This window comes from Ylistrum balloti, unplaced genomic scaffold, assembly GCF_031769215.1.
Source record: "Ylistrum balloti isolate Yb309-2 unplaced genomic scaffold, AGI_CSIRO_Ybal_v1 Utg371316, whole genome shotgun sequence".
Classification (NCBI taxonomy): Eukaryota; Metazoa; Mollusca; class Bivalvia; order Pectinida; family Pectinidae; genus Ylistrum; species Ylistrum balloti.
The window spans coordinates 22592-310949 of NW_026782702.1; the positions used below are offsets into that span (position 1 = coordinate 22592).

General features: G+C 38.7%; 7 protein-coding genes and 1 non-coding gene across 9 annotated transcripts; 3 read left to right on the forward strand and 5 right to left on the reverse strand.

The window, feature by feature from the left end:
• Positions 1 to 2320: 2320 nt before the first annotated feature.
• LOC132561972 (uncharacterized) lies at positions 2321 to 43717 on the reverse strand. 2 transcript variants are annotated; one of them, XM_060226691.1, is made up of 12 exons: positions 43577 to 43717; positions 36487 to 36553; positions 17722 to 17807; positions 16386 to 16476; positions 14282 to 14430; positions 13676 to 13772; positions 10897 to 10962; positions 7455 to 7540; positions 6939 to 7113; positions 6192 to 6467; positions 4626 to 4772; positions 2321 to 3602 (listed from the first exon to the last, which is right to left on the reverse strand). In XM_060226691.1, exons 2-12 carry the CDS (start codon positions 36548 to 36550, stop codon positions 3460 to 3462), a joined length of 1380 nt encoding a protein of 459 aa, XP_060082674.1. In that variant the 5' UTR covers positions 36551 to 36553; positions 43577 to 43717; the 3' UTR covers positions 2321 to 3459. The 2 variants fall into 2 exon arrangements, with proteins under 2 accessions (XP_060082674.1, XP_060082675.1); XM_060226692.1 differs by lacking the exon at positions 10897 to 10962.
• A 53296-nt stretch (positions 43718 to 97013) lies between these two features.
• Positions 97014 to 97097, reverse strand: Trnal-cag (transfer RNA leucine (anticodon CAG)). Its single transcript has one exon. It is a non-coding gene; the product is annotated as a tRNA-Leu (tRNA).
• Positions 97098 to 97400: 303 nt separating this feature from the next.
• On the forward strand, positions 97401 to 101060 carry LOC132561967 (interleukin-1 receptor-associated kinase 4-like). Its single transcript, XM_060226687.1, has 2 exons — positions 97401 to 97705; positions 99608 to 101060. Exons 1-2 carry the CDS (start codon positions 97415 to 97417, stop codon positions 100952 to 100954), a joined length of 1638 nt encoding a protein of 545 aa, XP_060082670.1. The 5' UTR covers positions 97401 to 97414; the 3' UTR covers positions 100955 to 101060.
• A 7293-nt stretch (positions 101061 to 108353) lies between these two features.
• On the reverse strand, positions 108354 to 134923 carry LOC132561961 (alpha-1,2-mannosyltransferase ALG9-like). The gene is made up of 16 exons (XM_060226680.1): positions 134856 to 134923; positions 131164 to 131326; positions 130562 to 130696; positions 130072 to 130142; positions 128969 to 129131; positions 128292 to 128353; positions 124793 to 124880; positions 122321 to 122426; positions 121817 to 121905; positions 121448 to 121480; positions 114786 to 114857; positions 113611 to 113740; positions 112437 to 112587; positions 110858 to 110987; positions 110493 to 110581; positions 108354 to 108610 (listed from the first exon to the last, which is right to left on the reverse strand). Exons 1-16 carry the CDS (start codon positions 134921 to 134923, stop codon positions 108481 to 108483), a joined length of 1680 nt encoding a protein of 559 aa, XP_060082663.1. The 3' UTR covers positions 108354 to 108480.
• Positions 134924 to 135114: 191 nt separating this feature from the next.
• On the forward strand, positions 135115 to 202387 carry LOC132561960 (propionyl-CoA carboxylase beta chain, mitochondrial-like). The gene is made up of 17 exons (XM_060226679.1): positions 135115 to 135321; positions 136902 to 137015; positions 137578 to 137646; positions 138025 to 138081; positions 140147 to 140260; positions 140612 to 140672; positions 141374 to 141423; positions 145957 to 145998; positions 188191 to 188257; positions 191122 to 191242; positions 191915 to 191996; positions 192270 to 192393; positions 194208 to 194315; positions 196662 to 196762; positions 197017 to 197115; positions 197791 to 197887; positions 201439 to 202387. Exons 1-17 carry the CDS (start codon positions 135115 to 135117, stop codon positions 201558 to 201560), a joined length of 1635 nt encoding a protein of 544 aa, XP_060082662.1. The 3' UTR covers positions 201561 to 202387.
• On the reverse strand, positions 149202 to 165680 carry LOC132561969 (beta-1,4-galactosyltransferase galt-1-like). Its single transcript, XM_060226689.1, has 2 exons — positions 165543 to 165680; positions 149202 to 151663 (listed from the first exon to the last, which is right to left on the reverse strand). The coding sequence occupies exon 2, from the start codon at positions 150857 to 150859 to the stop codon at positions 149327 to 149329; it is 1533 nt and encodes a 510-aa protein (XP_060082672.1). The 5' UTR covers positions 150860 to 151663; positions 165543 to 165680; the 3' UTR covers positions 149202 to 149326.
• A 15117-nt stretch (positions 202388 to 217504) lies between the features above and the next one.
• LOC132561962 (monocarboxylate transporter 5-like) lies at positions 217505 to 225515 on the reverse strand. The gene is made up of 5 exons (XM_060226681.1): positions 225455 to 225515; positions 224255 to 224398; positions 223652 to 223795; positions 222381 to 223412; positions 217505 to 217716 (listed from the first exon to the last, which is right to left on the reverse strand). The coding sequence occupies exons 1-5, from the start codon at positions 225513 to 225515 to the stop codon at positions 217505 to 217507; spliced, it is 1593 nt and encodes a 530-aa protein (XP_060082664.1).
• An 11670-nt stretch (positions 225516 to 237185) lies between these two features.
• Positions 237186 to 247904, forward strand: LOC132561971 (nucleoside diphosphate kinase 7-like). The gene is made up of 9 exons (XM_060226690.1): positions 237186 to 237267; positions 238922 to 239035; positions 239420 to 239586; positions 240979 to 241140; positions 243006 to 243160; positions 243652 to 243810; positions 244630 to 244865; positions 245556 to 245663; positions 247546 to 247904. The coding sequence occupies exons 1-9, from the start codon at positions 237265 to 237267 to the stop codon at positions 247576 to 247578; spliced, it is 1137 nt and encodes a 378-aa protein (XP_060082673.1). The 5' UTR covers positions 237186 to 237264; the 3' UTR covers positions 247579 to 247904.
• The last annotated feature ends 40454 nt before the right edge of the window (positions 247905 to 288358 follow it).

Here is a 288358-nt window from a genome sequence, read left to right on the forward strand (position 1 = left end):
TTCTTTATGCAGGTACAGTAAAACTGTTCCGTTAACTAAAATTGTGTTTGCCTGCAATATATCTAACGTCGCTAACAGCGTCCACAGTTCGTGCATCAAACTTCGCTGTGCAGATAAACTCCGATAGCCGAAGAAGCTGTTTCGACCGGAAAACGTAAAAGCGGAAAGGTTTATATTCCAGTAGAAAATCAGTCTGTTTAACCATTCAGTAACAAATAGTCAAAATACTTTCCCGTCAAAACACATCATACACTTTTTCTACTTTCATTTTGTTCCATGTTAGTGTAATATGCTTAAAGCTTATCGATGTTGTCCGAGGTCCACATATTATTTACTTTTTTATATTTATATATAAAATGTTTTTTATGACAAAATCATTTTTTCCAAAATAATATTTTAGAGTGTAAATGTATTTATTTATTTATTTATTTTTACACTTGTCCCTTCACCTGTAATTATCACTTGATATTCTCTACTGAGACCACTGTAGTTTGATGATGTTTAACAGTTTCTCGTATATTTTGTGACTTGAAACTGTAAAATCAACCGAAGACCTGATGTTTTTGTTATAAACGTGGTAACAGAGAGAATCAAAATAACCTCTCATCTCTTTCCATTTCTTTACCAGTGCATGATATCAGTGGTAATTTTCTTTATTTCGTTTGCTGGCAATACTGAATTCCTGTGTTCTGGAATTTCCCTTTTGGCTATTAAAACTAAAATTATTACGACTTAGCCGAAAAAAAGAACTTGGCAGATTAGTGGTTGGGTAGACTAACATTGTGAAAACAACGGTTTTACTTATTTCAAACTGAACATGATCATACTCTAGTTTTAACACTGTTTGTGTAAAATTTGTAAATCAACACCAGCGCCGAGTTAAAAGGAGTAACTTTACTATAAAGCCAGCATTCATCCTTATTTTGAATATTACTGTGAGGTTTGGCAATGATGCCCTCTTAATAATGCAAACAAAACACAAATCATTACTGGATTTTATAGCAGTAGAGATCCGTTATATTTCTGAAAGCCGTAGTAGATTCGATATTCAGGAGCCAGTTCCTGTCAACACTGAAAAACTCGTAACGTAGGGTTTGAAAAGATGTAGGTTGATGAAAATTATGTGAACGTTTTATGGCCGCCAAAGTGAGACATTGGGAAATATTTTATTTTTTGTGCGAAAGGAATTGTTATATACCTTCTTGTCCATTGAGAACGTGACATTACTTATTTGGAATGACCAGGGTTTGCATAGGGTTGTCGTCGATGAAGCAGAAGACGTTTAATTTTCCGGAACTCCTGGTTTTATTATCCTTGTACTTTTTCCGGTTTGTAAGTCTTTCTTCTGTTCATATTTTGCCGTTGAGTTTGGATTATAATTATATTGACATGTTGGTATTTTCTTAGAACCTAGAATAAAATAACTGTTCTATAAAATACGTAATCAATTCAAACCAAATCACCTGTCTTCTTTGTCACCTATTATGGTTTCAGAAAACACACAATATAACCTTCGTAATGTATATGATTACTCCCTATCAACCTGTTGTCTACAACTAACTTATTCATCCTATTTCCTTCCAAAATCCGACTCTGGAACCACCAAGACCTTGATATCAGTCAAAGCATTTCTTTCATAGTCTTCAAAATTCACTTCTAAATCATATAAGAGTTCATAATTAGTTAAGTCATTAGAAATAACGATGTGTATGTGTACTTCAAACAATGATCCATTCTGCTGTAACTTAATTAATCACCGTCATTGTTGATGTGGACAACCTGTTGAAGATTTGCGGGGTAATTCTGCTGCTCCTGACAAGTCGACCAGATTGTAAATATATATTGCAGACGTTGATCTGTACATATCATGTTGCTCGGGCCCTCAGTTAGCCAGGTGTTCATTTCAGTCAATGCATCAGTGAACGTGTTCATTTCAATCAGTCACAGCTAGCTTCCGTCGTTTTCTCAATTCAAACAAGGTATTTAATAGGAATTTTTAACCAATGTTTTCTCATTTTCACCTTGTGTATACCCCGTAACCAGGTGATCTGCCCTCTGTAATCCGTATGATTATTTTGTTGCCTAAATGACCCAGTTTGCTTCATCCCACCTCTCATCAGAGCCTTACATCCAATTATTCTTAACTGTTTTTGCAATAAGATAAAACAGACATGTAGCTGATTGTTTTCGTGTAAAACAGATAACTGGTTTGATTTTTTTTTTTAATTTCTCAAACAGCAAAGTCTTCTTAAGTGTATGGGGTCATTTTCGAAAACAATATGAAAAAACCTAGCTGTATGCAACAAAAAACAAACGACAATTATTAATTTTTACTTCATTTTATAATTTTAACAAAATCGATCTGAAAGCTTTTAACAACACGGAAAGTCACAAAGGCAGGTGTCTCCCAGTAGGAGTTATCGTTCTTGGTGTCAGTTCGTCAGCCTACTGCTGATTACTAACTTAGAAGTAGGTTAAAACCGACATATAGGAAGCGAACACATTTATATACACGTAACAAATATACTTCGTAGTTCCATGGGTTAATATACATTATATATTTTTATCTTAAGAAGACAAACAAAACGTCACACACACAAATCTACGCCCACCATTCAGTCTGTCTTTAAGAAAATGAAAGCGCTTTGCATTGACACGTCAAACCGACCACTTGCCGCAGCAATCCATACCTACTGATATGCATCCTCTTCTGAATTCTTCGTTTTTTTCCTTTAGTTCAAAACTCTTACTTTCTCGCATTCAACGCCGTCTTCCACTTCTCAATAAACTAAATCTTAATCCTCAGGCTAGGTCACGTGATATAAATACATATATATTAGATTTATATATACCATGTTGGTTTATGCTTGTTTTGATCAATATTTGATCCTATATACAAATGAAGCCTAAGCCACGCCCTTTTAACCTCTCTAAGAACTAAAGCGTGTCTAAGCGCTTGAACGCTTTGTATCCTTCTCATAGACTCATGAATGTTCTGCTATAAACTATGTATATATACTGTGTAACTAATAAAAATACACCAGTGTTACTTGTTCATATATCCGGCATAGTGATCAATTCAGAACTTTCACATGTGCAAAGTGAAATCGAACTCCTCTCCTGAATGATGGTAACAGTGAGTCATTGCTATTTCTATAGTCGTCCTAACATTATATCACAGCTGTGAACGTCACTATCCGCCTACCAATCACAGCTGTGGGTGTCTCTTACTGCCCGCCAATCACAGCTGTGGGTGTCTCTTACTGCCTACCAATCACAGCTGTGGGTGTCATTAACCGCCTACCAATCACAGCTGTGAGTTTTACTAACTTCCCGCTAATCACAGCTCTGTGTTTCAGTAACTTTCAGCCAATCACAGTTCCGAAGGTCAATAACTATCCGCCAGTTAGCGAACATGTGTCGCTAACGATGCATGGTGCTTGTCAACACGACGACCAATCAGCAGCCACAATTATAGCTGACGTGTTTCAGATCGATGTTCTTATAGATAGCCCGGGTCACCATTTTCACACGACATTTATTTTTCTTGGAACACTTTGCCATTGACCTTATCAGCTTTTTCTTAAAGTTCCTGACTTGTTCTGAAATTTGAGATAATTAATTTTAAACATAGTAAAATGTAAACAATACATTAACCGGACACAGTCTGATAAATCATACCTCACGTCTTATTCTTTTGAAAACTTGTGTCCAGTTCTTTTGCATATAAATAAACACATTAATACCCGCTATTTGTCGAACTGATCGCTTGGTTCCGACCGCGTCCTTATAAATTTTTTGTCATCTAACCTCGGATTTCTCGAGCCGTTACTTCGCATACCTCGAACTAACTTATATTCCTGTCGCTTCATGTTCATAGTATTTTTTTACCCTCTATTCGTCAAACAAGTGCCGAACTTAACCTGGCAGGACAGCAGAAAATACCTGGTTTACCGTGGTATGATTAACATCCTTTATTGCCATTTAATGTGTAATTTAATTGTTTCACTGAGAAATTTCATCTCTTTAAAATTGAATAACTCAACGTTAAAAAATCAACCGTTGTTCGAAAGAAAATATTCACATGGAGACTCATGAAATAGTACAGAGAGAATAAGACCAGGTGTTCCGGAAGAGTAAGCGACTTCTGCTTCATTGACAATTCCGGCCTTGTAATTCTTGGCCAATCCGAGTAAGTAATGTCACGTTCTCAAACGAGAACAAAGTATACAACAACGGAACCAACAAGCAAATGATGTCATAAATCAATACAAACTAATATCATAGATTAGACTGGTCGCAGCATTAGATACGTCATTGAAGGGCACGGTTGGTCGGTACCTGGCGATCTACGACAAACCTGATAACTCCTAATAACCCGTAATCCTCGAATAACTGACATGGTCAACTTTGACTTAGCGGGATTTTAGTGTATGTTTAAATCAAAATTTCTCTAAAATATTCGAAGAAAACAAAATGACATTCTTCACTTAAAGAGGGTTCGAGGTTTGTTAACAAATTTCATAAGGACTCATTTAATTTTCTGGTCGATTTTATTTTGTGTTATCAAGCTTCAAAATCTAAGTCATTATGTTTTTCTTATTTACTTAATACATTCGACTTACTTTTTGGTGTAGAACCAAAAATCATTTCCTGTGTGACTTGTTTCCGGAAGTGATCCGATGGAAACGTAAACTTTTCCAGGCCTGACAGACGGATGTTTGCGGACATGGCCTTACACTTCTTCTGTGCTGGTAGATTGACATCACAAACTGTTGGGGAAAATCAGAAACGTTATAAATGGAAGAAAAAAGTTCAGAGTGAGAAAGGCTCGAATGAGGGACGTCCCAATGAGAAAGGTCCGAATGAGAGACGAGTGACGTCCCAATGAGAAAGGTCCGAACGAGGAGGGTCAAAATGAGAGAGGCCCGAATGGGGACATCCCAATGAGAAAGGCCCGAATGGGGGACGTCCCAATGAGAAAGGCCCCAATGAGAGACAAGTGACGTCCCAATGAGAAAGGCCCGAATGAGGGACGCCCCAATGAGAAAGGCCCGAATGAGAGACGAGGGACGTCCCAATGAGAAAAGTCCCGATGAGAGACATCCAAATGAGAAAGGCCCGAATGAGGGACGTCCCAATGAGATAGGTCCCGATGAGAGACGTCCCAATGAGAAAGGCCCGAATGAAAGACATCCCAATGAGAAAGGTCCCGATGAGAGACGTCCCAATGAGATAGGTCCCGATGAGAGGCCTCCCATTGAGAAAGATCAGAATGAGAGCCGTTCCAATGAGAAAGGCCCGAAGAAGAGGCGTCCCAATGAGAAAGGCCCCAAGGAGAGACGTCCCAATGAGAAAGGTTCGAATGAGGGACCTCCAAATGAGAAAGGTCCGGATGAGGGATGTCCCAATGAAAAAGGTCCGAATGAGGGAGGTCCAAATGAGAAAGGTCCGAATGAGGGAGGTCCAAATGAAAAGGCCCGCATGAGGGACGTCCCAATGAGAAAAGGTCCGAATGAGGGACGTCCCAATGAGAAAGGTCCGAATGAGGGAGGTCCAAATGAGAAAGGTCCGAATGAGGGAGGTCCAAATGAGAAAGGCCCGAATGAGGGACGTCCCAATGAGAAAGGCCCGAATGAGGGACCTCCCAATGAGAAAGGTCCGAATGAGGGAGGTCCAAATGAGAAAGGTCCGAATGAGGGGGTCCAAATGAGAAAGGTCCGAATGAGGGAGTTCCCAATGAGAAAGGCCCGAATGAGGGAGGTCCCAATGAGAAAGGTCCGAATGAGGGAGGTCCGAATGAGGGACGCCCAGTGAGATAAGTTCTTTTGTTCGTTAAAGATTTGAGTGAGAAACTTAAAATAACACACCTTGAAATGTCCTGATGATTAAGATATATATGAGTTTACACCTTTCTAAGTATTCTCGACTAGCCGCCATAATTCACAGGTCTTTGAGCAATAGAACTTATTACAGTAAAACTATGTGGTTCGTTCCATGCCCCAAGTATTTGACAGATCTGAATGTCACTGTTTAAAGGTTCTGGGGGAACATGATTCGCTTTATATTTATTCATCAATATTCATTTTTAACTTGTCATGGTGATAACCATTCCTACTTGAACGAAGCAGCAGAGTATGTTTTCACTTTTGGAGAATATGTACAAAGCATGGAAGACAAATTTACAGTACCTCTCTGCTTCAGTCTCCAGCGCCACACCTCCACCTGGTGTGATTTAGCGTCGTCAAATGCCACAAAAAGAAACCTGCCTCCCACATAACGATACACTATGTGGTCTCGCTTCTTAGACATACACATTTGCCCATAAAAATCCGGAATTGTCAGATTATTTGTATCAATATTGTCTCTTAATGAAGGAAGTGACGTCACATCAACAACTGGCGCGGTCCCCGACTGACTATCTTGATTTCGATTTTTCCGATCTTTCTTTCTATTTTGCCTCTTCCCTGTAAAAACAAAAGCATTCTGCACTAGATACCGACGGGGTCATACGTATGAGCTATCCGTTCATGAATGTATGAATGTGTGGGTATTACGTCACTCATTCCCTGTATGAATGTGTGGGTATTACGTCACTCATTCCCTGTATGAATGTGTGGGTATTACGTCACTCATTCCCTGTATGAATGTGTGGGTATTACGTCACTCATTCCCTGTATGAATGTGTGGGTATTACGTCACTCATTCCCTGTATGAATGTTTGGGTATTACGTCACTCATTCCCTGTATGAATGTGTTGGTATTAGAATAGTAGTGACGGATATTCCTTCCCTCTACTAAATGATCGGGAATAAATCCCTCTTTATTCTATAGAGTACTATGCCTTTCTATCTCCCAATACACTATGGCTCTCTGACGCCTGTATTTATATAGGAGCGATAAGATAATACATTTTGATGTATACTCATTAAACTCACCATTTTTCTTTTTATTTCTTTTATTCTTCCTGCGCATGCTCGTCAAGCAGACCTTTCTGGGCTTCTTCTTCCGGCGACAGGTCTTACAGCAGGAGTTTCCTCGCCGTCTGGGGTTCTTGCAGGGGAGAAGATCGTCAGGTGGACACGTGAGTTTATGACAGTCTATTTCTCCGTTCTACAAATGTAAAGATCAGACACGTGCGTGGTAAAATCTGGGGAAAAGGTTCATTTTCCACAGGAACCATCTGAACATTTCACAATCAAATGACCATGACTCTTTTCATCTGACCACGATCTTGTCATCGGACCATGATCCTTTAATCATACCACGTTCTTGTCATCTGACCACGATCCTTTAAACATACCACGATCTTTTCATCTGACCATGATTTTGTCATCTGACCACGATCTTGTCAACTGACCACGATCCTTTGATCCCTACAGAAAATGTAGTATGTAGAGAAAATATGAAGACCGAGACTGGATTTTGGAGATATGGAGCGTATCAGTACTTACCAGACAAGAACACGTGACACAGTTGGATACTTGTGGTCGCCATTCCGACCCGTTCTCGTGGATCGTTCCTTCCGAGTCCAGACAATCTGTAACAGAAAGTGTGAATCCAGTCTCACATACAACACATAACACATCATACGTAACCATAGCAATACACGATGTCCTCACGCAAACACCTCACCACGGCATCCAAAAATTTAGTGATAGTTTCGTAAAATATCTGACATGATCGGCGACCAATTAAGTAATGAAACCATGGTTACATGTTAAGTATCGTCCTTCAGTCTGGACAAAGGTACACGTGACTAATTTTTAGACTTGTTCAAAAAACATACAACTGAATTCAATGAAGTACTGATAAATGCACAGTTTATGACGAACAATAAAGACGGGTATTTACCACATGTGACAGCGTTTAGTATAAAGGTTGGGTATTGATCACACGTGACAACGTATAGTATACAGTTTGGGTATTTATCACACGTGACAACGTTTAGTATAAATGTCGGGTATATATCACACGTGAGAACGTTTAGTATTAAGGTCGGGTATGTATCGCACGTGACAACGTTTATTTTAAAATTCGGGTATTTATCACACGGGAAAACGTGTAGTATAAAGAACGGGTATTTACCACACGTGACAACATTTAGTATAAAGGTTGTATTTACCACCCGTGACAACATTTAGTATAAAGGACGGGTATTTACCACACGTGACAACATTTAGTATAAAGGTGGGGTATTTATGACACGTGACAACGTTTAGTATAAAGAACGGGTATTTATCACACGTGACAACATTTAGTATAAAGGTGGGGTATTTATCACACGTGACAACGTTTAGTATAAAGGTTGGGTATTTACCACACGTGAGAACGTTTAGTATAAAGGACGGGTATTTATGACACGTGACAACGTTTAGTATAAAGGTGGGGTATTTATGACACGTGACAACGTTTAGTATAAAGGACGGGTATTTACTACACGTGACAACGTTTAGTATAAAGGACGGGTATTTACTACACGTGACAACATTTAGTATAAAGGACGGGTATTTACTACACGTGACAACGTTTAGTATAAAGGACGGGTATTTACTACACGTGACAACATTTAGTATAAAGGACGGGTATTTATGACACGTGACAACGTTTAGTATAAAGGACGGGTATTTATGACACGTGACAACGTTTAGTATAAAGGACGGGTATTTATCTCACATGACAACGTTTAGTATAAAGGTTGGGTATTTATTACACGTGACAACGTTTAGTATAAAGGACGGGTATTTACTACACGTGACAACGTTTAGTATAAAGGTGGGGTATTTATCACACGTCACGTTTAGTATAAAGGTTGGGTATTTACCACACGTGACAACGTTTAGTATAAAGAACGGGTATTTACTACACGTGACACCGTTTAGTATAAAGGACGGGTATTTACTACACGTGACAACGTTTAGTATAAAGGTGGAGTATTTATCACACGTCACAACGTTTAGTATAAAGGTTGGGTATTTACCACACGTGACGACGTTTAGTATAAAGGACGGGTATTTACCACAAGGAATAACGTTTGTTATAGGGTCGGGTATTTACCACAAGGAATAATGTTTGGTATAAAGGACGGGTATTTACCACAAGGAATAATGTTTGTTATAAAGGCCGGGTATTTACCACAAGGAATAACGTTTGTTATAGGGTCGGGTATTTACCACAAGGAATAATGTTTGGTATAAAGGTCGGGTATTTACCACAAGGAATAATGTTTGTTATAAAGGCCGGGTATTTACCACAAGGAATAACGTTTGTTATAAAGGCCGGGTATTTACCACAAGGAATAACGTTTGTTATAAAGGCCGGGTATTTACCACAAGGAATACCGTTTGTTATAAAGGCCGGGTATTTACCACAAGGAATAACGTTTGTTATAAAGGCCGGGTATTTACCACAAGGAATAATGTTTGTTATAGGGTCGGGTATTTACCACAAGGAATAATGTTTGTTATAAAGGCCGGGTATTTACCACAAGGAATAACGTTTGTTATAAAGGCCGGGTATTTACCACAAGGAATAATGTTTATTATAAAGGACGGGTATTCACCACAAGGAATAATGTTTGTTATAAAGGCCGGGTATTTACCACAAGAAATAATGTTTGTTATAAAGGCCGGGTATTTACCACAAGGAATAACGTTTGTTATAAAGGTCGGGTATTTACCACAAGAAATAACGTTTGTTATAGGGTTGGGTATTTACCACAAGGAATAATGTTTGTTATAAAGGCCGGGTATTTACCACAAGGAATAATGTTTGTTATAAAGGCCAGGTATTTACCACGAGGAATAACGTTTGTTATAGAGTCGGGTATTTACCACAAGGAATAACGTTTGTTATAAAGGTCGGGTATTTACCACAAGGAATAACGTTTGTTATAGGGTTGGGTATTTACCACAAGGAATAATGTTTGTTATAAAGGCCGGGCATTTACCACAAGGAATAACGTTTGTTATAAATGCCGGGTATTTACCACAAGGAATAATGTTTGTTATAGGGTTGGGTATTTACCACAAGGAATAACGTTTGTTATAAAGGACGGGTATTTACCACAAGGAATAACGTTTGTTATAGAGTCGGGTATTTACCACAAGGAATAACGTTTGTTATAAAGGTCGGGTATTTACCACAAGGAATAACGTTTGTTATAAAGGTCGGGTATTTACCACAAGGAATAACGTTTGTTATAAAGGTCGAGTATTTACCACAAGGAATAACGTTTGTTATAAAGGTCGGGTATTTACCACAAGGAATAACGTTTGTTATAAAGGCCGGGTATTTACCACAAGGAATAACGTTTGTTATAAAGGCCGGGTATTTACCACAAGGAATAACGTTTGTTATAAAGGCCGGGTATTTACCACAAGGAATAACGTTTGTTATAAAGGCCGGGTATTTACCACAAGGAATAATGTTTGTTATAAAGGCCGGGTATTTACCACAAGGAATAATGTTTGGTATAAAGGCCGGGTATTTACCACAAGGAATAATGTTTGTTATAAAGGCCGGGTATTTACCACAAGGAATAATGTTTGTTATAAAGGCCGGGTATTTACCACAAGGAATAACGTTTGTTATAGGGTCGGGTATTTACCACAAGGAATAATGTTTGTTATAAAGGCCGGATATTTAACACACGGGATAATATTTGGTATAAAGGCCGGGTATTTACCACAAGGATTAACGTTTGTTATAAAGGCCGGATATTTAACACACGGGATAATATTTGGTATAAAGGCCGGGTATTTACCACAAGGAATAACGTTTGTTATAAAGGACGGGTATTTACCACAAGGAATAACGTTTGTTATAAAGGACGGGTATTTACCACACGGGAAAAAGCAAAGGTATTTCGAGATAGTCACGAACGTGTCGCCTTACCGTGCTCAGCTTTATGTTCGATGTCTACTGAAGAACTGTTCTCATCAAGCGAGGCGTTAACGTCGTCTGCAAGTGTAAAGTGTACGTAAGGATAGGGACAAACTTTTACAACCTTTCGTGTTCCACGCGAACCAATGAAAATTCATTTGAATACGTACCGTTCAATCAGTTATGGTTGCTGAACACAGACCGAAGGTCGGGATCATCAAGGAAATCAAATGTTTGGCAGGATTTTGAATTATTACTTTAATCAAAGTTAAACAATTTTATGAAGAAGCCTCGCTTGATAAGACATGTTAGGGTGGTGTTTATATGTTGACAAGATCTTGTATACAAATAAAAAAAAAACTGCAGATTCATTTATCTTATCAACAAAGCTGAAACTGATCGACCGGGAACATAAAGATGATTGTAGCAAAAATGAAAAAAAAAATAAATAAAATTTCTATGAATAATGATGCATGCACGTGGTAGAAACAGAATGAGAAATAGAACCCGGACAAACAAAAATCTCAGCATATTTTGATAATCTTTGTTATGTGAAATATCACGTCCTATTTATAGATATGATAATTTAAGGACAGTTCTGTAGAAATAGTGCGTCCTATTAACATATATGATCATTCAAGGACAGTTCTGTAGGAATAGTGCGTCCTATTAATAGATATGATCATATAAGGACAGTTCTGTAGGAATAGTGCGTCCTATTAATAGATATGATCATATAAGGACAGTTCTGTAGGAATAGTGCGTCCTATTAACATATATGATCATTTAAGGACAGTTCTGTAGGAATAGTGCGTCCTATTAACATATATGATCATTAAAGGACAGTTCTGTAGGAATAGTGCGTCCTATTAATAGATATGATCATATAAGGACAGTTCTGTAGGAATAGTGCGTCCTATTAATAGATATGATCATATAAGGACAGTTCTGTAGGAATAGTGCGTCCTATTAATAGATATGATCATTTAAGACAGTTCTGTAGGAATAGTGCGTCCTATTAATAGATATGATCATTTAAGACAGTTCTGTAGGAATAGTGCGTCCTATTAACTTATATGATCATTTAAGGACAATTCTGTAGGAATATTGCGTCCTATTAACATATATGATCTTTAAAGGACGGTTTTGTATCTACATTGTCCTATTAACAGATAAGATCGATGACTGGTAATGTCTACAAGAGTCTACGTTTGGTTCTGTAGCTAGAATCCTTGTGATCGTATTCAAATGTATTACTTTCAGATTTCAAATAGGCTAACAACCTGCACATTGGGGACATCACTCTTTAACAACACTTCAATAAGGAACTTTCCTACATATAACAAAGTAAACTAAGCAAGAAGACTTAACTGTACATTGTGGACACCGACTAAAGCTTGGGGCCACACATCAGTGAACGTTAAACAAAGAGGCCTACCTGTACATTGTGGACACCGACTGAAGCTTGGGGCCACACATTAGTAAACGTTAAACTAAGAGGCCTACCTGTACATTGTGGACACCGACTGAAGCTTGGGGCCACACATCAGTAAACGTTAAACTAAGAGGCCTACCTGTACATTGTGGACACCGACTGAAGCTTGGGACCACACATCAGTGAACGTTAAACAAAGATACCTACCTGTACATTGTGGATACCGATTGAAGCTTGGGCCACACATCAGTAAACGTTAAACTAAGAGGCCTACCTGTACATTGTGGACACCGACTGAAGCTTGGGGCCACACATCAGTAAACGTTAAACTAAGAGGCCTACCTGTACATTGTGGACACCGATTACAGCTTGTGACCACACATCAGTGAACGTTAAACTAAGAGGCCTACCTGTACAATGTGGACACCGATTGAAGCTTGGGCCACACATCAGTGAACGTTAAACTTAGAGGCCTACCTGTACATTGTGGACACCGATTGAAGCTTGGGCCACACATCAGTGAACGTTAAACTTAGAGGCCTACCTGCACATTGTGGACACCGATTACAGCTTGGGGCCACACATCAGTGAACGTTAAACTAAGAGGCCTACCTGTACATTGTGGACACCGACTGAAGCTTGGGGCCACACATTAGTAAACGTTAAACTAAGAGGCCTACCTGTACATTGTGGACACCGACTAAAGCTTGTCACCACACATCAGTGAACGTTAAACTAAGAAGCCTACCTGTACATTGTGGACACCGATTACATCTTGGGGCCACACATCAGTGAACGTTAAACTTAGAGGCCTACCTGTACAATGTGGACATCGACTAAAGCTTGTGACCACACATCAGTGAACGTTAAACTTAGAGGCCTACCTGTACAATGTGGACACCGATTGAAGCTTGGGCCACACATCAGTGAACGTTAAACTTAGAGGCCTACCTGCACATTGTGGACACCGATTACAGCTTGGGCCACACATCAGTGAACGTTAAACTTAGAGGCCTACCTGCACATTGTGGACACCGATTACAGCTTGGGCCACACATCAGTGAACGTTAAACTTAGAGGCCTACCTGCACATTGTGGACACCGATTACAGCTTGGGGCCACACATCAGTGAACGTTAAACTAAGAGGCCTACCTGTACATTGTGGACATCGACTAAAGCTTGTCACCACACATCAGTGAACGTTAAACTAAGAAGCTTACCTGTACATTGTGGACACCGATTACATCTTGGGGCCACACATCAGTGAACGTTAAACTTAGAGGCCTACCTGTACAATGTGGACACCGATTGAAGCTTGGGCCACACATCAGTGGACGTTAAACTTAGAGGCCTACCTGCACATTGTCGACAACAATTGTCACTATGGTTCAGCCATTTCTTACACTTCTTTGGAATGTTGCAAGTTTTCAAGTAGCAGAGTACATCCCCTTTCTGTAATATCAACAAGAAAACAAAGCATTAATATCTTCCGTTTTAAACAAAGCTACTTACATCTCGCTGTAAGTCATCGGGTTACATGGTTTCCAGTTGCACAGCAGTATTTGGACATGTACAAGTGTTAGACTCCCAGCGGCAGAAGAAGCCAAATCAGTGTTAATATAACTGGATTGGTAAAGATGTTGTAGGTTTTGGTGCCAGAACAAACCTGAGTTTGTCCTAAATATAACTAGTCCCGTTTAAACCCATATAACTAGCGATGTAGACGAGGTACCGCCAGGTCTAGATCATCACATCCTCTATAGCTAATTGAAGAAGTTTTAAGATTTGTAAATTTAGAAGTTCGCAAGCAAATCATATATAGTAATGTCGATAAGACTTAGCGGAACAGAACTGTACTGGTCACAAGAGACCAGGTACCTGTTAGGCAAGCATATCTGTGGATCCTTGGTTCGAATCCTGAGTATCCCTATTGTGAGTACATGTTTGGAGTACATACTCACCGTACATATACAGTTGATACACTGGTTATCGGCGTTGAGTATGATGCCGGTTGAATTGGAGGTGAATACTTCGCCGTCCGAGTACTCGTCCCCGTCGTACTGACATCCCTTTCCACCGTTGTCTGCCTCCCCATTGTCGCCTGGCACGACTGTAGGAGGAAGGTTGGCAAAATCTACATGAAAATAGTGGCCCACTCTTACCCATTCGTCTAACAAGCAAATTATAAAACATGCAAACCAAACAAAAGGTACGAGGTCCTTAAAAGGTCATCACACAGGGACAGAGCGATGCTACAATATGTTATTGTGTGACATGCAGTTCAATATATAGATATATCTGATATATATCTTGGTGAATTGTGAAATTCAAATTGTCTTGCCGACAAAGTTTAAAGGTAAGTAATATTGAAAGTATACAAATCACAGACCGAATGTTACGAACTCAAAACGAGTCTATTCTCGTTGCCTTAACTTTCCGGGGAAAAAAACAACAAAACAAAAAACCAAACAAAAAAAACTTTAAAGTTATCTCTTTTGTTGTCCATGATAGTAACTTTTCCTTTCTGTTCATTTTCAGTTACAAAATAATTGGATAAAAATGAGCTTCACATTGAAGGAGTAAGGGAGGTAACTCGTGCGATCATGACCGCTTTGCGGGCAAGCATCGGTCCAGTCCCTGTTTAAACAGAGTGGTGGCTGTCCATGCAATATTTAAAGGTTTTTACTTGAGATAAAGCACAGAAAATTTTTAGATGTGTCTTTTAAATGCATAGTTGTCTTTTTTCTGAATTTCCAAGCCTTGTATCATCTAGATGTCCAAACTGTTATTATTAGAGCATGCCCCCATATGTTATTGTATCGTGCAGTAACCATGCATTATATACATATATCATACATAATTTTCTAATGCATGATATGACGACATCAAACACCTATATCCCAAATGTATAGACTTCCGTTTAACTGAGGGGACGAAATAAGCACGAAATAATTTCACGGTGTGTAATTCATCATATATTGGCCGACTCTCATTTCTCAATGATACATTTTAGAATGAAAAGTGAAAGTTCGTCTTCAAAACAAGTCTGGATACATTTTAGAATGGAAAACGACAGTTCGTTTTCAAAACAAGTCTGGATACATTTTAGAAATGAAAGCGACAGTTCGTTTTCAAAACAAGCCTGGATACCTTTAAGAATGAAAAGCGACAGTTCGTCTTCAGACCATACAAAACGAGTCTGGATACATTTTAGAAATGAAAGCGACAGTTCGTTTTCAAAACAAGCCTGGATACCTTTAAGAATGAAAAGCGACAGTTCGTCTTCAGACCATACAAAACGAGTCTGGATACATTTTAGAATGGAAAGCGACAGTTCGTTTTCAAAACAAGTCTGGATACATTTTAGAATGGAAAGCGACAGTTCGTTTTCAAAACAAGCCTGGATACCTTTAAGAATGAAAAGCGACAGTTCGTCTTCAGACCATACAAAACGAGTCTGGATACATTTTAGAATAAAAAGCGACAGTTCGTCTTCAGACAATACAAAATGAGGCTGGATATATTTTAGAATGAAATGCGAAAGTTCATTTTCAAAACGAGTCTGGGTACTGTAATAAAGTCAGCCACGTTATTCCAAATTGTTTTTGCGAACTTTTATGTTTTTTGTTCTGATTTTCAGTCGATACACTGAGGACTGAATTCGTGAAAAAAATAAAGTGGACCCTGTCGTTACCGACACATGGCGTAAGAACACGTTAAAATACTTCAGGAAGATCGGTTTCTGTATACTGGGCGGTGTCGATATGGACAGGTTTCACTTTACTGTCAGCTGGTGAACAACAAATACATTTCAAACCAATGTCATTCAAGGTGAGTGATGACGTCATAAGAAACCAAACGTTCAAATGGTCACCACTTTTAAAAGTTTATTTCTTGCCATCCGATGTTGACAATGGTTTAAACAAGCTTTGTGTATAAGGAGAAACAAAGGTGGATCAGCAGTGTGAATATCTGCTACTATATTCTTCGAAGACTAAGGTGAGCAGCTGAACATTGATTCACGATAATTTCAAATAAGAGAATTGTGGTTCCGAAACAGCTTACCTTCACAGAAAGGGCAACACACACCGGGCACAATCTTAGGCTCTGTACACGAGGGTGTTGGGCAGTGCTCCTTCACGCAATCCACCCGCGTCTGAAAGCAGGTTTAAAGTTTACCGACGGGCGTCACAAAGTGGAATTATATATAATGGTCCCAGTCTCACGAATCCTTGTAAGCTTCGGAATTTTCCTTAACTTTAAATTCCAAGTTGGAAACCATACTTTAAGGAAATTTCCTGAAATTTAAGTTTTCCCTTCACTTACGTAAAGGTTTTTCTATGGTAGTTAGAATTTCATAAGGTAAGGAAGATTCCTGAAACTAGTCACTGGTTACGGAGGTGACTAATTAACATCAGATGTTTGTCACGTCAGTGGAAAAGTCAAAATTATACAGTGAAAAATCACAGGGACTGGACACATCTACCGTCAAACTCGCGTTCTACATACAGTGAAAATCACAGGGACTGGACACATATACCGTCAAACTCGCGTTCTACATACAGTGAAAATCACAGGGACTGGACACATACACCGTCAAACTCGCGTTCTACATACAGTGAAAATCACAGGGACTGGACACATACACCGTCAAACTCGCGTTCTACATACAGTGAAAATCACAGGGACTGGACACATCCACCATCAAACTCGCGTTCTACATACAGTAAAAATCACAGGGACTGGACATATACACCGTGAAAGTCACTTTCTACAAACATTGAAAATCACAGGGACTGGACACATACACCGTCAAACTCGCGTTCTACATACAGTGAAAATCACAGGGACTGAACACATACACGGTCAAACTCGCGTTCTACATACAGTGAAAATCACAGGGACTGGACACATCCACCGTCAAACTCGCGTTCTGCATACAGTGAAAATCACAGGGACTGGACACATATACCGTCAAACTCGCGTTCTACAGTGAAAATCACAGGGACTGGAAACATCTACCGTCAAACTCGCGTTCTACATACAGTGAAAATCACAGGGACTGGACACATATACCGTCAAACTCGCGTTCTACATACAGTGAAAATCACTGGGACTGGACACATACACCGTTAAACTTGCTTTCTACACACATTGAAAATTTCAGGGACTGGACACATCCACCGTCAAACTCGCTTTCTACACACATTGAAAATCACAGGGAATGGACACATACACCGTCAAACTCGCGTTTGACTGACAGTGCAAAAATTATAGAAGTTGAACACTTATTCCGAAAAACACGCCTTCGACGGAAAATTACAATTGACTTCATCAAGATCTCGGAAGGGCGACAGTGAGAATTCGCAGGGCTAGACACTTTTATCGGCGAATTACTTACTCCGTTACAGGTACAGTTCACGCATTCGTTGAACCTCCAAACATCTCCGTCCGCATAGTTTGTCTTTCCGAGTACACAAGTCGATTCTGTAATGAAAATATACATACAACACATGCATTGCTCCCTAAAATGGGTGTGTGATTATGAGGCAGGAGTTTGGAGAGGATTTTTTTCTGATTATAGATCCGGGTCGGCGAAGGAGGGTGTGATCAAATGATTTAGTGAGTGGGTGAAAAACGACATACTGTATTTTTGTAGTCTGTGTGATATTGGTTAAAAACATGTCCTTATTCACCTAGACTGTACAAAATTCTCAGTCGGCGAGGCCCCTGTAACAAAGTTCCATGTCCCTGTGCGGGACCCAGTTGGTGAGGCCCCTGTAACAAAGTTCCAAGTCCCTGTGCGGGACCCAGTTGGTGAGGCCCCTGTAACAAAGTTCCAGGTCCCTGTGCGGGACCCAGTTGGTGAGGCTCCTGTAATAACGTTCCAGGTTCCTGTACGGGACCCAGTTGGTGAGGGCCCTGAAACAAAGTTCCAGGTCCCTGTGCGGGACCCAGTTAGTGAGGCCCCTGTAACAAAGTTCCAGGTCCCTGTGCGGGACCCAGTTGGTGAGGGCCCTGTCCTGTACGGGACCCAGTTGGTGAGGCCCCTGTAACAAAGTTCCTGGTCCCTGTGCGGGACCCAGTTGGTGAGGCCCCTGTAACAAAGTTCCAGGTCCCTGTGCGGGACCCAGTTGGTGAGGGCCCATTTCCTGTACGGGACCCAGTTGGTGAGGCCCCTGTAACAAAGTTCCAGGTCCCTGTGCGGGACCCAGTTGGTGAGGGCCCTGTAACAAAGTTCCAGGTCCCTGTGCGGGACCCAGTCGGTGGGATGAACACCGTCTCAGCTCTAAATTTGTAAATGGTCTGTTTATTTGCGTTTTGAATTGGCATGACAGATTTAAATAAGCTAACAAAGTGTTTGTGTGTCTGGAAGAAAGTGGAGAAAATCGCGCTCAGCAACCTTGTAGCATGTTCGTGATCACACAGAATGTGTTACATTCACGTCATACCAGCTACTTACTAGATAGAAGGATGGACGAGTTCACTTTGAAATGGTGCTGCTAAATACCGCTTCCACACAATCTTTCACACATTAGGAACAATGATGAATTACCTATATATCTATATATTTACTTTACTAGAGAAGTGGGCGCGGTCATGGCTTAAGAGGTTACGTTCCTCAATAACATTTTACCTCATTGTCGATCCGGAACTCTCGCATTATCTCGATTCTTTATTGGACTCCGATCTTAATTTCAACTCGAGAGATAAACAAATTCTTTGTTGTGACTAATACGTTGTTTTTTTTAAATATTGAAAACAAGTGTGTGTATGAATAAGCACATAGGTGCAGCCGTGATACATTATCGAAATCCTTAAATTTCCTATTGATGTATGTAAGTCTAAATGGTTTCTTTCTCATTCAATTTCGCCCTTTGTTGTAAACATTCTTTTTTTAGAAGTGTAGTCAAAGGTTTGTTTTGAATACCCCTAAAATTAGACGGAAATATATCTGATCGCACATATAGGTCACCGAGTTCATTTGATTTGAAATCGAACCGTGTCACTTTAAAGTAAACTGCCGATGAGTGAAATGGTATTAATAGTTATCATGTTGATCAAGAGTTTCTGTGACGGTGAGTATCATCTGATACACCTACATTTTACGTCATCATCTTGACATGGGGTCATGACCCCTGCGTTCTACGCCCCGTTGAATACGGCGGAAGTGCATATCAGATGGTCCCATTTTATATCAAATGTGGGTGAATGATTGGTAATACTGGGGAGGTAAACACGTAATTATATGTGTACAGTATTTAACATCAGTCCCAGGTTGTCTGACGGCACGCGCCATACTTTGTAAATACATATCCTGTTCGAAGACGTCACAAATACCTATCAAGTTTCGCGTATAATTGTACATAAACAATGATAAGATCGTGTCAGCTTGTGTCACAAATAAAACATCAAGATCTGCACTAAAATGAAATTATATTTAAAGGTAAAAAGTCCTTTCTGAACTTTCTAAAGATGAAACAAATAAAAATACACAATATAAGACAGATAATGATTCAGTAGGATTGTATGACGTCATAGATCCATTGCCGTGAGGGTCTATATGATGTCATAGAGGTTGTGATCCATTAAACTGCCGTGGTGGTCTGTTTGGCGACATGGAGGTTGTGATCCATTAAAACTGCCGAGAGGGTCTGTATGATGTCATGGAGGTTGTGATCCATTAAAACTGCCGAGAAGGTCTGTATGATGTCATGGAGGTTGTGATCCATTAAAACTGCCGAGAGGGTCTGTATGATGGCATGTGGTTTGTGATTCATTAAAACTGCCGAGAGGGTCTGTATGCTGTCATGGAGTTTGTGGTTCATTAAAGCTGCCGAGAGGGTCTGTATGCTGTCATGGAGTTTGTGATTCATTAAAGCTACCTTCTAAACCTGCATGGCGTCATGAATTTTCTAATAACCCAAAACTACCTTTAAAGTCTCTTCTCACTATCCATCTTAATTAGACAGTGGAGGGGGCCCGTCTCTTCTCACTATCCATCTTAATTAGACAGTGTAGGGGGCCCGTCTCTTCTCACTGTCCATCTTAATTAGACAGTGTAGGAACCCCGTCTCTTCTCACTATCCATCTTAATTAGACAGTGTAGGGGCCTATCTCTTCTCACAATCCATCTTAATTAGACAGTGTAGGAACCCCGTCTCTTCTCACTATCCATCTTAATTAGACAGTGTAGGGGCCCGTCTCTTCTCACTATCCATCTTAATTAGACAGTGTAGGGAGCCCGTCTCTTCTCACTGTCCATCTTAATTAGACAGTGTAGGGGCCCGTCTCTTCTCACTATCCATCTTAATTAGACAGTGGAGGGGCCTGTCTCTTCTCACTGTCCATCTTAATTAGACAGTGTAGGGAGCCCGTCTCTTCTCACTGTCCATCTTAATTAGACAGTGTAGGGGCCCGTCTCTTCTCACTATCCATCTTAATCAGACAGTGTAGGGACCCGTCTCTTCTCTCTATCCATCTTAATTAGACAGTGGAGGGGGCCCGTCTCTTCTCACTATCCATCTTAATTAGACAGTGGAGGGGGCCCGTCTCTTCTCACTATCCATCTTAATTAGACAGTGTAGGGAGCCCGTCTCTTCTCACTGTCCATCTTAATTAGACAGTGGAGGGGGCCCGTCTCTTCTCACTATCCATCTTAATTAGACAGTGTAGGGACCCGTCTCTTCTCTCTATCCATCTTAATTAGACAGTGTAGGGAGCCCGTCTCTTCTCTCTGTCCATCTTAATTAGACAGTGGAGGGGGCCCGTCTCTTCTCACTGTCCATCTTAATCAGATAGGCTAAGGAGATCACATCCTCTAAGTCAGTAAAAGTAAAAAAGAAAACACGTTTTAAAAGCGCCACTTCAAAGCTTTGTTCAAAATTTCCTGTGCTTGAGTGCAAAAACGTCCCACAAACTGATTTTACAGACATCATATATATGTGGCCATTTGAACAAAGTTTTTTCCAGTAAGTCTTAGGGTTATAAGGATATTTTCCCGATTTTATCGACCGATAAGGATTCTGTCAGGATTAAACTATAAGAGGGCACATAGATATAGGGACACACCTTCAACGAGACAGTGTAAACAGTAAATCATACCGTTTGTATCGTTAACACAGAGTGTCTCCCACCCGGCTAGAATTTACATGGAGACAGTAATATATATATACTCCAGTGTACATATAAGGTATGGCAGCTTTAATATTTAATGGCGAGATAGGCTTTGTGTCAAACTTCATTCACAGACGTTATAAACACGTAATGGCTTAACATCGCCGAAAATAACAGCAGACGACAAGCGCACGTGACTCCAAGGAAATGCCAACAGGTGTGAAAGGCCCGCCGCCTGGCGGCCTGTTCGGCGCGCCCCCGTCGGCAAATCGCGATAGGATCGCCGGGAGTCCCAAATCTGTATAAACGCATGGGGACAGTAACACATTTTCTCTCGTGACGTAGACAGGTGGGATAGGGGGCGGTCTTACTTCCTATTTACCTGATTGTCAATATGTAGATAAAAGAAGCGATTACGAGTTTTTACATACTCTAGTATGTATTAACATACCGGTGCCTACCTGTAATGAATTAGTGACCGCCGATCTCGTGTAATTATCTCTCCCGTATGTAGAATACGGAGTCTATTTGCTGTGTCTCCACTTGTTTATAATCTTAGGGAGAAATTTGAAAACGTCATGGTGAAACTTCAAAACTTAAACTACCCATGTCATAACCAGCGAAAGGTTTTAGTTTATTAAATGTCAAAATAAAGTTAAACAGAACAAAAACTCAAAGAAATCAGTTAAGCAAAACAAAACAAGAAAAAAACCAATATGCACTGAAAAAAAACCAACAATAGAGAGATATCCTAACAACGATACACAGATATCCTAACAACAATACACAGATATCCTAACAACAATACACAGATGTCCTCACAACAATACACAGATATCCTAACAATACACAGATATCCTCACAACAATACACAGATATCCTAACAATACACAGATATCCTAACAACAATACACAGATATCCTAACAACAATACACAGATATCCTCATAACAATACACAGATATCCTAACAACAATACACAGATATCCTAACAACAATACACAGATATCCTCATAACAATACACAGATATCCTAACAACAATACACAGATATCCTAACAACAATACACAGATATCCTCACAACAATACACAGATATCCTAACAATACACAGATATCCTAACAACAATACACATATCCTAACAACGATACACAGATATCCTCACAACAATACACAGATATCCTCACAACAATACACAGATATCCTAACAATACACAGATATTCTCACAACAATACACAGATATCCTAACAATACACAGATATCCTAACAACAATACACAAATATCCTAACAACAATACACAGATATCCTCACAACAATACACAGATATCCTAACAATACACAGATATCCTAACAACAATACACAGATATCCTAACAACGATACACAGATATCCTAACAACAATACACAGATATCCTAACAATACACAGATATCCTAACAACAATACACAGATATCCTAACAACGATACACAGATATCCTAACAACAATACACAGATATCCTAACAATACACAGATATCCTCACAACAATACACAGATATCCTCACAACAATACACAGATATCCTAACAATACACAGATATCCTAACAATACACAGATATCCTCACAACAATACACAGATATCCTAACAATACACAGATATCCTAACAACAATACACAGATATCCTAACAACAATTCACAGATATCAATCAAAATTTCTTTAATCAGAAAACAGATTGTAAAAAAGTGAAATCCCTTTCTTAACACTAGCCACGCAATTCATTTATCCCATCTTAACGAATTAAAACCAAAAATAATACTTTTTTATATCCACTCAAGACCCATTATTAAACAATACTTGTCTGAAGCTACGTCATTCATTTTGATTCTTCTTCCGTTTCGCATAACTTAAGATTTTCGCGAGAATCAAACATTCAGGTGATATTAGACTGCATTTAAAATAAAGGTTAGTTTTGCAATGGCCACGCGAGGGGGGGGGGTAATGTGTCTTAAACATTACTACTGTAAGAAAACGATATTAAGTATATGTATACATGTGCAATATTTATCAGTACAGTAATTCTCTAGTAACAAAGCTCAAAATATCAAACTTTCAGCAAGTGAATTATATCAGCGCATGCGCTGTCGCTGAAGTCAGTCCTGGCGCCATATTAACGGATCTGGTCTGTTTTGTCTCTCGCTAAATGAGTTATGATTGAATATTGATCTGTTAACAAGTCATGAAGGCTTTGTTACGTTCACATTAATTTTAATGATTTATTAAATAATCTTTTATGGTTAAGACGATATGAAATAACGGTAATTTTGCTGAAACGTTTTAAACTGTCCCAAGGCGTAGATCCTTCTACATCTCAACACTTTTTTTACGTCTGTGTTTTTCCGGAATATGTTAAGCGAACCTCGTATTGTTCGAAAGATACGAGGTAGAAAGTGACTCGGATCGAGGATATTAAACGACTTCTTTATTAGTTCTCTAGTGTTACATTTGCTAAATTGCTATCATCTAAAACAACTATACCAAACAATGACGAACCCGTGTAATATAAGAGATAAGACATGTTACATCTATCAAGTATAAACTGCGGGCTTATCATCTGAAAACTAGGCCAATAAATACTGAAGTTATCTTAATTAGAGACGACCAGAGGCTAGTTTTAGAGGTAAATGGACGTTATGATCATCCGTGACCGCAGCGTCAACACAATGATAAAGGGAGATCACTCATCCATGACAGTTTTGGGGTCAAAAATTGTACGTATGATTGTAAATATAATTAAACTTTGCAGTGTTGAAATGTCCTGTAAAATGACACTGTAATTTTTCTACATGATCAGTGTATTTAACCACCCAAGATATCAGAGACATACCGAGACGTGGTGATGAGAGACAGGAAAGGTCACACAAATAGACAGGTAAATCGTGTGGGAAGTGAACAATTGCTTTGATGTCACAAGTTGCCTTTCCCATCTTCAAATTATTTTATCTAATAATAAGTAAAGACATCCAAAACATAGGATTGTTTTTTCCGCAAAAAATTAGCTTAACCGCTGAGTGTGTTTATCTCGCGTAACAGCTATTGTTCTAGAATATATTTCCAATATCCGGTACACCTCGCTATTAAACTAATTGTTTCGGTACATTATATATGAAAAATTCATAGCCACAAAAATTTAGCAGATATTAAAAATGAAATATTATCGATCCCATCTTAAAATTGGACAGAGCTATTGTGGTTGTGTTGGTGAGTAGCGGGGTAGAGCGTGGTGACAGCGGATACCCCCTTGTTGGGACATGTATGGGAGACGAAAGTCTTCTGTTGACAGGTGCCCCTGATTTACACCGTGTTAACACAGACAGATAACCCAAGTCGCCATCATAAACAATTAACAACACCTAACACAAACGGTCGTGGTATTTTATGATAGTGTAATAGTTTATTATGATGTGTTTAAATGTGAGATGGCAGACGATAGGGGTCCGACCGGGTGGGACAAAGGTTCCGCTAGTACGGGTACCTGGCCATTAGTGTTCCGATATTAATCTATCTCATACTGTTAATAACAGGAAAACGTCTGTGGTGTTCTCTCCAATAGCAAAGCGATTTCATGTTTTACCGTCGAATAGATAAAACGGAAAATCATTGCTTCTAATATCAGAGTTAACATGTGACACTTAGTGTGGATTTTTAAGGAAGTTCTGCTGTTTTTCTCGTTATATTTTACTCAATAACATTTATATAACAAGAAAGCTAACACGACAGGATAGACTCCGGTCTGTGTCTGATTCCAATCAAGAAAATTTCCTGTATCTGAACCGACAGCAGAGTTATCCCCCGTATTGACTAAGAGCACAACAGGGTTATCCCGAGTTAATTACTAATCACAGCAGGGTTATCCCGAGTTAATTACTAATCACAGCAGGGTTATCCCGAATTAGTGACTGAACACAGCAGGGTTATACCGAATTAATGACTAAACACAGTAGGGTTATCCCGAATTAATGACTAAACACAGCAGGGTTATCCCGAATTAGTGACTAAACACAGTAGGGTTAATCCCCTTGAAACTAGAGACTTACTTTCCGTCCCCTCAAGTGACGTAACACGAAAAGATTATCACACAGCCTTAGCAGGGCCCAACTCTATCCCCAACCACACCACTTCGTGACTGAAAATAGCAGGGTCCCCTTTTGCAACTAAACACAATAGGATTAACTCCCGCGCAAAGTGACTAAATCAACAAGGCCTTAGTGATAAAGCACACACCACAGCGCGCGCGCACACACACACACACAAACACACACACACACACACACACACCACAACACACACACACACACCATCCATCCTATGTGATCCGCTTCCGCTTTGACGGAATGTACCTTCAATGCACACCTGCAAATTTAACATGCACGATTTAACGGTGTCATGGATAGAGAACATTACAGGTTGTTTCCATAGTATTGAGGGAGGACGAACGGATACGCAATTGATAATCCGAAATTCAAGGATCCAGATCTCTAACGGTTTTTTGTGTGCTCAGGCTGCGCAAGGGAAATATTTTGCGTCTGTGAGGCCCTGGATCGGATCGGGTCTACAGTCAGGAAAATAGGAACGACAAACCGGGATCTAGTTAGCTCTCCCGCAAAGCTGACGACACCAGTCGGGCGCCGAGGCTCTTTTTCTTGTTTAGTGAACAATGGACACTGATTGAGTACTTAAAAAGTGCTTGCCCGATTCCGGTTGTAAATTAACCCTAACAGGTCGTCCGTCAATACAAACGGGCAAACCTATCTCTCTTACAACCTTCATGTTTCCTCAACCAATTTACAGCAGATAAATTAATCCGTGAGAATCCACTCTGTATAGCTTCAACAAAATTCTAATCCTATTTGTGGTTCCTTATTGTCTTAAGTCTCTGTCACCGTTTATTGTGATAGGTGTAATAGTTATATCTTTATCGTCGATCTCCATCTTGTCTTTACAAATATTAATCTTCTTCAAAACATGACACAGCAATTTTTAAAATTTAAATCCAGATCGACAATACAAATATAGCATCGTATGTTCATTACACGGCCTAAAAATAGGTGTCTTACATTCATTACACGGCTTGGTGATAGGTGTCTTACATTCATTACTGGGTCTGAAGATACGTGTCTAACATTCATTACACGGCCTGATGATATGTGTCTTACATTCATTACACGGCCTGATGATATGTGTCTTACATTCATTACTGGGTCTGAAGATACGTGTCTTACAATCATTATTGGTTGTGATGATAGGTGTCTTACATTCATTACTGGGTTTGATGATATGTGTCTTACATTCATTACACGGCCTGATGATATGTGTCTTACAATCATTATTGGTTGTGATGATAGGTGTCTTACATTCATTACTGGGTTTGATGATAGGTGTCTTACATTCATTACTGGGTCTGATGATAGGTGTCTTACATTCAGTACTGGGTCTGATGATATGCGTCTTACATTCATTACTGGGTTTGATGATAGGTGTCTTACATTCATTACTGGGTCTGATGATAGGTGTCTTACATTCATTACTGGGTCTGATGATATGCGTCTTACATTCATTACTGGGTCTGATGATGGGTGTCTTACATTCATTACTGGGTCTGATGATAGGTGTCTTACATTCATTACTGGGTCTGATGATATGTGTCTTACATTCATTACTGGGTTTGATGATAGGAGTCTTACATTCATTACTGGGCTTGGTGATAGGTGTCTTACATTCATTACCGGGTCTGATGATAAGTGTTTTACATTCATTTCTGGGTCTGATGATAGGTGTCTTACATTCAGTACTGGGTCTGATGATGGGTGTCTTACATTCATTACTGGGTCTGATGATAGGTGTCTTACATTCATTACTGGGTCTGATGATGGGTGTCTTACATTCATTACTGGGTTTGATGATAGGTGTCTTACATTCATTACTGGGTCTGAAGATACGTGTCTTACAATCATTATTGGTTGTGATGATAGGTGTCTTACATTCATTACTGGGTCTGATGATATGTGTCTTACATTCAGTACTGGGTTTGATGATATGCGTCTTACATTCAGTACTGGGTTTGATGATAGGTGTCTTACATTCATTACTGGGTCTGATGATAGGTGTCTTACATTCATTACTGGGTCTGATGATGGGTGTCTTACATTCATTACTGGGTCTGATGATAGGTGTCTTACATTCAGTACTGGGTCTGATGATAAGTGTATTACATTTATTTCTGGGTCTGATGATAGGTGTCTTACATTCAGTACTGGGTCTGATGATGGGTGTCTTACATTCATTACTGGGTCTGATGATGGGTGTCTTACATTCAGTACTGGGTCTGATGATGGGTGTCTTACATTCATTACTGGGTCTGATGATGGGTGTCTTATATTCATCACTGGGTCTGATGATGAGTGTCTTACATTCATTACTGGGTCTGATGATATGTGTCTTACATTCATTACTGGGTCTGATGATATGTGTCTTACATTCATTACTGGGTCTGATGATATGCGTCTTACATTCATTACTGGGTTTGATGATAGGTGTCTAATATTCTGTGTAATCAAATAATTAAGAATGATAATTTCGTTTTCTGAATGAACCAGTCGTTCTAATGAGAATCACCTGTCCTATCGTGAGGTCGTCTATCTGTTGATTTCTGTCGTTACAAAATGTTCAGATATTTACAGTTGATCGATACACTATAGATTATACTGAAATATAGTTTGACTAATTCGTTATTGCATGAAATCAATTTAGTTGTTGTTTTAAAATCACACTATGCCGAACAGCAATGTTTTACTCGTGTTTACACGTGCATGCTTAACATTCCTTGATATGATCGGACAAATTTACGGCGTCTAAATGGCGCCTGTATATTTACTCCTTTAATGATAATAGTGGCTGTTTGTAAGACATTTTAAAGGTAATTTTGACTTACAGGAGTTTTTCGTTGAAAATGTTAAAAAACATCAAATAAACATCATCGTCCTAACGAAAAAGGTGTTATGATAATAATGATAATAATGAAATAGATTAAAAAGTCGTCATTAGGAGAAATGACGCGGTAATACGAAAGCCGTTATAACGAGAAGTGACGCTAAAACAGGAAAGTCGTCATAACGAGAAGTTACTCTAAAACAAGAAAGTCGTTATAACGAAAAGTGACGCTAAAACAGGAAAGTCGTTATAACGAGAAGTTACTCTAAAACGAGAAAGTCGTTATAACGAAGAGTGACGCTAAAACAGGAAAGTCGTTATAACGAGAAGCGAAGCTAAAACAGGAAAGTTGTTATAACGAGAAGTGACGCTAAAACAGGAAAGTCGTTATAACGAGAAGTTACTCTAAAACAAGAAAGTCGTTATAACGAGAAGTGACGCTAAAACAGGAAAGTCGTTATAACGAGAAGTGACTCTAAAACAGGAAAGTCGTCATAGCGAGATGCGACGCTTTAAGAAAGTCATTATAACGAGAAGCGACGCTGTTTCGAGAAAGTCATTATAACGAGAAGTGACGCTATATACAAAGAGTCTCTATAACGAGAAGGACGCTGTTTCGAGAAAGTCGTTATAATGAAAAATGACGATATGAGAAAGTTGTTAGAACGAGAAATAACACTCTAATAAGGAAGTCGTTTTACGTTATTATTAAAGTAGCTACATCTATAAGAACGTTTAAAGGAACATATTTAGATGTCATTAGCTTAAATACATGTATCATGTAATGATTTGTTATGTTGATTGTTGTATTGATGTGGAGTTAAAAACTTTACAACCTTTAGAATAAATACATATTTTTCCATTAATCTGATTTCCTTCTATAAACTAACATGATTTCAACGAAGGAATGTCCCTCAAATCGTAACTATTTATGCCATGTTAAAGAATGACCATAGTATAATATACAGTATGACCTCACGGTAACCAGTCCAATTTAGTATAATATCCAATATAGTTTAATATACAGTATGACCTCACGGTAACCAGTCCATTATAGTATAATATACAGTATGACCTCACGGTAACCAGTCCATTATAGTATGATATACAGTATGACCTAATGGTAACCAGTCCATTATAGCATAATTACATACAATACGACCTCTTGGTAACCAGTCCATTATAATATAATAACATACAGTAGAACCTCAAGGTTACCAGTCCATTATAGTGCAATAACATACAGTAGAACATCATGGTAACCAGTCCATTATAATATAATAACATACAGTAGAACCTCAAGGTTACCAGTCCATTAAGTATAATAACATACAGTAGAACCTCACGGTAACCAGTCCATTATAGTGTAATAACATACAGTAGAACCTCACGGTAACCAGTCCATTATAGTATAATAACATACAGTAGAACCTCAAGGTTACCAGTCCATTAAGTATAATAACATACAGTAGAACCTCAAGGTTACCAGTCCATTATAATATAATAACATACAGTAGAATAAGTGTAATAACATAGAACCTCACGGTAACCAGTCCATTATAGTATAATAACATACAGTAGAACCTCACGGTTACCAGTCCATTATAGTATAATAACATACAGTAGAACCTCACGGTTACCAGTCCATTAAGTATAATAACATACAGTAGAACCTCACGGTAACCAGTCCATTATAGTGTAATAACATACAGTAGAACCTCACGGTAACCAGTCCATTATAGTATAATAACATACAGTAGAACCTCACGGTAACCAGTCCATTATAGTATAATAACATACAGTAGAACCTCACGGTTACCAGTCCATTATAGTATAATAACATACAGTAGAACCTCACGGTAACCAGTCCATTATAGTATAATAACATACAGTAGAACCAGGTTACCAGTCCATTATAATATAATAACATACAGTAGAACCTCAAGGTCACGGTAACCAGTCCATTATAGTATAATAACATACAGTAGAAGTCCATTAAGTATAATCACAGTTACCAGTCCATTAAGTATAATAACATACAGTAGAACCTCACGGTAACCAGTCCATTATAGTATAATAACATACAGTAGAACCTCGCGGTAACCAGTCCATTATGGTGTAATAACATACAGTACAACCTCACGATAACCAGTCCATTATAGTATAAGATACGATAGAACCTCACGGTAACCAGTCCATTATAATATAATAACATACAGTAGAACCTCACGGTAACCAGTCCATTAAGTATAAGATACGGTAGAACCTCACGGTAACCAGTCCATTATAATATAATAACATACAGTAGAACCTCACGGTAACCAGTCCATTAAGTATAAGATACGGTAGAACCTCACGGTAACCAGTCCATTATAATATAATAACATACAGTAGAACTTCAAGGTAACCAGTCCATTAAGTATAATAATATACAGTAGAACCTCACGGTAACCAGTCCATTATAGTATAATAACATACAATAGAACCTCAAGGTTACCAGTCCATTAAGTATAATAACATACAGTAGAACCTCACGGTAACCAGTCCATTAAGTATAATAATATACAGTAGAACCTCACGGTAACCAGTCCATTAAGTATAATAATATACAGTATGACCTCACGGTAACCAGTCCATTATAGTGTAATAACATATAGTAGAACCTCAAGGTTACCAGTCCATTAAGTATAATAACATACAATAGAACCTCACGGTAACCAGTCCATTAAGTATAATAATATACAGTAGAACCTCACGGTAACCAGTCCATTAAGTATAATCATATACAGTATGACCTCACGGTAACCAGTCCATTATAGTGTAATAACATACAGTAGAACCTCACGGTAACCAGTCCATTATAGCATAATTACATACAATACGACCTCACGGTAACCAGTCCATTATAGTATAAGATACGGTAGAACCTCACGGTAACCAGTCCATTATAGTATAAGATACGGTAGAACCTCACGGTAACCAGTCCATTATGGTGTAATAATAAAGTTCAACCACGAGAAATCCTGTGTGTTTCCTGATTCAGACAAACCGGCATGCTTTAAAGATTTTTTAATTGTTATCTATTAAAGTAAGCTGTAATAGTGCCATTATCCTCAAGTGTTAGTGTTAACGCCACAAGCATGGCGTCTCCCGCGTTACAGATCTGACAGTGATGGCGAGCGGTTCTTAACAGATAGTTATACAGCTCACTAGAGAAATGATATCAAATGGAATTAGGCTCAGATGAAGTTCAAAAATATAATCAGATTGAAGAAATGGATCTATATCCCTAGTGATAAGTTTACGCAATATGTAATAATTCTCGGCATCCAGGATTTGTGTGAGGTCGGAATTTTAGAAGACAGGAATATTACAGCAACAATCAGTGAAAAAAAAAAATAAAGTTAACATTACAGTGATATATCTTGTTAACGTTACCGTGATATTTCTAGTTAACGTAACAGTAATATTTCTAGTTAACGTAACAGTGATATATCTAGTTAACGTAACAGTGATATTTCTAGTTAACGTAACAGTGATATTTCTAGTTAACGTAACAGTGATATTTCTAGTTAACGTAACAGTGATATATCTAGTTAACGTAACAGTGATATTTCTAGTTAACGTAACAGTGATATTTCAGTGATATTTCTAGTTAACGTAACAGTGATATTTCTAGTTAACGTAACAGTGATATTTCTAGTTAACGTAACAGTAATATTTCTAGTTAACGTAACAATGATATTTCTAGTTAACGTAACAGTGATATTTCTAGTTAACGTTACAGTAATATTTCTAGTTAACGTAACAGTGATATTTCTAGTTAACGTAACAGTGATATTTCTAGTTAACGTTACAGTAATATTTCTAGTTAACGTAACAGTGATATATCTAGTTAACGTAACAGTGATATTTCTAGTTAACGTAACAGTGATATTTCTAGTTAACGTAACAGTGATATTTCTAGTTAACGTAACAGTGATATTTCTAGTTAACGTAACAGTGATATTTCTAGTTAACGTAACAAGTGATATTTCTAGTAACGTAACAGTGATATTTCTAGTTAACGTACAGTGATATTTCTAGTTAACGTAACAGTGATATTTCTAGTTAACGTAACAGTGATATTTCTAGTTAACGTAACGTGATAGACTTACTGTGACTTCTTTACCAACGGTAGACTTACCCTGACTTCTGTACCAACGGTAGATACCCTGACTTCTGTACCAACGGTCTAGTTAACGTAACAGTGATATTTCTACTTTACCAACGGTAACAGTGATACTTAGTTGACTTCTGTACCAACGGTAGACTTACTCTGACTTCTGTACCAACGGTAGACTTACCCTGACTTCTGTACCAACGGTAGACTTACCCTGACTTCTGTACCAACGGTAGACTTACCCTGACTTCTGTACCAACGGTAGACTTACCCTGACTTCTGTACCAACGGTAGACTTACCCTGACTTCTGTACCAACGGTAGACCAACGGTAGACCCTGACTTCTGTACCAACGGTAGACTTACTCTGACTTCTGTACCAACGGTAGACTTACCCTGACTTCTGTACCAACGGTAGACTTACCCTGACTTCTGTACCAACGGTAGACGTACCCTGACTTCTGTACCTACGGTAGGCCTATTCTGACTTCTGTACCAACGGTAGCTCTACTCTGACTTCTGTACCAACGGTAGACTTACTCTGACTTCTGTACCAACGGTAGACTTACCCTGACTTCTGTACCAACGGTAGACTTACACTGACTTCTGTACCAACGGTAGACTTACCCTGACTTCTGTACCAACGGTAGACTTACTCTGACTTCTGTACCAACGGTAGACTTACCCTGACTTCTGTACCAACGGTAGACTTACTCTGACTGACTTCTGTACCAACGGTAGACTTACCCTGACTTCTGTACCAACGGTAGACTTACCCTGACTTCTGTACCAACGGTAGACTTACACTGACTTCTGTACCAACGGTAGACTTACCCTGACTTCTGTACCAACGGTAGACTTACCCTGACTTCTGTACCAACGGTAGACTTACCCTGACTTCTGTACCAACGGTAGACTTACCCTGACTTCTGTACCAACGGTAGACTTACCCTGACTTCTGTACCAACGGTAGACTTACCCTGACTTCTGTACCAACGGTAGACTTACCCTGACTTCTGTACCAACGGTAGACTTACCCTGACTTCTGTACCAACGGTAGACTTACCCTGACTTCTGTACCAACGGTAGACTTACCCTGACTTCTGTACCAACGGTGAACTTACCCTGACTTCTGTACCAACGGTAGACTTACTCTGACTTCTGTACCAGACTTACTCTGACTTCTGTACCAACGGTAGACTTACCCTGACTTCTGTACCAACGGTAGACTTACCCTGACTTCTGTACCAACGGTAGACTTACCCTGACTTCTGTACCAACGGTAGACTTACCCTGACTTCTGTACCAACGGTAGACTTACCCTGACTTCTGTACCAACGGTAGACTTACCCTGACTTCCTGACTTCTGTACCAACGGTAGACTTACCCTGACTTCTGTACCAACGGTAGACTTACCCTGACTTCTGTACCAACGGTAGACTTACCCTGACTTCTGTACCAACGGTAGACTTACCCTGACTTCTGTACCAACGGTAGACTTACCCTGACTTCTGTACCAACGGTAGACTTACCCTGACTTCTGTACCAACGGTAGACTTACTACCAACGGTGACTTCTGTACCAACGGTAGACTTACCCTGACTTCTGTACCAACGGTAGACGTACCCTGACTTCTGTACCAACGGTAGACTTACTCTGACTTCTGTACAAACGGTAGACTTATTCTGACATCTGTACCAACGGTAGACTTACCCTGACTTAGTACCAACGGTAGACTTACTCTGACTTCTGTACCAACGGTAGACTTACCCTGACTTCTGTACCAACGGTAGACTTACTGTGACTTCTGTACCAACGGTAGACTTACCCTGACTTCTGTACCAACGGTAGACTTACCCTGACTTCTGTACCAACGGTGAACTTACCCTGACTTCTGTACCAACGGTAGACTTACCCTGACTTCTGTACCAACGGTAGACTTACCCTGACTTCTGTACCAACGGTAGACTTACCGTGACTTCTGTACCAACGGTAGACTAACTGTGACTTCTGCACCAATGGTAGACTTACCCTGACTTCTGTACCAACGGTAGACTTACCCTGACTTCTGTACCAACGGTAGACTTACCCTGACTTCTGTACCAACGGTAGACTTACCCTGACTTCTGTACCAACGGTAGACTTACCCTGACTTCTGTACCAACGGTAGACTTACTGTGACTTCTGTACCAATGGTAGACTTACCCTGACTTCTGTACCAACGGTAGACTTACTCTGACTTCTGTACCAACGGTAGACTTACCCTGACTTCTGTACCAACGGTAGACTTACCCTGACTTCTGTACCAACGGTAGACTTACTGTGACTTCTGTACCAACGGTAGACTTTACCCTGACTTCTGTACCAACGGTAGACTTACCCTGACTTCTGTACCAACGGTAGACTTACCCTGACTTCTGTACCAACGGTAGACTTACTGTGACTTCTGTACCGTTAGTGATTAGTTAAGTTGTTCAGTTTGATAAAACTACGTCGCTAATTAAATCGTTTGAGTGTTTGTCTGACGTTTGTGATATCTGTTCGTTAAAAAGAGAGTCTTGAATCAAATCAATGTTATTAAAGTGCTTTTCTACACATTCCTGTTATCTGCTGGGTAAAACGTCGCATTTCTAATACCAATTTTATGCGCCAAATCGTTTTACTTTGAAATGAACTCCTTTCTTTGATATATGATTTAATTTACATTTAATGTCGAGACTGCCAGTCTGATCGATGTTTGTCTATCGTTCAATTAGCTGTCTATCAAGCAGTTACAATGATTATAATTTCAGACACGCGCGCGCGAGCATACGTTTGTTCCAGACGGTGATGTTTGCGTTTGTATGTAGTCTCGCACCAAATCTAGGCAGCATGATATTTATCATACTTGTAAAGTTTGGAGTCATTAAAATTAGAAAAAAAAGGTGTCCGAATGATAGGTTAATACCCCGTCTGTTTTCATTTGTTTTTACACATCTATCGTTGTATATGTAGGTTTTAGAGCAAAATCGGATGAAATGGAAGACTTCAGCAATATATGCTTCCGTCCGTCAGGGTCTGCATTACAGAGAAATACAGGCACTTTTGATTAAGAACGGTTTACATTGTTTCAATCTGGTGAAAATTTTACTTTATTTTAAAATCCTTTCATTTGAAAATTCACTGCATAAATAACACAATCTTCTATCAATTTTATTGTTTTAACACATTTTTACTTGAAGCAGAACCTGATTAGATTTCTTCAGTGAATGATGGTATAACATAGAGGGCATTACCCTGCAATGTAGTTAATAGATTTAAACATGAGGTTCAAAGCTTAATTTTACCTGTCGGTATGATAAGTATTATATCGCCGAAAAACACGCAATGTCAGGGTACATGTTCTAGCATTGTGTTTAAACCACGAGCTCCACGAAAGAAAAGATGGATAAGAGGTTCGAACGTTGATGAAATAACGTTAATACGAAAGTAGAAAATCGAGCGCTTTGTTGTTTCAATTTCGGTTCGATTGTCCGTTACGTTTCTTCTCGATTTCCGGTAACACTGTTTCATTTTATTTACAGGTATTTAACGATTAAAATCGTTAAAGATAAAGTAATTTAATTATAAGTTTACACACCTACTTACTAGCACGTGCTAGCTGTATTTAATTAGGCGTAGCAAGTTACCGCACCAGCTACACAGACAACACAAAATGCTTTGTACACAAACTTAAAATTAAATTTCAGTCCACGATATATCATATGAGGGTCAAACATGATTTGCTTAGTCATTTAAATTATAAATTCTATAAAAGTATATATGTTTCGTTTAAAGTATAAGTCAAATAATAAAAAAACAATAAATGACCAAGTGTTTGGTTTGACGGGTATGTGTATTAGTGTTATGTGTGTAGGGTATGCGCACATGTTGCTACTTACCTACAAACAGACAGAGGTCCTTTCCGAGTATAACCGCCGTTAACATCATGAGACTTTTCCACATGGTCTTGAAAAGAAACAGGAAAAATCACAGTAAATTCCCAACCTTATATTTATATTAAGTTCACATTTCAATTCGTGTAGTGTTGACAGTGATCCCAGGTAAACCACTAGTCAGATAGGGGCGGGTGAGCCACGATGTCAACAACACTGAACTGGCGTCTCCCCCAATCGTCCGTTCAAAATTGTGGAGCCTTCGGTCTTTCTGGAGCTCCACTGGTAATTGAAAAAAAGTATTCGGTTCTCAAATGGCCAATCACGCGGTATCACGTGATTGGGATCACACGAATATGTCTTGTTTGGTTTGGTTGCCTTTTGTAAAACGGCGTATTTCAGTAAATTATTTCATAAATGCATATCTTTGTACTTTAACGATTCGGTGTTGAGCTGCCGACTTCTAGCCCAGCTTTAGAAATGCTGGCGTGAATTTTGGAATGTCTTGTACGTCCCCACAAAACTTACGGCATGGTAGAGCATTTAGTTAAGATTATACGGAAATCACAGAAAAATTGAAAAAAAAATAACAACAGAAAAGAGGCAATAAAGATAGGACGGGCCTGTGTTTAGCGGGTATTGATCGTTCTAGGTAGCCGTCGCTGTGTATGTCAAGGAACACGAACAATAAACAATTATAATTACATACCCACATCATACCCTCATACTTCAACCATAATAAGATAAAAACAATGAAACTTCTACATAGTTACGTTTAAAACAAGTAGTGATACAGTACCAGTGAAACTTTATTTACGACAAAGTGTTGGTCAGCATATTCTACAGTTTAGCTGGTAAACATCGTTTCGCTCTTTTATATATTTACTTGCAAAGAACATATATGCCATTGCATAAAGTCACGTTACTTTCAATCCTAATTCAGATTATAACTGGCTTCAATTAAATTTTCATTATCAATTATGTAATCCGTCAGATGGAACAACCATTTTCATAGTGTAATACGTCAAGTGGAACAGTCGTCAATATTGACAGTGTAATACGTCAAGTGGAACAGTCGTCAATATTGACAGTTTAATCCATCAAGTGGAACAGTCGTCATTATTGACAGTTTAATCCGTCAAGTGGAACAGACGTCATTATTGACAGTGTAATCCGTCAAGTAGAACAGACGTCATTATTGACAGTTTAATCCGTCAAGTAGAACAGACGTCATTATTGACAGTGTAATCCGTCAAGTGGAACAGTCGTCATTATTGACAGTTTAATCCGTCAAGTGGACCAGTCGTCATTATTGACAGTTTAATCCGTCAAGTAGAACAGACGTCATTATTGACAGTGTAATCCGTCAAGTGGACCAGTCGTCATTATTGACAGTTTAATCCGTCAAGTGGACCAGTCGTCATTATTGACAGTTTAATCCGTCAAGTAGAACAGTCGTCATTATTGACAGTGTAATCCGTCAAGTGGAACAGACGTGATTATTGACAGTGTAATCCGTCAAGTGGAACAGTCGTCATTATTGACAGTTTAATCCGTCAAGAAGAACAGTCGTCATTATTGACAGTGTAATCCGTCAAGTGGAACAGTCGTCATTATAGACAGTGTAATCCGTCAAGTGGAACAGACGTCAATATTGACAGTTTAATCCGTTAAGTGGAACAGTCATTAGTATTGACAGTGTAATCCGCCAAGTGGAACAGACGTCAATATTGACAGTTTAATCCGTCAAGTAGAACAGTCGTCATTATTGACAAGGTCAAGGTGAACAGCCTTTATGCCAGTGTAATCCGTCAAGTGGAACAGCCTTTTTGACAGTGTAATCCGTCAAGTGGAACAGCCTTTTTGACAGTGTAATCCGTCAAGTGGAACAGTCTTATTGGGCAGATTACGTGTCTGTTTCTAAGTATAGTACAACAATTTTATTGTAATATTTACGTGCAAGTGGTAATTTTTTTTTTCAAAAATGGTACTTTACTAAGTGGCATTGTCGTGTAAAAAGTATATATATAGCACCGCACTGAAAAAAAAACAAAATGGAGTATAACCTAGTCAGAGATTTCAATTTATAGCGTGCTAATAATCACTTATCTGGACGCCACAGCTGATGTATAGCGTAACAATGCGTTGAATAATCGACTCTCATAGCTTAGGCAGGTATCCCACTTTAAAATCATATAGCAGTGACTTAAATACATCAGTCTCCTACCCATCGATACCGCACATGCCTCCTATCTTTTGTAAATACTTCTACCACGTTTCATTCATTTATTTATTTTAATGTCAGTTTGACCACTACAAGATCTCTGGTACAACAGTGCCCTATATATAACAGGAGTCCCTCGGACTCTCCGTTTTACTTTGTTTGCCCTGAACAAGAGGTATACTGGGCCTGCATCGCACACCAGGACTGGTCTGGTCACAACTGCATGGTCCACACAGAAGAAGATGGATTTTACATATCTCCTATTTTCCTATTTTATCCCATTCTTTTTCCGCGGGCGACTTATACAAAGTGACTCCAACCCATGATGGTCCAGAGTAAATCCAATTAATGTGCCTGCATCCCTACAGAAGAGGGGTATAAATGTGTACCATTATCTTGCCATTGGCACCCCTGCTTCCAGAAGGGTCAGACCTTCTGTTTATCCTTCCCTTACAGATTGGCCTAATGCTTAAAATACCATTAGCACAAAAGAAGAAGGTCTGTCCAGCTTTTCCTCTTCTTCATCTACTTGACCGCGACCGCATAACCTCCAGGGGTGTGACCTACTCTTTATAAAGGATTCTTCAGTTCAGAAGAAGTTTAGACGAGACTTTGTTATATATCTCCTTTTTGGGCCACCGCTCAGGCCCGCTCACAGCCATACCTCTAGATATAGTACTTTACAGGCCCTAGCCTCACAGCCACACCTCTAGATACAGTAGTTATACAGGGCCTAGCCTCACGGCCATACCTCTAGATACAGTACTTATACAGGGCCTAGCCTCACGGCCATACCTCTAAAAAGTACTTATACAGGCCCGCTCACAGTCATACCTCTAGATACAGTACTTATACAGGCCCTAGCCTCACGGCCATACCTCTAAAAAGTACTTATACAGGCCCGCTCACAGCCATACCTCTAGATATAGTACTTATACAGGCCCTAGCCTCACAGCCATACCTCTAGATACAGTACTTATACAGGCCCTAGCCTCACAGCCATACCTCTAGATACAGTACTTATACAGGCCCTAGCCTTACAGCCATACCTCTAGATATAGTACTTATACAGACCCTAGCCACACAGCCATACCTCTAGATACAGTACTTATGCAGACCCTAGCCACACAGCCATACCTCTAGATACAGTACTTATACAGGCCCTTGTCTCAAGACACGGTACTTATACAGACCCTAGCCACACAGCCATACCTTTAGATACTGTACTTATACAGGCCCTAGCCTCACAGCCATACCTCTAGATACAGTACGTATACAGGCCCTAGCCACACAGCCATACCTCTAGATACAGTACGTATACAGGCCCTAGCCTCACAGCCATACCTCTAGATACAGTACTTATACATGCCCTTGTCTCTAGATACAGTACTTATAGAGGCCCTAGTTTCACGGCCATACCTCTAGATACAGTACTTATACAGGGCCTAGCCTCACGGCCATACCTCTAGATACAGTACTTATACATGCCCTAGCCTCACAGCCATACCTCTAGATACAGTACTTATATAGTCCCTAGACCCACAGCAATACCTCTAGACGCAGTACTTATACAGGCCATAGTCTCACAGTCATACCTCTAGATACAGTCCTTATACAGGCCCTAGCCTCACAGCCATACCTCTAGATACAATGCTTATACAGGCCATAGTCTCACAGCCATTCCTCTAGATACAGTCCTTATGCATGCCCTTGTCTCAAGATACGGTACTTATACAGGTCCTTGTCTCACAGCCATACCTCTAGATACGGTACCTATACAGGTCCTAGTCTCACAGCCATAACTCTAGATACGGTACTTATATAGTCCCTAGCCACACATCCATACCTCTAGATACAGTACTTATACAGACCCTAGTCTCACAGCCATACCTCTAGATACAGTACTTATACAGGCCCTAGTCTCACAGCCATTCCTCTAGATACAGTCCTTATGCATGCCCTTGTCTCAAGATACTGTACTTTTACAGGTCCTTGTCTCACAGCCATACCTCTAGATAAAGTACCTATACAGGTCCTAGTCTCACAGCCATAACTCTAGATACAGTACTTATACAGACCCTAGTCTCATAGCCATAACTCTAGATACAGTACTTATACAGGCCCTAGCCTCACGGCCATACCTCTAGATACAGTACTTATACAGGCCCTAGTCTCACAGCCATACCTTTAGATACAGTACTGATACAGGCCCTAGCCTCACAGCCATACCTCTAGATACACTACTTATACAGACCCTAGCCACACAGCCATACCTCTAGATACTGCACTTATACAGACCCTAGTCTCATAGCCATACCTCTAGATACACTACTTATACATGCCCTTGTCTCTAGATACAGTACTTATACTGGCCCTAGTTTCACGGCCATACCCCTAGATACAGTACTTATACAGGGCCTAGCCTCACGGCCATACCTCTAGATACGGTACTTATATATGCCCTAGCCACACAGCCATACCTCAAGATACAGTACTTATATAGTCCCTAGACCCACAGCAATACCTCTAGACGCAGTACTTATACAGGCCATAGTCTCATAGCCATAACTCTAGATACAGTACTTATACAGGCCCTAGTCTCACAGCCATTCCTCTAGATACAGTCCTTATGCATGCCCTTGTCTCAAGATACGGTACTTTTACAGGTCCTTGTCTCACAGCCATACCTCTAGATACGGTACCTATACAGGTCCTAGTCTCACAGCCATAACTCTCGATACCGTACTTATACAGGCCCTAGCTTCACAGCATTTTATTTCTATTTGCAACAGGATGAAAATTGTAATGACTTTTCGGTATTAGTAATTTTCTAAATTTATCGTTTTGGCGTTGAAGGAATTCGCCAAATGAACATTATTTTTACTGTGGTAAGAACTGTAGTAAGTTGCACTGTCAGATGTATATCGATGAAGAGAGTTATTTCTTGAAATTATTTACTACAGACAAAATTGTAAAAACACACATCGTCGAAAATTGATATATTGTCGAATCTTCAGCATTATCGAAGTAAAGGTTCTATTAGGCCTATATGAAACCAGGAGCTCTTCCAATCAAACCTGATAGAGACGATCGGTATGTATGGGATTTCTCCAAGTCAAGCCTTATTGAAGTTTGTTTCTTCCTCAAACCACTGTGCGTTGGATGTGTATATGTCTCCAAATCAAATATTAGACGAGCTAGGGATTTTGTGTCATCAAATGTTTTTAGAATCTAGGACTTCCATTAACGAATTTTTACTCAAACCAACCGCTATCGAAGTTTTGTAATTTTCGTAATCTTGGAAATTCTTAAAATGAATATAACAGTATCAATTAAAGATAGGTTTACCTGGAATATAGTTTCGAGATATGATATATTTATTTCAATTTCAATTTTAATTCCCAATTCTACAGACCCAGAGGTCCACTTACAGAATGGATAACAAATATAAAAAACAAATAAATATCACAGTCACTTGAAACATACAACTATGATAGGTTTACCTGTAAGATAGTTTCGAAGTATGATAGGTTTACCTGTAAGATAGTTTCGAAGTATGATAGGTTTACCTGTAAGATAGTTTCGAAGTATGATAGGTTTACCTGTAAGATAGTTTCGACTTATGATAGGTTTACCTGTAAGATAGTTTCGACTTATGATAGGTTTACCTGTAAGATAGTTTCGAAGTATGATAGGTTTACCTGTAAGATAGTTTCGAGTTGTGATAGGTTTACCTGTAAGATAGTTTCGAAGTATGATAGGTTTACCTGTAAGATAGTTTCGAGTTGTGATAGGTTTACCTGTAAGATAGTTTCGAAGTATGATAGGTTTACCTGTAAGATAGTTTCGAAGTATGATAGGTTTACCTGTAAGATAGTTTCGAAGTATGATAGGTTTACCTGTAAGATAGTTTCGAAGTATGATAGGTTTACCTGTAAGATAGTTTCGAAGTATGATAGGTTTACCTGTAAGATAGTTTCGAGTTAAGATAGGTTTACCTGTAAGATAGCTTCGAAGTATGATAGGTTTACCTGTAAGATAGTTTCGAAGTATGATAGGTTTACCTGTAAGATAGTTTCGAGTTATTATAGGTTTACCTGTAAGATAGTTTCTAAGTATGATAGGTTTACCTGTAAGATAGTTTCTAAGTATGATAGGTTTACCTGTAAGATAGTTTCGAAGTATGATAGGTTTACCTGTAAGATAGTTTCTAAGTATGATAGGTTTACCTGTAAGATAGTTTCGAGATAAGATAGGTTTACCTGTAAGATAGTTTCGAAGTATGATAGGTTTACCTGTAAGATAGTTTCGAGTTGTGATAGGTTTACCTGTAAGATAGTTTCGAAGTATGATAGGTTTACCTGTAAGATAGTTTCGAAGTATGATAGGTTTACCTGTAAGATAGTTTCGAGTTGTGATAGGTTTACCTGTAAGATAGTTTCGAGTTGTGATAGGTTTACCTGTAAGATAGTTTCGAAGTATGATAGGTTTACCTATAAGAAATCAAATAAATATACAGTTTACCTGTAAGATAGTTACAAGTATGATAGGTTTACCTGTAAGATAGTTTCGAAGTATGATAGGTTTACCTGTAAGATAGTTTCGAGTTGTGATAGGTTTACCTGTAAGATAGTTTCGAAGTATGATAGGTTTACCTTTACGATAGGATCGCTAGTTAAAATTGTTAATTTTCTAAGATGGCTTGCTCTGTTTCTGATACAATGCACATCTGATAAATTCACACATTTAAAGAGTATGACCTGTACACTATTTAAATGTACATATATATGTATGCAGATTTTGAACTGTAAAGAGTGTTCTGAAGATATGTAAAACAGCACACAGAAGGTCTTAAGCATTAAAAGTACTTACCGTTCATCACAGAACGTGAATTTGGATAAATTGATGTTAACTACTTTCTTCCGATGGTCTCAACAAATCAGACAATTTCACCATATTTAAACGAGTACCACTTTAAGGAGTACCACAGACGAAATATCCACACAGCTGTCTCCACGAATTAGTTATAATCCTATCAAGTCCGGCGCGGCGTTTTACAGCAAAATCAAACTTTCTCCAAACAGAACAGTGTATGTTTATATACACACGTGCATATTTTCTAGATAAGAAATGTTTCATTCAGAGAAATAAGACCAGTAACACGAGCTAGAAGATGGGCGCATTTGGTTGGCAGTACTTGCAGTCTACTCTCACCGGCGCTGTCTATCGGATTGGAGACAGACGAATTTGATTGGTGTGTTTTGACCGCGGGAAACAGTCACGCTTTACTGCTCCTCCTGTGTTTCCGAGGAAGACTTCCCAATTACTCTCGTTTAGAGGTACGTGTGACTGCGGAAAGTGATACCATTGTATGAAATAGACGTATTTCTAGCCGTGGTTTATAATCACGGCTACTACTGACATACATACTGTGTACACATTGTACATAGGTCCTTAAGTAAGAAAAACACAACTTTACTTCCTGGAAATATCAGTTTTGTTTGCTTTGTGTGTTTCTTATCATTGCTTTGTTTTTTTGTTTTTTTTAATTTTCACGTCAAATAATCAAATTCTGAATATCAATGTTCGCGTGAATTATAAGACTTTCATTAAAACGTATAGGCAACAAACACCCGCAACAATGTATTGCTAAAGCATTTTTTAAATATTTTGATGATTTTTAAATAAAATAGAAATACAAGGTATACTTCAAAGTCTGTTGATATCTTAAACATTATTAAAAAGTGTAACAGAATCATTCTCCCAGAGAGATCGTCTTGTGTAACAAGTCAACATTGACTAAACAGTAATAAAAAGAAATATTTCTCTAATTGTTCAAATTCTGTCAGTTTAAGCATTTAAAATGTGCTCCGTAACCTTTAAATATCTAATCCGGTTCGCTGTTTTTTCACTTTGAAATTAAAAAGGCATATCAAGTTTGACACGGCTGATAACATAATGATAGACGTAACAAATTGACTGCAGTCAATGTAGATTAAACGGAGAACTAGTGACTTTTATCTGACAATGGAACGATGTCCGGTTTATGTTAAAGTATAGATTTATTTTTGTTTGAAATGTTTGGAGTGTTTCTAATGAATTTAAAAGTCGCCGAAAGGACATATTTTAATATTTCATCTGTTAGAAAATCTAACTGTCGGCGTTGAAATTTATATGAGTGATATTAACTTGGGAACATGGCGAGAACAGAGTGGCTATAAAAGTTAGATACATCTCTGATAATGTCTTATTACGCAACGCGGCTAGCGAGATACATGTTAACATTCACGGAAATTTATGCAAAACGGAATATTTTGAGAATGTATGTGGCGCCATTTTAGTTATTAACTGTATCCCTCCGCGCCGTGCAGTGTTATCCGGTTTTCAGAATGTCGGTTCAGAAATTGTTGACAACGATGATGAAAAGGACTTTCGTTCTTTCCTAAGTGCCGGAATTGATGAAAAAAATGCGGTGTAATAAACTATCATTGTACATCTCCCTCACGCGCATCAAATGACACACAAGAGGCGCGTTCGATAGCCGGCTGGCGACGAAAGTTTTGTGATAACGCCCTTTGTGTCTTGTATAGACCCCTGGGGCCAGTCTCTGCCTTGTGTGTAGACCCCCTTCTCCAGAAGTTTGCACCCATCTCGTTCATAGACTCCCTTTAGCCCTTCTCGTGGTGATCACTTGACTCAGTCATATCATAGTGTATACAGCTATATCGCCGTCCCGACGCGTTAGGTATGGATATTCGTGAATCCAATGTTTAATTTCAATGGTTTCATTAGATCAACTGTAAATAAGATTTTAAATTTGTCCTGAAATGAGAACTACTGACTCGCTCCTGCTACATCTGGTTAAGTTAGGACAAGTCGATTCTAATCTCCGCTTATCGGTGTTGGTGCGACTGGGGGCCGCCAGGTGGCGTCAATGGGCACAAAAGGGGTACGAAAACAAAGCACCTCTCTTCAAACAGTAGCAGATTAAATATTTATCAGAAGTGTGTTAAAGAAGAATTATCGCTGTCATCAGCCACAATTACAGTAAAACACTTATTGTGGAGACAAAACATCTCTAAACGAACGAGAAAAACCGATGATGTTTGCTAATCTGATATGGCTGTACATCACACTGCGATAAGGAGGGGCAAGGAGAAAGGGTGATGGGAATGACCAAGAATAGAAAACAGGGGCAGCAGAAATCTAAAGGGACCATGCGGAATAATGGAAAGATCACTTCTATATCGTCCTACAGTGGAGAGTGTTATCACACTTCTATATCGTCCTACATTGGGGAGTGTTATAACACCTCTATATCGTCCTACATTGGGGAGTGTTATCACACTTATATATCGTCCTACATTGGGGAGTGTTATCACACTTCTATATCGTCCTACAGTGGGGAGTGTTATCACACTTCTATATCGTCCTACAGTGGGGAGTGTTATCACACTTCTATATCGTCCTACAGTGGGGAGTGTTATCACACTTCTATATCGTCCTACAGTGGGGAGTGTTATCACACTTCTATATCGTCCTACAGTGGGGAGTGTTATCACACTTCTATATCGTCCTACAGTGGGGAGTGTTATCACACTTCTATATCGTCCTACAGTGGGGAGTGTTATCACACTTCTATATCGTCCTACAGTGGGGAGTGTTATCACACTTCTATATCGTCCTACAGTGGGGAGTGTTATCACGACCTACAGTGGGGAGTGTTATCACACTTCTATATCGTCCTACAGTGGGGAGTGTTATCACACTTCTATATCGTCCTACAGTGGGGAGTGTTATCACACTTCTATATCGTCCTACAGTGGGGAGTGTTATCACACTTCTATATCGTCCTACAGTGGGGAGTGTTATCACACTTCTATATCGTCCTACAGTGGGGAGTGTTATCACACTTCTATATCGTCCTACAGTGGGGAGTGTTATCACACTTCTATATCGTCCTACAGTGGGGAGTGTTATCACACTTCTATATCGTCCTACAGTGGGGAGTGTTATCACACTTCTATACAGTGGGGAGTGTTATCACACTTCTATATCGTCCTACAGTGGGGAGTGTTATCACACTTCTATATCGTCCTACAGTGGGGAGTGTTATCACACTTCTATATCGTCCTACAGTGGGGAGTGTTATCACACATCTATATCGTCCTACAGTGGGGAGTGTTATCACACTTCTATATCGTCCTACAGTGGGGAGTGTTATCACACTTCTATATCGTCCTACAGTGGGGAGTGTTATCACACTTCTATATCGTCCTACAGTGGGGAGTGTTATCACACTTCTATATCGTCCTACAGTGGGGAGTGTTATCACACTTCTATATCGTCCTACAGTGGGGAGTGTTATCACACTTCTATATCGTCCTACAGTGGGGAGTGTTATCACACTTCTATATCGTCCTACAGTGGGGAGTGTTATCACACTTCTATATCGTCCTACAGTGGGGAGTGTTATCACATTTCTATATCGTCCTACAGTGGGGAATGTTATCCCACTTCTATATCGTCCAACAGTAGAGAGTATTGTCACACTTCTATAACGTCCTACAGTGAGGAGTGTTATCACTCTTCTATATCGTCCTACATGGGGAGTGTTATCACACTTCTATATCGTCCTACAGTGGGGAGTGTTATCACACTTCTATATCGTCCTACAGTGGGGAGTGTTATCACACTTCTATATCGTCCTACAGTGGGGAGTGTTATCACACTTCTATATCGTCCTACAGTGGGGAGTGTTATCACACTTCTATATCGTCCTACAGTGGGGAGTGTTATCACACTTCTATATCGTCCTACAGTGGGGAGTGTTATCACACTTCTATATCGTCCTACAGTGGAGAGTGTTATCACACTTCTATATCGTCCTACAGTGGGGAGTGTTATCACACTTCTATATCGTCCCACAGTGGGGAGTGTTATCACACTTCTATATCGTCCTACAGTGGAGAGTGTTATCACACTTCTATATCGTCCTACAGTGGGGAGTGTTATCACACTTCTATATCGTCCTACAGTGGGGAGTGTTATCACACTTCTATATCGTCCTACAGTGGGGAGTGTTATCACACTTCTATATCGTCCTACAGTGGGGAGTGTTATCACACTTCTATATCGTCCTACAGTGGGGAGTGTTATCACACTTCTATATCGTCCTACAGTGGGGAGTGTTATCACACTTCTATATCGTCCTACAGTGGGGAGTGTTATCACACTTCTATATCGTCCTACAGTGGGGAGTGTTACCACACTTCTACATTATCCTACAGTGGGGAGTGTTATCACACTTCTATGTCGTCCTACAGTGGGGAGTGTTATCACACTTCTATATCGTCCTACAGTGGGGAGTGTTATCACACTTCTATATCGTCCTACAGTGGGGAGTGTTATCACACTTCTATATCGTCCTACAGTGGGGAGTGTTATCACACTTCTATATCGTCCTACAGTGGGGAGTGTTATCACACTTCTATATCGTCCTACAGCGGGGAGTGTTATCACACGTCTATATCGTCCTACAGTGGGGAGTGTTATCACACTTCTATATCGTCCTACAGTGGGGAGTGTTATCACACTTCTATATCGTCCTACAGTGGGGAGTGTTATCACACTTCTATATCGTCCTACAGTGGGGAGTGTTATCACACTTCTATATCGTCCTACAGTGGGGAGTGTTATCACACTTCTATATCGTCCTACAGTGGGGAGTGTTATCACACTTCTATATCGTCCTACAGAAGGGAGTGTTATCACACTTCTATATCGTCCTACAGTAGGGAGTGTTATCACACTTCTATATCGTCCTACAGTGGGGAGTGTTATCACACTTCTATATCGTCCTACAGTGGGGAGTGTTATCACACTTCTATATCGTCCTACAGTGGGGAGTGTTATCACACTTCTATATCGTCCTACAGTGGGGAGTGTTATCACACTTCTATATCGTCCTACAGTGGGGAGTGTTATCACACTTCTATATCGTCCTACAGTGGGGAGTGTTATCACACTTCTATATCGTCCTACAGTGGGGAGTGTTATCACACTTCTATATCGTCCTACAGTGGGGATGTTATCACACTTCTATATCGTCCTACAGTGGGGAGTGTTATCACACTTCTATATCGTCCTACAGTGGGGAGTGTTATCACACTTCTATATCGTCCTAGAGTGGGGAGTGTTATCACACTTCTATATCGTCCTACAGTGGGGAGTGTTATCACACTTCTATATCGTCCTACAGTGGAGAGTGTTATCACACTTCTATATCGTCCTACAGTGGAGAGTGTTATCACACTTCTATATCGTCCTACAGTGGGGAGTGTTATAACACCTCTATATCGTCCTACATTGGGGAGTGTTATCACACTTCTATATCGTCCTGTACATTTACACAACATAAAATTTGTTTGTTTGATTTATTTTCTAGACGCTCCATTTTTTTTTTTTTTTATTTTTCTGTAGGAAAGATTTGGTTTTTTTTAAAACATAAGACACTGAAAATATTTTTAACACAGAGCAGTTTTCACTGGCTCTTTTTAAGTCCCCGTTTGAGGAGGTCGTGAATTGGACACCCAGGTGAACAATTACGGACAATATCTACAATTATTTAGCGCCCCAATTTCTCTGAAGGTTTCCTTTTCCTTAATTTACTCAGTGGAATCTCATAATTACATAGAATACGAAATAGAATTTTGTAATTAATTTCTTTAAGGTGATTTATTAATTAATTAAGCAACTGGAGGAAGTGCGGAAATATAATTATTCAAATTATTTCACACTGTTTAAATAGTGAATACTCACCACACATTGGATCCAATTGAAAACGAACTTTTAACTGCATATAAACCATTCAGTGAGGGTTTAAAACATACAGAGATCAATTCTTTTTGTGAAGAGTCACATGTAACATTTAACCTCTGACCTGTCTACTCACTTGATACAACAGAAAAAAATCACTGACATTAGCCTCTGATCCTTGACTTTTGACTTCTATCGTGACCTTTTACATTTCAAGTTTGAGAAACGACAGTATTACTTGAGATCTCAGACAATGGCGACCAACATAAAGTTATGACCGATTTGCTTTATAGCCTATTGTTTTTCAACAAATGACACTATATTTTGGTGTGTCTCTTTTATGACAGAATTTATATGGAAATTAATTATAGAACCCGGACGCACTGAAAAGGTCCTTGGTAACTATACTAGGGAAGTCGCCGAGATTCTGCCCAGTAACGACAATGTATAAACAAACGGGCGCGCACGAAGGTCCGATCAGACAACCAGTACTCCCAGCTTTAGTAATCGAAAGTGCATTTTCATATAATCTGTTAGTGTCCGTTCTTTTCCGCGACTTGTTTTAAAATATTTCAGGAAATATCAGGGCACACAAATGTGTGAATAATTAAGATCCAGAAAAACTCACGAAAGAAAAACAAACTAACAAAAGAAAAAATAAACCCGGTATTCTTTTATTTTAAGGAATCGTATTCATTTACGAAAAGGGGAAGACTTCTCTTGTGGTATCTAACGATATCAGTCGATAGTCCTGAAACGGTTTAATTGTTTTTATTCGCCTGTGCATAGATTTAGAGTTAAAAGAGGATCAAAGATACTTTTTTGATGAATTTCAGTAATTTTATTATATTTTATACGATGAAACATTGTGAAGACTAACGCTCTTGTGATAAATACGGACTCAGTGAGGAGTTTGTGAGGACTAACGCTCCTGTGATAATTACGGACTCAGTGAGGAGTTTGTGACGACTAACGCTCTTGTGATAATTACGGACTCACTGAGGAGTTTGTGAGGACTAACGCTCTTGTGATAATTACGGACTTAGTGAGGGGTTTGTGACGACTAACGCTCCTGTGATAATTACGGACTCAGTGAGGAGTTTGTGACGACTAACGCTCTTGTGATAACGTGACGACTAACGCTCCTGTGATAATTACGGACTTAGTGAGGAGTTTGTGAGGACTAACGCTCCTGTGATAATTACGGACTTAGTGAGGAGTTTGTGAGGACTAACGCTCCTGTGATAATTTAGTGAGGGGTTTGTGACGACTAACGCTCTTGTGATAACGTGACGACTAACGCTCCTGTGATAATTACGGACTTAGTGAGGAGTTTGTGAGGACTAACGCTCCTGTGATAATTACGGACTTAGTGAGGAGTTTGTGAGGACTAACGCTCCTGTGATAATTACGGACTTAGTGAGGGGTTTGTGACGACTAACGCTCCTGTGATAATTACGGACTTAGTGAGGGGTTTGTGACGACTAACGCTCTTGTGATAACGTGACGACTAACGCTCCTGTGATAATTACGGACTTAGTGAGGAGTTTGTGAGGACTAACGCTCCTGTGATAATTACGGACTTAGTGAGGGGTTTGTGACGACTAACGCTCTTGTGATAACGTGACGACTAACGCTCCTGTGATAATTACGGACTCACTGAGGAGTTTGTGAGGACTATCGCTCTTGTGATAATTACGGACTTAGTGAGGAGTTTGTGACGACTAACGCTCCTGTGATAATTACGGACTTAGTGAGGAGTTTGTGACGACTAACGCTCCTGTGATAATTACGGACTTAGTGAGGGGTTTGTGACGACTAACGCTCCTGTGATAATTACGGACTTAGTGAGGGGTTTGTGACGACTAACGCTCTTGTGATAACGTGACGACTAACGCTCCTGTGATAAATACGGACTCAGTGAGGGGTTTGTGAGGACTAACGCTCTTGTGATAATTACGGACTTAGTGAGGGGTTTGTGACGACTAACGCTCTTGTGATAATTACGGACTTAGTGAGGGGTTTGTGACGACTAACGCTCTTGTGATAATTACGGTTTTAGTAAGGAGTTTGTGAGGACTAACGCTCCTGTGATAATTACGGACTTAGTGAGGGGTTTGTGACGACTAACGCTCTTGTGATAATTACGGACTCACTGAGGAGTTTGTGAGGACTAACGCTCTTGTGATAATTACGGACTTAGTGAGGGGTTTGTGACGACTAACGCTCCTGTGATAATTACGGACTTAGTGAGGGGTTTGTGACGACTAACGCTCTTGTGATAACGTGACGACTAACGCTCCTGTGATAATTACGGACTTAGTGAGGAGTTTGTGAGGAACGCTCTTGTGATAATTACGGACTTAGTAACGCTCCTGTGATAATTACGGACGACTAACGCTCCTGTGATAATTACGGACTTAGTGAGACTAACGCTCTTGTGATAACGTGACGACTAACGCTCCTGTGATAATTACGGACTTAGTGAGGAGTTTGTGAGGACTAACGCTCCTGTGATAATTACGGACTTAGTGAGGGGTTTGTGACGACTAACGCTCCTGTGATAATTACGGACTCAGTGAGGAGTTTGTGACGACTAACGCTCCTGTGATAATTACGGACTAGTGAGGGGTGAGGGGTTTGTGACGACTAACGCTCCTGTGATAATTACGGACTTAGTGAGGGGTTTGTGACGACTAACGCTCTTGTGATAACGTGACGACTAACGCTCCTGTGATAAATACGGACTCAGTGAGGGGTTTGTGAGGACTAACGCTCTTGTGATAATTACGGACTTAGTGAGGGGTTTGTGACGACTAACGCTCTTGTGATAATTACGGACTTAGTGAGGGGTTTGTGACGACTAACGCTCTTGTGATAATTACGGTTTTAGTTAGGAGTTTGTGAGGACTAACGCTCCTGTGATAATTACGGACTTAGTGAGGGGTTTGTGACGACTAACGCTCTTGTGATAACGTGACGACTAACGCTCCTGTGATAATTACGGACTTAGTGAGGAGTTTGTGAGGACTAACGCTCCTGTGATAATTACGGACTTAGTGAGGAGTTTGTGAGGACTAACGCTCCTGTGATAATTACGGACTTAGTGAGGGGTTTGTGACGACTAACGCTCTTGTGATAACGTGACGACTAACGCTCCTGTGATAATTACGGACTTAGTGAGGAGTTTGTGAGGACTAACGCTCCTGTGATAATTACGGACTTAGTGAGGGGTTTGTGACGACTAACGCTCTTGTGATAACGTGACGACTAACGCTCCTGTGATAATTACGGACTTAGTGAGGAGTTTGTGAGGACTAACGCTCTTGTGATAATTACGGACGGACTAACGCTCCTGTGATAATTACGGACTTAGTGAGGGGTTTGTGACGACTAACGCTCTTGTGATAAACGTGACGACTAACGCTCCTGTGATAATTACGGACTTAGTGAGGAGTTTGTGAGGACTAACGCTCCTGTGATAATTACGGACTTAGTGAGGGGTTTGTGACGACTAACGCTCTTGTGATAACGTGACGACTAACGCTCCTGTGATAATTACGGACTCACTGAGGAGTTTGTGAGGACTATCGCTCTTGTGATAATTACGGACTTAGTGAGGAGTTTGTGACGACTAACGCTCCTGTGATAATTACGGACTTAGTGAGGAGTTTGTGACGACTAACGCTCCTGTGATAATTACGGACTTAGTGAGGGGTTTGTGACGACTAACGCTCCTGTGATAATTACGGACTTAGTGAGGGGTTTGTGACGACTAACGCTCTTGTGATAACGTGACGACTAACGCTCCTGTGATAAATACGGACTCAGTGAGGGGTTTGTGAGGACTAACGCTCTTGTGATAATTACGGACTTAGTGAGGGGTTTGTGACGACTAACGCTCTTGTGATAATTACGGACTTAGTGAGGGGTTTGTGACGACTAACGCTCTTGTGATAATTACGGTTTTAGTAAGGAGTTTGTGAGGACTAACGCTCCTGTGATAATTACGGACTTAGTGAGGGGTTTGTGACGACTAACGCTCCTGTGATAATTACGGACTTAGTGAGGAGTTTGTGAGGACTAACGCTCTTGTGATAACGTGACGACTAACGCTCCTGTGATAATTACGGACTTAGTGAGGGGTTTGTGAGGACTAACGCTCTTGTGATAATTACGGACTTAGTGAGGAGTTTGTGAGGACTAACGCTCTTGTGATAATTACGGACTTAGTGAGGGGTTTGTGACGACTAACGCTCTTGTGATAACGTGACGACTAACGCTCTTGTGATAATTACGGACTCACTAAGGACTTTGTGACGACTAACGCTCTTGTAATAATTACGGACTCACTAAGGAATTTGTGACGACTAACGACAAACTCCTTCACTAAGTCAGCGGTAACCGGGTGACAAACTCCTTCACCAAGTCAGCGGTAACCGGGTGACAAACTCCCTAGCCATGTCCCCTACCCTTCTCCTTCCAAACAGACAGACACAGATACAGATACAACACACCTACCCACTTTATTGGAAATTATTCATGGTCAATAGCGGACACATACGACCACAGTATGATGGTCATTTGGTCGTGGAAGACAGCAATGACAAGTTTGATTTCTGTCGCTACGTTTTTAGGGTTTTCCGATTGGCACCTTTACCCTGAACTTCATCAATAGTTCTCATTTGACTTCTCTGTACAGGCACAGCTACAAGCAAATATCGAATAGGTGGAAGTAGTCATTAGCCAATATTTAAAGACCATTGACGTCAATCAGATGTGACGTCACAGTACAAGACGTCCTCGACTCTTGACACCTACCACAGGATCTTGAAGAGATCATAAATGTAGAAGTGCTTTAATTTTTGAAGTAACCAATCACGGATTACGTCATTAAAAGTGACGTCATAAATGATTGATTTAAGTGTGACGTCATGACCCACAAAGGGTTGACCGGTCAAAATCTGGCATGAAATATGACGTTATTATCAACGGAGAGGTCTGTGCCCATTCAACAGCAAACACCATCTGCGGTCTTTTTTTAGTAAGATGTGCTTTGTACATGTTTCGTTATGACATTGGTCAGTCATACAATATCAGTAAAACAATGTGGAATACGATTACATCCCGCTAATGACGACGAATGACGTTTGATGACCGCTATATTGAGCTGCGGTCAGCAGTGATCTTTTATAATTACTTGAAAAATCATTGAAAGGAAATGAGGTTATACATGTTCTCTAACCTGAGATAGACACGCTTTTAATCGTTATTCATATCGTTTTTTCCTCGTTAAAACTATTCCGTACATATCCTATCGCCTTCGATTCTGTCCTCGTATTTGTGAGGGACATGGTTGTCCCGACTGTACACGATACTTAACGTTACCGGGGCGCCCTGCCAAAGCGCGAGACGTGAAGGGGAGACAAGTCGAGGCCGGAGCACACCTTAAACGAGACAGCGACACGGCCCACCTGTGGGTCCAGGTGTATTGTGTATAGAGACTACCTGGACAGGTAAGTTTAGTGTACTTAATTGCAGCCAACCCTTTAAATGAAGCCCAGACATATGGCTAGAAATTCTGTCTATATACAAGTACGCCGTAAAGCCCAGCCGTCTTCTCACTTATTCGATAATATCGTTTGCTAACGGATCATTTCATATTGCTGATTTTTTTTATCTTGTTTGTAATTACTGTACACAAGTCGATATATACACACATATATATACACTGACATTTATAGTATATATCCAATAGAAATAGACTTGCTCAAGTCCGTCCATTTAACATATTATAATTATACTAATTCCAATGCCGATAACAAAATGAATTTATAAAAAAAACTGATTTAATGACGGGAAGGTCAGAAGAGGAGTAAACTGCCGTGATTATCTGTTTGAGCATTTCAAAGTCGCACGTAAACACATATTAGATACAATTAAAGTAACGCAATCAACGTATGATTGAAGATTTCAGTAGCCACTTAATATTTCAGATGTTAGTACACCACAATACGTATGATTAGAATAAAAAATACTAATATCTAAGATTTTTAATCGAGGTGTGAGCGTATTTTAAATACTGAAACTTTTATTTCCTTTTCACCATATTGGCGTCGATCGGACTGTTCCCCGTTGTATACAGATCTAAGAGACCGTGTATTGTATAGCTGGAGTGCACACGTCTCAGTACACAGAGTCATTCATCAAATATGAATTTTAATCAACGCGCCAGTCGACACCATATGGTATGAAATCATAATGACGATTCGTGCGTGTACATCCGACACCCGGTATGACGCCCCTGGGGGTCGGGTTTCCTATACGTGTAGGTAGTGTTTACGCCTCAGTTCTGGTATTGTGTATAACGCTCCCCGGGGGCCGGGTTTCCTTTCCGTGTGGGTAGTATTTACGCCTCAGTTCTAGTACTATGTATAACGCTTCCCGGGGGCCGGGTTTCCTTTCCGTGTAGGTAGTATTTGCGCCTCAGTTCTGGTATTGTATTTAACGCTCCCCGGGGGTCGGGTTTCCTTTCCGTGTAGGTAGTATTTACGCCTCAGTCCTAGAATTGTGTATAACGCTCCCCGGGGGCCGGGTTTCCTTTCCGTGTAGGTAGTATTTACGCCTCAGTTCTAGTACTATGTACAACGCTTCCCGGGGGGCCGAGTTTCCTTTCCGTGTAGGTAGTATTTACGCCTCAGTTCTGGTATTGTGTATAACGCACCCCGGGGGCCGGGTTTCCTTTCCGTGTAGGTAGTATTTACGCCTCAGTTCTATTATTGTGTATAACGCTCCCGGGGGTCGGGTTTCCTTTCTGTGTAAGTTGTATTTACGCCTCAGTTCCAGTATTGTGTATAACGCTCCCCGGGGGCCGGGTTTCATTTTCGTGTATGTAGTATTTACGCCACAGTTCCAGTATAGTGTATAACGCTCCCGGGGGTCGGATTTCCTTTCTGTGTAGGCAGTTCTAGTATTATATAGAATAATCGTCCCTCCTACACTACAGTCTTATAAGTGGATGCTGTTGGAAACTATTTTGTATCAATTCCACAATCATCGATACGACACCTATCTCGTTAAAAGATTTCTCGACCACGGGACAAAACGATGCATGGGGAAGTTTTATATCACGGGTACTTAAAGTGTGTATGTATTATAAACAGGGGTTGTGAGATTCAGAAAGCATGCAACTCTAAAACTCAGGTACTTAACACTGCAGGTGACGATAAACAACCGTTATTGAAAAAGTCATAAAACATAATTGAATATAAACTCTGCTCAGTGTGATTGATTCGGGCTGGAATGAAAGTAGTTACAAGCGTGACTATTACACTAATACAAACGAAAACTATGACTATAGGGATAACGGAAACTATTCCGAGAATCTCGACACAGACTCTGGTAGATGGAGAGAGTATCCCGAGACTCTCGACAATGACTCCAGTAGTTGGAGAGAATACAGTTATTAGATTAAGTTATGGACTATTGTAACACAATCTGCTATATACTTGTAATGTCAGCTATAAACCTAACTCTACTTACCTGGAATATTAGAGGATTCGGAACGTCAGCAACATCTATCGGTAACTTAATCCGATCCGGCGAGTTCCGCAAAGACATCCTAGTATTTACAGAGACTAACATCGCCATTCACAATTTAGAACTATTCGAAAATTTACACAAAGACTACTTCTGCGTACCAGAATGTACCGAAATTAACAATGAAAAGTGTGAACATATTAGACAAAACGTGACAATGTTAATTAACAAATCTCTATATCACTCCGTGTCCACTCTTTGGGTAAGTGATAGAATCGTAACCATACAACTGGACACTGGTCAGTCTAGGGTTATAACAATAATAGGCGTGTATCTCCCAAGTAACAATAACATTGATGAGTACACAGTTCTTACACAACAAATAAGAGATTTGTGTGAATACCATTGTCTCACGGGAAATGTGATCATTGCTGGAGATTTTAATGCCAAATTAGGTCCACTTCCGGGAAATGCAACGGCGCGTATAAAATCTCTCTCTCTTCGACACTTGATGTGTGATCTTGAACTGACAGCAGCTAACACTAAACCTGTATGTAAAGGGTATCGGTACACATTTGTTCCCAGTAAATCCATGTTGGACTACATACTCGTAGATAATTCTTTAAACGATTGTATATCCACGTGTTCTATTATCACAAATTCGGAAGTGGACTTAGCTTCGGATCACCTTCCGGTTTTGTGTGAGATCAAAGTTCCAGTAAATCATGTCTACTCAACTCAAGATTATACTAATCTAGCCAGTGACTGTCGGGCTTGGCATAAAGCTTCAGTTGAAGACTTAATTAATTATCAACTAGACCTCAACGAAAGACTGAGAGTGTTAGATAATTTCCCACTATCCTCGCAGTACCAGGTCGACGCGTTTACGGAAATATTAACATTATCTATGATACTTGCAGCCAACAAAAATATCCCAGCTGTCAACAGAAATCCGTTACTTAAACCGTACTGGACCAGTGAAGTTAAAATGGCACATAAAAAGGCCTTACAGAAACGGAAGGAATGGATAAAATATGGTCGACCGCGGGGATTCGAATACTCATCGTATTCTCAGTATAAAAAGGCAAAGCAAAACTTCAGATCAATTCATCAAAAAGCATATAATAATTATATACAGAAATGTATACTAGAGATCGAAGAGGCAGCAGAGTGCGACTTAAGACTTTTCTGGAAAATTATTAGAAATCGGAAATGCCCAAAAACTGCACAAAGTAAAGAAATATCGTATAACGGGAAAACGTATGGAACTCCAAAGGATATATGTGAAGCCTTTGCATGCTACTTTGAAGGCATTTACAACGGAGTACGTATGGAAGCGGAAACGGAAGTACCAAAGCGACATTGGGTAAAATCAGAAAATCTTGAAGTACTCAATGCGAATTATACCTTCACAGAAGTAGAAAACGCGATTAGAGACACGAAACTGAGAAAAGCTCCGGGTCCAGATAATATCTGTTATGAGCACTTCCGGTATGGTGGGCGGAACTTGATACTTTGTATATTAAAACTATTCAATTCAGTTCACAATTTAGGATTTATACCAAAATCCTGGAAACACGGAATCATTATTCCACTGTATAAAAATAACCACAAGACACGGTCTAATCCCGATAATTACCGGCCGATCTCTCTACTTCCGGTACTGTATAAATTGATGGAGAAGGTTGTTAGTAATCGGATACAGCAGTGGCTCCCATGTACAAGCATCCGGCTAAATAGACAACAGCAAAAACGACTTGGATGTGAAACTGTGTCTTTCAACATAAGAGAATGTGTTTATTGGAATATTGAAAATAAAAGTAAAATTTATGCAGCCTTCCTGGATACCCAGTAGGCATTCGATACAGTCTGGCACGCTGGGCTGATGAGAAAAATATATGAATTTGGTATTAGAGGGAATATACTGACCTTTTTTGTCAATGCGTACAATAATATATCAAGCGCTATAATGACCCACGGGACTAGATCAAGGACGCTACCTGTTCGTTCTGGTATTAGGCAAGGTGGGATCGCTTCCACGTTTTTATATCTCATATACATAAATGATTTGTTGAATGATTTGGAAAACTCTAATGAGGGAGCAAAGATTATGGACATAAAATGTGGAAACCCCGCGCTTGCAGATGACTTAGTTCTGCTTACCATTTCTCCGTCGTCCCTTCAAAATATGCTGGACATCTGTACCGGATATGCAAAGACCATGCACTTCCGGTACAATACAGAAAAGAGTACAATACTTGTATTTGGGAAAAGACGAAACGAAAACGTTAAAGCAACATGGACACTTATGGACAAGAGTTTGAAAACGTCAAAATCTTGTAAGCATGTTGGTATGATCTTATCAGAAGATTTGAAGTGTTCCGGAGCAATGCAGAACGCATGCATAAAGGGAAGAAATTCATTCAATCTGATCACCAAATTTGGATCGGATTGCAAAAGGACGAATCCATTAATAACTGTAAATTTGTACAAAAAGGTGGTTCTTCCAAGCGTATTGTACGGATCGGAGTTTTGGTGTAACCCGAACAAAAAGGACATACAGCAAATCCGGGTATTTCAACATCAGATAGCTAAGAGAACACAGTGTCTTCCAAAACATACCCGATCAGACATAGCAGAGTCCTTGTTAGGTCTCATAAGGATAGAAACTGCAATAGAACGGCGGAAACTGAATTTTCTGTGTTCTCTCATCAACTTACCATCATATACGCTAACTAAAGACATTTTAGTTCGTAGACTGTATCAGTATCGCGATAACAATGGGGAAAGACAGATGGGATTTATTCCGGACGTTAACAAACTCTTACTGAAATATAAATTGAACAGTAATTTAGATATCTATTTGGACACTGTTAAATTTCCGTCTAAAACAAGCTGGAAACAGAGCGTTAAAAATGTGACGTTGTATTTAGAAAACGAACTACTGGCAGACCGTATGCAGAAAGACAATGATTTCCTACGTTTCAAGGAAGTACATGGAAATTATGAACCATGGATAATGTGGACATTTCCGGTTAAATCTCAACGTGATAGTTCCGTGGTACGATATTCAAACAAAATCTTGGCGACTATTCCAAACTGGATAGAAGGTCGATGTCAACTATGTGGATCTTCATACATTGACATCATACTACATATTGTGACGACTTGTGACGTCACACAATTTCTAAGAATTGAGTATATGATATCGATCATAGAAAGATGTGGCAACGAGTTTTGATTATCTAAATAATTTACCACATGAAGAATTCTTAAGGCATCTTTTAGGTAAAGATTCCAAAGCTTTCAAACATTTAATAGACACAAGAACATTTTATCTGGAAAGCACAAAATATATAGCAAATGCCGCCACACTTTACTTTGACAAAACCAGAAATAATCTTATGGCCATCGCATAGAATTGTGTACATTAGATAATTGTGTGTTACATTTAAAAACAAAAGGACTGTTGATATTATCAGCTTTATTGTAACATGCATTATAACAACGGACAATTAGATATATAACTTTGTATAATATTGTATCTCTTATTAAGAGGAATAAAAGATTTGATTGATTGATTGATTGATTGATTGATTGCTTGATGTCTCAAAGGGCACCACGTCAATCTCATTGAAGATTACGGCGTTAAAATGGTCTCTGCGGACCAAGGGAGTTTAGTAAGAAGTACAAACCGTCACACACCTGTCCTAGTTGACTAGATATTACGGCTCTGGGCAGGAATGTATCTGTAACTATTTTCAGTATGTAATTATTGTGTATTGGTAAGTATCTGTTGCCTTTAATAATTTCTCCGATTGTGTGCCTTGAAACATAATAAATAAGTTGTCAATGTAGAAACCATTACAAAAATTGGATTTTAAAAAATTAGCACTTAGAAAAGGGACATTTGTAGAGTTGATGAAAATGCTGACATTCATTTAGTTTAGTAAGTGTATATATCGGCTTTTATGCAAAATTTGCGGTATTTTGGGAACACAGTTTCAGTTATCACAATCATTTTAAGTCTTTATTTATATTTACATTATAACTCCCTAGGATGGTATCACTGCTTGGGTCGTGAACTGTGATAACTCTATTGTTAGCGAATCGCACTTTGCAATACATAGGGATCGAACCTGTATTTTATTCCATTCTCGAGGTCGTTTGCGTTTCGGCCCCATCCCGAGACGATTTGTGTTTCGGTCCCTTCCCGGAACGACGTGTGTTTTGATACCTTCAAAGGTCGATTTGTGTTTCGATAACTTCCCGGGACGGTGTGTGTTTCGATAACTTCCCGGGACAGTGTGTGTTTCGATAACTTCCCGGGACAGTGTGTGTTTCCATAACTTCCCGGGACAGTGTGTGTTTCGATAACTTCCCGGGACGGCGTGTGTTTCGATAACTTCCCGGGACGGTGTGTGTTTTGATAACTTCCCGGGACAGCGTGTGTTTTGATACCTTCACGGGACGGCGTGTGTTTTGATACCTTCACGGGACGGTGTGTTTTTCGATCCCTTTCCCGAAATAATGTGTGTTTCGATCATTTCCCTGTGTGGATTTTGGTTAGGTTCTCTCGTAAGGCGATTTCTCGCTCCACCTCTTCCCGGAGCTCTTGGTAACTCTGTCCTTTCGTAGGGCGGGTTTTGGTTCGAATCTAATTAGGACTATTTGTCATTCGATCCTTTCCGGGAGCGGTTTGTACTTCGAGCCCTACCCGGGGCTGACCTATGCGTTTCGAAATGATGGAAACATTTAGTATGTTCAAGTTGTCTCATCTTATCCATCAGTACACGTACACTTCAGTTTCTAAACACGCTGAAACTTGATCCAAGAGGGGAGTCACTTGTGCAGAAAACAGTTTTAATTTACCATATGACAGCTTTAAACATAATTTTGTTTTCTTTATGAAGATATTTTTAAGTCAGGTTTAAAACTTGAGCAATTGACGACTAAAAGAGTCTATGTACGCCGTACGATTTACACAGCCTCTAAAAAGTGTTTTAAAATGATTGCATCCTTGGAAATCGTTCTACATCTAATGATTTTGAAGCAGCATTACAGGCACTCCCTGCACTGTTTTGAGCGATATCCAAAAGAGCTCCCAGGTACTGCGGTCGTTGCCTGTGGGCGACGCTTCCAGCGATCAGATCAGTAAACCTTTTACTCTGACTGAAAGGCAAGCCAAACTTTATTGGAGCAATTGTCTTACATTACGATTTTATATCATTTATACATTTAATAACCAATTAACCGTAAAGTTCTAGACGCATTTCCATCTTTAATGGTTTTCAAACAAACCTCCCACAGAGTTCCGGTCCGCCTCCCAACTCACTGTTAGTATCTGCACACAACATCCGGCCCGCCCCGGTACCGCGCGAGCACCGATCCTATCCTGCCTTCTAATCACCCTCCAACACATATAAACGGGCGTTAACGTATAGAACTATTAAACTAGAAATTAACAACTAGTTCAAGATTTCCTGAGACGCTGCTTTTCTTAAAGACCGTAACCTGAAGATATCCCAAAACTGATACAATATGATGTGTTTTGTAACAACATCTGTAAACCCATTAGTTAAAACCGATAACAAAATTGTCTGTCCCGTGTCTATAACATGATGTAGACCACATTCCTATGAATAACGGTGTCTGTCACGTGTCTATGATATATGACGTAGCCTCGTTCCTATGAATAACGATGTTTGTCACGTGTCTGTGATAAATGACGTAACCTCGTTCCTATAAATAACGCTGTCTGTCACGTGTCTATGATATATGACGTAGCCTCGTTCCTATAAATAACGATGTTTGTCACGTGTCTATGATATATGACGTAGCCTCGTTCCTATGAATAACGATGTCTGTCTCGTGTCTATGATATATGACATAGCCACGTTCCCATAAATAACGATGTTTGTCACGTGTCTATGATATATGACGTAGCCTCGTTCCTATAAATAACGATGTTTGTCACGTGTCTATGATATATGACGTGGCCTCGTACCTATAAATAACGGTGTCTGTCCCGTGTCTATGATATATGACGTAGCCTCGTTCCTATGAATAACAATGTCTGTCACGTGTCTATGATATATGACGTAGCCTCGTTCCTATAGATGACGATGTTTGTCACGTGTCTATGATATATGACGTAGTAGCAATATTCCAATCACTGATAAGAATTTACATTAGTTCTCTGACTAATAAAGTTTATGTTAGCATTGTTTATGGTATCGAGTACCCTCTGTGTGGATTAATAAATGGTGGTGAAACCAAAAGACAGTTAAGACAACGTATGAATGGTCATCGTTCAGCAGTGATCTGCGTAGAGAATAAATGTTTGTATCAACTTTTCAACATTCCGGATCATTCTATACTGTCGCTGATTGTCCGTATTTTGGGAAAAAAAATGACCACCGTACAAATGACCCCACACTAAGCACACCTTTCCGTAGAAAACTTGAGGAATACTTTATTTGACTCCATGGCACTGCTCCGCCATATGGCTGCAATGACCACGTGGACTCTGTAGGAAATTTCTCCAGTCCTGGATGATGTAACAATAACGTGGCTTTATTCACGACTGAGACTAGACGTAATCGCCGTCACGGACATTATCATACATCTAGCGGATATACGGCCACGTTTGAAAATCTGATGGATACTAGATGTCTCACTGATACTGATGGATACCAGGTGTCTCACTGATACTGATGGACACTAGGTGTCCCACTAATACTGATGGACACTAGGTGTCCAACTGATACTGATAGATACTAGGTGTGCCACTGATACTGATGGACACTAGGTGTCCCACTGATACTGATGGATACTAGATGTCTCACTGATACTGATGGATACTAGGTGTCCCACTGATACTGATGGACACTAGGTGTCCAACTGATACTGATGGATACTAGGTGTCTCACTTATACTGATGGACACTAGATGTCCAACTGATACTGATGGACACTAGGTGTCCCACTGATACTGATGGACACTAGGTGTCCCACTGATACTGATGGACACTAGGTGTCCCACTGATACTGATGGATACTAGGTGTCCCACTGATACTGATGGATACTAGGTGTCTCACTGATACTGATGGATACTAGGTGTCCACTGATACTGATGGATACTAGGTGTCCCACTGATGCTGATGGATACTAGGTGTCCCACTGATGCTGATGGATACTAGGTGTCCCACTGATACTGATGGATACTAGATGTCTCACTGATACTGATGGATACTAGGTGTCCCACTGATACTGATGGACACTAGGTGTCCAACTGATACTGATGGATACTAGGTGTCCCACTGATACTGATGGATACTAGGTGTCTCACTGATACTGATGGACACTAGGTGCCCCACTGATACTAATGGATACTAGGTGTCTCACTGATACTGATGGACACTAGGTGTCCCACTGATAATGATGGATACTAGATGTCCACTGATACTGATGGATACTAGGTGTCCCACTGATACTGATGGATACTAGATGTCTCACTGATACTGATGGATACTAGATGTCTCACTGATACTGATGGATACTAGGTGTCTCACTGATACTGATGGATACTAAATGTCCACTGATACTGATGGATACCAGGTGTCTCACTGATACTGATGGATACCACGTGTCTCACTGATACTGATGGATACTAGGTGTCTCACTGATACTGATGGATACTAGGTGTCTCACTGATACTGATGGATACTAGATGTCCCACTGATACTGATGGATACTAGATGTCCCACTGATACTGATGGATACTAAGTGTCCCACTGATACTGATGGATACTAAATGTCCACTGATACTGATGGATACTAGGTGTCCCACTGATACTGATGGACACTAGGTGTCTCACTGATACTGATGGATACTAGATGTCTCACTGATACTGATGGATACTAGATGTCTCACTGATACTGATGGATACTAGATGTCCACTGATACTGATGGATTCTAGATGTCCACTGATACTGATGGATACTAGGTGTCCCACTTATACTGATGGATACTAGATGTCTCACTGATACTGATGGACACTAGGTGTCTCACTGATACTGATGGATACTAGGTGTCCCACTTATACTGATGGATACTAGATGTCCACTGATACTGATGGATACTAGGTGTCTCACTGATACTGATGGATACTAGGTGTCCCACTGATGCTGATGGATACTAGGTGTCCCACTGATGCTGATGGATACTAGGTGTCCCACTGATACTGATGGATACTAGGTGTCCCACTGATACTGATGGATACTAGATGTCCCACTGATACTGATGGATATTAGATGTCCCACTGATACTGATGGATACTAGGTGTCCCACTGATACTGATGGATACTAGATGTCTCACTGATACTGATGGATACTAGATGTCTCACTGATACTGATGGATACTAGATGTCCACTGATACTGATGGATTCTAGATGTCCACTGATACTGATGGATACTAGGTGTCCCACTTATACTGATGGATACTAGATGTCCACTGATACTGATGGATACTAGGTGTCTCACTGATACTGATGGATACTAGGTGTCTCACTGATACTGATGGATACTAGGTGTCTCACTGATACTGATGGATACTAGGTGTCCCACTTATACTGATGGATACTAGATGTCCACTGATACTGATGGATACTAGGTGTCTCACTGATACTGATGGATACTAGATGTCCCGCTGATACTGATGGACACTAGGTGTCCCAGTGATACTGATGGACACTAGGTGTCCCACTTATACTGATGGATACCAGGTGTCCTAATGATACTGATGGACACTAGGTGTCCCACTGATACTGATGGACACTGGGTGTCTCACTGGATATTAGATGTTCCAAATACGTTATATTCGCTTCCTTCCTCTGTGCTACGAAAACTTCAAGTAAATTAAGCAAATACTACTTCTGCTGACATATGGATACTAACTTGGAGACTTTATAAATCATTGATGATGCGGCACAAATCAGTCTCTTTAAAGCTGTCCGTGCAGATGGCCGCGATCCTCCAACGACTCGCTGATTTATGAATGTTGACTTTGTAAATAACGGAGTTGATACTATAAACATCAATTATATTTTACACCAGAAGTCTGTTCATGGCAACATTCCATAATGTTAACTACGGGAGAGTCCTAAATATCGTGAAACCTCGTCCGCTAATTGGAATGTGAATATTTATGGATTTTAAGCTAGAAAATGGACACAACAAGAACATGCTGCGTGGGATTCACATTCTGATTGGGTTAAGCCATTCGGTTCATCATCCGTAAAATAATTTCCAGTTTGAAATTGAAAAAGAAATCAAAACACAGGTCAGCTTTCCTCGATCCTGATATGAAATCCACGATTCAATGTTAACATGACATGTATGTTATTGTGTCTATAGATATGGCGTGCAATACCTTGATCCTTGTCTGCAAACAATATTACATTTCCTGTTCACAAAAAGAACTGGGCTTGCTTGATAACGAAGGAAACCCCACCTACACATTATGCAATCTTTCAAAATACGAAATACTAGCTAATCATGCTTAGGTATTGCAATCATTTAGATTGCTAATTAATGATAAGGATAAGGACCTCCTCCGTTTATACTGGATTTAGAAACTTCACAAAAAAAGCATTTTATAGCTGGCTTGTCCAACTGTTCAACCAAGTCTTTGTTTTAAATACTAGCCACCATTATAAGCACTATCAAATCTGCGTTACAGCATTATTGTGATACTGTTTACTGAACAAGTGGATTTTGGATAACACCAAAGAGCTTTCGACCAATCTTCAACACCTCTTCTAAACACGTCTTCTAGAAGAATATTTAATTTTTCCATAATATACACCACCAAACCCAATTATAAACAGAAGGAATGTCTTTACTCTCTTGCTATGAGATCTTTCTTCTCAAAGAGAGATGAACGGCGGTAGTAATATGTGGTTGTGAACTATACTGAAGCGTATGTTGTAAAATTGACATCCAAATTTAAAAAAAAAAAAAAGGGAAAAAAAGTATAAACGGAGGACGAAATTATTAAAAAGGATTGAGTTTTTTGTTGATGACATCTTCAAGTTTGGTTGTAAGAACAGTCTATTGGCATACCTATGGGAACCAACTGCGCCTCTCTGTTGGCTAACTTGTTTTTGTTTTCATCATACAAGGCTGAATTTATTAAAGAGCTTATCAAAACAAGTCACAAAGACCTTGAAAGGTCTTTAAATTTCACCTTCAGATATATTGATGACGTCGTGTCTTAAAATAACAAGAAATTTATTGTTTACGTCAATCATATATCTACCAGAACTGGAAATCAAAGATACGACAGGCTCTTCTACATCAGCTGCTTATCTCGATCTTTTCCTACAACGAAACCAATACAGACAGTTTTCCACCAAGTTGTATGATAAACGTGATGATTTCAATTTCTCTTTCGTGAATTTTCATTTTCTGGATAGCAATATTCCTGCATCTCCAACCTATGGTATTTACGTCACAGTTGATTCGATGTTCAACGGTCTGTTCCCGTTATCACGAATTCCATGCGAAAGTCGTCAACTGACTGACAAACTCGTAACACAGGGGTTCAGAAGATGCAGGTTGATGAAAATTATGGGAAATTTTTATGGTCGCCATGGTGAACTCATTTGTTCGTGCGACATGAAGCTGGACGTATTTAATTCGAGTGTCCTGGTGTTGTGGTGGCACTCCTGGTGTGACTGTGGCAGTCCTTTTGTTGTTGCGGCGGTTCTGGTGTTGGTTCGGCGGTTCCGTGTGTTTTATTTTTCGGCAGTCCTGATGTTGTTGCGGCAGTCCGTGTGTGGTTTCCGTTGTCCTATTATTGGTTCGACGGTTCCGTGTGTTTTTTTTTCGGCAGTCCTGATGTTGTTGCGGCAGTCCTTGTGTGGTTTCCGTTGTCCTATTGTTGGTTCGGCGGTTCCGTGTGTTTTTTTTCGGCAGTCCTGATGTTGTTGCGGCAATCCTTTTGTGGTTTCCGCTGCCCTGGTGTTGTTGCGGCAGTCCTTGTGTGGTTTCCGTTGTCCTATTGTTGGTTCGGCGGTTCCGTGCGTTTTTTTTTTCGGCAGTCCTGATATTGTTGCGGCAATCCTTTTGTGGTTTCCGCTGCCCTGGTGTTGTTGCGGCAGTCCTTGTGTGGTTTCCGCTGCCCTGGTGTTGTTGCGGCAGTCCTTGTGTGGTTTCCGCTGTCCGATTGTTGGTTTGGCGGTCCGTGTGTTTTTTCGGCAGTCTTTGTGTGATGTTTGCTGTCCTGGTGTTGTTGCGGCAGCACTAGTGTGGTTTCCGTTGTCCGATTGTTGGTTTGGCGGTCCGTGTGGTTTTTTTTTCGGCAGTCCTGATATTGTTGCGGCAATCCTTTTGTGGTTTCCGCTGCCCTGGTGTTGTTGCGGCAGTCCTTGTGTGGTTTCCGCTGCCCTGGTGTTGTTGCGGCAGTCCTTGTGTGGTTTCCGCTGTCCGATTGTTGGTTTGGCGGTCCGTGTGTTTTTTCGGCAGTCTTTGTGTGATGTTTGCTGTCCTGGTGTTGTTGCGGCAGCACTAGTGTGGTTTCCGTTGTCCGATTGTTGGTTTGGCGGTCCGTGTGTTTTTTCGGCAGTCCTTGTGTGGTGTCCGCTGTCCTGGTGTTGGTTTGGCGTCCGTGTGTTTTTTCGACAGTCCTTGTGTGGTGTCCGCTGTCCTGGTGTTGGTTTGGCGGTCCGTGTGCTTTTTCAGCAGTCCTTGTGTGGTGTCCGCTCTCCTGGTGTTGGTTTGGCGTTCTGTGTGCTTTTTCAGCAGTCCTTGTGTGGTGTCCGCTCTCCTGGTGTTGGTTGGCGGTCCGTGTGTTTTTTCGGCAGTCCTTTTGTGATGTTTGCTGTCCTGGTGTTGGTTGGCGGTCCTCGTGTTTTGCGGCAGTCCTTGTGTGATGTTTGCTGCCTGGTGTTGTTGCGGCAGTCCTTGTGTGATGTTTGCTGCCTGGTGTTGTTGCGGCAGTTCTTGTGTGATGTTTGCTGCCTGGTGTTGTTGCGGCAGTCCTAGTGTGGTTTCCGCTCTCCTGGTGTTGGTTTGGCGTTCCGTGTGTTTTTTCGGCAGTCCTTGTGTGGTGTCCGCTGTCCTGGTGTTGGTTGGCGGTCCGTGTGTTTTTTCGGCAGTCCTGGAGTTGTTGTGGTGGTCCTGGTGTGTGGTCATATTTTCAAGTATTTAGGGTAACACTTTGTGATATGTATACTGTAACATTTGGCCATGTTGATAAGACAGACCTAGGTATCTACAAAACTCCAAGATATACCGTATTGTCGTCTCTATATTTAGATTTATACCCATCTCTTCCTGCCTATTTATTCCTATTTCATTAAACGAGACAGGTTATCGCTGCCTGATCTGATGGTGTGAAAACATGCATACAAGCAATAATTTGATAACGAAGGGGTTTATCGAGTTTCTCACATGCTACTTATACGCTTGACTGCGCACGCGGTGACCTTAACCGCGAAGTGACGGCCCGATTTAAACGTTGCTATTAACAGACGTAAACGTTTCAACTCAGGGCGATAATTAATGGAATCGAGACGGTGTTTTACCGTTAATATATTCTATAAGTCGACCCTTAACTTACAGGTACACCTGCAATGGCGGACATAACCAGCCAGGGAGAGGTCAGCACGCGCGCAGTTAAACACGTATGTTTACATTTGTAACTTAATTGTAAAAATCGGTTCAGTTAGAGATAACATAACGTTTCCTATTTAAAAAACATTAAAGATCGCAGAGAAAAGGATTGGATCGGAGTGGGTAGTAGACAGACACATCATGAATGTCTCCGCAGTAATTGGAGGAAATAAATTGTAAGTTGGGCGGTCAGTCTACTCTCTCTATCTACAGGCCATTCTAGATCTGGTTCCTATGGCAACTTTCACGTCGTATATGGCGTCATCAACATATCACTTAACTACTGACTTATCAAACTCTGACAGTGACGTCACCAGTTTTATGATATCAGTAATAAGCCTTTGATATGTTTTAATCTGGAAACGTATAATGCTTATGTTAGAAAAATAGTTTATAGGTTGAAGATTTTAAAATTGAATGTGTTTTTTGTAGATATCAAAATATTGCTTAAATGTCCAAAATAGCTTGAGATACGGGTATTTCAAAACCAGATACCACACACGTGTAACATTAACATCTCTATAACACGTTTATCCCCTATCTAAAATATATCTAGGTAGACAAAACGTTCACATCACTGATTTAACATGATGTCAATCACGTCATGTGATCTGGTGTATTGACATAGATATCAATGAAGGAGGACCGCAGATATAAAACGTTTTGGCTGATGTACGATTTTGCAAATGCCTTCCTTCCTTTCAGCTAATTATCACAGTTCTACCCTCCTAGTAAACTCCACTTATTCAAATAAGTTTTTTCTCATGAGGTTACACACGTGTTTATGACACGCCCAAAAGTAACGGATACATGACCTTTATAATATGACATTTTACCAAACCAGCCTATAGCGGTAAACTTCAAAGAAACCGAAGGTCTGCTGTTTAAACTGTGACTAAATGTCAATGTAGCGTTAAAACTCGGAGGCTCCAGTCAGCCCCGGGGATCTGTACAAATCTTATAGCTAAGTTTACATATACTGTGGTCCTTTAATTGAAAATCGCTAACGGCTAACATGTCTCTGACATGAGAAGGTACAACGTTATAGACAGACATTAATTTTTATTAATAACTTTTTCTACAAACAATGTCACCTTTCCGAAAGTTTTAATATCTTCTGTCTATATATAATCTTCAGAATACCTTGAAATATTTTACGGAATACTTTGATATATTTTACCGAATGTTATTAATATATCCAATTATTTTACCAAATGTTATTAATATATCCAATTATTTTACCAAATTTTATTAACATATCCAATTATTTTACCAAATGTTATTAATATATCCAATTATTTTACCAAATGAAGTATATATATGAATATAAACTTTATATATTTTACAATTGCGAAACAAGTTATTTCAACGTATACTTATCACTTTTGTTTTACTCTTGAATACCCGGGGAAACCCACATTGCCGGGCAGGTGACCTTTTCATAACCGTTCCGGGAATCGAACCCCGGACGACTAGGTGAAAGGCGAATCCGCCATCACTACGACGCCCGACCACCCGAATATTATGATATATTTACCGAATGTTATGTTTATTCTACCGAATGATATGACTTATTCTCCATTTTCTTTTCATGAACATTTCCACTTTCATCCTAACGCGGTCAAGTGTTGTTTATTGTCAATACATCTTGGTCAAGTGTTGTTTACTGTCAATACATCATGGTCAGGTGTTGGTTACTGTCAATACATCATGGTCAAGTGTTGTTTACTGTCAATACATCATGGTCAAGTGTTGGTTACTGTCAATACATCATGGTCAAGTGTTGTTTACTGTCAATACATCATGGTCAGGTGTTAGTTACTGTCAATACATCATAGTCAAGTGTTGTTTACTGTCAGTACATCGTGGTCAAGTGTTGTTTATGGTCAATACATCATTGTCAAGTGTTGGTTACTTTCAATACATTATTGTCAAGTGTTGGTTACTGTCAATACATCATGGTCAAGTGTTGGTTACTGTCAATACATCATAGTCAAGTGTTGTTTACTGTCAATACATCATGGTCAAGTGTTGGTTACTATCAATACATCATAGTCAAGTGTTGGTTACTGTCAATACATCATGGTCAAGTGTTGTTTATGGTCAATACATCATTGTCAAGTGTTGTTTACTGTCAATACATCATTGTCAAGTGTTGTTTACTGTCAATACATCATGGTCAAGTGTTGGTTACTATCAATACATCATTGTCAATGTTGGTTACTGTCAATGCATCATGGTCAAGTGTTGTTTATTGTCAATACATCAAGGTCAAGTGTTGTTTACTGTCTATACATCATGGTCAAGTGTTGTTTACTATTAATACATCAAGGTCAAGTGTTGTTTACTGTCTATACATCATGGTCAAGTGTTGTTTACTATTAATACATCAAGGTCAAGTGTTGTTTACTGTCTATACATCATGGTCAAGTGTTGTTTACTATTAATACATCAAGGTCAAGTGTTGTTTACTGTCTATACATCATGGTCAAGTGTTGGTTACTGTCAATGCATGAAGGTCAAGTGTTGTTTATTGTCAATACATCATGGTCAAGTGTTGGTTACTGTCAATGCGTCAAGGTGAAGTGTTGTTTATTGTCAATATATCAAGGTCAAGTGTTGGTTACTGTGAATACATCATAGTCAAGTGTTGTTTACTGTGAATACATCATGGTCCAGTGTTGGTTACTGTGAATACATCATAGTCAAGTGTTGTTTACTGTGAATACATCATGGTCAAGTGTTGGTTACTGTGAATACATCATGGTCAAGTGTTGTTTACTGTCAATAAATCATGGTCAAGTGTTGTTTACTGTCAATACATCATGGTCAAATGTTGTTTATGGTCAATACATCATGGTCAAGTGTTGTTTACTGTGAATACATCATGGTCAAGTGTTGTTTACTGTGAATACATCATGGTCAAGTGTTGTTTACTGTCAATACATCATGGTCAAGTGTTGTTTACTGTGAATACATCATGGTCAAGTGTTGTTTACTGTGAATACATCATGGTCAAGTGTTGTTTACTGTGAATACATCATGGTCAAGTGTTGGTTACTGTGAATACATCATGGTCAAGTGTTGGTTACTGTGAATACATCATGGTCAAGTGTTGGTTACTGTGAATACATCATGGTCAAGTGTTGTTTACTGTGAATACATCATGGTCAAGTGTTGTTTACTGTGAATACATCATGGTCAAGTGTTGTTTACTGTGAATACATCAAGGTTTCTTATTGATCACGGTCATTTGGTGATGGTGAAGTATGTTGTTTTACTCTGTAACACTATTAGAAACACTTCTCAGTAGTTTTTCTGAATCTCCTATCGTGTTGTAATGAAAATCCCACCGTTCTCTCATTCAAAAGGGAAAAAATGATGCAGGCATTATTAGCCAAACAAAACGACGCCCGAACGATCTTGTTCTTGTAAGAAAACCGACCACTTTTAAGTAATGATCGGAGCCTCCTCAATTTGTATGAAAATACAGTAAATGAAATGATTAAGTGTACCTATTTAAACGAGTGCCTTAGCTCTTGAGTATTAGTGTGCGGAGACAGTGTGATACGACTGTACCCTCTTGTTCGGAATTTATTCCAATTATATACTTTGGAATAAAGATACATTAGTAATTTTGATGTCGCTGTAAAGAAGCGGAGCCTCGTTTCCGTATTAAATATCTTTGACAGCCATCGCAACTGAAATGAACATCACGGTGAAATGTACATCAAGTGCGTTTCGATACGAAGGCTGCAGAAGACACCATTATACATAATATCTAGTAATTTTTATCTTCGTCTTTGGAAATATTGCTTTTGAACATAAGCTGAACTGAGAATGCAACTTAAAAGTATTATGAAAGACCTCATTGAACTTTTAAACGAGACTTATCCAATATGAAAATAAAAACAAATAACTTTTTCATGTCGTTAATGATTGGATTTGTCACGTGTGCTGGAAAGATCTTATGACGATATGCAGCTGTGATATTGTCGAGCCATTTCTCTGTCTTACAAAACATTTCTCATTAAAATTCCTTAAAATGTCAATTAGAATTTATTTGAGTTGAACAAAACAAACATTTGGTTACGTAATTCAGCCAAAATGCGTTGTTTGTGAGTATTATACTGAACATACACGTATATAATTTCCGTTTTTTACGGTTAAACTGATCCACGTGCTTCTTTCATTATCGCACTATATCATACCAAAACATGTGGTCAAAAACTTGTCATTGCTTTGAGTGTCAAAGGTTAAAGGTTATTTAATACCAAACGAAACAAGTTACCTCAATATGCAAAAATGAAATATATGACAGCCGAGAGAAACTTTTAAAGAACACGTTATATTTCAATAGTGTTACGGCATTCATTGCCATTATGAATGCAATATGTGTGACAGATTAAATACAAGCGTGTTCTTTTCTCAAACTAAGTAACTTAAGTCAACATGGCGTCAAAATGACGTCATGTTGTTGTCTTGAGGTGTGGACACGTGAAGTGTTCACACAGTGTTTAGAACCCCAAGGCTATATAAATGATATAGCAGTTCCCAGGTGTGAATGATACTGATAACTAAATGAATTCTGAACTGTACAATGGATCAGACTATTGGAAAGTTTCATTAACTCGGTGGCAAAACGTTATGTAACGTAATTTGCCGTAAATCATCGCCGTGTCTGCTCCCTGTGCCTATTTTCTTCACGTCACATACTCATTGATTTAGAACTTATGAATTTATGAACTTTCATCCTCCTTCAGCTCGTCACACACGCGTGTCATCTTATGTCGTAAAATCTGTCAACAACCGTACGTCTGCACGAGACCTACTGTCGGCCGATCCATATGACACGCCGCCTAGCGGATTCTCTTGTCGACAAGGTTTAACAGTTATCGCTATAGCGCCTTTGTGGCAGCACAGCTGGCTGAGGAGTTAGAGATAAACAGTATTGTCAACACTTGAAGTGAGTATGTTTTGTCTAACTGGGCTTACGGTATAATCAGGATCGGGTTTTGGTCTCTCTCCACGTGCACGGATCCTGTAAGGTGGTCCGGATCTCTAGTGGTAAAAAGTATGTAAATAACCTATGTAAGTGTGTTACGGCAGACATGGATGTGATATATAATATGGTTTATAGAATGGATTTAAGATGATCTCTATTCTACACTTAGACGGATACATGTACTTGAAATAGTGAAAAAAGATAACTTGATTGCTACTGGAGCGTTTGACGACAGTTAAGAAACAAACAGACATTCAGTTGCAATTATACAAACGGTCCTTTGTCAGGTGTCGAAACATGTACCAACAGCCAAAAGTTACCAGGCTCAGCTTTCCAAATATGATTTTTCTTTTCGTGATTTAAATCGTGTTTAGGAACTCATAATGCGTACATATTTCAATAATAATCAAAATGTCACATTGTCAACTAGGACATCCTTCGTCTATGATTATTAAATTTTTTAAAAAGTTTTATTTTGCATTCATTATCATAACGAATGGGTTTTTGCACCAAGAAATTTTGCACGTTTCTGAAATTTAATAACGTTTTGAAGCTTGTTTTTCTTTCATTTGAACCGTTAAATATTCTGTTTTCATTTCAGAAGCGAGAAAATATTACTATGAACTGTAACTGCCCTTGTACGTTTAGACAACGGCCGCTACAGAGAGGACACTTACTTCAGAAGTAAAAGTACACTACGGCCGCTACAGACGACACTTACTACAGAAGTAAGAGTAGACTACGGCCGCTACAGAGGACACTTACTTCAGAAGTAAGAGTAGACTACGGCCGCTACAGAGAACACTTACTTCAGAAGTAAGAGTAGACTACGGCCGCTACAGAGGACACTTACTTCAGAAGTAAGAGTAGACTACGGCCACTACAGACGACACTTACTTCAGAAGTAAGAGTAGACTACGGCCGCTACAGAGGACACTTACTACAAAAGTAAGAGTAGACTACGGCCACTACAGAGGACGTTTACTACAGCAGTAAGAGTAGACTACGGCAGAAGTAAGAGTAGACTACGGCCGCTACAGAGGACACTTACTACAGAAGTAAGAGTAGACTACGGCCGCTACAGAGGACACTTACTTCAGAAGTATGAGTAGACTACGGCCGCTACAGAGGACACTTACTATAGAAGTATGAGTAGACTACGGCCGCTACAGAGGACACTTGCTTCAAAAGTAAGAGTAGACTACGGCCACTACAGAGGACACTTACTTCAGAAGTAAGAGTAGACTACGGCCGCTACAGACGACACTTACTTCAGAAGTAAGAGTAGACTACGGCCGCTACAGAGGACACTTACTTCAGAAGTAAGAGTAGACTACGGCCGCTACAGAGGACACTTACTACAGAAGTAAGAGTAGACTACGGCCGCTACAGAGAACACTTACTTCAGAAGTAAGAGTAGACTACGGCCGCTACAGAGGACACTTACTTCAGCAGTATGAGCAGACTACGGCCGCTACAGAGGACACTTACTTCAGCAGTATGAGTAGACTACGGCCGCTACAAAGGACACTTACTTCAGAAGTAAGAGTAGACTACGGCCACTACGGAGGACACTAACTTTAGCAGTAAGAGTAGACTACCGCCGCTACAGAGGACACTTACTACAGAAGTACAGAGACACTTACTTCAGAAGTAAGAGTAGACTACTGCCGCTACAGAGGACGGTTACTTCAGAAGTAAGAGTAGACTACGGCCACTACAGAGGACACTTACTTCAGAAGTAAGAGTAGACTACGGCCGCTACAGAGGACACTTACTTCAGCAGTAAGAGTAGACTACGGCCGCTACAGAGGACACTTACTTCAGCAGTAAGAGTAGACTACGGCCGCTACAGAGGACACTTACTTCAGCAGTAAGAGTAGACTACGGCCGCTACAGAGGACACTTACTTCAGAAGTAAGAGTAGACTACGGCCGCTACAGAGGACACTTACTTCAGCAGTAAGAGTAGACTACGGCCGCTACAGGGGACGGTTACTTCAGAAGTAAGAGTAGACTACGGCCGCTACAGAGGACACTTACTTCAGAAGTAAGAGTACACTACGGCCGCTACAGAGGACACTTACTTCAGAAGTAAGAGTAGACTACGGCCACTACAGAGGACACTTACTTCAGAAGTAAGAGTAGACTACGGCCGCTACAGGGGACGGTTACTACAGAAGTAAGAGTAGACTACGGCCGCTACAGAGGACACTTACTTCAGAAGTAAGAGTAGACTACGGCCGCTACAGAGGACACTTACTTCAGAAGTAAGAGTAGACTACGGCCGCTACAGAGGACACTTACTTCAGAAGTAAGAGTAGACTACGGCCGCTACAGAGACACTTACTTCACTTCAGCTACAGAGTAAGAGTAGACTACGGCCGCTACAGAGGACACTTACTTCAGCAGTAAGAGTAGACTACGGCCGCTACAGAGGACACTTACTTCAGCAGTAAGAGTAGACTACGGCCGCTACAGACGACACTTACTTCAGCAGTAAGAGTAGACTACGGCCGCTACAGAAGTAAGAGTAGACTACGGCCGCTACAGAGGACACTTACTTCAGCAGTAAGAGTAGACTACGGCCGCTACAGAGGACACTTACTTCAGCAGTAAGAGTAGACTACGGCCGCTACAGAGGACACTTACTTCAGAAGTAAGAGTAGACTACGGCCGCTAGAGAGGACACTTACTTCAGAAGTAAGAGTAGACTACGGCCGCTACAGAGGACACTTACTTCAGAAGTAAGAGTAGACTACGGCCGCTACAGAGGACACTTACTTCAGAAGTAAGAGTAGACTACGGCCGCTACAGGGGACACTTACTTCAGAAGTAAGAGTAGACTACGGCCGCTACAGGGGACACTTACTTCAGAAGTAAGAGTAGACTACGGCCGCTACAGGGGACACTTACTTCAGCAGTAAGAGTAGACTACGGCCGCTACAGGGGACACTTACTTCAGCAGTAAGAGTAGACTACGGCCGCTACAGGGGACGGTTACTTCAGAAGTAAGAGAAGACTACGGCCGCTACAGGGGACGGTTACTTCAGAAGTAAGAGTAGACTACGGCCGCTACAGGGGACACTTACTTCAGAAGTAAGAGTAGACTACGGCCGCTACAGAGGACACTTACTTCAGAAGTAAGAGTAGACTACGGCCGCTACAGAGGACACTTACTTCAGAAGTAAGAGTAGACTACGGCCGCTACAGAGGACACTTACTTCAGAAGTAAGAGTAGACTACGGCCGCTACAGAGGACGGTTACTTCAGAAGTAAGAGTAGACTACGGCCGCTACAGAGGACACTTACTTCAGAAGTAAGAGTAGACTACGGCCGCTACAGAGGACACTTACTTCAGAAGTAAGAGTAGACTACGGCCGCTACAGAGGACACTTACTTCAGAAGTAAGAGTAGACTACGGCCGCTACAGGGGACGGTTACTTCAGCAGTAAGAGTAGACTACGGCCGCTACAGGGGACGGTTACTTCAGAAGTAAGAGAAGACTACGGCCGCTACAGGGGACGGTTACTTCAGAAGTAAGAGTAGACTACGGCCGCTACAGGGGACGGTTACTTCAGCAGTAAGAGTAGACTACGGCCGCTACAGAGGACACTTACTTCAGAAGTAAGAGTAGACTACGGCCGCTACAGGGGACGGTTACTTCAGAAGTAAGAGTAGACTACGGCCGCTACAGGGGACGGTTACTTCAGAAGTAAGAGAAGACTACGGCCGCTACAGGGGACGGTTACTTCAGAAGTAAGAGTAGACTACGGCCGCTACAGAGGACACTTACTTCAGAAGTAAGAGTAGACTACGGCCGCTACAGAGGACACTTACTTCAGCAGTAAGAGTAGACTACGGCCTCTACAGAGGACACTTACTTCAGAAGTAAGAGTAGACTACGGCCGCTACAGAGGACACTTACTTCAGCAGTAAGAGTAGACTACGGCCGCTACAGAGGACACTTACTTCAGCAGTTAGAGTAGACTACGGCCTCTACAGACGACACTTACTTCAGAAGTAAGAGTAGACTACGGCCACTACAGAGGACACTTACTTCAGAAGTAAGAGTAGACTACGGCCGCTACAGGGGACGGTTACTACAGAAGTAAGAGTAGACTACGGCCACTACAGAGGATACTTACTTCAGAAGTAAGAGTAGACTGCGGCCGCTACAGAGGACACTTACTTCAGCAGTAAGAGTAGACTACGGCCGCTACAGAGGACACTTACTTCAGAAGTAAGAGTAGACTACGGCCGCTACAGACGACACTTACTTCAGCAGTAAGAGTAGACTACGGCCACTACAGAGGACACTAACTTCAGAAGTAAGAGTAGATCACGGCCGCTACAGAGGACACTTACTTCAGCAGTGAGAGTAGACTACGGCCGCTACAGAGGACACTTACTTCAGAAGTAAGAGTAGACTACGGCCGCTACAGACGACACTTACTTCAGCAGTAAGAGTAGACTACGGCCGCTACAGACGACACTTACTTCAGCAGTAAGAGTAGACTACGGCCGCTACAGAGGACACTTACTTCAGCAGTAAGAGTAGACTACGGCCGCTACAGAGGACACTTACTTCAGAAGTAAGAGTAGACTACGGCCGCTACAGAGGACACTTACTACAGAAGTAAGAGTAGATTACGGCCGCTACAGAGGACACTTACTTCAGCAGTGAGAGTAGACTACGGCCGCTAGAGAGGACACTTACTTCAGAAGTAAGAGTAGACTACGGCCGCTACAGAGGACACTTACTTCAGCAGTGAGAGTAGAATATGGCCGCTACAGAGGAGCTTATTTCAAGAGTAAGAGTAGGTAACCGTAACACTGTATACCTGGTCTAACCTGAAAAAACTGTAGACCTGGTCTAACCTGAAACACTGTAGACCTGGTGTGACTGGTAATACTGTAGACCTGGTCTGACCTGTAACACTGTAGACCTGGTCTGACCTGTAGACCTGGTGTGACCTGTAGACCTGGTATGACCGATAACACTGTAGACCTGGTGTGACTGGTAACACTGTAGACCTGGTCTAACCTGTAACACTGTAGACCTGGTGTGACAGGTAACACTGTAGACCTGGTGTGACAGGTAACACTGTAGACCTGGTCTAACCTGTAACACTGTAGACCTGGTGTTACAGGTAACACTGTAGACCTGGTCTGACCTGTAACACTGTAGACCTGGTGTGACAGGTAACACTGTAGACCTGGTGTGACCTGTAACACTGTAGACCTGGTGTGACAGGTAACACTGTAGACCTGGTCTAACCTGTAACACTGTAGACCTGGTGTGACAGGTAACGCTGTAGACCTGGTCTAACCTGAAACACGGTAGACCTGGCGTGACCGGTAAAACGGTAGACCTGGTGTGACCTGTAACACTGTAGACCTGGTCTGACCGGTAACACTGCAGACCTGGTCTAACCTGTAACACTGTAGACCTGATGTGACAGGTAACACTGTAGACCTGGTCTGACCGGTAACACTGTAGACCTGGTGTGACAGGTAACACTGTAGTCCTGGTCTAACCGGTAACACTGTAGACCTGGTGTGACAGGTAACACTGTAGACCTGGTGTGACAGGTAACACTGTAGACCTGGTCTGACCGGTAACACTGTAGACCTTGTGTGACAGGTAACACTGTAGACCTGGTCTAACCTGAAACACTGTAGACCTGGTGTGACTGGTAACACTGTAGACCTGGTCTAACCTGAAACACTGTAGACCTGGTGTGACTGGTAACACTGTAGACCTGGTCTAACCTGAAACACTGTAGACCTGGTGTGACAGGTAACACTGTAGACCTGGTGTGACTGGTAACACTGTATACCTGGTGTGAGCTGTAACACTGTAGACCTGTTATGACCAGAAACACTGAAGACCTGGTCTGACCGGTAAGTCTGTAGCCTGGTCTGACCGGTAACACTGTAGATCAGGTATGACTGGTAACAATGCTGACCTGGTGTGACCGTTAACACTGTAGACCTGGTCTGACCTGTAGACCTGGTATGACCGATAACACGGTAGACCTGGTGTGACCTGTAGACCTGGTATGACCTGTAGACCTGGTGTGACAGGTAACAGTGTAGACCTGGTCTGACCTGTAACACTGTAGACCTGGTCTGACCTGTGGACCTGGTCTGACCTGTAGACCTGGTGTGACCTGTAGACCTGGTATGACCTGTAGACCTGGTGTGACCGGTAACACTGTAGACCTGGTGTGACTGGTAACACTGTAAACCTGGTCTGACCTGTAGATCTGGTATGACCTGTAGACCTGGTATGACAGATAACACGGTAGACCTGGTGTGACCTGTAGACCTGGTATGACCTGTAGACCTGGTGTGACAGGTAACACTGTAGACCTGGTCTGACCAGAAATACTGTAGACCTGGCGAGACCGGTAACACTGTAGACCTGGTCTGACCTGTAACACTGTAGACCTGGTCTGACCGGTAACACTGTAGACCTGGTGTGACAGGTAACACTGTAGACCTGGTCTAACCTGAAACACTGTAGACCTGGTGTGACAGGTAGCACTGTAGACCTTGTCTAACCTGAAACACTGTAGACCTGGTCTGTCTGGTAACACTGTAGACCTGTTCTGACCTGTAGACCTGGTATGACCTGTAGACCTGGTATGACCGATAACACTGTAGACCTGGTGTGACCGGTAACACTGTAGACCTGGTCTAACCTGTAACACTGAAGACCTGGTGTGACTGGTAACACTGTAGACCTGGTCTGACCAGAAATACTGTAGACCTGGTCTGACCGGTAACACTGTAGACCTGGTGTGAGCTGTAACACTGTAGACCTGGTATGACCGGTAAAAATGTAGACCTGGTGTGACCGGTAACACTGTAGACCTGGTCTGACCTGTAACACTGTAGACCTGGTGTGACCGGTAACACTGTAGACATGATGAGTCCAGTAACTTTTTTATGCAATATAGACATGTTTAAAGTGACAAGTCTTGTAAGCGTTATATTTCCAGCGAAAGAAAATCTAAATGATGTTGATTACCTTCTTCGCTAGTTTTGATTAGATAAATCTCTTTGTTATGGTAGGTGTATTATCATGTAGCCTACAAAATCTTTTTGAAATTAAAGTGTGTGTGGTTTATATTTTCTTCAAAACATTTACAAGTTCATTCAATTTATCATTATATATTGAAAATGTCTCGGCAGTGAAATTAAGCTGCCTAACTTGGTTCGTGGTACTGCTATTAAACGGAGTCTCGGGCCTAGGCGTGATCTTTGGCGGCTCGTTGGTAACCGTGACGTAATTGCGACTGAAAATGACTTTGCTCAAACGAGCATTGATAGAATAGCTGACGAGACTACTGATCGCTATGATACTTCTGTACGGCAGACACTTGTTAATTTTAAAGACGCTATAGAGATTCCTCCCAGTCGTTCAAACGAAATACGCCTTGCTTTTTAATAATTGTAACATAAGTAATTAAAATTTTATTGGCAAACGTTGTCTACACTTTATACTTGTAGAACTCTTTTGATGTCGGAGGATTGTTTACTCACCCACGAGATTTCGGGGTTTTGCCGCCAGATAGCGCGCGGAGCAGGAGACGAAACGTCCAGCATATATTGATATAAAGCTCTGACAAATACACAGATCTTTTCCTTTCTCCGCCATCTACGGGGGTCGAATAGCATACCTAATGGAGAGAAAGGACCGGAAACTTTAGTTACCAGTGGTTACAGGGCTAACACAAAAGTTATGGACAATCATAACATACATTGACTCCAGTGTAAGAGAAGAGGGGCCTTATATGGATGTTTAAGTTTCTATTAAATGAATGTTACAACTCGTTCAAAATTCATTTCAGCATAGAATTTTGTGAAAATAGCATTTTATTTTACTGAAACAAAACGCTAAAATCGACCTTATTCTTATTCAGTTGGTTCTCTTGTGACATAAAAAAGTGCATATGACGTCATGACGCTATGATGTCACTGTTAAAACATCTATGGGAACATTGTTCAGGAAACGTTATAGATTTTCGTTCTTTTACTGCGTTAGATTTATCCTCCTCCTGCTCTACTTTTTTCCTTTTCATTTTTAGCGTGTTTTGTTCGTCGCCGTGCACGTAACTTTCGCGTAAACTCTCTACATGTTAGCTGAAACTTGTCTGAATTGAACCTGAGATACTTCCGATCAAGTCGGGAGTGGTGTGGGGGGTGGGTCACTGAGCACAGGAACGCATTTTCAAAAGTTATTCATAGGTTCCATCTGTGAGATTGAGCTCAAAGTTTTATTAAATTTTTTACATGGTTTATGAAATTGTACCTGAGCTAGGTATGTAAGTACATGCAGATTTACACCTTCAGAACAGACATGCCCGACTTGTCAGTAATTCAATATGTTACGAATTTGCATTGGTTGAATGGATGAAATAACTCATTGATATGAAAGAGAGAAAAAATATTTATCGGTATTTATCTGAAGTATATTATATACGATTAAAACAAACAACTCTTTATCGAAAATTTCTCCCTACAGAATTGTGTTCTTGTGACATAAAACATGCATCAATGTAAATACCAATTTGACCAGGACATGGTAATGCCTGTCTTGTGTTGTCCGTGTGGATTCTATATCAACGAAGCATTGCATTCTATATAGATTAAAAAAACAGTGTTTCATTCGTCCGGATTAATTGATCGAGTTCTGACTAATGTAAGTGTACGGTGTTTCATTTGTCCGGATTGATTGATCGAGTATGACTAATGTAAGTGTACGGTGTTTCATTTGTCCGGATTGGTTGATCGAATATGACTCATGTATGTGTACGGTGTTTCATTTGTCCGGATTGATTGATCGAGTCTGACTAATGTAAGTGTACGGTGTTTCATTTGTCCGGATTGATTGATCGAGTATGACTAATGTATGTGTACGGTGTTTCATTTGTCCGGATTGATTGATCGAGTAAGACTAATGTATGTGTATGGTGTTTTATTTGTCCGGATTGATTGATCGAGTCTGACTAATGTAAGTGTACGGTTTTTCATTTGTCCGGATTGATTGATCGAGTATGACTAATGTATGTGTACGGTGTTTCATTTGTCCGGATTGATTGATCGAGTAAGACTAATGTATGTGTACGGTGTTTCATTTGTCCGGATTGATTGATCGAGTATCACTAATGTAAGTGTATGGTGTTTTATTTGTCCGGATTAATTGATCGAGTCTGACTAATGTATGTGTACGGTGTTTCATTCGTCCGGATTGATTGATCGAGTATGACTAATGTAAGTGTACGGTGTTTCATTTGTCCGGATTAATTGATCGAGTATGACTAATGTATGTGTACGGTGTTTCATTTGTCCGGATTGATTGGTCGAGTCTGACTAATGTAAGTGTACAGTGTTTCATTTGTCCGGATTGACTGATCGAGTTCTGACTAATGTAACTGTACGGTGTTTCATTTGTCCGGATTAATTGATCGAGTCTGACTAATGTAACTGTACGGTGTTTCGTTTGTCTGTAATGACTGATCCAGTCTGACTAATGTAACTGTACGGTGTTTCATTTGTCCGGATTGGTTGATCGAGTCTGACTAATGTAAGTGTACGGTGTTTCATTTGTCCGGATTGGTTGATCGAGTCTGACTAATGTAAGTGTACGGTGTTTCGTTTGTCTGTAATGACTGATCCAGTCTGACTAATGTAACTGTACGGTGTTTCATTTGTCCGGATTGGTTGATCGAGTCTGACTAATGCAACTGTACGGTGTTTCGTTTGTCTGTAATGACTGATCCAGTCTGACTAATGTAACTGTATGTTTCGTTTGTCTGTAATGACTGATCGAGTCTGACTAATGTAACTGTACGGTGTTTCATTTGTCCGGATTGATTGATCGAGTCTGACTAATGTATGTGTACGGTGTTTCATTTGTCCGGATTGATTGATCGAGTCTGACTAATGTAACTGTACGGTGTTTCGTTTGTCTGTAATGACTGATCTAATAATAAGGTTCCCTTTTCATTCATTTTATATTTCATTTTAAAAAACTTTCCTATTATGATGAGGCTCCTAAGAAGAAGTTTCAAATCAGGATTTCTGGCACGACATTCCGTTGTGGATTCTTGTAGATCAAATTAATAAGATTTATAAATATTTATTTTTATATCCAACATTTATTTATTGAATGTGTTTTTTTCTGTTATAAGCTGTTTACTATAAAAACTTAATTTGATACTGAAATATCGTTCTTTCGTTTTTACACATAGCATACCAGGTACAACGGCTATTTTCCTCAGAAACCAAGACGGGTTATTCCCCTTTCTATCGCTATTGCTCTTTTTCTGTCATAAACGAGATATCCTTGTAACCCCCAGGAGTCGTACAAACTAAGTCGCCCTACCCCCGGGCTTGCAACCGGTCATATATAGGAGAACTGAGATGTAAGCTGCTCTCCAACAATGTAATCCCTTTCATACTTACAGTCCCCCGTATCCCGCGAACTTTCCTTCATACCCGTGTACCGACTATCCTTCTAATTCAAACTCCTTTTTTCTTATTGTTGAATAAGATCACTTAAAGAAATATAAACACTGCGATGGTGTGATTAGAATTTTTTATTCACAAAGGTATTTTATTGCGTACACCCGTCATATCTGTTGTTCAAATATTCATGGAAACCAGAGAAAGAGGTAATTATTGAAAATTTACAACCAGAAGGTGACATGGTTATAACTAATTACCATACACTCCTAGGTATCGTGCCTCCTATCAGTGAAGAGTTCTACTCTCGCCCCGATGCAGATCAGATCCCTCACTCCCTTAAATCAAAAGCTCGATTTTGTGGGTGATGTATGTGAGAAGTGGTCCTACCGCGAATTACACCATAAATACAACCATGGGTTCAAATGTTGCAGGCCGATCAGATGACGGAAAGTTTGACTGTGAACCCTCTATTATCATCTCTCGCTTTTTGTCGGAGACAATTTCTGATTTCGGTCAACGATACTATTATGTTCCTCGCCTCCAGTTTAATTTATGTCTCAACAATATTTATTTCATTGTAATTAAACAGAGAACTTGATGACGATAAACCCCCACATGACTGTCTTCTATGTTGTGTGTGAGGCATTTTTTAAAAGTTGTAAACTATTCGCGACTTTGACAAAAAAAAAAAAAAAAAAATCCGTGCGTTCTAATTCTTAGACAAAGCAGAATCCACATCCCTTGCCAGACTTATCGTCATTGTCTCGGTGAATTTTACTTTATCTTAACTAAACATACATCAGTCTTGTTTTTGTGTGAGGTATTGATACATTTTTGTTACGATACTTTGTGTCGCCACGAACATGAAACAGCCACCTCCTCGGCCATGAGGACGACACCTTGGCCTGGCCGTATGAGGAGAACGCCGCCAATGCCCCTAGTACTATTGATACGAGGGGTGTACACCACAACATTTTAAACACCTATTATTGTGTCAAATACTCCCCACCATAAACAACAAGACTCCCTCCTTGACAAATTTCTCATGATTCAGAAAAAACGGCAGACAAGGATTGCTTTGTTGCTTAGTTCAACAATGAATATGAAGCTGATCTCCTTAAGGGGGTTTGTTCCCGGAAATACATGTACGTCAAAACTATGGGAGCTCTTCACCAAACGATTCCATTTACTAGTTTTCGACGTGCAAAATTTGTACTGTGTATTTGTATCCATTATTACAATGCCTTCCGGCGAACAGAATAGGTATAACACTACATGTAATAAAGTCAACCCTAAATTAAATAGTCTTATTCTTAAAACTGACTCTTCCGCTTTAATATTACTGGAAATCCGTAGCGCTCTTTACACATAGAATTGTTTCAACTTGACCATCCGATCAGCGTTATGACATCATTCTAACAATCCACCAATCAGATTATCGAATCGAGTTGGATTAAAGTATCGTTTCAAATCCAAGAAATTTTCTTGTTTTATTAAAATTTGTTTTCTTTTGTCTCTTCACAATAAAGCTCGATACTGTCTATAAATTTAAAACTAACTTCAAAACTGCAATTTTTATGAAATGGATAAAGAAATAGGATAAATAAATAGATAGAATAAATAAATAAGTAGAATAAATAGATAGTGATGTCATTGGTGGTACTAATATGTAAAATAGTTTATCAAACTTGGTTCCACTTGTATTCTATACTCGTGAAACAAAAGAATACACCTGTTGAAATCGATAAAGTAATGACAAAATTAAACAAATAAGGTAAACAACTGTATCAGAAAAAACCAACCAGGAGACTTACTGTCTTAAGAGGAAAGATGACCTTTAATGCAGGTTTGTCATGTTATCTGACCAGGTGTCATCCTGTACTGTCCTCGTTCGATTTTCTAGATTTGATCTTTCCAGACCGTGTGCCTTTAAATTATAATGGAGCGAGTTCCGTGGATAATTGGCGGTAGAGTCATATCCCCATGTCCACTGGTAAAGCAATTATACCTACATGTAGGTGCCTGCGATCTACATATTAAGTTACAATGAAAAATATGAAGTCATTTTGGCGGAGTGTGCAGGACAAAAATGGCGACTGAGACTCTCGCAACCCGGACGCATTCGTCTGCAAGTAACTGATAGGAGCCCGCGGGATGTTTTAGAAACTGTAATTGCAGTTTTGTTTTTCATGTGCTGTCCTAAAATGATTTAAAGCGATTTCTCAACTACACAAAATAATGGTAGTCGATGTACAGGCAGAAAAAATACGGAGAGGAGGAGGCAGGAGGGGACAAGACAAAGGTGGGAAACAATTCTGGATGAACGTACTGCTGATTAAGTTAAACTGTAAAAGGGACCAACAAATACTGAGAGAGCGAAAAATCGAAACAAACGGAAAGAGAGAAAGGGGTATAGAACACTATGTTAGAGCTGGGAGTAGGAAATGGACAGAAGGGGACGGAGTATAGAACACAATGTTAGAGCTGGGAGTAGGAGATGGACAGAAGGGGACGGAGTATGGAACACTATGTTAGAGCTGGGAGTAGGAGATGGACAGAAGGGGATGGAGTATGGAACACAATGTTAGAGCTGGGAGTAAGAGATGGACAGAAGGAGACGGAGTAGAGAACACAATGTTAGAGCTGGGAGTAAGAGATGGACAGAAGGGGACGGAGTATGGAACACAATGTTAGAGCTGGGAGTAGGAGGTGGACAGAAGGGGATGGAGTATGGAACACAATGTTAGAGCTGGAAGTAGGAGATGGACAGAAGGGGACGGAATAGAGAACACTATGTTAGAGCTGGGAGTAGGAGATGGACAGAAGGGGACGGAGTATGGAACACAATGTTAGAGCTGGGAGTAGGAGGTGGACAGAAGGGGATGGAGTATGGAACACAATGTTAGAGCTGGAAGTAGGAGATGGACAGAAGGGAACGGAATAGAGAACACTATGTTAGAGCTGGGAGTAAGAGATGGACAGAAGGGGATGGAGTATAGAACACTATGTTAGAGCTGGGAGTAGAAGATGGACAGAAGGGGACGGAGTATAGAACACTATGTTAGAGCTGGGAGTAGGAGATGGACAGAAGGGGACGGAGTATGGAACACAATGTTAGAGCTGGGAGTAGGAGATGGACAGGAGGGGACGGAGTATGGAACACTATGTTTAAGCTGGGAGTAGGAGATGGACAGAAGGGGATGGAGTATAGAACACAATGTTAGAGCTGGGAGTAGGAGATGGACAGAAGGGGACGGAGTAGAGAACACTATGTTAGAGCTGGGAGTAAGAGATGGACAGAAGGGGATGGAGTATAGAACACTATGTTAGAGCTGGGAGTAGGAGATGGACAGAAGGGGATGGAGTATGGAACACAATGTTAGAGCTGGGAGTAGGAGGTGGACAGAAGGGGATGGAGTATAGAACACTATGTTAGAGCTGGGAGTAGGAGATGGACAGAAGGGGACGGAGTATAGAACACAATGTTAGAGCTGGGAGTAGGAGATGGACAGAAGGGGATGGAGTATGGAACACAATATTAGAGCTGGGAGTAGAAGATGGACAGAAAGGGATGGAGTATGGAACACAATATTAGAGCTGGGAGTAGAAGATGGACAGAAGGGGACGGAGTATGGAACACAATGTTAGAGCTGGGAGTAGGAGGTGGACAGAAGGGGATGGAGTATAGAACACTATGTTAGAGCTGGGAGTAGGAGATGGACAGAAGGGGATGGAGTATAGAACACTATGTTAGAGCTGGGAGTAGGAGATGGACAGAAGGGGACGGAGTATAGAACACAATGTTAGAGCTGGGAGTAGGAGATGGACAGAAGGGGATGGAGTATGGAACACAATGTTAGAGCTGGGAGTAGGAGATGGACATAAGAGGACGGAGTATAGAACACTATGTTAGAGCTGGAAGTAGGAGATGGACAGAAGGGGACGGAGTATAGAACACTATGTTAGAGCTGGGAGTAGGAGATGGACAGAAGGGGATGGAGTATGGAACACAATATTAGAGCTGGGAGTAGGAGATGGACAGAAGGGGATGGAGTATGGAACACAATGTTAGAGCTGGGAGTAAGAGATGGACAGAAGGGGAGGGAGTATGGAACACAATGTTAGAGCTGGGAGTAGGAGATGGACAGAAGGGGATGGAGTATGGAACACAATGTTAGAGCTGGGAGTAGGAGATGGACAGTGAAGGGACGGGCAATGAAACACAATGTTGGAGTTAGGAGTGAGAGACGGACGGAGAAAGGAGACGGAGTATCGAACACAGTGTTGGGAATAAGAGATGGACAGAAGGGGACAGAGTATGGAACCCTATGTTGAACATAGGAAATGATGGAGAACGAAAATCTTGAGAGACGATTGAGTATATAAGTAATTTAATATTACACTTCATATATACATCAATATAATACACCTGGTGGTACATGAGTAGCAGTGTATTTTAGCTGATAGTAGTCTATGAGAAATAGTATACTTCATCTGATAGTGGCACATCAGTATACTACACCTGATAGTGGTACATCAGTATACTACACTTGATAGTGGTACATAAGTATACTACACCTGATAGTGGTACATCAGTATACTAAACCTGATAGTGGTACATCAGTATACTACACCTGATAGTGGTACATCAATATACTACACCTGATAGTGGTACATCAGTATACTACACTTGAAAGTGGTACATCAGTATAATACACCTGATAGTGGTACATCAGTGTACTGCACCTGATAGTGGTACATCAGTATACTACACCTGATAGTGGTACATCAGTATAATAAACCTGATAGTGGTACATCAGTATACTACACCTGATAGTGGTACATCAGTATACTAAACCTGATAGTGGTACATCAGTATACTACACCTGATAGTAGTACATGAGTTGTACTACACATGATAGTGGTATATCAGTATACTACACCTGATAGTGATACATCATTATACTACACCTGATAGTGGTACATTAGTTGTACTACACCTGATAGTGGTATATCAGATTACTTCACCTGGCAGTGTTACATGATAGTGGTACATCATTATACTACACCTGATAGTGGTACATCAATATACTACATCTGATAGTGGTACATCATTATACTACACCTGATAGTGGTACATCAATATACTACATCTGATAGTGGTGCATCAGTATAATACACCTGATAGTGGTACATCAGTATACTACATCTGATAGTGGTACATCAGTATACTAAATCTGATAGAGGTACATCAGTATACTACACCTGATAGTGGTACATCAGTGTCCTACACCTGATAGTGGTACATCAGTATACTACACCTGATAGCGGTACATCATTATACTACACCTGATAGCGGTACATCAGTATACTACACCTGATAGCGGTACATCAGTGTACTACACCTGAAAGCGGTACATCAATATACTACACCTGATAGTGGTACATCAGTATACTACACCTGATAGTGGTACATCAGTATACTACACCTGATAGTGGTACATCAGTATAATACACCTGATAGTGGTACATCAGTGTACTACACCTGATAGTGATACATCAGTACACTACACCTGATAGTGGTATATCAGTGTACTACATCTGATAGTGGTACATCAGTATACTAAACCTGATAGTGGTACATCAGGATACTACGCCTGATAGCAGTACATCAGTTAACTGCACCTGGTAGTGGTACATCAGTATACTACACCTGATAGTGTTACATCAATGTATTACACCTGGTAGTGGTACATCAGTATACTAAACCTGATAGTAATATATCAGTATACTACACCTGATAGTGATACATCAGTATATTACACTTGATTGTGGTACATAAGTATACTACACATGATAGTGGTACATCAGTATACTACACCTGATAGTGATACATCAGTGTAATACATCTGATAGTAGTACATCAGTTTACTGCACCAGGTAGTGGTACATCAGTATACTACACCTGATAAAGGTACATCAGTATAATACACCTGATAGTGGTACATCAGTTTACTACACCTAATAGTGGTACATCAGTGTACTACACCTGATAGTGGTTCATCAGTATACTACACCTGATAGTGGTACATCAGTGTACTACACCTAATAGTGGTACATCAGTATACTACACCTGATAGTGGTACATCAGTATACTACATCTGATAGTGGTACATCAATATACTACACCTGATAGTGGTACATCAGGATACTACACCTGATAGTGGTAGATCAGTGTCCTACACCTGATAGTGGTACATCAGTGTACTACACCTGATGTACTACACCTGATAGTGTTCCATCAGTATACTACACCTGATAGTGGTACATCAGTGTAATACACCTGGTAGTGGTAAATCAGTATACTACCCCTGATAGTGGTATATCAGTATACTACACGTGATAGTGGTACATCAGTATACTACACCTGATAGTGGAACAAGAGTTGTACTACATATGATAGCGGTACATCAGTGTACTACACCTGATAGCGGTACATCAATATACTACACCTGATAGTGGTACATCAGTATACTACACCTGATAGTGGTATATCAGTATACTACACCTGATAGTGGTACATGATAGTGGTACATCAGTATACTACACATGATAGTAGTACATCAGTTTACTGGACCTGGTAGTGGTACATCAGTATACTACACCTGATAGTGATACATCATTATACTACACCTGATAATGTTACATAAGTATACTACACCTGATAGTGGTACATGAGTTGTACTACACATGATAGTGGTATATCAGTATACTACACCTGATAGTGATACATCATTATACTACACCTGATAGTGGTACATTAGTTGTACTACACCTGATAGTGGTACATCAGTGTCCTACACCTGATAGTGGTACATCAGTGTATTACACCTGATAGCGGTACATCAGTATACTACACCTGATAGAGGTACCTCAGTATACTAAACCTGATAGTGGTACATCAGGATACTACACCTGATAGTGGTACATCAGTATACTAAACCTGATAGTGGTATATCAGTATACTACACCTGATAGTGGTACATCAGTATACTACACCTGATAGTGGTACATCAGTATACTACACCTGATAGTGGTACATCAGTATACTAAACCTGATAGTGGTACATCAGTATACTACACCTGATAGTGGTACATCAGTATACTAAACCTGATAGTGGTATATCAGTATACTAAACCTGATAGTGGTAGATCAGTATAGTACACCTGATAGTGCTACATGATAGTGGTACATCAGTATATTACACCTGATATTGGTACATCAGTGTAATATATCTGATAGTAGTACATCAGTTTACTGCACCAGGTAGTGGTACATCAGTATACTACACATGATAGTGGTACAAGAGTATACTACACCTGATAGTGGTACATCAGTATACTACACCTGATAGTGGTATTTCAGTGTCCTACACCTGATAGTGGTATTTCAGTGTCCTACACCTGATAGTGGTACATCAGTGTACTACACCTGATAGTGGTACAAGAGTATACTACACCTGATAGTGGTACATCAGTATACTACACCTGATAGTGGTACATCAGTGTACTACACCTGATAGCGGTACATCAGTATACTACACCTGATAGCGGTACATCAGTATACTACACCTGATAATGTTACATCAGTATACTACACCTGATAGTGGTACATGAGTTGTACTACACATGATAGTGGTATATCAGTATACTACACCTGATAGTGATACATCATTATACTACACCTGATAGTGGTATTTCAGTGTCCTACACCTGATAGTGGTATTTCAGTGTCCTACACCTGATAGTGGTACATCAGTGTACTACACCTGATAGTGGTATATCAGTATACTACACCTAATAGTGGTATATCAGTGTACTACATCTGATAGTGGTACATCAGTATACTACACCTGATAGTGGTACATCAGTATACTACACCTGATAGTGGTACATCAGTATACTACACCTGATAGTGGTGCATCAGTGTCCTACACCTGATAGTGGTACATCAGTGTACTACACCTGATAGCGGTACATCAGTATACTACACCTGATAGAGGTACCTCAGTATACTAAACCTGATAGTGGTACATCAGGATACTACACCTGATAGTGGTACATCAGTATACTACACCTGATAGTGGTACATCAGTATACTAAACCTGATAGTGGTATATCAGTATACTACACCTGATAGTGCTACATGATAGTGGTACATCAGTATATTACACCTGATAGTGGTACATCAGTATATTACACCTGATTGTGGTACATAAGTATACTACACATGATAGTGGTACATCAGTATACTACACCTGATAGTGGTACATCAGTGTAATACATCTGATAGTAGTACATCAGTTTACTGCACCAGGTAGTGGTACATCAGTATACTACACCTGATAGAGGTACATCAGTATAATACACCTGATAGTGGTAGATCAGTGTACTACACCTGGTAATGGTACATCAGTATACTACACCTGATAGTGGTACATCAGTATACTACACCTAATAGTGGTACATCAGTGTACTACACCTGATAGTGGTTCATCAGTATACTACACCTGATAGTGGTACACCAGTATACTACATCTGATAGTGGTACATCAGTATACTACACCTGATAGTGGTACATCAGGATACTACACCTGATAGTGGTACATCAGTATACTACACCTGATAGTGGTACATCAGTATACTACACCTGATTGTGGTACATCAGTGTACTACACCTGATAGTGGTACATCAGTATACTACAACTGATACTGGTACATCAGTATATCACACCTGATAGTGGTACATCAGTATATCACACCTGATAGTGGTACATCAGTAATTGAATTACGTCACTAACTAGCTGTCGGTAAATACATATATATCTCTTATCCATGTACATCACCAACTTGATCTTATGTAATATATGATTGTTTGTGTTTCGGTTTTTGGGATCAAAAACACATGATGATATGTGAGTGAATTTTCCGAGGTGAAGTTGATGTGCCCTTGACGTTTTCACAATGTCTCCTGAAGTTTGATGTCATGATTAACCATGTGACGTCATATTTAAAAAAAATCTTACAGTAGTCAACTCGCACGACAAACAAATTTCGGATATTACAGTAACGGTAATATGTACTATTGTATTGCTGTTTTGTAAATATCTCTCACTCACCTGGGACTTAGGGTTGTCACCAGCAGTCCTTTGATTACGTCTTAGAGAAAACTGCTGCTGATACCGTCCTGATTAATGTAATGACAAATAGCGGACATAATGATTTAGCCAGGGGAGCAATAATTGATATATTATTTTAACTGGGTAGAACACACTCTTGGCTGACGTTCCCTGTCGGTATGTGCGAATTTCCGACACGAGACGGGGCGATCATTGCTGCCATTATGCCAGAGACATGGGTTTCTGTGGGGAACGCGATGTAATTATCATTCAGTATCGCCATGGCGTCTCCGCGGATTGAGAAGCGGAGTGACTTTGGAGCCGAGTAGATCGCAGTTTTGTTGATAGCTACCTTATCCTCCAACCTGCCTTCGTACCCATTGACACCTACTTTTGTAGACATATCTGTTGGTGAAACAAACACAACTTCATCCGTTATATCAACATATTACCGGGAAAAAAACCGACACATTCTTTATCCGCGCACATTGACGTGCTGAGCCGACATGGATCTATTTTTCCAACATAAAACAGGACGAGTTAACAACAAAAACACTGAAATGGTTAATGTATTTACTTAGTTTTGCATTAGAGAAATTAATCATAGACGCTGAAAAAAAAAGTCTGGACCCCCAGCACTGAGGCAGTGTATACGAAACTAAAGGGTGTGTGTCTGGAGACGGGAGGCAATGACGGGACGTCGCGACTAGGTGTTTCGTGTGCCAGAACATGGATTCTCCATCATATTCAATTTAAAAGTACTGAGAGCTCGAATTTCCTCTTTGTCTCGGATTGTGTGGTCTAACATCAATTAGAAATAAATAAAATCAATTAGAAGACGTAAGAATCAAACACGGATCCATATAATGTAAGACACAGACGTATAGGGAGGATATTCACGGAGAACGGGGATGGGGGGCTCAGGGAGTGGAAATACGGAATGGAGAGCGGTAGTTGTGTCGAAGTGAGGAGAGCTTAGAGAGGAGAAGGGTCGAGTTGAGATAGGGAAGGTTCAGGGAGAGCGGTGGTTGTGTCGAAGTGAGGAGAGCTTAGAGAGGGGAAGGGTCGAGTTGAGATAGGGAAGGTTCAGGGAGAGTGGTAGTTGTGTCGAAGTGAGGAGAGCTTAGAGAGGAGAAGGGTCGAGTGGAGATAGGGAAGGTTCAGGGAGAGTGGTAGTTGTGTCGAAGTGAGGAGAGCTTAGAGAGGGGAAGGGTCGAGTTGAGATAGGGAAGGTTCAGGGAGAGCGGTATTTGTGTCGAAGTGAGGAGAGCTTAAAAAGGGGAAGGGTCGAGTTGAGATAGGGAAGGTTCAGGGAGAGCGGTGGTTGTGTCGAAGTGAGGAGAGCTTAGAGAGGGGAAGGGTCGAGTTGAGATAGGGAAGGTTCAGGGAGAGCGGTGGTTGTGTCGAAGTGAGGAGAGCTTAGAGAGGGGAAGGGTCGAGTTGAGATAGGGAATGTTCAGGGAGAGCGGTGGTTGTGTCGAAGTGAGGAGAGCTTAGAGAGGGGAAGGGTCGAGTTGAGATAGGGAAGGTTCAGGGAGAGCGGTGGTTGTGTCGAAGTGAGGAGAGCTTAGAGAGGGGAAGGGTCGAGTTGAGATAGGGAAGGTTCAGGGAGAGCGGTGGTTGTGTCAAAGTGAGGAGAGCTTAGAGAGGAGAAGGGTCGAGTTGAGATAGGGAAGGTTCAGGGAGAGCGGTGGTTGTGTCAAAGTGAGGAGAGCTTAGAGAGGAGAATGGTCGAGTTGAGATAGGGAAGGTTCAGGGAGAGCGGTGGTTGTGTCGAAGTGAGGAGAGCTTAGAGAGGGAAGGATGGAGTGGAGATAGGGAAAGTTTGGGGAGAGCGGTGGTTGTGTCGAAGTGAGGAGAGCTTAGAGATGGGAAGGGTCGAGTTGAGATAGGGAAGGTTCGGGGAAGGGGGGAGGGGGGGGGAGGGGGGAGGGGGTGAGTGTGTGTGTGTGTTTATGTGTTTGTTTGTGTGTGTGTTCAATACTGGCTTGAGAAACACGCCAAAAATATTATCTGAAGTAAAACCTTTCAATCAAAAAGCTTCTTTAAATGTCACCCACTGCTGGTGGCATCATTGATGTACAATACATACTCATAGTTCACTTACCATTTTACTTTCTTTGTAACATTACAGCTAGTGACTCTTTTTGAAACAATATTTAAAGACGAACGTCAATTTCCGTCAATGACGCGAAACTGTTTATCCTTTACACCCCGCAGCTACATCCAAACGACCGTTATTTATTATTTTTATCAAAAGTATTTTCACAAGAATTTGATGTATCCCGACAGCAATGCATTTTCAGTACATCCGACGCCAGAATGGTGGGCAGGCAGCACGAGAATGCACGTTCTTGGCAAAGTTAGCGTCGAAAACAACACAATCGACACGAAATGGCGTCTTCATTCGTCGGGAATGAGAGGCAGACGGATCTAATCTAAAATAGGACCTTAACCATAGAGATATTGTCTTAAAAGATTATTTATTTAAAAATAAAAAATTTTCTTACTTTTTTGTAACGCACATCTCCATAATCAATTTCATTGATTAAATTTATAAAGTTAATCGATTTATTTTAGGAGTTTAAGGAAGTAAAAAATAAGAAGTGTCAGAAGTGGGATTCGAACCCACGCCTGGAGAACCAGACTGCGACCTGAACGCAGCGCCTTAGACCGCTCGGCCATCCTGACAGATACACAATGGCCAACAACGTTGAAATTTATTTCCTATATTTCATTCACAAGTAAGTGTTTGGTGAATTTAGCATTTCAACAGTTAACCAACAGAGCACTGACAATTTTGACCGGCATGAGTTAACTTATGCACGAAACAAAACAGCCCCCTAGGCAAACGAAATCAAAATTGCAACCCATAAAGACTACTACCTTGCTCTAAATATAGATACTATGTGATTGGCCCAGTGAAGCGATGTCGTAAAAAGGGGAATCCCCCACTTCCCGTTGTGATCACTCATTTCGAAGTTCAACAAATATACATATCTACATCAATGGCTGGGAAGAAGAAACTAAGCCAGGAGTCCTATATACGGTCTCTTCCGTATTCTGCTCTACGCTACATGGCCATGCAACTTGATATAGATAGCAGATGGAAAATTTTGGCCACTTTTATCCCAAAACGATTGTCCAACAGACTATCTAGTGGCGAGTTTCAAGAGAGATATTCCACACTGCAGATAGACATGTTCGAAGTAAGAGGGAGACAACCAGGTGCAAGTCCTACACTTCTCATTCTCAACGATTGGGCCACTCAGAACGCGCAACTAAAACACTTACTCGAGGTAAATGCTCAGAGCTGGAGTATCTTTGAATGGTGTGGGTGGGTTATATTGGTATGTTAAAGTTCTATAACCAGGTTGGTCACACAACTGCATATAGGTATTAGTAATAGCTCTATGTTTTCATTTAATCAATTAGTAATTCAAATACAGGGTCGATTTGAGGCAGAGACACATAAAAATCGTTCAAATGATTAATAGCATGTTTGTCATATATCACCTATCCACATAACCATAGGTGTGTTCATCCTACATTCGTCCTACATGTGTAACCTGTTTACACTGGCGTGTTTGTCCTACATGTGTAACCTGTGAAACCTGTTCACACTGCCGTGTTTTACCAACATGTGTTACCTGTTCACACTGGCGTGTTTGTCCTACATGTGTAACCTGTTCACACTGGTGTGTTTGTCCTACATGTGTAACCTGTTTACACTCACGTGTTTGTCCTACATGTGTAACCTGTTCACACTCTTGTTATGTCCCTCTGAAGATCTTGTGTAACCAGTTTACACTTGCGTGTTTGTCCTACATGTGTAACCTGTTCACACTGGTGTGTTTGACCTACATGTGTAACCTGTTCACACTGGCGTGTTTGTCCTACATGTGTAACCAGTTTACACTTGCGTGTTTGTCCTACATGTGTAACCTCTACAGATCTTGTGAGATATGTTCCTCTACAGATCTTGTGAGATATGTCCCTCTGAAGATCTTGTGAGATATGTCCCTCTGAAGATCTTGTGAGATATGTCCCTGTACAGATCTTGTGAGATATGTCCCTCTGAAGATCTTGTGAGATATGTCCCTGTACAGATCTTGTGAGATATGTCCCTCTGAAGATCTTGTGAGATATGTCCCTCTGAAGATCTTGTGAGATATGTCCCTCTGAAAATCTTGTGAGATATGTCCCTCTGAAGATCTTGTGAGATATGTCCATGTGAAGGTCTTATGAGATATGTCCCTCTACGGATCTTGCTAGATATATCCCTTTGAAGATCTTGTGAGATATGTCCCTATACAGATCTTGTGAGATATGTCCCTCTAAAGATCTTGTGAGATATATCCCTCTGAAGATCTTGTGAGATATGTCCCTCTGAAGATCTTGTGAGATATGTCCCTCTACAGATCTTGTTAGATGTGTCCCTCTAAAGCTTATGAAAAGTCCCCTTTGATCAGCAGCCATTATCAAAGTGTGTTTGAGACTTTGGTTGTCACAAAAATGAATCCTAGTAACTTTTTAGTGATGTACTGATTGTTGAGTTTTGTCGCATTCTTACATACATCATCTGTTGTAATGAAAAGGTATGAAAATTCTTTGGCTTTCCAATATTTTGGCATCATGTTATCTGTGGGTGTAGAGCTGATATATAAACAATTATAGCAACAATCTGTATTTGATGTGATTTGACATTCTAAATTTTCCTGGTGCATACAGTATGTGTTTTGTAAAAAATATAAAAGATAAAGAGTACATATCGTATTACACAATTTTGAAAATCAAGTTTGAAATAAAAAGGATGAACTGTTATTGAGAAGAAATGTCTGTCTACCCTTTGGGTAGAAATATCTTGAAGTCAGGGTGATCCTTCAGGGGAAGGATGACCAGAACTTAAAAACATTCAATACATGAACTGGAAGTGATATTTTGGGATTATGTCATTGATGTCATTTTGGTGACATGCTGGAGACAGTCGGGATCATCAATATTTGTTATTGCGCTTCATATCTGAAAGGTGAATTTACCAGTCATATTATTTGTATTCACAAATTAAATGCTAATGGGGGAAAAGAGGCAGAAAAACAATTAACACTTAAGAATAGGACAAAAATATCTTGTGACAGATTGTGTTATTCTCTGATGGTGCAGAAAAGTTGTATCTAATTATGACCAAATTACTGTTGTAGGTATTTGAGAAAGCCAAACTCACGGCAGTTGCTGATTACTTACTGGATCAAATGGATCAGACAAAACCAGCAAAGGTGACAGATATGTCTAACAGAAACAACACAGATGCTACGCTATCCTCTCTCTCTGCAAACATGTCTGGGATGGAGATCATCAAAAACAACAATGATGATCCCAAAAATGGTTTGTACAAAGAAAAACATATTTCTGATGACTTCATGTCTAACAGTACTGACCAGTTGTCCAGTAGTGGTTCAGAGAGAGAGACATCTTACGAGTTTACAAGCAAGCCTTCTGTTGACCTAGAAGCTGGTAATTACATCTGTAATAATGCCGTCTCTCTCAAAGATAACAAACATGTTTGTGTGCCTGTATGTCGATCCCCATCTCTGAAAAGCACAAAGGATATTCCCAAGCCCTGTTTCTGTACTTCCTCACGAGAAATGAGTTACGCCATGCTCCAAAACTTTACCAAGAACTTTGCAGAGTTAGATGTGGCAAAAGGAGGTAAAATGATTGGTTGCGGTGGATTTGGAGTCGTTTTTATCGCTGAATCACCTCATGGCTGCAAAGCTGCCGTAAAACAGCTGCGTCATCCTGGCGATCCGTTGATGGAAAAACAGTTTCAAACAGAACTGGAAAAGTTGTCTAAATTCCGCCATGAAAATATTGTGTCTTTGCTTGGTTATTCTATTGATGGTTCTAAGAAGTGCTTGGTTTATGATTACATGCCGAACGGGTCTCTTGAGGAACGGCTTTGTTGCTTCAGGAATACAGAACCATTGCCATGGAAACGAAGACTTGAAATTGTCCTTGGAACTGCTTGTGGAGTTGCCTTTTTGAACAGCAATGGTGAAGTGCATCGTGACATTAAGAGTGCGAACGTGCTACTGGATGAAAATTATGTTCCTAAAGTTGGAGACTTTGCAACAGTTAGGACTGGACCGTCAGGAAGTAGCACAACAGCTGTTGAGACAATGCAGGTGATCGGTACCTCCGCCTACATGGCACCTGAGGCCATTAGATTTGATGTGTCTGCCAAGCTGGACTCTTTTGCGTTTGGTGTGGTTTTGTTGGAGGTTTTGACTGGCCTAGCACCCAATGACCCGCGACGAGAGGAAGCTGATCTTTGGAGTTATGTGCAGGAGTCATGTGATGATAACTGCGACATAAAAGACCTACTGGACCAATCAGCAGGGGATTGGAATGAGGACATCGCCATTGCTCTATTTATCATTGCCCAAAAATGTCTCCATGACAAAAAGAAAAAACGAGCTTTAGTGGGAGACATTCTCCCTGATTTGCAGCAGTTTGTTCAGAAATGTTGTCATGATACCTTTGTGTAGGATGAGTTCCTACCTCAAAAAGGAACCAATTGTTTAAAAGGAACAGACCAAATAGTAAAAAATTTGTTCTTTTTCTTGTGATTTGCAAATTGTTTTTAATGAAATTGATGAGGCCTATGTTGACTTGACAAGGCTGGAGAGTCTTGACCAGAAACCTTGTCTTGGTTTGAGAGACTTGACCTGACTAGATAGTCTTGACATGCATGGAGAGTCTTGACCTGGCTGGAGACTCTTGACCAGACTAGAGAGTCTTGACCAGACTGGAGAGTCTTGACCTGGCAGAAGAATCTTTACCTGGCTGGAGAATCTTGACCTGGCTGGAGAGTCTTGATCTGGCTGGAGAGATTTGATATGGCTGGAGAGTCTTAACCTGACTGGTGAGTCTTGACCTGTCTGGAGAGTCTTGACCTGACTGGTGAGTCTTGACCTGACTGGTGAGTCTTGACCTGTCTGGAGAGTCTTGACCTGACTGGAGAGTCTTGACCTAGCTGGAGAGTCTTGACCTTACTGAGAGTCTTGACCTGGCTTGACAGACTTGACCAGACTGGACAGTCTTGACCTGACTAGAGAGTCTTGACCTGACTGGAGAGTCTTGACCTGACTGGAAAGTCTTGACCTTGCTGGTCATTGACCTGGCTAGAGAGTCTTGATCTGGCTGAAGAGTCTTGACATGGCCGAAGATTCTTGACCAGACTGGAGACTCTTGACCTGGCTCGAGAGTCTTGATCTGGCTGGAGAGATTTGACATGGCTGGAGAGTCTTGTCCTGGCTGGAGAGTCCTGACCTGGCTGGAGAATCTTGACCAGCCTAGGGAATCTTGACCTGACTGAAGAGTCTTGACCTGGCTGGGGAGACTTGACTTGGCTGGAGAGTCTTGACCTGACTGGAAAGTCTTGACATGCATGGAGAGTCTTGACCTGGCTGGAGACTCTTGACCAGAGTGGAGAGTCTTAACCTGGCTGGAGAGTCTTGACCTGGCTGGAGAATCTTGACCTGGCTGGAGAGTCTTGATCTGGCTGGAGAGATTTGACATGGCTGGAGAGTCTTAACCTGACTGGTGAGTCTTGACCTGTCTGGAGAGTCTTGACCTGGCTGGACAGACTTGACCAGATTGGACAGTCTTGACCAGACTGGAGAGTCTTGACCTGGCAGAAGAATCTTGACCTGGCTGGAGAGTCTTGACCTGACTGGAGAGTCTTGACCTGGCTGGACAGACTTGACCAGACTGGAGAGTCTTGACCTGAATGGAGAGTCTTGACCTGACTGGAGAGTCTTAACCTGACTGGAAAGTCTTGACCTTGCTGGTCATTGACCTGGCTGGAGAGTCTTGATCTGGCTGAAGAGTCTTGACATGGCCGAAGATTCTTGACCAGACTGGAGACTCTTGACCTGGCTCGTGAGTCTTGATCTGGCTGGAGAGATTTGACATGGCTGGAGAGTCTTGTCCTGGCTGGAGAGTCTTGACCAGCCTAGGGAGTCTTGACCAGCCCAGGAAGTCTTGACCTGGCTGAGGAGACTTGACTTGGCTGGAGAGTCTTGACCTGACTGGAAAGTCTTGACCTTGCTGGTCATTGACCTGGCTGGAGAGTCTTGATCTGGCTAGAGAGTCTTGACATGGCCGAAGATTCTGGACCAGACTGGAGACTCTTGACCTGGCTCGAGAGTCATGATCTGGCTGGAGAGTCTTGACCAGGCCGGAGAGACTTAAGTGTTGGAACTTTATTGTCATAGGGATGGTGTTAGATGTAGGAACTTGAGTGTTATAGGGATGGTGTTGGATGTAGAAAATTTAGTGTTATAGGGATGGTGTTGGATGTAGAAACTTTAGTGTCATAGGGATGGTGTTGAGTGTCGGAACTTGAGTGTCATAGGGATGGTGTTGGATGTAGGAACTTGAGTGTCATAGGGATGGTGAGTGTAATAGGGATGGTGTTAAGTTAAGGAACTTGAGTGTCATAGGGATGGTGTTGGATAGGAACTTGAGTGTCATAGGGATGGTGTTAAGTTAAGGAACTTGAGTGTTATAGGGATGGTGTTAAGTTAAGGAACTTGAGTGTCATAGGGATGGTGTTGGATAGGAACTTGAGTGTCATAGGGATGGTGTTAAGTTAAGGAACTTGAGTGTTATAGGGATGGTGTTAAGTTAAGGAACTTGAGTGTCATAGGGATGGTGTTGGATGTAGGAACTTTAGTGTTATAGGGATGGTGTTGGATGTAGGAACTTTGATCTTGACTTGAGTAATGGCGAGTGTTTATGTCACAAATAAATCTTTCACTAATGGCATTAAACTGGTTGATATCTTCTTATGTAAATACCTTGCTTAAACATTATAAGATGTATCACATTGATTCAAGTTTATATAAAAATTATACTGATATTCTATATATTGCGTTTAGTTTGATTTAGTATCACTTTGTCTTAAAGTCAAAATAAGTATGAGGTCCTATTGGTGAAATTATCACCATGTCCTAGAAGTGAAATAATCACCATGTCCTAGAGGTGAAATAATCACCATGTCCTAGAGGTGAAATAATCACCATGTCCTTAAGGTGAAATTATCACCATGTCCTAGAGGTGAAGTAATCACCATGTCCTAGAGGTGAAATAATCACCATGTCCTAGAGGTGAATAATCACCATGTCCTAGAGGTGAAGTAATCACCATGTCCTTAAGGTGAAATAATCACCATGTCTTTAAGGTGAAATAATTACCATGTCCTAGAGGTGAAATTATCACCGTGTCCTAGAAGTGAAATAATTACCATGTCCTAGAGGTGAAATAATTACCATGTCCTAGAGGTTAAATTATCACCATGTCCTAGAGGTGAAATAATCACCATGTCCTAGAGGTGAAATAATCACCATGTCCTAGAGGTGAAATAATCACCATGTCCTAGAGGTGAAATAATCACCATGTCCTAGAGGTGAAATAATCACCATGTCCTTAAGGTGAAATTATCACCATGTCCTAGAGGTGAAACAATTACCATGTCCTTAAGGTGAAATAATCACCATGTCATAGACATGTCTTAGAGGTGAAATAATCACCATGTCCTAGAGGTGAAATAATCACCATGTCCTAGACATGTCCTAGAGGTGAAATAATCACCATGTCCTAGAGGTGAAATAATCACCATGTCCTAGAGGTGAAATAATTACCATGTCCTAGAGGTGAAATTATTACCATGTCCTAGAGGTGAATAATTTCCATGTCCTAGAGGTGAAATTATCACCATGTCCTTAAGGTGAAATAATTACCATGTCCTAGAGGTGAAATAATCACCATGTCCTAGAGGTGAAATAATCACCATGTCCTAGAGGTGAAATTATCACCATGTCCTAGAGGTGAAATAATCACCATGTCCTTAAGGTGAAATAATCACCATGTCCTTAAGGTGAAATAATCACCATGTCCTAGAGGTGAAATAATCACCATGTCCTAGAGGTGAAATAATCACCATGTCCTTAAGGTGAAATAATCACCATGTCCTTAAGGTGAAATAATTACCATGTCCTAGAGGTGAAATAATCACCATGTCCTAGAGGTGAAATAATCACCATGTCCTAGAGGTGAAATTATCACCATGTCCTAGACATGTCCTATTGGTGAAATTATCACCATGTCCTAGAGGTGAAATAATCACCATGTCCTAGAGGTGAAATAATTACCATGTCCTAGAGGTGAAATAATCACCATGTCCTAGAGGTGAAATAATCACCATGTCCTAGAGGTGAAATAATCACCATGTCCTAAAGGTGAAATAATCACCATGTCCTAGAGGTGAAATAATCACCATGTCCTAAAGGTGAAATAATCACCATGTCCTAAAGGTGAAATAATCACCATGTCCTAGAGGTGAAATAATTACCATGTCCTAGAGGTGAAATAATCACCATGTCCTAGAGGTGAAATAATCACCATGTCCTAGAGGTGAAATTATCACCATGTCCTAGAGGTGAAATAATCACCATGTCCTAGAGGTGAAATTATCACCATGTCCTAGAGGTGAAATTATCACCATGTCCTAGAGGTGAAATAATCACCATGTCCTAGAGGTGAAATTATCACCATGTCCTAGAGGTGAAATAATCACCATGTCCTAGAGGTGAAATAATCACCATGTCCTAGAGGTGAAATTATCACCATGTCCTAGAGGTGAAATTATCACCATGTCCTAGAGGTAAAATTATCACCATGTCCTAGAGGTGAAATTATCACCATGTCCTAGAGGTGAAATTATCACCATGTCCTAGAGGTGAAATTATCACCATGTCCTAGAGGTGAAATTATCACCATGTCCTAGAGGTGAAATTATCACCATGTCCTAGAGGTGAAATAATCACCATGTCCTTAAGGTGAAATTATCACCATGTCCTAGAGGTGAAATTATCACCATATCTTATTAGTGAAATTATAATCTCCATCGTATCATTTTGAGATTTTGTGCACTGGAAGTGAGAAGGTCTTAGAAATATGAGACAATTTGGATGCTGCCCCTCAGGACCCTCCGAGGCTCCAGGGATCAGAATTTTATCATGATACTGTCAGTTTTTTTTCCCCCAATTGTAAACTGTAAATGTTTGTTTTAGGAACTGATTAAAACAAAATATATGACAAGGGACCATCTTCAATTTCTCTTGGTCCTTAGATTTAGTTCTATATATAGGCTGCTGTTGTTTATTGGTGTTACTGTATGATAACTTACAACATGGACAACAAACAAGGGCACAGATCCTACTTATCAATACTTAGCACATATGTGATTAGGGGAAAAAGAAAACACCAAGAAATGTATGTTAAAACTGTCCCCAATTTTATTTCAACAACAAAAACAACATAAATGATGCTTGATACATTTACAGTATGACTTAACATCATTCACACAGTAGACAGAACACGGCTACATTTTTACAATTAAGTAGAAAGACTACAAACCTTCACCTCACTTAAAACACTTTCACACATTTATCTAGATAAAATGATTTCTAGAGTTCGGATTTTTTATTTTTTGAGTGAAACCCTTCAAATATCCTAAGAGATTTGACCTCTGTGACCTTGAGTCAATACCTGTATATCATATCTTGTTAAGCTGATAGCTCCATAATGGAGACAAATAGCCTGACTAAACAGTAATTACCAAGTCTTTTAAAAGTTCTATTCAAAATCAACCTTGAATACAGGAGACTTACTTTGGCCAATTTTCAGCACTTAAGCAAGCTATTTGCCACAACAGTGACACTGCTAGATTGTCACACATTAGTCTCCTTGTTTGGCAAAAAATAGACACATGTACATGAAGTTTCCTCTAAATTATCAAAGACTGAAAATTCATAAAATTGATTGAGGAATAATGATCTCCTCTTCTATATGTTAATCTTTAGTCTCGTGACCCCAGGGTCTCACATTTCCCCCGGGGGAGGGGGTAAAGTTTACCTCAGTTTATTTAGGGGAATTACATTTTTGAACATTATCTGTTTATGTTCTATTGGAAATAGTTCAAACCTTTTTGGAATTATCAGTTTAAATTGACAGTTTAATGAGATACACAGTGACCTTGACTGACCTCTAGGGGTTAATGGGCGGGGCCAAAAATGTGTCAAACTGATTGGAATTAAAAAGATGTTCTACTGTTCCCAGATGGCAGATTTTATATAGGAAAATTCAAATCTTGTGTGTAATTTCTTTTCATTTAAACTTGGTTAGAAGCATTATGTATACAATATAGTTAAAGTTATCTTATTAAATTTTTAGTTTGAGAAACACAAACACTCCTCAGTTTCTGGTTTGAGAGACACAAACACTTGTCAGTTTCTGGTTTGAGAAACACAAACACTCCTCAGTTTCTGGTTTGAGAAACACAAACACTCGTCAGTTTCTGGTTTGAGAGACACAAACACTCGTCAGTTTCTGGTTTGAGAGACACAAACACTCGTCAGTTTCTGGTTTGAGAGACACAAACACTCGTCAGTTTCTGGTTTGAGAGACACAAACACTCGTCAGTTTCTGGTTTGAGAAACACAAATACTCTTCTGTCTCTAGTCTGAGTAACAATCACACTCACATTTAGCTGAAGGACAGTTATGTTACCAGAATAAACTTTCTATAAATCTGGGAACATTTTTTTCTTCTCTCTCTACATAGTGTGTATGTATAGTTAAAGGGAGATAACTGCTATAATAAGCAATTATGTACAATAAAGAATGAGAATGCTCGATGATACCTGGGTACAAAGTAACACTGTCTGAGAGGTGGATACAGCACAAAAACGTTAAATATTTGAAATAACTTTTTCTTGCAGCCCAAAAACATGGTGGACTGCTATTGGTCTTTGGTTAATGCAAGTCACACATGGAAAGAAATTGATCTATATAACCTACATCATCTTTCATCATGATTTAGAGAACTTGTCAAAATGGAAACGATTTAGTAAAATAAATCTGGACAATTTTCAAAATTGTTTATCTGCTATTCGAACATATCAACAAACTAGTGCACTCACAACAAGTGTAGTAACTGGGAAACCAGAATTTCCTGTGTACTAAAAAAATGGCTGCATAAACACATGAATACCCTTCCATACATACATTATATATCTAAGCATCAATGATTAATAGAATAGTAACCATGACCTTGACCTTGGAACCCTGAAACAAGAACTTATCTGAGGTATTGCCATCTGACCTTGACATAAACATGAATGAAATCTCAACCCCCCTCTAAAATAGTGTGAATATGATTAACCCATATTTGGAAATATACTCATTTTCTCTAAGGATCAAGTGTGACCTTGACCTTGATATCTTAGCTGGTGTAGAGCTTGATGTTTTGATATAGTGGAGCAAATAGGAATTAAATGTGTTGAGAAGTGGTGAGATATCTTACCTACCAACATAACTTTGCATCTACAGATGGTAATAGGTAGTGATTACTGTATGCTCCTCCCACCTTCCCTCCCCCCCATCCCTCACACCATCCCTCACACATCCCCCACTCACTCCTCAGCACCCCCACTCCTCCCATCTTCCCTCCCCCATCCCTCACACCTCCCCCCATCCCTCCCTCACACCTCCCCCCCAACTCCTCACACCTCCCCCACCCATCCCTCACACCTCCCCCACCCCTCACACCTTCCCCCTCACACCTCCCCCACCCATCCCTCACACCTCCCCCCACTCACTCCTCAGCCCCCCCCCCACCTTCCCTCCCCCCATCCCTCACACCTCCCCCCACTCACTCCTCTGCCCCCCACTCCTCCCACCTTCCCCCTATCCCTCATTCCTACCCCTCACATCTCCCTCCCCTCTCCTCTAGGACATTGATAAGCAAACCATAATTCACTCAATGCTCATTTACAAATCTAAGGATTAACAAGGTCAACATGAAAATAGAGAAATTTGATGATCTATGTATTATATTTGGATACTGAAGACATGGAATTTGAAGTCCTGATTCTCAACATGGTATGTATATAGTACAGCATTTACCCTTCAAACACACACAAAATTAATATAGACTGCGAGGAACATCAGGAAACGTCAATCTTCTGTCGGGAACCTCGTCTTGTTCGTGTGGTTTTTAAAATATTGTAGTTGGCATATGTACAGTATTTACTAGAGATGAAAGGGATGTAGAAAGCGCGAAAAAAACGATGTGATCTGAAACAGATAATATTGATTAAATCAAATATAATAAACCTATTTTACTTATAAAGGAAAACAAACGGAGCTGAAATTTCAGAAATTTGATACAATAATAGATATCAACAAACGTAAACATAATAATGATAAGATATATTAAAATTTATGTAAAATTTGAACTTTGACTTCGAGCATACATCAATTAATTAACTTCAAATAATGAATCTGAAAACAACACAGTAAATCAAACAAATTGGAAATATTTGTGTTTCAATAAATCATTTTCAATTTCAATTTGATTTTCATCACGTGTTGTGATTTTGTATTGAATTCTACTGAAAATGTAAAACAACCCTGAAAATATCACATAACTTATCATATCACAAACCTGTCCATATAATTTAAACCTGGCCTCCATCAGGCTCTGAGGACCACAACAGATACTACATACTTAATGAAATGTCCACCAATACTGTATCATAACCCTGTAGAAATGCCCATCAATGCTGTATGATAACCCTGTAGAAATACCCATCAATGCTGTATCATAACCCTGTAGAAATACCCATCAATGCTGCATGATAACCCTGTAGAAATACCCATCCATACTGTATGATAACCCTGTAGAAATACCCATCATAACCATGTAGAAATATCCATCCATACCGTATGATAACCCTGTAGAAATACCCATCAATGCTGTATCATAACCATGTAGAAATACCCATCCATACTGTATGATAACCCTGTAGAAAACCCATCAATACTGTATGATAACCCTGTAGAAATGCCCATCAATGCTGTATGATAACCCTGTAGAAATGCCCATCAATGCTGTATGATAACCCTGTAGACATACCCATCCATACTGTATGATAACCCTGTAGAAATGCCCATCAATGCTGTATGATAACCCTATAGAAATGCCCATCAATGCTGTATGATAACCCTGTAGAAATACCCATCAATGCTGTATGATAACCCTGTAGAAATACCCATCAATGATGTATGATAACCCTGTAGAATACCCATCATCCTGTAGAAATGATAACCCTGTAGAAATGCCCATCAATGCTGTATGATAGCCCTTTAGAAATACCCATCAATGCTATATCATAACCCTGTAGAAATATCCATCAATGCTGTATGATAACCCTGTAGAAAACCCATCAATACTGTATGATAACCCTGTAGAAATGCCCATCAATGCTGTATGATAACCCTGTAGAAATGCCCATCAATGCTGTATGATAACCCTGTAGACATACCCATCCATACTGTATGATAACCCTGTAGAAATGCCCATCAATGCTGTATGATAACCCTGTAGAAATGCCCATCAATGCTGTATGATAACCCTGTAGAAATACCCATCAATGCTGTATGATAACCCTGTAGAAATACCCATCAATGATGTATGATAACCCTGTAGAAATACCCATCATCCTGTAGAAATGCCCATCAATGCTGTATGATAACCCTGTAGAAATGCCCATCAATGCTGTATGATAGCCCTTTAGAAATACCCATCAATGCTATATCATAACCCTGTAGAAATATCCATCAATGCTGTATGATAACCCTGTAGAAATGCCCATCAATGCTGTATCATAACCCTGTAGAAATGCCCATCAATGCTGTATGATAACCCTGTAGAAATACCCATCAATGCTGTATGATAACCCTGTAGAAATACCCATCCATACTGTATGATAACCCTGTAGAAATACCCATCCATACTGTATGATAACCCTGTAGAAATGCCCATCAATGCTGTATGATAACCCTGTAGAAATGCCCATCAATGCTGTATGATAACCCTGTAGAAATACCCATCAATGCTGTATGATAACCCTGTAGAAATACCCATCAATGCTGTATGATAACCCTGTAGAAATACCCATCATCCTGTAGAAATGCCCTGTAGAAATGCCCATCAATGCTGTATGATAACCCTGTAGAAATGCCCATCAATGCTGTATGATAACCCTGTAGAAATACCCATCAATGCTGTATGATAACCCTATAGAAATGCCCATCAATGCTGTATGATAACCCTGTAGAAATGCCCATCAATGCTGTATGATAACCCTGTAGAAATACCCATCAATGCTATATCATAACCCTGTAGAAATATCCATCAATGCTGTATGATAACCCTGTAGAAATACCCATCATCCTGTATAAATGCCCTGTTATAAACCCACCTCTCTGCACTGACACATAGTGTCTACATTCCTATGATGGATGGTCTCTTTTACTCACATATCTGGATTTCTCTTCTTTATTCATGTCATTCATATGACTAGGGATGACACTGGTAGCATCAGAACCGGACTGGAAAGGCTGGGGCAATTGACCTTTAAAATCAGACTCTACAAACTTCAGACTCCAGCTGTAAATAGAGGCAGAGAGATACAACCTAGAAATTGCTGGCTTACAATTCAACAGGCTTTTCAACCATACACAACATCTTACTTACAGCTCAATCATTTCCATAAACATGATAGCTTAACTTTCTAGCAAGTTATATACAATATATGTAGACTCTAGACTGTTCAACTTCAGATTATCTATTTGTGTTACTCCGAAAAAAACCTTTCTAAAAGATGTACTTGACAAAATTGTCTCACTACTAGCAATAATAATTAAACCCAATATGCTATGGTCAAACATTATCATCCTGTGCCTCTTTGACATTGAAAAGAAGCCATTTAAAGATTTTAACAAAATTGACCCCTCTAACCTTGTAAGCGGGTCAAGATAATTCATATTATCAATGAAAGCTAACGACTGGAACATCTTACATGTGAAATATCAAGGCTCTAGATCTTATGGAACTTAAGAAGAAGTTTTCAGTTTGTAACCCAAAACAGCAATATCAATTGATCACTGTATGTCACTTACAAAATCTGATCACCTTGTACCTCATGGTTATAGATAAAATACTTTTGAAGAATTTGACATATGTGAACCCTGTGACCTTGACCTTGGGTAAATATCATTTATATTATCAAACTTGATACCCAATGCCAAGAGTTTCATAAATATGAAATATCAAGGCTTTAGACCTAGTGGAGCTTCAGTAGAAGGTTTTCAAAATTGGTTTCCCAAACTAGCAATTTTGAACTTTGACCCTATCGAGAACCAGAATTTCAATTTTCAGATGGGGTATTATTAATACATTCAATATCAATTGATTATACAGTATGCTACTGATGAATGTCATCATCGTGTGCCTCTGGGTCGTTGTGAAAATACTATTGAAAGATTCTGATTTAACTGAATCCTGTAATTATAAGAAACAAGACAATAAAAAAAGTCTTTAAACCAGATGGTGAAAATCCCAAGTAAGAAGAGGCTGCTAGGCAAGTGATACCACTCCGTAACCACACAAACTTACTTTTCTCAAGGAAGGAAGAAGCTGCTAGGAAAGTGATACCACTCCGTAACCACACAAACTTACTTTTCTCCAGGAAGGAAGAAGCTGCTAGGCAAGTGATACCACTCCGTAACCACACAAACTTACTTTTCTCCAGGAAGGAAGAAGCTGCTAGGCAAGTGATACCACTCCGTAACCACACAAACTTACTTTTCTCAAGGAAGGAAGAAGCTGCTAGGCAAGTGATACCACTCCGTAACCACACAAATTTACTTTTCTCCAGGAAGGAAGAAGCTGCTAGGCAAGTGATACCACTCCGTAACCACACAAACTTACTTTTCTCAAGGAAGGAAGAAGCTGCTAGGCAAGTGATACCACTCCGTAACCACACAAACTTACTTTTCTCCAGGAAGGAAGAAGCTGCTAGGCAAGTGATACCACTCCGTAACCACACAAACTTACTTTTCTCCAGGAAGGAAGAAGCTGCTTGGAAAGCGATACCACTCCTTGCCCACACAAATATTGACAGATTTATCGGTAGATAAGGTGTGGATCTTAGGATCACCAGCGATCTTGTTAAGTCCAACATACAGGTCCAGTGGGGCATGGTAACCTACAAAGTCGAAATCAGACAAAACATCAATCAATATCTAAATTAGGGACTAACAGGAACTCACACACAAAGTTTCAGATATATCCTTCTACCAGTTCTCAAGCAATTAGTAGAAACAGACAAAACAACAAACTGTCAATCACACACAAAGTTTCAGATATATCCTTCTACCAGTTCTCAAGAGTTAGGACCAACAAACTGTCAATCTTGTCTATCTCACAAGGAGGTAAACTGTCAATCTTGTCTGTCTCACAAGGAGGTAAACTGTCAATCTTGTCTATCTCACAAGGAGGTAAACTGTCAATCTTGTCTGTCTCACAAGGAGGTAAACTGTCAATCTTGTCTATCTCACAAGGAGGTAAACTGTCAATCTTGTCTGTCTCACAAGGAGGTAAACTGTCAATCTTGTCTATCTCACAAGGAGGTAAACTGTCAATCTTGTCTGTCTCACAAGGAGGTAAACTGTCAATCTTGTCTGTCTCACAAGGAGGTAAACTGTCAATCTTGTCTATCTCACAAGGAGGTAAACTGTCAATCTTGTCTGTCTCACAAGGAGGAAAACTGTCAATCTTGTCTGTCTCACAAGGAGGAAAACTGTCAATCTTGTCTGTCTCACAAGGAGAAAGGTGATCTGAAAAGCACACCATCTGATGATAAGAAAAGCAGAAGAGCAGATGAACTTTTGTCTTCCAGTCCTTCTGAGCAGTCTTGAATAACTGATTACATTGCATTTAAATTCTATAAGAGATCATATAATACTGACTCAGGTAATGTACACCAAGAGTTTTTATGCAAACAGTACATCAAAATATCTCAAAATTTTTATTCATAATTTTCACTTATGTATGAATTCACACAAATGAAACATCAGTGTGTGTTTAGGTCTAGAGACTTTCAGAAGCAGGACCATTTAGTCAGAAGCTTGTCCCTGTATCAGAACTTTCTCTATTCGTAAACAACTACATGTCTGTGGTTTGTGTAACACACCGTGGATTGAAGTGACTGTATTGTGGGTCTACCTACCTTGGTAAATAGCTAATATCCTCGATAGGGACACAAGAGAGAAGGTGATAGCTGTCACCTGAGATATCCAGTTAGTATGTTCTGTGTAATGTCTAGAGGACTGGCTTGTAAATAAGTAACACCAAAGTTTCTGTAACAAAAAAACTTGAGAATTTTAAACTTTTAGAAAAGGTTCTGATAACAAACAAGAGGCCAAAGGGGCCCGCATCACTCAACTGGCTAAATGAACTATTTAGATATTTACTACAGAATTTCAAATATGACAATTTCTGATATACATTCCCTATTGGGTCCCATCCTTGTGGTCAAACAGAGGTCATAAAAAATGCTTCAGACAATAATGGACACTATACTTGTATGGAAAAAGGACTTTCAGACTTAAATTTTTCCAATTGGGCCCATCCCTCTCGCCCTAGGGGACTAGGATGTACTGTTTCTATAGAACTTAGTCTCCTTCACAAAAGAATGCTTTAGACCAAATCTGACCAATATCCATTTCTTCTCATAGGAGGGGTAAGGTTTTAAAAGCACGTGGAAAATTTCCCCTTTTGGGCCCTGCCCCTAAGGCCCCTGGGAACTGAGAACCAATCATGACACAAACTTTGTTCCTCTTCACTCAAGGATATTTCTGACCATTTGGGCAATATCTAACCATTCCTAATGGAGAAGCAGGATTTTAAGGAACTAACTCTAATTCCTCAATTGGGCCTCATTCCACTCCTCCCATCCCACTGTTCATACACAACTGATTCCCTTTCACCCAAGAATACTTCAAAGTAAGTTTTGGAAAATATCCTTTTTTTCCTACTGGAGGAGTAAGATTTTCAAGAATTTGGTCTTTTTCCCCTATTGGACCCCGTCCCTCTGGCCTCAGGGGGCTATGACCCATTGTTTATACAAATTGATTTCCCTTCACCCAACAATGCTTCAGACTAAATTTGGGCAAAATCCAACCATTCCTACAGGAGGAGTAGGATTTTCAGTCAAGCATAATAAAAATATTAAAACATCACTTTTAATTCATTATTGTATATTGTTGTCAGTTTTCACTGTGTAAAGGGTAGTATACGTAATTCTAATAAATATGTGTGTTTAACGTGAACAAAGGGTGTTACAGAGGCTAATACAGATACATGATTCTGCTGAGCATGTTTACTGTAAAATTGTTATATCACCTGTATGTAGTCGATGCTTAGAGATCCACACAGAATAAAGAAAGGGTAGATTGGAAACAGAAATCGCTCCTCCTGAAAAAAGGAAAAAATAGATATATATAAAAAATTGACACATAGGATAAGATATAATAGTTCATAGTTCTTCCTGTAGTTCTGATAAAGATAATCATTAATTTGACTTTAACTTTGATCTAGAAACGCAGACTTATTGTATGACACACCTACATCTTTAACTGATTGTATGACACAGCCTACATCTTTAACTGATTGTATGTCAAAGCCTACATCTTTAACTGATTGTATGTCACAGTCTACATCTTTAACTGATTGTATGACACAGCCTACATCTTTAACTGATTGTATGACACAGCCTACATCTTTAACTGATTGTATGACACAGCCTACATCTTTAACTGATTGTATGACACAGCCTACATCTTTAACTGTCACAGCCTACATCTTTAACTGATTGTATGACACAGTCTACATCTTTAACTGATTGTATGTCACAGCCTACATCTTTAACTGATTGTATGACACAGCCTACATCTTTAACTGATTGTATGTCACAGTCTACATCTTTAACTGATTGTATGTCACAGCCTACATCTTTAACTGATTGTATGTCACAGCCTACATCTTTAACTGATTGTATGTCACAGCCTACATCTTTAACTGATTGTATGTCACAGCCTACATCTTTAACTGATTGTATGTCACAGCCTACATCTTTAACTGATTGTATGTCACAGCCTACATCTTTAACTGATTGTATGTCACAGCCTACATCTTTAACTGACACACACTGCCTACATCTTTAACTGATGTGTATGTATGCCTACATCTTTAACTGATTGTATGACACAGCCTACATCTTTAACTGATTGTATGTCACAGCCTACATCTTTAACTGAGTGTATGTCACAGCCTACATCTTTAACTGAGTGTATGTCACAGCCTACATCTTTAACTGATTGTATGTCACAGCCTACATCTTTAACTGAGTGTATGTCACAGCCTACATCTTTAACTGATTGTATGTCACAGCCTACATCTTTAACTGATTGTATGTCACAGCCTACATCTTTAACTGATTGTATGTCACAGCCTACATCTTTAACTGTCACAACCTACATCTTTAACTGATTGTATGTCACAGCCTACATCTTTAACTGATTGTCACAGTCTACATCTTTAACTGATTGTATGTCACAGCCTACATCTTTAACTGTCACAACCTACATCTTTAACTGATTGTATGTCACACCTACATCTTTAACTGATTGTATGTCACAGCCTACATCTTTAACTGATTGTATGTCACAGCCTACATCTTTAACTGATTTTATGTCACAGCTTACATCTTTAACTGATTGTATGTCACAGCCTACATCTTTAACTGATTGTATGTCACAGCCTACATCTTTAACTGATTGTATGTCACAGCCTACATCTTTAACTGATTGTATGTCACAGCCTACATCTTTAACTGATTGTATGACACAGTCTACATCTTTAACTGATTGTATGTCACAGCCTACATCTTTAACTGATTGTATGACACACCTACATCTTTAACTGATTGTATGTCACACCTACATCTTTAACTGATTGTATGTCACAGCCTACATCTTTAACTGATTGTATGTCACACCTACATCTTTAACTGATTGTATGTCACAGCCTACATCTTTAACTGATTGTATGACACAGCCTACATCTTTAACTGATTGTATGTCACAGCCTACATCTTTAACTGTCACAGCCTACATCTTTAACTGATTGTATGTCACAGTCTACATCTTTAACTGATTGTATGTCACAGCCTACATCTTTAACTGATTGTATGTCACAGCCTACATCTTTAACTGATTGTATGTCACAGCCTACATCTTTAACTGATTGTATGACACAGCCTACATCTTTAACTGATTGTATGACACAGCCTACATCTTTAACTGATTGTATGACACAGCCTACATCTTTAACTGATTGTATGTCACAGCCTACATCTTTAACTGATTGTATGTCACAGCCTACATCTTTAACTGAGTGTATGTCACACCTACATCTTTAACTGATTGTATGTCACAACCTACATCTTTAACTGATTGTATGACACAGCCTACATCTTTAACTGATTGTATGTCACAGCCTACATCTTTAACTGATTGTATGACACAGCCTACATCTTTAACTGATTGTATGTCACAGCCTACATCTTTAACTGATTGTATGTCACAGCCTACATCTTTAACTGATTGTATGTCACAGCCTACATCTTTAACTGATTGTATGACACAGCTTACACCTTTAACTGATTGTATGTCAAAGCCTACATCTTTAACTGATTGTATGACACAGCTTACACCTTTAACTGATTGTATGTCACAGCCTACATCTTTAACTGATTGTATGTCACACCTACATCTTTAACTGATTGTATGTCACAGCCTACATCTTTAACTGATTGTATGTCACAGCCTACATCTTTAACTGATTGTATGACACAGCCTACATCTTTAACTGATTGTATGTCACAGCCTACATACATCATTAAATGATTGAATGACACAACCTACATCTTTAACTGATTGTATATCTTTAACTGATTGTATGTCACACCTACATCTTTAACTGATTGTATGTCACAGCTTACATCTTTAACTGAGTGTATGTCACAGCCTACATCTTTAACTGATTGTATGACACAGCCTACATCTTTAACTGATTGTATGTCACAGCCTACATCTTTAACTGATTGTATGTCAAAGCCTACATCTTTAACTGTCACAGCCTACATCTTTAACTGATTGTATGTCACAGCCTACATCTTTAACTGATTGTATGACACAGCCTACATCTTTAACTGATTGTATGACACAGCCTACATCTTTAACTGATTGTATGTCACAGCCTACATCTTTAACTGATTGTATGTCACAGCCTACATCTTTAACTGATTGTATGTCACAGCCTACATCTTTAACTGATTGTATGTCACTGATTGTATGTCACAGCCTACATCTTTAACTGATTGTATGACACAGCCTACATCTTTAACTGATTGTATGTCACAGCCTACATCTTTAACTGATTGTATGTCACAGTCTACATCTTTAACTGATTGTATGTCACATCCTACATCTTTAACTGATTGTATGTCACAGCCTACATCTTTAACTGATTGTATGTCACAGCCTACATCTTTAACTGATTGTATGTCACAACCTACATCTTTAACTGATTGTATGACACAGCCTACATCTTTAACTGTCACAGCCTACATCTTTAACTGATTGTATGACACAGCCTACATCTTTAACTGATTGTATGTCACAGCCTACATCTTTAACTGATTGTATGACACAGCCTACATCTTTAACTGATTGTATGTCACAACCTACATCTTTAACTGATTGTATGACACAGCCTACATCTTTAACTGATTGTATGACACAGCCTACATCTTTAACTGATTGTATGACACAGCCTACATCTTTAACTGATTGTATGACACAGCCTACATCTTTAACTGATTGTATGACACAGCCTACATCTTTAACTGATTGTATGTCACAGCCTACATCTTTAACTGATTGTATGTCACAGCCTACATCTTTAACTGAATTGTATGACATGCAGCCTACATTATTTTTCATCACATATTAACAGGAATACCTTGTGAACAGAAGTAAAACTGACATCACATGTTAACAGGAATGTCTGAAACAGAGGTAAAACTGACATCACATGTTAACAGGAATGTCTCAAACAGAGGTAAAACTGACATCACATGTTAACAGGAATGTCTGAAACAGAGGTAAAACTGACATCACATGTTAACAGGAATGTCTGAAACAGAGGTAAAACTGACATCACATGTTAACAGGAATGTCTGTAAAACTGACATCACATGTTAACAGGAATGTCTGAAACAGAGGTAAAACTGACATCACATGTTAACAGGAATGTCTGAAACAGAGGTAAAACTGACATCACATGTTAACAGGAATGTCTGAAACAGAGGTAAAACTGACATCACATGTTAACAGGAATGTCTGAAACAGAGGTAAAACTGACATCACATGTTAACAGGAATGTCTGAAACAGAGTTAAAACTGACATCACATGTTAACAGGAATGTCTGAAACAGAGGTAAAACTGACATCACATGTTAACAGGAATGTCTGAAACAGAGGTAAAACTGACATCACATGTTAACAGGAATGTCTGAAACAGAGGTAAAACTGACATCACATGTTAACAGGAATGTCTGTAAAACTGACATCACATGTTAACAGGAATGTCTGAAACAGAGGTAAAACTGACATCACATGTTAACAGGAATGTCTGTAAAACTGACATCACATGAAACAGAGGTAAAACTGACATCACATGTTAACAGGAATGTCTGAAACAGAGGTAAAACTGACATCACATGTTAACAGGAATGTCTGAAACAGAGGTAAAACTGACATCACATGTTAACAGGAATGTCTGAAACAGAGGTAAAACTGACATCACATGTTAACAGGAATGTCTGACACAGAGGTAAAACTGACATCACATGTTAACAGGAATGTCTGAAACAGAGGTAAAACTGACATCACATGTTAACAGGAATGTCTGAAACAGAGGTAAAACTGACATCACATGTTAACAGGAATGTCTGAAACAGAGGTAAAACTGACATCACATGTTAACAGGAATGTCTCAAACAGAGGTAAAACTGACATCACATGTTAACAGGAATGTCTCAAACAGAGGTAAAACTGACATCACATGTTAACAGGAATGTCTGACATCACATGTTAACAGAGGTAAAACTGACATCACATGTTAACAGGAATGTCTGAAACAGAGGTAAAACTGACATCACATGTTAACAGGAATGTCTGAAACAGAGGTAAAACTGACATCACATGTTAACAGGAATGTCTGCAACAGAGGTAAAACTGACATCACATGTTAACAGGAATGTCTGAAACAGAGGTAAAACTGACATCACATGTTAACAGGAATGTCTGAAACAGAGGTAAAACTGACATCACATGTTAACAGGAATGTCTGAAACAGAGGTAAAACTGACATCACATGTTAACAGGAATGTCTGAAACAGAGGTAAAACTGACATCACATGTTAACAGGAATGTCTGAAACAGAGGTAAAACTGACATCACATGTTAACAGGAATGTCTGAAACAGAGGTAAAACTGACATCACATGTTAACAGGAATGTCTGAAACAGAGGTAAAACTGACATCACATGTTAACAGGAATGTCTGAAACAGAGGTAAAACTGACATCACATGTTAACAGGAATGTCTGAAACACATGTTAACAGGAAATGAATAAATGCACAAGAGTATCAGTAAAACTGATATGAACTCTCATTTTACTGGACACAAAATTTTAACAAAGAACAAATTAGCAATTATATGCATCAACAATTTGTGGAGAGTATAACTACACAAAATTTGTGTAAAACCTTCCAACTTAATGGGTTCACACCTATCACAAGTCTTGGATAAGGGAAACGACATTTCCTAAGAGGGTCACACTAACCAGATATCTTGGATGAGGAACAGGATACTTCCTTATAAACAAGATACTTTGCTATATCACCCAAAGAATTACCATATCCCTCACTGTCAGGTAGACATGGTATAGGACACATAATTAACTAGAATTCTTGAAATATGAGGCCCAGGGGCCTAAACGGTCACCCAAGTGAACTCACAACCTTAAGCAATTGGAATGAATGTGTGAAGAGAAGAGAAAATGAGAAATGTTACTCGTACAGGGACAGAAATTTTACTTTCAGACCCTTCTATCCATGAAGAGTACTTGAATCTATAGTATCTGGGTATTGAGAAGAGTTTTGAAATTTCAGCAAATCTGATCCTTTTTGGCCACACCAATCAGCCCCTAAGGGTCGGCAAGTGAAAAGCACCTTAAGACCCTTTCATCGATGAAGAATAATTTATTTTACCATATTTGGGTATTGGGAATAAGACATTGGAAATTTTACTCGATATAACTGTTTATGGCCTTGCCCATCAGCTTCTAGGAGTCAGTCAGGGTCAATATATGTATGACATAGAACTGTCATACTATTCTTACAATTCTTACCAAGTTTGATCTTTTACCAATAGAAATATACAAATATGCTAAAAAATGTCATTTTCCGATAAAACTTTAGTAAATCTTACCCCCTCTCCTTTGGGAAATGTGAGACCCTCAGGTCATGAAATTTACAAGTTTGGTAAAGCATCTTAAGACCCTTATAACTATGAAGAGTATTTGATTCTACAAATTTGGGTGGTGAGAAGAAGAATTTTGAAAATTTTAATCAACCTTTTTTAGCCCTGCCCCTCAAGCCCCTGGGGATGGGACCATATAGTTCACAATTTGGTTACCTTTGGCCACGGAAAGTTTCGGCCAAGTTTCATTGAAATCAGTTCTGGGGTTTTCCAGAAGTCAAAAACGTAAAAAGTTTACAGATGCACAACGTACTGGACAACAACCCCTGGATGCCAGTCGATGCCAGACAAAATGGTATCACAACTGTTCAACATTCAGCCTCAGGTGACATAAACATTTGTTCATCACTCTATGATATCTTGAATTAATTTTTCAATCTTATATAACTTACCTGTATTCTTTAATTTCAGTACACTTTTTACTAATGCCTGAAAATGAATATAAAATACAATTTTTAGTTATTTTTTCTCTCTATAACTTTCATAAAATATTACTTTTACACAGTTCAATATTTCAATATATGATAAAAAGTCCATAAATCAGACACTGGTATTTAATGTTCCCGTCAAAACAACCAACCTCCGAATACTGATTTCTAAAATATATAAATTTACCATTTCATTTTCAATGCATTGTGTCATAATTTCAAACTAACAGTTGTATCAGATTATGGAGAGAGTTTTTGTCTGTTTAAATTTTATCAGGCCAGTGACCGATGTTATATAGTACAGTTTCACTGAGATACGAATGCTGAAAATACTTACTGTTATTGGTAGACATGATAATGCCAACACAAACACAATGTTAAAATTGAGGAATCCATTCAGTAAGTAGTATGAAAATGGTTCTACTCCTGAAAAATAGTAATTCAAAATATTTTTATTCAAATTCACAAAAAAAGTATATTATAGAGACCAGTGGGGTATATACATGTATGTAGGTACTACAAAATGAACTTTTCACCCTTTGTGATTGGTTGGAACGTTGTCAAATGATTTCCAAAAGAAGCAACACCATGCAAAATTAAATGCTAGAAAAGTTTCTTGGCTGTCTTTTGAAATGAAAAAGATAGGTTTCAACAAGACTAATGCTGCAAGAATTTCTAAACTGCATTAACATCACAGTATAAAACAAGAAATGGGTGGGCTTATTACCAGAAATTGCCTGATAAATATTGATAATTTCCAATTTTCTCCAAGAAATGATGCTGAACGAAATACACCGTTATTCATCACCGTCGAGGTAAAGAAAAGCTAGTACTGACTCACCATACAGGTCTGGTCCGTGACTGGTAAACACATTATACATCACAATATTCAGTGGTGCTATCACTAACTTCTGGTAATACTCGTAGTCAATCTTCATCATTGGTAGCTGTTAAAAAAAAATCAAACATTTTCTTACTTAAACAATTAAGAGAGCTGCTAGGCTGAACAATATTCCCTAGTCCCAAGAATTATTCAGCATTCATTGCATTGAAAAAAAATGCAAAGATGGAAATGGTAATCAAAAGTCAAAATGTCAAGATGGAAAACAGTGTCTTTCATAAAGCAAGTTTTAAAGGATTGGTTGAAAAAAAAAAGGAAAAACAAGATAACAAAAGCCGTAAAGAACAAAATGCCACTATAACTTTAGAATTGAAACACTGTTATGAGATTACAATCTCATGCAGTCGTTTTTAAGTCTACCAAGTTTCAAAAATATTGAGGGAGGACAGATCTTGACATGATAAAAATCTTGAAAAAAAATAATTCAAAGGGCATTAACTCTTCTTAAAAATGTAAAATCCTAATATCATTCAGGAAAACATAATTTCATGCAAATCCTGCTATTTTTCAGAGAAACTGTTGAAACTGTTGTTCAGAAAACACAACTTCATGTCACTGTGATTAAGTCTACTAAGTTTGGTATAAAATGAAAATTGTGGGAAGATAACGCCAGACAAAAAAGTTTAAAATGGACTAACAGAGAACGCTATAACAGAACACCAAAAGTTTTAATTAAGCTTGTGACTTTCAATCTGTACTTTGATCACAGTCAATTTTACCATACTTCAAAAATACCTTGTCACACAAGGTTCCACAATTAAACCCTTTACACCTTTCCACACAGGAACAGTGATGAGTACAAACCATTATGTTGATTTCATCAGATGCAAAATTTAGTATTTAATTTGGTATCTAAACAGGTGTATCTGATTAATGTCATGTTAACATTTATCCAGTGAAGAGCAGGAACTAGAATAATATGATGTTATTGAATAGGAACAGCTCCCCAGCTACTGTTACTTGGACTTGGACTTAGTCAGGCAATCTTATAGTTAAACAAGGGCTGTCAGAGACAAGTTATGCTCTCAGAATGGGACAAATTAAAGTATGAAAAAAAAAGTATAAAGAGAGTTATGACCATAGTAAACTATACATCGGTACAGACCCATAGTAAACTGTACAGACCCATAGTAAACTATACATCTGTACAGACCCATAGTAAACTATACATCAGTACAGACCCATAGTAAACTATACATCTGTACAGACCCATAGTAAACTATACATCTGTACAGACCCATAGTAAACTATACATCAGTACAGACCCATAGTAAACTATACATCAGTACAGACCCATAGTAAACTATACATCAGTACAGACCCATAGTAAACTATACATCTGTACAGACCCATAGTAAACTATACATCAGTACAGACCCATAGTAAACTATACATCAGTACAGACCCATAGTAAACTATATATCTGTACAGACCCATAGTAAACTGTACAGACCCATAGTAAACTATACATCAGTACAGACCCATAGTAAACTATACATCAGTACAGACCCATAGTAATTATACATCAGTACAGACCAATAGTAAACTATACATCAGTACGGACCCATAGTAAACTATACATCTGTACAGACCCATAGTAAACTATACATCTTTACAGACCCATAGTAAACTATACATCTGTACAGACCCATAGTAAACTATACATCAGTACAGACCCATAGTAAAATGTACAGACCCATAGTAAACTATACATCAGTACAGACCCATAGTAAACTATACATTTGTACAGACCCATAGTAAACTATACATACGTACAGACCCATAGTAAACTATACATCAGTACAGACCCATAGTAAAATATACATCAGTACAGACCCATAGTAAACTATACAATTGTACAGACCCATAGTAAACTATACATACGTACAGACCCATAGTAAACTATACATCAGTACAGACCCATAGTAAACTATACATCAGTACAGACCCATAGTAAACTATACATCTGTACAGACCCATAGTAAACTATACATCTGTACAGACCCATAGTAAACTATACATCAGTACAGACCCATAGTAAACTATACATCAGTACAGACCCATAGTAAACTATACATCAGTACAGACCCATAGTAAACTGTACAGACCCATAGTAAACTATACATCAGTACAGACCCATAGTAAACTATACATCGGTACAGACCCATAGTAAACTATACATCAGTACAGACCCATAGTAAACTGTACAGACCCATAGTAAACTATACATCAGTACAGACCCATAGTAAACTATACATCAGTACAGACCCATAGTAAACTATACGTAAGTACAGACCCAAAGTAAACTATACATAAGTACAGACCCAGACCCATAGTAAACTATACATAAGTACAGACAGACAATGTTCTACAGAAAACTTGACATTTGTCAGGATGAAGTTGTGTACTTACTAAAAATATGGCCAGGGAAACAAGGCTCCACATCAGGAATTCTTTCAGCTTGTGTTTCCTTAGTAGTAAGTCTATGGCAATAGGAAGCCTGGAAAGGAAATATAGAGAACTACAATATTATATCTCAACACCTACAATATTATATCTCAAAACCTACAGTATTATATCTCAACACCTACAGTATTATATCTCAACACCTACAATATTATATCTCAACACCTACAGTATTATATCTCAACACCTACAGTATTATATCTCAACACCTACAATATTATATCTCAACACCTACAGTATTATATCTCAACAACTACAATATTATATCTCAACACCTACGGTATTATATCTCAACACCAACAATATTATATCTCAAAACCTACAGTATTATATATCTCAACACCTACAGTATTATATCTCAACACCTACAGTATTATATCTCAACACCTACAGTATTATATCTCAACACCTACAGTATTATATCTCAACACCTACAATATTATATCTCAACACCTACAGTATTATATCTCAACAACTACAATATTATATCTCAACACCTACGGTATTATATCTCAACACCAACAATATTATATCTCAAAACCTACAGTATTATATATCTCAACACCTACAGTATTATATCTCAACACCTACAGTATTATATCTCAACACCTACAGTATTATATCTCAACACCTACAGTATTATATCTCAACACCTTCAATATTATATCTCAACACCTACAGTATTATATCTCAACACCTTCAATATTATATCTCAACACCTACGGTATTATATCTCAACACCTACAGTATTATATCTCAACACCAACAATATTATATCTCAAAACCTACAGTATTATATATCTCAACACCTACAGTATTATATCTCAACACCTACAGTATTATATCTCAACACCTACAGTATTATATCTCAACACCTTCAATATCTCAACACCTACAGTATTATATCCCAACACCTACAGTATTATATCTCAACACCTACAATATTATATCTCAACACCTACAGTATTATATCTCAACACCTACAGTATCTCAACACCTACAGTATTATATCTCAACACCTACAGTATTATATCTCAACACCTACAGTATTATATCTCAACACCTACAGTATTATATCTCAACACCTTCAATATCTCAACACCTACAGTATTATATCCCAACACCTACAGTATTATATCTCAACACCTACAATATTATATCTCAACACCTACAGTATTATATCTCAACACCTACAGTATGATATCTCAACACCTACAATATCTCAACACCTACAGTATTATATCTCAACACCTACAGTATTATATCTCAACACCTACAGTATTATATCTCAACACCAACAGTATTATATCTCAACACCTACAATATTATATCTCAACACCTACAGTATTATATCTCAACACCTACAGTATTATATCTCAACACCTACAGTATTATATCTCAACACCTACAGTATTATATCTCAACACCTACAGTATTATATCTCAACACCTTCAATATTATATCTCAACACCTACGGTATTATATCTCAACACCTACAGTATTATATCTCAACACCAACAATATTATATCTCAAAACCTACAGTATTATATATCTCAACACCTACAGTATTATATCTAAACACCTACAGTATTATATCTCAACACCTACAGTATTATATCTCAACACCTTCAATATCTCAACTCTACAGTATTATATCCCAACACCTACAGTATTATATCTCAACACCTACAGTATTATATCATCTCAACACCTACAGTATTATATCTCAACACCTTCAATATTATATCTCAACACCTACGGTATTATATCTCAACACCTACAGTATTATATCTCAACACCAACAATATTATATCTCAAAACCTAAAGTATTATATATCTCAACACCTACAGTATTATATCTCAACACCTACAGTATTATATCTCAACACCTTCAATATCTCAACACCTACAGTATTATATCCCAACACCTACAGTATTATATCTCAACACCTACAATATTATATCTCAACACCTACAGTATTATATCTCAACACCTACAGTATCTCAACACCTACAGTATTATATCTCAACACCTACAGTATTATATCTCAACACCTACAGTATTATATCTCAACACCTACAGTATTATATCTCAACACCTTCAATATCTCAACACCTACAGTATTATATCCCAACACCTACAGTATTATATCTCAACACCTACAATATTATATCTCAACACCTACAGTATTATATCTCAACACCTACAGTATCTCAACACCTACAGTATTATATCTCAACACCTACAGTATTATATCTCAACACCTACAGTATTATATCTCAACACCAACAGTATTATATCTCAACACCTACAATATTATATCTCAACACCTACAGTATTATATCTCAACACCTACAGTATTATATCTCAACACCTACAGTATTATATCTCAACACCTACAGTATTATATCTCAACACCTACAGTATTATATCTCAACACCTTCAATATTATATCTCAACACCTACGGTATTATATCTCAACACCTACAGTATTATATCTCAACACCAACAATATTATATCTCAAAACCTACAGTATTATATATCTCAATACCTACAGTATTATATCTCAACACCTACAGTATTATATCTCAACACCTACAGTATTATATCTCAACACCTTCAATATCTCAACTCTACAGTATTATATCCCAACACCTACAGTATTATATCTCAACACCTACAGTATTATATCTCAACACCTACAGTATTATATCTCAACACCTACAGTATTATATCTCAACACCTACAGTATCTCAACACCTACAGTATTATATCTCAACACCTACAGTATTATATCTCAACACCTTCAATATTATATCTCAACACCTACGGTATTATATCTCAACACCTACAGTATTATATCTCAACACCAACAATATTATACCTCAAAACCTACAGTATTATATATCTCAAAACCTACAATATTATATCTCAACACCTACAGTATTATATCTCAACACCTACAGTATTATATCTCAACACCTACAGTATTATATCTCAACACCTACAGTATTATATCTCAACACCTACAGTATTATATCTCAACACCTACAGTATTATATCTCAACACCTACAGTATCTCAACACCTACAGTATTATATCTCAACACCTACAGTATTATATCTCAACACCTTCAATATCTCAACACCAACAATATTATATCCCAACACCTACAGTATTATATCTCAACACCTACAATATTATATCTCAACACCTACAGTATTATATCTCAACACCTACAGTATCTCAACACCTACAGTATTATATCTCAACACCTACAGTATTATATCTCAACACCTACAGTATTATATCTCAACACCAACAGTATTATATCTCAACACCTACAATATCATATCTCAACACCTACAGTATTATATCTCAACACCTACAGTATACAACACCTACAATATACAACCTGCAGAGTATTAAACATCATACTTACCCTAGAATTCCAGCAAATGGCCAGCCTAAAATGGCGCTGGCTGCTGTCCCCAAGATGGCCACCTATAACATGAAAATAACATACATATCAAAGAAATAAATGGATTCTTTTTGTTCAAACAATACATGGAAAAACCTTTACACCACACTTCAGACTAACTATGATCTGTATCATTAATTTTCCACAAGTCACAATCAATAAATATAAATAGGTATTCAGGTCAAATCCATAGACAGTATAAAAGTTATTTGGGTGTCATCAATTTCTGTGATTTTTTTGTTCTAGACTATTTTGCAGTTATGTATTTTCACAAATCTTTGATAAACTGTTATTAACTTAATAATTTTTCAGCAATTCAATCTTTTTACTGTTCTGATATGAAAGTGTTACAAAGGTTAAGCGTTAACAAAAAAAACTGGAGGTTTACATTTTTACACTGGTAAATTCTTGTCACTATTTTCACATCAATGCATCTTTGATTCATTGCTACATGATTCCTACATGAATGCAATTAGGGAAGTTGCATTCATAGATTTATGAATGCAAATAAGATCAGGCTATGTTCTTTCTGGGAAACTCAAGATTTATTCTAGTGACTGATTAACAGTAGCCCATCTTTAACCATATATTAAAAGGACATTCTTAGGTTGTGTTATCTGTAAAATGAAAAAACCTACACTGTACTGCCGCAGGAACCATCCTCCCATCGACACAAATGTCAGGTACATACAGAAACTGCTTGGGAGAAAGGCCGAACTAGAAATGAACATCCCCGTACTGAGCAAAAGCAGGAAGAGAACGATCCGCCCAGTGTTTGCTCCAAAGTGTTTAGACACTCCCCTGTAAAACAACAATATTCGGGAAGCATTGTAAACAATTGTTTCTTGTCTGTAATGCATCTTTTACAGTGTTTGAGATCACACAAAAGTTGACAAATAGTTGTATCAAAATCTATTATTTATGTATGTAGTAGAAAATTACACAGAGACGGAGGTTAGATATGCTGACAAACGGTATATGGCCCACATACAACTATTGAATTTCAGTGGCTTTCATATTCTCTATGAAGGCCATGGCTGGACTATCATTGTTATGATATCAGATACAACAGAGAATACTTACACTAACTTTAAGGTCAAAATAACAGCAGAACTTTGATCAGTTAGTATGACTTTGATCAGTTAGTATGACTTTGATCAGTTAGTATGATCAGTTAGTATGACTTTGATCAGTTAGTATGACTTTGATCAGTTAGTATGATAAGTTAGTATGACTTTGATCAGTTAGTATGACTTTGATCAGTTAGTATGAGATTAAATATCAAAACCAGAATTATACTGTCGATGTACTTAATTTGTTGCAATCAAATTTCAGCGCAAGATAGGTGCTAAAAGGGAAATTTTATGAGCAATAGATCTGAAAGCTGGAAACGTAAAATCACAGTTTTCCTTTCCCTTTTTTTAGCAAAACTCACAAAATCTTTTCTTTCATTTATTCTTTGGACGACAACAATGCATCATATTCCAGCTTTGATTGGAAAAGCACTTGTCCTTTTAGAGAAAGTAAACGCAATTCAAAACTTTTAAGTCCAGCTTCGTCCCATCATTGCTAGCTTTGAATGTTGCTGGAATTATCTGGAAAACATTTTGTAAAAGATGGATGCATTTGTGTGTCCATGTGGTCTAACTACTGCTTGGTTAAAGGCCGTAGTCTCGTGTTTTGTGATTGGTTGTTGTACTATTTAATACAAATGACATTTTTAATGAACACAAGTTTTTACCTGTAGAAATAGATTTCACATCCAGCACAGCACAGTGCCAGTAAACATCTAAGTAGATAAAACAAGAGGATCTGTAAAAAATACAAAACAATAACAATGATAAATCTACATGTGAAGTTGAAATGGTGTCATGAAAATAGATTGTAGAATGATCACTGAAAATCGTTTATTAAGAATTAAAGAGAGACAAATGCATTATACTTGTTCAGTGTTTAAAGTCTTATTTTCCTTCAGTAACCATACTTTTTTAAAGACAAAAAGGTTTTATGACTTTCACGGTAGTTTATCACAACAGTCTAGAGACAGATTATTGATTTCGTATTTACAATAGTTAATGGTCTTGCATGTCAATATGCCATAAACAACAAAAAAGCAGAAATTATTTAAATCATAGTTTTCTTTCCATGAAAAAGATTTTTTTTTGTCAAACTGATATTTGATCAGTTAATGTGCTAAAAGCTGTTTTTTCCATGTAATCTTCAGCAGATACCTTGTTAGCTTGGAAAAGGCTGTTGTACATTTTTATGGGAAGGGCATGGATCCACAAATAGGCATAGGACCTGATGGCATACATAGGGGAGTACTCCCAGGTCTGAAACCCAGACCCATAGATCAGGAAATGTACCTGTAAAATACAACAAGGGCAGATAACTCCAAGGTCTAAAACTGTAACCTGTAGATCAGGAAATATAAAAAGGGGAGACAACTCCCATGTCTGAACCCTGTACAGCTCTCACTTAAACAATAATGTATATCATTATTTTGGTAAAAATTAAGATACTTTTGACAAAAATTGTTTTCTTCAGCAAGAATTCATTAAGATGACTTCCAACTCCCAGATTCAAAAACTCCCATTTCCCATTTGATATTGGCTTGTTTTGGAGTTTCCTTGGCATATATAAAGACACAGTATATACTGGCTTGTTTTGGAGATTCCTTGGTATATATCCAGACACAGTATATACTGGCTGGTTGTGGTGATTTCTGGGAAGATAAATCAGTCCAATAAATTGTGGCCTCTTTTTGTGATTTTTTTTATCAATCTGACTGATTTTCAGTTAATCTTGTTTATTTTCCTTAAGGTTGACTTACAGGTTCCCAGTAGTTGAAGGTTTCATCGCAGTCACCTACAATATTCCACACTGCTGCACACAGTCGTGCTGACAGGACAATCTTGAAGGCTGTGTATGCTGAGGGGGTCCATGGCTGGTGGTCTTGGGGACTCCCACCACTAGCAGGCACCTGTACACTGCTTCTGAAAAATTCTTTCAATTTAGTTTTTTGGCATGAGTTTATAAATATTTGTAGATTAAGATCTTGCGTGATTACAGTTGCATCTTAATGAAAACTCTGTTTACCATTGTTATTTGTGTTAGACACAATCTTTCACTTCATAATCCATATGAAAATACAGGGGTCCTTTGAATTCATTTCACCTGCACATGGACGAGAGATATAACACACACATCATTCTCAGTGATACACCTGAAAAACTTTTAGGTGTACATCTGTATTATTGTTTGTCATGGAAAAGTCATGTTGATAAAGCAGTTTCTAAAATTAGAAAATGCTTAGGTTTGTTAAGGTGTATACCTTCCTATCTTCCCATTCAAGGTAGAATAAAGCTTTACAACTCATGTATTTTTCCCCATTTTATTTATTGCTGTACTGTATGGTCTGGATGTGATGCACATCATATGGGTAGATTATATAGAGCCCAGAAACAGGCAGCAAGAGTTATACTTGATGTGTCATATGATACACCTTCCTCTGATATGTTTTCTGTTTTAAAATGGCTTCCAATCGAAAAATGTTTTAAATTCAAGAGAATATGTATGTTTTACAAATGTATTCATGGATTGGTGCCAGATTACTTAAGCCACAATATCAAACTTGCTTACGATGAACACAGAAGATGTACCAGGTTCTTTGTGGCAAATAATGTTACTGTTCCTAAGCACAGAACTACATTTTACTCAAAACAATTTTTATATCTGGTGCTCAGGACTGGAATAGTCTACCCAGTCTGTTAAAAGACATTCAAAATTTCAATTCTTTTAGAGGCCAACTAATTCATTACTTTTGGAAATTTTAACTGTTCTTTTTAATATCCTGGTAATTTTTACTTTTTGTTATGTTAGCATATATGAATATATGGCTTAAAGCCATTTAATTGACAAATCAAATTAGCACAAATATGTGTTTGTTCTATCTGTGATAATCTTAATTAATACTGACTGTGATGTTATAATGTTTTTCACTATCATAATTTTGTATGTATTTTAGTATATGATTGTGATATCATGTTTTACTAATGAATGCAATATTTTACTAACTTGAGGACTATAGAGAACTTCTCTCTAGCTCAATCAGTTGAGCGTCAGACTAGTAAGCCAGAGGTCCCGGGTTTGAATGCTAAACAATGATCCCTGTTACATATAAATCAAGAAAAATCACAATTGACACAGTGAAACAAACTCTTCTATTCACTGCATTAGCCAGAAAGTTTCCCTCCCGCCCTATTCTGTTTCATTTTAAACCTGTGAAACAAACTCCTCTAATCATAGCATTAGTCCCAGGGTTTCTTCTCCATCCCTGTAATAATCTGTTCCATTTTACACCTGTTAAAAGTATGTGGCACTGGTGTAGTGTGTTTTAAACTCTTATTTTACATTAAAAGTAATACCTTGATTATCAAGAAATGCATACTAACTTGGACAAGAGGCCCATAGGCCTTAAAGATCACCTGAGGTCTTCAGGTCTTTGGACAGTTTTAGAACCTGTCCATCAGTCACAGCATTCGGGCAGACCGAACAGAACCGATATATGCATACTTACAAAGTTACTGTTTCTAAGTTTGAAGGCTTTATTTTCAGTTAAACACAACTGATAACACTGTCTGTTATTGTAGTTTAGAATATTTGACCCCTGTGACCTTGACTGAAGTTCAAGATAATTCATTTGAACAAACATGGTAGCCCTTCATCCCAGCATGCTACTCACATAATGTGATGACCCCATACCTTTTGGTTATTGAGAAGAAGTCATTTAAGATATGAACACATCTGACACCACCTTGAAAATGGGTCAAGGTCAATACTTTAGGCAACAATTCTAGCACTTCATCCCAGGAGGCTACAGTCCTAATATCAGCATTCTGTGCCTTTTGTTTATTGAGAAAAAGTCATTTATATATCTTAATATATTTAACACCTGTAACTTTGAAAATGTCAAGGTCAACCCATCATGCTACATGCCCAATATCAGCACTCTAGGCCTTTTGGTTATTGAAAAGAAGCTGTTTAAATATTTTGTATTCTTTTAGTTTGCAACAAATACTGGTATGTGTGAGGGATACTGGACGGTAATTTTATGGACTGTAACTCAAGCCTTTCTTATACACATGCAGGAGCAATATCTGCAGTCTTTTAGTCAGATGGAATGTGACTGGTATCAAGCAATCGTTGGAAGATCACACAAAAAAATTGATGATATTTCTGTAGCTAACTCTCTGAGGACTTAAGGCTCCATGCAGCTTTGTTGGTATCTAGTTTGAGAAGCTTTTCAATTCCCTTCATTGTTATGTGGAAATAAGGAATTTCAGGGTATTAACCATCAACTGGAGAAATCTTGGTTGAATGTGTGCATACTGATTTTGTCATTAGTTGAGAACACTGACTGGCATTGCCTGGTTAGTATGTTTGCTTTATCCAAAGATTTAGCAAAGAGTTGGCTATCTTGTTTAAGGGAACTCACTCCATTGTTTACATTTCTTTTTGTGCTTTATGTATTTCTATATACTATATAATAAAGGATTATCTGTGTATATATTTCTTTGATAGGTTGAATGCCAGTCTTTTTGATTTCTTAAAAATATGGTATATTTTTATAATAATTTTTTTTTATTTCAAAGGTAACCCAGGGTTTACAGTTTTTCTTTTTGGTCATGTTAAAGGGGATGTGTAGAGACCCTCAACAGTTATAATTTTATTTGTCAAAATTTCCTGATAGAAGGATAACCACCCGTTTTCAGAGATTTCCAGTTTGGTTTTTTGTATAAATGTACTTTACTGGTTTTGGGTTTTTTTGTGATTTTACATGGGACATGACGAAGTTCATGATCTGATATGCCCAGGAGATAGGCTCTACTCCATGCTTTTGATTGGGCAGTTGGTAATGATTAGGTCAAGTGTGTTATCACTGCAGGTGGGTAAAGTCACAAGCTGGGTAAATCCAACATCATCAAGGAGGCTACCCAAGATATAATTAAGTTTCAGACAGGCTATATTTGGTTTTAAACCTCTTTTCTCCCAGTCTCATGCGTGGAGATTAAAAACTCCACCTGTGATGGCAGTGGATTTTTTCAAAAATCTGTTTTGTAAACAGATAAAAAGTGTCTTATTATCAACAATGTCTAATTTAGCCTAAATTTTTTCACAAACCTCTGGTGGGTTAAACTCCTTAACTGAATCCCATAAATGGGATATGTTGATATTTTTTACAATGAAGAAATTCTGATCTGTTTGTCCATGTTATTGTGATTTATTAATGAAAATCAGTCACAAAACATATATTGATGCTCATATAAGGAGTCGCTTGACAAGAAGTCAATTCGTCCATTAAAACTACGATACAGAATAAAAGGGCCGAGTTGACAAAAAATCAATTTAAACAATATGGCTTAAATATTTCGTTTACGCGAATAAACATTAACATTTCCGGTTTAGTTAGTGTCGATACATAAATTTACATCTCAGAATATGATATGATTTAAAAATAGTTACCTGGATGAACCGGGAGCAGCCTTATCTGTTTTCGAGTTCTTTCTCCTCTGTTTTGTAGAGGCTGACATCTTGCCGCTCCGCACTAAAACACAGATAAGTGCGGGATGATATTTGGGTAACATCACGAACTAAATAAAGTTAAACTAATCTTATGTTTACTTTACAGAGTAGATTTATTTTAATTGAATTATTTCCTTAATTTATGTTTTTCAAGATAATAAAATGATCGTTGACCCTAAATGACCCCAAACTCAACAACATGGAGACCTTGACGAAGATGTCGAGATGCCTCCTGCGACAAACCGCAATTTATCGACAATGTCGTTGGTTTTTACAGAAATCATCATACAGTGTTGTGGCAGGGAGTGCGGGACACACCCTGAGTGTGAGGAAAAAGGTTGACGATCTCAGGGAGAAGGCGTTACAGGGAGGCGGCGCCAAGAGGATCGAGAAGCAACATGAAAAGGTAGGTTACTTGAAGCTGACGAATCCTGCACATCTCGGCACCTACTTGATGCTAAAATTTCTAACTATTATTTATATCAAATTAGAATCTAAATATGTATACACACATGGATTTATTCGTCAGCTTGGGAACATGATGACACTCTTATGCTGCGAAGGCCAACAGTCCACATGCCCGTTAATCCGAACATCCCAGGGTAGATTTCAACCATAGGTCTGAAAGATCATTGCATTTATATAATCATTTATTAAATTCAGAACGGTGCTTTGACCCATAGGGACCTCTGGGCAGGGGCCAAATGGGGAATTATAGTCAATATTTTGCTTAAAAAATCTACTCCTTCTTAATGCCTGGGTTGATTTCAACCATATTTGGTCTGGAAGATCATTGCATTTGGGAAATCATTTCTTAAATTCAGAAAATTGATTGGCCCCTAGGAACGGAGCCTGGGATGGAAAGTAAGTCAATAATGTGCTGCAAAACACAACACTCCCTTAATGATTGAATGGATTCATTCAACATTTGTCTGAAACAATATTAGTGGTGAACAATTATTTCTTAAATTCAGAAAGTCGATTTGACCCTTAGGGACTTTGGGGCGAGGCCTCAGAAGGGAAGACCCGAAATTAGGTAATATTTTAAAAACATCAAACGAAACCGGTAGACAATATAATGAATTATCATCTCGGAACCCTTAGCTTGTTGTGATTGCTTCTTAATTCTTAGATAATATTTTGTTTCAAAACACTTGTCTTTCTTAATTCTGGGGTAGATTTCATCCATATCTGATCTGAAACATTATTAGGGAGTGGCAATGATATTAAATGTGCATGAACTGATCTTGTCCTGACCAGATCATATTTTCAGGTTTGGTCCAGAATCCAACATAACTCATCTTGAACAATTATTCTGAACTTCTAATCCAGTTTCATTCACACCATTAAGAAAACTATTTGGAGTGTAATTTGTTAAGTAAAAGAAACACATAATATATTGTGTTTAGGTCATCTGATCCAAAGGGTCAGGATGACCTTAGCCATCATGTTTTTTCTGTGCGCTGTGCATAAACTTTCCATTCAAATGACTTCTTCTCCATAACCAGAAGGCTCATGGTACAGATATTGGGCCTGTAGAATGATAGGATGAAGGACTACCAAGTTTGTTGATATGAATGACCTTGACCTTCTTTCAAGGCCACATGGGGTCAAATATGTTAAAATCTTTCAACAAGTAATAGATCCTGAGTCATGTTATTTGTGTGGTAGCATATATACAAGTTGACAAAAAATGTTTATACGAACCAACAATGACAATGAATCTAGGTTTCATTTCAAAACTGGAAACACCAGGGTAGAACTGTATTCTACAATTGATGATTGTTAAAAGATCAAGGAAAATAAATGGTATGCCCAATTTAGTGTTTCATTGTGAATTAAGTAAAAAAAAAAACAAAAAGAAAACAAGATACATGTTTGTATAATAAACTACTTTGAATGGTAACTCAGGCATGCTTTAATTAATGTATCAGTAATGTCATTGGCAGAATCATTGTGCTGAAGAAATGTTGTAAATTGTTGTAGGGAAAGCTGACTGCAAGAGAGAGAATACAGCTACTGATGGACCCAAACTCATTCATCGAATATGACATGTTTCTGGAACATAACTGTACAGACTTTGGAATGGAAAAGGAAAAGGTGATTTAGATACACAACAATACATTTGTGTAACATATAAACCCCTCCAAAGAGGAGGATCAACTTAAGTTTACCAATTTTTATTTGTTTCGATGTATCAACCAATTCAATGTGCTTTAATATTACATACATATTTATGAAGTGGAAGTTTTTTAAGAAACTTTCTGAATCCCCGAAATTTGCCAAATGTTGCATATATTGAGGCTTTAAACAAAATGGGAAATTGAATTAAGAAGATAATATAGAACATTTTGAGGTCAAGTTTTTTTTTTATTTAAATTTCATTTGTTGGTATAAACTTTTTATTTCAAAGCATTTCACACATTAAATTGACTGTACATATTGAAGACAAGAATGGGGCCAGCTCCCTTAATAAGAAATATGTTTAAATGAGTGGCCTTTCCATGGCCCTACAGTTATCTGTTAAATGCTAGATCATTGTTCTATGTTTGTTAATGTTGTGTAGCATTTCACATGAAAACAATTAAGATGAATAGGTATTAAGGAATAAGATTACCAGAAAAAAATGAGATATCATGGACTCAATGAAATATGTTTACAGTACCCAGGGGACAGCGTGGTAACAGGACGGGGCACAATCAATGGCAGGACCTGTTTCATCTTCAGTCAGGTATCTCTCTTCTTCTTTTAATATTTCTCAATGTTATGTGACAATAAATGTAATACGCTGTCAAACTCAAACTATCAACTTATTTTTCTATTGGCTTCCACTGTAGACTATCCTCATCATGACATTAACTTTGATGTCAGTGATAATGTCATTTGATGTCAATAAGTGATGATGTTATATGATGTCAATAAGTGATGATGTCATACAATGTCAATAAGTGATGATGTCATATGATGTCAATAGTACCTTAACATATATAAGTGTGATAACTCCAGGTGTTTTCTTATTGATGTCTCTACCTGATTTTGATTATCTTGTATATCTTTTAATTTTCCTAGATTTTAATCTTCAGCTACAAATAAATCTATTTTGTTTCAGGATTTTACAGTTTTCGGAGGTAGCTTGTCCGGAGCTCATGCTAAGAAAATCTGCAAGGTAAGAATACTAGGTCATCTGTATAGTCAGATAATTAGGTCACCTGTATGGCCAGATAATTAGGTCACCTGTATGGTAAGATATTTAGGTCACCTGTATGGCCAGATAATTAGGTCACCTGTATGGTAAGATATTTAGGTCACCTCTATGGTAAGATATTTAGGTCACCTGTATGGTCAGATAATTAGGTTACCGGTATGGTCAGATAATTAGGTCACCTGTATGGAGCCTCCTACTAAAACTAGCACTATGACAGCCAGTTCCACCCTTCTGAGGAGAATACAAGTTGCTCCCTCACGTCACCAGAATACTGACATTGGTCAGTGAGACGATGCCTGGCAACAGGAGCTGTTGCAGACGAAAAACCTGTAAACTAACTAACCAAACAAAGATCAGATAATTAGGTCACCTGTATGGTCAGATAATTAGGTCACCTGTATGGTCAGATAATTAGGTCACCTGTATGGTCAGATAATTAGGTCACCTTTATGTTCAGATAATTAGGTCACCTGTATGGTCAGATAATTAGGTTATGAATAAATAAATCATTAGATGGCCATTTAAGAGTTTTGAAAAGGATGTAATGGTGTATATTTCACATAGCACAAGTAAACATTACATGTAATTGCGAAATAATTTAACTAACACAGTGAAGTTTGGTGTAAAAAAAGGTAAATAATTTTATAGTGGGACTGTCTTGAAGGATAAAAGTATAGTACTAATTGCTGAGTCAGTAGAAAAATTCCAGAGTGGGGCTAGGGCAAAGGAAGAAAGATTCTTTATAGACAGAGGTTTAGCAGGAGAAGGAGATGAGAGATGATGAATGTCTAGATAGTTGATTTGGTGGTGATAAGTGTGATGTAAGGATAGATAACTGTTTGTGGACGATCTTGTACTTTACAATCAGGCAAGAATCACAATCTGCCAAACTATGAGGGCTGATTGATAAGTTGTGAGCCTTGAACTGAAGAAGTTAAGCAGGGATGTCCTTTTTCAGCTCTACTATTCCCTGACTATTTAAAACTGTGTACCAAAAGACTGGTGTCATTTGGTCAGTTTATGTCGAAGAATTAGCATTCTAAAGTAAACAAGGCAAATGACTTTTGAAAAATTTGCATGAGAAAAAACTAGCACAAAAGGACATCCATACTGATATGGTAACAACACTAGGAAATGACACCCATTCATATGCTACTGTGAAAATATGGGTGGCATAATTTCAGCATGGCATGCAGAGCTTTGGGGGATGATGCCCATACTGGAAAGCCTGTTACTGTTACAACCCCAGAAATGCTCAATAAAGTGCATGGTATTACTGTGATTGACAGGAGTAACAAAGAGATATATAGCCAGTACAGCTGTGATTCCTCAGGAAAGTGTGCATTCCATTCTTACAGAAGATCTTGCACTGAGAAAGATCCCAGCCCGTTGGGTACCAAGACTTCTGACAGTTGATCAGAAGCACACCAGGTAGACTTTGTTGTATGTTATTATGAAGGTTTTTGAGGCAGACCCTTCTTACTTTCTGCAGAGGTTTGTGACTATGGATGAAACATGGGTCCATCCTAGGGTTGTAGCTCACAACTTATTAATCAGCCCTTGTACAGATATCTATCTGTTTGTTGACAATCCTATACGTAGTCAGACAAGAATCACAACCCTATGTGCCAATTTACACCACTGTAATTGGTCATGCTGGATATATTTCTGTGGCAGTTAGTTACAAATCTGGAAGTCCAACATTGCATCAACTCTATCTGATCTATGTCGCATTTGAGGTAAGGATCCCATATTGAGCTGTTATATTCAAACTTCAGCATCACCAGGGCATTTTTCTTGATCTTGGTGGTGGTTTATTTTACATAACGCCCCAGGAACTGCAGGGTACTATTGGCACTGAAAGTAATATTCCCCCTCCTCTCCTCTCACCCCACCCCCCTGCCCCTACATCCACCCCCAACCCCCATTCCCAACTTCAAGTCATAGCATGAACAAAGATGGATTATTTAAGCATGTTACAAATTGTTTTTGATTGTTTTAATGAGGTTGTGACTTGTGACTCTAGGTAATGGATCAGGCTATGCTGGTGGGTGCCCCTGTGATTGGCCTTAACGACTCTGGTGGAGCCAGGATACAGGAAGGAGTCGAATCTCTTGCTGGATATGCAGATATTTTCCAAGTAAGAAATCGGCAATATCACACCAGTGTTTAGAAACATGTATTTATTAAAATTTGATTCAAGAATTTTACTTTAGAAGGGCAGATGTTAAAACCATGGTACATTGTATCTCACAAATTTTCAGGTTTGATTTATTTATAAATCAGTTGATCTACTAAAACTTAATTTGATGACATTGTACCAAGTAGTAAATTGTAGAGAAAATTTTATCAGCTGATATCAACTGATATTTTTAATGTCATATCTGCTACAGTAAACTTTGACATAAGGAGCAGGGAGATTGAGTGGTAAAATATGTTGACAGGGAAGTATTGGTATTTTTTTGATATACAAAGTTTGTTTTATTTGCAGAGAAATGTGAATGCCTCCGGAGTGATTCCACAGATATCACTAATCATGGGCCCCTGTGCAGGTAGTTTGTCTGATCATGTCTGCTGCTTGTGATTGACTGTCAATGTTGGTTTAAAAATCATCTTATTACACTATGCTAGTACAGGAGGGGTGTACGGTAGTACAGGAGGGGTGTACGGTAGTACAGGAGGGGTGTACGGTAGTGCAGGAGGGGTGTACGGTAGTGCAGGAGGGGTGTACGGTAGTGCAGGAGGGGTGTATGGTAGTACAGGAGGGGTGTATGGTAGTACAGGAGGGGTGTATGGTAGTACAGGAGGGGTGTATGATAGTACATGAGAGGTGTATGGTAGTACAGGAGGAGTGTATGGTAATACAGGAGGGGTATATGGTAGTACAGGAGGGGTGTATGGTAGTACAGGAGGAGTGTATGGTAATACAGGAGGGGTATATGATAGTACAGGAGAGGTGTATGGTAGTACAGGAGGAGTGTATGGTAATACAGGAGGGGTATATGGTAGTACAGGAGGGGTGTATGGTAGTAATTTTACTTTTGAATGTGTGTTTGTTATTTCTCATGAGACAGCAGATTTTGCTCACACCACATGAACACCCCAGAATTGTAGCTGGGAGTTATATATTATACAGATAGAGAACTTTTATACACATTTTGTGTTTTCTTGTTAACAATCATCAAGTAAACAAAGTGAGATTGTTGTTATTTACTTGTGATAGGTTGTAAACAGATTCAAATTTTCTTTACAGGTGGTGCAGTGTACTCTCCAGCACTTACAGATTTCACATTCATGGTTAAAGTGAGTTATCTCCCTTGTTCTATAAAACTTCCGTATCATTACTTAAAAGAAGTATTTTGTTTTCTTTTAACATAACAAGACATTTGTATTTATGTTGTTTGGAAACAACATTATTATCTTTGATTTTCTTTGGTGCAAAGCAGCTGAAGACAGTGAAACATATTTGAAAGGAGGGGACCTTAGAATAAACTGGTGCTTGCCTTTTTGATGTACAGCACATCAACCCCAAAACCTTAGAAATGTCAGAGCAGAAATGATTTTATAGTTGTAATATCATTATAGATTATTACTGATATTTTGAAATAAAATCTCTTCAGGTTCTTTGGGTCTCCTAAATAGGTGGGGGTGGATTGTTGGAGTCTGAGTGATCCTCGGGACCAGAGTGATCCTCGGGACCAGAGTGATTCTTTGGGCAAGTGTGATTCTTGGGGTCAGGGTGATTCTTTGGGCTATGATGATCCTTGGAATGAAGCATTCTCGGAGCTAGTTTGATTCTTGGGGCCAGTGTGCTCCTTGAGATAATGGGTCAACAATGTATATGAAAGGAGGTCCCTTGGGGTCCAAAAGTCTTCTGCTCCTGATTAAGTTGTGCTAGAATTGAAAAATGTTGCCTGTAAATAGTAAATATCTACTTCAGGTAAGACTATTAGTTATTATTTAAAACTCTAATCCATTGACAGATCAGATGACCATTAGACACATGGTCCTCTTGTTTCCGTTAATCTGTCAATATTCCCCACCTAACATGCTCGCCAGGGATATTGAATCGGGCTTTGCCCATGTGTCTGTCTGATGGGGTTTTCCGGGCTAAAACTTGCCATTCAACTAATCTCTATGAAACTTTATATGTATCAGGTTTGCACTTTTTGTGTACTTTGTTATAGGTGAAAAGTCTTTTTCTTTGTTACCTTGGAAACTTAGTCAGAAATTAAAAAATACTGTTTACAAACTTTTCTGGGTCATATTTGAAAACTGTTCTGACGACTTGCACTCGTTTGATATCAATGAAAGTCACAAAAAATCTGCATAGTATTGTCATTAGATAAATCCATGTCTGTTTGGATGTTCATACCAAGAGCTGGGTTTGGGGATGATATACCATGCTTTGTGGCTCTTGGTTGAATCTAGTACTGAACTCCTGGTGTGTGTGATACAGAAATTCCTGGTGTGTGTGACACAGAAATTCCTGGTGTGTGTGATACACAGAAACTCCTGGTGTGTGTGTGACACAGAAACTCCTGGTGTGTGTGACACAGAAACTCCTGGTGTGTGTGACACAAAAATTCCTGGTGTGTGTGATACAGAAACTGCTGGTGTGTGTAACACAGAAACTCCTGGTGTGTGTGACAGAAACTCCTAGTGTATGTGACACAGAAACTCTTGGTGTGTGTGACACAGAAATTCCTGGTGTGTGTGACACAGAAACTTTTGGTGTGTGTGATACACAAACTCCTGGTGTGTGTGTGTGTGTGAAACTCCTGGTGTGTGTGACACAGAAACTCCTTGTGTGTGTGTGTGACACAAAAAGAAACTGTTGTGTGTCCTGGTGTGTGTGACAGAGAAACTCCTGATGTGTGTGATACAGAAACTCCTGGTGTATGTGACACAAAAGCTCTTGGTGTGTGTGATACGGAAACACCTGGTGTGTGTGATACAGAAACACCTGGGGTGTGTGTGACACAGAAACTCCTGGTGTGTGTGACACAGAAATTCCTGGTGTGTGTGATACAGAAATTCCTGGTGTGTGTGGTGTGTGTGATACAGAAACTGGTGTGTGTGATCCTGTGTGTGTGTGACACAGAAAACTGTGTGTGTGTGGTGTGTGTGACACAGAAATTCCTGGTGTGTGTGACACAGAAACTTTTGGTGTGTGTGATACACAAACTCCTGGTGTGTGTGTGTGTGTGATACAGAAACACCTGGTGTGTGTGACACAGAAATTCCTGGTGTATGTGTGATACAGAAACTCCTGGTGTATGTGACACAAAAGCTCTTGGTGTGTGTGATACGGAAACACCTGGTGTGTGTGATACAGAAACACCTGTGTGTGTGTGTGTGTGACTACAGAAACTCCTGGTGTGTGTGAAACTACTAGTGTGTTTGATACAGAAATTTCTGGTGTGTGTGATACAGAAACTCCTGGTGTGTGTGATACAGAAACACCTGGTGTGTGTGTGTGACACAGAAACTCCTAGTGTGTGTGACACAGAAACTGTTGTGTGTGATACAGACACTCTTCGTGTGTGTGACAGAGAAACTCCTGGTGTGTGTGTGTGATACAGAAACTTCTGGTGTGTGTGACACAGAAACTCCTGGTGTGTGTGATACAGAAACTCCTGGTGTGTGTGACTCAATAACACCTGGTTTGTGTGACACAGAAACCAGTGTGTGTGATACAGAAATTCCTAGTGTGTGTGATACAGAAATTCCTGGTGTATGTGTGATACACAAACTCCTGGTGTGTGTGTGTGTGTGTGTGATAGAGAAACTCCTGGTGTGTGTGTGACACAGAAACTCCTGGTGTGTGTAACAGAAACTCCTGGTGTGTGTGACACAAAAATTCCTGGTGTGTGTGACAAAGAAACTCCTGGTGTGTGTGACACAGAAATTCCTGGTGTGTGTGTGTGTGATACAGAAACACCTGGTGTGTATGATACAGAAACTCCTGGTGTGTGTGATACGGAAACACCTGGTGTGTGTGATACAGAAACACCTGGGGTGTGTGTGACACAGAAACTCCTGGTGTGTGTGACACAGAAATTCCTGGTGTGTGTGACACAGAAACTCCTGGTGTGTGTGACACAGAAACTCCTGGTGTGTGTGATACACAAACTCCTGGTGTGTGTGATACAGAAACTCCTGGTGTGTGTGATACAGAAACACCTTGTGTGTGTGTGTGACACAGAAACTCCTAGTGTGTGTGACACAGAAACTGTTGTGTGTGATACAGACACTCTTCGTGTGTGTGACAGAGAAACTCCTGATGTGTGTGATACAGAAACTCCTGGTGTGTGTGTGTGATACAGAAACTTCTGGTGTGTGTTACACAGAAACTCCTGGTGTGTGTGACTCAATAACACCTGGTTTGTGTGACACAGAAACCGGTGTGTGTGATACAGAAACTCCTAGTGTGTGTGATACAGAAATTCCTGGTGTATGTGTGATACAGAAACTCCTGGTGTATGTGACACAAAAGCTCTTGGTGTGTGTGACACAGAAATGTGACACAGAAATTCCTGGTGTGTGTGATACACAAACTCCTGGTGTGTGTGTGTGTGTGTGATAGAGAAACACCTGGTGTGTGTGATACAGAAACTCCTGGTGTGTGTGATACAGAAACTCTTAGTGTGTGCGATACAGAAACTCCTGGTGTGTGTGACACAGAAACTACTAGTGTGTTTGATACAGAAATTTCTGGTGTGTGTGATACAGAAACTCCTGGTGTGTGTGATACAGAAACACCTGGTGTGTGTGTGTGACACAGAAACTCCTAGTGTGTGTGACACAGAAACTGTTGTGTGTGATACAGACACTCTTCGTGTGTGTGACAGAGAAACTCCTGGTGTGTGTGATAAAGAAAATCCTGGTGTGTGTGACTCAATAACACCTGGTTTGTGTGTGATACAGAAACTCCTAGTGTGTGTGATACAGAAATTCCTGGTGTATGTGTGATACAGAAACTCCTGGTGTATGTGACACAAAAGCTCTTGGTGTGTGTGACACAGAAATTCCTGGTGTGTGTGATACACAAACTCCTGGTGTGTGTGTGTGTGTGTGTGATAGAGAAACACCTGGTGTGTGTGATACAGAAACTCCTGGTGTGTGTGATACAGAAACACCTGGTGTGTGATACAGAAACTCCTGGTGTGTGACCCAGAAACTCTTGGTGTGTGATACAGAAACACCTTGTGTGTGTGACACAGAAACTCTTAGTGTGTGCGATACAGAAACTCCTGGTGTGTGTGACACAGAAACTCCTGGTGTGTGTGACACAGAAACTCTTAGTGTGTGCGATACAGAAACTCCTGGTGTGTGTGACACAGAAACTCCTGGTGTGTGTGACACAGAAACTACTAGTGTGTTTGATACAGAAATTTCTGGTGTGTGTGACACAGAAACTCCTGGTGAGTGTGACACAGAAACTGGTGTGTGTGATACAGAAACTCCTGTTGTGTGTGACACAGAATTTCCTGGTGTGTGTGTGACACAGAAACTCCTGGTGTGTGTGACACAGAAACTCCTGGTGTGTGTGACACAGAAACTGGTGTGTGTGTGACACAGAAACTCCTGGTGTGTGTGACACAGAAACTCCTGGTGTGTGTGACACAGAAACTCCTGGTGAGTGTGACACAGAAACGGGTGTGTGACACAGAAACTCCTAGTTTGTGTGATACAGAATCCTCATGTGTTTACAGCAATATGCATATTTCAGTGGGAAATTATTATCTTAAATTTTGGTTCTCATTAAAAATTTGGGATATTAGACATGTGATTTATAGAAGGTTGTTGTGATATTATGTTCATCTGTTTCAGGACACATCATATCTGTTCATTACCGGTCCAGATGTTGTCAAGGTAGGTGATACTTTAATGTCATAAAAAATCTAAATTCCCACTTAGCTGTCAGTCTGTTTCAGTGTGTTTCAGATGATGCTTAAGAACATGAAGGAATGTGCTAAAACCATAAGAAATTCTCTGCCAATTACTCCTGGTTCTGAAACAAAGGTCTGTTATCTTTCACTACAGAACTATTGGTGTTGGAGTTGAGGCATGAGGTATAATAGGTCAGTCTTTCTGTTAATGATTTTTTCAGGTCCTAATTACACCTCACTGCTGTTAAGTCCTCCCTGATAACCCTGTAGACAGATTGGGTAGTAGGTAAGTGATAGGACAGTCTGTGATTCTTTGAGTCAGGTGTAAATTAGGTCAGACATAAACAAAAGGACCTGGTGTTGCCATTAACACCTGTATAGAAAAACATCAGCCGGCAGCCATTATCTCTTGGGAGATAAAGGAAGGCTGCAGCAGACAAAATACTGAAATAACCATACAGTGTGTGAGGTTCCTTGTTTACCTAAATCTGATTAATGGTCAGTGTTTCATTCTTAATAAGGAGTTATATAAATAAGTCTGTAATAACCCTATTTATACTGCGGTCAGCCCAGAGGGCCATTAAATACAAGTCTGAGATGGGCTATACAATCATAGTGTAACTGATATGTAAGTTAATATAAAACTGTTGATAACTCTGGGAAATTTGTTGTGTAATGACCAATGCCCCTCCCCTCATTTTCAGCACAACAAACGCTTCATTCTGTGAAGGATTCTCATTAAACTTCACACAGTTATAAAGCATGTTCAAATATCAGGATTGTTTGGCCTAGAACAAGGTCACTATTACTATTTTTAGATAAATTGTTAGCTCTAGCAGCTTCATTTGATCTGTACAAGATTCTGATAAAACTGACACACTTACAAAAAGACCATAACATATTATTACATATCGGTGATGAAACTGTATGTCACATTGTCATACTTATAGTAGGGAACATGTATTGCTTTCGCAACACTCAGTATGCTTGTTTTTAATTGACATCTGTCAAGAACGTTCAACGATTTAAGGGCTGTTCCTACTGTCAGCATGTCATCACATGTGTGAAGAAAGTTTTCTCTCGAAGTCCTACAGGGAAAGTTTCAAAGGGAAGCTATTTGTCTAGAGTCAATCAAGTTAACCTACAGTTTTTATCGAAGTGGAGAAGTTGTTTAAAGTCAGTGACCAATTGGTTAAGATAGATATATTTATTAAACACCATGAAATCTCTGTTAGTTCCTTGCTGCATTCAGAATGGCTGATTTTCAGGTGTTTAGGTCAAGGTCATTAGGTAATTTTTGTCCTAAAAACCCAGCCTCTACTTTGTTGCAAGTAGGTAGTACAAATGTTACCTGGTCTGGTATTATGTTCAGACATTGTCTGGTATATATGTACTGACATTGTCTGGTATATATGTACAGACATTGTCTGGTATATATGTACAGACATTGTGTACAGACATTGTCTGGTATGTATGTACAGACATTGTCTGGTATGTATGTACAGACATTGTCTGGTATGTATGTACAGACATTGTCTGGTATATATGTACAGACATTGTCTGGTATGTATGTACAGACATTGTCTGGTATATATGTACAGACATGTCTGGTATGTATGTACAGACATTGTCTGGTATGTGTGTACAGACATTGTCTGGTATAGCTGATATCCTTTGTCAGAGCTGGCTGAAATCTATTACAAGTAGAACAAGATATATGGATGGTGTATATTAGAATTTAATAGATTGTACTGACATGGACATGAAAAGAAATTAAAAGTCCCCTTTTAAAAAAATGTCAGTTTGATATTGATCTGCATTAAAAAAAAAAGAAGTTTGCACTTACTATATACATACATTTCGTATAAATGTCTGTTATGGGAAAAAACTAATTGATTGATTTATTGACTAAGCAGTGGCACAGCTGTTTTCTCTCTTCCAAGATGGTGTGATTTATAATGTTGATACGTGTTTATCTTTTTATAAGCAAATGATTTTAATCAGTTGTTTCATCAAAACTTTTACCAGTCCTTAAGTAGCCAATATATTACCCAACACCTTCCACCATTTCTGTGCGACAGTATGACTATCAAATCTTAAAAGAAGTGAGGTGTATAGGTATAGCTGTGTTCATGACGATGATAAAATGTTTGGACACAAACATCAGTAAAGGAGCTATTAAAATGAACACTAATTGGTAACAGTGCGATTACATACCATCACAAAATTTCATCTTCCAATTCCAATGTGACGTGACTTCTAATTCATTGTCTGTCATACAAAAAATCAATAAAATAAATCTCCTTTATCTCAAGTAAAATTTATCTGAAAAAAATGTTTCTACATTTTATTTATTTTTTTAGAAATCAAAAAAAGAAACCAGGTATTAGTTATTTTGATAACAAGATGGTCTTGTCTGTGCAAGGTTTTAAAAAAATCTGTAGGTCATTTTTACGTGAATTTCAAGCAAATGTTTCTACTATTATGGCAGTCTGTAATCAGATGTAAAAAAAATAGGAAACCCAGGAGGCTGCCATCTTTATCTCTAAAGTTTGAAGGACTGAAAAATAGTTTTTGACTCCTAATCATTCCATCAACTAGTTAAAATTCTAGTGGTTTGCTGGCTGTAGGTGATGGAGGGTGATTGTAGGGACAGACTTGAGAGTATCCATGTAGGGCATCAAAACTGGAGATAAACGCCAACCAGTCTGAGGGTAGTAATGCCAGTCAGTATGGAGATATCAGACACAGGGACAGGGGCTAGAAAATAACAGTCAGTGTGGGGAGAGTTATCAGACACAGGGACAGGGGCTAGAAAATAACAGTCAGTGTGGGCAGAGTTATCAGACACAGGGACAGGGGCTAGAAAATAACAGTCAGTGTGGGCAGAGTTATCAGACACAGGGACAAGGGCTAGAAAATAACAGTCAGTGTGGGCAGAGTTATCAGACACAGGGACAAGGGCTAGAAAATAACAGTCAGTGTGGGGAGAGTATCAGACTAGAGAACACCAAACTGTCTGGGAAGAATTATCACACACAAGGACAGAAATGTATCTGAAAGTGGGCCATACAATACTTCACTGCACTACTTAAGATCTGTGGAACTGACAAGCAAAATAAGAGGACTGTACTTTGTAGGATATTTCTGTGTGAGATTTAAATTAGAGACATAGCAAAGAAGCCATTTTTATCATATAATGTTTATTGGTGATTCATGGGCGGCATATCAAAACGTGTTTTACAGGCATATTGTAGTATATCAAAATACTGGAGTTAGGTATATTACATTCTTCTTTCACCCTGTCTCACTCACCTATCTGGGACAAAAAGGTCGAGAGTCTCGCGTATAATAGTCTGGTAATTTCCTACTAAATGCGTTGCATATTTGAGTATTGTTTCATCACGTTCCTCTGAATAGCATTTCATGTCTGGTTCATAATTGATGATGCACGGTCTGTAATGGTGAATCTTAGCTATGCTTGGATCCACCTCTAAAATTCTCATGTCTTTGTGTATTGTCTTACTAACATGATGGATCCCAAGCTCGAATATTTTCTGGGGGGCAACCATTAGTTTGGTTCTGACGGAGCTGAGGACTTTATTTCTCTGTAAAAGCTGAAGGAATGTAAGCTGCTGGGAAGGATCAGGTACTTGCTTTGGATCAAAGAAAGCACTTTTGAAAGAAAATCCTGCTATATAATCTGAATTGGTTTCCAAATTTTGTAGAGAATTCACCATATCTGACCATGTATAGTTATGTACAGGAAGTAGAAATTCATCCAAGTCCACAAAAAGTAAATATTCAAAGTCAGCCATGTGTCTGTATAGACAGTCCTGAATAGCTAATAGTTGGCCGTGATACCAGATTTCTCGCTCATTAATCTTTGGGGAAAGCTTCCAGTTCACAAGGGTTACCTCCCCTTTTTCTTGATAAAATGTCAACAATTTCTCCACAGCGTCAGATGTGTGATATATATAAAATGTGAGGTGGGATGCCCCTAAAATTTTCGATAATTCTATAAACTGTATTAACAAAGATAAGGAAATGTCACCAAATATTGGCGGAAGACAAAGACCAAACTTGTTTTTATGTGAATTTTCAGGTCGTAAATGGGAATGTGGACTTGATGGAATCATGTTATTGCTTGGCAGTTTTTCAACTGATTCTTTAAACGTAAAAGCAGTTAATTTTAAATTTACACGTTTTTCTGGATGGAAAGTACTAGATATTGATAACATAGTTAATTTTGTAAAAACAGTGTTGTTTAAAATCTCCTCAGGAATTTCACAAGAGAATATCCATCCTCCGTAATATCTCCCGTGATTCTCACACATCTCATAACTGTGTGCGTGTACTTTCAGCCAGGTATTGTGTCCATAATTAAAATGGCATATTAAACTCTCTACACTGTTGAAACGTTTCAGTGCTATTATCCTCATACTTGGTTGCCGTGGCTCGAGTGTTGGCCTGTTATCATAGTAAACAGAAAATATCGAGATATTTCCTACACTTGTCGAACTTTTTGTTAGCAACAACATGCCATCGTCTGAACTTTCCATTAACTTAAGAGTCTGTCGTTCATGTTTGACCCTCCTGTATGGGTGAAGGTCATTCAAAGGTCGTCGGTCCTTTTGGTTGTATACACCGAAATGACTCTCTTGTTTGTAAACAGGTTCCTCTTCTTTGGAACTCTCTGGCAAGATTTCTCGTAGGAAGTTTTGTTTGTTGTTTGTGACCACTACTGCCTTCTGTAAAAGGCCTAATTGTAATCCTAAAACAACACACGCATACAGAATCAGGAGACAGGGCAGAATGAACTTGTAGACAAAGGAGATCCGCATTGTGTTCACGTGACAACATGGGTAGACAACTCAATGTTTCTAGGGTCGGAGTCAATGTCTGGCTTACTCTCAGCATCAGAATTATTATAAAACAAGTTACTTTAGGTAAAGAATTCTGTTTTGTTCAAGTGGTCATTTGACCTCTCAACTTTCACAATGTATTTAGAGAGTACCCTTCCTGAATGCTGCTGATGTTGGCTGTGCTGAGATCATATCACTGTAATATGCAGCGACACCATTTTTATAAGTACTCTCATGTCTTTCCCTCTCTTTTCAAGTTTTATTTTTGGAAAATCAATAACGCAATACTTGACTACTGCAACATTTAAGTAAATTTGATGCCAGATAAATGTGTATTCTGCCAAGTTTCAAGCTAGTTTTAAGTAGATGCCCTTCACTGTAGATAGGATTGTACCAGGTCTGGGTCTCCTCCACCACTACAACACTTAATATACACCTCCTCTTGTACTGGTGATGTCCCTCTGTGTACTAGTCTCCCATCCCTACTGATACCCCTCTCAGGGTAATCAGGGTCCTATCAGCAGACCTCAATCCAACATTAGGTGCTGGCTGCTACATGTTCCATGTGTTTTGTCCAGAATCTTTGACTTTCAATCATTGAGAGTTGATGGCAGATTGCCTCTGAAGACATTTGATGGTGTGTGCTCTCAGATTTAGGTGACTACAGCACTTGTTGGAGATCTCAGCCTTAGACAGCTTTCAGTACTTATACTCTAGTTTATCGGGATGAAAAAAGTACGGACACACCTGTCTTCCTCTGTCACAACCAGAGCACGGGGTACACTGCAACAAACAGAAAAAATACTGATAACAAACATATTTTCTGATATATCTTAATGGTACTTACACTATAAAGAAATATTACACAGAATTTTTATTTAATAGAATTAAATTGTTTTTATGTAAGTGGTTTTTATGATTTGTGTTGTTCAGTGATAGTTTCAATAAGACAAGATTAGAAGTAATTATACATCATTAGAGTAATGAATAGGGAGACTTATACAGAGTAAATATACCAGCTTTTATAGGGGAGACTTATACATAGTAAATATACCAGCTTTTATAGGGGAGACTTATACAGAGTAAATATACCAGCTTTTATAGGGGAGACTTATACATAGTAAATATACCAGCTTTTATAGGGGAGACTTATACATAGGGGAGTAAATATATACCAGCTTTTATAGGGGAGACTTATACATAGTAAATATACCAGCTTTTATAGGGGAGACTTATACATAGTAAATATACCAGCTTTTATAGGGGAGACTTATACATAGTAAATATACCAGCTTTTATAGGGGAGACTTATACATAGTAAATATACCAGCTTTTATAGGGGAGACTTATACATAGTAAATATACCAGCTTTTATAGGGAGACTTATACATAGTAAATATACCAGCTTTTATAGGGGAGACTTATATAGTAAATATAGTAAATATACCAGCTTTTATAGGGGAGACTTATACATAGTAAATATACCAGCTTTTATAGGGGAGACTTATACATAGTAAATATACCAGCTTTTATAGGGGAGACTTATACATAGTAAATATACCAGCTTTTATAGGGGAGACTTATACATAGTAAATATACAAGCTTTTATAGGGGAGACTTATACATAGTAAATATACCAGCTTTTATAGGGGGAGAGCTTTTATACTTATACATAGTAAATATACCAGCTTTTATAGGGGAGACTTATACATAGTAAATATACCAGCTTTTATAGGGGAGACTTATACATAGTAAATATACCAGCTTTTATAGGGGAGACTTATACATAGTAAATATATAAGCTTTTATAGGGGAGACTTATACATAGTAAATATACCAGCTTTTATAGGGGAGACTTATACATAGTAAATATACCAGCTTTTATAGGGGAGACTTATACATAGTAAATATACCAGCTTTTATAGGGGAGACTTATACATAGTAAATATACCAGCTTTTATAGGGGAGACTTATACATAGTAAATATACAAGCTTTTATAGGGAGACTTATACATAGTAAATATACCAGCTTTTATAGGGGAGACTTATACATAGTAAATATACCAGCTTTTATAGGGGAGACTTATACATAGTAAATATATACCAGCTTTTATAGGGGAGACTTATACATAGTAAATATACCAGCTTTTATAGGGGAGAGCTTTTATAGTAAATATATAAGCTTTTATAGGGGAGACATAGTAAATATAGCTTTTATAGGGAGCTAAATATACCAGCTTTTATAGGGAGACTTATACATTGTAAATATACCAGCTTTTATAGGGAGACTTATACATAGTAAATATACCAGCTTTTATAGGGGAGACTTATACATAGTAAATATACCAGCTTTTATAGGGAGACTTATACATAGTAAATATACCAGCTTTTATAGGGGAGACTTATACATAGTAAATATACCAGCTTTTATAGGGGAGACTTATACATAGTAAATATATAAGCTTTTATAGGGAGACTTATACATAGTAAATATACCAGCTTTTATAGGGGAGACTTATACATAGTAAATATACCAGCTTTTATAGGGGAGACTTATACATAGTAAATATATAAGCTTTTATAGGGAGACTTATACATAGTAAATATATAAGCTTTTATAGGGAGACTTATACATAGTAAATATACCAGCTTTTATAGGGGGACTAAATATACATAGACTTATACAATATATACCAGCTTTTATAGGGAGACTTATACATAGTAAATATAAATATACTTATACAGCTTTTATAGGGAGACTTATACATAGTAAATATACCAGCTTTTATAGGGAGACTTATACATGGTAAATATATAAGCTTTTATAGGGAGACTTATACATAGTAAATATACCAGCTTTTATAGGGGAGACTTATACATAGGAAATATATAAGCTTTTATAGGGAGACTTATACATAGTAAATATACCAGCTTTTATAGGGGAGACTTATACATAGGAAATATATAAGCTTTTATAGGGAGACTTATACATAGTAAATATACCAGCTTTTATAGGGAGACTTATACATTGTAAATATACAAGCTTTTATAGGGAGACTTATACAGAGTAAAAATTTATTTTATTTGCACAGAAATGATTGTTAAACTTCATTTTTCATGAAATAAGACTTAGATGTTACCTGATATCATTAAATTACCATAATCATTTTACAGGAAACCAATTGCTCTCAAAGTTCAGTTCTGAATTGAAGTAATCAGGTTTTGGTGGGCTTACTATAAAGGGCAAATATATCAGTACTGATTAGAATTTTTATGGAATAAATATTTTTTATTGTAAAAGGAAGTGAATAGATGTAACATTTTGAAGTTGACACGTGTCACTGTAGCAAATGATATTGATATCAAAACAGCTGTCAACAAAGCATTGTCAAGTGAAATATTGATTTTTATTTACTAGGTGACTGAAGTAACAGATGAAAAACTGTACAAAAGACACTTAAGTGGATGTAAACTGCATCATACAGCTGTTTTTAGCCTCCTAATACTTGTCAGTGATGCTAAGCGCCTACATTTTGAAGCCTAAGAGACAACTGAAAAAAACGAACATAATTAAAAAATAAGTTGAAACCTAGATGGGAAGGTGCACTTAAGGCTTATAAATCAGTAGATATCTTGATTTCTATACATCTGATAATTTTATAACAAAGTCAACTGAACTGTGCCACTTTTCAAATGAATTCAAGCATGGAATTCAGATTACTGCAAACCTCAGGGACTAAAGATACTTTCCAAACTACATAGATATACGTTAAAATGCTAAAAAAATCTCCAAAAATCTTGCACTTGGATACTTAATATTACTTAGATATTTGGAGGCCTGGTGTATTGGGGGTCAGGGGGTCATGACTAATTAAGAAGCAGAAAAAGGGGATGTGATTGGTGGATTCAGGTCTATCAGACACTTGTCAGACTACCAAGAATCTGACCACTAGGTGTGAGTGGTCAGGGTGGTGATAGTGGTCTCTAGGTGATATCAGACACTTGTCAGACTACCAGGAATCTGACCACTAGGTGTGAGTGGTCAGGGGGGTGATAGTGGTCTCTAGGTTATATCAGACACTTGTCAGACTACCAGGAATCTGACCACTAGGTGTGAGTGATCAGGGGGGTGATAGTGGTCTCTAGGTTATATCAGACACTTGTCAGACTACCAGGAATCTGACCACTAGGTGTGAGTGATCAGGGGGGTGATAGTGGTCTCTAGGTGATATCTGTAGACACTTGTCAGACTGAGAAGAATCACACATATCCAAATTGATTGATTGAACCATATTGACATATGCTAACCCTGTATGAAATGAAGTTTCAGATTGAGAACATTGCAAGACAGACAGGTTTAGCTGTCTGTGATCTATAAACTGTCAACGGTGATGATTGTAGTGAGTGTTATCAGTACCACAGACTCCCTCCCTCTGATAAATTGTATCAGGTATCAGCACTTCCCTGATACTGTGGTCTCACACATCAAGCCAAGTACAGCTCTCTTCATGTTTAAATAGTCATTCCTCTAGTTGTAGGAATTCACAATCGTGGATTGAGATTAAGAACAATACATATAAAATCTGCCCCAGGAGTACGATATATAAAGTGTACCTAGGGTGTACAATATATAAAGTGTACCCAGGGTGTACAATACATAAAGTGTACCCAGGGTGTACAATACATAAAGTGTACCCAGGGTGTACAATATATAAAGTGTACCCAGGGTGTACAATACATAAAGTGTACCCAGGGTGTACAATATATAAAGTGTACCCTGGATGTACGATATATAAAGTGTACCCTGGGTGTACGATATATAAAGTGTACCCTGGATGTACAATATATAATGTGTACCCAGGGTGTATGATATATAAAGTGTACCCTGGGTGTACGGTATATAAAGTGTACCCTAGATGTACAATATATAAAGTGTAGCCTGGTTGTACAATATATAAAGTGTACCCAGGGTGTACAATATATAAAGTGTACCCAGGGTGTACAATATATAAAGTGTACCCAGGGTGTACAATATATAAAGTGTACCCAGGGTGTACAATATATAAAGTGTACCCAGGGTGTACAATATATAAAGTGTACCCAGGGTGTACAGTATATAAAGTGTACCCAGGGTGTACAGTATATAAAGTGTACCCAGGGTGTACAATATATAAAGTGTACCCAGGGTGTACAATATATAAAGTGTACCCAGGGTGTACAATATATAAAGTGTACCCAGGGTGTACAATATATAAAGTGTACCCAGGGTGTACAATATATAAAGTGTACCCAGGGTGTACAATATATAAAGTGTACCCAGGGTGTACAATATATAAAGTGTACCCAGGGTGTACAATATATAAAGTGTACCCAGGGTGTACAATATATAAAGTATACCCAGGGTGTACAATATATAAAGTATACCCAGGGTGTACAATATATAAAGTGTACCCAGGGTGTACAATATATAAGTCTACCAAAATAAGTGTGCCTTATATGTGGTACACATAGACAGATGGCTATAAAATGCTTGGAGTTATGTGCTTGTCCTGATATAAGTTATAATTAATTGATAATAACGGAAAGGCCCAGGGTGCTGATGTTTGGTCTGTAGCATAATGGGATCAAGGGCTACGAAGCTTGTTCATATTGTTGACCTTGACCCATCACCAGAGAGGATACATAGTAATTCACTACTGTAAAAATGTTATCTCCATCCATTACACGTCAAAGAGTACAGACAATTTGGATTGCTTAAACAAAAGTACATGTTTGTACTTCAAACGAAAAATAAAACTTTGACTAGACCTGTGTTATAATCTACTGATAGTGTTAGAGGCACTATGGGAGGCGTCAGATTTTGAACATACCTTACTGATGCCTGAACAAACTCCTTTTATCAGTGAATGTTAGGATTATTGGCAGATACCTATTCAAATCTCCAACTGTTTAGAGGTTAAAAAAGACATGCAATTTTAGTCTTTGGCTCAGGTGAGCTAGTTGTTTCCAGTTAATCTTCCCCTCGTGTGTCTATTTATAAGGCTTTTTATTTATCATCTAAGGAATCCAGATGTGTTTTCTTGAGGTTTATCACCTGAAGTTTGTATTTTAGTGTTATAGGTTTATTTACCTACTGTTTGTCTAAAATGTCCAGATAAGTCTGAAAGCTTAATTAATTGTCAGACATTTGTTATTCCACATCTAACCTGTCACATTTTAACTACAATGTGTACCTTGTTGTCATTTTTATTTTACCTTGGTTTTATTCAGTATCTACCTTTATCACAAAACTCAGGTCTGTATTGTCACATGACCATCATAAATATCATAGGACTAATATGTCATAATACTTCACTATGATGTCATAATACTACACTATGATGTCATAATACTACACTATGATGTCATAATACTACGCTATGATGTCATAATACTTCACTATGATGTCATAATACTACACTATGATGTCATAATACTACACTAATATGTCATAATACTTCACTATAATGTCATAATACTACACTATGATGTCATAATACTACACTATGATGTCATAATACTACACTATGATGTCATAATACTACACTAATATGTCATAATACTTCACTATGATGTCATAATACTACACTATGATGTCATAATACTACACTATGATGTCATAATACTACACTATGATGTCATAAAACTACACTATGATGTCATAAAACTACACTATGATGTCATAAATCTACACTATGATGTCATAAAACTACACTATGATGTCATAAACAAGTCATATGATTGACCATCCCTGTCAAAATGATTTAGTTGTAGAGGGAAATTTATTCTAGAGTGGTCACATGTTTTTTGAAAATACAGGTTTATACAGTAAACAGAATCTAACACTGATGTGGATGTAAAATGGAAGTTCAATATTATAATTTCAAACGCGCATGACTTATCAAATTATCAAACTTGTTTGATAAATTCCACATACCATCGACATGTAGTCGCATCAGATCTGTTATTTCCTCAACTGTTGGCGATGTAACACCTGTCCTGTTACCTGTCTAAGGATTTTCTACCTTTATCTATAATGATGGTTTAATAAAATTGGAAGCACTTCAAGTGGTGTTAAGGATATACGTGTTCTAGCTGTATATAGAGAGAACTGGTTTCACTATAAAACAGTTGAGGTTGCTTTGTGATGAAACCCCTTTACTGTTGTATGTAATGATCTACACGTTTTGTACAAAGTTCAGGCCAAATTCAAAGGATTCTTCTGAATGGTTTGAAGAAGTGATTACTTATACAATTGTTTGAGATAATTGAGACTACTCAGAAGTTTCACACACATTTCCTGTTTATCGCAGCTGTGTTTGATAATGTTTATTACTCAACAGCTAGGATTGTATAATTCAAATATTTATAGTCTTTGAGTTCCTCAAACTATTTCAATGATGTAAATGGAAATCTAACGTTTATTACCATCCAGCCCACCATCATCAGCTGGTAGGACATTTACACCCCCCCCCCCCTCCCCACTCATACAAACAGTCAGGCCACTGGAGACTCATACAAACAGTCAGGCAACTGGAGACTCATACAAACAGTCAGGCAACTGGAGACTCATACAAACAGTCAGGCAACTGGAAACTCATACAAACAGTCAGGCAACTGGAAACTCATACAAACAGTCAGGCCACTGGAGACTCATACAAACAGTCAGGCAACTGGAGACTCATACAAACAGTCAGGCAACTGGAGACTCATACAAACAGTCAGGCAACTGGAGACTCATACAAACAGCCAGGCAACTGGAGACTCATACAAACAGTCAGGCCACTGGAGACTCATACAAACAGTCAGGCAACTGGAGACTCATACATACAGTCAGGCAACTGGAGACTCATACAAACAGCCAGGCCACTGGAGACTCATACAAACAACCAGGCCACTGGAGACTCATACAAACAGTCAGGCAACTGGAGACTCATACATACAGCCAGGCCACTGGAGACTCATACAAACAGCCAGGCCACTGGAGACTCATACAAACAGTCAGGCCTCTGGAGAACCATACAAACAGCCAGGCCACTGGAGAACCATACAAACAGTCAGGCCACTGGAGACTCATACAAACAGTCAGGCCACTGGAGAACCATACAAACAGCCAGGCCACTGGAGAACCATACATACAAACAGCCAGGTCTCTGGAGAACCATACAAACAGCAAGGCCACTGGAGAACCATACAAACAAACAGTCAGACCACTGGAGACTCATACAAACAGCCAGGCCACTGGAGACAGCCAGGCCACTGGAGACTCATACAAACAGCCGCGCCTCTGGATAACCAAACATACAAACAATGAGGTCTGTAGATACCAATACAAACAGTCAGACCACAGGAGAACAATTCAGTGTATATAAGATGACATTTCTTTCACACATTAATTGATTTATGTGGACAAGATCTGAGTTTCTGACACATATTCTAGAAGGTTTATTCATGGTTCTTCACACTGAACTTGAAAGTCTCCAGTAGAATGTTTACTGCCTGTGTTGAAGAAAGTAAGGTCACTTGGTCAGGACTCCAGTAGAATGTTTAAAACTGATTTAGGTATTTTCATTTTAGAAGTCTTCTCCCAGGATAACAGGGTTGTTTTGATTAGTCTGTCAACACAAAATTTATGATTGAAAGCTTTGTATGTACGTATGTATGTATGTATGTATGTGTATGAGGGTGTGTGTGTGTGTGTGTGTGTGTGCGTGCGTGTGTGTGTTTGTTTTCACGTGTGCATGTGTGTGTGCAACTAATTTAGGGAAAAACAAATCTCAACATATTTAAAAGATCGTACTGCTAGAAAATGAGTTTTTCATGGCTTTGTTTCCCTACAGATATTGAAAGCAGTATGCTTTTGTGTCATTAGACTGCAGTACCTTTTGCACTGAAACAGACCCAGACTTTTCTATTGATCACAATTTTTGTGTGTTAATTAGAGGCCTGTGATTATAGAGTACAGGTAGGATTCTGTTCTCATGTTTATCAAAAAGCTTCACAAAGTCTTTATCACAAAATTATTGTCAATTTATTGGATAATAATTAACACAAGTGTGCACTGTGTGAACTATTGATCAATACTACAACACACAATTGATTTATTTAGGAAAATCATTTGATAGAAGTTGTTCTTTATGATATTTTAAGTTTTAGGTGAACATCACCAACAACCACACCACCAGGTGATCAGACTTTATTACCGCAGAGTTACCCACACCACAGGGTGATCAGACTTTATTACCCCAGAGTTACCCACAGCACCAGGTGATCAGACTTTATTACCCCAGAGTTACCCACACCACCAGGTGATCAGACTTTATTACCCCAGAGTTACCCACACCACAGGGTGATCAGACTTTATTACCCCAGAGTTACCCACACCACCAGGTGATCAGACTTTATTACCCCAGAGTTACCCACACCACCAGGTGATCAGACTTTATTACCCCAGAGTTACCCACACCACCAGGTGATCAGACTTTATTACCCCAGAGTTACCCACACCACCATGTGATCAGACTTTATTAACCCAGAGTTACCCACACCACCAGGTGATCAGACTTTATTACCCCAGAGTTACCCACACCACCAGGTGATCAGACTTTATTACCCCAGAGTTACCCACACCACCAGGTGATCAGACTTTATTACCCCAGAGTTACCCACACCACCAGGTGATGACTTTATTACCCCAGAGTTACCCACACCACCAGGTGATATTACCCCAGAGTTACCCACACCACCAGGTGATCAGACTTTATTACCCCAGAGTTACCCACACCACCAGGTGATCAGACTTTATTACCCCAGAGTTACCCACACCACCAGGTGATCAGACTTTATTACCCCAGAGTTACCCACACCACCAGGTGATCAGACTTTATTACCCCAGAGTTACCCACACCACCAGGTGATCAGACTTTATTACCCCAGAGTTACTCACACCACCAGGTGATCAGACTTTATTACCCCAGAGTTACCCACACCACCAGGTGATCAGACTTTATTATTACCCCAGAGTTACCCACAGCACCAGGTGATCAGACTTTATTACCCCAGAGTTACCCACACCACCAGGTGATCAGACTTTATTACCCCAGAGTTACCCACACCACCAGGTGATCAGACTTTATTACCCCAGAGTTACCCACACCACCAGGTGATCAGACTTTATTACCCCAGAGTTACCCACACCACCAGGTGATCAGACTTTATTACCCCAGAGTTACCCACACCACCAGGTGATCAGACTTTATTACCCCAGAGTTACCACACACCACCACCCCAGAGTTACCCACACCACCAGGTGATCAGACTTTATTACCCCAGAGTTACCCACACCACCAGGTGATCAGACTTTATTACCCCAGAGTTACCCACACCACCAGGTGATCAGACTTTATTACCCCAGAGTTACCCACAGCACCAGGTGATCAGACTTTATTACCCCAGAGTTTATTACCCCAGAGTTACCCACACCACCAGGTGATCAGACTTTATTACCCCAGAGTTACCCACACCACCAGGTGATCAGACTTTATTACCCCAGAGTTACCCACACCACCAGGTGATCAGACTTTATTACCCCAGAGTTACCCACACCACCAGGTGATCAGACTTTATTACCCCAGAGTTACCCACACCACCAGGTGATCAGACTTTATTACCCCAGAGTTACCCACACCACCAGGTGATCAGACTTTATTACCCCAGAGTTACCCACACCACCAGGTGATCAGACTTTATTACCCCAGAGTTACCCACACCACCAGGTGATCAGACTTTATTACCCCAGAGTTACCCACACCACCAGGTGATCAGACTTTATTACCCCAGAGTTACCCACACCACCAGGTGATCAGACTTTATTACCCCAGAGTTACCCACACCACCAGGTGATCAGACTTTATTACCCCAGAGTTACCCACACCACCAGGTGATCAGACTTTATTACCCCAGAGTTACCCACACCACCAGGTGATCAGACTTTATTAGTTACCCACACCACCAGGTGATCAGACTTTATTACCCCAGAGTTACCCACACCACCAGGTGATCAGACTTTATTACCCCAGAGTTACCCACACCACCAGGTGATCAGACTTTATTACCCCAGAGTTACCCACACCACCAGGTGATCAGACTTTATTACCCCAGAGTTACCCACACCACCAGGTGATCAGACTTTATTACCCCAGAGTTACCCACACCACCAGGTGATCAGACTTTATTACCCCAGAGTTACCCACACCACCAGGTGATCAGACTTTATTACCCCAGAGTTACCCACACCACCAGGTGATCAGACTTTATTACCCCAGAGTTACCCACACCACCAGGTGATCAGACTTTATTACCCCAGAGTTACCCACACCACCAGGTGATCAGACTTTATTACCCCAGAGTTACCCACACCACCAGGTGATCAGACTTTATTACCCCAGAGTTACCCACACCACCAGGTGATCAGACTTTATTACCCCAGAGTTACCCACACCACCAGGTGATCAGACTTTATTACCCCAGAGTTACCCACACCACCAGGTGATCAGACTTTATTACCCCAGAGTTACCCACACCACCAGGTGATCAGACTTTATTACCCCAGAGTTACCCACACCACCAGGTGATCAGACTTTATTACCCCAGAGTTACCCACACCACCAGGTGATCAGACTTTATTACCCCAGAGTTACCCACACCACCAGGTGATCAGACTTTATTACCCCAGAGTTACCCACACCACCAGGTGATCAGACTTTATTACCCCAGAGTTACCCACACCACCAGGTGATCAGACTTTATTACCCCAGAGTTACCCACACCACCAGGTGATCAGACTTTATTACCCCAGAGTTACCCACACCACCAGGTGATCAGACTTTATTACCCCAGAGTTACCCACACCACCAGGTGATCAGACTTTATTACCCCAGAGTTACCCACACCACCAGGTGATCAGACTTTATTACCCCAGAGTTACCCACACCACCAGGTGATCAGACTTTATTACCCCAGAGTTACAGACTTTTTACCCACACCACCAGGTGATCAGACTTTATTACCCCAGAGTTACCCACACCACCAGGTGATCAGACTTTATTACCCCAGAGTTACCCACACCACAGGGTGATCAGACTTTATTACCCCAGAGTTACCCACACCACCAGGTGATCAGACTTTATTACCCCAGAGTTACCCACACCACCAGGTGATCAGACTTTATTACCCCAGAGTTACCCACACCACCAGGTGATCAGACTTTATTACCCCAGAGTTACCCACACCACCAGGTGATCAGACTTTATTACCGCAGAGTTACTCACACCACCAGGTGATCAGACTTTATTACCCCAGAGTTACCCACACCACCATATCATTGTGTCCAGTATACCATACATTATTGTTTTCTAAACTCACTAGTAACAAAGGAAAATTTTGTCAGCTGCTCTTTATGTGTCAGTGTGACTGGTCTTCATTTCTACGCTAGAATGTTTTCAACAATTTTGTTTGAATATGTAGGGATAAGGCTGTTTGCAGACTGAAAATGATAAAGGTCGTTCCAAATTTCAATGTAGCAAATTATTTAATAAATTGATGTGTAACAACATTGAAATAACTGTGAGCTGTTTTTTTGGTGAAATAAATGATACATTCGTTTTAAAAATCAATACCAATTTAGCAGTGGGCTGTTATTCTGTCTGAGGCTGTACTAATTGATAGCCATAAACAATATCAATAGTTTTCATACACAACCATATTGATGACAAACTTGAAAGGAATGAAATCTGTTTTTTATTAATTTTATTATTTTTTTTTATATTGAATATCAGATCACCAACAAGGGGGTTCATTGTTAGGTTTACAACTTTATCAACCGTCACATCAAAGACTGAGTAATTATACAAATTGTATTTCATAACATAATCAATATCATTTAACTGTGGTATCAGTCATCAATATCCTGTTATTGTGATATCAAACATTAATATCCTGTTACTATGGTATTAGACATTAATATCCTGTTACTGTGATATCAAACATTAATATCCTGTTACTGTGATATCAAACATTAATATCCTGTCACTATGGTATTAGACATTAATATCCTGTTACTGTGATATCAAACATTAATATCCTGTTACTATGGTATCCGACATTAATATCCTGTTACTGTGATATCAAACATTAATATCCTGTTACTATGGTATCAGACATTAATATCCTGTTACTGTGATATCAAACATTAATATCCTGTTACTATGGTATCAGACATTAATATCCTGTTATTGTGATATCAAACATTAATATCCTGTTACTGTGATATCAAACATTAATATCCTGTTACTATGGTATCAAACATTAATATCCTGTTACTATAGTATCAAGCATCAATATTCTGTGACTATGGTATCAAACATCAATATCCTGTTACTGTGATATCAAATATCAATATTCTGTTACTATGGTATCAAACACCAATATCCTGTTACTATGGTATTACACATCAATATCCTGTTATTGTGATATCAAACATCAATATCTAGTTACTATGGCATCACACATCAATATCCTGTTACTATGGAATCAAACATCAATATCCATTTACTGTGATATCAAATATCAATATTCTGTTACTATGGTATCAAACATCAGTGTTCTGTTACAGTGATATCACACATCAATATCCTGTTACTATGGTATTACACATCAGTGTTCTGTTACTATGGTATCAAACATCAATATCCTGTTACAGTGATATCACACATCAATATCCTGTTACTATGGTATCAAACATCAATATCCTGTTACTATGGTGTCAGACATTAATATCCAGTTACTATGATATCAAACATCAATATCCTGTTACTGTGATATCAAACATTAATATCCTGTTACTATGGTATCACACATCAGTATTCTATTACTATGGTATTACACATCAATATCCAGTTACTGTGATATCACACATCAGTATCCTGTTACTATGGTATTACACATCAGTATTCTGTTACTATAGTATTACACATCAATATCCAGTTACTGTGATATCACACATCAGTATTCTGTTACTATGGTATTACACATCAATATCCTGTTACTATGGTATTACACATCAATATCCAGTTACTGTGATATCACACATCAGTATTCTATTACTATGGTATTACACATCAATATCCAGTTACTGTGATATCACACATCAGTATTCTATTACTATGGTATTACACATCAATATCCAGTTACTGTGATATCACACATCAGTATCCTGTTACTATGGTATTACACATCAGTGTTCTGTTACTATGGTATCACACATCAATATCCTGTTTCTGTGATATCACACATCAATATCCTGTTTCCAGACATCATAGTGTTAATTCTTTGATGCTCTTGACTGATTTGATTTAGATAGAACTTACTTCAGTCAACTTGCTAATGATAAACATAGTAGAGTTTTTCAGAGATTCTGTCAGTTACAGAAATTAAATCAACTGAACAGTTCAATATTCAGGAGATAGTTATAAAAGTGTTTTAGAGTTTTGTTTTAGTAGTATCCTACAGTGTAAATAGTAGTGCCTTATCTCTGAAACACTTCACCTGTAGTAGCCAGACTTACCTGTGATCCCTCCAGCTGCACTCGGCTGACTTCAGTGTTGAGGTACTGCCTGTGAGCTTTGTTTACAACAGTCCGGTCTCCACTCATCCTTCATCCAAAGAAACCATACAGTGATCTGATTGGTCGAGGAGCAGGAGGAGAGGCCCCCACAGGGTAATCCTGTCATGTTTACAGGGATGGAGATAAGGGGTGAGGTTATTATTGATGGGAGGTAGATAGCTTAGATTGGAGTGAAGATAAATATCAAATTTACATCCACAGCCCTCACAGTGACAATTAAGTCTCATTAACATGGATGGGTGGTAGAGGGTGGTGATGGAGGGCAGGAAGGAGGATGGAGAAGGAGGGAGGATGGAGAAGTAAGAGCAATGAAGGGATCAATAGAGTAAGGAGAAGGATAGACAGAAGGAGGAACACTCTGATGACAGAAACAAAGCAATATTTGCTCAGTAATTATGAATGATGAGGCATACTGTTTTCTTTTTTCTCAATTACATACGTTCTATTACTATGTAAGTTTTCATTTTATTCTTGGAGAAATTTTATGTCAGAATCATTAAGATGAAAACTTTGATATCAGAAACAAGATTTTGAATTTCAATGTGGAAATAGAAAATTGAGAGAAACCAATTGTACAATTGCATTTTCTATAATTAATGTTGTTGAGTGTTGACTATCAATCATCAGAAGGATTAGTTTACTGGGTCTCTAGTTAGGGTTGTGATTCTTGTTCTCTGGGTTTTTGACTAGAATTTTCACAGCTTCCTTTGACTTTTATCATACACAGTTCCACTGTTAAACCTTGATAAAAAAATATGTGGTTTGTTTATCTCGGAATTTAAAGAATGTACTGTTTGGGGGATGAGAGGAGCTGATATCAACTGTAATGTTGTGGAAAGTAACTCTGGCTGAAATATCCAAGCACCTCATTTACAAACTGACAGGTCCAATTAAATACTCTCCCTACCCTCCCTCCTGAACCAATTAAGGACTTCCTACCCTCCCTCCAGGTCCATTTGTACACTATAGCTACCCTTCCCTCCAGGTTCAATTGTAAATAAGCTATCCCTCTCTCCTGGTCCAATTACAGACTATAGTTACCCCTCCCTCCAGGTCCAATTATAGACTATAGTTACCCCTCCCTCCAGGTCCAATAATAGACTATAGTTACCCCTCCCTCCTGGTCCAATTATAGACTATAGTTACCCCTCCCTCCTGGTCCAATTATAGACTATAGTTACCCCTCCCTCCTGGTCCAATTATAGACTATAGTTACCCCTCCCTCCTGGTCCAATTACAACGAACCCCTCCCTCCTGGTCCAATTATAGACTATAGTTACCCCTCCCCTCTAGACTAAAGTAATTTCCAATTACCAAGTAATCTATAGTTACCCCTCCCTCCTGGTCCAATTATAGACTATAGTTACCCCTCCCTCCTGGTCCAATTATAGACTATAGTTACCCCTCCCTCCTGGTCCAATTATAGACTATAGTTACCCCTCCCTCCTGGTCTAATTACAGACTATAGCTACCCCTCCCTCCTGGTCCAATTATAGACTATAGTTACCCCTCCCTTCTGGTCCAATTATAGACTATAGAGGTTCGTTAGCCTTTGCTCCTGGTACAATTATAGACTATAGTTACCCCTCCCTATAGATGGTCCAATTACAGACTATAAGTTACCCCTCCCTCCTGGTCCAATATAGATCTATGTTTACCCCACCTCCTGGTCACACATTACAGACTATAGTTACCCCTCCCTCCTGGTCCAATTATAGACTATAGTTACCCCTACCTCATGGTCAAATTACAGACTATAGTTACCCCTCCCTCCTGGTCCAAATATAGACTATAGGTCCAATTATACAGACTATAGTTACCCCTCCCTCCTGGTCCAATTACAGACTATAGTTACCCCTCCCTCCTGGTCCAATTATAGACTATAGTTACCCCTCCCTCCTGGTCCAATTATAGACTATAGTTACCCCTCCCTCCTGGTCCAATTACAGACTATAGTTACCCCTCCCTCCTGGTCCAATTATAGACTATAGTTACCCCTCCCTCCTGGTCCAATTATAGTTACCCCTCCCTCCTATAGTTACCCCTCCCTCCTGGTCCTATAGTTAGACTATAGTTAATTATAGACTATAGTTACCCCTCCCTCCTGGTCCAATTATAGACTATAGTTACCCCTCCCTCCTGGTCCAATTATAGACTATAGTTACCCCTCCCTCCTGGTCCAATTATAGACTATAGTTACCCCTCCCTCCTGGTCCAATTACAGACTATAGTTACCCCTCCCTCCTGGTCCAATTATAGACTATAGTTACCCCTCCCTCCTGGTCCAATCATAGACTATAGTTACCCCTCCCTCCTGGTCCAATCATAGACTATAGTTACCCCTCCCTCCTGGTCCAATTATAGACTATAGTTACCCCTCCCTCCTGGTCCAATTATAGACTATAGTTACCCCTCCCTCCTGGTCCAATTATAGACTATAGTTACCCCTCCCTCCTGGTCCAATTATAGACTATAGTTACCCCTCCCTCCTGGTCCAATTATAGACTATAGTTACCCCTCCCTCCTGGTCCAATTATAGACTATAGTTACCCCTCCCTCCTGGTCCAATTATAGACTATAGTTACCCCTCCCTCCTGGTCCAATTATAGACTATAGTTACCCCTCCCCCTCCTGGTCCAATTATAGACTATAGTTACCCCTCCCTCCTGGTCCAATTATAGACTATAGTTACCCCTCCCTCCTGGTCCAATTATAGACTATAGTTACCCCTCCCTCCTGGTCCAATTATAGACTATAGTTACCCCTCCCTCCTGGTCCAATTATAGACTATAGTTACCCCTCCCTCCTGGTCCAATTATAGACTATAGTTACCCCTCCCTCCTGGTCCAATTATAGACTATAGTTACCCCTCCCTCCTGGTCCAATTATAGACTATAGTTACCCCTCCCTCCTGGTCCAATTATAGACTATAGTTACCCCTCCCTCCTGGTCCAATTATAGACTATAGTTACCCCTCCCTCCTGGTCCAATTATAGACTATAGTTACCCCTCCCTCCTGGTCCAATTATAGACTATAGTTACCCCTCCCTCCTGGTCCAATTATAGACTATAGTTACCCCTCCCTCCTGGTCCAATTATAGACTATAGTTACCCCTCCCTCCTGGTCCAATTATAGACTATAGTTACCCCTCCCTCCTGGTCCAATTATAGACTATAGTTACCCCTCCCTCCTGGTCCAATTATAGACTATAGTTACCCCTCCCTCCTGGTCCAATTATAGACTATAGTTACCCCTCCCTCCTGGTCCAATTATAGACTATAGTTACCCCTCCCTCCTGGTCCAATTATAGACTATAGTTACCCCTCCCTCCTGGTCCAATTATAGACTATAATTACCCCTCCCTCTTGGTCCAATTATAGACTATAGTTACCCCTCCCTCCTGGTCCAATTATAGACTATAGTTACCCCTCCCTCCTGGTCCAATTATAGACTATAGTTACCCCTCCCTCCTGGTCCAATTATAGACTATAGTTACCCCTCCCTCCTGGTCCAATTATAGACTATAGTTACCCCTCCCTCCTGGTCCAATTACAGACTATAGTTACCCCTCCCTCCTGGTCCAATTATAGACTATAGTTACCCCTTCCTCTTGGTCTAATTACAGACTATAGTTACCCCTCCCTCCTGGTCCAATTATAGACTATAGTTACCCCTCCCTCCTGGTCCAGACTATAGTTACCCCTCCCTCCTGGTCCAATTATAGACTATAGTTACCCCTCCCTCCAGGTCCAATCATAGACTTTAGTTACACCTCCCTCCAGGTCCAATTATAGACTATAGTTACCCCTCCCTCCTGGTCCAACTGTTGTTGTAACATAAACAAGTTTGTTTTCTTGTTCCTTTTGTGAATTTTATAATGGAATAAGCATAAATTATGTATTGCTTCAAAAGGGAACTTATTACACTGTCTCACTGACAATGAAAATAAATTTCAAAGTGCTTAAATATTTCAATATGAGCAAAATCCCATAGTTACTCCTGCCTCGATGCAGAATTCAACAGTTTGCTAAAATCTACTAAAGGCTCACAATTATTTATGACCATAATTGCACCATACAAATGTTGTACTACAAATTTTGAGTGTTTCTGATTTGTGCGTGGTACTTGTCACGGTCAGGTTCTTTTCATAAACCAGAGTCTTTTTAGCTTAAAGTGAGCACCCACATTTTGTGACCGTCTATGTCCGTCATCTCAAAAAAGGCCATTCCTTAAGGGGTACAAGACATCATAATGATTGAATTTGTATTTGATATTTAACACTAAATTTTTCCTGGTCAGTTTTCTTGTCAAATACATTTGTGGTGTAGGTCAATTTTAATGAGACAATATCCAGTGTCAAACATTAGAATCTTTTATAATATTTGAAGTTTTTAATATTTGGGAATGGAATTTATTTAACAGATTCAATTATTTGATTTGTGGCAAAGGACATTTCAAATTATTTAATTTCCATGATATCAGCCCAAGTATGAAATTCTATTTCTCATATAACCCATATTTGTGAAAAACAGGCGAAAATTTTCATTATTAATTTCCTTATAAGACATAATTTTTTACTGTGGACAATTTTTCACTGATCGTGTAAGTGAGGTCATCCAGACAATATTTATTAATGACGACACAATATTGTTGTTACATGTCTTATGATATCTATGATAAATCTTTGTATAACATGACACAACATGATGTGGCTGAAGAATGTCTTTTTTAATGGTCATCAATTCATTGATCTCAGTGTTAACTAGTGAGATAATCTGTTAAAAGATAAATATTTGGGACGTTAACAATTAGTAAATAAAATGTCTATCTACACACTGAATGTAGGAAATAAATGGTTTTTTTTTCTCAAATTAATTAATTTGATCTAATTAAAGTCAGGAAGAATATGGTACATTGTAGTAATTAATGTCTGTCAGAAATGTTTGTATTTTGATGTTTCTATGCATTGAGAGTGACTAGAAATAGAACTGATATTTGTTTATCTTCAGAAACTTGATCCCTGATTGTAGGAAGACATTTATTTTATCAGAGAAACTTGTATCGTGTTTCTCCGGGACAAACTGATAGAGCATGGTGGCAGGGTCTCTTCATTATCTGTAAGCCAATTCACTTCATGTCTATTTCAAAATCTCCAAATTTTGTCTTGATTTTATCACAGATTTGAGTTGTTTTGTAAGTTGATCCGAGACACTATTAGATCTGGATGTTTGCATTTCTTTGCTAATTTGGCCAATAATGTTGCCATGCTTGCTTGTTCTACTGGGCTGCTTCAAGTTAAAAATAACGTCCGTATGGTCTGGAAATCCCTTTATGGGGCCCCAGAAGATAAGGCAAAGAAAGAAACAGGTGCTTATCTGGGAAGATTCAACCTGGCTGTAAGGGGCTGTGCTATTGGGTCAGGGTGTATCTAAGTGTGCACATTCATGTGCATTCATTGAGCTGTGAACATCCTGTCCATAACAAAGACTTATAGAAAGTTGACTAACCGGTAGTTCCTGAACCAGGTTAATCATAAATGTTTTATGTACCTGTCGTACAATCAGCTTGTGAAATTTGGGATATAGGAGTTTTAGAAAGAGTCTGACTTTAAGACAATCATCAAAGCCAACAGAAGTTGATACAGCAATACAACAGACAACATTTGTTGATATTAATAAAACAAAAAAGTATAAATGAAAGCAAAGTAGAAGTCTTATCATGTTCTGAAATAAATAAGTTTATTTGAGTCATTAGAAGTGTAGGCTTATTTTGTAAAAAGTTATTGACATACATCAAGGTGTATATAGGCAGATCCTACATGTCCTGGTGTATATAGGCAGATCCTACATGTCCTGGTGTATATACACAGATCCTACATGTCAAGGTGTATATAGGCAGATCCTACATGTCCTGGTGTATATAGGCAGATCCTACATGTCCTGGTGTATATAGGCAGATCCTACATGTCCTAGTGTATATAGGCAGATCCTACATGTCATGTGTATATAGGCAGATCCTACATGTCCAGGTGTATATAGGCAGATCCTACATGTCCTGGTGTATATAGGCAGATCCTACATGTCCTGGTGTATATAGGCAGATCCTACATGTCCAGGTGTATATAGGCAGATCCTACATGTCCTGGTGTATATAGGCAGATCCTACATGTCCTGGTGTATATAGGCAGATCCTACATGTCCTGGTGTATATAGGCAGATCCTACATGTCCTGGTGTATATAGGCAGATCCTACATGTCCTGGTGTATATAGGCAGATCCTACATGTCCTGGTGTATATAGGCAGATCCTACATGTCCTGGTGTATATAGGCAGATCCTACATGTCCTGGTGTATATAGGCAGATCCTACATGTCCTGGTGTATATAGGCAGATCCTACATGTCCTGGTGTATATAGGCAGATCCTACATGTCCTGGTGTATATAGGCAGATCCTACATGTCCTGGTGTATATAGGCAGATCCTACATGTCCTGGTGTATATAGGCAGATCCTACATGTCCATGTGTATATAGGCAGATCCTACATGTCCAGGTGTATATAAGCAGATCCTACATGTCCATGTGTATATAGGCAGATCCTACATGTCATGTGTATATAGGCAGATCCTACCTGTCCTGGTGTATATAGGCAGATCCTACATGTCCTGGTGTATATAGGCAGATCCTACATGTCCTGGTGTATATAGGTAGATCCTACATGTCCTGGTGTATATAGGCAGATCCTACATGTCCTGGTGTATATAGGCAGATCCTACATGTCCTGGTGTATATAGGCAGATCCTACATGTCCATGTGTATATAGGCAGATCCTACATGTCCTGGTGTATATAGGCAGATCCTACATGTCCTGGTGTATATAGGCAGATCCTACATGTCCTGGTGTATATAGGCAGATCCTACATGTCCTGGTGTATATAGGCAGATCTTACATGTCCTGGTGTATATAGGCAGATCCTACATGTCCTGGTGTATATAGGCAGATCCTACATGTCCTAGTGTATATAGGCAGATCCTACATGTCCTGGTGTATATAGGCAGATCCTACATGTCCTGGTGTATATAGGCATGTCCTGGTGTATATAGGCAGATCCTACATGTCCTGGTGTATATAGGCAGATCCTACATGTCCTGTGTATATGTCCTACATGGTGTATATAGGCAGATCCTACATGTCCTGGTGTATATAGGCAGATCCTACATGTCCTGGTGTATATAGGCAGATCCTACATGTCCTGGTGTATATACACAGATCCTACATGTCCTGGTGTATATAGGCAGATCCTACATGTCCATGTGTATATAGGCAGATCCTACATGTCCTGGTGTATATAGGCAGATCCTACATGTCCTGGTGTATATAGGCAGATCCTACATGTCCTGGTGTATATAGGCAGATCCTACATGTCCTGGTGTATATAGGCAGATCCTACATGTCCTGGTGTATATAGGCAGATCCTACATGTCCATGTGTATATAGGCAGATCCTACATGTCCTGGTGTATATACACAGATCCTACATGTCCAGGTGTATATAGGCAGATCCTACATGTCCAGGTGTATATAGGCAGATCCTACATGTCCATGTGTATATAGGCAGATCCTACATGTCCAATTTGATATAGGCTGATCCTACATGTCCAGGTGTATATACACAGATCCTACATGTTGTAATGTATATAGGCTGATCCTATATGTCCAGGTTTCTGTAGGCTGATCCCATACACATGAATGTAGGCTGGCTCTATTTAGTGTTCTGGTCTTGGGTTGTATATAAAATTGGACTCTTGTCCTGATCAGGTCATTTAGAAAGTGATATAAAAACGAAATTTTCATCCGACTACAATCTGTTGAAGTTAAAATCCAGAAAATTATGCACTGTAATCTTTTTAACTGATAATGCTTGCCTGCATGGAAACAGGCCACATGTTATGCAATACCAGAGAAGTTTCCCTGTAGATTGGTAGAGTACAGTAAGGATAATTGAAGTGGAAGGATTTCCAGCATCTGTTTCTCATAAGGTTCTCAGCATAAATAGCTTGAAAATTTATGTGAGACTTACAAAATCTCGTTTGTGACATTTAACGTTCTGAAACAATTTCTACCACAAATCAGAAACATGATTTATTTTGGTGAATTTATTTAATTTTGTGTTTTATTGTGAGAGTATCTGACAATAGATTTCAGTAGAAATGGTGAATATTCCGACGCAACGTTACATACCACATGTGTATTTGATGATTAAAGTTTTCAAAAGCCCTCCACATTGATTTATATACCTGACACAAATATAATTAAGAATAAGCTTATGATGGTACACTGTTAGCAGTATTGTTGTATAATGGGTTCAGAGTGTCAGTTTTTAACATTTAAAATTAATTGAACAAATAAAAATCACAGAAATGATTTCAGAAAAGATCCAGCTAATCAAAAACAAATAGATCAGAATTTGTTTTGTTTTTACCAGTTTCTGCTGAACATATCTCTTAAAATTCTGGTCTCAAAAGTAAAAGTTTTGGATATGTTTGTACAAATGGTTATCATTATACAGACTGCTTCACTTTACACAGGAAATCACTGCCGCAGACAAGATCTAGTGATTGACAGTCAGTAAGATGTTGAGGGAGGGGGGTTCCATTTGTGTTGTACTTTCCTCTATATAGTATCAGACAAAAGACAAACAACATATTCTACCATGATTCATTCTGTCGACATGTGTGGCCCAACTATCTTTCTCAATCTTCAAAACCAAATCTCTTACAAAAAGAAAAACAAATTGTGAGTGAAAAAAATTCTTAAAATGAGACATTTGTTGTCGTAGACAATTAGATAGATAAATATAAACTTATATTCTTTTTATCTTTCCCATAAGTATAAGTAGGGAGCAAACCTGAAAACTCTTGACTATATAATGTACAATTGTGTTCTGTGTAGAAACTGCTCAGGGTGGAGACTGATATTGCAGGTGACAGGTAATTGACAATTGGATTCTGTGTAGAAACTACACAGGTGGAGACTGATGCAGCAGGTGACAGGTAATTGACACCTAGATTCTGTGTAGAAACTGCTCGGGATGGAGACTGATGTAGCAGGTGACAGGTAATTGACAATTGGATTCTGTGTAGAAACTACACAGATGGAGACTGATGTAGCAGGTGACAGGTAATTGACAATTGGATTCTGTGTAGAAGCTACACAGGTGGAGACTAATTTAGCAGGTGACAGGTAATTGACAATTGGATTCTGTGTAGAAACTACACAGGTGGAGACTGATGTAGCAGGTGACAGGTAATTGACAATTGGATTCTGTGTAGAAACTGCTCAGGGTGGAGACTGATGAAGCAGGTGACAGGTAATTGACAATTGGATTCTGTGTAGAAGCTACACAGGTGGAGACTGATGTAGCAGATGACAGGTAATTGACACCTAGATTCTGTGTAGAAACTGCTCGGGATGGAGACTGATGTAGCAGGTGACAGGTAATTGATACTTGGATTCTGTGTAGAAACTACACAGATGGAGACTGATGTAGCAGGTGACAGGTAATTGATACTTGGATTCTGTGTAGAAACTACACAGATGGAGACTGATGTAGCAGATGACAGGTAATTGACAATTGGATTCTGTGTAGAAACTACACAGGTGGGGACTGATGTAGCAGGTGACAGTTAATTAACACTTGGATTCTGTGTAGAAACTACATAGATGGAGACTGATGTCGCAGGTGACAGGTAATAGACAATTGGATTCTGTGTAGAAACTACACAGGTGGGGACTGATGTAGCAGGTGACAGGTAATTGACAATTGGATTCTGTGTAGAAACTACACAGATGGAGACTGATGTAGCAGGTGACAGGTAATTGACAATTGGATTCTGTGTAGAAACTACACAGGTGGAGACTGATGTAGCAGGTGACAGGTAATTGACAATTGGATTCTGTGTAGAAACTACACAGGTGGAGACTGATGTAGCAGGTGACAGGTAATTGACAATTGGATTCTGTGTAGAAACTACACAGGTGGAGACTGATGTAGCAGGTGACAGGTAATTGACAATTGGATTCTGTGTAGAAACTACACAGGTGGAGACTGATGTAGCAGGTGACAGGTAATTGACAATTGGATTCTGTGTAGAAACTACACAGGTGGAGACTGATGTAGCAGGTGACAGGTAATTGACAATTGGATTCTGTGTAGAAACTACACAGGTGGAGACTGATGTAGCAGGTGACAGGTAATTGACAATTGGATTCTGTGTAGAAACTACACAGGTGGAGACTGATGTAGCAGGTGACAGGCAATTGACACCTAGATTCTGTGTAGAAACTACACAGGTGGAGACTAATTTAGCAGGTGACAGGTAATTGACAATTGGATTCTGTGTAGAAACTACACAGGTGGAGACTGATGTAGCAGGTGACAGGTAATTGACAATTGGATTCTGTGTAGAAACTACACAGGTGGAGACTGATGTAGCAGGTGACAGGTAATTGACAATTGGATTCTGTGTAGAAACTACACAGGTGGAGACTGATGTAGCAGGTGACAGGTAATTGACAATTGGATTCTGTGTAGAAACTACACAGGTGGAGACTGATGTAGCAGGTGACAGGTAATTGACAATTGGATTCTGTGTAGAAACTACACAGGTGGAGACTGATGTAGCAGGTGACAGGTAATTGACAATTGGATTCTGTGTAGAAACTACACAGGTGGAGACTGATGTAGCAGGTGACAGGTAATTGACAATTGGATTCTGTGTAGAAACTACACAGGTGGAGACTGATGTAGCAGGTGACAGGTAATTGACAATTGGATTCTGTGTAGAAACTACACAGGTGGAGACTGATGTAGCAGGTGACAGGTAATTGACAATTGGATTCTGTGTAGAAACTACACAGGTGTAATTGACAATTGGACTGATGTAGCAGGTGACAGGTAATTGACAATTGGATTCTGTGTAGAAACTACACAGGTGGAGACTGATATAGCAGGTGACAGGTAATTGACAATTGGATTCTGTGTAGAAACTACACAGGTGGAGACTGATGTAGCAGGTGACAGGTAATTGACAATTGGATTCTGTGTAGAAACTACACAGGTGGAGACTGATGTAGCAGGTGACAGGTAATTGACAATTGGATTCTGTGTAGAAACTACACAGGTGGAGACTGATGTAGCAGGTGACAGGTAATTGACAATTGGATTCAGTGTAGAAACTACACAGGTGGAGACTGATGTAGCAGGTGACAGGTAATTGACATTGGATTCTGTGTAGAAACTACACAGGTGGAGACTGATGTAGCAGGTGACAGGTAATTGACAATTGGATTCTGTGTAGAAACTACACAGGTGGAGACTGATGTAGCAGGTGACAGGTAATTGACAATTGGATTCTGTGTAGAAACTACACAGGTGGAGACTGATGTAGCAGGTGACAGGTAATTGACAATTGGATTCTGTGTAGAAACTACACAGGTGGAGACTGATGTAGCAGGTGACAGGTAATTGACAATTGGATTCTGTGTAGAAACTACACAGGTGGAGACTGATGTAGCAGGTGACAGGTAATTGACAATTGGATTCTGTGTAGAAACTACACAGGTGGAGACTGATATAGCAGGTGACAGGTAATTGACAGTTGGATTCTGTGTAGAAACTACACAGGTGGAGACTGATGTAGCAGGTGACAGGTAATTGACAATTGGATTCTGTGTAGAAACTACACAGGTGGAGACTGATGTAGCAGGTGACAGGTAATTGACAATTGGATTCTGTGTAGAAACTACACAGATGGAGACTGATGTAGCAGGTGACAGGTAATTGACAATTGGATTCTGTGTAGAAACTACACAGGTGGAGACTGATGTAGCAGGTGACAGGCAATTGACAATTGGATTCTGTGTAGAAACTAGCACAGGTAATTGACAATTGGATTCTGTGGAGACTGATGTAGCAGGTGACAGGTAATTGACAATTGGATTCTGTGTAGAAACTACGCAGGTGGAGACTGATGTAGTAGGTGACAGGTAATTGACACTTGGATTCTGTGTAGAAACTACACAGGTGGAGACTGATGTAGCAGGTGACAGGTAATTGACAATTGGATTCTGTGTAGAAACTACACAGATGGAGACTGATGTAGCAGGTGACAGGTAATTGACAATTGGATTCTGTGTAGAAACTACACAGGTGGAGACTGATATAGCAGGTGACAGGTAATTGACAATTGGATTCTGTGTAGAAACTGCTCGGGGTGGAGACTGATGTAGCAGGTGACAGGTATTGGATTCTGTGTGACACACAGGTGGAGACTGATTAGCAGGTGTAATTGTAGAAACTACACAGATGGAGACTGATGTAGCAGGTGACAGGTAATTGACAATTGGATTCTGTGTAGAAACTACACAGGTGGAGACTGATGTAGCAGGTGACAGGTAATTGACAATTGGATTCTGTGTAGAAACTACACAGGTGGAGACTGATGTAGCAGGTGACAGGTAATTGACAATTGGATTCTGTGTAGAAACTACACAGGTGGAGACTGATGTAGCAGGTGACAGGTAATTGACAATTGGATTCTGTGTAGAAACTACACAGGTGGAGACTGATGTAGCAGGTGACAGGTAATTGACAATTGGATTCTGTGTAGAAACTACACAGGTGGAGACTGATGTAGCAGGTGACAGGTAATTGACAATTGGATTCTGTGTAGAAACTACACAGGTGGAGACTGATATAGCAGGTGACAGGTAATTGACAATTGGATTCTGTGTAGAAACTGCTCGGGGTGGAGACTGATGTAGCAGGTGACAGGTAATTGACAATTGGATTCTGTGTAGAAAGTGGAGACTGATGTAGCAGGTGACAGGTAATTGACAATTGGATTCTGTGTAGAAACTACACAGGTGGAGACTGATGTAGCAGGTGACAGGTAATTGACAATTGGATTCTGTGTAGAAACTACACAGGTGGAGACTGATGTAGCAGGTGACAGGTAATTGACAATTGGATTCTGTGTAGAAACTACACAGGTGGAGACTGATGTAGCAGATGACAGGTAATTGACAATTGGATTCTGTGTAGAAACTACACAGTTGGAGACTGATGTAGCAGGTGACAGGTAATTGACAATTGGATTCTGTGTAGAAACTGTTCAGGGTGGAGACTGATGAAGCAGGTGACAGGTAATTGACAATTGGATTCTGTGTAGAAACTACACAGATGGAGACTGATGTAGCAGGTGACAGGTAATTGACAATTGGATTCTGTGTAGAAACTACACAGGTGGAGACTGATGTAGCAGGTGACAGGTAATTGACAGTTGGATTCTGTGTAGAAACTACACAGGTGGAGACTGATGTAGCAGGTGACAGGTAATTGACAATTGGATTCTGTGTAGAAACTACACAGGTGGAGACTGATGTAGCAGGTGACAGGTAATTGACAATTGGATTCTGTGTAGAAACTACACAGGTGGAGACTGATGTAGCAGGTGACAGGTAATTGACAATTGGATTCTGTGTAGAAACTACACAGGTGGGGACTGATGTAGCAGGTTACAGGTAATTGACAATTGGATTCTGTGTAGAAACTACACAGGTGGGGACTGATGTAGCAGGTGACAGTTAATTAACACTTGGATTCTGTGTAGAAACTACATAGATGGAGACTGATGTCGCAGGTGACAGGTAATAGACAATTGGATTCTGTGTAGAAACTGCTCGGGGTGGAGACTGATGTAGCAGGTGACAGGTAATTGACAATTGGATTCTGTGTAGAAACTACACAGATGGAGACTGATGTAGCAGGTGACAGGTAATTGACACTTGGATTCTGTGTAGAAACTACACACTGATGTAGCAGGTGAGACTGATGTAGCAGGTGACAGGTAATTGACAATTGGATTCTGTGTAGAAACTACACAGGTGGAGACTGATGTAGCAGGTGACAGGTAATTGACAATTGGATTCTGTGTAGAAACTACACAGGTGGAGACTGATGTAGCAGGTGACAGGTAATTGACAATTGGATTAGAAACAGGTAATTGACTGGATGTAGCAGGTGACAGGTGACAATTGGACTGTGTAGAAGACTACACAGGTGGAGACTGATTTAGCAGGTGACAGGTAATTGACAATTGGATTCTGTGTAGAAACTACACAGGTGGAGACTGATGTAGCAGGTGACAGGCAATTGACAATTGGATTCTGTGTAGAAACTACACAGATGGCGACTGATGTAGCAGGTGACAGGTAATTGACAATTGGATTCTGTGTAGAAACTACACAGATGGAGACTGATGTAGCAGGTGACAGGTAATTGACAATTGGATTCTGTGTAGAAACTGCTCGGGGTGGAGACTGATGAAGCAGGTGACAGGTAATTGACACCTAGATTCTGTGTAGAAACTACACAGATGGAGACTGATGTAACAGGTGACAAGTAATTGACAATTGGATTCTGTGTAGAAACTACACAGGTGGAGACTGATGTAGCAGGTGACAGGTAATTGACAATTGGATTCTGTGTAGAAACTACACAGGTGGAGACTGATGTAGCAGGTGACAGGTAATTGACAATTGGATTCTGTGTAGAAACTACACAGGTGGAGACTGATATAGCAGGTGACAGGTAATTGACAGTTGGATTCTGTGTAGAAACTGCTCGGGGTGGAGACTGATGAAGCAGGTGACAGGTAATTGACAATTGGATTCTGTGTAGAAACTACACAGGTGGAGACTGATGTAGCAGGTGACAGGTAATTGACAATTGGATTCTGTGTAGAAACTACACAGGTGGAGACTGATGTAGCAGGTGACAGGTAATTGACAATTGGATTCTGTGTAGAAACTACACAGGTGGAGACTGATGTAGCAGGTGACAGGTAATTGACAATTGGATTCTGTGTAGAAACTACACAGGTGGAGACTGATGTAGCAGGTGACAGGTAATTGACAATTGGATTCTGTGTAGAAACTACACAGGTGGAGACTGATGTAGCAGGTGACAGGTAATTGACAATTGGATTCTGTGTAGAAACTACACAGATGGAGACTGATGTAGCAGGTGACAGGTAATTGACAATTGGATTCTGTGTAGAAACTACACAGGTGGAGACTGATGTAGCAGGTGACAGGTAATTGACAATTGGATTCTGTGTAGAAACTACACAGATGGAGACTGATGTAGCAGGTGACAGGTAATTGACAATTGGATTCTGTGTAGAAACTACACAGGTGGAGACTGATGTAGCAGGTGACAGGTAATTGACAATTGGATTCTGTGTAGAAACTACACAGGTGGAGACTGATGTAGCAGGTGACAGGTAATTGACAATTGGATTCTGTGTAGAAACTACACAGATGGAGACTGATGTAGCAGGTGACAGGTAATTGACAATTGGATTCTGTGTAGAAACTACACAGATGGAGACTGATGTAGCAGGTGACAGGTAATTAATTCTGTGTGACAATTGGATTAGCAGGTGTAATTGAAACTACACAGATGGAGACTGATGTAGCAGGTGACAGGTAATTGACAATTGGATTCTGTGTAGAAACTACACAGGTGGAGACTGATGTAGCAGGTGACAGGATTGGATTCTGTGTAGAAACTGCCAGGATATTCTCAGGTAATTGACAATTGGATTCTGTGTAGAAACTACACAGGTGGAGACTGATGTAGCAGGTGACAATTGACAATTGGATTCTGTGTAGAAACTACACAGGTGGAGACTGATGTAGCAGGTGACAGGTAATTGACATTGGATTCTGTGTAGAAACTTGGAGACTGATGTAGCAGGTGACAGGTAATTGACAATTGGATTCTGTGTAGAAACTACACAGGTGGAGACTGATGTAGCAGGTGACAGGTAATTGACAATTGGATTCTGTGTAGAAGCTACACAGGTGGAGGAGACTGATGTAGCAGAAGGTGACAGGTAATTGACAATTGGATTCTGTGTAGAAACTACACAGGTGGAGACTGATGTAGCAGGTGACAGGTAATTGACACCTAGATTCTGTGTAGAAACTATACAGATGGCGACTGATGTAGCAGGTGACAGGTAATTGACAATTGGATTCTGTGTAGAAACTACACAGATGGAGACTGATGTAGCAGGTGACAGGTAATTGACAGTTGGATTCTGTGTAGAAACTACACAGGTGGAGACTGATGTTAGTAGGTGACAGGTAATAGACACTTGGATTATAAAAGGTAGAAAGTTACTGCTTTGGATATCTGGTTTTAATTACTAATGAGGGCCGGTTGTTTTAAGATTGTTTAGATGTAATTTAACTGTTGTGTTTTGGTTTGACCTCCAGAAACATTCAGTTGTTTGACCTCCAGAAACATTCAGTTGTTTGACCTCCAGAAACATTCAGTTGTTTGACCTCCAGAAACATTCAGTTGTCTGACTTTCAGAAACATTCAGTTGTCTGACTTTCAGAAACATTCAGTTGTTTGACCTCCAGAAACAGTCCGTTGTAAGGTATAGCGCTTTGAACATATATAGTTTTGGATTGGTAGGTAATATGTGCCTAACATGCATCAGAGAAAGTTTTCCTCTTTTTAAGCCTGATAGTAAAAGTGCTGTGTCCATGAAGTTTACAAATGATGGGGGATCAATATAGTGATGGCTATTTCAATCAAGTTATACCATGTGATATTTTCTACAAGTCTGGTTTGTTTGATCATTTCAAAATGTATTTGATGTGAAATTTATTTTTAATCACAGCAAATGCAAATGAAGTCCAAAGAGATTGAGAGAGTTTTTCTGCTGACATCAGAGGAGGAGACGGAGAATTACTCACGATCACATGTTTTTACTTTAAGAAAACTGATAAAATTCATAAAAATAACAGAAATACCAAACTGTGCCAGCTGATGATTATCTACAGAAATATCATCAGCTGAAAAACTCTTTACCGGGCTGTAGTTTCTGTTCAGTGAAGTGTGACCAGTAAAAACCAATCACAAGTACACATCAGATGTAAGTGAGTAAGGTCTACTTGGTAAATAGATTATTTATTTATCATCTGGGTAACTGAAGGAACACACGAGTAACATCTAACTCCCAGGAGGACGATTAGTCTGTGGTGTTTATCATCATTTTAGTTGAAATTATTTCAACTTGCCACTTTCGGTTCAATCCTTCAGGCCTGAGTTCACATTACAAATTATAGATTTAGAATCCAGATCAGGATAGGCCTCTCAAGTAAAGTGGGCCGTTTCTTTCATACAGATTACCAAACCATTAATGTGTACTTCAGTACACCTTGGCACAGCTATCAAAACCAGACATTTCAGCAGTGTAAAGACATTCAGTTAAAAACAACCAGTGAGAGTAAAAAAACCTCTAGACAAACTCTAGATCTAAACAGACTACTGTGAGGAAGTGGCGGAGGGGGGGTTCTTTTGTCCAAGCCGGTTCCCCACCATGACCCCATTCATGGATACATGTTAGGATATGCAGTGGACTTCTGGTCAAGCATCTTCCTGGCAGGCTGAATGTTTTGATGGATGCTTCTCCAGGCACCACCAACTGGTGTTGACTGAGTGGCAGCTGAGTCCCTCAACTTTTAAGGGAATTTGTCAGGTGTAGGACAGGCCTCTTATAGACCTGTTTGCCACATCTCTGAACAATAAATTGACAACTTTTGTGTCACCAGTTCCAGATCCGAAGGCTTGGGCCATGAACACTTTGGACTGGGAGGGGATGCATGCTTCTTCATTCCCTCCCTTCAACCTTGTGGGCAGGGTGCTACAGAAGTTCATCACTGCTCCTTACTCTGTGACGAGACAACCTTGGTTTCCGGAGCTCTTGTCATTTCTGTTAGAGGAACGTTGGCTCTCCTCATCAGATCAGACCTCCTTCGCCAGCCTCAGTCCAGGTTAATGCGCTCTCATACAGAGATCCTCTCCCTCTTTCTCTTTATATATATCCCATGCGGAAAGAAAGCACAGAAATAGTATTAAAAAAAGTACGAAAAACATACAAAAAAAACGTTAATTTTTTTCAACGGAAAGTTACACAGTTTCAAATTGAGTCAAAAAATGTACATTAGTATGAAAAAAGCTAATAAAAGTATACTTTTGGTACATTAGCTAATTTTCACAAGTACAGACCTAGTACATAAATAGTTTAGAATAAGTATGGTTACCAAAATTACAAAAAAGTACAAAAATAAAGCAGGGATATGGTATAAAGAAGGAAAAAAGTGCACTGACTGTGTGTGGGACAATTTAACATTTTAAGAAAAGTAGTAAGATAGTACTCCTACAGTACAGTGTACTTTATTTGTAATTTAACAAAGTACCAAAAAAGTATTCAAAAAGTTCATGTCACAATAAGTTCTGTGAAAGGTAAAAAATAGTACAAAAATAAACCAGCTTTTATCTGACTTGTGCTCATATAAGTAAAAATCGGAGTCCAAAGTTAGTATAAAAGAAGTATAGAGCTTGCTTTGAAAAGTACAAAAAAATATACTTTGAGAAAAAATACCAATAATTTGGTTGTACTTTTGTTTGGTATGTGCTTCCACCTTCACAGGTGGCGGCTGTCTCAGGAAACTGTAATCAGGCAGACTTTTCTTAAAAGGTGTCAGATCACATTGTTTGATCTATCAGGGCTTTCTGCCTTTTACCAATTGCGATGGAAGACCTACTGATTGTGGATTTCTGGTTGTTAAAGGACTGTCACCTTGCTCCTGGCTCTGTAGCCAGTTACTGTATGGCTATTGCCAGTGTCCTTTCTTTTTATGGTAGAAAGGAGGTAGGTTTTTCTTCCTCTCTTTCTGCCTTGATTAGAATCTTTGCTCTGGATAGGCCCAGAGTTCTGGCACTCGTGGTAGATTCCATGATGTGAGCCTTTGGAGATTGCTTCCTTGAAGTTTAGTACTTACAAGGCAATCTTTCTGATTGCTTTGGCATCTGGTGATAGGCGGAGTGAAGTCCATGTCCTCCCTTCCCCTCCTGCCTACAGGGATTCCTGCTCTAACTCTTCTGACTGGTTCTGCCTTAATGTTAAAATTAGGTTCCTGGGTTCTCGCCCGATCCCATTAGGATTTCTGCCTTGCTGGGTCCTGAGGAGCATGATAGATTGTCCTGTCCTTGTCTGGCACCAAAAAACCAAGGGAAGTTGGGTGGGGTCCTCCATCCTGTCTTTTTTTGCCTATTAAACAGGGTCATCTGGATATCTCGTCCCAGTTGGTGTCTAGGTGGGTTTGCCAAGTCATCAAGTATGCTTATGATCATTCTGTGGGCTCTTGAATTTAGGACCCTTGCTGCATCTTGGGCACTCCATTATGGGTCTTCCTTCCAAGAGGTCATGTCCACTGCCTTCTGGTGTGGCCAGAATACTTTCACAGATTTCTGTCTAAGGTCCTTGGCATCTCGTACCTGGATACCTCTGTGTCATTCAGTCATAGGCTATCTGGCATTAAAGTTTCCAATAAGGTAAGACAGATTCACACACTAAAGTTATGGTAATAATTACTGCAATGAAATTGAGTAAAACCAATATTCATGATTTGATACTTACCATAACTTTATGGAGTCCCAACTTTACCTCCCCTTTCCTTTCTGTCTGGCTGCCCAGTTTTGGGCTCTATAAAGGTATTTGAGGAAGAGAGAACACTTTATGGCTCACAGGACTGTAGGGAGGAGGGAGTGGGATTTTCTAATCTTTTGTTTTTGAGTTACAAAGATGGTGTAGGCATTGTATTGGCAAACAAAAGTTATGGCAAGTATTACATCATGAAAATTGACTGGACTTGAAAAAACCTTTAGTTTGTTGTCAGTATGGTGCACTGTAAAGTTTTCAGTATCCAAGAACTGTAAAACTCAGAGAGATTTGGTGATAGAATTTGTATTTGTTTTGATGTTATGTGGTAATAGGAAGCTGAATATATTGAAGGATGCATTTCAATGGGAATACAAGGTCAAAGTAATCTCCCTGAACTTCAAGGCTGAATGTAGCACTGGTTTGTCTTTTATCATGTTAACAGATGATATTGTTTTGCATGTGAAGGGTGTGGTAGTGTAGGTTTATCTTACTGTGTCTGATCATCTACCAGTATGGATAACTAAATGATGGGAGAACATAGAAAAGTTCTGATGAGAAAACAGTCAGACATGTTACTTTTACTGCCAGGCATTTCCTCTGTCACATAAGATATAAGGTATCATTTATCATACAAAGTTTGGTATTGCAGCCCACATTTTATAGGTCACACACTACCAATTTTTCATTACGTTAAAATATAATGTTTTTTTAACATTAAATTTTAAACCAGCATGTATGTTAAAATAATGTTAAGATTGAAGATTATTTTAACATTAGATAACCCTTATTTAACATTAAAATCATGTAATCATGTTGAAATTTTTTTTTAACATTAATATCATGTTGTTGAAAATATTTAAACATTTTTTCAATGTTGAAATATCTGAAGTAGGAAAAAATTTAAATGTTACAATAATGTTGTATTATCATTATTCTAAGATTTGAATTTCTTAACAATGTTAACATCCATCTTTAGATCTCCTGTTTGAGGAATGTTAACATCCATCTTTAGATCTCCTGTTTGAGGAATGTTAACATCCATCTTTAGATCTCTTGTTTGAGGAATGTTAACATCCATCTTTAGGTCTCTTGTTTGAGGAATGTTGACATTTATCTTTAGGTCTCTTGTTTGAGGAATGTTGACATCCATCTTTAGGTCTCTTGTTTGAGGAATGTTCACATTTATCTTTAGGTCTCTTGTTTGAGGAATGTTAACATCCATCTTTAGGTCTCTTGTTTGAGGAATGTTCACATTTATCTTTAGGTCTCTTGTTTGAGGAATGTTGACATCCATCTTTAGGTCTTCTGTTTGAAGAATGTTAACATCCCTCTTGAGGTCTCTTGTTTGAGGAATGTTAACATCCATCTTTAGGTCTCCTGTTTGAGGAATGTTAACATCCATCTTTAGGTCACTTGTTTGAGGAATGTTAACATCCATCTTTAGGTCTCCTGTTTGAGGAATGTTAACATCCATCTATAGGTCTCTTGTTTGAGGAATGTTCACATTCATCTTTAGGTCTCTTGTTTGAGGAATGTTGACATCCATCTTTAGGTCTTCTGTTTGAAGAATGTTAACATCCCTCTTGAGGTCTCTTGTTTGAGGAATGTTAACATCCATCTTTAGGTCTCTTGTTAGAGGTATGTTAACATCCATCTTTAGGTCTCTTGTTTGAGGAATGTTAACATCCATCTTTAGGTCTCTTGTTTGAGGAATGTTAACATCCATCTTGAGGTCTCTTGTTTGAGGAATGTTAACATCCATCTTGAGGTCTTTTGTTTGAGGAATGTTAACATCCATCTTTATGTCTCTTGTCAGAGGTATGTTAACACCCCTCTTTAGGTATCTTGTTTGAGGAATGTTAACATCCATCTTGAGGTCTCTTGTTTGAAGAATGTTAACATCCCTCTTGAGGTCTCTTGTTTGATGAATGTTAACATCCATCTTTAGGTCTTTTGTTTGATGAATGTTAACATCCATCTTGAGGTCTCTTGTTTGAGGAATGTTCACATCCATCTTGAGGTCTTTTGTTTGAGGAATGTTGACATCCATCTTTAGGTCTCTTGTTAGAGGTATGTTAACATCCATCTTTAGGTCTCTTGTTTGAGGAATGTTAACATCATCATCTTGAGGTCTCTTGAGGTCTTTGAGGAATGTTAACATCCATCTTGAGGTCTTTTGTTTGAGGAATGTTAACATCCATCTTTATGTCTCTTGTCAGAGGTATGTTAACACCCCTCTTTAGGTATCTTGTTTGAGGAATGTTAACATCCATCTTGAGGTCTCTTGTTTGAAGAATGTTAACATCCCTCTTGAGGTCTCTTGTTTGATGAATTTTAACATCCATCTTTAGGTCTCTTGTTTGAGGTATGTTGAGGTATCTATATGCCAGGATACACTGAGTAGGTCACTGGCTATCGAAGGGTAGATAGGCAATATTGGAACACAGAGAACCACACCCTGTTTGTAATGATTATCAACCTTCTATTTTGATAAATACCACAGTATACATGTTTTTTCTGAACATTGTCTGTTACCATTGCTACCTCATGACAAAGTGCCAAGTGAAATATTGTTACCAAATTATAATACATATAGTCTGCTTGATATCTGAAGACAGAATGATTCAAACCTGTTCAAATCTGCTGTGGCTATCAGATGCTTTGTTGCTGATCATAGTAAAGATATATCTATATAAGGAAATGATCATTTTCTTGGAGGTCATTTTAACTTTGGGAATTTCTAGATCACTTGATCATCAAGAATTGTCTTCATTTTTAGGAGATTATTTTACAAGAAGTTTTTCTTTTCTGTTTTAATATTTTACCAGAAATCAATAAGATTAAATTGTTTAAAAAAAAAATAAATATTCACTGATGTGATTATTCAAGTAATATTGACAGCAGTGATCTTATAAACTCAATCTTTCTGAAAGCCTTATGATGCTGACACATTTTTATATTACATATATCGTAAAACTTTTATTCTCTTTGTGTGTTGTAGTCTGTGACAGGAGAGGAAGTTACACAGGAGGAGTTGGGTGGGGCGAAAACACACACCAGTGTTTCAGGTTAGTGTAAGAGTAGGCGAATGGGGCCTAAAACACACACCAGTGTCTAAGTAAGTGTTGGAGGAGTTTGGTCGGGCCAAGACACACACTAGTGTCTTAGAATAGTGTTGGAGGAGTTTGGTCGGGCCAAGACACACACTAGTGTCTTAGAATAGTGTTGGAGGAGTTTGTTGGGGCCAAGACATACACCAGTGTCTTAGAATAGTGTTGGAGGAGTTTGGTGGGGCCAAGACACACACTAGTGTCTTAGATTAGTGTTGGGGGAGTTTGGTGGGGCCAAGACACATACCAGTGTCTTAGAATAGTGTTGGAGGAGTTTGGTGGGGCCAAGACGTACACCAGTGTCTTAGAATAGTGTTGGAGGAGTTTGGTGGGGCCAAGACACACACTAGTGTCTTAGAATAGTGTTGGAGGAGTTTGGTGGGGCCAAGACACACACTAGTGTCTTAGAACAGTGTTGGAGGAGTTTGGTGGGGCCAAGACACACACTAGTGTCTTAGATTAGTGTTGGAGGAGTTTGGTGGGGCCAAGACACACACTAGTGTCTTAGATTAGTGTTGGAGGAGTTTGGTGGGGCCAAGACACACACTAGTGTCTTAGATTAGTGTTGGAGGAGTTTGGTGGGCCAAGACACACACTAGTGTCTTAGATTAGTGTTGGAGGAGTTTGGTGGGGCCAAGACACACACTAGTGTCTTAGATTAGTGTTGGGGGAGTTTGGTGGGGCCAAGACACATACCAGTGTCTTAGAATAGTGTTGGAGGAGTTTGGTCGGGCCAAGACGTACACCAGTGTCTTAGAATAGTGTTGGAGGAGTTTGGTGGGGCCAAGACACACACTAGTGTCTAGTGTTGGAGAGTTTGGTAGTGTTGGAGGAGTTTGGTCGGGAAAAGACACACACTAGTGTCTTAGTTTGGTCGGGCCAAGACACACACTAGTGTCTTAGATTAGTGTTGGAGGAGTTTGGTGGGGCCAAGACACACACTAGTGTCTTAGATTAGTGTTGGAGGAGTTTGGTGGGGCCAAGACACACACTAGTGTCTTAGATTAGTGTTGGAGAGATTTTGGTCCAAGACACACATTAGTGTATTAGTTTGGTGGGGCCAAGACACACACTAGTGTCTTAGATTAGTGTTGGAGGAGTTTGGTGGGGCCAAGACACACACTAGTGTCTTAGAATAGTGTTGGAGGAGTTTGGTCGGGCCAAGACACACACTAGTGTCTTAGAACAGTGTTGGAGGAGTTTGGTGGGGCCAAGACACACACTAGTGTCTTAGATTAGTGTTGGAGGAGTTTGGTCGGGAAAAGACACACACTAGTGTCTTAGTTTGGTGGGGCCAAGACACACACTAGTGTCTTAGATTAGTGTTGGAGGAGTTTGGATGGACCAAGACACACGCTAGTGTCTTAGATTAGTGTTGGAGGAGTTTGGTGGGGCAAAGACACACACTAGTGTCTTAGATTAGTGTTGGAGGAGTTTGGTGGGGCCAAGACACACAATAGTGTCTTAGAATAGTGTTGGAGGAGTTTGCTCGGGCCAAGACACACACTAGTATCTTAGAATAGTGTTGGAGGAGTTTGGTCGGACCAAGACATACACCAGTGTCTTAGAACAGTGTTGGAGGAGTTTGGTGGGGCCAAGACACACGCTAGTGTCTTAGATTAGTGTTGGAGGAGTTTGGTCGGGAAAAGACACACACTAGTGTCTTAGTTTGGTGGGCCAAGACACACACTAGTGTCTTAGATTAGTGTTGGAGGATTTTGGATGGACCAAGACACACGCTAGTGTCTTAGATTAGTGTTGGAGGAGTTTGGTGGGGCCAAGACACACACTAGTGTCTTAGATTAGTGTTGGAGGAGTTTGGTGGGGCCAAGACACACACTAGTGTCTTAGATTAGTGTTGGAGGAGTTTGGTGGGGCCAAGACACACACTAGTGTCTTAGATTAGTGTTGGAGGAGTTTGGTCGGGCCAAGACACACAGTAGTGTCTTAATTTGGTGGGGCCAAGACACACACTAGTGTCTTAGATTAGTGTTGGAGGAGTTTGGTGGAGGGGGCCAAGACACACACACACACTAGTGTCTTAGTTTGGTGGGCCAAGACACACACTAGTGTCTTAGATTAGTGTTGGAGGATTTTGGATGGACCAAGACACACACTAGTGTCTTAGATTAGTGTTGGAGGAGTTTGGTGGGGCCAAGACACACACTAGTGTCTTAGATTAGTGTTGGAGGAGTTTGGATGGACCAAGACACACGCTAGTGTCTTAGATTAGTGTTGGAGGAGTTTGGTGGGGCCAAGACACACACTGGTGTCTTAGATAAGTGTTTGAGGAGTTTGGTGGGGCCAAGACACACACTAGTGTCTTAGATTAGTGTTGGAAGAGTTTGGTGGGGCCAAGACACACACCAGTGTCTTGAGTAAATTAAGCATTTGGAGGATGGGGACTATATGTTGATGTTATTGTCACTTTACAACAAATATTTGGGATCATATTTAGAGATCACAGGGATGATCTTATGTTGTCTTAGTAGTTGCCACATCTTGACATTGACCTTAACAGTTGACCTTAACAGTAAAGGATGACAATATTTCACTTTTATGGAACAGAGGTTCATTTTTATAACACTTGTTTACATTGACTTTTACAATAAAAGCTTGGCATTCCATTAATTGTCTTGGCATTCCATCAATTGTCTTGGCATTCCATTAATTGTCTTGGCATTCCATTAATTGTCTTGGCATTCCATCAATTGTCTTGGCATTCCATTAATTGTCTTGACAATTAAAATAAAAAGAAATTAAAAGCATTATCTCTGACCTTTGTAATGAGCTGAACTGACCTTTAACCTTTCTGTTATCAGGTGTTGCCCACTGTGCCTTTGAGAATGATGTGGATGCCCTGCTCCAGCTGAGAGAGTTCTATAATTATCTCCCCTTGAGTAACGCCGATCAGGCCCCAATAAGAGAATGTACAGATCCCTGGTAGGTCAAAATTTTATAATCTATTATAATCTGGTTGTTTAAAACAGGTTTATAAGGCGTATGTGTTGTACCAGCTTGAACACATGTCTCAGAGACGACTGAACTGGAGATCTTGGTCTTTTCTTCTTGACAATTTTTATGCCCCCGCCATTTATGTCCGTCCGTCCCGTCCCGTTGCGTCCCGTCCCGTCCCATCCCGTCGCGTCGCGTCCCAAATCAGTATATACCACCTAACAACTTCATTCGGGCCTTTCACTATTATTTCACATGGGGGGGCGGGGGCATTCATGTCTTACAGACATTTTCTAGTTTCTAAAGTGTCATTATTATTATTATTATGTGACATGTTGGTATTTAATGTTACCAAGTTTTAACATTTCAATGTGACAGCACTATAAAAGGGTCCAATCAATTACCTTATCGTCTGTCTACACTGTCCTCATAGGACTAAAGCTGTTGTTAGGACATCAAGATCTCTCAAATAACCATAAGTACAGATGTCTGTAAAGCCAGTGTATACAACACCACATCTGACAAATTTTAGGAATATTTGTTACTAAACACGTTAAAATTGCTAATGTAATCTCATCATATATAAATAAAAGAGTGAGAAAAGATTGTTTATACCACTGAAAAACATTATTCTTACATTGTGTGTATTTACTGGCACAGGGATAAGGATGTTCCGGGGCTTGACACAGTTATCCCCCTTGAGACAACCACAGCCTATGATATCAAAGATGTAATACTTGGTGTAAGTAACGAGAGAGCTGTATGTATCATTATCTGTCCTGAAGTATGACAAACTTGAACATTTTTAAACTGCTACTTTGATTGTCATATAAAACTTGTACCAAGCTGACCAGTACACCATTATACATATAACAATCAAGGTGAAGAACTTGACTGAGGAAATATTAGAAAAAAAAATTATTGAAAGAAGTTCCGACACAGGAAATGGAAAGAACATAGGTTGTGATTATGAACTGGGTCATAAAGACGTTTGTCATATTTCTGACTTTTTTAGATTGCAGATGATGCTCAATTCTTTGAGATAATGCCAAATTATGCCAAGAACATTGTAGTAGGCTTTGCCCGTATGAACGGACAGACTGTGGGAATGGTTGGAAATCAACCAAAAGTGGCAGCAGGCAAGTATATTTGAATGAGATCTGCCTGAGAAAGGAATTTTACATGGAGTTAATGATGTTGTATAGATACTGTTGTCCTGTTGTGTATCTGATGTATGAACTTTTTTCAGAGATGAAAAATTTCCGCCGATTGGCGGATTTCCGCCTTTTTCATGACAAATTTCGTCATTTTTGAGATCGATGCAAATCCGGTGAGAAAATTTCAGGAGTGGGGGGTCAGGTATGTCTTGATGATGCATTTTGTTTTTAAGCAATCTTCATCAACTCCGTTCTCAAATCCTTCGATTTATATGCCCTTATAAACTGTAAAATTAAACATCGAGCAGTTACGAGCACCTAGTTTACAATATTGTCAAATCGATAATACGAAGGGAAATAACTCTTACATCAATCGAACGTTTGAAATTACAACAGAGATAAAAAAAAATTCGCCGATCGGCAGATTTCCACCTTTTCCAATGCCAACCACTTTCATCTCTGTTTTTTAGAATACACGGAAAATGCATGAGAAAAAAAAAAGAAACATATGAATTCTTTATCAGTCATATTGATATACTTTTCACTGTTTGTTTTTGTGTGATGGTTTGTAGGGTGTCTAGATATCAACATGTCTGTTAAGGTTTTGTGTTGCTGGTTTGTAGGGTGTCTAGATATCAACATGTCTGTTAAGGTTTTGTTTTGATGGTTTGTAGGGTGTCTAGATATCAACATGTCTGTTAAGGTTTTGTTTTGATGGTTTGTAGGGTGTCTAGATATCAACATGTCTGTTAAGGTTTTGTGTTGATGATTTGTAGGGTGTCTAGATATCAACATGTCTGTTAAGGTTTTGTTTTGATGGTTTGTAGGGTGTCTAGATATCAACATGTCTGTTAAGGTCTTGTTTTGATGGTTTGTAGGGTGTCTAGATATCAACATGTCTGTTAAGGTCTTGTTTTGATGGTTTGTAGGGTGTCTAGATATCAACATGTCTGTTAAGGTTTTGTTTTGATGGTTTGGAGGGTGTCTATATATCAACATGTCTGTTAAGGTTTTGTTTTGATGGTTTGTAGGGTGTCTAGATATCAACATGTCTGTTAAGGTTTTGTGTTGATGGTTTGTAGGGTGTCTAGATATCAACATGTCTGTTAAGGTTTTGTTTTGATGGTTTGTAGGGTGTCTAGATATCAACATGTCTGTTAAGGTTTTGTTTTGATGGTTTGTAGGGTGTCTAGATATCAACATGTCTGTTAAGGTTTTGTTTTGATGGTTTGTAGGGTGTCTAGATATCAACATGTCTGTTAAGGTTTTGTTTTGATGGTTTGTAGGGTGTCTAGATATCAACATGTCTGTTAAGGTTTTGTTTTGATGGTTTGTAGGGTGTCTAGATATCAACATGTCTGTTAAGGTTTTGTGTTGATGGTTTGTAGGGTGTCTAGATATCAACATGTCTGTTAAGGTTTTGTGTTGATGGTTTGTAGGGTGTCTAGATATCAACATGTCTGTTAAGGTTTTGTGTTGATGGTTTGGAGGGTGTCTAGATATCAACATGTCTGTTAAGGTTTTGTTTTGATGGTTTGTAGGGTGTCTAGATATCAACATGTCTGTTAAGGTTTTGTTTTGATGGTTTGTAGGGTGTCTAGATATCAACATGTCTGTTAAGGTTTTGTTTTGATGGTTTGTAGGGTGTCTGGACATCAACATGTCTGTTAAGGTTTTGTTTTGATGGTTTGTAGGGTGTCTAGATATCAACATGTCTGTTAAGGTTTTGTTTTGATGGTTTGTAGGGTGTCTAGATATCAACATGTCTGTTAAGGTTTTGTTTTGATGGTTTGTAGGGTGTCTGGACATCAATGCCTCAGTTAAGGGAGCAAGATTTGTGAGATTTTGTGATTCCTTCAACATTCCCGTGATCACATTTGTCGACGTTCCGGGTTTTCTACCAGGTAAAAAAATTTTATGTGCAGTAAGGCACAGCCATGCTATCTGTATAGTGTGGGAACTGTATCGTTGTACTGTAAAACCTGACAGGGAGGTAAGACACAGCCGTGTTGTCTGTATAGTGTGGTGTATTGTTGTACTGCTAAACCTGACAGGTACAAAATGACAGGGAGGTAAGACACAGCCATGCTGTCTGTATAGTGTGGTGTATTGTTGTACTGTTAAACCTGACAGGGAAGTAAGACACAGCCATGCTGTCTGTATAGTGTGGTGTATTGTTGTACTGTTAAACCTGACAGGGAAGTAAGACACAGCCATGCTGTCTGTATAGTGTGGTGTATTGTTGTACTGTTAAACCTGACAGGGAGGTAAGACACAGCCATGCTGTCTGTATAGTGTGGTGTATTGTGCTGTTAAACCTGAAAGGGAGGAGGACACAGCCATGCTGTCTGTATAGTGTGGTGTATTGTTGTACTGTTAAACCTGACAGGGAAGTAAGACACAGCCATGTTGTCTATATAGTGTGGTGTATTGTTGTACTGTGAAACCTGACAGGGAAGTAAGACACAGCCATGTTGTCTGTATAGTGTGGTGTATTGTTGTACTGTGAAACCTGACGGGTATCGGAGTTAGAGAGTTTTATTTTTGTGGATCACCAGTGGTACAGGTATGTATGTTTGTTGATGGCCAGTGGTACAGGTGTGTATGTTTGTTGATGGCCAGTGGTACATGTGTGTATGTTTGTTGATGGCCAGTGGTACAGGTGTGTATGTTTGTTGATGGCCAGTGGTACAGGTGTGTATGTTTGTTGATGGCCAGTGGTACAGGTGTGTAACATGTTTGTTGATGGCCAGTGGTACAGGTGTGTATGTTTGTTGATGGCCAGTGGTACAGGTGTGTATGTTTGTTGATGGCCAGTGGTACAGGTGTGTATGTTTGTTGATGGCCAGTGGTACATGTGTGTATGTTTGTTGATGGCCAGTGGTACAGGTGTGTATGTTTGTTGATGGCCAGTGGTACAGGTGTGTATGTTTGTTGATGGCCAGTGGTACAGGTGTGTATGTTTGTTGATGGCCAGTGGTACAGGTGTGTATGTTTGTTATACTTTAGAGCAGTGTCATCTTTGTTATATGTTGATTTAAGATGGAATAATATCAATTACAAAAAGGAACTCATCTCAAAGTGGTTTTAAGACAGACATTGTATATACATAACACATAAGTGTGTCTGGTTTTATATTCCTCATCACACAATATTATGTACAAACCAGGTAATTACGATCTCTGTGAGGTTTCTTTTATGTCCAACTGTCACATTGTGCACAGTGAAGTATGCCAGAGAGGAACAGTCTTTCACTACATATTGTGATAAGATGATGACGGGAAGACTATCCTTATTATAATGGAACAGTTATAGGACCATAAGAATGGAATGCAATCTTTCCTGTGAAATCTCAGCTGTACTGGCTATATATCTCTCTGTAACTCACCTGTCAGCCGTAACAATGACATGGACTTTACTGACCATTTCTGGGGTTGCAACAGAGACAGGCCTTCCAGGATGGATATTATCCCCAAGGCTCTGCCTGTCATGCCTGAATTCCACCACCACCTTTTCACACTGTAGAATATGAAGGGACATCATTCTGTAGTGTCGCTACCATATCAGTATCAGTATGGATATCTCTAGGTGCTAGACCTTTCTTATGCAGCTATTGAATCACTGCTCTTTCAGCGATTTTGTCCATTATGCAAAACTCTTGCCTTATTTACTGATGCTACCTCTTTGACATAAACTGACCAAATGACACCAGTCTTCGGGTACACAGCCATAAATGGCCAGGAAATAGAAGAGCTGAAAAAGGACATCTTTTCTTAACGTCTTCAATACAAGGCTCACAACTTATTAATCAGCACTGGTACTGATATATCAACGCTAACTTCCACCAACAAACAAACAGACAAGTATGCCTATGACTTCCCCGTTGTGATATCCAACATAACAGAGAATAAAGTGATTTCTTGACAGTGTGAAATGTAAGCGTTTTAATAGATGGTCCAATATAATCGACATATTTTTTAATATTGCACACAGGCCACCCTATCTTTATACTGATTTGCCGTCCTGATTTTGGATGATGTTGACTCGAACAGTTTGCACTAATATATATAGTAACAAGTTTAATAAACTCTTGTTGCTCAAGAATTTTAGTGTACCAGTAATCCCGACAGTCAATTATGGTGGCCCCCGTAATCATTGATGAAAAATCTTACATAATGTGTGCACTCCCCACTTTAGACATTTTGTTTTTTCTTGAAAAATTGCGCACTTAAATTTGAAATGTATTTCAGGTACCTCTCAGGAGTACGGAGGAATTATCCGACATGGTGCTAAGTTGTTGTACGCATATGCGGAGGCCACTGTTCCCAAGATTACTGTGATAACAAGGAAGGTTTGTAGTTGTGTGACACAATTTCCGATACCTAGATATTTCAAATTCACTTTTTTTTTAGTATAAACATGGTTTTCCTAGTTGCAGATTGGATTTCCATGCAGTCTCAATACTAAACATCAAAATTAGAAAATATCAAATGTTCCTCCTGTAAATCCTTCTCATTAATATAAAAAAATAAACAAATTCAAAAATTGTTAGAAGATCAACATGATCAGATACAAGTGTTACATTGGAAATCTTCTCTGTGACAGGCCTACGGTGGAGCCTATGATGTGATGAGCTCAAAACATCTACGTGGTGACACAAATTACGCCTGGCCAACTGCTGAGGTGGCAGTGATGGGGGCCAAGGTAAGTATAACAATTTATAATACCGACTTAGGGATGACATCAGGACCTGTCTACAAGACATGTCTACAGGATGTAGATTAAGTCAAAGATTATAGGGAAAATAGAAATTGAAATCAATATGGCCATGAGCAAAATTGATTTGGTTGTAAAGAATGTCCCTTGCTGTCTCTTTTTGAGGGAGTTATGTTCCTGTCTCAGGAGAGTCATATTTCCTGTACTGTAGAGTTAAGCCCCTTTCTGAGGAGAATTGTGTCCATGTCTTAGGAGAGTCATATTTCCTGTACTGTAGAGAGTCAGGCCCCTTTCTGAGGAGAATTGTGTCCATGTCTTAGGAGAGTCATATTTCCTGACTGTAGAGAGACATGCCCCTTTCTGACTTCAAAATGTTTATCTGTTTTATTTTTTTGTATAACCATTAAATTTCTGAAATACATGCCATTGGTAAGAAACTTTGTCAGCAACTTCTATATTCCACGATTAACAATCATTGATATGTTTTGTTGCTTTTGCAAAAGGTCAAGGTCAGACTTCTAGGGCAAGGGGACATTTTCATTTGTTACCCAGCAAGCATGTCAGGTAACCCAACTATGCAACTGTTTTCAATGTTCTTGTTGTAGAAATATTTTGTATTTCAACTTTATGAACTTAACGTCAAATTTCATTAATGATTAACAGGGAGCGGTGTCCATCATTTTCCGAGGAAAAGACCAGGAGAAGAATGAAGCAGAATATGTAGAAAAGTTTGCGAACCCTTTCCCCGCATCAGTTCGCGGTGAGTTACGGCCTACTGTGATAAGTTATTTCAAAACGACAATGTTCCCAGTCATGGCTGATTGGGAACTTTGTAATGAAAAAGTATAAAGAATATCAGAACAGAACTTTGGCAATCACTAATGACCTATCTCAAGGTCATCAAAAAGGGGTGAAAAACAATAAAAACCACTTGTTAGATACTTTGATGATATCATTGAAGTCATGGTGAGTCTCGGATCGGAATCAGCTCGCTATTTTACCTACAAAATCTGTACAACACTCAATCACAAACATTATGAAATTCCCAGAGGTATAAAATACTGAAAATTCGGGCTTGTAATTTTAATTTTTTCGATGAATTGAAGATTTTAATTTTTTCGATGAATTGAAGATTTTAATTCAACAACTAATGTTCTTTTCCCTGTAAACCTGAAGTCATCTCAGCTCTATATATACTGTCTCCATTGTGATGTCAGGATGTAATATGTGTGTCATCTCAGCTCTATATATACTGTCTACATTGTGATGTCAGGATGTAATATGTGTGTCATCTCAGCTCTATATATACTGTCTACATTGTGTAGTCAGGATATAATATGTGTGTCATCTCTATATATACTGTCTACATTGTGTGTCATATCATGTGTATATATACTGTCTACATTGTGTAGTCAGGATATAATATGTGTGTCATCTCAGCTCTATATATACTGTCTACATTGTGTAGTCAGGATATAATATGTGTGTCATCTCAGCTCTATATATACTGTCTCCATTGTGTAGTCAGGATATAATATGTGTGTCATCTCAGCTCTATATATACTGTCTACATTGTGTAGTCAGGATATAATATGTGTGTCATCTCAGCTCTATATATACTGTCTACATTGTGTAGTCAGGATATAATATGTGTGTCATCTCAGCTCTATATATACTGTCTACATTGTGTAGTCAGGATATAATATGTGTGTCATCTCAGCTCTATATATACTGTCTACATTGTGTAGTCAGGATATAATATGTGTGTCATCTCAGCTCTATATATATATATACTGTCTACATTGTGTAGTGTGTGGATATAATATGTGTGTGTCTCAGCTCTATATATACTGTCTACATTGTGATGTCAGGATATAATATGTGTGTCATCTCAGCTCTATATATACTGTCTACATTGTGTAGTCAGGATATAATATGTGTGTCATCTCAGCTCTATATATACTGTCTACATTGTGTAGTCATGATATAATATGTGGGTGTGTCATCTCAGCTCTATATATACTGTCTACATTGTGTAGTCATGATATAATATGTGGGTGTGTCATCTCAGCTCTATATATACTGTCTACATCAGTCTATATATACTGTCTACATTGTATGTGGATATGTATGTGTGTCATCTCAGTCTATATATACTGTCTACATTGTGTAGTCAGGATATAATATGTGGGTGTGTGATATCAGCTCTATATATACGTATTGTGTAGTCATGATATAATATGTGGGTGTGTCATCTCAGCTCTATATATACTGTCTACATTGTGTAGTCATGATATAATATGTGGGTGTGTCATCTCAGCTCTATATATACTGTCTACATTGTGTAGTCAGGATATAATATGTGTGTCATCTCAGCTCTATATATACTGTCTACATTGTGTAGTCAGGATATAATATGTGGGTGTGTCATCTCAGCTCTATATATACTGTCTACATTGTGTAGTCAGGATATAATATGTGGGTGTGTCATCTCAGCTCTATATATACTGTCTACATTGTGTAGTCAGGATATAATATGTGGGTGTGTCATCTCAGCTCTATATATACTGTCTACATTGTGATGTCAGGATATAATATGTGTGTCATCTCAGCTCTATATATACTGTCTACATTGTGTAGTCAGGATATAATATGTGTGTGTAATCTCAGCAATATATATACTGTCTACATTGTGTAGTCAGGATATAATATGTGGGTGTGTCATCTCAGCTCTATATATACTGTCTACATTGTGTAGTCAGGATATAATATGTGGGTGTGTCATCTCAGCTCTATATATACTGTCTACATTGTGATGTCAGGATATAATATGTGTGTGTGTCATCTCAGCTCTATATATACTGTCTACATTGTGATGTCAGGATGTAATATGTGTGTGTGTCATCTCAGCTCTATATATACTGTCTACATTGTGATGTCAGGATGTAATATGTGTGTGTGTCATCTCAGCTCTATATATACTGTCTCCATTGTGTAGTCAGGATATAATATGTGTGTCATCTCAGCTCTATATATACTGTCTCCATTGTGATGTCAGGATGTAATATGTGTGTCATCTCAGCTCTATATATACTGTCAGCTCTATATATACTGTCTACATTGTGATGTCAGGATGTAATATGTGTGGTGTGTCATCTCAGCTCTATATATACATCTCAGCTCTATATGTCTACATTGTGATGTCAGGATGTAATATGTGTGTCATCTCAGCTCTATATATACTGTCTACATTGTGATGTCAGGATGTAATATGTGTGTGTGTCATCTCAGCTCTATATATACTGTCTACATTGTGATGTCAGGATGTAATATGTGGGTGTGTCATCTCAGCTCTATATATACTGTCTACATTGTGATGTCAGGATGTAATATGTGGGTGTGTCATCTCAGCTCTATATATACTGTCTACATTGTGATGTCAGGATGTAATATGTGTGTCATCTCAGCTCTATATATACTGTCTACATTGTGATGTCAGGATGTAATATGTGTGTCATCTCAGCTCTATATATACCCTCTACAATGTGATGTCAGGATATGATATGTGAGTGTGTCATCTCAGCTCTATATATACTGTCTCCATTGTGTTGTCAGGATGTAATATGTGTGTCATCTCAGCTCTATATATACTGTCTACATTGTGATGTCAGGATATGATATGTGAGTGTGTCATCTCAGCTCTATATATACTGTCTACATTGTGATGTCCATATATGTGTATATATACTGTCTCCAGTGTGATGTCAGCTCTATATATACTGTCTACATTGTGAAGTGTAATATGTGTGTGTCATCTCAGCTCTATATATACTGTCTCCATTGTGAAGTCATGATATAATATGTGCGTGTGTCATCTCAGCTCTATATATACTGTCTACATTGTGAAGTCATGATATAATATGTGCGTGTGTCATCTCAGCTCTATATATACTGTCTCCATTGTGAAGTCATGATATAATATGTGGGTGTGTCATCTCAGCTCTATATATACTGTCTCCATTGTGTAGTCAGGATGTAATATGTGTGTCATCTCAGCTCTATATATACTGTCTCCATTGTGATGTCAGGATGTAATATGTGGGTGTGTCATCTCAGCTCTATATATACTGTCTCCATTGTGAAGTCAGGATATGATATGTGGGTGTGTCATCTCAGCTCTATATGTACTGTCTCCATTGTGATGTCAGGGAACATTTATCTGTTTCTCTGATATTCTTGTCAAAATTGTTCTCTGTGAAAAGGACACAAAAGTTTGAATTGAATTTAAATTGTGTTTGATTTTAATTTCAGGTTTTGTCGATGACATCATTGAGCCTAGAACAACACGGAGAAGACTTTGTCAAGATTTACAAGTATTAGCGAACAAAAAATTATCAAATCCTTGGAAAAAACATGCCAACATGCCTCTCTAGGGATTCTTTGTTTCACCAGGGTGTTTCCACATGAGATTAATGTATGTTGTTGTTTCATGACAGCTACTTTCTTGACCTATGGTGAGATCAGGCAACATACTCCATTGTCACATTAACCCGTTTAGCAGGCTGTGATGTAGTTATTAAGTCAAAGTTGACATCTGTAACAAACTCAGGTGAGAATCACTTTAACTTTACAGATAAAAAATACATCTTATGTACACCTGTCCAATTTAGATCCATGCTAGAATATTCATTTGATTGAGTGATGTGAAATGATGGTTAACGAAGTTTGTGTACTCAACGTTGCTTCTCAGCAACTTAGTCTAACTTATTTGGGATGACATGTATTTATGAGTCTCCGTTTTATTTTACATTTGTAGACGGTGTAGATTTCAGTTTTGAAAAACTGTCAACAAAATTCTGTCATATTGGGAAATATTCATTTTAGAAGAATTTGTTCATATTTAAGATATATGATTTACATGATAAATAGAATCTTATACTCTTGCCTATTTAATATGGGCTTCATTAAGCTGATTGAATAATTTCATATATGTCATACGCTTATAGGGTTGTGACATGTAAAATGATTAAATTTGTTGGATTGATTCTGTGTTACATCGACAGGAGTGTAAGATTTAAGCTCTATATTTTCATCATTACAATATTTACAAATCAAGTGGAAAATCAGAAATCAAGAAGATCTTATTTTCATGAATTACATCATCAATCTGTAGAGTAATCTTACTGTGTTGATTGTACTGGTCAAGTGGGTTTTTGATAGAAAACAAATAATAAAATTTGAGTGTCAATAATTTAAAAAAGAGTTTTTTTGTATATTTGTAAACAAGAAAACAAAAAGAAGCAGAGGGAAGAGACACAAAGACAAGGTGTTACAGTAGTGTGTCACAGACACAAAGACAAGGTGTTACAGTAGTGTGTCACAGACACAAAGACAAGGTGTTACAGTAGTGTGTCACAGACACAAAGACAAGGTGTTACAGTAGTGTGTCACAGACACACAGACACAAAGACAAGGTGTTACAATAGTGTGTCACAGACACAAAGACAAGGTGTTACAGTAGTGTGTCACAGACACAGAGACAAGGTGTTACAGTAGTGTGTCACAGACACAGAGACAAGGTGTTACAATAGTGTGTCACAGACACAAAGACAAGGTGTTACAGTAGTGTGTCACAGACACAAAGACAAGGTGTTACAGTAGTGTGACACAGACACAAAGACAAGGTGTTACAGTAGTGTGACATATTAACAAGGGCTGTTCTGTCCTGGATGTCCTTGTCTGATAGGTTTTTAAAGATGTGGAGTAGTTTTGCATGATCTTTATATTAGAGTCTGATGGGTATGTAATGATTTATTATTCAATAATCAAGTAATTTTAATTAATGCGAACAGATTTATTGAGCAATATTGAACGATGAAAGGCAGTATACAAGAAGGAGTGTTTTTCTTAACTACCTAATTTTTCAGTACATTGTATTGAAAGTAATGTCACTTGTACACAACATAATATACAAGATATGAAAGCAATTCATTCGACCTAAAATTACTTCCAGTTTCAATTTTGCTAAAGAATATGAATCCATTCATTTATTAGGCTACATGGTATGTAGATGTTGTCTAGGACTTTATCTAAATTCTGTAACCATTTGTTCAAATCTTACCTTGTTTTTGGTTTTAGTCATTTTGTAAATAACTTACATTGGTTTAAATGAATTCTTTGAGAAATTCCTTAATATTCATGAATATTTTTATCTAAAACTGTACATTCTCCAAGACTAGTCAATATTCCTAATCCACATACCGGTTAAGCCTAATATCAACTTAATCATATTCTGAAGATATTCAAAGTTTAATTCTGAGCTTGAACAACTGGGTTGTGACAGATAAAAAACAAACATTCTCAAATTACAACAATAATCACGTTTTATTTTCAAAAAATACATCTTTTATCAGACATAACAGTACTAGTTACTGGACATTTTCGTTGCACATTTTACATATATTTCATCACTACAGTATATACAGAAAGTACTATACGAGGTACGTTACTGCGGAAATCCTGAACACATTGGAAAAAAAATAAGAATAACAATGCCACACCTTGTTTACTAGTGTCTGCTAAGATCTAAACAACAATAACAAAGAAGGAGAACCTGACATATATCCCACAATAAGCCCATGTCGAATGATTAGCCCAACTATTGCAGATCTGTGGGAAACTCAAAAAATATCCCACTGTCATGTCAAGTTCTGAGTCAGGGGAGATAATTTGGCTCTCTGGGCTTACTGTCAGATGAATACAGGAGCGAGATCATGATCAGATATGAGTACTGATTCATTGTGAGCAATACATACAGAAACCATTAACAAAAGTCTTAAATACAAGAAAATTACATGTTGCATTGATCTTTTTATTTGTGATTTACAATCCATTGTGTGTACTGTGATCCTCAATCACAAACAACTTGATATTTTTTAAGTAATCTTAAGGTATACGAGTATTTAGACGAATCAAAACTGACTTTGGAACATGGTATTTTCCTCTTGGAAACAGCTTCATCTTCTCCTGAATTTATATACACAGAAGAAGTTGATACAAAGTATTAGTCTTCCCGCTAAGCACTAAGTAAAGACTGATATCCAATTTTCCATTCAGTGATGTTTTATCAGAAAAACAAGGCATCATATACCAATACTGTTAAAACTTAAATCAGGCTTTAATGCCTCTCAACCGGAACTGCTGTCAACCAAACTTTGTCAAATATTTACAAACCCTAGAAAAAATGTCCAACTTTTCTTGAGATTCAATCACAATCCAAATACTGAAACTATAACTTATGTCATAAACAGTTTTTAAAATTGTCTAGAAATGGCGTCAAGTACTGCCATTTCTACCAAAGAATCATATTTTTGTGAAACTTTTTTTTTTAAACATGTTTTTCATATCTATCTATTCTGTCTACATAATATTCACAATGAGGCTACGGACAATGGATGAAGCATACAGTTCTGTTTCCTGTTTTCCTTTGCTGAACAAATACTGTAAACACAAGAACAAAATCAACATTTCTTTATCAGTCAAAGATTTTCCAGACATTTGGAGAAGAAGACTAGGTTTACCAGAAACAGAAGAGAAGTGGCTGGACTACATATGTACACTAGTATGGACATCACAGAATACCAGAGAATATTGTTTAGCTTATAAACCACTTCAGGAACGCAATTTTCCAATAACAATCATTTAATGTGTACATTTAAGTCTGAAGAATGAGTTCATATTTCATTTGGCAAGGAACAGCACTAAGATTAACCTGCAGCTTTGAATGTTTGTTATTTTCAAATAAAATACATTTGCTAATTTGGCTAGTGTAGAAATAAACGAGGTCCTTATTACTACCAATATAAATCTCAAAATGTCCTTAAACTGTTTAATTATTGTGTATACTATTCACATCCATACAGATTCATACAGACTTGTATATTTAATTTTCATAAAATATGAACACAACATATTACCTAGGAGTGAAATTACAACTTTGTTTTTGCTTTAACAACTCAACAATAGCTAGAAAAAGATCACTGAGTAAAAAAACAATGCATGGTTCATTAATTCATTACATAGTAAAACTGTTCTGTAGAAAATACTGTCACTAGATCTCATCAAAAATCATTTTACATTAAAATAAAAACCATGAGTATATCAGTACAAACAAGCAAAATATGTATTTTTTTCTCAATCATATTAGTACTTGAAGGTTTCATAATTTAAAGAGTTATAAAATTATCCAAAAATGAAAATTTTGAGAACTATGATGCATTCTACAATAGATTCCGTTTATCACCTGTAATGTTGGGAATATAATATCATAACATTGAGAAACTATTATAAGTTCTAAAAACAACGAGGTTTTTCTATAGAACTTTGTAAATATAGATTGTAACCAAAGCAGAAATGTATAAAAATCACCAATAACATCAGTACTGATGATTCATATCCTAAACAAGAATTCTGACATACACTATACCTGTGTACCAAGTACACAAGACCTGCGTACCAAGTACACCAGACCTGCGTACCAAGTACACCAGACCTGCGTACCAAGTACACCAGACCTGCGTACCAAGTACACCATACCTGCGTACCAAGTACACCATACCTGCGTACCAAGTACACCAGACCTGTGTAACTAGTATCACTTATTGTTATTTACCAACCTGCTGTTTTCAGTTAAATTTATAAAGAAATATATCTTTATATGTTATTTAACAGGTTAACCTTAAGCACAAATTAATGATGAATCTTATTCCAAATAAGTAAATGCAGTATCCTAACAGTTGAGGACTGAAGGTACACAGTATGTCACTAGTCAAGGTACAATAGTGTACAGTATGTCACTAGTCAAGGTACAATAGTGTACAGTATGTCACTAGTCAAGGTACAACAGTGTACAGTATGTCACTGGTCAAGGTACAATAGTGTACAGTATGTCACTAGTCAAGGTACAACAGTGTACAGTATGTCACTAGTCAAGGTACAACAGTGTACAGTCAAGGTACAACAGTGTACAGTATGTCACTAGTCAAGGTACAATAGTGTACAGTATGTCACTAGTCAAGGTACAACAGTGTACAGTATGTCACTAGTCAAGGTACAATAGTGTACAGTATGTCAAGTCAATGTACAATAGTGTACAGTATGTCAACAGTCAAGGTACAATTGTGTACAGTATGTCACTAGTCAAGGTACAATAGTGTACAGTATGTCAACAGTCAAGGTACAACAGTGTACAGTATGTCAACAGTCAAGGTACAATAGTGTACAGTATGTCATCAGTCAAGGTACAACAGTGTACAGTATGTCAAGTCAAGGTACAATAGTGTACAGTATGTCAACAGTCAAGGTACAATAGTGTACAGTATGTCAACAGTCAAGGTACAATAGTGTACAGTATGTCACTAGTCAAGGTGCAAGTACACTAGTCAAGGTACAATAGTGTACAGTATGTCACTAGTCAAGGTACAATAGTGTACAGTATGTCACTAGTCAAGGTACAATAGTGTACAGTATGTCACTAGTCAAGGTACAATAGTGTACAGTATGTCACTAGTCAAGGTACAATAGTGTACAGTATGTCACTAGTCAAGGTACAATAGTGTACAGTATGTCAACAGTCAAGGTACAATAGTGTACAGTATGTCAACATTTAGGGAGCTGTCTTATTTCTCTAACATTGATTGTGTCTGTTATGGTGGGATTTTCATTCATTATTCTCTGACTAATAAATGACTTTGTTTCTAAATTGAGATATAATGTCATAGCTTGTTCACAATCTCTCATTAGGCACCAGTAACAACTGCCACAAAATCTTGTACAAACAAAATAAATGAAGACCACAAACCATTATGTTATATATCTATCATATTCATGAAAGTTCGTGTAATGACTAAGAAAATCTGAAGTTTTTAAAAAAAATAAACATGTAAACAATTGATGACTTGTTGGTATACTTGTTGACAACAAACATAAAAACATCACCAACATTTATGATGTATAACAAAAGTTATGTCTTGGGTTACAATAAACATCACACACATAATATACATCATCTACATGCTACACTGTTTGGGTATGTACATTGTAAATACATAATATTTTTCTCACAACAATTTCACAGATTTTTTTTGTGGTTGTTGTTTAGATAAAGTAGAAAAAATACTATCTTAGATTTGTATTGGATAGAAGATTTCTGTCATTTAGTCAAAACAGAAAAAGTTTCAACTAACTAGACTGAAATTTTGAAAATAGCAATTTGACCCTGTTAAGGCCCCACTCCTCAGGCACCTGAGTATTGGGGACCATGTAATTGCCATCTAGGTTCATCTTAGAGCATGCAAGATTTCTGCAAAATTTCATTCAAAGTGGTTAAGAGGTTTTAGAAGAGAAATGAGATAGATTGCAAAATGTGTCAATTGTAAATGGTCAACAGATGCCGCCCAACAAAAGACACTTATCAGGTGACCTAGATAATCACCTCATTTCACAACAGATAACAACATACCAATAACTAGTTCATGCATCTGTCATACATGTATTTTTGTATGTATTTTTGTTTCCGATGATACTGTAGAAACAAAAATGTGACAGTAACTTAACCTTTCTTCACCTCCACCATCACTTAAGACTTAAATCTAATATCCATATCATAGACAGCGGTCACCATACCTGTTGGTGATTCTCTACTTACCAAAAACAAATTTTACAATATCTTTACAAAAGGGTAGTGATTAGCTACCATCTTCTGAAGTACATGGTCATATACAGAAACCATGGTAACAACTGAAACACTCACCTAGGCTTTGAGTGAAGCACCTTAAAACATGATTTACACTAAACATTCCCTCAAAATATGACACACCTTCAACAAGTTGAAATGGGAAGTTGATATACACAACCAACATTTTGATATGACACATCTCTTTTTTGTCAAGTTAAAAAACAAACACACACCATAAACATCTTTAATACTCTGACACACCTTCATACAGTACATCAGTAATACTCTGACAGACCTTCATACAGTACATCAGTAATACTCTGACACACCTTCATACAGTACATCAGTAATACTCTGACACACCTTCATACAGTACATCAGTAATACTCTGACACACCTTCATACAGTACATCAGTAATACTCTGACACACCTTCATACAGTACATCAGTAATACTCTGACACACCTTCATACAGTACATCAGTAAATACTCTGACACACCTTCATACAGTACATCAGTGACACAATACTCTGACACACCTTCATACAGTACATCAGTAATACTCTGACACACCTTCATACAGTACATCAGTAATGACAGACACACTTCATACAGTACACAGTAATACTCTGACACACCTTCATACAGTACATCAGTAACACACTCTGACTGACACCTTTCATACAGTGCAGACACACATCAGTAATACTCTGACACACCTTCATACAGTACATCAGTAATACTCTGACACACCTTCATACAGTACATCAGTAATACTCTGACACACCTTCATACAGTAATACTCTGACACACCTTCATACATCAGTAATACTCTGACACACCTTCATACAGTGACACACATCAGTATATGACACACCTTCATGTACACAGTAATACTCTGACACACCTTCATACAGTACATCAGTAATACTCTGACACACCTTCATACAGTACATCAGTAATACTCTGACACACCTTCATACAGTACATCAGTAATACTCTGACACACCTTCATACAGTACATCAGTAATACTCTGACACACCTTCATACAGTACATCAGTAATACTCTGACACACCTTCATACAGTACATCAGTAATACTCTGACACACCTTCATACAGTACATCAGTAATACTCTGACACACCTTCATACAGTACATCAGTAATACTCTGACGCACCTTCATACAGTACATCAGTAATACTCTGACACACCTTCATACAGTACATCAGTAATACTCTGACACACCTTCATACAGTACATCACACACACCTTCATAGTACATCAGTAATGACACACTTCTGACACACCTTCATACAGTACATCAGTAATACTCTGACACACCTTCATACAGTACATCAGTAATACTCTGACACACCTTCATACAGTACATCAGTAATACTCTGACACACCTTCATACAGTACATCAGTAATACTCTGACACACCTTCATACAGTACATCAGTAATACTCTGACACACCTTCATACAGTACATCAGTAATACTCTGACACACCTTCATACAGTACATCAGTAATACTCTGACACACCTTCATACAGTACATCAGTAATACTCTGACACACCTTCATACAGTACATCAGTAATACTCTGACACACCTTCATACAGTACATCAGTAATACTCTGACACACCTTCATACAGTACATCAGTAATACTCTGACAGACACACCTTCATACAGTACATCAGTAATACTCTGACACACCTTCATACAGTACATCAGTAATACTCTGACACACCTTCATACAGTACATCAGTAATACTCTGACACACCTTCATACAGTACATCAGTAATACTCTGACACACCTTCATACAGTACATCAGTAATACTCTGACACACCTTCATACAGTACATCAGTAATACTCTGACACACCTTCATACAGTACATCAGTAATACTCTGACACACCTTCATACAGTACATCAGTAATACTCTGACACACCTTCATACAGTACATCAGTAATACTCTGACACACCTTCATACAGTACATCAGTAATACTCTGACAGACACACCTTCATACAGTACATCAGTAATACTCTGACACACCTTCATACAGTACATCAGTAATACTGACACACCTTCATACAGTACATCAGTAATACTCTGACACACCTTCATACAGTACATCAGTAATACTCTGACACACCTTCATACAGTACATCAGTAATACTCTGACACACCTTCATACAGTACATCAGTAATACTCTGACACACCTTCATACAGTACATCAGTAATACTCTGACACACCTTCATACAGTACATCAGTAATACTCTGACACACCTTCATACAGTACATCAGTAATACTCTGACACACCTTCATACAGTACATCAGTAATACTCTGACACACCTTCATACAGTACATCAGTAATACTCTGACACACCTTCATACAGTACATCAGTAATACTCTGACACACCTTCATACAGTACATCAGTAATACTCTGACACACCTTCATACAGTACATCAGTAATACTCTGACACACCTTCATACAGTACATCAGTAATACTCTGACACACCTTCATACAGTACATCAGTAATACTCTGACACACCTTCATACAGTACATCAGTAATACTCTGACACACCTTCATACAGTACATCAGTAATACTCTGACACACCTTCATACAGTACATCAGTAATACTCTGACACACCTTCATACAGTACATCAGTAATACTCTGACACACCTTCATACAGTACATCAGTAATACTCTGACACACCTTCATACAGTACATCAGTAATACTCTGACACACCTTCATACAGTACATCAGTAATACTCTGACACACCTTCATACAGTACATCAGTAATACTCTGACACACCTTCATACAGTACATCAGTAATACTCTGACACATACAGTACATCAGTAATACTCTGACAGACACACCTTCATACAGTACATCAGTAATACTCTGACACACCTTCATACAGTACATCAGTAATACTCTGACACACCTTCATACAGTACATCAGTAATACTCTGACACACCTTCATACAGTACATCAGTAATACTCTGACACACCTTCATACAGTACATCAGTAATACTCTGACAGACACACCTTCATACAGTACATCAGTAATACTCTGACACACACACACATCAGTAATTGACACACCTTCATACAGTACATCAGTAATACTCTGACACACCTTCATACAGTACATCAGTAATACTCTGACACACCTTCATACAGTACATCAGTAATACTCTGACACACCTTCATACAGTACATCAGTAATACTCTGACACACCTTCATACAGTACATCAGTAATACTCTGACAGACACACCTTCATACAGAACATCAGTAATACACTGACACACCTTCATACAGTACATCAGTAATACTCTGACACACCTTCATACAGTACATCAGTAATACTCTGACACACCTTCATACAGTACATCAGTAATACTCTGACACACCTTCATACAGTACATCAGTAATACTCTGACACACCTTCATACAGTACATCAGTAATACTCTGACACACCTTCATACAGTACATCAGTAATACTCTGACAGACACACCTTCATACAGTACATCAGTAATACTCTGACACACCTTCATACAGTACATCAGTAATACTCTGACAGACACACCTTCATACAGTACATCAGTAATACTCTGACAGACACACCTTCATACAGTACATCAGTAATACTCTGACACACCTTCATACAGACAAAATCATTACAAAATAATAAAACTAAAATTTGATATTTAAGTGTATATTGAGCATTATGTTTTTTATAAATAGTAACAATTAAGAACATTGGGTTTATGGTAAATAGATCTAAATATAAGTAGTTAAACGTAAACAAAATAAATGATGAAGAAACAGCTACTTAACGTTTGATATGTCCACACTTCAACAGATCAAACAAATTGGATGTTGATCTGAGGAAAATACACAATCTTGTCTAATAGATAGGTTTGTGATGTAAATATAACTTAGAAAATGGAGGAATATTGAACACAAAGGTAATGTCATTTATATATCACAATTAACCTTGATACTCTTACACTTCAACTGAAAGTGGCCTGGACTTTTTCTTACAAGAGAAAAGATCAGGAGGGATCTTAGTGCCCATCATCATTTGATCTTCATTTTTCTTGAACAGCTTAATTTTCATCCTTTTTTCTCCTCTGTTTTTTACTCTGAATATATTAAATATTACCATTTCTCTTAAGAAATAGTGATAGTACTATTGTTTTTCTGATTAGTACCATGATAAATCAAAATCAGGCTCAACTAAGGATGAAGGGGACTTACATACAAAATTTGAGAGGCAGCCATGCAGTGCTTCATAAGAAATAGCTATAACAAACTTTCATTGTCAAACTCAAAGATGGCCAGTTGTAAAGAGGGCACAACTTGAGACCAAGGGAACTTATATATTGAAATTTGAAAAGGATCCATCTGGTATTTCTCAAATAAAAATGCTAACAAACTTTCATTGTCAGAATCCAAGATGGCCACTTCTCTGCCATATTGTTTCTGATCAATTAAAAATCGAATGGCCACAACTAAGGATCAAGGACAGCACATATGCATGAAATCTGAGAAAGATTCACCAGCATTTCTCAGGAAATAGCAATAACAAGAATTTTAATGCATGGATGGACAAACGGATGTACGGACGAACAGATAACAGACAATGGATGTTGGGCAATGTGAATAGCCAACTATCTGATGATGACATGCTCAAAAGTAATGACCTTTAACCTTTGAGGATAGTAATTCATTTCCATGGCTACAAAAAAACTCATCAAATCCTTTAGTCATTCCTACTAAATCACTTTTGTGACTTTATTGTGACTTTGACCTGTCTTTTCCCTGGTTAGGTGATTGTCCATTTAAAGGATCTGACCTAGTTACAACACTGGACCAAGTAATCTACATGTTTTCCAATTAGCATAAAGTCAATTAATATTACGACAAAAAATTTAATTTCTTCTTCTGAAACATACCTTAATTTGTAGCTCTTTGGCATTTACAAAGTTGATTTCAAACAAAATCAGGTGAACCCATGAAAGCACAGTTTTCACATTGAGCTGAGGATGTCATCACTACTTTGTACAGATCACCTACCAAAAGGGCTTTGGCTAGGTAATTACAAGTTTACCGTCTCCAGGATTCTTCCTATCACTAGCCAGACACAAATGTTAAGTGATCATGTGATGAGGGGGCTGGCTTTAATCTTTGGGTGAAACTTCCGAGATTTGATATAGTTGAAGAAGACTGTGTCAGTCCTAATTCTGCCTCAACCTGATGATGAGATGTGACCTTATCACTTTGGTACAATTAATAAACTTCAAGTAGATCTAATTTCCTTAAAAAAAAAGTTCTAACTTTTTTCTATCTGTTTATCTCTGGTGGTGTATATTGTGCCTGCTCTGTTAAGAAACGTCAGAGAGATCTTTAAAAGGCAAGACTTGATGGCTCTCACACATGCCAGTGTTTAAAAGTGCCATCTAACTTTAACATCATGAACTTGACCATTTGCGGTTTGGGGTTAGGGTTAGTAAAATGCTGGTGTCATTTTCATGCATGTTTACGTGAGGCGTTAACCAAATTCAAACACTAATAATGCCCTACAAATGTCCTTGAAACCTGTAATTTCATAACAGACGATTAACATATAAAATCTATAACATCCATCTTTCCCATATTTGATTCTTGTTAAATGCTTGCTATTTTTAATGACTGTGAATAAATCCCCCTGGAATATCACCAGCTATTCAATACTATTCAGTGTTGTTGTCTTAGCCTACATGTTCTGTTAGATGCAGAGCACATCGTGCCAATCATGTCTTACTAATGGAGCAGTCCTAACTACCCGATAAACCACGCCCCACATATCTTGGTATTATCGTGCCAATCATGTCTTACTGATGGAGCAGTCCTAACTACCCGATAAACCACGCCCCACATATCTTGGTATTATCGTGCCAATCATGTCTTACTGATGGAGCAGTCCTAACTACCCGATAAACCACGCCCCACATATCTTGGTATTATCGTGCCAATCATGTCTTACTAATGGAGCAGTCCTAACTACCCGATAAACCACGCCCCACATATCTTGGTATTATCGTGCCAATCATGTCTTACTAATGGAGCAGTCCTAACTACCCGATAAACCACGCCCCACATATCTTGGTATTATCGTGCCAATCATGTCTTACTAATGGAGCAGTCCTAACTACCCGATAAACCACGCCCCACATATCTTGGTATTATCGTGCCAATCATGTCTTACTAATGGAGCAGTCCTAACTACCCGATAGACCACGCCCCACATATCTTGGTATTATCGTGCCAATCATGTCTTACTAATGGAGCAGTCCTAACTACCCGATAGACCACGCCCCACATATCTTGGTATTACTACTGCTGTGGATGACTAGCCAAAGACAAAAGCTCTCGGAATGCCAGTCCCTACAATAATCTCTATCTGTGAGGAAATAAACTTCCACTGACATATAACATATCGACTAAATACCTAAAAATGATGACAAAAAAGGACTAGAAACATTTAACAAAGAATAGAATGATCGACGGCAAGATTTCAAAATCATCTGGTGTGACAGGATGTTGGGGCGAGATCAGGAAGGCAAATATAATAATCTTTTGTATAATTTTAAGTACTGAAAAAAGTCCCTAAAATACACCAGTACTGACCACCTCCTGGACGCCTGAAGTACAGATCTTATATCAAATGTCAATAAAACACACCAGTAATGACCACCTCCTGGACGCCTGAGGTACAGATCTTATATCAAATGTCAATAAAACACACCAGTAATGACCACCTCCTGGACACCTGAGGTACAGATCTTATATCAAATGTCAATAAAACACACAAGTACTGACCACCTCCTGGACGCCTGAAGTACAGGTCTTATATCAAATGTCAATAAAACACACCAGTACTGACCACCTCCTGGACGCCTGAGGTACAGATCTTATATCAAATGTCAATAAAACACACAAGTAATGACCACCTCCTGGACGCCTGAGGTACAGATCTTATATCAAATGTCAATAAAACACACCAGTACTGACCATCTCTGGGACACCTGAAGTACAGATCTTATATCAAATGTCAATAAAACACACAAGTACTGACCACCTCCTGGACGCCTGAGGTACAGATCTTATATCAAATGTCAATAAAACACACAAGTAATGACCACCTCTTGGACGCCTGAGGTACAGATCTTATATCAAATGTCAATAAAACACACCAGTACTGACCATCTCTGGGACACCTGAAGTACAGATCTTATATCAAATGTCAATAAAACACACAAGTACTGACCACCTCCTGGACGCCTGAAGTACAGGTCTTATATCAAATGTCAATAAAACACACCAATACTGACCACGTCCTGGATGCCTGAAGTACAGATCTTATATCAAATGTCAATAAAACACAACAGTACTGACCATCTCCTGGACGCCTGAAGTACAGATCTTATATCAAATGTCAATAAAACACACAAGTAATGACCACGTCCTGGACGCCTGAGGTACAGATCTTATATCAAATGTCAATAAAACACACCAGTAATGACTTGTCTCCTGGACGCCTGAGGTACAGATCTTATATCAAATGTCAATAAAACACACCAGTACTGACCACGTCCTGGACGCCTGAAGTACAGATCTTATATCAAATGTCAATAAAACACACCAGTACTGACCACCTCCTGGACGCCTGAGGTACAGATCTTATATCAAATGTCAATAAAACACACCAATACTGACCACGTCCTGGACGCCTGAAGTACAAATCTTATATCAAATGTCAATAAAACACACCAGTAATGACCACCTCCTGGACGCCTGAGGTACAGATCTTATATCAAATGTCAATAAAACACACCAGTACTGACCGTCTCCTGGACGCCTGAAGTACAGATCTTATATCAAATGTCAATAAAACACACCAGTACTGACCGTCTCCTGGACGCCTGAAGTACAGATCTTATATCAAATGTCAATAAAACACACCAGTACTGATCACCTCCTGGATGCCTGAAGTACAGATCTTATATCAAATGTCAATAAAACACACCAGTACTGACCACCTCCTGGACGCCTGAAGTACAGATCTTATATCAAATGTCAATAAAACACACCAGTACTGACCGTCTCCTGGACGCCTGAAGTACACCTGAAGTACAGATCTTATATCAAATGTCAATAAAACACACAAGTACTGACCGTCTCCTGGACGCCTGAAGTACAGGTCTTATATCAAATGTCAATAAAACACACCAGTAATGACCACCTCCTGGACGCCTGAGGTACAGATCTTATATCAAATGTCAATAAAACACACCAGTACTGACCACCTCCTGGATGCCTGAGGTACAGGTCTTATATCAAATGTCAATAAAACACACCAGTACTGACCGTCTCCTGGACGCCTGAGGTACAGATCTTATATCAAATGTCAATAAAACACACCAGTACTGACCACCTCCTGGACGCCTGAAGTACAGATCTTATATCAAATGTCAATAAAACACACCAGTACTGACCACCTCCTGGATGACTGAGGTACAGATCTTTCATAGCATGCTTTTAAAATACATAGAACTGATCACTACTGGACGCTTAAGGTACAGACCTTATACAGAAAGTCCCTCAAATACATCAGTATTGAACATCTGCTGGACATCTAGGGTAGAGACCTTATAGAGAATTCCTTTGAAATACTACGAGTAATGACTGCCTACTGGATGACTGAGGTACAGACCGTTTATAAAGGGTCCCTAAAATACACCAAAACTGACCGCCTACTGTACACCTGAGGTAATGATCTTATAAAGAATGCCTGTGAAATACAATATTAGCTGACCACCCAATGGACGCTAAAGGAAAACACCATATACATGTATGGAATGTCCTGAAACACATCAGTACTGACCACATTCTGGACAGGTACACACCTTCTAGAGAATGTCCCTATAATACCACAAGTACTGACTGTCAACTGGACATCTGGGGTACAGATCTTAAGTAATGACCGTCAACTGGACGTCTGGGGTACAGATCTTAAGTACTGACCGTCAAGTGGACGTTTAGGGTACAGATCTTAAGTAATGACCGTCAAGTGGACGTCTGGGGTACAGATCTTAAGTACTGACGGTCAAGTGGACGTCTAGGCTACAGATCTTAAGTACTGACCGTCAAGTGGACGTCTGAGGTACAGATCTTAAGTACTGACCGTCAAGTGGACGTCTAGGGTACAGATCTTAAGTACTGACCATCAAGTGGACGTCTAGGGTACCGATCTTAAGTACTGTTCTTCAAGTGGACGTTTAGGATACAGATCTTTAATAGAATGTCCTTAAATACACCAATACTAGCCCCCTACTGGAAGATGATTACAATTTACATGTTTTATTTTACAATAAGTTAATACATGGTAATTCTCCCACAATAGTGGAGTTTTCAATGTTCTGTTATAACCCTACTCCTTCAGCCAAATGTTATGTGTTGGACCCTGGACTTAATTGAGAATAATTATGACATGTCCTGTCGAACCTTGTTTTGTGAAGACACTTTCCAGTTATATATAATCTCATGACTGATATCACTTTGTTGATTCTCCGTTTTCTGTGGACCTTTTATCAACCATAGTCGATGCATCCATGATGGTAGCCTCATCTGGTGATGGTTCAACAGTTGTCTCAAACAGTCGCACTATCATGGGATGTATGAAGAGAATAACTGCTCCAAAGATCATACAGAAACCATTGAGGTAAGTCAGTGTTTGGAAAGACCGAGTGACTTTCTTGATGTACCCTGGAAAACATCAAATATAGAAATAAAGTTCAGTTGTTTCTACACTGAAATGATTCCGAAAGCCTCCAGCAAAATAACAAGATTTCAAAAGTACCTAGGGAAAAGCTTTCTTTCATAGTACATGCTGTAAACAATATCATACTGAGACTTGAAACGACTTCAAACAAAATCTGGAAAGACAAAGTGATAGTAACTGACCTGTCCAAGATAATTGCCTGTCAGTCATTTTCTTTTTCTGATCAACTCCAAAAACATAAGGGCACAACTAAGTCCCATGGGGAACTCACATATAATATTTTATAAAAAATAAAAATCATCATCTCAAGTAATGGTGATAACAATGTTCACAGTCATAATCAAAGTTCCTCAGACACATATTTCTAATCAGTCAAAAATTTGAAGGGGTGCAACTAGGGACCAAAGGGAACCTACACATAATATTTGAGAAAAGTCCATGAAGTATTTCTCTAGAAATAGTTCTAACAAATCCAAGATGGGGGCCTTCTGGCCATCTTGTTACTCCAATCAATTCCAAAATGCTTCATGCACTAGGGACAAAGTCAAACCTATAGAGTGGTTCTTATCACACACTTCTCCAGAAAAAACTGTTTATTTATTACACTATAATCTCAGATGTACACAAACCTGATATAAATATCACTTATGTTTATATATGTACTGGATGTAGGTGGTAACATGTAAGTAGGTCAATAACAAGAAATCATTTTATCATACAAGTACTGCTGTCCTATATTTAGTTAATGTGTGATTTTCAAATATAAACAAAAGTTCTATGATATACTACAATGATGACCTAAATCATAAAGAGTTTTTTTTGTCCAAATGTACTTGTGACACCTCCATTTTTTTAATGAAAAAGATCTTGTCATCAAGGTGACCCAGTGGCCCCTCACATCTCTATTCACTGTGCCAGTTTTCACAGTTTGTTTAAGGAAAACAGTAGCATACCTAGGATTAAGGGAATTAGAACAGAACATTTAGAGATTCTCACATTCCCGTATGCAGACAACACTTTTCTGGCATTAGAAGGATCAGGTAAATCAATCAGAGAAACTTTAAGATAATTACATATTTTTGAAAATATATCTGTTTAAAAATGAATGTACATGTAGATAATTTTTGTTAGTATTTGATATGCTGCAGAGTTTAATCTTATGTACATGGAATTGAATTAGATTTGAACTTCATAAGCATTCTTAAACTAAATTTTGACTAGAAAATGTCTGTTGATTGTGAAATAATAGTGAAACGAAAGAGATGATTTTGTTAATTTGTATGAAGTTTCATACTTAAATTGACAAGTTGATTTAACGTACATGAATTTGGAATTTTGTTCTCTGGAAAAAATGAGGGAGTATATTAGTTCCTTATGCCTTAAAACCCACAAGTACCAAATTATGTAGAAATAAGATGATGTTCCTCTTTTTTGAGTTATCTCCCCCTGGTGGCCATCTTTTTTTAGAATGCCGAGAAATTCAAGACTGCATGAGGTCTTTCCATACTTGATATTTGTATGAAATTTCATGAAAATTGCCTTCTGAATGAAGTTGTTAGATGGTATATACTGATTTGGGACGCGATGGGATGGGACGCGACGGGACGGACGGACATACGCAACGCTATATGCCCCCGGCCATAAATGGCGGGGGCATAAAAACTGTAACATTAACTAGTTTAATCAGCACATTGAAGAAAAGGAAGCTAACTCCTATGAGTAAAATTCATATCAACAAGTCACTGATGACATCCCAAGTTAACCACTTATTTACTTACTTAATTTATCGCTTCCAAATCCATGTGAAAAGGCGATCAAGAAAACTAATAAGATTTCATTGAATTTTTAGGGTATAATAAAACTGATCAAATGACAAGAAACATTGTTCAGGATTATTGTAAGTCTGAAAATGTAAAATTTAAATGCTTTCATGACCTGTCTTCAATAACAATGGGTAATAGGATTGTACGACGCTGGAGTTAATGGACGTATATCATAAAGGAAAACACAGATATTGATCTTTCATTGAATACTGGTGGTGAATATATATTAAAATGTAGTAGCTTATGTACAAATAATTTGGAAGGATGTTTTCATTGCCTGGTATAAATTAAAAAACTCTAGGGAAATAAAAAAAAAATATACAAAAAAAGAACATTCTTGATTAAGTACATTTGGACTAAAATATACAGCTGTGCCAGGTAAACCTGTTTTCTACAAATCATGGAAAAGACCAGGGATACATACGATTGCTGATCTCTCGAAGGATTCAGACAATATTTCTTTCTCTATATTTGAAGAATTTTCACAAAAACATCATTTGCATACAAATTTTCTTCAGGCCCAAAGACTAATATCTCCAATTTGCATATGTCTGTCTGACCCTTTACCTCAAAGTATCCTCCTTGTTATTCAGCCGTTCCTACCACAGAATATAAAGGCTTTCCTCTACAGTATCAATGCTCCCAAATTCTTTTACAACATTTTAAACAAAACAGATACTGTAGCCACTTGTCAATTACAAGGGTCGTCATGAAAAATAATAACATGCAATAAGGGAGTTATGATTCTTGTGCACTGCTCTCCTTCATGTTTATATCTATCTACTTCTGAAGTTTTATGTTGACATCTCTTATAGTTTGAGTGAAATGCTTCAGACAAAATTTAAGTTTAAAAAATAACAAAGGACAATCAATAATTCCTAAACAAGGAGTCCCAAAGCGTGGCATTATACCCCGCACCCAGCTGTTGGTGTAAAACCCCAATATGATACATATATACTGGTATAACAAGTTGTGATGTTACTCAATAACAAAAGGCACAACTAGGGCACTAACTTAATATATACAAGTTTTGTGAAGATGAGTTGAATGGTTTTTAATTTATAGCCTGGAAAAGCCCTCAGATGGATGGTTGGATGGATGGAGACGGACGGACAGACGGATGCACACATGCACGCACGGATCACAGACCACAAACCACAGATGTAGGGCAATTTCAATAGCCCACCATCATCAGGTGGGCTAAAACTGTGATGTTTTTATCTAACAGGAGCGACGGAAACAGTCATCATTGTTACACTAAATATATCATTGTGAAAACTTTCCATAGGCAGATACAATATGAATTTCATGTAAAACATATTTTTTACTGTTTATGTTCAAATGTTCCAAGTAATGACAAGAGGCCCAAGGAACTAAATGGTAATCTGAGTGAACTCACAAACAGAAACAATTGTATAAAAAAGAGAAAATGAGAAAAGCTACTAGTACAGGGACAGAAATTTTACTTTCAGATCCATCTATCCATGAAGAGCATTTCATTCTACAATATCTGGGAATTGAAATTTCAGCTCAAAAATGTCATTTTCCTACATGAACTATAGTTATTTTTACCACATCCCCAGGGGGAAATGTGAGACCCTGGAGTCATGAAATTTACAAGTTTGATAAAGCATCTTAAGACCCTTCTTCCTATGAAGCGTATTTGTTTCTACCATAAATTGATAATGAGAAGAAGAATAATGAAATTTCAATCAATTTTACCTTTTTTGGCCCTGCCCCTCGGGCCCCTGGGGAATGGGACCATATTTTCTATAACTTTAGTTAACCTTTGACCATGGAAGGTTTCTGCCAAGTTTCATTGAAATAAGTACTGAGGTTTTTAACAGAAAGTCAAAAAGGTAAATAGTTTACGGACAATGGACGCTAGACAACTGACAATAGACGCTAGACAACTGACAAATGGACAATAGACAACTGACAAATGGACACTTGACAACTGACAAATTGACACTAGACAACTGACAATGGACACTAGACAACTGACAAATGGACACTAGAAAACTGACAATGGACGCTAGACAACCGACAAATGGACCCTAGACAACTGACAATGGACACTAGACAACTGACAATTGACGCTAGACAACTGACAATGGACGCTAGACAACCGTCAAATGGACGCTAGACAACCGACAATGGACGCTAGACAACCGACAAATGGACGCTAGACAACCGACAATGGACACTAGACAACCGACAAATGGACGCTAGACAACCGACAAATGGACGCTAGACAACTGACAAATGGACGCTAGAAAACTGACAATGGACGCTAGACAACTGACAATGAACACTAGACAACAGACAATGGACGCTAGACAACTGACAATGGACGCTAGACAACCGACAAATGGACACTAGAAAACTGACAAAGGACGCTAGTCAACTGACAATGGACGCTAGACAACTGACAATGGACACTAGACAACAGACAATGGACGCTAGACAACAGACAATGGGCACTAGACAACTGACAATGGACACTAGACAACAGACAATGGACGCTAGACAACAGACAATGGACACTAGACAACAGACAATGAACGCTAGACAACTGACAATTCCAGACAAAAGGGCTATTTCAATAGGTTACCATGAGACAACCAAAAAATGTTCACGTACATGATGCAATGTTACAGTTCTATCATCCTGGATATACATCTGTTGTAAACCGATACATTTTCTTGTAGGTTGCCTATTAATTTCTGGTTTAAACTAAAGATAATTGTTTACTTCCTCAGTTTTACCAGACACAGGAAATGCTAATGCTACTGACACTAACTTTAAAAGTTGGTTATTCTCACCTTCAAATGGCTGTCCTATAGCAGCACCGAATCCCTGGATAAGTAGGATCATACCTAGAGCTCTAGGCATAACTTCCAGGCCCACGAGGTCAATCAGCACCACAGCATTGATAGCAACATAAGCACCGCCCGAAAACCCGTACACAGCAACATGGATGGCCATCCACCAATAGGTAGTGGCAATTCCGTATAAGATAATGTTGGAACCACAGATAACACACATCACAGACATTATCTTGTATCGCTTACAAAGATTCAAATCTCCTAAAACACCAATGAATATACGACCTAACAGGTCGCCAATGCCTGACATGGACACTAACCAGGTCTTCCTGTGTTTATCAATGTCCTTGGAGGCAGCATCAATAGGCATGAATATGATGAAGTTAAAGTAGCCGAAGAACAGAAAGAAACTGACCAGTGTATATATGACAACTACCGGGTTTTTGAACTCCGACCAGTAGATCAGTTTTGGACAGTTCAGTCCACATGCAACCACACTATTGGAGGACTTCTGTTTTTTCGTTTCTGGCTGTAGTGTGTCCGGGATTACGACTTGCCCTAGACTTTCCATTGAGCCCATCATTAGACTTCCAGTACTAGAAAGATGTCCATATCGCATGTCGGTTTTTAACAAAGCAATCTCCCCTACCTCAACATTGTGACAGTTCTGCTTAGTCTCAGGCTTGCTGTCAAGGCATGCTTCCTTTTCATTACAGTTTGCCTCAAAATTTGAAACATTGTTTTGATCAAGATATTTTGCCTCCACATCTCTGCTTTTCCTGTTGGTGTAGAAAGATATGGGTCGGTAGAGACACCCAAAGATACAAAGATTCAGGTAGAAACCACCCAGAAATAAGAAAGTTCCTCGAATGGTGTAGGTATCAAGGAGGTATTGAAGAATGGGAGGAATCGCAAACTGGCCAACACTAGCACCAATGAGAGCCAAGGCATTTGCCAAAGACCGTCGTTTCTCAAAGTAGTAACCAAGCATCACCAAACCGTTGCCAAATAAACAGGCATTGGACAGACCTGAAAAACAAGATTGTGTAAGTGTTTGTAAGATGATAAGATGGTATGGTATTTGAATAACGCTGAAGTAATATTATATAAATACTTATATATGGGCTTAATGACATAGATATGCTGTTGTTTCAGCTTGCAAACAGTTAGCAGGAGAGCTTCAGAAATGTTTAATGAATGTTTGTGTCAGATAGACAATAGTTGTAACTGGGGAATGTCAGCTAGGGTGTACCTTCAGTCAAACATACCTGCAAAGATTCCAAACATGCAGATAACGTACTCAATGCTGAGGACAAAGTAACACATAGCCACTCCAAAACAGCCCATCATTCCACCAAAAATCACGACGACACGCTGAGAAAAGTGCTGGCCAAAGGCTAAACCAAATGGAGCTGTAAAAAATATATATAGAAAATAACGGAGATGTAAAAAATATATATAGAAAATAATGGAGATGTAAAAAATATATATAGAAAATAATGGAGATGTAAAAAATATATATAGAAAATAATGGAGATGTAAAAAATATATATAGAAAATAATTGTGATGGTTGTAATGCCTTGCTGTATCCAATTTCACTCCATCCAACAAGTGAAAACATGTTACAAAAAAGAATTCAAATTCTTATTTTAAATTTAATTGAAGAGAAATGAAAAATTGTGTTTTTGTGTACACAAATGATGAAATAATTCATATTCCTACAATCTTTGTTTAAATGAAAACAGTTTTGTGCAAAAGTCAGCCATCTTGACTCTACCACAGCCAACTATATAGCCAATGCTGTGGTTTTATTTACATAAAATGATAGAGTTAAATATAACTTAAGTCTGATGGAGTATCCTATACTCACAGGCGAGTGTGTAAATGCCACCAGCTACACCCATGACAAGGGCGGCTGTGGGAATGTCTGTGCTGAAGTAGACGACAAGCTCCTCCAACATAATACCAAAGGACTTAGCTATACCGACCATAAAAAAGTTACAGCCAAAAAAACCTGCAATCAAAAAATTTTTAAACTGGAAACAATTGAAAAAAATATAGAAGCAAATCTTGGCCTCCATCATCGTATATGAATTGGTTCTATGTAAGTCAGATAATCTCCCTTTTTTATTCTTAATGTTTACTGACATGAAACGTAATGGTAAATCAATAAACAAGGAAAGTTACTACAATGTTTACCAACAGATATCTGTCCAAATACACAGCCAACGACCAAGAGAAATACATAAATGAATATTAAGAACAATTTTAAGGTACTTTGCAAAAGAAAGTAATGAAAAACTTCAACTACATTGTACATATAAAAATTCAAAATTGCTTTCCATCTGTCTGACATTGATTTTTAATCACTTCTAAACTGGAATATTTGATAAAGATCTTCTCATCGAGAAGAAATATTCTATTTCTTTGTGGGATAAGAAGCTGGACATGTTTGATGACTGCTTGACTGTCTGCTGGTTCCGTTGTTGTAAATCTTGTTCTCATATGAGAATATGACATTACTTACTTGGATTGACCAAGGTTTACATGGTGGGCGTCACCGATGAAGCAGAAGATGCTTACTCTTTCAGAACACCTTATCCTTTTTCAGAAGTTTGTATGTAAATATTTCTTTTTGGATTATGATTATGTTGACATCTTGGTAGTTTCTTGGTTTTTTTTATATTCAACATTTATCAGTAATTCATCTTTCTAAAATTTTAAAGATTGCCACTTGGGACCATGAGATCGAATGATAACCATAAAATTTTACAGAAAACTGTCTAGTATTCCTGAAGAAAAAGCAGTAAGAAGAATATTTTGGGATGGATAGCAGAAATCATGATGAAAATCATGAAATAAACCCAGAAATGTTCTTCTAAATAACATGGAAGACAGACAGAAGCTTCAGATTCAGATAAAATCACAACTTTACAGCTTGAGCTGTGGCAAGATTCACTATTCAATCTTTGGTTAGCTAAGCTTGTAACTAAATATTGTTGTACTTAATTACAAGTTTACATTCAGATAAAGTATAGGTCTGCATGGTTGTGATATTAGTTAATCTTACCTAAGACCACCATCCAGCCCCAGCCCCCGTCTAGGGGAGGTGGATGTGAGTTGTCTCCCATGGTTTAATCGGAACTCATGTATACCTTTAACAGAAGAATCACAGTATCATGTCTACAGATAAGAAATCAAATAATTGCACTGTAAATATGGCGGTAACTTAAAAGTTGAATTGTTGCCAAAGATCCTTTGTCTGTATAAACATATCATAACAACCAGAGATCCTACAGTGATCTTGGATCTTTATTAGTTCTTTATCAATTGTATCATTTTTCATCTTAATCATAAATATTATTGTATTGACAGGTACTCTAGATAAAAATCATATTTCAACAAACTATACCTATCAAATTAAGATGTTTTTAGTATCAATATCTTGATATACTAAGCACACAACAGACATGACAGTAAAATCACAATGCCATTGAGGAAAATACATTTATATATCATGGATGTAAAGCCTGGCAAGATTCAAAGATATTGGTGAAAAAATGAGTAAGGAGATCTCCACACAAAATTAATCAGGAGTTGGAGAAAGAATTTCTGGACAATATCAAATTTTGCAATATGGATAAATTGAAATACTGTTCATCTGAACACACTCTCATCTTGTGGTTTTAAAGCCTACCAGGTTTCCATTGAACAAAATGATGGTGGAGGAGCAATAGCTCTTTTCAACACTGTTTGAACACACAATTTGTTCAATCAACACAATAATTTTCTGTCTATTGATAATTCAAACACTTTCTTGTATTGTTTCACTTACAATTCAAATTGTTCAAACATATTTTGAAATCTCTTTTATAACATTGATAAAGAAAAAACATAGGCGTCACAATAACCTACCCATCTGGTCACTATTCACATTGACATTAAAGACAGCGGGTAAAGGACTGTCAAATGACAATTGTAAGCAGTAAATACCAAATAAATACAAAATTTCTTGTATTTCTTGAATTCCAAAATGACTTCATATAAACTTGAAAAGAAAATACACCACAGCTCATTTGAAGCTGAAAACAATCGCAAACAACTGACAATTAAAGGCCTGACATTTGTTTGTTTTGATATTATGTAACTTTCAACTTTTTAATTAAAACATAATTTCAATATCTGATATTTATATATATGCAACAGGCTAGCAAAAGATTTACCTTCATCAGGTTTTAACCTCTAACTATAAGTTTTCAATTTACAGTAATGTACCTGCCAAGTGAGTACTGAGTACAGAAAAATGTATGCTTTGACTTTACGTCATTTTAACTACTTCATTCATAATGGATTCAAAAAATCAATAATTTGACCCATATTAAGCAAATTCACAGTATCACGCGTGTGACACATGAAGTAACATTGCTTTATGCATTATAGGGCTAATAATCACATCCGTTGATCAGAAGATTTAATATCAAAACCCCATGTTTACGACGATTATTCAATAAAAACACACTGAAGTAGGTGAATATCTTGTAAAATATTCCGTTAACAATCACCGAAAGACAAGACAAGAGAAGCAGACTCCATCTGCAGTGACGCCTTGTAGTCACGCATGTACAACTGCATCTTTGCAATATAGCGGCATCAACATGTACGTTGCAGACGGCACAAGGCGATGACAAAATACTTACCGTTGTCGACCGGGATTCGTAAGATGACATATATGCCTTGATGATGAGTCTTGTGATTCGTTAGCGAATGACATAAGGGTCGGCAAGTGCAACCTGCTTAACATACACACGCACAAAACATGTGCAGATTTTCTGGGACGAATTCTGTCATTAAAATAAAAGCGCATGCATGATCCAGATGTGGAGTATCTAAATACTTACCCGAACGCTAAAAATTACGGATACTCATAAATATATATGTAATATTGAAACATTTGCTAAAAGGTTCATAAAAGAATAAAACAAGAAAATTGTGGTTTTGAAACATCACAAGGAAATAAAAACTTATTTAGTTACTGAAAAAGGTCTGGATGATGCATGCATAAGAAAAAAAATATATCATTTATTTCTTAGTGCGATACGAAGCTGGGCGTGATCGAAGTTCATTTACCTTGTTCTCATATCGGATAGAACTTTAAGGATAATAAGTGTTTTTGTACGTTTACTCTTGTATGTTTCATGCGTTATTTTTCCAGTTATCTAATGTAAACGATTCATAAACACGTTTAAACTTTACTTATTAATCTATGTTTAATCACTTTGATTTTTGTGTTATATACGTCTCTGGTTTATTAGTCACGTTTTTTTTTTAAATCATCCATTGCACCAGCGCTGCAATACTGTCAAAACGAACTTGCATTTTCCAGAAATGGAAAACACAATAGAAACATTGAAATCCACATGCTTACAATGCTGTCTGGGGGATTGTCCATAATGGGTTCTTGTAGCAAAAGATCGAGGTAAGTGGCAGATGCAGATAACATTGATAACATCCACCGTCGTCATCCACATAACATCGATAACATACACCGTCATCATCCACATAACATCGATAACATCCATCGTCATCATCCACATAACATCGATAACATACACCGTCATCATCCACATAACATCGATAACATCCACCGTCATCATCCACATAACATCGATAACATCCACCGTCATCATCCACATAACATCGATAACATACACCGTCATCATCCACATAACATCGATAACATCAACCGTCATCATCCACATAACATCGATAACATCCACCGTCATCATCCACATGACATCCACCGTCATCATCCACATAACATCGATAACATCCACCGTCATCATCCACATAACATCGATAACATCAACCGTCATCATCCACATAACATCGATAACTGGTGAGAATTTTTTCAAATAATTAATTTTGCGGGGAAAATAAAAATGCATGAAATGAATATGGTTACGGTGACGATATTTTATGTATGAAATGTTTAGGTTGGGTATAGTATATCATATGTGAAAGTCTACTAAATATTGTCATGTGCTTGTGCTTTTAAAAACTGCATGTGCTATCACGTAATTAATTGCCCGAGAAAGTAGCTCGGGGTTTGTTCCGTAGTCGCATATGTAAAAACAAATAAAACGACACCCACTTTAAGAATTAGTTCATAAAAGCGGTGTATTGAAATAAAATGAAGATAAATGTTAAAATCAAATTTTCAATATCTGGGATCGAAGGCATGAACACTTGATAACACGATTAACGGGTTACTAGCTGTGATATAAACACTGATCAATAAATCGTCCATATTTAAATTCCTTTACATATGTTTTGTGAGCATACGCATAACGATCACTCTGATTGGCTGGAAATGCTGACGTCGATGACGTGCTGCTGACGTCTGCTACGTAAAAAATAATATCAAAATAACAACAAGACAACGTGCTGCCGGAAAAAAGTACAAGACCTGGCCGGGAAGAAGAGCAAAACTCACAAGGATGTGATCAGGAAAACAAAATAATAGGATACTGATATTGAAAAATACTTTTGTAGATATCTTTAATATCAAAAGCATGATGTGGATTTTCTTTTGACAAATAACAAGTGTAGTGTACCATGTCTTGGTGAAAACAAATGTCTTTATTGTGAAATTAATTGAAGATCTATAGATATGTGCTTGAAGCAAGTGCTGAAATACTGTGGGGAATTCTCGAGTCTGTACATGAGTACAACATTTTTTCCACTTTGTCATAACAAATATCAGGCATCATATGCATGATGATGCAGATTTTAAAAGAAACTTGCCAAAATAATTTGTTTTTCTTATAAACTAACAACCAATTTTACAGTACACAATTCTATTCTATCTTTTAGAATTCTATGTTACATTTATTATTTGAAAATGTAAGGGAAAATGTCAAAGTTTTTCAACAATTTTGCTTGTAGTTGTTCGTTATGATATAGGTCTCTGGATAGTCTGTACATAGCTGGAAAAACTGAAAATGAATAATTTGTCATCTGTTCAAAATGATCACTGCTGCAGTACATCACACACGTGTACAGTCAATCAATCTGCGAACAATAATGCTACATCCAGTGATCCTTTCAATTCTAGCCATATTCAGTGTGATCACAGTTATACATCAATACCATATCGCCATTCAGTCGATGATAATACATCACAAGTTTTAGCTATTCCTACGGAAGAAATAAACCAAGAAAATGCTCATGGATACACCTCCACTCCTTGTCATCAAAATAAGCAAAAAATAAATAAATAGATAAATAAATAAACAAATCAATCATGATAATGGTTACAGCAAAAACATGGATGCATCTGATTTTGAAGAAAGTTATAGGACAATATGCACCCAAAATGCTACTTTCAAAGTCGTTGATGTTCCTGGTGATGGAAACTGTTTCTTTCACTGTTTAGGGCTTCTCCTAAATAACCAAGTTGACAAGGACTATTCAAGTAGCTTAAGACACAAAATCTGTGAATACATTTATGACAACTTTGAAATGTACAAAGACATGGTTATCGTAATGCATGAAAATGTCACAACTGCAGATCAGTATCAGAAAGCAATGATTCAGCAACGTGGCTGGGCTACAAATAAATGTACACCCGCAAAATCACTTCAATACAAATTCTGTAGTTCCAAATGAAAACCTACAAAAAACAGTCAAACCATACAAATACGTTCAAGTTTTGAACCAGTCATAGAAAGACCCCAAAATAGTTAAAATCAGGTTTCAAACAAACATTCCAACAGCAATGCTGCAGAATCAAACATTTATGAGCCTGATACAGCAGATTTGTTTTTCAAATGTCGAAAACTTGGTATTCACTTTGAACCAGAATCTCAGAACTTCTCAAATCGTCCAACACGTAGAAAATACTGGCGTTTAATTCAAAATGTACAGAAAAAAATGAAACATAACATTAGATGATATTCCAAACCCACCACCAGGAAGTCACTGCAAACAGTTTAATTGTGCTAGGGATGCAATCCGTGCCTTTGAACTGAAGAAAACTGCATACAACTTTGATGTATGTAACATCTGCAATGAAAGGAGGTTGGAAATGAAAATGACATCCGAGGATATTTGCAAACGATGTGGTCACGAGAAATCCATCGTCAAAATGTTCTCGGATCAAAACAACATGGATCCAAAGCCAGTACCAAATCAATTAAATAATTTGTCTTTAGTCGAGCAGCAACTAATATGCAGAATATCCCCTGCCAATAACTTCCACGTGCTCAAACATGGTGGCATTGCAGCAAACAGCCACTGTGTATCCTTCCCCCAACAAATTAATGAGCCTGCACAGATCCTGCCTCAACTTCCTTCAGAAATAAACGTTCTTAAAGTAAAAAGAAAGGACAAAAATGATAGTTCCAAAGAATATCGTGTGAGAAGGTTCATAATACAAAATGCTCTGGTTTGGCTAAAAGAAAACAATCCAGCATACTCAGACATTATCATAAGCCAGGGCAGACTTAATCAGCTTCCTGTTGACAGTGACTTAGAACTTCAAACTCTTGACCTTGATTACATGGTAAATACGGTAAATGACAACGGCCCTGCTCCCCTGCAAGTTAATCCTGGATCGGCAGAAGGCCTCGTTGAGTGTAAATCTAAATAAAGTCTTGAAAAATGTTGAGGAAATTATCAATGACAATGAAAATAACAGTAAAAAGAAAGCTGTAGCTATCAGAATACCATGGCCAACTAGAGACAACACACCAATTTCCTAATTTACAACCAAGTGTTTCTTTACTTTAGCATTCCCATGCCTGTTTCCATATATAACTGGATATTTCCATGTGAACAGACCAATGACTTGTGAATCAATTACTAATTGGGCAGACCATCTACTCTGGTACAGGGATGGTAGATTTGCACGTCATTCATACTTTAAATTTATTGTTCACAACATTTTGATCAGAATACGCACATTAGAACAAAGTTGTTATATTGTCAAACAGCATTTTGGTGATGAGCACATGACAGTTTTGGTCTTAAAAGAGCAGTTGCAAAATGGCAATAACACCGTACCAGAAAAAAATCCTTTACTTTGCCGTCAATCTTCGAGGCAGTGCTCAATACTCAACGTGCAAAAGAACTGCGAGCTTTGATTCAATTCCAGATAAATGAGGGAAATGGCCTGCCATCTTTCTTTACAAGAGGAAGTTGTGCAGAATTCTATTTTAAGGCTTTGCACAGACTGCTCAAAATTTACACATTACAAACAACTGGAACTGTTGTCGATCTAACCAATCGTAACACACTGTTTTCAGTTTTACAGGCCAATGCCCATGTCGTAGCTCACTATTTTGTACTTCGAATACAAAACTATTTTCAAGAGGTCATGGGTCATGTTTTTAATGTAAATGCCTACTGGTATAGACAGGAGTTTGCAAAGTCACGGAGCATGGTTCACTGTTCACCACTCTTGCAATAGTTAGAGATAAAAATAATTCATTAAGACTGGAGATGGCAAGAGATCATCCAACAGTGGTTCAACGTTCAGAATTTCATACACAGGGATGGAGAGCTAATGGAGACATTTCCATTATTCTTTCAAAGAGCAATCCAAAAATTTCTTCTGTAGAGGAAATCCTTTCAACGGAAAGATATATATCTGGCTATGCATGTAAAGGAAATCAGCCTACTGGTGCCTTAGTTGACCTCTTCCATAAATTGACTAACAATGAAGATGAAAATTCTGGAGCAAATGTGAACAGTCTATGTACTAAGCTTCTGCTGAATACAGTCAAAAGGGACATCTCAAGTGTTGAGGCATCCTTTGAATTGTCTCGTCTTCCACTTTTTCGATGTAGCCATCAGTTCCAATCTGTAAGTCTTTCAGGTTCAAGGGTTCTTGGAAAAACAGGCTCTACCATCACAAAAAAACGCCTCTGGATAAATACATTCAACGTCCGGAGAATGACCACAGTTCATGGTACCAATACATCTGTAAATCAGGGAAGGTGCCAGTAATTTCTGGAAGTCAAGTAAGAGCAACATGGCCACTTCAGGAAGATTATTGCCGTACAATGATATTACTGCACAAGCCTAACTGGAGAAGAATCAATGATGTTAAAGACAACAATGAAAGGTGGATTGATGTATTTACAGTTTTCTCATCTTCAGAATTATGTTCCAACTTTGTTAAAGCAGACGTTGAAAGAGCACAGCAACATAACGAATCTGATGCTATTCATCCGGATGATGAAGAGTGCGAAGAAAATTTAAATGCTTAAAAGCCAGAATGGATGGATCTTTTGGAACCAAATCCTGATTTTGATTGTAACATCCAAGACTTCACATAGGATGATGGAGGACCAAATTATGATTGGAGAGCTGAGACTATTCCATATTCATTTGACAAAGGCATCAAATTTCTGGAAAACCTGAACAAGCAACTTCCTCATAACAACAATATCCCAGGCCTTGATCTCCCTGATGTTTCACATCATTCTTTGAACAGTGAACAGATCTTTGCATACTATCTCGTTATGGACACACTTACACAGTACAATGATGAAAAATCTTACTTTCAGCCATTGCGGATGATTGTTGCTGGCACTGCAGGTTCCGGAAAAAGTTTTCTGATACAGTGTCTAGTAAGGTCTATAAGACAATTGTTCAAATCAAACAAAGCTGTACAAGTACTTTGTCCAACAGGAAATAGTGCAAATTTGAATTCCGGAGTCACAATTCACAGTTTTCTGAAGATTCTCACTGGACCCAAATCTGCCAAAGAAATGACACCTCCAGTTAGAAATACTTTATCTAGGCTTCAAGAAGATTGTGACGGGGTTCATGTCTTACTTGTAGATGAAAGATCTCTTGCTGGCTGTACCACTCTGGGATGGATGAACTATACTTGCCGTTATAGCATGAACAATGGCTCCCAGTCTTCTTCATCATGGGGAGGACTTCCTGTAGTTGTCTTCTTTGGTGATGATGTGCAACTGCCACCTGTCTGTGATTCTCCTGTTTAAAAATGCACGAGTAACAAACCAGCATCTCTTCATGGAGCACTTGCATGGAAAGAATTTACAACAGCAGTAACTCTTCACGTCATTATTCGCCAAAACTCAAACCAAACACAACTAAAGGATGCCCTGACAGCACTACGTGATTATACGTTTTCACCCATGCAAGCTAATTGATTACAGAACTTTCAGTGGGACACCCTCAGGAAAGATTATAGCCAGTTTTTGCTTGACAGAATGGCAGATCATGGTTTATTTGTGTTTCCAACACATGCAAAAGAATGGGAACACAACAAACATCAAATTTTGTAATTAAATCAGATATCTGCAATTGCTAGAATTTCAGCTATTGATCAAGGCCAGCATTGTAAAGCTGTATCCAGCGACTCCTCAAATGTCTTAACCAAAACATTGCTTTTGTGTAGAGTGTAGAGGTGCCAAAGTTATGCTTACATGTAACTTGAATGTTAAGCATGGACTTTCCAATGGTTCCATTTGGGCAGGTTGTTAACATTCTATACCTGAATGGCAACAAACCAGACAACAGCATTCCAGATGTTGTCAATGTAAACTTCATCAAATATACAGGTCCTCCATCTATTGACAGCCACCCAAAATTGGTGACCATAGTCCCTGTTGAAAGGAAAGTAGATTGTTATTACTTCAATTGCAAGAGAAAACAAATTCCGCTAAGGTTAGAATGGAGCACAACAATTCCTCGTTGCCAAGGAATGACCATCGGTAATGGAGAAGCCAATCGATACATAATCATTCATCCTGGAAACAAAAAACCTTCGAGATCAGAAATCCAGGTGCATTATTTGTAGCACTGTCAGGTGCAAAAACAGGTGGAGGGGATGTCTATGCCAGGAGGTATGCACTAAAACTACTAAAGCAAGGGCAAAATGAAATTGAAAGAATGAAGTTGCTTTGGAAACACACCCTCATGTTTTGGTCAATGAAGACCGACTTTGTCAGAAAGTATGCACTGAAACCAATAAAGCACGGGCAAATGAAATTGAAAGAATTAAGTTGCTTTGGAAACACAACCTCATCATACAGGAATATGATTTCCCCTGCCAATAACTACATTCAGAGGAATAATTGAACTGAAGACCATCTATACATCACACTTTGTTGCTTTACTACTCTAGTGGTGGGTGATATGACAATCGCTAACCCAGAGTTTTGTGTGACATATTGAATAGTCATTAGCCAAATAGTCTATATTTTACAGTTTCATCTATACATCATCATTTATCCATTAAAAAACATGAAATCAGAAATCCATATGCATTAATAACCCTAGTTAACATACCCAAAATACTTTAATTCCATTAATTTCTGTTGTGATATTTTCAGTCAATGATTTGTACTTAAAACAGCGGCCTTGTCTGTGAACCCTAACATTCACTGTAAACACTTTGTATACATGTACATTTGGTTATATTTGAAATGCATTTCATGATAAATAATATCCTAATTAAAGATAACCTGTTCAATTGTTCAACAAATATTGACATGTAATTTGTTGCAAACACTCCTGTGTTGTGTCATACCACAATTTTATTGCAATCATCAATCATTTTATCACAGCTTACTGGTATGGTAAGCTGTGCAACATACAGCTGGCTATAACTACCCTTTATTATACAAATGATATTGTAAGGCAGAAAATATCAACGACATTAAAAAGGAGTAGAAAGTTTCATCTGGTTGTACAGCTTTCTAAATGAGTGGTTGGGAGATAGTGCTACTAATTCATGAAGTACATGGTATATTTGTAACTTTGACTTAATGTCTATTGTTTTAGTGTCTATCATTGTTTCCACCTATATTTATTGATGAACTGAAAAACTGAAGTCAATAAATGAATTGAATTAATTATATAGGCTTCCAGTTTAACAGAAGTATCAGTCGGAGGGTAGCACAAATTAAATTTCAGTGTTGTTTGGGGATAGCACGTGCACACAGACGGATACATTACTGGGAGTGCAGATACTCCAAACTATTCTTGGACATCCCTGGGGGTCCATTGTTGGACACCTGTCTGAGCTTGTCGCTATGGATTTCAATTAATTGTTTCAGTTTAGCAATGGCCAGCAATAATCGTCAAATTGTGTTTAAAATATGTAATATATTATGTATATATACTAGTATACAATTGTATATAGATATATGGGCAAAACACATGTATACTTGTTCTGTCTTACGCTTTTTATTCCCCATTATCATGCTTAGAAAATGGGAAGGAGTGTGAAAGCTCAAATGAAATACATTTGAAATTTATACATACATATAGATCTATAGTATCCTATCATTTTGTTTCCAATCCTGATCAAACTGGATTTATGCACGTATAAAATTTTCTCTACGATCATTTCCTCAAAATTATCAAGAATATGGCACGTAATTGATTTTGAATATAATCCAGACACAATGTAGTTTAATTTGTGAGAATAAATACCATATATTCATCTTATTAAGTGTAATTATGTGTCAGATATTTAGTACAAGTATGTGTACCCATATTTATGTTTATGTTCATCTCCACAATGAAGACCTCTATAAATGTGCCAGAGCTTCTTGTAACTTGCCAAACTAACCATTACTGTAATGATCCAGTGTACAACTACCCAACAAGGCATTGCATGAATTAAGTAATTCTAATTAACTCATATTAATTTACGTTGCACAGATAAAAATAAAGATGTACCATACATCATTACATGTAGGCCTAACTCATCCTGGCAATAAAAGCTTTTGTTTATTCTACATATGAATATTGAAAATGGTTAACGTTATGTAGGCCTAGCTAAAATACTATTATCCCTCATTCATCCACAAGGGCATGTCGCATTTATATTATTAAAAAAAAAGGGAATACTGTAGACAGACATCTGTTTCCTGAATTTTTTTTTTTTTTTTTACACCTTTCTGACTGCAATTTCTGTTTGTTCGGAATTTCAAAATTATTTAACCCGTACATTAGTTGTAATGTGAAAAAAGAAACTTTTCTCGGTTGAGCGCGGCGTACAAGTTTTCAGCACCTGCAAAAACGAAGTCGTCGATTTAAGACAAAAAATTAGTATTTTCTGTTTTTTTTTTTTTTTTTTGATAATATAAATGCGACATGCCCCTGTGATTCATCTCTGAAGATTGGAATATTTCCTTTTAATATGAAAGTTCTAGATAAAGAATTGTCACAATATTATCACATCCTTGGTACAACCTATGATTGTACATAGGGATATATGCTCCGCCCTCATTAACGGCTGTGCCGTAAAGCATATTAAATACATAATTAGATGTGAATTACGTCCCTTTCTGACTGCAATTTCTGTTTGTTCGGAATTTCAAAATCATTTAACCCGTACATTAGTTGTAATGTTAAAAAAAAACTTTTCTCGGTTGAAGGCGGCGTTCAAGTTTTCACCACCTGCAAAATCGTATTCGTCGATTTAAGATAATTAATAAATCAAACTGAATTATTTCAAATTGTCAGATTTTAAAAAGAGCCGGGCCGGGTACGGCGTGCTCGATTTCACCACCACCTAGTAAATCACCGATGTAAGAAAATCGAGGTAATGGAATGAATTCATTCGGTGTAAGATTTTGTATATATGTATATATACTTATGTATATCTATGTAGAAAATTTGAAAATTATCTAGATTTTTGGTTCTCAAGATCGATATTCTTTCTTATAACCTACAGCGTACACAAATAAGCGTCTTGTTAACCGAGACTAGTAAAGGAAGTTAGTCCGATAAGCCAATCAAAATCTTTGTTACGGCATGTGTTGAACAGACTTGTTGCCAACAACACCAGGCGATTATTCTGTGAATGGTCAAGCAGTGAAAAAAACCAGTATGGTAAGAACCGATTATATATCTGTTTTTGTTATGAAAATGTATAGATAAACTTTTCATGTTACTTTCCTTCATTTTAGAATGATAAGTTGATAATAAGTTTCTGTAAATCGCTCTGTGGAGCTCTTAAAAATGTTTACGGTTTACACTGTTGTATCGATATCAACACATTACCTTACCAACTTTTAATCAACAGTACAGTACTCCATGACTGCAAGTTAATCATTTTAAGCAATTTTAATTAAAGTGCATTGTTACATTACGCGTTGTTGTGAATCAAACGTTGGGTAAACTTTATTCAGTGTAAATTTACTGACTGAAACATAACCCAAACATACTCACGATATCATGTTGAATAAAGTTGTTTCTACATCAAGGTAGCAAATATGATTTGAATAGTATGTGTAGATAGTGAATGAAATCATACCTTCAAAGTCGAACTTAGTTACTACAATATAGCGAGTACTTTATGATAATTTGAATGGAAATTCAAAGCTTTGATATATGGAAGCCAACAAAGGCCCACACACTGCCATATGTGACCAGCCTCAGAAAACTGGCCCACTGCAACTTTTCACAGAACAGACTGTGAACTTCCAACCTACACTCCGTCCCAACATTCATGTGGATAAAAAAATCAAAAGTTTAAAAAAGATTCAAACAAACTTAGCAAAGATGATTTACTTTTAAATTTTGAAACCTCTAACACCCAAGACTTGTCTAACAACATAGATTTTAACTTATAAAGATTAAAACATATTTGATTTCATATTCATCTAACTTTAGGTTTAAAATATGGAACAAAATCATACTAATAATGGAATGGAGAAAAGTTGTGTTTAGACAAATAATTCATTTCATGTATAAAGCTATCACCACTTGCCCTTCACACATTATAAAAAAGGATTTGTGCATTTAGTATTGATATCAATGGGCACATTGACAGGTATGTCTCTAGATTGAGAAAAACAAGATACACAAAGTAGTTTTGTATCATAATTTATAATTTAAGGACGTAGCTAAATTTGTATGTATTTGTATTTATTAGGTTTTGTTTGGACTTACGCCTGTTTCGTATTAATTTCGTTGGCATAGTATCTTATCTTATATGGCAGCCATGCAATCAGCTGAACCACTTTCTACTTACAACTGTTCAGAGATGTAGTTTTACCAACTATTTACAACTGCTCAGAGATGTAGTGTTACCAACTATTTACAACTGTTCAGAGATGTAGTGTTACCAACTATTTACAACTGCTCAGAGATGTAGTGTTACCAACTATTTACAACTGTTCAGAGATGTAGTGTTACGAACTATTTACAACTGTTCAGAGATGTAGTGTTACGAACTATTTACAACTGTTCAGAGATGTAGTGTTACCAACTATTTACAACTGTTCAGAGATGTAGTGTTACCAACTATTTACAACTGTTCAGAGATGTAGTGTTACCAACTATTTACAACTGTTCAGAGATGTAGTGTTACCAACTATTTACAACTGTTCAGAGATGTAGTGTTACCAACTATTTACAACTGTTCAGAGATGTAGTGTTACCAACTATTTACAACTGTTCAGAGATGTAGTGTTACCAACTTGAGCTTGTAATAAATCCATGTCATGGTGGTTAATGAACAGATCCTACTTTTAATTTACAGAGTGAAGGTTGTGAAGACAGATACTGCTTCATTGCAGAGTGGTATGATCCACACGCTGCATTTAAACGGAGGTACCAGTTCATGTACTACGTAAAGGACAAAACTGTGGAGATGGTAATATATTTCACCACTTTATTTTATCTGTAATATTTTTGTTTGTAAAAACATGAAGAAAAATACTAGCAAATATAACTGTCTTGTGAGAAAATGGTAAACAAGAGAAAATTTTAGTATTACAGGATAAAACCATCTGGTATAGTCTACCAAATTAGGTATATGTCATTGTGCTGTTGTGTTGTCAGCTCTCAGAAATTATTTTGACAGTGCTCATGATAATCATTAGAAATGAAAAAATACTATATAAACTAGGGTAGCAACACTTGAAGTAGTGATTTTTTTTGGTGCAATGAAATCATACTGACTCCTGAATATTGCATACATGTAGAAAGTTGATATCTCACGTAAAGTATTAACATCTTTTTATCTTTTTACTTTCAGTTTGATGTTAAGAATCACAGGGTGTTTCTGAAAAGAACTAAGATGGATGAGCTGAGATTGGAGGATCTCTACATCAACAGCACTCTCAACGTTTTCTCCAGACAACTCAATTTTGTAGATTATGGTGATGAGTTCACAAGAAGGAAATTAGCCAACAAGAAAGAGAGGTAACTACCACTGAAATCTTACCCACATGGACAACACAGGATTGCTTAGCATCATGTCAAAATCACTGTTACAATATGTAGAATTTTTTTATTTCAGTAAACAGTTCGGCTTGGCTTATGACATACATACATATATAAAAATCATACCATATAAGAGAAATCTACTGACTTTTACGTTTTCAAACTGGCAACAGTTGCTACATAATACAGATTAGATCTGCTGAAAATCTGATCATTTCTAATATTTAAACATTAAGATTTAAACTTGTGAAGAAACTTGTTATATATGTATTTGTATAAGCCATGGGTGTTGGTGCACTCACAGTAAAGGAGTCAAATCAAGAGATGACATTATCCCAGAACCTATGTCAGCTTGAAACTTGACCATGATGTCAGTTTTTACAACATTTACTTCAGTTCTACTGTTTCCGTTGAGCTGGTTGGTGAGGACGATACGGCATGGCGTCCCTAGCAGTTATTTTCTAACATGTTTCCACAAGCATGACTTTACTGAACAACACCTGTTTCAAACTTCTTATTAAGTTTCATCAGTGAAATTTAGCTCCACTGAAATGATCCTGTGGTAGCCCTGACCAAGTGTTCTTATCTTTTGGGCAGGTCTTCTTTATCTTAGTAAGATAAACACAAGTGATTCAAAAACTGATGAATCAAATACTGTGTTTGTCAAAATCTTTTTGTGGTTCATCCCTTCTTATTTCTAGCAAAATTTGCTCTTTTGTCATGAACATTCAGGCATCACCTTGTCTCATGTAAAAATCTCCCGGCTTCAGTCTAAATGACTGAGTGTGATCAGTCAGCCATATTTGTGTTAATGGTCCCAGTTATCATAAGTTTCTGGTATCAATAAAACTCTAATCCCTGCATTCCTACAGGTGTACAGGCGAAGGTTTAAATTTGTAAGGTGTTAGCCAACAAAACTTAAAATGAAATACACTGTCGTCTGTTAATCGTAAATCTGCCATGTTCTGTTAAATTTTTTATGCGCATGACTGCCAGAATACCAAAAGGAAAAATATACACGATTAACTGCCACACAAATGAAGATTAATAAACTAGTTTGTCATTGACATGTCAGTTTATAATAAATACTGGATATACATGTACCTATACAAACTGCAAGTTTTATTTTATTCTTTACAAAACCTGTCAGCAATATGTTCCCGCCAATAGATACTGACAAGTGAAGGGTCAATCTTCATTGCACAAAGTTTCCATTCATAGAAACATGTCTAAGCCGAACCATCAGATAAGTTGTATATTTCATGTGGTCACGTAGACACTGACTTAACCGTGTTTTATTGCATATTCAATTTGATCCTTTATAGTCAGAGATCTGTTCAGACAGGAAACCTCTTATTTCTTTTTCTACAGGACACTGGGTTTAATCAAACCAGATGCAGTGCCAAAAATGGGCCAGGTTCTGGACGTCCTTTTTAAGAATGGTTTCCTGATTGCCAACATGAAGATGTGTCGTCTGAATCGTACTGAAGCCCTGGAATTTTACCAGGAACACCAAGGAAAGACATATTTTGAGTAAGAGTCCAGAATCATCTGTTTTTTAGTGTTGTCTTCAACTCAGCAAGAAGATAAAAAAGAAAAATGAAAAAAATATCTACCCCTAAAAATCTAGCAAAAAATCAAATAAATAATAACAACAAATGAAAAGAAGGAGTAACTATGTGGAATTATAGAGAGACTTGTATTTCTGGTATTTTTAATTTCAGCAATACCTGACTAGAGTGACTTCAATGTTGTGGTATACTTTATTCAACAGCTTTTTTTATTAAACAATTTTTTCGTTAAAAGTTGATCAGTTATTGCAACTTATGAAATACTCCATCCCAAATTGCAATTGGAAAATATTGTTGACTTTGGGTTTAGTTGTAAAGTATGTGTGACTTTGGGTTTAGTTGTAAAGTATGTGTGACTTTGGGTTAAGTTGTAAAGTATGTGTGACTTTGGGTTTAGTTGTAAAGTAAAGGTGACTTTGGGTTTAGTTGTAAAGTATGTGTGACTTTGGGTTTAGTTGTTAAGTATGTGTGACTTTGGGTTTAGTTGTAAAGTATGTGTGACTTTGGGTTTAGTTGTAAAGTATGTGTGACTTGGGTTTAGTTGTAAAAGTATGTGTGACTATGGGTTTAGTTGTAAAGTATGTGTGACTATGGGTTTAGTTGTAAAGTATGTGTGACTTTGGGTTTAGTTGTAAAGTATGTGTGACTTTGGGTTTAGTTGTAAAGTATGTGTGACTTTGGGTTTAGTTGTAAAGTATGTGTGACTTTGGGTTTAGTTGTAAAGTATGTGTGACTTTGAGTTTAGTTGTAAAAGTATGTGTGACTTGGGTTTAGTTGTAAAGTATGTGTGACTTTGGGTTTAGTTGTAAAGTATGTGTGACTTTGGGTTTAGTTGTAAAGTATGTGTGACTTTGGGTTTAGTTGTAAAGTATGTGTGACTTTGGGTTTAGTTGTAAAGTATGTGTGACTTTGGGTTTAGTTGTAAAGTATGTGTGACTTTGGGTTGTAAAAGTATGTGTGACTATGGGTTTAGTTGTAAAGTATGTGTGACTTTGGGTTTAGTTGTAAAGTATGTGTGACTTTGGGTTTAGTTGTAAAGTATGTGTGACTTTGGGTTTAGTTGTAAAGTATGTGTGACTTTGGGTTTAGTTGTAAAGTATGTGTGACTTTGGGTTTAGTTGTAAAGTATGTGTGACTGGGTTTATTTGTAAAGTATGTGTGACTTGGGTTTAGTTGTAAAGTATGTGTGACTATGGGTTTAGTTGTAAAGTATGTGTGACTATGGGTTTAGTTGTAAAGTATGTGTGACTTTGGGTTTAGTTGTAAAGTATGTGTGACTTTGGGTTTAGTTGTAAAGTATGTGTGACTTTGGGTTTAGTTGTAAAGTTTGTGTGACTTTGGGTTTAGTTGTAAAGTATGTGTGACTTTGGGTTTAGTTGTTAAAGTATGTGTGACTTTTGGTTTAGTTGTAAAGTATGCGTGACTTTTGGTTAAGTTGTAAAGTATGTGTGACTTTTGGTTAAGTTATAAAGTATGCGTGACTTTGGGTTTAGTTGTAAAGTATGTGTGACTTTGGGTTTAGTTGTAAAGTATGTGTGACTTTGGGTTTAGTTGTAAAGTATGTGTGACTTTGGGTTTAGTTGTTGTATGTGTGAAGTAAAGTTTGTGTGACTTTGGGTTTAGTTGTTATGTGTGACTTTGTTTAAATGTGTGACTTTGGGTTTAGTTGTTAAGTATGTGTGACTTTGGGTTTAGTTGTAAAGTATGTGTGACTTTGGGTTTAGTTGTAAAGTATGTGTGACTTTGGGTTTAGTTGTAAAGATTTGGTGACTTTGGGTTTAGTTAAGGTGTTGTTTGGTAACCAGATATATCTATGATCCCTTGCAGTACTCTGTTGAACTACATAACCAGTGGCCCAATTATAGCTATAGAGTTGATGGGCCCAGACTGTGTCTCACAATGGACTGACCTCCTTGGACCCACAGATCCAGCCACTGCAAGGACCCAGGCACCAAATTCCATCAGGGCCAGATTTGGGAAAGGTTAGTCAGTTTTATGGTTTACCTCATAACTTTCCTATCATTTAAGAGACTAGTACAATATTCCGCTTGACTTTTTATCAATCAGTTGAAGTCATGCAGAATCAACTACAAAGACTTGTGTGTGAGAGCTTGTTATAATCTTTCTATGTGAATTTTTGATTCCACTATCAGCCTTGGCTCTTTAGAAGCTTGAGAGGCATTGAGAAGGCTTCCTGAAATTGAAGACATATGGTTTATCATCAACAATGTTTGTGCAACTGGGAACATGTTTAACCCTGAAATGTACATTGTATTTTAGTGTTGCCAACACTAGATATCTGTGGTCTCTGATTTGTAGTTATCTCCCTTCCATTAAGCCACTTAGGAATATGGCTAAATTCCTTTTGCAAACTGTTTGCTTCAATGAGGTATTCTTAAGCGGACGTTTCATTTCGAGGCTGATTATACTTCTTGTCTTTAGATATACAATGATCTTTACAATCTTGTTACAGATTCTATACAGAATGCCTGTCACGGTTCCGATAGCATTGGAGCAGCAGCCAGAGAAATAGAATTTTTCTTCCCATCAAATGGCAGTCCTGTACAAAAATCCACAGCCATATTCTCAGATTGTACATGCTGTGTGATAAAACCACACGCAGTTAAATCAGGTAGGTTTTCTATACTGAAATTTGTGTGAGTTAATACTTTATAGTCATTAAACAGTAGATGATAGTCCCAGTGAAATGAAAGTCTCCTCAGACAAGTCAGTTTAACACAATACTTTATATGATATTCAAGATGTTTTCAGAATCTGACCACCTCGGACAAGTCAGGTCAATACTCAGCATGGTGTGACAATGATTAATCTGGAGGTTTTCAGAATAAGGCCACCTTTGGCAACTCAGTTTGACACTTAATACCTTGTGACTGTGATAAATCAAGAGGTTTTCAGAATTTGACTACCTTGGACAAGTCAGTTTGACACTTAATACCTTGTGACTGTGATAAATCTAGAGGCTTTAAGAATGATGTTAGCTTGGACAAGTCTGGATGATAACATGCAGAACTATTGGACAAATATTACTATATTTATCTTGTACTAACATTCATTGATTCTTCAGATTCTCTTGTTTTAGGTTCAATTTATCAAAATATATTGATCATTTGAGGATATTTTACATTTGAATAGAAATTAAAATCAATATAACTTATTTTCTTTTCTTTTGCCATTTTTTTTTTTTAAATTTGACTTTTGAAATATTGGAAACTATTATTTAAGCATTATATTATGTTTAAAAGTGATGAGTGTTTATTAAGTAAATCGTTGATTGATGCTTCTACAAGTTTTTAAATTTCTTTACATCAGTAGTAAACTTCTAGATCAATATATGGTCAAGAATGCTGGGAATGTACGTTTCAGTAATATATATCTGTAAGACCATGATTCCATTTGAAATGGTGATATCTGATTGTAACCTACCTTACAGGGGCAGCAGGAGACATTATCAGCAAGATAATGGAGGCTGGATTTGAGATCTCAATGCTTCAAGTGTTTCACATGGAGAAGGCCAATGCAGAAGAATTCTACGAAGTTTACAAGGGTGTTGTTCAAGAATATGGTGAAATGGTGAATGAGCTTACCTCTGGACCTTGTATTGCTTTAGAGATTCGTGCCAATGATGCCCCAAAAGCCTTCAGGGATATGGTTGGCCCAGCAGATCCTGTAAGTTCATAACAGAGGATAATGTGATCTCTGTGTAAGCCCACAATCATCAGATGAAGGGCAGTGAAATTTCTTTTAAATACTTGGTCTGTCCTTAAACACTTCTTGCTATCTTACATTAAGTTCTGGATGGATCTTTCTCCTATTCCAGCTGTACGTTAATTGTAATTAGTTTATTAGTTTCTCAGTTTTCACACTGATCAGAAAAACAAAATGGCTGACAGTCATTTTGTATTTTGGCGAGGAATGTTTGTTATCACCATTTTGTTTTTAGTCTCATTAAAGTCTTACCTTCAATGGACCTTAAAGATATAAGTTAAATGATTAAAGCCTTAAATTTCAATGGAGTTTAAAAATCTGAGTTAACTAATTAAAAGTTTTAAACTTCACACAATTTATACATGATATAAAGATAATGGGAAAAGTGGGTGACATTTGTTATTGTATATGTTTCTATTTGCAAAGTTGTAAGCTAGATCCTGTATCATGCATGTGTCTGCATGACATATACACAAAGATTTGAGTGTGTTGTGCAATCCGACAACTGTATGTATGAATCTGATAGGTGGACTGTAATACATGGAAATATTTTTGATATCAATGTGAATAGTGTTTTGCAATGATTTTTGGAAATGTCAGACGAGTGATGGATCCAAATTTAAACCAATGTGTTTTGTTATGTGTTGATAGGAAATAGCCCGCCATCTACGACCCAGGACATTGAGAGCTAAATTTGGAAATAACAAGATACAGAATGCTGTCCACTGTACAGACCTCCCAGAGGATGGAGAACTAGAGGTACTGTCCTGTCCCCACCCTTCACACTTAGGTAAATAGGGTATATATGTACTGTACAGACCTTCCAGAGGACGGAGAACTAGAGGTACTGTTCTGTCCCCACCCTTCACACTTAGGTAAATAGGGTATATATGTACTGTACAGACCTTCCAGAGGACGGAGAACTAGAGGTACTGTTCTGTCCCCACCCTTCACACTTAGGTAAATAGGGTATATATGTACTGTACAGACCTTCCAGAGGATGGAGAACTAGAGGTACTGTCCTGTCCCCACTCTTCACACTAAGGTAAATAGGGTATATATGTACTGTACAGACCTTCCAGAGGACGGAGAACTAAAGATACTGTCCTGTCCTCACTCTTCACAGGTAAATAGGGTATATATGTACTGTACAGACCTTCCAGAGGACGGAGAACTAGAGATACTGTCCTGTCCTCACTCTTCACAGGTAAATAGGGTATATATGTACTGTACAGACCTTCCAGAGGACGGAGAACTAGAGGTACTGTCCTGTCCCCACTCTTCACAGGTAAATAGGGTATATATGTACTGTACAGACCTTCTGTTGATGTACTGCTTCAGTCAGCTGTGATGTGACAGTGCGCTAGTTTCTTTATGGGAAGTTAGGATGGGCATGCTGTAATTGTTTTTGTGTAAGTAAGCTGTGAGGCGCCATTTTTCGTAAATTTCTGTCGGAGAAGTTTGGTTGTAGTACTGTAATCACTTTGTGTAAGTTTCAGTCTGGGTAGTTAGGTGGGTATACCATAATTACTTTTATGTAAGTCAGCTGTAATACAACAGTTCTATAATTTCTGGCTGGGTAGTTAGGATGACATAATTGACTTTTGCAGTTTGATTCTATGGGGAACAAAGGGCTGCAACAACACTCCTCCAATGCACTTGGTTCTGACTGGTCCTCTTTAGCTCGGCCCATGTCATTACGGCAACCGTTTTGTTGGCATCAATGTTCCTACGACAAGTCTGCTTTGAACGACCCACTTTCTGCTTCCCTTGTGGAGTCAAAGGCCTGCCTGTTGATGTTGGGTGCAGGCTTCCATAGAATGTAGCCCATCCAACCCCATTTTGGCTTTTTTGATCAGTTAGGACTTGTTTTGTCACATCCCAAAGTTGTTCATTGAAGACAACCTCTGGCCACCTGATATTGAGGATGTTTCTAAGACATCTGTTGATGAATGTGTTTAGTTTGTATGTGCTGGTCTGGGGTCACTCAATAGGTTTCTGAACCATAGAGTAGGACTGACTTTACATTGGTGTTGAAGATCCAGCTGTTGTTGCAGAGTGAGAGGTTGTTGTTCACCAGATTGGACGAAAGGTTTTGAAAGTTAGTCAGCTGTGCTGCACCATAATCACTTTTATGTTAGTCAGCTGTGGTGCGACATTTATCTAGTCTCTGTCTGGGTAGTTGGATGGGTGTACTGTAATCACTTTTTTGTAAGTAGCAGTAATGCAACTGTTTTTTAGCTTATGTCTTATTAAGTATTTTGGATGGGAAAACTCTGATAGTCACTTGTACACCAACTGGGGCTGTGGTGGTCTAAAGTTTCTCACTGTCTTTATCACTAACCCTTCACCTCGGGGTTGTAGGTTCCAGACCTACGTAGGGCTATCACCAAGTACTAGCCACATGTACATGGTTCTACTCAGAGAAATCCTGCTTTTATCCACCTCCCAAACACCCTTAAATGACCCCGGCTTTTAACAGGATGTAAAGCAACAATGAAACCACGAAGCTAAAACCCAGTTGGAAGGTCACTCAGTTTAAACGTTATATTCTTTTTACTTTTCACAGTTTAAGAAGGTTCTTGGCATTGATGATCAATTTTGTTCTTTTGTTAATATCATGTTTTTACTTCCTTTACAGGTTGAATATTTCTTCCGAATCCTGGGTTGCTGATTCAGAGAGAAACGGAGTACGCCATCATTTTAAAGAGTGGATAAAAAAAACCTTTAAACTTGAGAAGGAAACATTTTACAACAGCTACTTTAGTGTTGTTGCAGGACAGGTGATTCATAAGACCATTATAGACTGTTGGTCCGTGGAGGAACTGACTGCATATACAGTGCTGTGTTAATCATTATAAACATGATAAAAATCTGTGATCTTTGTATAAACAACCTTTTATACGCCATGAAAATCTTACATTGTAAAACATAGATGGAAGGATGTCTATGCAGTATCTATGTAAATACTTACCCATGAATACATTATTTAACTATAAACCACTTTGTTCTGTTCTCTGTCACGTGTCCATCCCTAGACAATCAGACATTTTTGTTTTCTATTCAACGTCGCCAAAACACTGACGTTCGTCATTAAGACGAGGGAGTCAAGGAGATGGAAATCCTGTCAATCAGTTGTCTGTGTATCAGATTTCGGGACATGAGAGCCAGGATATTTTATAAGTGAAAGTATCCCTTTTTCCCTAGCTATGCATATTACTACATATTGCAGTCCAAGATGGCCGACAAGAGGCCGTTATATTTTTTAAGAGTTTAAGATTGTTGGAGCACTTTCTCCAATTTGTTGACATAAGAAATATTTTTACCCAAATTAAAGTTCACAATGTTAGGTAATTTGATTGATCCTTTGGTTGAAATATTGAGTTAGGTTGAATAGGAATGATTGGCAGAAAAGGTTGAAAATCATTTTACTTCTGAATTGGAGGTTAATGTTTAGCATAGCATGTTTTATATAAATTTGATTTCAACCCATTTTGAAGGCTTTGAATACATATGATGCAGTCTAGGAGGCCCCATGTTGTATTTTCTCTCTTGTTGCAGGTTAATTCCTCATTATACACAGCCAGAGTATCATCGGCTCTTTAAGTTGGGTTTGTTTATCATAAATTATTTCAATGTTATTTTTTTTTCACTTTTTGATTCAACAATTTTTCAAAGAGTTATGGACCTTTGTTTTTGTATCCTTTGGCTGCGAATTATGTTTGCTTGGTATATCACATGGGGCCCAATCTATGGACCTGTATGTCCTTCCATCTGTCTGTCCAAGTAACTTTTCTGGACTACAACCTGGAAATCATTCTACCGATCTCTACAGAGACTTGGTATACATACAAATACATTGGGATAGCGCCTTAGTCATGCTGTTTGCTATCTGCGAGATTTCATTTACACATTTTTTATTATCATTATTAATTATAATTATTATTATCAAAGTCAGAGATTCAAAATTTACTGTTCACATGCTTTTCTATGTAAGGCTGAAAACTATATCACTGATGTCCTTACATCAACAATGTCATAGAGAACATATATCAGATGCTGAGGTAGGTCTATACATGTTTAGATGTTCAACAGCAGGATGGACAATGCCACACCTTGTAACTCCTTCACCAGAATTTACATATTGTTCAGATATTTCTCAGATTTTTCAACCAATCCATTTAAGACATGATGTTCTATAGAAAAGAATCCTTATAATACAAATTGTAGAAGATTTGAGTGTGACGTTTTCATCATTACAATATCACCTTTATCAGACAAATGACCAGTGTTGAGAGGACAAGCACTGACATAAGTAGTTCACAAAGCAACCAGCTTTTGCAGCTGTACTGTTATCGCATTTGTACACTAAGGTAGTAAACAGTGTGATCAGATGGTAAACAGATTATAGAAAAAAGTACACAAGATAGTAATAACATACTGCAGTCAATTTGACTAATCTTTGCTTAACACTTGGTCAGAGCTGTGCGAAAGTCTGTAGACCTCACCCCTTGTCCCTGTATAGTCCTGGCCTGCTGCTGCATATCTAGATGGCCTCCTTGCCCCACTGAATGAAATAATTGTTTTCCCTGTCAACAATTTTAGAATTTTCCCAGTCTTTGATACGTTTTGAAGGGATTATCTAATTGTCGATATCTTGCCCTGGGACTGAGAACGCTTTCGCTCTGGTGTTAAATTCATTGTCCAAACACTGATTTCTCTCTCTATATATTGACTTACCGTTACCATTTCCATAATATTTAATCATTTATATTTAATAATATTAATTTTGATGAATTAAATCACAAATATTTCTTTGGTCTGGTAGGGTTGTACCTGTACCCTGTGGTACTTGTTTTCTTTTTCTTACTTGACGGGCCACTTTGAGTCCTAGCGTTCGATTTTCTGGCAGTGTGATCCACGTTTGGAATTGATATCATATTTTGTGAACCCCTACTCAACAAATCATATCAACCTGATATTATTATAAATAACACCTACATATCATCATACTAAAATGGTCACCAGTCAGGGTTAAAGGGTCAAAGGTCACATTTGACAACTTCAGAAAATTCATCAAGCAGTGATACATGAGGTAGTATCCATGTCTTACTCATATTTTCTAGTTTTTCTTTAAATGTTGGATGGGCAGAAGTACTGTAGAATTGTTAATATTTGCGAGATGTTTATTTTCACCATATTTGCCATTATTAAAGAGAGAGTGAAATCAAATATCCCAAAAAAATGTACTGTATTTAGTGAATGAAAATCTTAGAAAATGATATTACTTCATACGAGGATTTAAAGACGCAGTTCACTGCCAGGTTGAGTAGAGGGAAATTTTATTCTTTTGAACAACCGGAAAAATGCAAAATAGAAGGCGAAAATGTGTTATACACAACGATTGGTCTCATATTGAGCTTATTCAAATATACATATCCAATGAGTTGTTTTTATTTTGTCAGAATTCAAAAGGGTTGGTGGTAGGCAGTGGTAGGGAATAGTTGTTTATGGGGCTAGTAGAGACTGATGGACATGAATTTTGAGAATAAAGGAAAAATATGAATTTCAGGTATGGGAATGCTTTACAAGGGACCACTAGTCGCCTTGTGAAAATCCTAGATCCATCACTGTTAGTCGCCTTGTGAAAGTCCCAGACCGATCTCTGTTAGTAATCCTGTAAAAATCCCAGATCCATCACTGTTAGTAATCCTGTGAAAGTCCCAGACCCATCACTATTAGTAATTCTGTGGTAGTCCCTGACTCATCATTGTTAGTAATTCTGTGAAAGTTCCAGACCCATCACTGTTAGTAATCCTGTGAAAGTCCCAGACCCATCATTGTAAGTAATCCTGTGAAAGTCCCTGACTTATCATTGTTAGTAATTCTGTGAAAGTCCCAGACCCATTACTGTTAGTAATCCTGTGAAAGTCCCAGACCCATCACCGTTAGTTGTGCTGTGAAAGTCCCAGACCCATCACTGTTAGTAATCCTGTGAAAGTCCCAGACCCATCACTGTTAGTAATCCTGTGAAAGTCCCAGACCCATCACTGTTAGTAATCCTGTGAAAGTCCCACACTCATCATTGTTAGTAATCCTGTGAAATCCCTGACTCATCACTGTTAGTAATCCTGTGAAAGTCCCACACTCATCACTGTTAGTAATCCTGTGAAAGTCCCTGACTCATCACTGTTAGTAATCCTGTGAAAGTCCCAGACCCATCATTGTAAGTAATCCTGTGAAAGTCCCTGACTCATCACTGTTAGTAATCCTGTGAAAGTCCCAGACCCATCACTGTTAGTTGTGTTGTGAAAGTCCCAGACCCATCACTGTTAGTAATCCTGTGAAAGTCCCATACCCATCACTGTTAGTAATCCTGTGATAGTCCCTGACTCATCACTGTAAGTAATCCTGTGAAATTCCCAGACCCATCATTGTAAGTAATCCTGTGAAATTCCCAGACCCATCACTGTAAGTAATCCTGTGAAATTCCCAGACCCATCACTGTAAGTAATCCTGTGAAATTCCCAGACCCATCATTGTAAGTAATCCTGTGAAATTCCCAGACCCATCATTGTAAGTAATCCAGTGAAATTCCCAGACCCATCATTGTAAGCAATCCTGTGAAATTCCCAGACCCATCACTGTAAGTAATCCTGTGAAATTCCCAGACCCATCACTGTAAGTAATCCTGTGAAATTCCCAGACCCATCATTGTAAGCAATCCTGTGAAATTCCCAGACCCATCATTGTAAGCAATCCTGTGAAATTCCCAGACCCATCACTGTTAGTTTTGTTGATAAATTCCCGGACTGATTACTGTTAGTTGTGTAGTGAAATTCCCCGACCATTACTGTCAGTTGTGCTGTGAAATTCCCCGACCATTACTGTCAGTTGTGTTGTGAAATTCCCCGACCATTACTGTCAGTTGTGTTGTGAAATTCCCCGACCATTACTGTTAGTTGTGTTGAGAAATTCCCGGACTGATTACTGTTAGTTGTGTAGTGAAATTCCCCGACCATTACTGTCAGTTGTGCTGTGAAATTCCCCGACCATTACTGTCAGTTGTGTTGTGAAATTCCCCGACCATTACTGTCAGTTGTGTTGTGAAATTCCCCGACCATTACTGTCAGTTGTGTTGTGAAATTCCCCGACCATTACTGTTAGTTGTGTTGTGAAATTCCCCGACCATTACTGTTAGTTGTGTTGTGAAATTTCCCGACCATTACTGTCAGTTGTGTTGTGAAATTTCCGGACTCATTACTGTTAGTTGTGTTCTGAAATTCCCGGACTGATTACTGTTAGTTGTGTTGTGAAATTCCCCGACCATTCTTAGTTGTGTTGTGAAATTCCCCGACCATTACTGTTAGTTGTGTTCTGAAATTCCCCGACCATTACTGTTAGTTGTGTTCTGAAATTCCCCGACCATTACTGTTAGTTGTGGTGTGAAATTCCCCGACCATTACTGTTAGTTGTGTTCTGAAATTCCCCGACCATTACTGTTAGTTGTGTTGTGAAATTCCCCGACCATTACTGTTAGTTGTGTTCTGAAATTCCCCGACCATTACTGTCAGTTGTGTTGTGAAATTCCCCGACTCATTACTGTTAGTTGTGTTGTGAAATTCCCCGACCCTTTACTGTTAGTTGTGTTGTGAAATTCCCGTTCCATTACTGTCAGTTGTGTTGTGAAATTCCCCGACCATTACTGTTAGTTGTGTTGTGAAATTCCCCGACCATTACAGTTAGTTGTTCCATTACTGTCTTTACTGTTGTATTGTGAAATTCCCCGACCATTACTGTCAGTTGTGTTGTGAAATTCCCCGACACATTACTGTTAGTTGTGTTGTGAAATTCCCCGACCCTTTACTGTTAGTTGTGCTGTGAAATTCCCGTTCCATTACTGTCAGTTGTGTTGTGAAATTCCCCGACCATTACTGTCAGTTGTGTTGTGAAATTCCCGTTCCATTACTGTCAGTTGTGTTGTGAAATTCCCCGACCATTACTGTCAGTTGTGTTGTGAAATTCCCCGACCATTACTGTCAGTTCTGTTGTGAAATTCTCCGACCATTACTGTTAGTTGTAATGTGAAATTCCCCGACCCTTTACTGTTAGTTGTAATGTGAAATTCCCCGACCCTTTACTGTTAGTTGTAATGTGAAATTTCCCGACCCTTTACTGTTAGCTGTGTTGTGAAATTCCCCGACCCTTTACTGTTAGTTGTAATGTGAAATTCCCCGACCCTTTACTGTTAGTTGTAATGTGAAATTTCCCGACCCTTTACTGTTAGCTGTGTTGTGAAATTCCCCGACCCTTTACTGTTAGCTGTGTTGTGAAATTCCCCGACCCTTTACTGTTAGCTGTGTTGTGAAATTCCCCGACCCTTTACTGTTAGCTGTGTTGTGAAATTCCCCGACCCTTTACTGTTAGCTGTGTTGTGAAATTCCCCGACCCTTTACTGTTAGCTGTGTTGTGAAATTCCCCGACCCTTTACTGTTAGTTGTGTTGTGAAATTCCCCGACCCTTTACTGTTAGTTGTGTTGTGAAATTTCTAGACTCTTTACTATTCAGTCTGTTAACGAATGTTTAGAAATACAATGCGTCCATTTTTTTATATTCATTTTGGTAATACAAATCTACCGAAGATTTGAAGAAACTATCTGAAATATATACTCTATCACGAAAACGAAAGATATTTTGTTTTAGAATAAAAGTTTATTTACACAAAGATCTACTGATTATCCATCCTCATTCGTTGTAGATATATTAAGGTCACAGGAAACAGTTCTAACATCAATATTGGTATTGACCGTTACTTTGTGATCACTAGAAGGACTGTTTCTGGTACCGACAAACTACGTAACGTAATATCACCGACAGATGAAAACATCGTTTCTCCATTTTAACTTTTCAACCATTATCGATAACTGATGTACTGTGACATGATAACTCACCATTGTTTGTCTAGATGTTCGATAACACACAGTACAATACTACAATAGTATTAATGCGGTCATACATTTACTACTGTTTGCTTTTTGTACATGGTACTGTGTATTTAAATTGGTATCATTTGAAGTACTTAAAGTACAACATACATACTGGTGTAGTTTGCAGGACACGTGCGATGTTAAGTAACCTGATATTGCGTGAATCAGTCCATCGACAGCATCCACTGTGTTGTGAGAGAGGGGTACTATATGTTTGGTTTATTAGTAAGCACCAGAACGTCATTTTTCATGTCACATTAAAAATATAAATTAATATACACTTTTCATATACACAAATTATTCACAAGGGCTTTTTCATTCTATATCATTAAGTTCTCTACCTTTGCACGTAAAGCGTTTTATATCGATAATACAGTAAAGAACTACTGCAATACTACCATGTAAATCCCACAACTCCGATACATTTCTAATGCTACTTTCACCTTTATTTCCCTTTTAAAATGCTGGCCTTTCCTTTATAATGCTAAATTTTCTTTTATAATGCTGAACTTTCCCTTATAATGCTGACCTTTCCTTTATAATGCTGACCTTTGACCTTTATTATATAATGTTGACCTTTCCTTAATAATGCTGACCTTTGAACTTTATTATATCATGCTGACATTTTCTATATAATGCTGACATTTCCTTTATGATGCTGAACTTTGACATTTCATTTATGATGCTGACCTTTATGACATAATGCTGACCTTTATTATATATTACTGACCTTTGACCTTTACTTTATAACGCTGACCTTTCCTTTATACTTCAGACCAGTTCTTTCCATCAAAATGTTGATCCCTCCTTTCCATCAAAATGTTGTTAACCCCTCATTTCCATCATAATGTTAACCCCTCCTTTCCATCAAAATGTTGATCCCTCCTTTCCTTCATATTGTTAACCCCTCATTTCCATCATAATGTTAACCCCTCGTTTCCATCAAAATGTTCATCCCTCCTTTCCTTCAAAATGTTGACCCCTCCTTTCCTTCATATTGTAAACCCCTCCTTTCAATCAAAATGTTGATCCCCCCTTTCCTTCAAAATGTTGACCCCTCCTTTAATTCATAATGTTGACCCCTCCTTTCATTCATAATGTTGACCTTTCCTTCATAATGTTGACATGTCCATTCTTTCTAATAGCGACCTGTCCTTTCCTGTGTAATGCTGACCTGTCCTTTCCTGTGTAATGCTGACCTGTCCTTTTCTGTGTAATTCTGACCTGTCCTTTCTTGTGTAATACTGACCTGTCCTTTCCTGTGTAATGTTGACCTGACATTTCCTGTCTGACATTTCCTGTGTAATGCTGTCCTGACATTTCCTATGTAATGCTGACGTGACATTTCCTGTGTAATGCTGACCTGACCTTTCCTGTGTAATGCTGACCTGACATTTCCTGTGTAATGCTGACGTGACATTTCCTGTGTAATGCTGACCTGTCCTTTCCTGTGTAATGGTGACCTGACCTTTCCTGTGTAATGCTGACCTAACCTTTCCTGTGTAATGCTGACCTGTCCTTTCCTGTGTAATGCTGACCTGACATTTCCTGTGTAATGCTGACCTGACATTTCCTTTGTAATGTTGACTTGACCTTTCCTGTGTAATGCTGAACTGACATTTCCTGTATAATGCTGACCTGACCTTTCCTGTGTAATGCTGACCTGACATTTCCTGTGTAATACTGACCTGACATTTCCTGTGTAATGCTGATCTGTCCTTTCCTGTGTAATGGTGACCTGACCTTTCCTGTGTAATGGTGACCTGACATTCCCTGTGTAATGCTGACCTGACAATTTCCTGTGTAATGCTGACCTGACCTTTCCTGTGTAATGCTGACGTGACATTTCCTGTGTAATGCTGACCTGACATTTCCTGTGTAATGCTGACCTGTCCTTTCCTGTGTAATGCTGACCTGACATTTCCTGTGTAATGCTGACCTGACATTTCCTTTGTAATGTTGACCTGACATTTCCTGTGTAATGCTGACCTGACATTTCCTGTGTAATGCTGACCTGACATTCCCTGTGTAATGCTGACGTGACATTTCCTGTGTAATGCTGACCTGTCCTTTCCTGTGTAATGGTGACCTGTCCTTTTCTGTGTAATTCTGACCTGTCCTTTCTTGTGTAATACTGACCTGTCCTTTCCTGTGTAATGTTGACCTGACATTTCCTGTCTGACATTTCCTGTGTAATGCTGTCCTGACATTTCCTATGTAATGCTGACGTGACATTTCCTGTGTAATGCTGACCTGACCTTTCCTGTGTAATGCTGACCTGACATTTCCTGTGTAATGCTGACGTGACATTTCCTGTGTAATGCTGACCTGTCCTTTCCTGTGTAATGGTGACCTGACCTTTCCTGTGTAATGCTGACCTAACCTTTCCTGTGTAATGCTGACCTGTCCTTTCCTGTGTAATGCTGACCTGACATTTCCTGTGTAATGCTGACCTGACATTTCCTTTGTAATGTTGACTTGACCTTTCCTGTGTAATGCTGAACTGACATTTCCTGTATAATGCTGACCTGACCTTTCCTGTGTAATGCTGACCTGACATTTCCTGTGTAATACTGACCTGACATTTCCTGTGTAATGCTGATCTGTCCTTTCCTGTGTAATGCTGACCTGACCTTTCCTGTGTAATGGTGACCTGACATTCCCTGTGTAATGCTGACCTGACAATTTCCTGTGTAATGCTGACCTGACCTTTCCTGTGTAATGCTGACGTGACATTTCCTGTGTAATGCTGACCTGTCCTTTCCTGTGTAATGGTGACCTGACATTTACTGTGTAATGCTGACCTGTCCTTTCCTGTGTAATGCTGACCTGACCTTTCCTGTGTAATGCTGACCTGTCCTTTCCTGTGTAATGCTGACCTGTCCTTTCCTGTGTAATGCTGACCTGACATTTCCTGTGTAATGCTGACCTGACCTTTCCTGTGTAATGCTGACCTGACATTCCCTGTGTAATGCTGACCTGACATTTCCTGTGTAATGCTGACCTGTCCTTTCCTGTGTAATGGTGACCTGACCTTTCCTGTGTAATGCTGACCTAACCTTTCCTGTGTAATGCTGACCTGACATTCCCTGTGTAATGCTGACGTGACATTTCCTGTGTAATGCTGACCTGTCCTTTCCTGTGTAATGGTGACCTGACCTTTCCTGTGTAATGCTGACCTAACCTTTCCTGTGTAATGCTGACCTGTCCTTTCCTGTGTAATGCTGACCTGACATTTCCTGTGTAATGCTGACCTGACATTTCCTTTGTAATGTTGACTTGACCTTTCCTGTGTAATGCTGAACTGACATTTCCTGTATAATGCTGACCTGACCTTTCCTGTGTAATGCTGATCTGTCCTTTCCTGTGTAATGCTGACCTGACCTTTCCTGTGTAATGGTGACCTGACATTCCCTGTGTAATGCTGACCTGACAATTTCCTGTGTAATGCTGACCTGACCTTTCCTGTGTAATGCTGACGTGACATTTCCTGTGTAATGCTGACCTGACATTTCCTGTGTAATGCTGACCTGACCTTTCCTGTGTAATGCTGACCTGACATTTCCTGTGTAATGCTGACCTGACATTTCCTTTGTAATGTTGACCTGACATTTCCTGTGTAATGCTGACCTGACATTTCCTGTGTAATGCTGACCTGACCTTTCCTGTGTAATGCTGACGTGACATTTCCTGTGTAATTCTGACCTGACCTTTCCTGTGTAATTCTGACCTGACCTTTCCTGTGTAATTCTGACCTGACCTTTCCTGTGTAATTCTGACCTGACCTTTCCTGTGTAATGCTGACCTGACATTTCCTGTGTAATGCTGACCTGACATTTCCTTTGTAATGTTGACTTGACCTTTCCTGTGTAATGCTGAACTGACATTTCCTGTATAATGCTGACCTGACCTTTCCTGTGTAATGCTGACCTGATATTTCCTGTGTAATACTGACCTGACATTTCCTGTGTAATGCTGATCTGTCCTTTCCTGTGTAATGCTGACCTGACCTTTCCTGTGTAATGGTGACCTGACATTTACTGTGTAATGCTGACCTGACCTTTCCTGTGTAATGCTGACCTGTCCTTTCCTGTGTAATGCTGACCTGTCCTTTCCTGTGTAATGCTGACCTGACCTTTCCTGTGTAATGCTGACCTGACCTTTCCTGTGTAATGGTGACCTGACATTTCCTGTGTAATGCTGACCTGACCTTTCCTGTGAATTGCTGACCTGACATTTCCTGTGTAATGCTGACCTGACCTTTCCTGTGTAATGCTGACCTGTCCTTTCCTGTGCAATGCTGACCTGACATTTCCTGTGTAATGCTGACCTGACATTTCCTGTGTAATGCTGACCTGACCTTTCCTTTGTACTGCTGACCTGACCCTTCTTTTAGAATACTTACTTGTCCCTTTCCCTTACACTGCTAATATTTTCTCCTCTTTTTAATGCTGACCCTTTTCATTGCTTTATAATTTTGGCCTGACCTTTGTTTTATAAGGTTGACCAATCAGTACCTTGATAAAGGTGTGCAATGGAACTGTTCTGTCATGTGCAATCATATTCCTTATATGGACCATCGTTTGTACTGTTAAATTTATCGTGATCCGTTTGTAATGTTTTTATCCGTACTTTCTTATTGTTTAATTCCTATAAAACATTGAACATATGTTAGTAAACATTGGTGACTTACAAAGTACAAGTTATTTGAAATGCTGTCTCTTTAGGACGATTTCAATCACTATGGTAACTGTGTCTGTATTTGTAGCTATCATAATCAATATGTGTCACGTGGTGATGTCGTTCCGTGATCGATTACGTCACATTTCAATAACGGTATCTTCAAGTGTCTGAACTGTTTCCTTTATGAAAATGAACAAATTGTATTTCCTTAGAAGTATATCGATACCTGTCACATATATATGTTTATCGAAACAAAATTGACGTCATCTAGAAAAACGAAACAACCGCTTTCCATTGATAGTATTAATGGATCAAAGTTTGTCCAAATTGTTTACACTGTGGTGTTACCGATACAATTCTATGAGAGCACAGTGTAACGTCAATATATTGATTTTATGTCACTTATTTACCATGTCGATTTCAGATATGTATATAAATGTTCTAATCTCAGTCAGATTCTGTTTGTATTAAATGCAGTTATAAACACAGGATCTGTCCCTGTTGAAGTTATTCAATATTTTGATTTGACAAGATCCTTGAGGCTAACATCATGTCAATATATTCGAATTGAATAAACCGGTTTTGACACATTACACATTTATTTTCAATGACTTTCATACGTAATAGTATGACATCATTTTGTCATGTGGTACGTTATCAATATGATGACACGACCTTATCACCCAGTAAGTATACAACAGGAGGTGTCATCAGTCCATAGTTCATGACATCATTTCAATTACGATTCACGTTCCATCTGATTGATGGCATACTCATTGATCAACGGTTTAAGATTCCTCACCAAGACATGGCCTTCCGTCTTACTGTTCAGAATCTGTTTGACTGAGAGAGGTATTAGATGCCTGACCAAGACATGGCCTTCCGTCTTACTGTTCAGATTCTGTTTGACTGAGAGAGGTATTAGATGCCTGACCAAGACATGGCCTTCCGTCTTACTGTTGAGAATCTGTTTGACTGAGAGAGGTATTAGATGCCTGACCAAGACATGGCCTTCCGTCTTACTGTTCAGAATCTGTTTGACTGAGAGAGGTATTAGATGCCTGACCAAGACATGGCCTTCCGTCTTACTGTTCAGAATCTGTTTGACTGAGAGGTGTTAGATGCCTGACTAAGACATGGCCTTCCGTCTTACTGTTCAGATTCTGTTTGACTGAGAGGTGTTAGATGCCTGACTAAGACATGGCCTTCCGTCTTACTGTTCAGAATCTGTTTGACTGAGAGAGGTATTAGATGCCTGACCAAGACATGGCCTTCCGTCTTACTGTTCAGAATCTGTTTGACTGAGAGAGGTATTAGATGCCTGACCAAGACATGGCCTTCCGTCTTACTGTTCAGAATCTGTTTGACTGAGAGAGGTATTAGATGCCTGACCAAGACATGGCCTTCCGTCTTACTGTTCAGAATCTGTTTGACTGAGAGAGGTATTAGATGCCTGACCAAGACATGGCCTTCCGTCTTACTGTTCAGAATCTGTTTGACTGAGAGGTGTTAGATGCCTGACTAAGACATGGCCTTCCGTCTTACTGTTCAGAATCTGTTTGACTGAGAGGTGTTAGATGCCTGACTAAGATATGGCCTTCCGTCTTACTGTTCAGAATCTGTTTGACTGATAGAGGTATTAGATGCCTGACCAAGACATGGCCTTCCGTCTTACTGTTCAGAATCTGTTTGACTGAGAGGTGTTAGATGCCTGATTAAGACATGGCCTTCCGTGTTATGTTCAGAATCTGTTTGACTGTGAGAGGTATTAGATGCCTGACCAAGACATGGCCTTCCGTCTTACTGTTGAGAATCTGTTTGACTGAAAGAGGTATTAGATGCCTGACCAAGACATGGCTTTCCCGTTCAGATTCTGTTTGACTGAGAGAGGTATTAGATGCCTGACCAAGACATGGCCTTCCGTCTTACTGTTCAGAATCTGTTTGACTGAGAGAGGTATTAGATGCCTGACCAAGACATGGCCTTCCGTCTTACTGTTGAGAATCTGTTTGACTGAGAGAGGTATTAGATATCCTGACCAAGACATGGTCTTCCGTCTTACTGTTCAGAATCTGTTTGACTGAGAGAGGTATTAGATGCCTGACCAAGACATGGCCTTCCGTCTTACTGTTGAGAATCTGTTTGACTGAGAGAGGTATTAGATATCCTGACCAAGACATGGCCTTACGTCTTACTGTTCAAAATCTGTTTGACTGAGAGAGGTATTAGATGCCTGACCAAGACATGGCCTTCCGTCTTACTGTTCAGTATCTGTTTGACTGAGAGAGGTATTAGATGCCTGACCAAGACATGGCCTTCCGTCTCACTGTTCAAAATCTGTTTGACTGAGAGAGGTATTAGATGCCTGACCAAGACATGACCTTACGTCTTACTGTTCAAAATATGTTTGACTGAGAGAGGTATTAGATGCCTGACCAAGATATGGCCTTCTGTCTTAATGTTCAAATTCTGTTTGACTGTGAGAGGTGTTAGATGCCTGACCAAGACATGGCCTTCCGTCTCACTGTTCAGATTCTGTTTGACTGAGAGAGGTATTAGATATCCTGACCAAGACATGGTCTTCCGTCTTACTGTTCAGAATCTGTTTGACTGAGAGAGGTATTAGATATCCTGACCAAGACATGGCCTTCCGTATTACTGTTCAGATTCTGTTTGACTGAGAGAGGTATTAGATGCCTGACCAAGACATGGCCTTCCGTCTTACTGTTGAGAATCTGTTTGACTGAGAGAGGTATTAGATGCCTGACCAAGACATGGCCTTCCGTCTTACTGTTCAGTATCTGTTTGACTGAGAGAGGTATTAGATGCCTGACCAAGACATGACCTTACGTCTCACTGTCCAGATTCTGTTTGACTGAGAGAGGTATTAGATATCCTGACCAAGACATGGCCTTCCGTCTTACTGTTCAGAATCTGTTTGACTGAAAGAGGTATTAGATGCCTGACCAAGACATGGCCTTCCGTCTTACTGTTCAGTATCTGTTTGACTGAGAGAGGTATTAGATGCCTAACCAAGACATGGCCTTCCGTCTTACTGTTGAGAATCTGTTTGACTGAGAGAGGTATTAGATGCCTGACCAAGACATGGCCTTCCGTCTCACTGTTCAAAATATGTTTGACTGAGAGAGGTATTAGATGCCTGACCAAGACATGGCCTTCCGTCTCACTGTTCAGATTCTGTTTGACTGAGAGAGGTATTAGATATCCTGACCAAGACATGGCCTTCCGTCTCACTGTTCAGAATCTGTTTGACTGTGAGAGGTATTAGATGCCTGACCAAGACATGGCCTTCCGTCTCACTGTTCAGAATCTGTTTGACTGTGAGAGGTATTAGATTCCTGACCAAGACATAGTCTTCCGTCTTACTGTTCAGATTCTGTTTGACTGAGAGAGGTATTAGATGCCTGACCAAGACATGGCCTTCCGTCTTACTGTTCAGAATCTGTTTGACTGAGAGAGGTATTAGATGCCTGACCAAGACATGGCCTTCCGTCTTACTGTTCAGAATCTGTTTGACTGAGAGAGGTATTAGATGCCTGACCAAGACATGGCCTTCCGTCTTACTGTTGAGAATCTGTTTGACTGAGAGAGGTATTAGATGCCTGACCAAGACATGACCTTACGTCTTACTGTTCAAAATATGTTTGACTGAGAGAGGTATTAGATGCCTGACCAAGATATGGCCTTCTGTCTTAATGTTCAAATTCTGTTTGACTGTGAGAGGTGTTAGATGCCTGACCAAGACATGGCCTTCCGTCTCACTGTTCAGATTCTGTTTGACTGAGAGAGGTATTAGATATCCTGACCAAGACATGGCCTTCCGTCTTACTGTTCAGAATCTGTTTGACTGAGAGGTGTTAGATGCCTGACTAAGACATGGTCTTCCGTCTTACTGTTCAGATTCTGTTTGACTGAAAGACACTTGTTATGAATATACAATATCTTCTTCCTAAGCAGTAGAGTAGTAGATATGTCGGTCGGTGTATTTATCAGGAGACAGACATTACATGTGTCGGTCGGTGTATTTACCAGAAAATAAGCATTATATGCGTCGGTCGGTGTCTTTATCAGGAGATAAACATTATATGTGTCGGACGGTGTATTTATCAGGAGATAAACATTATATGTGTCGGACGGTGTATTTATCAGGAGATAAACATTATATGTGTCGGACGGTGTATTTATCAGGAGACAGACATTACATGTGTCGGTCGGTGTATTTATCAGGAGACAGACATTACATGTGTCGGTCGGTGTATTTACCAGAAAATAAGCATTATATGCGTCGGTCGGTGTCTTTATCAGGAGATAAACATTATATGTGTCGGACGGTGTATTTATCAGGAGATAAACATTATATGTGTCGGACGGTGTATTTATCAGGAGATAAACATTATATGTGTCGGACGGTGTATTTATCAGGATATAAACATTATATGTGTCGGACGGTGTATTTATCAGGATATAAACATTATATGTGTCGGACGGTGTATTTATCAGGAGACAGACATTACATGCGTCGGTCGGTGTATTTATCAGGATATAAACATTATATGTGTCGGTCGGTGTATTTATCAGGATATAAACATTATATGCGTCGGTCGGTGTATTTATCAGGATATAAACATTATATGTGTCGGACGGTGTATTTATCAGGAGACAGACATTACATACGTCGGTCGGTGTATTTATCAGGATATAAACATTATATGTGTCGGACGGTGTATTTATCAGGAGACAGACATTACATACGTCGGTCGGTGTATTTATCAGGATATAAACATTATATGTGTCGGACGGTGTATTTATCAGGAGACAGACATTACATGTGTCGGTCGCTGTATTTATCAGGAGACAGACGTTACATGTGTCGGTCGGTGTATTTATCAGGAGATAAACATTACATGTGTCGGTCGGTGTCTTTATCAGGTGATACACATTACATGTGTCGGTCGGTGTATTTATCAGGAGACAGACATTACATGTGTTGGTCGGTGTATTTATCAGGAGATAAGCATTATATGCGTCGGTCGGTGTATTTATCAGGAGATAGCATTATATGTGTCGGACGGTGTATTTATCAGGAGACAGACATTACATGCGTCGGTCGGTGTATATATCAGGAGATAAACATTATATGTGTCGGACGGTGTATTTATCAGGAGACAGACATTACATGTGTTGGTCGGTGTATTTATCAGGAGATAAGCATTATATGCGTCGGTCGGTGTATTTATCAGGAGATAAACATTATATGTGTCGGACGGTGTATTTATCAGGAGACAGACATTACATGCGTCGGTCGGTGTATATATCAGGAGATAAACATTATATGTGTCGGACGGTGTATTTATCAGGAGACAGACATTACATGTGTCGGTCGGTGTATTTATCAGGAGACAGACATTACATGCGTCGGTCGGTGTATATATCAGGAGATAAACATTATATGTGTCGGACGGTGTATTTATCAGGAGACAGACATTACATGTGTCGGTCGGTGTATTTATCAGGAGACAGACATTACATGTGTCGGTCGGTGTATTTATCAGGAGACAGACATTACATGTGTCGGTCGGTGTAGTTAAGAGATACCATTAATTAAGAAGTAAATGTATGTTTCTCTCGGTGTGGTTTGCAGGTATGTTGAAATTAGCCTATTCAATCTCTGCTTAGACTGTCTCCAGTGCATAATGAATGTAAATTCTACAGAGACTGTCAATTTAACGTTCAATACATTTTCTCAAATACGCATTTTAAGATTTTGTGTAGGAAGATCAATTTGATGGCTGAGAGAAATATTGATCGATATTCTAAGTGATCTACAATGGATATCAATCCGAGGATTGTAGGAATCACAGTCGGGTTTTTTGTTTGTACAAAGCCAAGATTCCACCATTGTTTCCAACAATACATGCAAACCTATAGAGCTAGATGTGTCCTCTATCGACTTATTCTACAGGAGAGTGGTGACATGCAAGGTTATTACTGCCCCGATCTATTATTGATGACAAAAACGTGTACAAATTTATAACACAACAACATTAAATAGAAAAAAACGTCACCAGCTCTCCTCCTTCTAGATGAAGTTAAAACGAATCCCCAGGGAAATTACAGGTTTAATTTGATACGTTACAAACAATGGACATTAAATTTCCTTTCTACCGGCCTGAATACAAAGCCAGCTTATAGCACACACTTACATACAATGTACACTGCATGTGTCATTGTTCCTTGAATGTCACGCTATATATAGCTGATTCATCTAATACAGAGATATGCCTGCAAAAACAAATCAATTTAGAAACGATATGATTGTACCGACAATTTCTTTAGGCCATGAAATGATGCTTTAATTAAGGATAAATTACTGAGGTTCAACATTTTAGAAGGTTTTGAAAGTCATTACAATAGGTGATAAGTTATTTACAACACCTTCATAACTGACATCTATAATACCTACAATACCATGCTACACCTTTATCAGTGTCACCTATAAGTATAATGACTTTCAAAACCTTCTAAAATGTTGAATCTCAGTAATTTATCCTTAATTAAAGCATCATTTCATGGTCTAAAGAAATTGTCGGTAAAATCATATCGTTTCTAAATTGATTTGTTTTTGCAGGCATATCTCTGTATTAGATGAATCAGCTATATATAGCGTGACATTCAAGGAACAATGACACGTGCAGTGTACATTGTATGTAAGTGTGTGCTATAAGCTGGCTTTGTATTCAGGCTGGTAGAAAGGAAATTTAATGTCCATTGTTTGTAACGTATCAAATTAAACCTGTAATTTCCCTGGAGATTCGTTTTAACTTCATCTAGAAGGAGGAGAGCGGGTGACATTTTTTCTATTTAATGTTGTTGTATTATAAGTTTTAATGCTCGATATGACAATGAAAGCAATATTGGGACTTCGGTCTACAAGACGTTCCAAACAATGTGGGAGACAGGTCTATAGGACATTAAAACAATTTAGGGATTCTGGTCTATTGGACATTAAAACAATTTAGGGATTCAGGTCTATAGGACATCAAAACAATTTAGGGATTCTGGTCTATAGGACATTAAAACAATTTAGGGATTCTGGTCTATAGGACATTAAAACAATTTAGGGATTCTGGTCTGTAGGACATTAAAACAATTTAGGGATTCTGGTCTATAGGACGTCAAAACAATTTAGGGTACTGGTCTATAGGACATTAAAACAATTTAGGGATTCTGGTCTATAGGACATCAAAACAATTAAGGGATTCTGGTCTATAGGACATTAAAACAATTTAGGGATTCTGGTCTATAGGACATTAAAACAATTAAGGGATTCTGGCCTATAGGACATTAAAACAATTTAGGGCACTGGTCTATAGGACATTAAAACAATTTAGGGATTCTGGTCTATAGGACATCAAAACAATTAAGGGATTCTGGTCTATAGGACATTAAAACAATTTAGGGATTCTGGTCTATAGGACATTAAAACAATTAAGGGATTCTGGTCTATAGGACATTAAAACAATTTAGTGCACTGGTCTATAGGACATTAAAACAAGTTAGGGATTCTGGTCTATAGGACATTAAAACAATTTAGGGCACTGGTCTGTAGGACATTAAAACAATTAAGGGATTCTGGTCTATAGGACATTAAAACAATTCAGGGCACTGGTCTATAGGACATTGAAACAATTTAGGGATTCTGGTCTATAGGACATTAAAACAATTTAGGGATTCTGGTCCATAAATTCTGGTCTGTAGGACATTAAAACAATTTAGGGATTCTGGTCTATAGGACGTCAAAACAATTTAGGGTACTGGTCTATAGGACAGTGAAACAAGTTAGGGATTCTGGTCTATAGGACATTAAAACAATTTAGGGCACTGGTCTGTAGGACATTAAAACAATTAAGGGATTCTGGTCTATAGGACATTAAAACAATTTAGGGCACTGGTCTATAGGACATTGAAACAATTTAGGGATTCTGGTCTATAGGACATTAAAACAATTTAGGGATTCTGGTCCATAAATTCTGGTCTGTAGGACATTAAAACAATTTAGGGATTCTGGTCTATAGGACGTCAAAACAATTTAGGGTACTGGTCTATAGGACAGTGAAACAATTTAGGGATTCTGGTCTATAGGACAGTGAAACAATTTAGGGCACTGGTCTATAGGACATTAAAACAATTTAGGGTACTGGTCTATAGGACATTAAAACAATTTAGGGATTCTGGTCTATAGGACATTGAAACAATTTAGGGATTCTGGTCTATAGGACATTGAAACAATTTAGGGATTCTGGTCTATAGGACATTGAAACAATTTAGGGATTCAGGTCTATAGGACAGTGAAACAAGTTAGGGATTCAGGTCTATAGGACAGTGAAACAAGTTAGGGATTCAGGTCTATAGGACAGTGAAACAATTTAGGGATTCAGGTCTATAGGACAGTGAAACAGGTTAGGGATTCAGGTCTATAGGACAGTGAAACAATTTAGGGATTCTGGTCTATAGGACATTGAAGCAATTTAGGGATTCTGGTCTATAGGACAGTGAAACAATTTAGGGATTCTGGTCTATAGGACATTGAAACAATTTAGGGATTCTGGTCTATAGGACATTAAAACAATTTAGGGATTCTGGTCTATAGGACATTGAAACAATTTAGGGATTCTGGTCTATAGGACGTTAAAACAATTTAGGGATTCTGGTCTATAGGACAGTGAAACAATTTAGGGATTCTGGCCTATAGGACATTGAAACAATTTAGGGATTCTGGTCTATAGGACAGTGAAACAATTTAGGGATTCTGGTCTATAGGATATTAAAACAATTAATGGATTCTGGTCTATAGGACATTAAAACAATTTAGGGATTCTGGTCTATAGGACATCAAAACAATTTAGGGACTCTTGTTTAAGGGGTTTTAAAAAACTTTTGGGGACTCTGTTGTACGTGACATTAAAAACAGAAGAAAGCTGTACTTGAGGTTCAATAGTGTTATAATACCCCTGGAAAGTCGAAACTTCTATTGTGTTTGTTCTAGTTGGTTACGAGAGATAATTTTGAATGCCGGAGAGTCCCGAACGCGACCGAAAAAGGCCGAAGCAGGTACAAAACAGACTTTGTACAATACATGGCGGTCGGTGCTACCTACTTTATTCTATTCAATGAGACACCGCTGCGCTACTAAGACCTCTTTTTCCGACCCCAAAAGTAAATTTATTTATATATGGATTAATTCATTTAACATCCGAAATTCTTAAAGTTATATGTACCCGGTGTCACTGATCAATGATATTACAGAACCACGGTATTGGTATTTCTGTTAATATCTAACACGTTACACGTGTAAGGAGAAAAACGTTGATTAAGAATTAATTTAATATTATAACAATATACATGATGCACCCGGGACGTGTAAGACGTCCATGTTTTTACAGAGAAGTATAAGTACAATATCATGCTATTCGATGAATGATTAATTCGAAAACATTTATCAATTTAATCTCAGTCAAAATATTCTACTCTCTTTTCATTGATATACAACTACACTCATTCTTTTACTAAAATGTTAGTTTGCACAACATTGAATCAGAAGGGAAGAGGATAGTGAGAGAAGGGAAGAGGATAGTCAGAGAAGGAAGAGGATAGTCAGAGAAGGGAAGAGGATAGACAGAGAAGGAAGAGGATAGTCAGAGAAGGAAGAGGATAGTCAGAGAAGGAAGAGGATAGTCAGAGAAGGAAGAGGATAGTCGGAGAAGGGAGAGGATAGTGAGAGAAGGAAGAGGATAGTCAGAGAAGGGAAGAGGATAGTCAGAGAAGGAAGAGGATAGTGAGAGAAGGAAGAGGATAGTCAGAGAAGGGAAGAGGATAGTCAGAGAAGGAAGAGGATAGTCAGAGAAGGAAGAGGATAGTCGGAGAAGGGAGAGGATAGTCAGAGAAGGAAGAGGATAGTCAGAGAAGGGAAGAGGATAGTCAGAGAAGGGAAGAGGATAGTCAGAGAAGGGAAGAGGATAGTCAGAGAAGGGAAGAGGATAGTCAGAGAAGGAAGAGGATAGACAGAGAAGGAAGAGGATTGTCAGAGAAGGAAGAGGATTGTCAGAGAAGGAAGAGGATTGTTAGAGAAGGAAGAGGATAGTCAGAGAAGGAAGAGGATAGTCGGAGAAGGAAGAGGATAGTCAGAGAAGGAAGAGGATAGTCAGAGAAGGAAGAGGATAGACAGAGAAGGAAGAGGATAGTCGGAGAAGGAAGAGGATAGTCGGAGAAGGGAGAGGATAGTCAGAGAAGGGAAGAGGATAGTCAGAGAAGGAAGAGGATAGTCAGAGAAGGAAGAGGATTGTCAGAGAAGGAAGAGGATTGTTAGAGAAGGAAGAGGATAGTCAGAGAAGGAAGAGGATAGTCAGAGAAGGGAAGAGGATAGTCAGAGAAGGAAGAGGATAGTCAGAGAAGGAAGAGGATAGTCAGAGAAGGAAGAGGATAGTCGGAGAAGGAAGAGGATAGTCAGAGAAGGAAGAGGATAGTCAGAGAAGGAAGAGGATAGTCAGAGAAGGGAAGAGGATAGTCAGAGAAGGGAAGAGGATAGTCAGAGAAGGAAGAGGATAGTCGGAGAAGGAAGAGGATAGTCAGAGAAGGAAGAGGATAGTCAGAGAAGGAAGAGGATAGTCAGAGAAGGGAAGAGGATAGTCAGAGAAGGAAGAGGATAGTCAGAGAAGGAAGAGGATAGTCAGAGAAGGAAGAGGATAGTCGGAGAAGGAAGAGGATAGTCGGAGAAGGAAGAGGATAGTCAGAGAAGGAAGAGGATAGTCGGAGAAGGAAGAGGATAGTCAGAGAAGGAAGAGGATAGTCGGAGAAGGGAGAGGATAGTCGGAGAAGGAAGAGGATAGTCGGAGAAGGGAGAGGATAGTCAGAGAAGGGAAGAGGATAGTCAGAGAAGGGAAGAGGATAGTCAGAGAAGGAAGAGGATAGACAGAGAAGGAAGAGGATAGTCAGAGAAGGAAGAGGATAGTCGGAGAAGGGAGAGGATAGTCGGAGAAGGGAAGAGGATAGTCAGAGAAGGGAAGAGGATAGTCAGAGAAGGAAGAGGATAGACAGAGAAGGAAGAGGATAGTCAGAGAAGGAAGAGGATTGTCAGAGAAGGAAGAGGATAGACAGAGAAGGAAGAGGATAGTCAGAGAAGGAAGAGGATAGTCAGAGAAGGGAGAGGATAGTCAGAGAAGGGAAGAGGATAGTCAGAGAAGGGAAGAGGATAGACAGAGAAGGAAGAGGATAGTCAGAGAAGGAAGAGGATAGTCAGAGAAGGAAGAGGATAGTCGGAGAAGGGAGAGGATAGTCAGAGAAGGGAAGAGGATAGTCAGAGAAGGAAGAGGATAGTCAGAGAAGGGAGAGGATAGACAGAGAAGGAAGAGGATAGTCGGAGAAGGAAGAGGATAGTCGGAGAAGGAAGAGGATAGACAGAGAAGGAAGAGGATAGTCTGAGAAGGAAGAGGATAGTCAGAGAAGGAAGAGGATAGTCAGAGAAGGAAGAGGATAGTCGGAGAAGGGAGAGGATAGTCAGAGAAGGGAAGAGGATAGTCAGAGAAGGAAGAGGATAGTCAGAGAAGGGAAGAGGATAGTCAGAGAAGGGAAGAGGATAGTCAGAGAAGGGAAGAGGATAGTCAGAGAAGGAAGAGGATAGACAGAGAATGAAGAGGATAGTCAGAGAAGGGAAGAGGATAATGAGAGAAGGAAGAGGATAGTCAGAGAAGGGAGAGGATAGACAGAGAAGGAAGAGAAAAGTAAAAGAAGGAGGATAGTCAGAGAAGGAAGAGGATAGTCAGCGAAGGGAGAGGTAGTCGGAGAAGGAAAAGGATAGTCAGAGAAGGAATAGGATTGTTAGAGAAGGAAGAGGATAGTCAGAGAAGGAAGAGGATAGTCAGAGAAGGAATAGGATAGTCAGAGAAGGAAGAGGATAGTCAGAGAAGGAAGAGGATAGTCAGAGAAGGGAGAGGATAGTCAGAGAAGGAAGAGGATAGTCAGAGAAGGGAAGAGGATAGTCAGAGAAGGAAGAGGATAGTCAGAGAAGGGAGAGGATAGTCAGAGAAGGAAAAGGATTGTCAGAGAAGGAAGAGGATAGTCAGAGAAGGAAGAGGATAGTCAGAGAAGGGAGAGGATAGTCAGAGAAGGAAGAGGATAGTCAGAGAAGGAAGAGGATAGTCAGAGGAGGAAGAGGATAGTCAGAGAAGGAAGAGGATAGACAGAGAAGGAAGAGGATAGTCAGAGAAGGAAGAGGATAGTCGGAGAAGGGAGAGGATAGTCAGAGAAGGGAAGAGGATAGTCAGAGAAGGAAGAGGATAGTCAGAGAAGGGAAGAGGATAGTCAGAGAAGGGAGAGGATAGACAGAGAAGGAAGAGAAAAGTAAAAGAAGGAGGATAGTCAGAGAAGGAAGAGGATAGTCAGCGAAGGAAGAGGATAGTCGGAGAAGGAAAATGATAGTCAGAGAAGAAAGAGGATAGTCAGAGAAGGAAGAGGATAGTCAGAGAAGGAAGAGGATAGTCAGATAAGGGAAGAGGATAGTCAGAGAAGGAAAAGGATAGTCGGAGAAGGAAGAGGATAGTCAGAGAAGAAAAAGGATAGTCAGAGAAGGAAGAGGATAGTCAGAGAAGGGAAGAGGATAGTCAGAGAAGGAAGAGGATAGTCAGAGAAGGGAAGAGGATAGTCAGAGAAGGAAGAGGATTGTCAGAGAAGGAAGAGGATAGTCAGAGAAGGGAGAGGATAGTCAGAGAAGGGAAGAGGATAGTCAGAGAAGGAAGAGGATAGTCAGAGAAGGGAAGAGGATAGTCAGAGAAGGAAGAGGATAGACAGAGAAGGAAGAGGATAGTCAGAGAAGGGAAAAGGATAGTCAGAGAAGGAAGAGGATAGTCGGAGTAGGAGATAAAGTCATCATAACATGACGAAGTCTTTGAACAATATAAGCTAGTTTGGAACCGGATTATTGAGTGAATAACTATTGTGGACATACCCTGAATCTTTCGTTATACTTCGATAAAACATTATAATGGAATGAATGAACTAAATCAGTATATGTTCCTGACTAAATAGATCTTTTGTTCGCGACCAGCCAGTGACGTAATGTGCTTTAGTGTAGTGATACTAATTACTGTACACTGTACAGACAGCAGAACATTCACGATTATCTTCGACTCGGGTATACCTCCCGGGGTGCATGTTTTGGTCCGTCGACTTCCTTGAAACAAGTTCCGAGTTCATATTAATAATAATCAATTTGAATAAATGTAATTTCTTTGGTACAACCTACCAGAGTATGATACTAAACATGTATGCTTCGTTTCGTCTGTTTGGATATACAGCAAATATTTTGCCGTTTATTTGGCGAGATAGTTACTAAATATTTAACTTCAAAAATAATAATAATTACACGGGTTTTATAACTCTATGGTTACTATAATTATAAGAGTGTTCTATATTTAGGAAATTGTTACACCTGGTAAGTGTAATTAATGCACATGGTAAGATTCCCTGTAGTGTAAAACAAGTCTGTTTTCTTTCTTTTTTTTTCTTTTTCGTTTTTCACAATTCAGTAGATGGCACTCCGTTTGTCGCTTAAGCATGTATATTTTGTCATTTATCGTTTACACGTCATTCATCAATATAAGAGCTCAGCAGTTTCAATATTAGGAAAATCTTGTGAATTATATTTTGTTGTTAAGTTGTCCTCGTAGTTACAAGAGAATTTACGTGTAATTTGCCCGTGTAACTCTTCGTGTATATAAGTACGTGCATTCCTATATACATCTAAAACGGTCATTTTGACATCTTTTAACGGGTTCTACAGGCCATATCACTGTTATTAAGTACCATTGTAAACATTCAAATTTGCCGGTTTTTCCTTTTATTTTTCAGTTACTATAAAACTTGGACACCCTGGTTATCACTAACTTCTCTGCTTGCGGTAACTTTCTCCAATTTGGGTTTCATACCTTGTATGTAAAATATAATTAGTGATCAATTCTGACCACCTATCGAAATCTTTCTGTCCACTCTATATATCGATCATGGATCGTCGTGGACCACGGTGTTACGTGTATTTGTCTAAGGCAAACAAGTGCTCACGTGACGCAGGGGGTCGTCGCGCACACATACCATAAATACACACACCCACACCAACACACACATACATGTCCTGTACACCTGTCCCGATATTGTTTTTAAATGTACTGTACACCGGAGTCCCGATATTGTTTTAAATGTCCTGTTTAACAGTCCCGATATTGTTTTAAATGTACTGTACAGTTTAACAGTCCCGATATTGTTTTAAATGTCCTGTACAACAGTCCAGATATTGTTTTAAATGTCCTGTACCCAGAGTCCCGATACTGTTTTTTTTTGTCCTGTACAACAGTCCCGATACTGTTTTAGATGTCCTGTACAACAGTTCCGATATTATTTTAAATGTCCTGTACAACAGTCCCGATATTGTTTTAAATGTCCTGTACACCAGAGTCCCGATATCGTTTTAAATGTCCTGTACAACAGAGTCCCGATATTATTTTAAATGTCCTGTACACAACAATCCCGATATTGTTTTAAATGTCCTGTACAACAGCTGTTCTCATTACATGTAAAACATAGGAAAACAAGTCCTTTTCCCTCCATTATCTTAATAGATTAATATCTGGCTGGTGAAACTCGTTTCAAACATTATTTATTTTCATCCATTCTATTTTTTTTTATTTGTCTATTGGAATTTTCATTCTGTAACGAGGAGCATTTCAGAAATGAATAAATAATCAAATAGATAAAAAAAAACAATAAAAAAACAATGTGTGTGTGTGGATGTGTGTGTGCGGGCGGGTGGGAGGGTGGGAGGGTGTGTCGTGTGTGGGTGTGTGTGTGTGTTAGGGAGCTTTGTTCATGTGACAACCCAGGCTTGCCAGGAAAATCACACTTGACTTCGTTTAGAAGACGTGTTGAAATCCTGCTTTTGCATTCTTTATATATACAACAGGCAAAAATCTTAGACGCGGTATTTCTAACCATTCATTTCAAAACACACTACTTTGATAATACCAATGTAATCAGACAGCAAAGCCGTTTCGGGTATTATATTTTGTAAATTGTGACAATCAAATTCGGTTTCCATACCCGTTCAACTAATTGCTGTTAATTAATTATAGATGATATCATTGTGTATCATGAGATAGGTAACGTATACTGAACGTATGTAAAACATATCCACTACACCAGAACCAACTAGCTTCAAAATCTCCCCATATTTCAGCTTTGGTTTTCCTTTTAATTTTTTGCGAAAACATTGCTTCGTAACTGGTATTTTAAACATGAATACTTTTCGATATGTTGCTTTTATAAGTTGCATTGAATTTTCAGTGAATCAGCACCGTGTATGCTAATGACGCTACACCCACATAGACGATTTCATGAGAACATTATGAGAAAAATACTTAAGGGAGGACGGTGGGCGAGAGTCTGTCTCAAAAGAGGACATTTAAAACGTCACTATGTCCAAATTTGACAACATATTTAAATGAGTTATTTAAATATGCAAATTGGATTTCACCCGATATTTCTGGTCTACGCTACATCAGATACATATTATCAATGAAAAAGTAATTAACAAGGAATAGAAAGGTTAGTTTTTAATTTACGAATGATAAGCACATAAATAACTACAGATTTACTTATCACCTTTTCATTTTCTATTAAACATTATTTTCATTCTTATTGAATTATTGTGTGTGTGTTTGTGTTGTGTGTGTGTGTGTGTGTGTGTGTGTGTTGTGTGTGTGTGTGTGTGTGTGTGTGTGTGTGTATGTGTGTGTGTGTGTGTGTGTGTGTGTGTATGTGTGAGGGTGAGAGTGTGTGTGTGTGTGTATATGTGTGAAATGTGCGTGTGTGATGTGTGTAAAAGGGTGTGTGTAAGGGTGTGTGTTTGAGAAATCGACCTTGTTGCCCCCCCAAAAATACTGTCGTGATCACCAATCTCTCGAGGTTCTATTAAATATGTCTATATAAACCAATGTGAATGACATATTCATGACATTTTTACTAAGTGTCCCTAGATCAGACAACATATCGACAAGCTGCAATTTACGCTAACTAATTAAAATCTTCAATAAACGTATTGAGAGAGCCTGTTGGAACCGCGCATATGGAATAACATATAGGACAGAAAATACTGGAAATAAATTTACAATTACCACAGACTTAACTCACGGTTTACATGTTTAAATAAGAAATATCAATAGTGTATCGAAATTCAGCAGACTGTAACGGTCTTATCAAGTTCGAATTTTTAACTGCGATTAGGAATATAAGGACAAATGAACACTATATTAGGGAGCTTTGTTCATGTGACAACCCAGGCTTGCCAGGAAAATCACATTTGACTTCGTTTAGAAATCCTGCTTTTGCATTCTGTATATATACAACAGGAAAAAATCTTAGACGCGGTGTTTCAAACCATTCATTTCAAAACACACTACTTTGAGAATACCAATGTAATCAGACAGCAAAGCCGTTTCGGGTATTATATTCTGTAAATTGTGACAATCAAATTCGGTTTCCATACCCGTTCAACTAATTGCTGTTAATTAATTATAGATGATATCATTGTGTATCATGAGATAGGTAACGTATACTGAACGTATGTAAAACAGATCCACTACACCAGAACCAACTAGCTTCAAAATCTCCCCATATTTCAGCTTTGGTTTTCCTTTTAATTTTTTGCGAAAACATTGCTTCGTAACTGGTATTTTAAACATGAATACTTTTCGATATGTTGCTTTTATAAGTTGCATTGAATTTTCAGTGAATCAGCACCGTGTATGCTAATGACGCTACACCCATATAGACGATTTCATGAGAACAATATGAGAAAAATGCTTAAGTGAGGACGGTGGGCGAGAGTCTGTCTCAAAAGAGGACATTTAAAACGTCACTATGTCCAAATTTGACAACATATTTAAATGAGTTATTTAAATATGCAAATTGGATTTCACCCGATATTTCTGGTCTACGCTACATCAGATACATATTATCAATAAAAAAGTAATTAACAAGGAATAGAAAGGTTAGTTTTTAATTTACGAATGATAAGCACATAAATAACTACAGATTTACTTATCACCTTTTCATTTTCTATTAAACATTATTTTCATTCTTATTGAATTATTGTGTGTGTGTGTGTGTGTGTGTGTGTGTGTGTGTGTGTGTGTGTGTGTGTGTGTGTGTGTGTGTGTAGGGTGTGTGTGTGTGTGTGTGTGTGTGTGTGTGTGTGTGTGTGTGTGTGTGTGTGTGTGTGTGTGTGTGTGTGAGGGTGTGAGTGTGTGTGTGTATGTGTGAGGGTGTGTGTGTGTGTGTGTGTGTGCGTGCGTATGTGCGTGTGTAAAAAGGATGTGTGTAAAAGGGTGTGTGTGTAAGGGTGTGTGTTTGAGAAATCGACGTTGTTGCCCCCAAAAAAATACTGTGGTGATCACCAATCTCTCGAGGTTCTATTAAATATGTCTATATAAACCAATATGAATGACATATTCATGACATTTTTACTAAGTGTCCCTAGATCAGACCACATATCGACAAGCTGCAATTTACGCTAACTAATTAAAAACTTCAATAAACGTATTGAGAGAGCCTGTTGGAACCGCGCATATGGAATAACATATAGGACAGAAAATACTGGAAATAAATTTACAATTACCACAGACTTAACTCACGGTTTACATGTTTAAATAAGAAATATCAATAGTGTATCGAAATTCAGCAGACTGTAACGGTCTTATCAAGTTCGAATTTTTAACAGCGATTAGGAATATAAGGACAAAAAGAACACTATATTAGGGAGCTTTGTTCATGTGACAACCCAGGCTTGCCAGGAAAATCACACTTGACTTCGTTTAGAAATCCTGCTTTTGCATTCTGTATATATACAACAGGAAAAAAATCTTAGACGCGGTGTTTCAAACCATTTATTTCAAAACACACTACTTTGAGAATACCAATGTAATCAGACAGCAAAGCCGTTTCGGGTGTTATATTCTGTAAATTGTGACAATCAAATTCGGTTTCCATACCCGTTCAACTAATTGCTGTTAATTAATTATAGATGATATCATTGTGTATCATGAGATAGGTAACGTATACTGAACGTATGTAAAACAGATCCACTACACCAGAACCAACTAGCTTCAAAATCTCCCCATATTTCAGCTTTGGTTTTCCTTTTAATTTTTTGCGAAAACATTGCTTCGTAACTGGTATTTTAAACATGAATACTTTTCGATATGTTGCTTTTATAAGTTGCATTGAATTTTCAGTGAATCAGCACCGTGTATGCTAATGACGCTACACCCATATAGACGATTTCATGAGAACATTATGAGAAAAATACTTCAGGGAGGATGGTGGGCGAGAGTCTGTCTCAAAAGAGGACATTTAAAACGTCACTATGTCCAAATTTGACAACATATTTAAATGAGTTATTTAAATATGCAAATTGGATTTCACCCGATATTTCTGGTCTACGCTACATCAGATACATATTATCAATAAAAAAGTAATTAACAAGGAATAGAAAGGTTAGTTTTTAATTTACGAATGATAAGCACATAAATAACTACAGATTTACTTATCACCTTTTCATTTTCTATTAAACATTATTTTCATTCTTATTGAATTATTGTGTGTTTGTGTGTGTGTGTGTGTGTGTGTGTGTGTGTGTGTGTGTGTGTGTGTGTGTGTGTGTGTGTGTGTGTGTGTGTGTGTGTGTGTGTGTGTGCGTGCGTATGTGCGTGTGTGAAAGGATGTGTATAAAAGGGTGTGTGTGAAAGGGTGTGTGGGTGTTTGTTTGAGAAATCGACCTTGTTGCCCCCCAAAAAATACTGTCGTGATCACCAATCTCTCGAGGTTCTATTAAATATGTCTATATAAACCAATATGAATGACATATTCATGACATTTTTACTAAGTGTCCCTAGATCAGACCACAAATCGACAAGCTGCAATTTACGCTAACTAATTAAAATCTTCAATAAACGTATTGAGAGAGCCTGTTGGAACCGCGCATATGGAATAACATATAGGACAGAAAATACTGGAAATAAATTTACAATTACCACAGACTTAACTCACGGTTTACATGTTTAAATAAGAAATATCAATAGTGTATCGAAATTCAGCAGACTGTAACGGTCTTATCAAGTTCGAATTTTTAACAGCGATTAGGAATATAAGGACAAAAAGAACACTATATTAGGGAGCTTTGTTCATGTGACAACCCAGGCTTGCCAGGAAAATCACACTTGACTTCGTTTAGAAGACGTGTTGAAATCCTGCTTTTGCATTTCTTTATATATACAACAGGAAAAAAATCTTAGACGCGGTATTTCTAACCATTCATTTCAAAACACACTACTTTGATAATACCAATGTAATCAGACAGCAAAGCCGTTTCGGGTATTATATTCTGTAAATTGTGACAATCAAATTCGGTTTCCATACCCGTTCAACTAATTGCTGTTAATTAATTATAGATGATATCATTGTGTATCATGAGATAGGTAACGTATACTGAACGTATGTAAAACATATCCACTACACCAGAACCAACTAGCTTCAAAATCTCCCCATATTTCAGCTTTGGTTTTCCTTTTAATTTTTTGCGAAAACATTGCTTCGTAACTGGTATTTTAAACATGAATACTTTTCGATATGTTGCTTTTAGAAGTTGCATTGAATTTTCAGTGAATCAGCACCGTGTATGCTAATGACGCTACACCCATATAGACGACTTCATGAGAACAATATGAGAAAAATACTTAAGGGAGGATGGTGGGCGAGAGTCTATCTCAAAAGAGGACATTTAAAACGTCACTATGTCCAAATTTGACAACATATTTAAATGAGTTATTTAAATATGCAAATTGGATTTTACCCGATATTTCTGGTCCTACAAGGTGATGGTTAGCGAAATTTTACGGCATGTAGACATTGATAAACTCCTATAGACCGAATGGATATCACTGGTAATGATTTCTGTCAGTTAAACAAGTGAGTGTAATTTCTCTTTAAGTCCTCATCTGTATGAAACTCATTTTTGACCGGAAGTTGAACATAATTCATTGTAAAATAAAAATTAATGAAATAAAATTAATATACGTATTCACGTATTTTTGCTTTTATAGATACCTTCAGTCACCCAAACTTAAAAAAAAAATCAACACCAGAACATAAATTAAATTTTGGAAACATTTGGCATATGAATTTCGCACATTTTAAACTATTTACGGTACACTTCATTTTCATGTTCCTAAACAACGATAGAGTAGATGAGTCCACCATAAATCTCCCAAACACAAAAGTGACATCCGAAATTGATTTTGACCGATCAACACATGGCCAAGTTATAGGATTTTCCTGTTCAACAGAGCAGTATATCTGAAACTGTTGTGTACTTGATTAAAGTTGGCAGTCACGCTGTATATACGTAGTTCCGATAGCCTGCTGCTGTATAGTAACTGTTTGTCTAGTTACGGAGTAAATGACGCGTGTGCTTTTAATAAAACATAAAATATACATGAGAGTCGTTGACAGGGACAGCATATGTATATAGCGATTTCGTATGGAAACAAATAAGCCTGATTTTATGACCAACCTATCGTATATCCTGAAGTAATTTGTGAATATCAACGGGTACAACGTAAGTACGATTCAGTCAGGAGGAAATTTTATCGCCGATGGAGACAATCAAAATGCAGTGAGGCGGGAAATTACAGACATATTATATATTTCAATAGCTATGACAAATAGTCATGGAATTGAATGTATGGAATAAAAAATATTACATTTATATTGTTAACATTTAATTGATTTCGGTTCAGTTGACTTTACGATTACATCGTCACCTGTGCGTAATCAAAATATTTTATGGCCAACTTCCTGCTGGAACTTTTTGTTCTATTCACACCGGTCCTTGTCATGTTTGCATTCCAACCTTTAGGGATGTTTTCATTTTTTCTTTCACAAGATAAACTTTGTGTTGCGACGTTTTTGGTTGTCAACTGATGTAAATAGTTAATTTTATGGCAGATTGATTGTTATGCATCGTGACACTTTCTGCATGTCTACTCATTGTATATCGAATATATATATATAATACAATGAACGATAAAAAAAATCTTTGAAGACACTGCTGGTGTATGATATTTTCTAACCTTAATCATTGCCCGTGTACAATTTTTAGTGGCACAATTTAATGTATTTACTCCCCCCCCGCCCACTTCGGTTGTTATGTTACGTCATTGTAGGTGAGAAATTTCACTGACAAGAACAAGGAAAACACGTCATGTCTATGATGCAGTTCAGCACACTATCTACCAACATTTTATACAGCTCCTCGACCTGATTCCATAGAGTATTTGTGAGGCCAATAAATTTAAAGATTCACAATCTTTATGTGAGTCTTTGAAAATTGTCCTCAACTTCTTACTCATGGCTAGAGTACTAAAACTCGAGAAAGTTGTATGTGTTGCTAAATAAGTTTATAATTGTGATATCTTAAAACCGTTGTTTTATGTGCCATAAAAATATGATATTGATATACTATTTGTTATAATCAATACTCCGGGTTATTGCTCATTTCTCATACATTTTTTTTGTTCTGCCGTTCAGGCAGATCATTCTTATTAGTCCTCCAATGCTTTCAAATATCCTTCTTTATTTTCAATAGAAAAATGGACATCTGCTGTCCGTCGTTTGAATCTCATTTCAGACAATAATTTGTATATTTTATCTTTGAATATTCTGTCATCGAAATCTTTGATTTTAAGAAATATATATATATTTGCATTTTCCTCAGCCAAATCATAGATTTTACATTTAGAATTTCAGCATCGCTGAAGAGTCCTAGAAAGACGAAACAGCTGTATGACGTAGCATCACTGACGAGTCCTAGAAGGACGACATAGCTGTATGATGTAGCATCACTGACGAGTCCTAGAGGGACGAAACAGCTGTATGATGTAGCATCACTGACGAGTCCTAGAAGGACGAAACAGCTGTATGATGTAGCATCACTGACGAGTCCTAGAGGGACGGCACAGCTGCATGATGTAGCATCACTGACGAGTACTAGAAGGACGACACAGCTGTATGATGTAGCACCACTGATGAGTACTAGAAGGACGAGACAGCTGTATGATGTAGCATCACTGACGAGTCCTAGAAGGACGAGACAGCTGTATGATGTAGCATCACTGACGAGTCCTAGAAGGACGAAACAGCTGTATGATGTAGCATCACTGACGAGTCCTAGAAGGACGACACAGCTGTATGATATAGCACCACTGACGAGTCTTAGAAGGACGAAACAACTGTATGGTGTAGCATCACTGACGAATCCTAGAAGGACGAGACAGCTGTATGATGTAGCATCACTGACGAGTCCTAGAAGGACGAGACAGCTGTATGATGTAGCATCACTAACGAGTCCTAGAAGGACGAAACAGCTGTATGATGTAGCATCACTGACGAGTACTAGAAGGACGAAACAGCTGTATGATGTAGCATCACTGACGAGTCCTAGAAGGACGAGACAGCTGTATGATGTAGCATCACTGACGAGTCCTAGAAGGACGAAACAGCTGTATGATGTAGCATCACTGACGAGTACTAGAAGGACGAAACAGCTGTATGATGTAGCATCACTGACGAGTACTAGAAGGACGAAACAGCTGTATGATGTAGCATCACTGACGAGTCCTAGAAGGACGACACAGCTGTATGATATAGCACCACTGACGAGTCCTAGAAGGACGAAACAACTGTATGATGTAGCATCACTGACGAGTCCTAGAAGGACGAGACAGCTGTATGATGTAGCATCACTGACGAGTCCTAGAAGGACGAAACAGCTGTATGATGTAGCACCACTGACGAGTCCTCGAGGAACGACACAACTGTATGATGTAGCATCACTGACGAGTCCTAGAAGGACGAGACAGCTGTATGATGTAGCACCACTGATGAGTACTAGAAGGACGAAACAGCTGTATGATGTAGCATCACTGACGAGTCCTAGAAGGACGACACAGCTGTATGATGTAGCATCACTGACGAGTACTAGAAGGACGAAACAGCTGTATGATGTAGCATCACTGACGAGTCCTAGAAGGACGACACAGCTGTATGATATAGCACCACTGACGAGTCCTAGAAGGACGAAACAACTGTATGATGTAGCATCACTGACGAGTCCTAGAAGGACGACACCATGATGTAGCATCACTAACGAGTCCTAAGAGGACGAAACTGCTGTATGATGTAGCATCACTGACGAGTCCTAAAAGGACGAAACAGTTGTATGATGTAGCATCACTGACGAGTCCTAGAAGGACGACACAGCTGTATGATGTAGCATCACTGACGAGTCCTAGAAGGACGAAACAGCTGTATGATGTAGCATCACTGACGAGTCATAGAAGGACGAAACAGCTGTATGATACAATATAATTCATTGTTTGGCTGTATCTTATCTGTATCAAATGGTGCTATTCATTTGCGTGTCTTTTGTACAATCTTTGATTAGTCAGTATAACTTTTATAAATTTAATGTTAGACGTCAAAGCGGTAACAGAGTAGGCGTTGTTAGATCAGTGATAATACATTTACTGATCACTATATCATATCGTTTATATCGTATAGTGCGTCTTTTATTTCATTCTCTGCTCTGTGTATGAATAGTTAAGCGGAAGGAATAAACATCCACCGAATACAAATATCACCAGGGCGAAATATTTAACAAAGCAAATATGCCTGATCATAAAAAATGATTCATCGATATTTTCTATAGAGATAAACAGATCCAAGGACTTCAGACTTGAATGATTAGGAAGATAATAAACAGCTTCAGACACAACTGACATCCGAGTTCAAAATTAATGACGATCGGACTAAAACATTTCAACATGAAAAGACACAGAGAAAACCAGACAATAGTGAACCTCTTATTCTACAACACTTACCGTGCAAATATAGACTGTCACATTTCAAGGAGAAATGTGTATAGTGACATCGGAATATCAAGGAATGACTTTCAGCACAGTGGTGGGATTATCTCACAGTCGTGGGATTATCTCACAATGGTGGGATTATCTCATGATCTAGATAGGTACCGTATACAGTGGTGGGATTATCTCACAGTGGTGGGATTATCTCACGATCTAGATAGGTACAGTACACAGTGGTGGGATTATCTCACAGTGGTGGGATTATCTCATGATCTAGATAGGTACAGTATACAGTGGTGGGATTATCTCATGCTCTAGATAGGTACAGTACACAGTGGTGGGATTATCTCACAGTGTTGGGATTATCTCATGATCTAGATAGGTACAGTATACAGTGGTTGGATTATCTCATGATCTAGATAGGTACAGTACACAGTGGTGGGATTATCTCACAGTGGTGGGATTATCTCACAGTGGTGGGATTATCTCACAGTGGTGGGATTATCTCACGATCTAGATAGGTACAGTACACAGTGGTGGGATTATCTCACAGTGTTGGGATTATCTCATGATCTAGATAGGTACAGTACACAGTGGTGGGATTATCTCACAGTCGTGGGATTATCTCATGATCTAGATAGGTACAGTAGACAGTGGTGGGATTATCTCACAGTCGTGGGATTATCTCATGATCTAGATAGGTACAGTACACAGTGGTGGGATTATGTCATGATCTAGATAGGTACAGTATACAGTGGTTGGATTATCTCATGATCTAGATAGGTACAGTACACAGTGGTGGGATTATCTCATGATCTAGATAGGTACAGTATACAGTGGTTGGATTATCTCATGATCTAGATAGGTACAGTATACAGTGGTGGGATTATCTCATGATCTAGATAGGTACAGTATACAGTGGTTGGATTATCTCATGATCTAGATAGGTACAGTACACAGTGGTGGGATTATCTCATGATCTAGATAGGTACAGTATACAGTGGTGGGATTATCTCACAGTGGTGGGATTATCTCATGATCTAGATAGGTACAGTACACAGTGGTGGGATTATCTCACAGTGGTGGGATTATCTCATGCTCTAGATAGGTACAGTACACAGTGGTGGGATTATCTCATGATCTAGATAGGTACAGTAGACAGTGGTGGGATTATCTCACAGTCGTGGGATTATCTCATGCTCTAGATAGGTACAGTACACAGTGGTGGGATTATCTCATGATCTAGATAGGTACAGTATACAGTGGTTGGATTATCTCATGATCTAGATAGGTACAGTACACAGTGGTGGGATTATCTCATGATCTAGATAGGTACAGTATACAGTGGTGGGATTATCTCACAGTGGTGGGATTATCTCATGCTCTAGATAGGTACAGTATACAGTGTTGGGATTATCTCACAATTGTGGGATTATCTCATGATCTAGATAGGTACAGTACACAGTGGTGGGATTATCTCATGATCTAGATAGGTACAGTATACAGTGGTGGGATTATCTCACAGTGGTGGGATTATCTCATGATCTAGATAGGTACAGTATACAGTGGTGGGATTATCTTACAGTGGTGGGATTATCTCACAGTGGTTGGATTATCTCATGATCTAGATAGGTACAATATACAGTGGTGGGATTATCTCACAATTGTGGGATTATCTCATGATCTAGATAGGTACAATACACAGTGGTGGGATTATGTCATGATCTAGATAGGTACAGTATACAGTGGTTGGATTATCTCATGATCTAGATAGGTACAATACACAGTGGTGGGATTATCTCACAGTGGTGGGATTATGTCATGATCTAGATAGGTACAGTACACAGTTGCGGTATAATCTCCTTTCACATAGAGATATACATATGTCCATTTGTGTATCTCGTTGACCTAAATCCCCTGTTTATTTACACAATAGTTCTGATCCTAACTGTTTTGCTTGGATACCTGTATTATATCAAATGTTTCCACAAAGTTGAGTTGTCTTGGCATAGAAATGGAGAGTTAGATATATATAGAAGAAACATTACTTTTCAAGTGCGGTATTTTTTCAAGGAACATGGAACAGTCTTTGTATGAGGACTTGAAATAATTCTTAGTCCGATATATTACAGTGACTAGGTCATTGTGTGGCCATACTCTGTCGATAAATCGTTATACTTTTTAGAAATTTTTACTTTGAGTGACGGCCTTTTATTTGTAATGTCCTGTAGTCAGAATATAAGTGTATGTATTACAGAACATTTGCTGAGGACGGAAATAGGTAAACTTGAAAAAAGTGTCATTGTAGTTCTGGTAATGGTGGCTACTAAGCCATTATATCGATATCCGATCTCCAAGCATTGCGCTTCTGTGTACCTGCCAGCATCACAGTGACGGCTGTCCTAGCTACAAACCTTACACCGTCATCAGGCTGGCTTGTCATCTACCCCGTTCACTTGGGTACTAACAGGTGTTCGATGGAACGTGGTAACCAACCTCTCTAACACGGATGCTATTTCTGACCCAGTGACAAAATTGTTATTGTAAAATATAAGTATTTCAAGGTGAGGACTGTGTCTCTCCCAGAAAATACACCAATTTAAAGGGTTGTGTGTTCTCGTGTATATTAGACAAAAACCGGGCGGCATCAATAAGAGGTATGTATCACAAACATAAGTCTGATTTATCTCTTTATTTTTATTTTACCAATCACGATTTTGTTCAATTTTTAATAAAATTAATTAATGTCCAATTAGTTAAGCAAACTGATATTAAATATGAATCATTAAATTGATCTGTAGAAGAAATACTTAAAACAATTTTAACGTAACGAGGGAAGATTTGATTAAATAACTTATTACAAAAGCCTTGAAGTCTATTTTTATTTCCGGTCGGTTCGTTGACCTTGACAAAATGTCAAAGTCTGGAAATACATATAGCACACCAATAATGATTTCTCTGGATGCGACAAGAAAACATTTCCCGTTTTGTTTCCAACAGCCTACCATCGAGATCTTTACTTTTTAGTTTTGTAAATATTGTGTTATCTTCTTTCTAATCTTTCTAATTTTTACAATAACGACTCTCTGATGGTCTACATTTGTAGAGCTGACCTTTAATTCTGTTACGGCTGACCTAGTGTCTACATTTGTAGACCTCTCTTTTATTTCTGTTACGGCTGACCGAGGGTCTACATTTGTAGATCTTCCCACTAATTCTGTTACGGCTGACCGAGGGTCTACATTTGTAGACCTCTCCTTTAATGCTGTTACGACTGACCGAGGGTCTACAATGGTAGACCTCACCTTTAATTCTATCATTGCTGACCTAGTGTCTACATTTGTAGACCTGTCCTTTAATTCTGTTACGGCTGACCGAGAGTCTACAATGGTAGACCTGTCTTTTAATTCTGTTACGGCTGACCGAGGGTCTACATTTGTAGACCTGTCCTTTAATTCTGTTACGGCTGACCGAGGGTCTACATTTGTAGACCTCTCCTTTATTTCTGTTACGGCTGACCGAGGGTCTACATTTGTAGATCTTCCCTCTAATTCTGTTACGGCTGACCGAGGGTCTACATTTGTAGACCTCTCCTTTATTTCTGTTACGGCTGACCGAGGGTCTACAATGGTAGACCTGTCCTTTAATTCTGTTACGGCTAATTCTATCATTCTGTTACGGCTGACCGAGGGTCTACATTTGTAGACCTCTCCTTTAATTCTGTTACGGCTGACCGAGGGTCTACATTTGTAAACCTCTCCTTTATTTCTGTTACGGCTGACCGAGGGTCTACATTTGTAGACCTCTCCTTTAATTCTGTTACGGCTGACCGAGGGTCTACATTTGTAAACCTGTTCTTTAATTCTGTTACGGCTGACCGAGGGTCTACAATGGTAGACCTCACCTTTAATTCTGTTACGGCTGACCGAGGGTCTACATTTGTAGACCTCACCTTTAATTCTGTTACGACTGACCGAGGGTCTACAATGGTAGACCTCACCTTTAATTCTGTTACGGCTGACCGAGGGTCTACATTTGTAGACCTCTCCTTTATTTCTGTTACGGCTGACCTAGACTGATGACTGTGCCACGTGTCTGGGTGTATTAACATAGTAAATTCACTTCAAGAAAAGTAAACGATACAATGATATATCAAACCCACTACAACCACATTTCTCACACACACCCATGATACACGCGCAAACCGCACCCCTCACACACCTTTACACAAACAACTGGCCCCACGTACACCCTCACACAAACTACTAGTTTCACACACACCCTTACACAAACTACTACCCCCTCCCCCACCTCCCCGCCACAAACACACACCCCCTGACATGTTCACGGCCTCTCCATTATACAAACGAACAAATGTCCCTACTGGACAAAATCTGATATCCTGATACCCTGCGTTCTGTGACTGTTTTTCAATAAGTGCATCGATATCAATGATAATATTCAATACCACTGTGAGTAATTAGAGAAGCAACACACGTTATTAAGATGAATAATTCATCACTTTCATTTAGACATTTCTAAACTACAGGAATATATTTCCGTGTGATTCCAATTTCACCCTTTGTATGTCACTGATATCATGGTTCAAGCCTACCACGTTACATGTGTATTTTACATGAACCACGATTTTTTTTTATTTATTTACAGAAAAATATTGACAAATAAATCACGGATAAAATCAACTGATCTCGGCTGCGTCGATAATTAATGGGATTCTAAGGTACAACAGAACGTTGTATTGACTGAAGCGTGTATTAGGACGAAGACTGAAGCGTATCGGGGATTAAGACGAGGATTGAAGCGTTTCAGGGATGAGAACGGGGACTGAAGTGTGTTGAGGATTAAAACGAGGACTGAAGCGTGTCGGTGAGTAGGACGGAAGTTGAAGAGCGTCTGGGATTAGAAAGATGATTGAAGCTTGACAGGAATTAGGACGAGGACTGAAGCGTGACAGGAATTAGGACGAGGACTGAAGCTTGTTTAAGATGAGCACAGACGAGGATAGCGATTAGGACGAAGACTGAATGCCTTAACGACAAGGGTCGAGATGAAACAACATACAGACAATGAAGAGGTTTGAAACGTTAAAGTGACTACAACTTCAGCAATGTGAGATGGGACAGGTACGCAGAGAAACGAAACATATTCAAACGATGATTGAAAAACGGGTTAGAGAAAAAAACGCCAGCTGCATGAAGAGTGAAAAGAGTGGTTAGCGAGAAAACTCTTCCATATCAATGGACAACTGTGATGGCAGAAGCAAATTAGAAGAAATAGGAGCTTTCGAAGGTGTAGGAAGAAGTACGTCGCGAACATTGAACACGAGTGACATATGATAGAAAAAATATTACTTCTGTTCTAAATACAGACAGCTAAACCTGACAATAAATAGGATATTCTCCAGTATTTGGGAAACAAGTTGCTGTCGAAAAGATTCAATGCTGATATCTTGAAAAGAGCTCACGCACCCGTGAGATAGTATGGAGCTGACCCGCCTGGTAGTGATGGCGTATCTTCACGTCTGTGTTGGTAAGTACATTTTATATACTAATTATATAACCGAGTATAAATACACTAACCTGACTAGATAACCGAGTATAAATACACTAACCTGACTAGATAACACTGACTAGATATACACTAACCTGACTAGATAACCGAGTATAAGTACACTAACCTGACTAGATAACCGAGTATAAGTACACTAACCTGACTAGAT

What these genes read in the sequence shown, in the direction of transcription:
- LOC132561972 (XM_060226691.1), bottom strand. Translation starts at nt 36,550, where the DNA reads ATGTGGAAAAGTCTCATGATGTTAACGGCGGTTATACTCGGAAAGGAC. An exon ending in GTGTCACGTGTTCTTGTCTG is followed by an intron (nt 7,114 to 7,454) that starts GTAAGTACTGAT and finishes TTACATTTGTAG; the next exon opens with AACGGAGAAATAGACTGTCA. An exon ending in AAGAAATAAAAAGAAAAATG is followed by an intron (nt 6,468 to 6,938) that starts GTGAGTTTAATG and finishes TTGTTTTTACAG; the next exon opens with GGAAGAGGCAAAATAGAAAG.
- LOC132561971 (XM_060226690.1), top strand. An exon ending in TTAGCCAACAAGAAAGAGAG is followed by an intron (nt 239,587 to 240,978) that starts GTAACTACCACT and finishes CTTTTTCTACAG; the next exon opens with GACACTGGGTTTAATCAAAC. An exon ending in ACCACACGCAGTTAAATCAG is followed by an intron (nt 243,811 to 244,629) that starts GTAGGTTTTCTA and finishes CCTACCTTACAG; the next exon opens with GGGCAGCAGGAGACATTATC.
- LOC132561961 (XM_060226680.1), bottom strand. Translation starts at nt 134,923, where the DNA reads ATGTCAGCCTCTACAAAACAGAGGAGAAAGAACTCGAAAACAGATAAG. An exon ending in GCCTTTTCCAAGCTAACAAG is followed by an intron (nt 130,143 to 130,561) that starts GTATCTGCTGAA and finishes TATTTTTTACAG; the next exon opens with ATCCTCTTGTTTTATCTACT. An exon ending in CCATTTGCTGGAATTCTAGG is followed by an intron (nt 124,881 to 128,291) that starts GTAAGTATGATG and finishes TTTCCTTTCCAG; the next exon opens with GCTTCCTATTGCCATAGACT.
- LOC132561960 (XM_060226679.1), top strand. Translation starts at nt 135,115, where the DNA reads ATGGAGACCTTGACGAAGATGTCGAGATGCCTCCTGCGACAAACCGCA. An exon ending in TTGGAATGGAAAAGGAAAAG is followed by an intron (nt 137,016 to 137,577) that starts GTGATTTAGATA and finishes ATATGTTTACAG; the next exon opens with TACCCAGGGGACAGCGTGGT. An exon ending in TCAACCAAAAGTGGCAGCAG is followed by an intron (nt 192,394 to 194,207) that starts GCAAGTATATTT and finishes GATGGTTTGTAG; the next exon opens with GGTGTCTGGACATCAATGCC.
- LOC132561969 (XM_060226689.1), bottom strand. Translation starts at nt 150,859, where the DNA reads ATGCGGATCTCCTTTGTCTACAAGTTCATTCTGCCCTGTCTCCTGATT.
- LOC132561962 (XM_060226681.1), bottom strand. Translation starts at nt 225,515, where the DNA reads ATGGGAGACAACTCACATCCACCTCCCCTAGACGGGGGCTGGGGCTGG. An exon ending in TGGCATTTACACACTCGCCT is followed by an intron (nt 223,796 to 224,254) that starts GTGAGTATAGGA and finishes TATTTTTTACAG; the next exon opens with CTCCATTTGGTTTAGCCTTT. An exon ending in CATGTTTGGAATCTTTGCAG is followed by an intron (nt 223,413 to 223,651) that starts GTATGTTTGACT and finishes CTTGTTTTTCAG; the next exon opens with GTCTGTCCAATGCCTGTTTA.
- LOC132561967 (XM_060226687.1), top strand. Translation starts at nt 97,415, where the DNA reads ATGGCTGGGAAGAAGAAACTAAGCCAGGAGTCCTATATACGGTCTCTT. An exon ending in AACTAAAACACTTACTCGAG is followed by an intron (nt 97,706 to 99,607) that starts GTAAATGCTCAG and finishes TTACTGTTGTAG; the next exon opens with GTATTTGAGAAAGCCAAACT.